This window comes from Cupressus sempervirens, chromosome 8 (assembly GCF_028749045.1).
Source record: "Cupressus sempervirens isolate cs-2001-9-10 chromosome 8, ASM2874904v1, whole genome shotgun sequence".
In the NCBI taxonomy this organism is placed as follows: domain Eukaryota; kingdom Viridiplantae; phylum Streptophyta; class Pinopsida; order Cupressales; family Cupressaceae; genus Cupressus; species Cupressus sempervirens.
Window position 1 is genome coordinate 373,533,578 of NC_143125.1, and position 237,758 is coordinate 373,771,335.

Genomic DNA, 237,758 nt, shown 5'->3' on the forward strand with positions numbered 1-237,758 from the left:
ATTCTATTTTGTACACTTCTCTTGATGCTATGTCTTGGAAACAATATTTTGATACTCTCTGGAAAGGGCCTGTTGAACCTAAAATTAGATGTTTTAAGTGGTTGATTTTGCTTGACAGACTCCCTATTAGAAAAGATGGTAGTACTATTGATATTTGCAACCTCTGCAGGCTTCTTGAAACTGATAGACATATCCTCTTTGATTGCATATTTGCTAAAGAAATCTGGAACATGTTTGGTATTTGTTATTCTTTAAATGTGAGTATTCTGGAAATTGTCACTGGTCATATTGATGGGCTTAAAAAGGATGCTAATCTATTTTGGAATATGTTGTCTTCTAACATCCTTTGGCATATTTGGAAATGCAGGAATGAGGAAAGGTATCAAAGTAACCCTAGAGCTCTTACTGAGTTTTTTCAAAAACTGACATTCTTCAAAATCTTTCTATAGGTCCACACTATAATGATGATGGAGAAAGACAAGTTGAAGAGGTTCTTGAAGGATGGACACAACACTTTCTTTGTTTACAAGCTAAAGCATGGTCACGCATGGAGGAGGACCTTCGATGACCTTCAAATGTTTGAATAAACTTGCAAAAGGCTAGAAAAAGAAATCAGGAAGAACATTAACTCCACGAAAGATGAGCTCTTCATGCTTACACAAATCCAGGAACGAAAGAACATAGTTTCAATGGAGGGTCCTCTTGGTTGGACTGCTTGGGTTGATACCCATTATGATGTCTTACATTAAGCTTCTTCCTTAGCTTCTTCTTTCCTGTTTACTATGTATACTTGATATTTTGAGTTTGTGGTGAGGCCGGACCCCTTCTTTTGATACTCTCAGCGGTTTCTGATGTTTCTTTTTTGACCTGCCGATATATAATATAAAAAGAGTAATCATTTTCGAGACACCTATTTTCATTTAATTTCAAGATTATGAGAACGATTACTCTTAATGTAATATATATAAATATATATAATCTAGTTCATAATACACCAACAAATTACCAATCTTACTTAAAACCCAAATCTAGACATATATCCTAAAATTATTATCGCGAGGGACTTGACTAAGCTTCTCTTGATCTTGGCCCATAGAAATTCTACTTAGATCTTTAATTTATTTTCACCTAGAAACTCAGATTGTATACATTGTACGCAATTTAAAGCAGCTTTTGCGAGATTGGTTTCTCTTTCCTATATTTGGGCAGAGTTGAGGATGACGGAGGAGAGATCGCCAGCGGCGGCACCCGCCCTTTCATCTGCATCTCTCCGATGGCGTCTCCTCCGTCAATCTCTTCTTCCTCGATTAAAACCAGGTTTTTAGCAACATATTACAGTCCATTTTTTTTCTTTTGAATTTTTAACGAATCCAAATGTTTGCGTTCCATTAATAAAGATCCAAACTGCTCTTGTACCACTGGAATATCATCTGAATGTCAAATTAGTTTGAAAATGATTATTGACATTGCTGTAAATGAAGAACAAGAAGATTTTTAAAATGCTTCATTATGAATTATAAATAATGTTACTCGTCTTTAGGATAGGATTTCACCTTGTAGTCTTCTCTAACGAATAATGGATTCATAGGTTTCTTCTGAGAAGGAACAAGTCCAGGATTTTGAGACACGCTTAAGACGCGCTGATAATCGTATATCTTCAGTCTTAGGTCAACTAACCTTGGCTGGGGTAAACCATTAGTTATTTACTATCAGTGTTACGACTCTAATTAGCTCAACCCATAATAGATGTTTCCTCAGAATGTTTTAACACAGCAGTATAGGATCAATGACAGCCAATGCAGTATATCTTAATAGGATTGAAATTGTTAAAATGCAAAGTACTATTTGTGAAGATGTAAAGACCACATTTCTATTAAACATGTCACATCAGCAAAATCCATAAAATGCAGAAAGGTTGCATATAAGACAAAGTCAATATGCAATTCTGACTAGTCAACAAGAATTTATTGATTCTAGAATTTGGAAAATAAGAATAAATATTTAATACAAAATATCATAGCATAACATTATCAAATGATGCCAACCTACTCATCGAGCATATCTAAATACAACATGATACATGAGACATTAGATGTCGTCGGACATCCGTCCATCAGTAAGTCCTTGTCCCATGAGCTCTCAAACATCTTTCCATCTTCTACTCGAGATAGGAGTGTGGCCTATGTGGTGCTTTTCCACCCAACCGTAAATTGGTTAGCTCCCTGGGGCTCTTCCTGACATGAAGAGCTCCTTGACCCTGCCCAAAAAGCCTAGCAACCTGGAACAAGTAGATCAGATGAATCTGGTGAGCTGTGAAACTAACTACAATAGTACATATACCTAACATGTAGAACTTAATCATGAATGTGGCGGGGAGATGAGACAAGTAACCAAACATATACAATAAACATATGCAGAAGTAACTCTGACCGAAGCATTTTGAAATCAGATGTAATTGACAGATAGAAAGAAATTAAAACATTTCCATTTCTACCTTTCCTTGGAAATCCACATTCAACACCCCTCCCATATCATTGCAAGATCACACCCACAAGTAAGGGAAAATATCTTTTCCAAAACTTTATTCTAAAAGCATACTCATGACACATCGACAATCTGAACTGTACAACAAAAGCTCTTTACCCAACATCAAGAATAAGTATGGAAAAACAATACATAATAAACAATAAGAAAACATATTTAGTAACCTGGTATATATAGCCAGTCTCTGATTATTTTCTAATGCTACTGTCAGTTTTAGCTATGCTAAATGAATCAACATAAATCCTATTCGAGGATCAACATAAATCAGACAACAACATCATTCAAACTTTGACATAAGCTCTCCTAAATTTCCCTACTCTGATGCCATCTCTTAAAAAACAAACACATTAACCAAAATATTATCATAATTTAACTAAAAGAAAAGGAAAGTCAGATTCTCTAAAGATTGTTTAATCTATGTTGGATGTGGAACAAACAGGATACACACTAGATGGATGACAACAGGGTTACAAAACCATCCCTTGGCAATAATGTGAGGACCTTGTAGGCTGATATTGGTGTTTAGAGGACCTCCTTGTGGAGTTATAAGGCTCCCCAGTGGCCAATAGTATTTTTGGCTCCGTTTTGAGGGACTTACTATTTATGGTAAGTCATCAAATGGTTTTGATGAGCTCAGATGAGTTAGAGGAGTTGAATGATGCTCTCGATTTTTTTTTTTGGCTTCTAGTTTTCACTCTAAGAATCTTGGAGGGATCATCTATTTTTAGTAAGTCACACGTCAAGTTCATTCATTGACTTTCTTCATCAGGACTGGTCATGTGCTGCCAGATTTTGATTCTGATGCTTCTCTATTCATTTTTGCAAGGCAAGTGAGTTATGATTATTATTTAATTAAATATGCTAAGGTTTCTTTTGTTGGTATTGTATATTGGCCACCTTACTGTCATAGCTTGTTGGAACCGGGTTGAAAAGTTTTAAATCTTGGGCAAAAGAAACAATGATCTTGTGTGTTAGAATATCATGATATTGTTGAAAATGTCATTTTTGGAGGCAAAGAGAGTTAATAATTTGTATTATTCGAATATGTGCCTGAGCATAAAACAAAGGGGATTTAAGTGAAAAGTATATATGTGAAGACTCTAGGCATTGAGTGTGAAGAAGAAGCCTTTGCATTAAAATGTTGTAAATATAGTGTTTTGCAAGGATGGAATCATTTCTTTGTCATTTGCATTTTATGATTTTTGAGAGCTCTTGAGGGTTTCAGCGTTAGCTGTTTGAGAGGATTGCTTCTTCCATCTGTTTTGCACTTTGAGCTATTGAAAGATATAGTGAATTGTGCTTTGAATTCAGAAGATTATTTCTGCAATATCAGTTAATCAATTTGGTGCTGAGTTATACCAAATTGTGCATATTATTTCCTGTTGTTCGACCCTGGTTTGAACACCATTGTCTTGCCTTCATTTCTGCCCAAATTTACTGTTACTTTGAAGGTGAGGGTTAGCTGGAAATTGGCATTTAAAATCTGCATTTATATATCTACCTTCGGCGGCCAGATTGGCGAAGTTATTGTGGGTTTTTAAGGAGCAGCATTTACATTTATAGAGCCGGGTTTGGGTTTTGCAAAGACCAGTGTTGCATCTGCTAGCAATGTCTATATTATTGGCTGCCTGTTCTTGAGTTGGCATGGGGATGGTGCAGAATGGTGAATGGAATTCAGGATTTGGCCCGAACTATTAAAAAAACCAAAAAAGCAAAAAATTTCAAAAACATAAACATTCTCCAGCATTGCTACAGTGTGAGTCAGCAGGGTTCTTTACAGTGGTATTAGAGCTTGCATGATAAGTGTTTGACAAAATGTCAAACCACTAGAATTGAAGTTAGAACCGATTGAGGTTCTTTACATATCACCCTTGTATATTTATTGTCCATTGCTATATACTGGTAATATCTGCATCTGTCAGCACAACACTTAGACATTTCTTTGATTGCTCTGCACCTTCTGATAGAGTCTTCAATCAAATTGTATCAACCATTCCAAGTAAGAATCATGCTAGGATGTGGAGGGCCAATGGTGTAATGTAATTGCACCCAGCAACTATAATTGCTGCAATACCCATGGATCTTCAATGTGATGACTTCCAGGTGAATAACACCAAACTCCAGAATTAACATTCAGATGTGGGCTTCAGGAAAGGGTCAACCAAATAGTTCAGGCCCAAATACCACTCATGGAAAAAATATTTCAATATACTTTGCCAATAATATTTGTCTATAATATATCTTGGCGGAAATACAATATTTCTTTGTGACTATAGTCTGACAATTATTAGTCATTTGATTATGCTATGCATTTATCAAACATTAGCTCTTTATTAGCCCTGATGAAATATTTATTGGGAATTTCATTCACGACAAACATATAAAGTAGTGGAAATTATATGAACTGTCCCAATGAAAATTGGGGACGCTATGCATTTATCAAACATTAGCTCTTTATTAGCCCTGATGAAATATTTATTGAGAATTTCATTCATGACAAACAAATGAAGTAGTGGAAATTATATGAACTGTCCCAACTAAAATTGGGGATCCACGAGCCATTTCCACTAATGCCCAAACCATAAAATAAATCACCACTACATATTTTATTACCGTACCCAAGTAATGTTTTTATGTTGTCGGAATAATATCTTTGATTTATGAAATCAAATAAATACCTTCGTTCCTCAATATTGAGTTGTAGTGTATTTTCTTCTCAAAAACAACCACAATTTCTGAGTAGCATATCATTCCTTCTCAGACAATTACAAATTACCTCAGAACTGCAAATACTTTATAATTTCTGAAACAGATTATAAATTTGTCACCAATGTGAACTCCATCGTGAATCCACCCCCAAGAACTAGGCTTTCGTCCATCTGTTCAATCAACTTCTGACGGTTTTCTTCTCCAGAAATCCTTCTAATGCATATGCACCAGATAAAATTATCAAATTAACATAACATCTGAACATCCCAAGATGATTTGCAAACCCACTTTTATAAACAACCTGGTGAACCTTTTAGAATTTCTCGCATGGAGTTGCTTCTCAAACAAGTAGGGGAATTTTATTAAATAAAGTGACTTTATAATATACTTTTATTTTAGTCAGTTTTAATTAAATTAATTAATTGAAGTCAACCTTTTATTCTTTAACATATATGGACAATTTTACACCAAAAATAATTGGACAACCTTTTTTCTAGTATATGGAGTAAGAATGAGAGTTGAGGAAAGTTGATTGGAAAGTGTAGGTTGGTGGCAAGTTTACTGTTTAAAACTATCATGGAACCACTTTGGTGAAATTTGCTGATAGTGAATGCAAACAAAGTTTTATCAATGCCAAAATAGCAGATTAACTCACCTGATTAGTATTCATGCTGTGCAAGGTGGATAATGATAGAAAACAGAGTAGGATTTGATGGTTGTACCTTTCAAGGATCTAATACAATGAGAATATTCAAATGAAAATGAATCGAGTGGTATACTGTCTAGATTATTTTAACGAGGGATGCGTTTCATTTACACTCATATTTCAATTGGTTTCAAATATTTCATCATTGTTTAAAAAATGACCGTTTTGTCAAATTGTTGGCATGAAATTGAAAATTAAAAAATAATCACCCAAAAAGAAGTTGGAGAGATGAACATGTGTTTTAGCTGAATCTGTCATCTGATATACTACCATTGTTATTTCCAATCCAAATTGTTGATTTATTAGTTCTCCACTAGTTGGTCTTTCACATTAAAATCAGATTTTCATTTTTTCTGAATTGCCCAAGCCCCCCCCCTACCACAAACATACACTTTGTGTGTGTGTTATACATAGCACAAACCACTAGAAATAAAATCAGATCCCCACCCCACGGTATAATTATTTTATTTTTTGGAATGTTTAAATCAACAAAGTATTGTGTAATGTCCCCATTTTTAGCAGGGTCTTGCAGTTGGCTAGGTTAGTTCACCATTGAGACCCTTGTGAGCCGACAGTGGGATTTGAGGGTCTCAGTTGTGTGGTTATAGGCTTTTCAGTAGCTTGTGGCATGTTTTGGCTTTGTTTGAGGGACTTAGTATTTATAGTAAGTCAATCTGTTGGTTTCAATGAGCTTAATTGAGTTAGAGGAGTTGGGTGATGCTCTCAGTTTTTATTTCGAGCTTTCGGTTTGAGCTCCAAGAATTTTGGAGGGAGCGTCTATTTATAGTAAGTCACCCCGTCAGGTTCATTCATCATCTTTCATCATCAGGGCCACTTTTGTGTTGTCAAATTTTAATTCTAATGCTTCTTTAGCTTTTTTCGCAAGACAGGTGAATTATTATTATTATTCATCTAAATATGTTGAGGTTGCTATTTTTGTTGGTGTTGTTTGTTGATCACCTCAGTATCATAGCTCGTTGGAACCGGGACGAATTAAGTCGTGGGAACAAGAAACAGTGGCCTTGCGTGTCAAAATATTAAGTTATGGTGGAAAAGGTCATTTTTGGAGTCAAAAGAAATTAATAAATTATATTAATGACACTATTATATTTTAATGTTGTGAACATAAAACTGCTTAAGTGGAGTTCTTTTGGTAAACTGGTGCCATTTGGAGATTATAAATATGAGGACATTTGATGAGGAAAGCATCCAATTGTTTGATAACCTTATTTTGCTTTGTCGTCTTTGTGACGTTTTGGAATTTTGATTTTTTTGTGCCCTTGCTGAAGTATAAGGGTTTGGGATCTACAACTGAAGTATCGTAGATCCAATTCTAAGAATTATTCCAAGATTTCTTAGCAAATTGTGCAGAGGTAACGATTTGTCATTACTGTATTAACTATTGCTGAGCAGAATTTAATTTTTTCTTGTTGCTGGAGGTTGGTCTCGAATTTGTGGAGGGATTCGCTGGAATTGTTATATCAAATTGTTTTCTGGTTAATTTGGAGTTGGCGGAGTGCCGTTTATATTTGTTGTTGGGCATTATTTTCTATATGCATTTTGGGAGCAACATATCTGTAGTTGCATTTATTCGTTGGAGAATTCTTTCGCTGTTGTTAGTCTTCATTTTAGAGGGTTTTCAAGGCACGTCTACATGTGAGTTCATGGATTGTAACTTCTAATTTTTTTGGGTATTGTTGATTTAGATAATAGGGGATATTTTATTAACTGGGTTGTTGATATTTTCTGAAAATATTCAGTATCTAAATTGATATTTAAATCTGAAATTTCAGCTGTATATTCCCAATGTAATTTCCAAATATTTGAGGTCAAATTATTATTGCAATATCTTTTGTCTTGCTACTACATTGTTGTATCAAAAATTGCAAAACATCAAAAACAAAGAAATAAATTCTTCATCACAAATTGTTTGAGAGCTAGCAGGGTTCATTACAGTGGTATCAGAGCTTGCTTGCAAAGTGTTTGACGAAATGTCAAACAATTGAGTTATAAAAGAATTTGGTGTTTTTTGAAGTTTTAACTGGTTGGGGTTATTACATATTGAATCTACACAAACCCCAAAACATCTCTGTAAACCCAAAAAATCAAAAAGTGCAACTTACAACCAAGAACCCACTAATCTAAAACTCAGTTGTGAACTTTTAGCTCAATTGTGGTTCTTGCATGCAGCCACACAGCCAACTAGGATGGTTTTCATCCCTGAAGCTTGATCTACTTAGGTAAATAGAAACAAGAGGTAACTCGAGCAACAATTAAAATTCCACATAAACCCTTATTCTGTAGACCTAACCTCCTTTCTTAACCTTTACAAGTAGCTATTTTTGGGAAGATAACATTTGTGGCTTTTGTTACATTTTGGTTCTTTGCTTTTTTTGAAAATGCACTGTGTTTTTTACCTTTGAAAAATTAGTTTTTCTTAATAAGATAATATGAAGTGTTTTTATGATCACTTTTCAACACCTTGAGCTTAGCAACGCTCTATTGACACAAACTCCTTTAAAAAAATTAAATATATGTTGTCAACTAAAATATTGATCAAAGGCACCTTTTTTCACAACTTAAATTATTTATTCAGATTATTTTTCCTTTATCGGCACTGAAAATACACCATGGGAAAAACTTAGGAAAATAGGTTAAGGATTACCAAAAGCTCATGCTCGAGAAATTCTTAAACAGTGACCAACTTTTTGAATATTTAATGGTGCCCAATATACGAGCATTCCAAAAAGACAGTATTAATCAAAGTTGAAGATTAATTGACCAGTAATACACTTGCTAGATAATTATTCAAAATTTGTGCTGTAATTTCTAATGACTCCCACAGGTCATTTATAGGTTTTTCATGGATCATCGTCCTTGCAAACTGATTGGAAATCATATAGTCAAGGGCATTTTCATACCCAAAATTGCATGAGATTTGGCCAAATTTCAAATGACCACAGCTTTGTTATATGTTTCCCTGTAAGCATTAAATGTTATCTACAAAGATAGTAATGATGCTTAATACGAAGTACATTTGGTCCCCGTCAAAATTACTGCTCAGTGCACAGTATAGGTTATTCTGGTAGAAGATCTCTCTGAGTATTAGTCAATGTTGAAAATTAACTGATGTGCAATGCATGTATTAGCTAAAAAGCCCTATATTGTACTGTGATTACCATGGCCCTTGCTGTATTCATCTTAGGTTACTTGTCCATGAAACTCAAGTTCTAAGTTGTAGTAGCACTCTGACTTACAAGCGGTTTTCTTAAATTTACAGCCTTCGTATCTCAAGAGCAAACAAAACAAATTTCAAGGAAGCCAGCAGGTGGATTTGGTTTAATTGCAAACTGCATGGTTAAACTTAACCAGGAAGACTATATGGGAACTACTGTGGACCCACTATCATCAACTGGGACAAAAGATGTACTGATTGAATACACCTTACCATCACAAAGAGCTGTTAGTATTATGTTGCTGTGAGTGTCTATGAACCTTTTAAATTACATGAGGCATAATCATGTCTAATTACATATGGAATCCTTATATATCACTTTCTATAGATTTGTTCATGGCATCATGCATTGCACGTATGACTAAGTTTTGAGTAATCATGTCTCAAAGTCCATAAATATCTTGTTTAATCATGGTTGATAATTTGCATGTGGAGTCCATGAAGTCTTTTAGTGTCATTTGGTCATTCACATAAATTTGTTTGCATAAATTTCTTCATTGGATATTCTTAAACTATTGATATTCCTGGCACTGTCAAAAGGTGTTGCTCATGGCAGTTGATTTCTAGCTGCCAAAGATAAAACATCTAGATATCAATGATAAGCCATCTTCTTATAATATTTCTTTTCCAGTTCAGCTGTAATCTTTTCGTGCAATAATTAAGTGAGCAAATCTTTTAGCCAAACTGCAATACCTAGCTTTGAATGCTAAATCTCTTCCCTAGTTCTGGTATTTTTTTCTCGTCAGTGATAACATTTAATTGTACTAAATAACTGAGCAAAGCTTTTGCCAATCCTAAAAAATACTAAATTATGCTTCCATTCTAGTTTCTGAATTGTTGGATTAGTTGAAAGATACCCTTCAGAGCCTTCAAGGATCAACTGAATGTTCTTTCTCAGCAAGAAGAAATTTTTGAACTTAGATGCTAGAAAACACTCTTAATATAATGGTCCTGTTGTTCACCATAACTTTTTTTGAGTTTGGACTGTGGAGTGTTTGTAAGACCGATTGATACTTTGGTGAATTGGAAGCTTATATTCATGGGTACTTTAATAAAAGGGTAGATGACCATTCTGAAGGGAAATGAGAGCACCCCAGAAAGTTATCCAAGATCAGTATGCACATCCTATATTCAATAAATTCTTGAATAGCTTCTAATAAGAAAATATAAGTGCATACTACTATGCCATAAAAACGGAAACAAACATAGTTGGTTTCTCACAATTGAAACCTTAAAGGAAAGTGATTGCAGTTTATTGCTCTAAATAAATTTCAGCAACATTACGACATACACATTATTATTCTACAATCATAAAAGTAAGAATAAGACAGAATATAGAACATAGATATATGTGGGGAAAACCTTTTCAGGTAAAAACCCCACCCTCCAAACCATCAAGCTAATGTATTATTCAGCAACAAGTTACAATACATTTTCAGCCTTTACATGGAGATTTACATCTTGCTCTATTGTAGAGAAAATCCGGTAGCATAACCCTGTGCAAATAACTTGTCATCTCTCCCATAGTTCTCTACAACAATGCCTTGTACTTATAGAGTTTTCGTACAAGAGAAAATTGTTTCTAAAGCGTCTACATTCAATGCATCTACAAATTATTTTAGAAACTTCATGCACAACCCTTGCATAAAAACAAAGCACAAGAGAATAAATCACTAAAAAACATAAGCTTTATGTTTTTCTACAAGTCTTTTCTTATGGAAGAATCAAACTTCATTTAGCAACTTTCCAAGAAAGCACAAATAAAACGATAAATCGTGGTAAGGCTGAGTCACCTTATCCCAACACATTCTTGAACATAAATGAAGCTTATTATTATGGTATCCAGTGCTGTATCCCTTCAATTTTCTTTTGTTTGTACTAAAGTCCTTGTAATTCGATTTAACAAGTTTTCTTGTTGGTTTGACATAAAAGTTATTGAATGTTGATGTTCCTTTGTCAATTTCACATGTTTCAGTGAAAAACATTGCCCTAAGAAGGTAATGGTTGTTTTGTTATGTCAATGGACAAGTCTGGAGTTGAGATATCAAGATTTGGAGTGGAAGAATTGTCATATGAGCAAAAAATTGCTTAGGTACCAAGTGGCAAGATGACTCCTAGAGCGCACTTTGTGAGGTGTGGAAACTTGATTAAGTATAAAGCAAAGTAGCAAAATGAATCTTGGGATGCACTTTATTGGGTACAAAATTGATTCAGTAGCAAAATTTGGTAATATCCCCAAAAATGTGAGCTTTAAGCGAGTTTACCAAGGTTGAGTGCCCTTAGGAGCATGCTTTGGATGTTTCTACCAAAATGAAAGCAAAAAATAATTTCTCACTACCAGTGGTTCAACCCCAAAAGCATGTAGTTTTCTACTTGGACTCAAAAATTAAATAGGGAAAGGTTTTTGAGTTCTTTTGCTCGGCTAACCATTCTTAGAAGAACACTTTTCAAAAAAACGAGTTAGTATAAAATTTGTTTATAACTTGAAAGAGTGATTTAAGTGGTTTTGCTAGGATTATTATTCTAAAAGTGTGTTGCTTGGGACTATTTTCTGAAAAAGGGCTCTTTTAAGTAAAAAATTTGTTTAGTGGGTTAAAAGTGCTGGCCTTGGGACTACTTGCAAAACAATTGCTCCTTTGAGTGGAAAAAGTGAAATAGCAAGAAAAAAGTATGCTTTTAAGTTTTGGTTACTTAGTGAAAAATGGCTCAACAAGTAAATAAGCATGCTTTTGTTCATAGATGAAATAGTCGTTGAGTAGTGAAAAACTTGTGAGTTTATTAGGCTCACAAATATTTATGCCATTAACTCACTACAAAAACTAGCTGAGTTTTTGCAAGTTTTTGCCAAAAACTTGGCAATAGAAGAATATAATGCTTGTATAAAAAATAAACTCATTGTAATTTCATTTTGACTGATTCATTTTGTTCCTCCAGTGAAAAAGCATCCTCTTAACCTTCAACAAGGTCATTGCAATGATTTTGTGCCAAGGGGTAAACTTTCCTAGTTCATTCAATTGTAAGTGCAATTAGAGCTTGTCTAAGGCCATCTACAAGAAGAAGAGGCGTAAGTTAGCTCAGAATAGTCTCAATCATCTTGTCTTTGTGCAATATAATATTCAATTGCACACACAAAAGGTAGAGGAAATATCAAGTGGTCCAACTAATTTGGATGATATAGGTCCCTATAGTGCTTGGATAATGCATGAGTAGTCTCCTTGTTTGTGAAGGATGACATCTATGATTTGGAGAGGCAGGCTATGGAGGGTGGATTTGGATTCACATTTGATGACATTAGTGAGGATGCGGAGGTTGAGTATGACAAGGAGTCATTGTCAATGCTAACAACATCTGCTTCTAGGATGGAGGTCGACCCACAACTTGTCATAGCGAGGAGGTGCAACGGCATCGGATTCTTAGAACTAGACCCTCTAGTTCTACCTCTCCCCTAGTTTATTCTAGAGCTGGGAAGAGAAAGATGTAAAATGCCTTGGTGTTGTATTTGCTTTTAGTTTTACAAAAACAATTTGCTACTTTAATTTTTCTTTAAACTATTAGGCTACCAACCATCAACATTGAACATCAGAATGCTATTTTGTACCCAATTTGTATCAAAATCAATTGAATATATCCAGACTTGTTTCTTTTATGTACTCATTTATTGACTCGTTGGATGCATCTCCAAATTGAATTTCACAAAAAATGCATTTCTAATTGATGTTAAGCAAATTTATAATCTGAGTTCTTGCCGAGTTCTCATTGAGATTCTTTTTTCCAGCCCTGGTGAGTCTTTCAACTATGCTTTTGGTCACTTAAATGAAAATTTGAAGGCCTAGAAGAAGTCAACTTCAAAATAAAACAAAATGTGTTCCTTTAAGTTAAAAATATGGCAATATGGCTTGGCAGGTCAAAAATGCGCTTTTGGTCAAAGTGGATAAGTTATTGATTTGGGTATGCAATATGACAAATTTATTTCTTAGGTTTGGGTTTGTGTAACATACTAATCTATATATATATATATAAAATACTTATAATTGCCATAGTTTGGTCCAATTTGAGTTGGATTTAGGATTTGGCTCAGTGTGGCAAAGATTCTTAGTGGAAGTTTTATTTTCTTAAGAATTATAGTGAATGATTCCTTGGGCTGGTGGACAAAGAATAGAAGGTGGAGAAGAAAACTCAACAAACAAGATCTAACCTTACCTTGGCAAAGTCCCCTACCCATTTCTCAAATGTATGTGGGAAATGTGAATAAGATTGCGTCATTACCTTTCTAGCCAAGAGATGGCATGGGATATTTTCACATGAGAATGACATGAATAATAGGGCCTCAATTCAAGATGTTCAATATCGAAAGTTAGGGCTTGTTTCTTTAGTTTATGGAGTGAGACATCTCTCTTTCTTGTTTCTGTTCAACTGAAATTTTTCATTATGTACGTAACATGCCAAGAGATGGAGAGGAATTGATGGATAAACCTGCGCAAAATGTTCATAATAATTTTTTTGATATGAGAAACCTAGTTTTTTTTCGAAATTTGGGTTAAATTTGTCTGTACAGAAATCTGTAAAATATTAATTTATTATAAGATGTTTCCATGAGTAAATATTATTATTTTTCACATAATATTATAATATAGTATTTATGGTAATATAGTAAATATATTGAAATTTAACTCAAAGAATGGCGTTGATGGGGCTTTACGAAGTGTTTGCTTATTTTTTAAGCGTTGAAGGGGTTGTATCTGCTACTGCTTGAGGAAAGAGGGGTTGGTGTGTGCAGGGATTGGGTGAACGGCGATGTCCCTGTGTCTGGGCAACAATGATTGGAGGAGATTATTTATTATGCTCAATTACCTTTAGTTTGATCGATAACATTTGGAGGAATTTTTATCTGCATAACATGTTTGGTTGGTGGCATTTGAGGAGACTATGCAATGAACTTAATATTTTAAAATAACAAGTGCTCTCAAATTCTCTCACATTTATGCAATGAACTTTATATTTCAAAAGAACCTGGAATTGCAAGACTGACGTTGGAATTCAAGTTGCAGCAGAGGTATATGAGAATCTACGCTAACCTTTATAGCAGATCACTTGATGTAGAAACACAACAGTATGTAAATGCTGCTAGAAATAACTAAAATGCAGCCTCAACAAAGAGCCACACCTCCGAATACTAATGATTACAGATGTAGGAAATGTGAATGCCACTTCATTAGTTTTGATCACAGCTATTATAGATCCTTCCCAATGGCATCAATGTTATTGTCCTTGCAGAGAATGTAGATGCCAAACTTAATTTTATTCCTTACTCCATGTCGCAACAGTATAAGATAATTGAATCACAGCAAATTACCTCCAAATTCAAATGGAAAATGCAGACCAGCAGATGCACAATTCATTGGCAATTGAACCAATTCAAAGTGCAACTCATAAATGAGAAATCTCTAATTTTTTCAAACCCCACGTTGAAACCCTTCAACATTTCAATTTCCTGAAAACATAAGCATATAATGAATGATCAATCCTTCCCATTGTGCTTTTATAACATTTGAAAATCACCATTACACGAAATGCCATGTAGCTTCTTACGTACTTCTTTCACTTAAAATCTCTGCTTTATACTTAGGCACGTATTTGAATAGCATAATTTAATAACTCCCTAAAAATGACCTTTTCAACAATATTATGATACTTGGACACACAAGGTCATTGTTTCCTATGCCCAAGATTTAAAACTTTTCAACTTGGTTCCAACAAGCTATGACACTAAGGTGGCCAATATACAATACCAGAAAATACAAACATCAACGTATTTAATTAAATTAAAATTGAAAACTTAAGTGATGAAACTCCATTACATGTTATTTTTGAAGAAAAAGTAAATGTAAATGCATCTAGAGAGCTTGAACTTGGCTTAGACATGTAAAAGCATGCAAATGCATTGCACATTTAAAACATGCATTGACATCTTGAGAGTGCGATTTTGGCCTAAGGGAAAATACATGACATGCAATCACCTCTCAAGATCCCAATTTTGCACTACATGCTTGTTTGTTGACTTTTTATCAAAAAACTTGCATTTGCATCTCTAGAGTGCAATTTTGGCTTGGTGCACATGCAAATGCCTTTGGAGACCCTAATTTTGCTTGCAATATGACTTACATGCATCCATATTGCATATTGAAAACATGTATTTGCATGTGGAGACCCCAATTTTGGCCTTCAACTCCAAAAACGCCCAAATGCATGTGTTTTCCTCACATAATTAAATGCACTCAGAGAGTGTGATTTACCTCTTGCACCAAAAAATTTGACATGCGATTGCATCTCAAGACCCTAATTTTGCCCTTCAAGTGAAAGCGATTGGGTTTATTGCATTTTTAAAACATGCACATGCATCTTGACAACCCGTTTTACTCTAAAGGAAAAAATGTGGCATGTAAAAGGCTTCCAAGCCACCAATTTTTCTTTCAAAAAGCCAAACGCTGCATGCATTTTCCCTTTGAGAACCCGATTTTGGCTTAAATGCACTTGAATTGCCCATTTAAAACATGTGTTTGGGCATTACAAACCCGATTTTGGACATTCTGAGGCAAAGCACACATACAATAGGTCTTCTAACCTCGATTTTGCATAAAATGTTGGAAGGAAAGGAAATTTTTGAAGCTTTTGCAGCCAATACATGCACATGTAATGCAAGTTGGAGAACCCGATTTTGCCTTGAAGAAACTTTTTCAAATATGAAAATCACTTGGAGAAATGCAAGCTGCACTTTAGAAGACATTTGCAATATCTTGCACGTGCATTTGCATCTACAAACCATGATTTGAAGTGAAGGTTTGAATCTTTCGAAGGCATTTGGTCATTATATGCAAACACACTTGCTAAACCCGATTTTGGAGGAACAAGTTCATTCCAACTTTTTCTTCTTCCAAATTTTGCTCTTTGCTCTCCAAATAAGTGTGAGAATCTGGTTTTGCTTGCATTTCTTTCTTGTTTTGCTAATATGTTGTGTTCTTTGGCTCTTTATCATCCAATTGTTCAAATGCAGCCCTAGTTTTTTGCATTAAGTCATTAAATAAGCTAAAAATCTTTCTCTTTGTTGCAAATGCAAAGTTTTTCCATCTCAAAAACGAAATTGCATACAAAGAGAAGCTTTGGAGTTGTCAAAGTTGAGTCAAAAGTAAGAGGTGTGTCTTTCCTTTATCATGTAGTTTTTGTATATATTTGTTGCTTGTTTTGGTTTGTTTTTGGAGAAAAGTAGAATATTTTCACTCAAGAATGCAAGTGCATTTCCATGTCAATCCATTCTCCAAACACATTCCAACTCCATCTTCCTACGTATGAAATTGCATCTTCCAAACCCAATTGCATATTTACCTCAAGTAAAAATGATGAATTTTTACCACATGTAATTACCTCTCATAAATAAAGTCACATTTTTAAATACCAAAATGATCATTTTACACACATCTATTTGCTTTCAACTTGCATTCTTGGTCTCCCAAAGCAAAAGCCCTATTTTTCTCACACGTAATCCACCATCTAAACCTCAATTTGGGTCATTTTTGCCTAGAGTACAAGCTGTTCCATTCATTTCCAGCCTTCCAAAACGTTCAATAAGTATCTAATTCATACTTCAAACGCCCATCCCCCATGGATCCATCATTGTAACTCAAATCCCAAAGTTTTCATTGATCCAATCTCATTGGAAGAAGTTTTGATCTTCATGCTGCGATGCACTCTTCAAGATATGTCAGAATTTCCTCAAAGAGTAGAGACATCCTGCCAAGAAGATATGCTTCTAATCAAAAGAAGCGACATTCATTTGGTCTCCACTTTCCTAATGGCTTCCCTAGAGCTTGAGTTCGCATCGAAGTGCACCAAAGCACTTTGATTTAAAAAAAAAGAGAGAAGAAGAGAGAGGAAGAGAGGGAATGTTGTTTCGGGTTTACATGCGAGCAACATCGAAAAGGCTCTCAAAGTGTTAGAAGTTCCAGAATGTGTAAATTTGACAAAGGAGAATTCACAACTTGATCACATTGAGTTTTCAAATGATAACTGACAATTCATCAAAGAGAATACAGTGATGTGGAATAGAGGGACTCCCGATCCTATGATCATCCACGATTGCATCATCAAGTACAAAGCCTTTAGATTTGCTGAGAATCCACAAGTTGATTGAACAGTTTCAACTTTTTCTTCAAGAGCTTTTTCAGCTTTGTAGATTACAGAAGATAGATTACATGTAATGCAATTACATGTAACTCAATTACATGAAGCTTCAGTACATGTTATTCAATAAATCTTCTTCCCTAGTTTAACTAAGTCAAGATGGTTGAGCTGTTGTCACCTTTTTTTCACTCCTTTTTCCTATATTAGGAATGCCTCATTGTAAAAATCATCTTTTATTTTATACATGTCATGTCCTCTTTCTAAAGTGGACATCAGAGACGATAGAGTTGGCCTATCATTAGAGTCTCGTAGGCTGGCAGTGGTGTTTAGGGACTCAGTTAGGGTACATAGTGTTCGAATCTGGAGTTTCAGATAGTAGGAGAGTAGTTGAGAGCAGTTCCTTAATTGTAAGAGGAGTTTCCTACATTTTAGGAGGTGGAGATGGGTTACATTCTTGAGTCTCTACGAGATCATTCTATGGTTTCAGTTTTGGGAGATTCGGAGACATTCCTATTTTTTAGGAGTATCCCTATTTTTGTGGGATGAGACTCTCAGTTATTTCAGATTATCCGGCATCAGTCACAGGAGGTGACGAGATTAGTTTCACCTTGCATAGGTGTTTTGGGCTATCAATTCACTATTTGGGAAATACTTTAATATATTTAAATATTCTCCTAAGTTAGCATTTTAATAATTTAAATAAGGCTAAGTTATACCCATTTTGGAGTAATAAGGGGTTTTTTGGCCTCATCTGGATGAGTATTTCTTGGTGTAATAGCTCGTTGGAAAGGTCTTGAACTTTTCTAAATATTTCTCTTTTGACTCCGAGCATTTCGGTGAACGGATTTCTTTCTATTGGGAAAAAGGTCAATTTTTGGATACTTGACCACTTTAAAAATGACAAATATATTATTTTATAACCCAACGCCACATGGAGACATTTTTAGGGTTCGAGCTAAGTATGGTGGGTTATAAGGAGGTAAAGAGAAAGTTCTAATTCATTATTGACATATTACATCTTGGATTTGTGATTTGGGCTCTGATTGAGCTTTCAGCACTTGGGACGCCAACCCCACTTGCTTTGCCTGTTTGGGACGTAGCCCTCAAAACAGTGGTTTGGATTTGTTGCAGTTAGAGGCCTCTTGGAGATTGTGCATTGTTTCTTCTTGGGAACGCAGTATTGAATTAGAGTTTCTGTTGGATTTGGGCATTCTATCCACGTGTGGGCACTTTGTAGCTATACCGCAACACCTGACAACCATATTCTTTCCCACGTGCAGCATTGGAGAGCTGAGATCTGGCCGTATCTTCTTTCTGGGTTCATATTTCTTCTTCACGCCTTCAGGTTGGGTTTATACTTGGTTGTAATCATTTGGATATTACTGTAAATCTTCATCCGGTTACAAACTAGGTTTTATATTTAAAAATCTGCTTGAAGCGAAATTACTTTGGCTGTATTTGAAATATATTTTCAGAATTGGTTCAGATTATTGTACTTATGTTATTACTCATTGTAAAATCATAAAAAACATAAAACACTCAAACCCTTCTGCAACTTCTGTCTAGCTCTGCAAGAAAATATTATTAAACAGGGAAAACAAATTTAAAAATAATAAAATTACAGCAGATCGGCAGAAGAGATCCATCAGAGATCTTTTAGTGGTATCAGAGCCTAGAAACTGCCAGCTTGTTGGAAAAAAAATCAGTTCAGTTACAGGCCAATACCATGGCTAGAAATAAAAATGGGTGCTCTAAGGTTTCATCTTTCTTAACAAGCACAAGTAAGATGCCTCTTGCGAAGGCATTCAATGTTGCAGTTATGAGCAGCTATCATCAGTATTGTTCTCTTCCTAAGGAGATATGCTACCTCCTTTCCTTCACAGAATTTATGGGTGTACTTGAAGCAGATGATAACTGGGTATCTACAAGCTCCTTTTAGCAGCAAAAAGAGAAAGAAATATTAAATGATAATAAAGAAGCCATTGGTCACAAATTGGAAGAGATTACAATCAGGGGATAAACCATTAGAGATGTTGGAAATGTGACACCAAGGTGTGGAGCCTATTCTGAAATTTGCAACAGCAGTGACACAACTTCGTTACCTCAAGATGTGGCATCCTTTGGTCAAGAAGAGAACAATGATTTGTATTCTATATTTGAGGGTACACATGGTGCAAGCATGGGACGTGATAATGGGAATGGTACAAGTCATCATAAGCCTGATTTTGTGTACTTTGGGGTAGATGATATAAAACATTGTCAAAGGTTGAATAAATATTGGTTAGATAGAGCTATGCAAGCAAAGATACTTGCTGCCCAAGCAAGACAACGTCTCCAAAGAGTCAAAGAATGCCATAATCAGATAGATGATGCAAGGAAACAAAGGGAATCATCCATTAGATCTTTATGAGGCTAGCGTTGATTTGGATGGAACAAGAAGTAATACAGAGGGTTAGGATTATTTTGGTGAGTTTGCACAAGAGAGTAATCCGGACATAGGTATTTCAAAGGCATTGGGTGATGAGACTTCATGTCATGATGAGTCTGATTTCTTAGACCATACCCTAGAAATCAAAGTAGTGTGTACTCATAGTGACACTAAATCCCAAGATTGTGATTCGGTTATATGTGCAGACACATGGGGAGCTGATGAGAGTGAGCATAGTGTGGTGACAACAGTTTCATCATTGACAGAGGAGGTGGTCTCAGAGGTACAAAGTTGCAGTACTATAAATGAGGATACATGCATTAGTGAATGCATACTAGATACTCCTTACAGCGATGTACATGACTCCGACACAGTATCCTACCATAGCACAGATTCAAAGGTAGTACGCATGCCTGAGAACTATCATTTTTAGACTCCTCATCGCTTGATTCGACAACTCAGGGTTGATGACAGGAGGGTAGACAGTGGTTGAGCACTTTGATGTCACTTGACAGATATTATCTACACTCAGTTGGAGTGCTCTTATGACTGATGAGCAGGATAGTGGAGGATTTTCCATTTCAGATTTCCATACTCTTCATAAGGCTATGGGGATATTGAAGCAGGACTTATACTATCCGTGTTGCGATAGTGTGCTCCCATCTTCAGAGGATAGAGTTATTGACTGTAGGCACTTGACTCAGCAGTTTGGGAGGATTGGTTGGTGGGATCAGCAAATGATCTAGCATTATGTCAAGCAGCTTCTGACATGGGCTATCACATCTATATCACAGAGACTTCATCCGGGATCATGGTTACAGGATGATGTGGGTATTAGCAGACATGATGCTTTGGACGATTATTACTTTTGTGGTGGTATCACAGTGGTTGCGGAGAGAGATGGCATGATAGAGGTTTCCATTTATCCCTATTTATACCTGATGGATGGGTGCTGGTTCAGATGCTGTTGGAATCCGGGTGTTGTTTTGTTTGACGCCTTGTCTCACAGGGATTCCAGTATGTTACCACCTTGGTTGTGGGAACACTCTCATCCAGTGTGGGATCTTGGTATTATCCTATGCAGTGCATTTGATTGGACAATCCTTGATGTGTTGTTTCATTTCACACACCCAAGAGAGTATATTAGAGTGGTGCAACAGGGGTTTGTTCATTGCTTGTGGACAAGCAATCTCTGGAAAGGAAGCATTGTCATGTCCCCTTTCTAGAGTGGACATCAGAGATAATAGAGTTGGCCTATCATTAGAGTCTCGTAGGTTGGTAGTGGTGTTTAGGGACTCGGTCAGGGTACACAGCGTTCGGATCTAGAGTTTCAGACAGTAGGAGAGCAGTTGAGAGTAGTTCCTTAATTGTAGGAGGAGTTTCATACATTTTAGGAGGTGGAGATGGGTTACATTCTTGAGTCTCTACGAGATCATTCTATGGTTTCAGTTTTGGGAGATTCAGAGACATTCCTATTTTTTAGGAGTATCCCTATTTTTGTGGGATGAGATTGTCAGTTATTTCAGATTATCTGGCATCAGTCATAGGAGGTGACGAGATCAGTTTCACCTTGTAGAGGTGTTTTGGGCTATCAATTCACTATTTGGAAAAATTTTAATATATTTAAATATTCTCCTAAGTTAGCATTTTAATAATTTAAATAAGGCTAAGTTATAGCCATTTTGGAGTAATAAGGGGTTTTTTGGCCTCATTGGATGAGTATCCCTTGGTGTAATAGCTCGTTGGAAAGGTCTTGAACTTTTCTAAATATTTCTCTTTTGACTCCGAGCATTTCGGTGAACGGATTTCTTTCTATTGGGAAAAAGGTCAATTTTTGGATACTTGACCACTTTAAAAATGAGAAATATATTATTTTATAACCCAACGCCACATGGAGACATTTTTAGGGTTCAAGCTAAGTATGGTGGGTTATAAGGAGGTAAAGAGAAAGTTCTAATTCATTATTGACATATTACATCTTGGATTTGTGATTTGGGCTCTGATTGAGCTTTCAGCACTTGGGACGCCAACCCCACTTGCTTTACCTATTTGGGATGTAGCCCCCAAAACAGTGGTTTGGATTTGTTGCAGTCAGAGGTGTCTTGGAGATTGTGTATTGTTTCTTCTTGGGAACGCAGTATTGAATCAGAGTTTCAGTTGGATTTGGGCATTCTATCCACGTATTGGCACTTTGCAGCTGTACAACAACACCTGGTAGCCATATTCTTTCCCACGTGCAGCATTGGAGAGCTGAAATCTGGCCGTATCTTCTTTCTGGGTTCATATTTCTTCTTCACGCCTTCAGGTTGGGTTTATCCTTGGTTGTAATCATCTGGATATTATTGTAAATCTTCATCCGGTTACAAACTAGGTTTTATATTTAAAAATCCGCTTGAACCGAAATTACCTTGGTTGTATTTGAAATATATTTTCAGAACTGGTTCAGGTTATTGTACTTTTGTTTTTACTCATTGCAAAATCATCAAAAACATAAAACACTCAAACCCTTCTGCAACTTCTGTCTAGCTCTGCAAGAAAATATTATTAAATAGGGAAAACAAATTTAAAAATAATAAAATTACAGCAAATCTACAGAAGAGATCCATCAGGGATCTTTCAATACAAGAAAGTGGATACAAAGAAGCAATTGGAGCCGAAACTTTGATTATGTAGTACCGTTGTGGAAGAAAAGTGAATACAAAGAAACAATTGGAGCCGAAGCTTTGATTGGGAGCAATTGTGATAGAGCAAATTAGAAGCTTTGACTGTGATTTGTGTCTACTATTTTTGATTTATGTTACTATTGTATGTTTATTAGAGCAAGTGATTAAAAGAAACGATTGGAGTCGAAGCTTTGACTGGGAGCAATTATGGTAATATAAAACTAGAAGCTTTGACTATAGGTTATATTACTATCTGATATTCATGAACTTTGTTAAATTTAAGTTACTTTTATGTCTTTGAGCTGAAATAACTTATAGAATTATAGCGTAAAAATATCTACTTCTAGAAGTCTTTGCGCCCCAATGGTAGTGATTTACTCTTTATAGTGTAGAAAAACTGGACTTAGATCCAAAGCCGGTACACTTTCAATCAGCTTTTGAGTTGGTGTTTGGTATCAATATCATTGTTTCCAATTCCTAGATAGAAGTGTAGTTTAGAGGTTCTTCATTGCCCATTACCCGCTTTGTAAGTAAGTGGATTCTTTGCTGAAACAAGAGGAAATAATATTAGTAATACTCTTCAAAATACCTCTAACTTTTGCTTACCTTGAGTTAATCCGATGAGCTATGAGAAGGGGGAGCCTTCCCTTCAAGGTAGGAAAGACTTTGTCTCATACGTTGTGATTGGTCAATTAATTTTGTGACTAAATTTGATCAAATTGTCAGTTGCAAAATATCCACCCAACAGGCTATTGAACAACATTGATAAAAAGGAAAGACTATATCAGATGACTTCATTAGGAAATAATTAGACTTTCATGTTAATCATGGAATAGAAATTATCTTATAGAAAATGATTAAGAGAAGAGATGGCTATGTTATGACAATATGATATAGATGGAAGTCTAATGCATAATGAAGCCTTGATCATACTATTGATGTTACACAGTAACTAACAAAAATCTCTTATGTATCAATCATGTAATGGCATCACCTTGAATATCTACCATAGAAAGGAAAGATAACAGAGGTAGCAATACACATAAATTATAATATGGGTACCACATAGAAGTATACGTATCATAATCAATAATTCATCCATTAATATTGCTGTGTAGTGAGATTAAAAATTGATGATTGTGAAAGAGTAATATATGTTATGAAGAGGCATATTGTTGGATGACTAGAAGTCGACAATCCATGGAGTCCATGTATATGATCATACCGATTAAAGCATCAACTAAACCAATCAACACTATGTACTGACTGAAGAGAGATTAAATAAGATAAGCATATCTAATATCCATTCTTCATTATCACTGTAATAATAAAACAAATAGAATATCAAGCACCATTATCAATGCCATATTATGTGAGGGAGTTTGAGTAAACAAATATTGATTAAGAGAGCTAGTAATTCCATTGGTCTATTATTCATATAGTGATTGTATTAAGAAAGCTTTTTTGATTACAAATAATTATAAGAAGTGTAATTAGACAATAACCATCAATCCTGAAGAGATATGATCAACAAAGGATATGACTATTTGCAAATCAATGGATGCAAATGCCCAAAGATTTATATTGTCTTTTTTAATTACTTGTATCCATATTGGGATCTGCTGAATGGAACATTTACCTTGGCATCAAACAAGTTGCATGGTTTGAACTTTGAAGGATAAATCAGAAATAGAACCACACACATTAAATATCTCTCAATTCATATCTGATAAAGCAGTGATTTGATAAGTCCAATTCCTAGATAGAAGTGTAGTTTAGAGGTTCTTCGTTGCCCATTATCCGCTCTGCAAGTGAGTGGATTCTCTGCTGAAACAAGAGGAAAGAATGTTAGCAATACCCTTCAAAATACCTCTAACTTCTGCTTACCTTGAGTTGATCCAAGGAGCAGTGGGAAGCGAGAGCCTTCCCTTCAAGGTAGGAAAGACTTTGTCTCATACGCTGTGGCTGGTCATCCTATTTTGTGACCGAATTTGATCAAATTGTTGGTTGCAAAATATCCACCCAACAGGCTGTTGAACAACATTGATAAAAAAGAAAGACTATATCAGATGACTTTATTAGGAAACAATTAGACTTTCATGTTAATCATGGAATATAAATTATCTTACAGAAAATGATTAAGAAAAGAGATGGCTATGTTATTACAAGATGATATAGATGTAAGTCTGATGCATAATGAAGCCTTGATCATACTATTGATGTTACATAGTAACTCATGAAAATCTCTTATGTATCAATCATGTAATGGCATCACCCCTGAATATCTACTATACAAAGGAAAGATAATGGAGGTAGCAATACTCATAAATCATAATATGGGTACCACACAAAAGTATACTTATCATAATCAATAATTCATCCGTTAATATTGCTGTTTAATGAGATAAAAAAATTGATTCCCTCATGATTGTGAAAGAGTAATATATGTTATGAAGAGGCATATTGTTGGATGACTAGAAGTCGATAATCCATGGAGTCCACGTATATGATCATACCAATTAAAGCATTAACTAAATCAATCAACACTAAGTATTGATTGAAGGGAGAATAAGCAAGATAAACATATCTTATATCCATTCTTCATTATCACTGTAATAAGAAAAGAAAAAGAATATCAAGCACCATTATCAATGCCATATTAGGAGGGAGTTCGAGTAAACAAATATTGATTAAGAGAACTTTGGTTACAAACAATTATATAGAGGTGTAATTAGACAGTAACCATCAAAGATATGATCAACAAAGGATATGACTATTTGCAAATCAATGGATGCAAATACCCAAAGATATTTAAGGAGTATCAACCCTCATTTCCAATCATCAAATATTGTCTTTGTTTATTACTTGTATCCATATTGGGATCTTCTGAATGGAACATTTATCTTGGCATCAAACAAGTTGCATGGTGTGAACTTTGAAGGATAAAGCATAAATAGAACCACACATTAAATATTTCATAATTCATATATGATAAAGCAGTGATTTGATAAGTCCAATTCCTAGATAGAAGTGTAGTTTAGAGGTTCATTGCCCATTACCCGCTCTGCAATTAAGTGGATTCTTTGCTGAAACAAAAGGAAAAAAATTGAGTAATACCCTTCAAAATACCTCCAACTTCTGCTTACCTTGAGTTGATCCAAGAAACAGTGAGAAGCGAGAGCGTTCCCTTCAAGGTAGGAAAGACTTTGTCTCATACATTGTGGCTGATCATCCTATTTTGTGACCAAATTTGTGTTGGATACAATTGTTCAATTGTGTGTTGTCTTTGATGTTACACAAATGTCATATTAGTTATCAGACATAGTCTACCGAGCTCAGTTGGTTAGCAAAGCGAATTACAGAGTCTATCGAGCATTCCTGAAAAATACTCTGTGGAAACAGTTTCTACCGAGCTCACTCGGGCGTTGAAGGTTTCTGTGGCAGAAGTTAGTTTCTATCGAGCTCACAAGGTCAGCAAATGAAAGTCAGTGTTTACCGAGTTCACTTGGTCTCCAGAGGATTTTGCAGAGTTCGTAGTGTTTACTGAGCTTTAGTTGGTTAACACTAGAAATCATTTTTGGAGCAGTGTTTACTGAGCAGGGTCGGCCAATGAAGGATCTCATTGTTTTGGGAAATAAAGTTTAATTGTTTCATGTAATGAATGTAGCCGACCAATGTAATGATTATTGGTAATTGTAACTTGTAAATAGGCCGAATGGATAATTTGTAAGGTATAAATAAACGGTCCAGTTGTGAATTCAATAGTATGGATGAATGAGCGAGCATGCAAGTATGTTGATTGTGAAGAGGAAAGTGTGAGCGAAGTTTGAAGAAGGATCAGATATCCTTGAGGAGTAGCAAAGATTTATTCGATCAATGAGGATCTAGTGAAGTAGAATAAAGATCTGTATCAGCAATTCAGTTGCATCTCATTCAGGTCAACTCATTGATACTTTCTCACAATTGTAGTAGTGATTTCTAAATCTCTTAACAGAGTTGGTCTCACAGCCATTTTGTAAATCCTCTAACAAAGTGGACAGTTCTATTGAATTGTTGTAAAGTCCTCTAGCAAGGCCACTCTTAGTAGGGTGATTAAATCCTTTAACAAGGTCACACCTAATAGTGTGTTTTGTAACCTTTAACAGGGTTGGCTCCTAATAGGGCTCACTTCAGAAGAGTGAAAATTGGTAGCTAGTTACTTGGTGGTCTTTTCCATATTGGGTTTTCACGTTAAATCTGGTGTCTCTTGTATTCATGTTATTTGTTTATGCATGCATGTTAAATCTCTGTGAATGCTTAAAGATCAGTAATTAATTCATCTACTGAGTTACAACATTTTTTTGTGTGACTACCGAGTGACAACAGTAACTAGTTTTATAAGACATCTAAGGGATTTGTGGTAACTGATTCACCCCCCCCTCTCAGTTACTCCATCTATATTTCCAACAATTGGTATCAGAGCATTTGGTGCTTGCAGGAAGGATTTCAAGGATCTAAGCTAAAGATCAAGATGTCTTACAAGAGGGAAATTCCAAGGCTTAACAGGGATAACTTTTCAGCATGGCAAGGTCTCATGAGACTCCATCTGGCTTCCATTGGAGATACAGGATTGAAATATCTTGATGAAGAATATGTGACTCCTTCTGGTACACTATCTGTTAATGACATAGCTGAGAAGAAGACTCATAACACCATGATGATAGACATTGCATCAGCCTTAAGCTATGAAGAATTTGATGATATCAAGGATTGCAAAATTGCCTTCGCTATGTGGAACAAGCTGAAAGATATCTATGGAGGTGATGATAATGTGAGAAGAGCCAAAGTAGAAAGTCTAAGAGAACAATTTGATCAGATGAGGATGAGAGAGGACGAGAACATTGCTAAGTATGTTGAAAGAGTCAAAGCAAGCGTCAGTGCAATCAAAGCTTCTGGTTGAGATATCAAAAAAGAAATAGTTGCAAGTAAAGTTCTTAGAACATTACTTCCGATTTATGCAATTAGAGTTTCTGCAATTGAAGAAAGAAGATGTGAAGCAAATAACAAGATAAATTTAGAGGCCATAGTAGGAAGATTGGCTGCATTTGAGCTAGATAACTATGACAACTATGTTCTAGCTTCCACGAACATTTAATCAGCATTTGAAGCCAAGCTTTCACTCAAAGAAAAGAGCAAGAAGATAAAGGATTCTCAGTCAGAAAGTGAAGAAAAGTCAGAACAGAGTTCTGATAGTGATCTTGAGGTGGTTGAAGCTCTACTAGCAAAAAAATATTCTAGAGGCAAAGGAAAATACAAAGGTAAGGTTCCTTTGATCTGTTTTTCATGTGAGAAAATTGGTCATATTGCTGCTAGGTGCCCAAACAAGCAAAACAAGGATGAGAAGAAAGGTCACAAGTGCAATGGCAAGAAAGACATCAAATCATTCAAGGACAAAGGTAAGAAAACATGTTTCATGGCTAAGGATTTTAAGGATTCTGACAATAGTGAAGATGAAATTGTTTACATTGCTGTGAAAGATGAATCTGATAATGATGAGGGAGATAAGATGGCACTTATCTCTCATGTGAGCAAAAATGATACACGGATCATAGACCGTGGTTGCTCTCATCATGACTGGTGACAAAACTAAGTTTGAACAATTTGAAGACTATGATGGTGGTAGTGTGAGATTTGGTAATAATGAACCTTGTTGCATAAAAGGAAGAGAAAGAATCTTACTAACCAAAGAGCTTGTATGTGATAATGCCTATTGGGTTGAAGGTCTAAAACATAATCTGTTGAGTGTGGCACAACGAATCAATATTGGATTCAAAGTGGAATTCATGCATGGAAAAACAAGACTGTTGGATGACAAAGGAAAGCTGATTGGATCAGGCATACAAACAAAAGGTAACTTGTTCTATCTTGAACTTGGTGAATGTTCATGTTTTATTGCTCAAGTTGAAGAAAGTTGGTTATGGCACAGAAGGTTATGTCATGTAAACTTTGATAACCTGGTGAAAATAAGCAAATTCAAGAAAGTAAGAGGCATTCCTAGTATAAAGAAACTTCAGTTTGGTCTATGCAAGAATTGTTGGATTGGTAAGATGGGAAAGACTAGTTTTAAAAGTAAAAACTATCAGTTTGAATAAATTTTGGAAATTGTGCATAATGATTTATGTGGACCTATTGGAATTGAGAGCTATACTGGAGAAAAGTTCTTCATTCTTTTTGTTGATGACTACTCTAGAATGATGATTGTCATGTGTCTGAGAGAGAAATCAGAAGCATTTGAAAAGTTCAAATGGTATTTGACCAGAGTAGAGAAGGAAATAGGGAAAAGACTGAAATGCTTAAGGTCAGACAGAGGTGGTGAATTCATCTCCCATGAATTCAATAACTTTTGCATTGAAAGAGGAATCAAAAGACAAGTATCAGCTCTTGAAACTCCCGAGCATAATGGAATTGCTAAAAGAAGGAACAGATCTATAATGAACTGTGCAAGGACTCTAATGATTGAAAAGAACATTGCTATCAAATACTGGAAGGAAGCTATCAGCACTGCAGTTCATACCTTGAATCGATTACAGTTGAAGGACTCATGCAAAACCCTTTATGAGTTATGGTATGGCTATAAACCCAATGTAAGTTACCTAAAAGTATTTGGAAGCAAATGTTATATCTTGAAAGAATCTAGAAAAGGTAAATTTGATGTGAAGGGTGATGAAGGCATATTTTTGGAATATTCTTGCAAGAGTAAGACATATAGATGTTTGAATTTATCTACTCACAAAGTCATAGAAAGTGCACATGTGAAAGTTGATAAGTTTGTAGAAAGGACTGAAGAAGAAAGCAAAAGGAACCAGAAGATTAGAAGAGATTTGTTTTTATTGAACCTAATACAGTGCCAGATACATCTGTCAATCAAGAAACTTCTACTCCCGAGTCTTTGGTCACCAAGTTGCAAGAAGATCAAATCGAGTTGAAGGAACCCGAGTCACATTCAAATGCTACCGAGCCAATGCGTACTGAGTCTGAAGTACCCGAGCAATAGTCAGAACAGCCATAACTTGAAATTGAAACTCAAAATGAAGACAATGGAACTCAGTCAAAAGGCAAGGAACCTGTATTAGCAAAATATGTCAGGAGACATCATGCACCATATCAGATTATTGGAGACAAATCTGAAGGTACTATGACAAGAAGTAAGCTAATAGGTACTTCTTTACTTGCTGATTTTGAACCTAGAAATATCAAAGATGCATTGGAAAATGAAAGTTGGATTGAAGCTATGAATGAAGAGATAGAGCAAATAGAGAAGAACAAAACTTGGACTCTTGTACCTAGGCCTAAAGATAAAAATGTGATTGGAACTAAGTGGGTATTCAGAAATAAGTTGAATGAAGATGGTAAGGTATCAAGAAACAAGGTTAGATTGGTATGTAAAGGCTACTCTCAAGAAGAAGGAATTGACTATAGAGAGACTTTTTCTCCTGTTGCAAGATTGGAAGGTGTCAGGACCTTACTTGCATATGCTGCATACAAAGGATTTAAGGTATATTAGATGGATGTCAAATCTGCATTTCTCAATATTATTCTTGATAAAGAAGTCTACATTGAATAGCCTAAAGGTTTTGTTTATCCAGACAAGAAGGACATGGTTTGCAAATTACACAAAACATTGTATAGTCTGAAACAAGCCCCTAGAGCATGGTATGAAAGATTGCATAACTATCTTATTCAGATTGGTTTTCAGAGAACTAATGATAAAAGTAGCTTGTATATCAAGGAAGGACCAAATAACAAGATTGTTTTGGTAGAAATATTTGTGGATGATACTTTGTTTACATGAAATGATGATCTATGCAAAGAATTTTCAGAGCAAATGAACAAGGAGTTTGAGATGTCAATGTTTGGAGAGATCAAATTCTTTGTTGGTCTTCAAATACAACAGAGCAAGAATGATATCTACATCACTCAATCTAAATACATCAAGGAGATACTCAAAAAGTTTGGTATGGAATATTGTAAACCAATTGGGACCCCCATGTGTATTGGACTAAAGCTTACCAAGGATGATGAATCAAAAGAGGTAGATCAGACCTTATATAGATCAATGATTGGAAAGTTGTAGTATGTAGTTCGTACAAGGCCTGATATTGCTCTTGCAGTTGGTATTGTAGCAAGATTTTTAGCAAAACCAAGAGAAAATCACATGATGGCAATCAAGAGGATCTTGAGATACTTGAAAGGCACTGAAGATTATGGATTGTGGTACAAATTTGGAGGTAATTTGGGCTTGAAAGTGTTTACTGATGCTGATTGGGCAGGAAACATTGATGATAGAAAAAGTACAAGTGGAGGAGCATTCTTTCTTGGAAAGAGGTTGGTTTTTTGGACAAGTAAAAAGCAAAATTGTACATCCCAATCTACAACAGAAGTAAAGTATGCTGCTGCAGTAGTAAACTGTTCTAATATTGTTTGGTTTAAACAGTTGTTAGAAGGCATGAAGGTGGAAATCAAAGCACCACTTGTTATGTTTTGTGATAATACAAGTGCTATCAACATATCTAAAATTCCAGTGATGCATTCAAAAACCAAGCACATTGCAATAAAGTATCATTTTGTCAGAGAATTGGTGTAGGATAAGGAGATCAGATTGGAATATGTCCATACAAAGGAACAAATTGCTGACATATTCACCAAGCCATTACCGAAGGATGCATTCTTATATCTAAGAGATAAGCTAGGGGTCATTCCCCTATCTGAAGCTCACTAAAATGAAGTTTTAATGATGCATCAACAGGAACCAAGTTCGAGATCTTTCAGTTGATGCAGCATAGTCATGGAAACATTGCATATGAATTAGTACTTAAGGTACATTGCTACTTATTTGGTTTGTGTTGTCTTTGGCATGTGTTGTCAAAGAGGGAGAGTATACTGTCATATCTTTCTGAAATTTGAATTTGATTGTGGAAAGTTTGCTGTTTAGAAAAGATGCTATGTAATTCCTTCATAGAGGGAGATTACAGCATCAGAGAAGTTTGTGGCATAAATTCTAAGAGGGAGAAATATTTGGTTAGGAAAAGACTTGTTTTCAAATTTCATCTACTATGACATGTGTTGCCATTAATGCCAAAGAGGGAGATTGTTGGATACAATTGTTTAATTGTGTGTTGTCTTTGATGTTACACAAATGTCATATCAGTTATCAGACAGAGTCTATCAAGCTCAGTTGGTCAGCAAAGCGAATTACAGAGTCTATCGAGCGTTCTTGAAAAATACTCTGTGGAAACAATTTCTATCGAGCTCACTCGGGCGTTGAAGGTTTCTGTGGCAGAAGTTAGTTTCTACCAAGCTCACAAGGTCAGCAAAGGAAAGTTAGTGTTTACCGAGTTCACTCGGTCTCCAAAGGATTTTGCAGAGTTCGCAGTGTTTACCGAGCGTCAGTTGGTTAACACTGGAAATCATTTTTGGAGTAGTATTTACTAAGCAAGGTCGGCCAATGAAGGATTTCATTGTCTTGGGAAATACAGTTTAATTGTTTCATTTAATGAATGTAGCCGACTGATGTAATGATTATTAGTAATTGTAACTTGTAAATGAGTCGACTGGATAATTTGTAAGGTATAAATAAAAGGTCAAATTGTGAATTCAATAGTATGGATGAATGAGCGAGCATGCAAGTGTGTTGATTGTGAAGAGGAAAGTGTGAGCAAAGTTTGAAGAAGGATCAGATATCCTTGAGGAGCAACAAAGATTTATTCGATCAGTGAGGATCTAGTGAAGCAGAATAGAGATCTGTATCAGCAATTCAGTTGCATCTCATTCAGGTCAACTCATTGTTACTTTCTCACAATTGTAGCAGTGATTTCTAAATCTCTTAACAGAGTTGGTCTCACAGCCATTTTGTAAATCCTCTAACAAGATGGACAGTTCTGTTGAATTGTTGTAAAGTCCTCTAGCAAGGCCACTCCTAGCAAGGTGATTAAATCCTTTAACAAGGTCACACCTAACAATGTGTTTTGTAACTTTTAATAGGGTTGGCTCCTAATAGGGCTCACTTCAGAAGAGTGAAGTTTGGTAGCTAGTTACTTGGTGGTTTTTTCCATATTGGATTTTCACGTTAAATTTGGTGTTTCTTGTGTTCATGTTATTTGTTTATGCATGCATGTTAAATATCTGTGAATGCTTAAAGATTAGTAATTAATTCATCTACCAAGTTACAACATTTTTTTGTGTGACTACCGAGTGACAGCAGTAACTGGTTTTATAAGACATCTAAGGGATTTGTGGATTTGTTTTCGTGGTAATTGATTCACACCCCCCCTCTCAGTTACTCCATCTATATTTCCAACAATTTGATCAAATTGTCTGTTGCAAAATATCTACCCAATAGGGTGTTGAACAACATCGATAAAAAAGAAAGACTATCAGATTACTTTATTAGGAAATGATTAGACTTTGATGTTAATCATGGAATAGAAATTATCTTACATAAAATGATTAAGAGAAGAGATGGCTATGTTATGAGAAAATGATATAGATGGAAGTCTGATGCATAGTGAAGCCTTGATCATGCTTTTGATGTTACACAGTAACTCATGAAAATATCTTATGTATCAATCATGTAAGGCATCACCCTTGAATATCTACCATACAAAAGAAAGATAATGGAGATAGTAATACTCATAAATCATAATATGGGTACCACACAAAAGTATACTTGTATCCATATTGGGATCTGCTGAATGGAACATTTACCTTGGCATCAAACAAGTTGCATGGTTTGAACTTTTGAAGGATAAATCAGAAATAGAACCACACATTAAATATTTCTCAAGTCATATATGATAAACAAGTGATCTGATAAGTCCAATTCCTAGATAGAAGTGTAGTTTAGAGGTTCTTCATTGCCCATTACCTGCTTTGCAATTAAGTGGATTCTTTTCTGAAACAAGAGGAAAGAATTTTAGTAATACCCTTCAAAATACCTCTAACTTCTTACCTTGTGTTGATCCAAAGAGCAGTGAGAAGGGAGAGCCTTCCCTTCATGGTAGGAAACACTTTGTCTCATTCTCTGTGGCTGGTTATCCTATTTTGTGACTGAATTTGATCAAATTGTCGGTTGCAAAATATCCACCCAACAGGCTGTTGAACAACATTGATAAAAAAGAAAGACTATTTCAGATGACTTTATTAGGAAACAATTAGACTTTCATGTTAATCATGGAATAGAAATTATCTTACAAAAAATGATTAAGAGAAGAGATGGCTATGTTAAGACAAGATGATATAGATGGAAGTTTGATGGATAATGAAGCCTTGCTCATTCTATTGATGTTACATAGTAACTCATGAAAATCTCTTATGTATCAATTATGTAATGGCATCACCCCTAAATATCTACCATACAAAGGACAAATAATAGAGGTAGCAATACTAATAAATTATAATATGGGTACCACACAAAAGTATACTTATCATAGTCAATAATTCATCCATTAATATTGCTGTGTAATGAGATAAAAAATTGATTGCCTCATGATTGTGAAAGAGTATTATATGTTATGAAGAGGCATGTTGCTGGATGAGGAGAAATCGACAATTCATGGAGTCCACGTATATGATCATACCAATTAAAGCATCAACTAAACCAATCAACACTAAATATTGATTGAAGGGAGATTAAGCAAGATAAACATATCTAATATCCATTCTTCAAGATCACTATCATAAGAAAACAAAATGAATATCAAGCACCATTATCAATGCTGTATAATTGGAGGGAGTTTGAGTAAACAAATATTGATTAAGGGAACCAATAATTCCATTGGTTAGTTATTCATATAGTGATTGTATTAAGAAAGCTACTATGATTACAGACAATTATATAGAGATGTAATTAGATAATAACCATCAATCCTGAAGAGATATGATCAACAAAGGATATGACTATTTGCAAATCAATGGATGCAAATACCCAAAGATATTTAAGCAAGATCAGCCCTCATTTCCAATCATCAAATATTGTCTTTGTTTATTACTTGTATCCATATTGGGATCTACTGAATGGAGCATTTACCTTGGCATCAAACAAGTTGCATGGTTTGAACTTTGAAGGATAAATCAGAAATAGAACCACACACACATTAAAATTTTCTCAAGTCTGTTGTCGGCAGAAATTGTGTATCAGCCGACGGGTCCCTTCGGGAAGGAAATTGTGTATCAGTCGACGGGTCCCTTTGGAAAGGAAATTGTGTATCAGCCGACGGGTCCCTTCAGAAAGGTTTTTGTTATGTAGCAACATGTTGTATGTGGTCGACGGACTCCTTCAGGAAAGTTTTTCAGAAAGTATTTATAACCCCTTCAGAAAGCATTGTAATCATCAGATCTGATCATGGAAGCATAATGTAATGTTCTGGCATATGCGAATAATAATAAGAAGAGGTCTGCTGTTCGTGTTCGTGTTCATTGTCTGTGTGCAATTCTTAATTAACCTATGCGGTAAACATTTGGTGCCGTTGCCTGATGGACTTGGTACGTAGGCAGGCGGATATGAATTAAATGCCGAATCAGTTGAACAAAGATAAGAGTAAGCTGAAGGAAAAAGATGAAATACGCGTTGCACAGGAAAATTTAATTCTGGCTCAGCAGATAGAGCGTCGAAGGAGATTCCAGAAGATTGCCGATGGAAACAAGAGTGCGGAAGGATTGTTGAAGGAGACTCGACAATGGCTTGATTTGGTGGAAGAAGCAAGGGAGGAGTTTTTGAACCTGCATACGCCACGGGAAGAGAATCCTGACGGAAGGAGATCGACTCGCATGGCTCGGAGTGCCGAGGGAGCACGAGCGTGGAGTGACCTCTTCGTCCGAGATATACTCCCGGAACGAACAGTTTCGGTTGAAGAACCCTCTTCTTCACCAAATAGCGCAAAAGTTGAAAATAGCGCGAAAGCCGAAAACAACGCGGGCGTTGAAAACAGCATGGACGTCGAAAACAGCGCGGGTGTAAAAAACAGTGCGGGTGTGCGGAATAGCGCGGGTGTGCAGAACAGTGCGGGAGCTCAAAACAGCGCGGGAGCTCAAAACAGCGCGGGTGCTCAAAACAGCGCAGGAGTGCAAAACAGCGTAGGTACACAACAAAACCCTCAACATACAGTGATAATGGTAGGTCCGAAGGAAAAGTTGCCTAAATTTGATGGTGATGAAGCAGCTGATCCCATTTGACATTGTAAAACATGTGAAACCATCTGGAGGGCAAATGGCATAACAGATACAAATGAATGGATCTGAAAATTTCCCGCTACCCTACGGGGTGTTGCGATTGATTGGTTTACTGATACTAATCCACAAAAGTTAAACAGTTGGGATAACATTAAGGAGTTTATTGCAGAATTTCAACTTTTGCGCGACGATAATGAAATTGTAGCGGAGATATTCAATACCAAACAAAAGAAGAATGAAACAGTACAGGTTTTCGCCAGGAGGTTGAAGGACTTAATCAGTAAAATGGAGAATAAGCCGACAGATGGGCTCCAGAAAAGATGGTTCATTGAAGGCCTTCACCCGAAGCTGTGGAAAAAGATGAAGATCGTGCTACCATCGACATATATTGAAGCATACAATCGGGCATTGAACCTCGAAAGTGAACAAAAGACAAAGAAGAAGAAGACCAGCTCATCTAATTCAGATGACGATGAGCCTTCAAGAGAAGATAGTAGCGATGATGAAGGCAGCATCAAGAAGGTCCGTGCCCTCCAGAAGGACATGATTCGGATGATGGAGTTCAAGAACATGAACAAGGAGACTAAGGGCAATGACCTATGGTGCACAGAGTGCAAGAAAGAAGGCCATACGAAGGGATCCTGCTCGAAAGATCAATTTTGTGAGATTTGCCAGATTCTAGGACATTCGGTAGAGGAATGTCCTTTCAACCTGAAATCAAGAACACCACAGCAAGTGTTCATCACGCAGGAGGCATCCCCGTCAGGAGGGAACGGGAACACTAGTACGGAAGGTGCCACATTGGGCGGATACAGAAACAACCGGCACGGTCAAAACAACAACAATAGCAGCAACAACAATACAGGCGGAAGGAGTCGAATTCAGTATGATGCGAAGGGTCACTTTGCCCAAGAGTGCACAATGGTGAACACACCGAAGTTGCTATGCCGATGGTGTGGACCTGGCGATCATGACGATGCTAAGTGCCCGAAGTCTGGAGTAAACTTGATTACTGTCGGGACAGACGAGGAAGAAGTTCTGGCAATCACCCGGAAGCAGGCGAAGCTATACCCTGATTTGACGGAGGCAAAGAAGAGACTGGAGGAAGCACGGGCAGAGATCCAAAAAGCAACGCAGATAGAAACGGCACACCTGAAGGACACGCTGAGTACCTCCATACGGAACTGCGCAAAACAAAATATTGTACGAAAAATATTGCAAGCCGAGATACCCGTTAGGATAAGTGATTTGTTGCTCACTATGCCTCAGCTCCGATCGGCTCTCACAAACATCGTTCTCGCTGTTCAACTACCAGGAGAATATGGAAGGAAGCAGGAAAGTGGAGCAAGTACAGTGGACAAAAAGGAGAAGGAAAGTGGCGCAAGTGCAGAAGATCCGATGCTGTTAGCTCTTTCATCCGGACGCTATCCGACGGTTGTTGAAATGGGCATTCTCGGGACTGTGCTAACGGACACGATCGTGGACGGAGGATCTGGTGTCAATGTGCTACCAGAGGATACTTGAAAAAAGTTGGGACAACCGACATTATGGCCACCTACCTTCCAGCTGTTAACAGCCGATCAACATGGAATCAAGCCATTGGGAGTACTCACAACGCAACCAGTGACGATTGGAACACAACTGTTCTTGTTGGACTTTGTTGTGATCCCACTGAAGCGGAGAGGATATGATGCCATTCTGGGCCGGGGGTGGCTAATACAAGCCAAGGCAAAGCACGATTGGAAGAAAAATACTTTCACTTGAAAGCAAAGACCGAAGGTATGTCATCGATCTACACACTCAGATGGTTGGAGAAGAAGCTCTATTGTCGGATTTTGAAGGAGAAGATGATGAGAGGAGGCAGAGTATGGAACCTGATCAGGAGGGAGTCCTATGATTGGAAGGAGATGACGATTTGGATTCAGTAAATGGTCTTTACCATTGGCAAATAAAGGATTACGAACTCTTTCCAAGTTGTAATATGCTAAGGATTGACGAAGGTAAGAAAGAAGAAGGAAATGAATGTCCGAAGGAACACAGAGAAGCCGAAGGAGGAAATGAATGTCCGAAGGAACACAGAGAAGCCGAAGGGGGAAATGAATGTCCGAAGGAACACAGAGAAGCCGACGGAAGAAATGAATGTCTGAAGGAACATGGAGAAACCGAAGGAAGAAATGAATGTTCGAAGCAACACAGAGAAGCCGAAGAAGAAAACGCGGATATGATTGAAGCTGAAGGACAGAACATACAGTACGAACCCAAAAGAAGGAAAGATTCTACTGTATGACTGCGTCGGAAGAAAGTATTACGTTGAACCACAAATATAGCAAAAAGGTACCGGCAGCAAGGAAGACACATGATACGGTCTGCACAGGCAACAAAGAGGAAGGGTTCAATAAAAGTTGTAGCAGTACAGAGTGAATGTGTTATTGACGGACAGAAGGGGTAGTTGACGGAGTCCATGGTAGCGAGCTTCGGGAACAAACTAGGCGATATGGAGATGACACAAAACAGGCATAGCAGGTTTCAACTCGGACAGTGGGTGTTGAAGTATGACGACCGGAATGAGATCAAACCAGGCAAGTTCAAAGTTAAGTGGGTCGGGCCGTATCAGATCCGAGAAGTAGGGGACAATGGAGCAATAAAATTATGGACTTTGGATGGATAGGAAGTGCCTCGGGCGGTGAATGGCTCGAAGTTGAAGGTATACCACGGCCAGAAGACTTTTGCGTCAGAGAATGGCCTTCGGGCGACCCCTTCGTCGTTGCAGACCGACGATGCCGACGGTCGAAGGGAAAACTAACTCTGCTGTTTTAAAAAAAAAGAAAAAAAAAAGTACCGTATGGATTTTGTTTGCTCACCGTACGGTTTTCACTTGGTTTTTGAGTTGTACGGTTTTTTAGATTTTGAGATGGTGTACGATTTTTGGAGGAAGAGTACGGTTTTGAGGATTGAAAAGTCTAAAGATGTATGGCTTTCTCCTGTACAGATTTCTAGCAGGTGTACGGTTTTGCAGATTGTAAAGTATGAGATGTACAGCTTTCTCCTGTACAGATTTCCAGCAAGTGTACAGTTTTCTTTTTGGTGTACAGGTTTCAATATTTGAAGACAGTGTACTTTTTTCAGGAGCTGCACATTGTAACATCAATTTGAGACCATCGTACAGTTTTTTAAAATAGTCTGGGAATGTACGGATTTACAACTTGCTCACCGTACGGTTTTGGAAGTAGTGTACGGTTTTTAGAGCTATTTTAACCATGCACCGTACAGACTTTATTGAAATCACCGTACGGTATCCCAGTATGGATTTTCAACAAAAGTTACGGTACGGATTTCTAGTATAGTGACCGTACGGAATTTGGGGGGGGGTTGATCAGTACGGATTTCTACATGTGCTGTACGGATTTTTGAGGAAAGCCATTGACACTACTGATTTTGGCTGTACGGCGTACGGAATTTGAAAGTAAAGACAGCGTACGAAAATTATAATTTGGAATGCGAGGCAATTGTACGGATTTTTCAAGCATATCATGTGTACGGATTTGGATTGCAAGATTATAGATTTTGAAGAGTGGGGTTTTGGCGTACAGCTTCTACTTGCTATTTGGTAGCACAAAAGGGTGACAGGAGGTTTTCTATAAAAAAAAAAAAAAAAAAAAAAAACTTCGATAAATCAAGAATGCTCAGAATGAGTATCAGATGATGCCACAGAGTAGAGGAAGAACCAATGATTGCCAAAAAGAGTGTAGAATCGGCAAAAAATGACAAAAATGGTGTGTTCTGTGTAGTTTTGTATGGGTTTCAGAGTGCCCCAGGACCCCGTGGGGGTGCTGCCCCTCGACCCCGCCGGGGGCGTTGCCCCCTGGACCCCCAGTCATTGCGGATATCAGTCATGGGAGTCTGACCAATTGAGAAGACTTAGAGCTGCTGCAGGCATGGAGTGTCTGTGTACCAGAGGCACTGAGAGTAGGTGTTGGCCGTGAGGCTGTCTTGGTGGATGCGTAGAGAGCTCGGGAGGAGCTGATCATCCAGTTGGAGGCAGTGCAGCGACACTTGGTTCAATGTACTTGGAATTGGAAGGCAGAAAGCGGCACAGGTGGCGATCAGGGTCAGATGTTAGATTGGCTAAGGTGACAGTGTTGAAGACCAGTTAGTCAGTCAATGTATTTTGGTTGTTGATTTGTCTCAGAGATTTTGTAATAGTCGTCAGGAGACGACTTTTCTTTTTGGGGGGGGGATGATGGAGTGTTTGTGTACCAGAGGCACTGAGAGTAGGTGTTGGCCGTGAGGTTGTCTTGGTGGATGCGTAGAGAGCTCGGGAGGAGCTGATCATCCAGTTGGAGGCAGTGCAGCGACACTTGGTTCAATGTACTTGGAATTGGAAGGCAGAAAGCGGCACAGGTGGCGATCAAGGTCAGATGTTAGATTGGCTAAGGTGACAGTGTTGAAGACCAGTTAGTCAGTCAATGTATTTTGGTTGTTGATTTGTCTCAGAGATTTTGTAATAGTCGTCAGGAGACGACTTTTCTTTTTGGGGGGGGATGATGTCGTCGGTAGAAATTGTGTATTAGCCAACGGGTCCCTTCGGGAAGGAAATTGTGTATCAGCCGACAGGTCCCTTCGGAAAGGAAATTGTGTATCAGCCGACGGGTCCCTTTGGAAAGGTTTTTGTTATGTAGCGACATGTTGTATGTGGCCGACGGACTCCTTCGGGAAAGTTCTTCGGAAAGTATTTATAACCCCTTCGGAAAGCATTGTAATCATCAGATCCGATCATGGAAGCATAATGTAATGTTCTCGCATATGCGAATAATAATAAGAAGAGTTCTGTTGTTCGTGTTTGTGTTCATTGTCTGTGTGCAATTCTTAATTAACCTATGTGGTAAACAAAGTCATATTTGATAAAGTAGTGATCTAACATCCAATCCACATATTATTATTTGCAGATTATATATCTTCAAGGTGGAGCTAGTAGGTGGCAGGCTTATATTATCATATACTTCAAAATCAATGCATGCATTCTATTATGTAATGGTAAATTGATGTTGTTGTAGTTGTATTAAACAAAGGAGATGAGAGCTCCTTAAATAGATTTACAAAGACGATGTTTCTAAAAGAAACAATTGTGAACTAAAGACGAAAATAAAAACTACCTAATAAACTAAGGACTAAGATGACCATTAAAGAAACATTTTAATATTCTAATACCCTCCCTTAATGGTCATTGCCTAACTAATGTCTTTTGGTCACATATTCTTCAAAATATTTTGCTGCTGCTGAGAACCTTCCTGGATTTACAAAATGTTAATGACCAAGAAGTGAAAATTCCTCCATAAAAGAACAGAGAAGGGTGCCTTCTTTAGAATGCTTTGCAACAAGAGATGAGAGCCTGCCATTGACTTTGCCATTGAGATGCGTCTGCCACTGACCCTCCTAGAATCAGCAGAGCATCTAACCAAATGTTGGATAACGAAGTTTCTCTTCCCTGGAGACAGAGACAAATACTAAGAACAACTAGCACGATGTTTAGGAAAAATTGGCAAACTCCCCAAACTTTGCAAATTACCACCATGCCCCAAAACAAACTGCAAAATTCCATAATTTTTTACGAGAAAAATAAAAAAAGCCCAACACAATTTTTGAGGTGAAAAATTGATCACATGATTTTTGAGGTGAAAAATCAGTCAAAACTAGACAATACAAAGCTTTGTTATTTAAGAAAAATGGTAAAACCCAACAGATAATTTTTGAGGAAAAAGTTATAACCCCACCAAGGAGAATCCCACACAGCTTTGTGAATTACAAAATCAAAAATTTTTAAGGGAAAAATCATAGAAACCCATCACAATTTTTTTTAAGGGAAAAAATTATGAAAACCCACCAGAAATTTTTAAGGGCGACAAAACACGAGACTTCGCATGGTAAACCAGCACATGCAAGCAACATGCGAGTACATGCAACAAACATGTAAGTACATGGAGCCCTAAAAAATTAGAGACTTTTTCTACAATGAACAAATCGCAAGATCAAAACCCTTGACCAGGCTTGCGATTTCCAGGAAAAATCCTCGAAGACGAAGCACAAAAGTTTCATAAAATACCTCCAACGATTTTTATTTCTAAAAATTGAAAAACAAATTTCGGGAAAAATTTTCAGATCAAAAGAGGCTTGATCTTTTCTTAAAAAAATTGCCAAATTTTATGAAATTCCATTTTCCTTCTCTGATACCATGTTATGGTAAGTTGATGTTGTTGTAGTTGTATTAAACAGAGGAGATGAAAGCTCCTTATATAGATTTACAAATTTGATGTTTGTAAAAGAAACAATCGTGAACTAAAGGCGAAAATAAAAACTACCTTATAAACTAAAGACTAACTAAGATGACCATTAAAGAAACATTATAATATTCTAATATATTAAGCATTTGTTATCAGTGTAATCAATATTTCATAATATTTTAGAGTTTTGTAAGAAGTCTCTTGCAATTGGTTTTTGAATTTAATTGTTCCATATTCCTAAATATCAACATTAAGGGGATATTATTATTCCATTCTATTTCATAGGCCTCTATATCAATCATTTGTGTCTCCCCAATTGGTTGTAAAACTAGGGTTTCATTGAATAAATATTCAGCAAGCTTGCACATTAATTGATTTTTTGAGGTCTAGAATTGGTTACAATGCTATGCACACACTATCACCAACTTTAGACACTGAATTGAAAGAGAATAAGAGGCTGTCTGAGATAATCTGCGGTCCTTAAACCTTTCAGCAATTTTTTTTGTCCTCTTTTCGCCAACCTTCAGATTGTAGATGTTGATGTGCCCTAGCAAGGTGTTGATGAAGGAGCTGAAATTCATTCACTAAGGTAGTCTTTGGTTTAATGAGGTGCTCTTGGTACTCCATGTTTCAATTTGCAACCTCTTGGTGCCCTAACAGTTCACAATCTTCAAAACCTTTCTCAAACAATTTCACCTAACCCTTGTGCTGTTCCTTTTGATGAAACCGACCAGAAAACATGGGAATTACTGCATGAACCAGCAGAAAATGTGGCTTGAAATCTGCTGAAAATGTCCTTCAGATGGCTGTAATAGAGTTTGGAAAGTAATGACCGAATCCTAGGATTTCACTTCCAATTCTGCACATGGAAAACAAGCCCTGGGTGGCCACGAAAAAATGTCTGAAACAGCAAATGCTAGGTTTGAAATCTATTAAAAGCCCCTCATCAAAAGCTTCGAAAATATGAATATTGAGATTTGTAAACCTTAGAATCTATCCATGAGGACCTGCAGTTGGAAAAACAGCCACAAACCTAGGATGTGCCTGAAAAAATCCTGCAAAAGAATTTCAAAGATGGAAATCAGGAATGGTGCCTTCCAAAAGGAAATAGCTTAAAGTTTGAAACCACAGTGGCACCTTTAGAATTCTTCTGAAAATCTGTGAAAACCACAAACTCTTGTGCCATTATTCCATCTTTGAACAGTGTTTGGCAATGGGATGCCAGACAATGATTTAATCCCTTGTATATATAGGGTGCTCTGATTTTAAAGTTTTTAATTTGTCTTTCTTGTTTTAGCATGTCGAACCGTAGAAACCATAGAAGAAATATAAATGAAAATCAGTTACTTGGGGTTCAAATGGTAAAACATAGAAAAAAATTGGGAACCAAAAAATGTATGTAATATTCAAAAGAAAATTACAAAATGAATATCTGATTTTGTTATTTCATATCAAACATCATAGGAGAGATGAAACTAAACAAGGTATATAAACAATTGAAGAAAGAAATTTCAAAAAACACATGGTTTAAAAACCTTAGACTTTTATAAAAGAGGGAGTAGATTGAGAAAAAAAGAGCTTGCCTAAAATAGGCCATTCCATCATCATGGCCTACTATTTTAGGAGCAGGATAGTATGGGAGATGAAACCAAATAAGATACACAAATTGTTCAAGAAAGAAATTTATAATTAATTAAGAAAAATGGAAGTCTTAAAGCAGAAGTTCTATAATAAATCTATTCAAAGTAAAAATTAAACCATAATCTCTAACCCTTAGTATTATTATTTTTTCTTAGTATGCTCATTCTTTGTATTTTTTTCCCAAGTTAAAAAATGAACTAAAAGATGTATATACTACATATTGAAAAAAGAATCAGATTGCTTTTGGGAAACGCATGAAGAACTGTGGAAATGGACAACAGAAGCTGCAGGCTGTGATTAATTGTGAGTTTTTGGAGAACAGTGCTCCTTTGTTTAACACATCAACTAATATACGACTTAATTGTTTGTTCCTACCAGATTCTAAATAATGCACATAAAAGAAATTAGTGGACTCCGAGGGCTTCCTGTGTCCCCCCAGTTAGAAACTCCAATGAAAGAGTAAAAAAGGGACAAAATTGTGAAAATGACCTTCATAATGAAGGTTTCTGATGTCTTGTTTGTGCTGCTCTTCAACCCTGCTGAGTGCTCTGCCCTACCCTGACAAGAGGTGCTGCCCCTTGACCCCTGCCCTGAATTCCCACAAGGGGCACTGCCCTTGAGCCCAAACCTCCACCCCCATTGTTATTGTTAATGGCCAATGCAATCATTACCATGGTTTTTTCTATTGAACTTCACTTAGTATGCCAAATTGTCATTTGCAAATCTTTTACTTATTCTTGGTTTTCTCCCTAAGTTCAAAAACTTTACTCATCATTGTTAATGTTCAAATTTTAATGTTGTTAGTTTAAACTTTACACAGTATGCCAAAGTTTTATTTGCAATTCTTATTCCTTACATTTCTTATAGCTATATTTCAAGTACTATATGTATCTGCAACACCCCTGGCTGCCTCCTCATTTGCATACCCCAACCTCCCCAAACCTAGGCCCTTGCTCCCCTCATTGCTAAAACCCATCGCTTCATCAGGATGCTGCAGAAGTATTGTTTTATTTCCTCTTGAACTTACATTTTCATTGCATCAGTTCTAGAGATTCTAGCAGGCACTATGGTGACTGGAACGCTAGCTGAATGCTTTATTGATCCACATCTACATCAGTTTAGATTCACATATATGTTGTTCTTTACAATGTAAGTGTAAATATATACTAAAGTCTACCTATGCATTCCCTTGCTTCATTTTAAACACAATTTCTTGCCCTGCTCGCCATTTTTGAGTACTAGTGTCTATCTTTCTTTCCTTCCAAGGTATGCTTTTCTGTATGCTTGTTTAGTTACCTTTCATATTTTTTTATGCTAGTGTATCCAAAAATAGCTTATATCCCTGGGGTTCCAGACCATCTTTGCTTTTGTCTAATGGTACATAGGATGTACCAAAGGTTATTATGAAAATGTAAAATGCATGGCACTGGTGTACATTTTAAAGATGTAAGAATTCATTGGATATTGTTTTCGCAAAATGCTGTTTGTTTGAATGAATTCTATCTTCGTTTTAAACCTTTTTTGCCTATGATTATGCAGACAGAGACGGGAGAATTATGTTGATCTCAGAGATTTTGAGATTTCTAATGAACGGGAAATTGACAACACAGGGATTGTCTGTGAGTTCCAAAGCTAATGCTATATATATATTTAGTATTTTTGTGCTCAAAGGATTTATTTTGTTTATGAAACAATATTTTTATTCTTAACTAGACTTCTCACTATGTGAAGTATGATATGAACAGACTCAGAGATAATGTTGCATGGGTGTTTTTCTTGTAAATGATTTTTTAAGGTTAAGCAGTGTTTGCAAATCCTGCCTGTTTTTGTGTTGGTGGATTGGACACTGGGGCATCTACAAATTGTGTGTCAATGCCAGACCTCTGTTCTTCAGGGTATCTTAAAGTAGAAGAGAGTCTTGACAATTTTCTTCCTAACTTCACTTTGATCATTATTTTCATGGTTTAAAGATGTTTGGACTAGTTAAAATGTTTTCAGAAAGCAAAAACATAAAAATCATGTTTGAAATGAAACCCCTATGCTTTAATATAGCTTTTCATCTGAATGCATTTGATGTGCATGTGAATAGTAGAAACTTTAGTGTGGGTCTGAAAAAGTGAACCTTATTTTGAAGGAAAATAAAGCTGAAGTTTTTTGTAAGGGATGGTGTCAGATTGCAATCCAACAATTGCAATAACCCCTTACAGTGGCAAGAATGATAACAAGTCTCATATGTATGGTAGCAACATTGGATAAACTGAAATAGACTCCGAATCTTACTTTGTGAAACTGTAAGTGATATGTATTAACACTTGGCGAGGGAATAAAAATGAAATTTGTTGACGTGGAAACTAGCGGGAACAAAATAAATAAGCAGCATTAATGATAAGAAGTCCTGGAAGTTTGTATTCTACTAGTTTATGATGCATATTAAATATATATAATTACGAGTAGTAATGCAAGCAGAAACTATTTTTGATCTTCCCAAAGTTTTTATAATGAAGATCTTTATGTCGATTATTTGTATGTAACATCGACAATCTCTCTGTTAATGCATGACAGGAAGTGAGATTGAAAACTCACATTGACATTGTCTGGTTTTATTATCTGCACAACTACCCCTTATTGAAAGATATTTTACCATAAAGAGACGTTTCCTCTTAATTACTTGTGATACACAAAGCATATGTTCCCAATGGGTAGAAGCTGAATGGTATATCATAGATAATGTTGTCCCTGTTAACATTGATGACAATCTGCAAGGCTTGGCTCAAGTGTTTTAGGCACATGAGATAAGATAAGGTAAGATACGATAATGATATTAATGTCCAACAAATGACCAAAAAGAGGAGAAGAAATTCCAATGAAAAACAATCTAATTTAAATGCCTGTACATTGATACAAACTTAAGAAAGGACCCCAATGTGGAATAAATAGTCAAATGGTACGAAATATTGTTCTTCTGAAAATGATTCGAGAAGCTATGATAACATTCAACATTAGACTCATAGGTGTAACAAAAAGAGTTTGAGATCTAGAAAGAAAAGAGAAAGGTGCACATGGATTGCAATGAAGATGGATCAGCTTTGAGAAGTGAAGCAATCTAATATTGTGATTCAAATAAGCTCCTTGAAAAAAGGTCAAGGTAGTAAGGATGCATAGGATTAAACAAATGTAGAACTGTAATATTCCCATTTTAGTCACTGTCTGAGGACGAGTTGTTAGCCCATCATTGCGACACTAGTGGGCTAATGTTATGGATAGGGGGTCTCAATTGGCTGAGCCAGTGGCCAGTTCCTACTCCATTGGTTAGGGATGTTCAGGTTTCCGCTTTGTTTGAGTCAGATCGGCACACTTACTATTTATAGTGTCTATTTTGGGTAAGTTAGAGTTTCTATCTATAGCAGGACACCTTGTAATGAACCCTAATAGGGTCTGTCTTAATTCTCTAAAAATTCCCTTTTTAAGGGTTTGAATTGTACTTAGGGCTAGTAATTTGTAATGTTTTAAGATAAGAGAATGCCATTTCTCAATAAATATCATGTGCCATCATATTTAGAAACAATACATACTTAAGCTTTAATTCCTTGACCCTCTCCTAATCACTAACTCTAAGGTAGATGGTAGAATTATTGCTGCTCGAGTACATAAACAATCAACTTGAGGCTCCCTCATGGTTCCCACCCATATTGGGCCTCCTTTTCCCCAAACTGACTGAATTACTCCTTCCCCCATGCAAACTCCCTATCTTCTTGGTTGTATTAAAGAGTGATTAAAGAATTGGCTTATCATATATTATTATCTTCAGATTACAAATATATGTTAGATGCAATGGTTCCAAATAAGCATCCAAGTTCATAATACATTTATCAGTTTACATGTTTAAGTCTCAATTCCTTCTCTCCAAAACTCGACCCGAGGGAGAGTGTGGATTTACTTGTCGTAGGGTGCTTGACACTAGTACATCCTCTGAATTTACTTTGCCTTTCACTACACAACACCATTTATCAACTCCCAAGACTATAGTGAGAGAATCAGAGGATAGATTTTAAACATTCTAATTTCTTTGCTTTACAAAATATGTACTCCATAATTACTTAGCACATTTCTCTTTATTAGAATTTATTATAAATTAATTTATATTATTATAAGTACTTATTAATTATTATCAATTATATATGAACCATATATATATATATATCCATATCCCTTATTAAATAGATTTACCAATATATTTAAGTAATTTTTGTTTAACTATATAATATAAGCTTATTTAATATTAATGGATTTCACAATTCATCATGTCATACATGACCAAGCCCATTTCATATACATAGTCCATTTTATATACGTACTATTATAAAATCATCTATTTTGATAAAATAAACAAACATTGGGCATAATAAAGTACCAAGTCTGTGATTGCTTTAGCTTCCTACCAACTGGTGGGTGGATATTTTGCAACCGATAGTTTTGGGTAAAACTCCAGGTGCAAAATAGGATGACCAGCCATAGCATGTGAGACAGTCTCTCCTACCTTAAATGGAAGGCTCCCCCTTCTCACTGTTCTTTGGATTGACTCAAGGTAAGTGAGAAGTCGAGAGGTTTTATAAAATGGGTGATACCAATATCCTTTCTTCTTATCTTTCAAGAAAGAATCCAATTACTCATGGAGCAAGTAATAGGCAGGGTGAATTTCTAACTACACTTCTATCAAGAGCTGGAAACAGTGATACTGATAAATCTTCACTAACTCAAAGGCTAGCTGAAAATGTACTGGTTTGGCTCTAAGTCCGGTCGTACTTCTATATGGAAAAGCTTTACAATTAGGGCACAAAGACTCCTAAAAGTAAAAGTAACTTAACTATTTTGCGAATTAAGAAGAAAACATAAGCTACAAAAAAGCTTCTAGCTATACACTTCCACAATTGCCCCTGGTCAAAGCTTTGGATCCAGTTGCTTCTTCACTCTTTTCTATTCAATTCACGAGATACAATTACCAAGAACACGAGATAACATGAATCAAAAATAACTTAGATGAATTATAGACAAAGCTTATAATTCATGCAAGCAATAATCTCACTTAATCAAAGTTAAGTCTCAAATGCTCCTTTGTATTCACTTTCTCTCAAAATAGTGCTTACACAAACAAAGTTCTGCTAGCACAATTTCTCTAGAGCTCTCTTGCATAAAGATAATGATAATTTTACAATGAGGGGGCACTCCTTTATATAGGCATAGGAGTTGAGAAAAAGGTGGAGGAAAAAGTGAGAGCAACTCAACCAACTTTGACCTTGTCTAACTACAGGAGAAAATAAAGGGTTACATGCAACTCGCATTACATTTTCGTACACATGTAACTCGCATTACATGTAATTACACTTTTTCATGTAATCCATCCTTTACAACTACTAACATGAAATAAAAACAAAACAACAATTTTATAGATTGTTTCTCAGTGCCTTGAATTTGACAATGATGTCACGCATTGTGGGAAGATTAGCAATTTCCGTGGTCTTCGATATGGCTTCTACTCTCATTGCATTTGCATATGCTAATTGCACAACTTTGGAATTTATTGTTGTAGTATCTAACAAGTATTTTTTCAAGGATTTATACAAGAAAAACTTGTTCATTGTATGTGAACCAAAGCCTTCAGAATCTACATCAGCATTGATCCTGATTGTATATTCTGAGATTACTCTCTCTGCTGCAATAAGATTACCAGATTCATTAGTAACACGACATCCCATCTGTTTCAAATCACGAGTAACACTTGTTTCAATTGCTTGACAATCTCCAAAGGCCACCTGCAACTTTGTAATCAGCTTCTTTAATGTTTCCTCTTTGTAACCAATGAGTCCTTGAAATCTGAAGAAAATTTCACATGACGGAAGAATGTCACATGAGACCATGGCATCCAGATCAAATTTTACCATTTCGTCCCAATCATCAAGGATTTCCTTCAAGTTATCCACTACTTGAGTCAAAGAAGAAATTAAGCTTCACTCCATTTCATTCATCTCTTTAATGTGCCTAAGAACTACAAATGTCTTCGTAATGGCTCAAACTCCTTCATAAATGATTTTCTATATCCAAGACTTGGCGGCTTCAATCAGCTTTCTCTCTTTAGATGTTTGAGACATAACAACAACACTCTGAGAAGATTGTTGTCGAATGCCTTTGTTTAGACAAGAGACCTCTTGTTTCAGTTGTTTTTTCTTTTCCCAAAGCTCATGATTTCTCTTTGATACATTAGCCAATGCATCTTGAGCATCTTCAAACAACTCAAACGTGATTGCTTTCCTATTTCAACCTTAGTAAACTTGTAATCAGAACGAGTAAGTTCCTCAATAGGTTTATCTACCAAGGGCTTAACAATTTCAACAAATTTGGTTTTATCTGAATCAACCAAAATTCTAGAAACAATCTTGTCCTTCAAAGATTTGGATTTGGTCTTCTTAATAGGGAGATTTTCTGGAGGAACAGCCACTTTTTTCCTCTTCGTTATTAGTTTTCTCAACCATGCAGGCAGGCTGAAACCTTCATCCGTAGAAGCAAACATAGTAGAGACAATTGGTATTGATCCTGATTGTATTTCCATTGTAACAGAACAAGATTCAGTCTGCACAACTAAAGGCATAAGAACACGCGGAGAAGACTCTGTCATGAAAAGCTCAAAGCCTATCAAAGATGTATCAAGTTGGGAAACTTGACTATTGGTAAGAGTCGAAAAATCTTCAAACACATTTGCTAAATGCTCATATTGTTCATTTGTAGGAATGTGAGGAGCAGTAGAGGAAATAGGAAGAGCCATGGTATTAACTTCCGAGACTGGAATGCAAAGAGTCAAAATGGTGGAGAATGAATCCACATTGTCATCCACTTCATGCAGAAAAGGCTTGTCATGTATAGAAGATGTACAAGCTTGTGTAAGCGTTGGAGGAGATATGATCACAATTTCCCCTTCTTCATCTGAATCTTCTTTATCAGATTTTGTTTCCAATTCCTCTTCTAATTTTTCCACTGATTCTTGAATTGGTTAAGAGATTTGTGATAATTTAGCTCCTTTTCCACCTTTCAATTTAAATTTGAGGGAACTCTTAGCATCAGAGGATGAAGCACCATCTTTCCCTGTGATTTCTAGTTGTGACTTTCTGCCAAGAGGACCAAAACTTCCACAATCCAAGCTCATTTTTAGGATTTACTCTTTTAAGGCCTTTACTTTTCAACCATTTGTTGGTGTTTGCTAAAATAGATTGAAATCTTTCCATGATAGATGTACCTTCCTCTTGTTGCCACTGAATAGGAAAATGACACTTCTTATCAAAGCCGGCTTAATGAAATTCTAGATCAAGGATGTCGCCATCATCTTCAACTTGGAAATCTGAAGGGATCTCCAACATGTTAAGAGCAACTACTGCAGGGTTAATCTGTAGTAGTCCATCTTCATTATGTCAAGCTTTGTTCTCATATTTATCTAGATGTCCTCGATGCGATGAACATGAGCGTAAGCTCTTTTCATTTGAGAGTTCATCTCTCGGTAGTCAAAGTCAAATTTGATCTTGAACTTCTTCAAGGTGATCAACTGCAACTCTACTTCCATGTTCTTTGCTTTAGGCATAGAAATGATCGAATAGTTGCCAATAGCCAAAGGTTTAGCTGAGGTAATGTCGAAACTAGGCCTATGCATAGCATGCTGATCACTTTGCACATCCATGAGTTGTCTAGCTAACTCCATCAAGATGATTCGACTGTAGCATACCTAGGTAAGCTATATGGCTCCCCTTTGAAATATCCAACTCTCATGTATGTGAAAGTAGGAAACTAAATAAAAATACAGCCGTATTGGTTCACCTTCTCCCATGCTGCATCAAATACTCTTTTGACAAATAAATGTTTATTGAACAAGCACTAAGAATGCCCAAAGAAGGCATCTTGGACTCTTCCGTAATGGAATTTACTATTTGCCAAAGTGATTTGGTCATAGTAATCCCAAACAGGAACTTGAAGACGATCTCCTTTGGTAGAAAGACCAAAGAAAGATCCCATAGCAGCAGCAATGTAAACAAGGTAAGAATTCATGTAGAAGGGTACCGAAGTTCTCACGTTGCCTATTTGCTGGCAAAGTGCAGTGCTAATGAGCTCTCCTCAAAAGATGTGTTCTTCATTCTCCATAATTTGAAACTTGAACTTATACATTAATGGCTCGAAATCAGTAGAATCTTTAAGGCCACAAATTCTGCTGTGAGAAGGATGATGAGATCCTTATATTCTTGTTTGAAGTTAGACCGATGAACAGTCTTTGGCCATTTGGAGAAAATACTTCTTTTTATTGTCTAACCAATAAAGATTGGCATACATTTGATAATCACCCTTTTGCCCATTCCAACATGCCAAAGATGATTCTTTGGTCAAATGTACACATTCTGCTTTATGTGGAACTTTGAAGATTTGTTCAATAACTTCAGGATCAAGGCTAATGAGAACCTTGCCGTCAACATCTTTGATAGTCTTTCTTTTTGGAGTAAATTGCTGCGCACACCCGAAAATGAAGTCAAGTTCTATGGCCGCCACAGGAAACGTAGACACTAGGTGAATGTTGCTTCTCTTGATACGCTTCATTTCTTGACCAATTGGATTTCCAACTCTCTGTAGAAAATCAGTCACGTCCACATGACCAATCTTTGTGTCCGTCATGTTATCTAGAATAGATATGACTGATGAAGGAGCTGCATGAGCCAATTCTTTATCATACTGATATTTCATTTTGCCTTTGGATTTTGACGGTGAGGACATTTCTTGTGCTTGTATTGCAACACAAAAATCCCAAAACACAAATACATCATCAGATGGAATCACCATACAAGTTGATTTGTGATCAACAGAGATTTGGAAACAAATTGGAGACTTGGTAGATCCAACGCAATAATCTCAAAGAAATCATATGCATATGCAATGGATGAAAAATGAAATGAACAGAATGCAGAATGAAGTGTTATGGAGGTAGAAAATATGGAAGATGGAATGAAACAAAATGAAATGAGATTGTGTGATGGTGGAATGCATGGGAATGCGTGCAAATGAAGATTGCTGATTTCAAAAGTGACTTAGTGTTTTCAAGACATTATTGCATGAAAAATGAGTACATGTAAGTGCAACATGTAACGAGAGATGGAAAGTGAGATGAGATGCGAATGTGGGTGGAGGATGCACTTCACATGTAAGTGCAAATGGAGGATGAGATGGAAAGCATGGAAAAATGCCAAAACATGTATTTGCTCATGGAGGCACAAATATATATAGAGGGATGGAAACAGAAAATGGAAGAGAGATAATGAGTTTTATAGTCACTTTTGGTGAAAAGGGAAAGTCAAAGTACATGGGAGATGAAAATGACATCTTTTTGACTTTTCAAAAATTGATTTTTAATCAAAATTGGACCTTTTGGATGTAATTACACGTAAGGCATTTCGTGTAATCGTGTCATGCAAATGGATGCGAAAAGTGAGATGAGTGAAAATGAAAGTGGAAAATGAGATTACATGCATGTGTGGATGGCGAATGAGATGGAAAACATGTAATCGCATTTGTTGAGTGAGAGATGAGGTGTTGTGACATGGAAATGGAAAGTGGAACATGATGATGCTTTTGTATGAAGTGAAGCAAAAACAAGTTCTTGGGAAAGAACTTGCAATTTCTCCAAGTGGAGAAAACTGGCAAGCAAGCACAAAGCACAAAAAAGAAAGAAAAAAAAAGTACCTTTGGAAAGTGATTCAAACGTGCCAAGATGCAATGCATTTCAATACACAAATTCAAAATTGGGACTTGGGGAAGAACCAAAAACATGAATAAGAACAAAAACTTCATTTTTAAAGAAAAAATGCACTTTCCATGGCAAAGATTTCAACAAGTGCAATCATCAAGCAATTATGTGCATAAAATCAGCAAGATAAGCATGAATTAAAAGCCAGAAAGAAAGAGTCCACTTACATGTGCCAAAAATGAAGGGAAAAGATGCTCCAATGTTTGAGAAATTCTTCAAAAATGTTTGAATCTTTCAAACTTTCACAAATTCGAATGGGAGAAGGCTGCAATTAAGGAGAAGTTGGTAAAAGATACCAAAACGTGCCCTGAAAACACTCCAAGATCCAACGTTTGGAAGAACATATGCTTGGGACGTTTTTAGCAAAAAATGTGTTTCTCCATGATGCAAGATCAAAACGTTTTGGTGTTTAAACACCAAAATATGCATCAATATGTAATGCAATCACCAAAAGAAGCGAAATCGATTTTCTTTGGAGTCAAAATATGAAGCAAAAATGAATTTATTTGCCAATTTCTCCAAAAACGTGCCCTAGATGAGAGCTTCCAAAATTTTTTTTAGCTCGTTGAATCCATTTTAAATGCAAGAAAACTCGTTGCCAATAAAAAACGCCTCCAATGGAAGAAATCTCATGCAAATCCATTGAGAAAATCTCCACTGATGATCAAAATTGAGTTCTTGGAGTGCGAAAACATGTTCTTCTCCAAAATCAAATTTTTTGAGTGTCATTGCATATATTAAAACATGTTTTTGGTCAAAATCGGACCTTTTTGAGTCACTTGCATGTTTTAAAATATGTATCTTATCAAAATCGCACCTTTTGGGTGCTATTGCATGTTTTAAAATATGTCTACAAGCAAAATCAGATGTTTTGGAGGAGGATGCATGTTTTAAAATGCATCTCACTTTTTAGATGTAAAAGCATAAAAACTTCAGTTTTGATGTAGTAGCATCAAAAAGGTCCACTTATGATAGACTTTTGATGTAATGACATCAAAAAGGTCCACCAAAAGGAACTTTATATGCAGTGACATGTAAAATGTCCACTTTTGATGAATTTTACATGTAATTGCATATAAAATGTCCACTTTTGATGACTTTAAGTCATTTAATTCACTTAAAATTATAAAAATGTTACAAAATGGGCCATAAACAATACTTATCTATCATATTTAAAAATATAACATATAAACATCATTTAAAAAGTAACATTTAAATAAGCATTTGATTTAACAACCAAAAATTAAATTGGAACTATATAGTTATATAGTTACTTTAATTGAAAAAAAAAAAAAGTAACTCAACCTAAAATTATAACATAAAGTGCACTATAGTCATTTTAAGTTAAAAATCTAAAGTTAAAGTAACTTAAAAACATAGCAAAAAGTGAATATAAGTTATATTTATCAAAAAGTGAAAGTCAAATTAAAAATATTACATCTTATTTTTATTTCGTGCTGTTGCACTAAAAAGGTCCACTTTTGAGGCACTAAAGTCTAAAACGGACATATCTCTTGACTGACAACTCCGATTGAGCTCTAAGTTAGACCAAATCAAAGGGAAAAGCGAAAGGCATGACATGAGCAAATTAAAGGACTAAAAACCAACAAATGCAAACTCTAAAGTAAAGAACAGATGATTAAGGCTTCAAAAATCAAGCAAAGGCTCGATAGAAAGCAAAACGAAAAAGACTTGACGAAGGCCTGCAATAAAAAGATTTGATATATGAATTGGAATGGATCAATCGATCAACATTGAGCAATTGAATATCAAATTCAAGCTTAGAGAAATGTGAAAGTAGCTTGAAAAAGTTCCATGCTGTTACCAACATTTTGAGGTGACAAAATGCAAGACAACACCAAGGAAACCCCAACAATATCACAACACAAAGATACTACAATTAATGTTTCAAAGATCAGCTAGCTTGTACAACACATACACGACATGGTCCAAAATGATTACTCTTGAATGCAATAAAAATTGGATATTAAAAAAACCCTCTGCTCCATGAATGTAAAATTATCATAATTGAGAACAGAAATTACATGGCTGGATGCGATCAAAAAAATCAAATGCAAATAGACAATCAATCAACTGGAAGCAAATTTGATACAAGATTTGATATGCTCCAAAAATTGCATACTTCACATATTCGCTTGGAAGAATCAATTCAAAGAGTGAGTATCGTTAATGCCATGTTTAATAAGCTTTGAAGATTGCACACTAATTCCACGAAAATGCAATTATGGAAGAGTTCATGACGGACCCAGAATTGGTGGAGATGCCAAAAAGTCTTTGTGCTCAACACTTTGACACATAAACTCTCGCAAAAAAGAAAAAAACAGTTGAATCTAATGCACCAAACACATGAGAAACTTCATGGTGACGATAAAATGAGACATTCGTTACATAGGCGAACATGCTCACCAATATATTTATAAAATATGGAACAAAATAAAACTGATGAAAGAAGAAACTAGATAGTACACAATCAATATCAATAACCTAATTAGATGCAAAGCCAAAAATGAAAAGGTACCAAAGAAAGATTATGTTGGGTGAGTCATGATGCCACAATATCATCTACGATAGAACAAAGAGCCTAATCGCATACAACCAGAAGAGAAAACAAATATCATAAATAATAGATTAAGCACATAGAGAAGAAAACAAGTAATGAGATCTCAAATGCTACTATGAAACTGAGCACTCCTTATGCTGTCATCAAACATGGCTCTGATACCATGTTAACGATTTGCCCAAAACATAATGATACACAACATTGTAAAAAGAAAATAAAATGCACAGAAGATACAAAAGATTATTTTGGGAAAACCCTTCCACTTAAAGGTACAAACCCGTTCACACCATCGAAATATCTCTTTTATTGATATAAAAATGGTCGAGTAGAATGCTTTTCACTTGATACAATATATCATTTGCACTAAGCAATCACCTATATAAACTACAAAGAGAGACTCTCTATATTACATCGAAGTCTCTTCAATTTCCAAATACGAGACTCTTCATGTTTCGAAACTCATGAATCTTCGCATGACACATGTCTCTCCAAATAATATTATCTCAAATATGATCATAAATATATTCTCTAGCTGTTGACACAATACTATCTCTATTTCAACATATGGAACAATTAGAGATAAAGATCTCTATCGCAATGACAATCTTAATAGTTCTCACATCATTGAAAGAGGACCTAAAAGTCTTAGATGATGACTTAAGTGTTTGGAACAAAATGTCAATTGCGGATTTGGATGCGTTGTGTGTTTATGCTATCGTTTCCTCCTGGGAAATGTTTCATGAGTGTTAGGAGTTGATGATCAACAAGGTTTAGGTGATCGAAGGGTTTGTTACAATGGTGCAGACAACCTTTGGTACCTATAGAGAGAAGGAATGCGTGATCAACGAAGGTTTCGGGGAACTGGCATAAAGGATAGTAACTGAGAGTAATGAGCCAATTCTAGAAGATGATGTAATTTGTGTAGAGCTTGAGGTGGATGACTTCAATCTTAGTTCAATAAACAAACTTACAAGCTTCAAGACTTAACTGGATCTTCTTCAGGCTAGACTTGAAGGGCACACCAAAGCCATTTCTAGGTGTGTAAGTACAATCCTCAAGTCTGCTATCATAGCGTGACATAGAGGTGCACTAGACCCCGGAGCAGTTTGCTGGTTATCAAAATCACTGGTTAGAAACCTACGAGCCTTGCCTGCTCGATGCTGCGTATCTAACTGATTTTGGCCAACGTGACAGGATTAAATCCTCTGTGCTTTAGGTTCCGCTGGACCAAGGCCTGTTTACCCAAATCTAAAACTCGGATGCAAAATGTATTATAGCGGATTAAAAACAAATTCCTCAACTGGCAAGTGTCAAGGAAAACTTCAAGATTGCGATTAATAACTTCAAACTTTGATTACTTATTAGTGTTGTATGCTGAAATAGAAAAGTTAAAACGAATTATTGTATGAAATCAAATCTTCAAAAAAATAAAATAGAGAAATGCCAACATTGGATTCAAAGTTTATGAGCAGGTTTATGATCAGTGCTGAATTCTAATTGGGTGATAGAGTCAAACATACATTCCTTACATACAACTTTATAGTATTGATGATAAAATATTTGTTAATAACTTAATCAATTTGATGCCTCAAATTGTCACACTTTAGCATATTCAGACTAGTCTATTATGATTTAACCATTGTGCGGACACAATAGCTACAAACAATGGGATTGAAATTATATCCTACACTGTTTGTATTGATCAAATCTGAATAGCAGCAAACAATTTAATGTACTTATCAAATTAATAAATTAGAAACAAATGGATAACAAAACTACAAAGGACAAGTTATATATATTTCAACTCTAAAATAAATAGAATTTCTTACTGATTTTATTGTGGGACAGATCGTATTGAAGACCCTCAGCTTTATGACACTCTATTCAATACGTATAAATCCTCACAATGTTTGAGATTAATGCTCAAAAACCAGAATCTTCTTTGCTTTGCTCAAATCTCTAACTCCTCCTTTAGAGAAAATTTTAAAATGCCTGAGACTTGATAGCTGCTTTTTTTTTAGAAGAAGCAATAAAAAGTATCTCTCTTCAGTTTCATTTTACATATATTTATAAACATGGAAAGGGTGCCGGTTTTATTTAGAATGTCGTACCCCTTCATAAATCAACTAATCCAATGTTAAAAATTTATTATTTTTTAATTTTATCAAAACATAATCAGATTCTCGTGCGTTATGTTCTCCCTTAACGTTAATATATGACCTTTGCACCAATCAACTTTGGGCATGAATTCATTAATCCATGAGATGCGTGTTTGAATTTCTATGGCGTTTGCACATAATTAAATATAATCTCTTTCAGTTACGTGGGCATTTTTCTGTGCGATTCGCATCCTCTGAATATCAGACCGCAAGCCATGGTGGGTCTTCAAGAGTGTGTCTTCCAATAGATGACGCATCTTCCTGCAAATAAACACAACACGATATTAGAAGCCCATTAGCGATGATAAATAATATGTTTCCCAAGCTTGGAAGGCGTTGCAAGACTTTTTCCACTCCAGAAAACTAGTCGATGCAGATTTCGTCCTCTGTTATGCCTCCAAATTATGTTCGCAAAAAGGCCACTCCTGACTTCAAAAATTCACAACGGAGGGTGCAATACTCTGCAACGAATCGCCTTCACACAGGTTGTGTCCTTCATCTCACAGATTCAAACCCACAATTTACTCCAAAAGCCTCGAATTTGTTGTAAAGGATGTCTGCAATCTCCATGTGCATGAAAAGCATGGTTATTTGTTGTATGTACAGTGATTCAGTCGAATGGATATTACAATTTTCTACACAAACAAAAGCACTATGCAATGAGCTTTACATCACTGTCTGCACGTTGTCGTCTAACTCTTTATCTGAGTCATCAAGATCTAATTTGAAGGAATTTGCCAGGTCCATTAATTTTGCGAGACCTGTAAAATCTTCCAAATACGAAGGCTGATTTAAGGCCTCTGGTATGAAGTCTACTCCTCTTTTATGATATTCTGATACAACCCTTTCAGAGCAAGCTGTGCATCTGTTAAACGCACGTCCCTTAATTATCAGTTGTGAAAATTTTGCAATATCACCACGGATTTGATGAGGCAAAATACCAAGAGGCTGTTCAACACTAGAAATATCTGAAGCTGTCTGATCTGCTGGAGCATTAATCCCAAGAGAATGATGAATAATGCCCATTGTAAGTTCTATCGCAAGAGAGGCAGCAATAGGAGCAAGACCGGGACGTGTTACAGTACACTGCTCATCCGAAGTAAGGTTCCTAGTTGAATCTACAGGAACAACAATATCGCTGCAAGAGAGGAATTGGTACTAGGTATGGCTATGCCTGCACTATGTCGCATCACATGAAAGGTATCAAACCCTAGAGCAGCTGTGATTGCCACCTTATTAGCATCCGCACATAGTAGTGTTGGAAGCCGACGACTCTCTCTTGTATCAGTGAACAAGAAAACAAAATCATGGCTATTGATCAAATTCTTCAGATGCAAACAATCTTTAACAATATCTTCTCTTTCATCTTTTGCTACTGGATGTCCAGGCATCGGAATGGCCATGGAAATACCCTCTGCCTTCACGCCAGAAAAAAGCTTTTCAAGTTCTTTGCTGCTGTTAAAGCTTTCATATGGCCTCCATTCAGGCAATCATCTAAAGTATATGAAGATTGCCGCATAGGATTTGACATGGCCACGCAACCATAATCAAATAGTGTCATATGTCTGATGCCCCAAGCCATGAGATTACGGGCAACCTAATATCCAAGTGTACTTGCTCCTAGAAGAAGACATTTTGTACTCGTTAAAAGTGGCAAGTTTAAGGATGGTATAAGACGCCATCACATAAGCTTTAAATTTAAATCTGCAAATGTAATTAGCAAAAATCTGCTGTCCTCTGCTCGTCCAGAATGTATATCATCCCAAATCTTCTCTGCTTCCAAATTCAATAGAGTCTGCTTGTCAAGAGCCCTGAAGCTTTCCAGTGTATTTGTATTGTATAATACACCTGGAACAGGACAGAGGCTTCTGTTTCCCAAAAATTTGACAGAAGCTGATGTTTTCTCACCATTAGCAGGCAATAATGAGTCAGAAAGCAGCTTTAAATAATTTGAGACTTGCCCATGGGAAGAATGAGCATAAAATCCTTTCTAGAATTGTGGGTTCCATCACAGTGCAAGAGTCTATCTGCAGATTCAGGGCTTTCATTAGTGGTCTTTGAAGAAGATCCATAAGAGCTGCAGACACAACCATTTTTTCATGCTTTCTAGGTAGTTGTTATTTTGTTGCTAGATTACATGTAATTGGAGAGAAAGTTGTAATTGTAGGTGAACTTTAACCTATAAAGTCATTAAATATGATCAAATTGCAAGTCAAGTACATTCGGAGTTGTAATTTGAACAAGTCAAAGTTAGTTAAAAAATTAGTCAAGGTTGTTAGGGTTTCCCTTCCCTTCTCTTCCAACTCCTTACTTATATAAAGGAGTGAGCTTCATTGTAAAAATCCATCTTTTGTTTATGCAAGCAGACTATGCTGAAATTGTTTGTGGAGTGAAAACTTTGTGTTTCATTGTACAAAGTTTCATAGTGAATAATAAAGAATAAGTTTTCCCAAATTTTGTGCTGTGAGACTCGTGAGCAATTTATGTATACTTATGTAGCATAGGTTATTCAATTTCTGATTCACTAAGTTGCTTACTTTCATAATCTATTGAGCATTTGATTTGTGTCCTTTGGAGACTTTGGGCTACAAAAGAGGTAGGTTAATATAGTTTAGAGTGGCTTCAAATACTAGAGAGACTTTGTGCTTTAGTTTCAAGTACTCTTCATAGAATTTAGAGAGTGTTTGGTGAAAGACTTTGAGCTTTGCCGAATACTCAATTTGTTAATTTATCTCTTGGGATAAGTGTAGAAGACTTTGGTTTTTTGCGAGTGTTCCACACTAGAAAGTAGATTGGTATTTTATGCATTTTTTTTTTGTCAACCTAGAAGCTATCTATATTATTGTAGCAACAAGTCTTTTTTGTTTAAGTTTTAGTGTTGTTCGGAAGATATTTGTGAAATCATTCCTAAAAACAGAGGAGTAGAATATGAGAACCATGATCTATTATAATTATCAGCTGTCTTTATTAGAGCCACTTACAACAAGAAGGGAGCCCTCCCTATTGCTGAGAGGAGAGAGAAATCTCGCTTAATGTTGTCTAAAGTTAAAATTTTGTGGTCATAGCGAGTTACAATTTTTTTAGCAAACAAGCTGATTAGTCCAATCCCTTGGTGAGCTTTCTGCTCTCCTTTCACCCATTTCTCCAAGAATTGGGCTATCAACTTCTTCTATTTCTTTATGTTCCTTTTGTTTCGGGCTGCGTTTGGTGTAGTATCTGTATGGACCAATCTGTCAAGGGTTTATATAATTAATTTAAAACACATGCAACTGCTTTTTATTGAAAATTGACATCTAATCCATATGCAATTGTAAATTCTGACAAGCAAACTCACAGGCTGGCAGGATTTGTCGCTCTGATACCACTGAAATATCCTTTCCTCTGGTTCTTAAATAAAAGTTGATGGGTTTGTTGAGTTTTGTTTGGGCATTATTTCATGACATATTCTTTCCATGCAATGATAATAATTTGAAATGATTGAAATTGATAGAGTTTCTTAAATAAATTCAGACCTTTAATGCTATTGTGAAATTGAGGAGTCTGGCATTTTTGGCAAAATGTATGACAATGCAATTACATCAGAAGTATACAGAATATTTCAACTCATTACATGCCCATTTCCCTTCGATTCTCAGGCATGCCGTTAGAATGCAGGGTGCAAGTCAAATAAGTTCTGTCCTATCTAAGCTGCACATTCATGTCTGATTCTCATGCACATGCAACACTATTCAAGGCCACGGTTCTTGGAGTTTGCAGAGGTTGATCTTATTGCCAAACCATGGTGGAGTTCAAAATGGGTCCACCCTATAGGAGGATGGCTTCTTTGTGGGTTCCTCGTACCAAATTGCCTTGTTCTAACTGCTGCGACCTGTTCAAACCTGAAATAGATTCATCAGATAACTAACTTGGGGTGGCGTCCAAGCCTATTAGACCACTGGGAATTTTGTTCTGGAGAATTTCCTGAGTGCTACACTTTCTCAGAGAAAAAATCAGAACTGGAAAGAATATGTTGCGAGTCCTCCTTCCACTCGTGATTCCTCTTTAATATTACCTTTCCCTTTGACTTTAACTTTCTCGAATAAAGCATATGAATTGTATTTTTTAACTTGCAACTCATAAAATATGCCGTCCATCATTTTATTTATCTTGTCTTATAATATTTCACTCTCCCATGCCTAGTTGCTCATTCATTTATTGATGTAACTTTGGCTTAAGAGTCCCCCACCAATAAAGTTAAAGGGGAGCACCCTATTAGTTAAATATGAACAATTAATGAAACTGCAACTTATACTCGATTCATACTTAATTAATCAAATTAGTTCCTGTCTTAATTGCTAAAGTTTATCAGATTTATCTGATGATTCAGACAGTTAGTATATTTCCTTTATTTGTTCTTATATAAATATGACATCTCTGCTATTATCATATAGTTTGAGCAGAGTATTTAATATCATCTATTGCTAATACTATTGCAGAAGACGTCGTGCTTTTATGATAAGGATAGCAAATATTACTAAAGCTGTGTTAGAGGTTGCTGTGCCTTTTCTCACTGAAGAAGACTGTGCAAGTTGTGTGTTTGTCGATTTTACAAGTCCACAAGTTAAGGGCCCACTACTTTGCCGCTGTGCTGGATTTGACAGGTTTGACTAGTATATTCTCAACCAATGATGAAGCAGGTTATCCATAAAAGACAGAAGACTTTTAAAAGGTAAATGTTCGGTGTCTTTAAAACACGGTCGCTGCTCACCCTAAATCCATGGTTGGGGAGTCACATCCCGATGGGAGCGACTCCACCATGGAGTCCCGACCCATCGGGCACATGACCTTGTTAGACACATTACTTACCTTTAAACTGTACCTTAAGACAGTCAATGTGTACTGTTGGTCAAAGACTTTGGACATCGGTATTTTAATATGATATCATTATTGCAGAATAAACCCCTTTTGAAATGTCAATTTTATTAGTTTTACATATATATATATATATTACATCTCAATTTATTATATAATAATAACAACGTTATATATTGGAGAATCATAGTGATATAGAACACAAATATATCTATATTTTATCCGATTGAACTAACACATTAACACTCCCTCTTAGTTGAGAAGGATAACAATTTGATAAATATTACTCTATTGATAATATTAAAAAAGGTACACTTTTAAGGATATCTTTGATTAGGAGATATCTACCATTTTGATATCACATTTGATATCATGAGTATTGGCCTCTAGAATATCAACATATATTCACCAAATACTCTGAGTAATGGCTTGCAGAATATCAACACATGATATTCACCAAATGGCAAATACCTTCAAACAACTCATAGATTGCCAAGTGAATGACATCTAACACTTTGATTGAGAAGATATAATTTATCATGATTTGTTTCAAAATTTACATAAAATGTTTATCATGATTTAAGTTATTGTCAGATCATCACCTTCCAATAACTTCTGCAAATACAAGTGATGATCATTTGAAAGTCGTCACTTTCTCATGATGTACATAGGTTTCATATAGTTGTGACATTCATAAAGAATAATATATTGTACAATAATCAATTATTTCGAGACATTTTCTCAGGGTTTACAATCATATCAAATTCTTTTTGTGTTCCACTTTTGCTCTGCAATAAAAAATAGAGAACTCCCTCTTAATCCAATATTTGAAATGTATTATGGATGTTTTGAAGTTCTTTAGAATGGACATCTCTTTGAATCTGTATCATATTTGCTTACTTTGACAAAGGATGCTTGATGTTTCAGTCTGTAAGGATATTGTACTGCTAAGTGACCATAGTTGTCGTATCTAAAGCATTGCATTTTAGAGTAGTCCATATGTTTCTTTTTCTCTTTAAATTCAGGTTTCTTCCTTCTATCAACTTGAGTTGTGAGAATTTGAATGTCACCTCCAGTAGAAGTATCACCAATTCCTCGAGATATTAACATGCACTCCTCTTGAATGCAGTCAGCCCTAAGTCGATCAAGTTTAGGAAGCTTGGATCGAGAAAATACTCCTTGTCTAAAAGTTTCCCATGATGGTGGTAGTCCTTTTAGTGCTATGCTTTCATAGACGTAACCAATTGTAGAGAGTTGGTTCCTTAGTTCTGTTATCCTCATGAAATATGAAGCGATGGATTCTCCTTTATTCATCTTGATGTTGGAGAATTTGTAATGAGCCCTACCGACTCTTAACCAATCTAGGTTGAATAATTGATTTAATTTTTTGTTTTTGGGATTTTGCAATTTTGATATAACAATATATCAACAATATAGAAGGTATTGGTGGTACATCCCAATTTTTGACCTAATTTGAAATATAGCGGTTGAGGTTCACATGAAGTCAGTTGGTAGTTTAATTTGTTATAATCTGGCAAAATGGTAAGATAGTCGTTACAATTTCAAGTGAATATAACATGTTAGTTGATCGTTAATCACAAATTCATGAAATTAAGAAGATGGTTAACCATTGTGATTATTTATAATTAAATAATTTATTATGATAATATAATTTAATTGTGGAGAATTTCCTTGTAGGAAGCATGTTGAAGGGGTGGAAGCATTATTAGAAAAGAATTAGGCAGGAGCATCATCATCACTGAGTAAATGGGTTGAGAACCTAGCGACTTGAAACATGATACATCTGTGGGACCTGCATGAGCTATTTAAATAAATAAATTGAGAAAATAATTGGGTTAAAATATAAAACATATCTCAAAGGATTTTAATTTATCTTTCATCATATTATTTTAATAAATATTTATAGATGTTTATATAATATAAAAATGATTTGGCACCATTATAATTTAATAAGGTGAAGTTTACAGTACATATAAGATTATAATAATATTCGAATTATAATAACATTTGAATTATTATAATATTCGAACTATAATCTTCCAACTCTATTCTTTCCAATTTAATATTCTTTGCTTTTAAACGATAACACTTAGCAAGATAAGTCAATTTAATATTCGGCAATTCGAATGGTCTTATAATCTTTCCAACTTCTCTTCCAACCTTTCTATTTTCTTTTCCCTCTCTTTTTCCAATCGATTTAATACTTAGAATTTGAATGGGCATATGAACTTTTAAAACCGGTGGAAGTCAAGAAGGCAGGACTCTTTCATTTAAACTAAAGCTGAGTTTGGAAGTCAGACATCTTTATATTAATTCGATTGCCTTGCTGTGGGGGAGACATTCAAAATATAACCTCTGCAATAAACCCAAGTTCTTCTATTGTTTGTTTCCAGAATTTTTCCTTGTCTCCATAACACTTGATCAATACATTTTACCATTGTTTGCTTCTGCGGAATTACCCTTGTTTGCTTCTGCGGAATTACCCTTGTAGTCAATTTATAAGCTTATTTTAATTCCATTGCCTTGCCGTGCAAGTACCCAACCAAGAAGCAGAGATAAATGCATTGAAAGAGATGGGATCATATTCCATAACACCTGACTTCCTGTCGACAATGATTTACATTCTTACCCATAAATACTTCTACCTTCTTCATACGGATTTCATAGTTCTATTGTGACAAATTCTCACAATATTATTTGTATAGCTTTGATCAAGCAACTTGCCGTACAGGTATCCTTGTTGAGGATAGAAGTCCATATTCATTGTAGAGATGTCTTCAAGCAACTGGAGGAAAACTGATTCAAATCCATTTACAAGTTCTCTTACATCTCCAAATTCCTATCAAGTCATGAGTTATTAATTTAGATTCTGTTTTACCAATGTTTATTTCATTTTCCATAGCAGTTGGCTAGGTTCTGAAATTTCCTTTTGATCCATGATCACTATATAATTCCATGTTATTATTAATGAATTCCTTCTTAACTCTCATAGTTCTAGAATCATCATAAAAAGGAGTCGAATATTATCTCTTAAGGAAGAGATTCTAAGTGCAATTAAACCTGGATGTATGTTATTGAACTCGAGAGCATAATTTATTTTATCACAGTTCATTATAAGATATTCAAATTGATGAACCTTTTAGAAACAATGCCAAGGGCAGCTTGCTCATTGAAACACCTAGAATTCACCGGCAGTGTAGCCATGATTGGTGAAGAGATGTACATTGATCCTGCAAATAAAATCATGAAATTAGATTAGGAATAAATAATCAATAGCTCATGCATGTCTCGGTAATGGAATCTGTTGTCAAGTCGAGTGGTGTAGATACCAGGATTGTCCGGTAGATGACAGATGTTCCAAGTCCTATTCCAGGTAGGGAGGGACTTTTTTGTTAGAGATTGCGTGGGGAATTAAGTTAAGGTCCGAGATTGGGTGGTTAAGCCCCTGACAATGTTTCACCTCTCCAAGTTGTCGGATGAACAACAGACAAAGATAAGCTGTACATTAAATTGTTTATCGGAAACATGTAATATCACTTTTATGATGTATATGCAAGAAGTTAAGTAATCAGAAGGAGAGGAATGATACAGTGGTATTTGAAGCCCTAATTGATTCAGTGGTAATTGGAAACCTAAATGATATAGTGGTATCATAAGCCTTAATTGAATCAGTGGTATCAGAAGCCCTAACTGAATCAGTGGTATCAGAAGCCCCAATTGATACAAAGGTAACTAAAGCCCTAAATGATCAACTGATAATCGATGCCGAAATTGCTACAATGGTATGTGATGCCCTAAATTTTATGTAGTGGTATTTAATAGTAATCGTCATTTGTTTTTGATATAGCAGTATTGAATGATAGTTGTTATAGTGGTATTTGTGAACTAATCTGAGTGATTGCAGAAACATCCCTACAATGATTTATTGATTCAATTTCCATGGTATGTGGTTTTTAATTTTTTATAGAAAATTCATATGATGATGTTTTAAGTTCTTAGCTAAGAAATTTTGTTTAACTGTTTTTAATGCTAAATCTCTTTCACATGAACATGATTGTTTTAACTGTCTTCCTATGAAATTGAAGTAATAACTAAATTTCTCAAGTATGTTAGTTGTTAAATTAGACCCGGGAAAACGAGACGTTACAATTGGAATAATAATTTCAACTCAAATAGTTGGATATTACATATGGGATATACAATTGAAAATTCTAGATTTTAATATCAACTTAGGTACTAAGTATTTTTACAAAATACCAAAAACCCAGTTGATAAAATATCCCCTATTATCTAAATCGACAATACTAAAAAAAATTAGAAGTTACAATCCATGAACTTACAAGTAAGACATGCCTTGAAACCCTCTGAAATGAAGACTAGCAGCAGCAAAAGAATTCTTAAACAAACAAATGTGAGTGCAGATATGAAAAACGTTGCTACTAAAGTACAGATAGAAACTAACACCCAACAATAGCTATAAATGGGCACTCAACAAACTCCAAATTGACTAGCACACGACCGCTTCTCAGCAACAATAATAACAGTACGAGAAAACACCAAAATCCAAATTCCCAACACCACCGCATCTCCCAACCACAATGTATACAACAATGGAGATAAAGAACAAATCTCAGAAAACTAATTCTTAATACTTCAACTGTGAATTACCATGATGTCGTGTCCCCAATTTCTGCCCTTCCTTAGTGACAACATTTCTAGCAGGGTTGGTCTATTATCTGGTTCCCATAGGCCAGCAGAGCGTAGAGGGAACCAACCTAGGGGCTTTGAGAGTCATGCATGAGCTTCCCAAGTAGTTTGGAGCAGTAGACAACAGTTTCCTACAATTTAGGAGGGATTCCTAATTTTTAGGGATTGACTAGGAGTGGTCTAGGAGGCATTTGGAGACCTCTGCGAAAGTTTTGGAGACTTAGAGTGCATCTCCTATTTTTTAGGAGGAACTCCCAGTTTAGTGACAGTTCTCTTAGAGGTGCACACAGCAGGGGAGTCATTGGGACTCAATTTTGGTTGATTGGGGATGTCTCCTACTTTTTAGGAGCATCCCTAGATTTTAGGAATGGATTGTTAGTTGACCAATCTTGTCCGGCATCAGTCACAGATAGGTGACAAGGTCAGAGTCATGTTTGATTGGTCATTTTGGGCCTTATGGGACCATTTGGAAAATATTTTAATATTTCCTAAGTTGGTGATTAAATAAATTAAAATAAGGTTAATAATATAACCATTTTGGAGTAATAAAGGGATTTTGGCTTCAGTTGATCAGATACAGCTATGTGTTATAGCTCGTTGGAAAGGTCTCGAATTATTATACATGATTTTTACTATTTGCAGTCTTTTTGGTGCCTTCAGCTATGGAATTTTAATAAAGTAATGTTTTTCTTATAGCATGGATGACTTTAATTGGGAAAATGTTATTTTATTATATTTTATTTAAAGGGCAAAGTGTAATTTCCCTTTAGGGTTCAATTTACAATTGGAAGGGGATATAAGGAGATGGAGACCTAATTTCTTATTATGTTTTGCATATTGAAAAACTTGTTTTTGTGAATTGGCTCTGAGAGAGCAATTTTTCATCTGGGACGCAAACCCCAGGTTCTAGATTGGCTGGGACGTAGCCCTCAGCAGTTATTGGCATTGGATTCTTTAGACAGTGTGCGTTGCTATCAGTGATAGAGTACACCATTCTTTATTGTGGATTCAAGTTGCAGATTTATGGTTTCAGCGTTACAGATTGATTCTTTCAGCTGGGACGTGATTCCTTGCAGTCTTACGGCTGCCATTTGCAGTAGTTTGGCATCATTGTTGGATGTAAGCTCCTTGGAACTGCATTGGATTTATTATTTGGCTTTATAAATCAGAAATCTGCCTAGTACGATTTATAGCAATTCTGATTTGGCTCTATGTTCTTATTTATTTTCAGTCTCCTCTCATGTTTATTGTTCATTATTCATTACTATTGTGAAAACTATCAAAAAACACAAAACAAAAACAAAACCTTCTGCAACTTCTGTCTATTCTCAAACACCATCAAAGAAATCACAGGAAAATATAGTTTATTAATTTAAAAACTACAGCAGATCAGCAAGGGCATCTATCAGGGATCTTTCAGCGGTATCAGAGCCTACATCCTGCCAGCCTGTAGGTTTTGTGAGAAATTGTCACAACAGATTTTGACATCTGGGTATTGGATAAAAAGTTTTGATAATTCATTTCAGCATCTGGGTACTGGCTTAAAAGTTTTGATAATTCATTTTGGCATCTAGGTATTGGATAAAAGGTTTTGATAATTCATTTCAGCATCTGGGTAATGGCTAAAAAATTTTGATAATTCATTTAGGCATCTGGGTACTGGATCAAAAGTTTTGATAATTTATATTAGCAGTACAGGGTCAATTTTTGCTCTGGCATGTTAGTTTCAGTTGGTCAGTGTGGTAGTTCATTATGGCAAAATTGTTAAGAGATATAACCCTGTGGAAAGAATGGGAACAATCACAACAAAAATTCAAGCTTCAATTGCAGCAGTTCAATGATTCTATGTCAAGGAAATTTGGACATGCTAGTGGATCATCATCTTCTTATAGAAAGGATCCATTGCCACGAGACAGGAAAACGGAAGTAATTAGCATACTTGAGGAGTATAATACTCTTCCTCAATATGTTAGGGAGAACTTTCATTTCAAAGATTACATTGACATGCATCCAAAAATTTGTCATAAGGTTAAGCTTGCAAAAAAGGAATACCATGCCATAGTTGATGATATGTTTTCATATGAGAAAGAAGATTTGTGTCAACCTATCCATGTTCATGATAAAAACACCATAATGGATCAGTCACTTGTAGGGTATGCAAAAGAAAGGCATGAAGATGTGTTATCATTTGAGTTGCAGCCTATGAAAAACAAAAGTCAGTCATCATGTGGGATTCCTAAAGAAGAAATAACTCTAGATCAGGAGGAGACACATAGCACACCATTGATTCATCAAGTTGATCACAAAATGGAAGAGATTACAATCATGGATCAGTCCATTAGGGATGCTGAAAGCATGTCTCCAAGGTCTGATCCCTATTCTAATTTTTGCAATAGTAGCTCTAGTCATGTGGTATCATCCATTTCACATGAAGGTAATGAGGTTGTTGAGTCTTCCTCAGGTTAAGTGTGTTGCACATGAGATTTATATTGTGGATTCAAACCACAAAGGTTTTGATTGTGTTTACCCCACCTTGGAAGATGTGAAAAAGGCTCAAGAGACGTGCAATGGATGGTCACATAGAGCTAAGAAGGCCAAGATGCTTGCTACCCAAGCAAGACAACACTTACAAGAGGTCAAGGAAAGATGCAATCAGCTTGATAATGCAAGAAGACAAAGAGAGTCATACATTAGATCCTTATTTCTTCCAAGGGAAGAAAGTGAGGATGTTGAGCATACAAGGGAAGAGCTTCTTGAGGTAAGTCCACAAGAAGAGCATGTTGAGATGTGTGAAGAGGAAAAGAGTTATGATTTAGAAAACTCAGTTTGGTCTAGTTTGCATCATGAAGTTTATGATGTTCCTCTTTTAAAGAGCCCATTCAAGGCTCCAAACAATGATGATATTAGTTTCACACTTGATGGACCAGCCACAAGTGTTATTTTCATTTGTGTGGAATGAAACATTATTGATTTTGATTTGGTTAGTCATGCATCATCTACAATAGAAGGACAACTGTTAAGATCATATGAAGCATCTTGTCTTAAAGAGATGATTAGGGAGACTAAGAGGCTGCTTACTAAGAAGATATTGCATTTTGATAATGTTTGGTTTGTTTGGCATACTACACCTTGGAGTTTGTTAGTAATGGAAAACATATCAATTATGGAGATAGAGGTATGGATCAGATTTTGGGCAGCTAAGGCAGTTAATGGGACATGTTATATTCGTTTGAACACACCCCATGGACTAACACCTTTAGAGGAGTCACCTACCTTGGAAGGAGAGGCAAGAGAAGACCGCAAAAACATTGTGGAAAGGTATGAACATACTTCTGATTTTCTGACTTTGAACAACAATTTGCTTTCATCTTATGAGTCAAACTTTGAACTTTGGGTTGGTTACATTCAAGTTGGGGTGTTCAAGTGTGAAGTTGATCCTTCCCTACCAAGAGTTGATGACATATTAAGTTGCATACCTAGTGGACCAGCCACAAAGAGCTTGTCTTTGTTGAGAATTAGAAACATCTCTCAATCATCAATGGGTTTATCACCTCTTCCATATGATAGGGCAGCGATGTACCTTTTGATTGAAGATTCAGACTTTTTAAATATTACATTGGGCTTTCAAGATCAGAATATAAGGGACTTCGTTGGTTACATGGTTAAACAAAACATTTACTTAACAACCTTTAATGAAGGCACACTAATTTGTGGAAATATAGGTAAAGTTGTAGCAGCTGTTTGGAAGAGTTGGAAAAGTATTCAACAAACTTTCCTTGCCGATGATTGGCTCATTTGTGAATTCCTAACAACATTGGTTGTTGGTAGTAATTGTGGCTTCATTTGGAGTGAAGTTCTTAGTTGGTTGGATGAGGTACAGTTTCACAACAACAACATAATGAGTATCAACATGCCAGAGGGATGTGTCAGTGCAAAGATTTGGGATCTTGGTATCAACATGTGTTGGGCATTTCTTTAGTGGATTCATATTGAGTTGCTTCACTTTTGGTATACAGATGTTTACATCAGAGTAGCGCAGTGGTTGGGTGGAGCCACATTTCTCAGATCGATATGGGATTCAGGAATTGATAATCCTACAATGTTGGGTACAAATGACACATGCTTTGGTTTTTCTCATGATGGCATACATACTTCATCTTCGAGTTTGTCATCTACATCCATAGATATGGCAATGGTATCCTTGTTGATTGGTGATTCCATAGTCTTCGATTCCTTATGGACTAGTGGCTGTCCAAGCTGGAATCATTTACTACTTGACTTGGCATTGACTACATCCATGATTCAGTATGAGGGCATTGAGGAGTGTTTCTTTGGGACATTTGTTGTTTGGAATTGGTATGATGACGTCTATGATATCATTCGAGTTGCTGGTCAGAATTATAGCAGCATTGTTAGGTGGTCATGTGGGTTGGAATACTGGTTTATGGGAGTTCACTTTCACACCTTGCTGGTCTACTTCATTGTATGTATGTTTCATGGAGTGCGGTTGAGATACTTCTTCATCTCATTCAGTACATTTGGTATTTTGGTTTGGGATCCGGGCCCTGGTTTCATTGATACATTGATGCTTCAGGTTCCTAATGAATTGCTTTACAACTTGTGGTTCACTAATATTTATATCAGAGTGACGAAGCGTCAGCATGGTGGTTCCCTTTTGAGGCGGATTTGGAATCCTGGAATTACTTGGATTTGCAGTTCAATAGTTGAGGATGTGGAAGCCCATGTAGGCTTACTAGAGTTTTTGCCTTTAGTGTTCCAGTTTGGTTCTTTCGGAGAGCAATTCACTGAGGAGTTGACAGAGTTGGTATAGTATTTGATTGCTCTTCCTTCAGGGGGTTTTCATGAGGCTACTTGTTTGGGTGCAGTGCAGGACAATGTTTCTAGAAGATGGAACTACAAACCTTCCAGGATGGCTTGGGACCCTGGGATCATTCTTGGTTATGGTATGGACTTGTCTAATGTTTGTGGAGTTGGATTGACATTGCTTGAGGACAAGCAATCTTTGGGAAGGGAGGATTGTCATGTCCCCAATTTCTGCCCTTCCTTAGTGACAACATTTCTAGTAGGGTTGGTCTATTATCTGGTTCCCATAGGCCAACAGAGCGTAGAGGGAACTAACTCAGGGACTTTGAGAGTCATGCATGAGCTTCCCAAGTAGTTTGGAGTAGTATACAACAGTTTCCTACAATTTAGGAGGGATTCCTAATTTGTAGGGATTGACTAGGAGTGGTCTAGGAGGCATTTGGAGACCTCAGCGAACGTTTTGGAGACTTAGAGTGCATCTCCTATTTTTTAGGAGGCATTCCTATTTTTTAGGAGGAACTCCTAGTTCAGTGACAGTTCTCTCAGAGGTGCACACAGCAGGGGAGTCATTGGGACTCAATTTTGGTTGATTGGGGCTATCTCCTACTTTTTAGGAGCATCCCTAGATTTTAGGGATGGACTACCAGTTGACACATCTTGTCGGGCATCAGTCACAGATAGGTGACAAGGTCAGATTCATGTTTGATTGGTCATTTTGGGCCTTTTGAGACCATTTGGGAAATATTTTAATATATTTAAATATTTCCTAAGTTAGTGATTAAATAAATTAAAATAAAGTTAATAATATAACCATTTTGGAGTAATAAGAGGATTTTGGCTTCAGTTGATCAGGTACACCTATGTGTTATAGCTCGTTGGAAAGGTCTCGAATTATTATACATGATTTTTACTATCTGTATACTTTTTGGTGCCTTTAGCTATAAAATTTTAATAAAGTAATGTTTTCCCTATAGCATGGATGACTTTAATTGGGAAAATGTTATTTTATTATATTTTATTTAAAGGGCAAAGTGTAATTTTCCTTTAGGGTTCAATTTACAATTGGAAGGGGATATAAGGAGATGGAGACCTAATTTCTTATTATCTTTTGCATATTGAAAAACTTGTTTTTGTGAATTGGCTCTGAGAGAGCAATTCTTCATTTGGGACGCAAACCCCAAGTTCTGGATTGGTTGGGACGTAGCCCTCAACAGTTATTTGCATTGGATTCTTCAGAAAGTGTGCGTTGCTATCAGGGATATAGTACACCATTCTTTATTGTGGATTCAGGTTGCAAATTTATGGCTTCAGCGTTACAGATTGATTCTTTCAGCTGGGACGTGATTCATTGCAGTCTTATGGCTGCCATTTGCAGCAGTTTGGCATCATTGTTGGATGTAAGCTCCTTGGAATTGCATTGGATTTATTATTTGGCTTTATAAATCAAAAATCTGCTTGGTACGATTTATAACAATTCTGATTTGGCTCTATGTTCTTATTTATTTTCAGTCTCCTCTCATGTTTATTGTTCATTATTCATTACTATTGTGAAAACTATCAAAAAACACAAAACAAAAACAAAACCTTCTGCAACTTCTGTCTATTCTCAAAGACCATCAAAGAAATCACAGGAAAATATAGTTTATTAATTTAAAAACTACAACAGATCAGCAAGGGCATCTATCAGGGATCTTTCACATGAACTTCTCAGGAACAAACCCTTATACTTCAAGAAGGGCACATAATTCATCAAACTCATAAACTCTTCACAGGAAACAAAAGCGAAGAATTTTAAATCCCAGAGGAAGTTTGGTCAAACCTTCCAACTTGATAACCCTTTACGATCTCAAAGATCTAAGTTGAAAGGTACTAAATTCTCGAAACAGACCAGTATCTCCAATGCGGCCTACAAAAAGTTTTCGAAGACGGATGAAAAAGAGATGCAATTGGAGAAGAATGGAGACTTCTTTGATGTGCAACCGATTAAAGGTATTTGGCGTGATGTGCTTGGCTGTATTCATGAGTACTTTATCCTTGATGGTAGGAATAAAAGGGTGCACAAATTCCACTTTGTCTTTCTTAACCATTTTGGGTATAAGGACAGAATTTCCTTCACTTTCTATTTGCATTTCTCTTTGTTTCAAAGCTTGCATGCCCATAGAAAGAAAGAGTCACGACCCATTTTACATGAAGGTCTGATATTGCTCATAGAGGGTTTTTGTAAAAATAAATCCATTGCTTTGTGTCCCTCCACTGGCAAACATAAGGATTCTCAGTCCATAAAATGTAAAATTGATGAGAATGTTAAAGGGAAAGATAAGACAAAACTGAAAACCTCTAGCTCTCAAAGACAAATTGTTGAAGAGGATATTGAGGTGGAGAGTACTAAAGGCTTAGAAAAGGAAGTCCCAGAGGAAGAGGAAGGGACGGATGTTGTGGAGTTTAGCTCTAACCTGGAAGGCTATTTGGAAACGAAAGGCAAAAATGAGAAAGGGAGAGAGGAAGAAACAACTGAGGATAACTCAGAACAGAGCAAGTCTGATAATGAGGGTACTTAGACTGTGTTCGGGGGAGGTGATAAAGATAAAGATAATTTAATTGATGGTCTTGCCATTATGAGTGAGGAGGAAAACATGGGGAAGGCTTCCATTCCTGCAAAGGAGACTGAGGGACAAGATAAGGAGGTCCATAGTCAACATGACCCTGTGGAGACTGGAGAGGAGGAGCTGTTGGATGGGGAGGAACAAATTGATAAAGTTGGGTCCCTGCCACATACCACTGCTGAGGACGCGGATGATTCCCCGGAGAGGGAAACCAAGCTTTCCTTCCTGCATTCTGCTAAACTTAAAGCTGATTCTTTCCTCCAAGTCGATTCTTGGATTTATAATGAAATAATGGGGTTGAAGAAGAAAGTGGAAACCTTGCAACATAACCAGGAGGCTGACCGAGCTATTGTCAAACACTTGGGGGAGCAAATGGGAGACATCCCAAAAAAACTTAAGGATTATGAGCAGAATCTTAGAATGCTTATCAAGGAAAGTGGAACAAAAATGGAGCAGGTAACTTCAAGCATCTGTGCTGTAGCGGCGAGCTTAGGCAAAAGAGAAAATGAAGGAACCATATCTTTGGAGGGCCCTAGCAAGAGGACAAGACAGAGTTCGAGGAAGAAAGCTTTGATTGTTGCTGCTTCTTCGGCTGCTAACTCCATCCAGGATACGACTAAGATTAGTAAGGAGGCAGTTAAGATGATCACGAAACTGCAATAGTTTCTTTGGGTCTGCTTTTCTGGTTGGGTTCCTGTTCTGGTCCTTTTTGCTGGTTGTTACATCTGGTTCCTGTGTTTGGTCCGGTTTTCTAGTTTTTAGTTTTAAACTGTATTGGAGGTTCCAGGTCCTTGTAAAACCTGGGTACTTTATTTGGACTATGTATGTGGTTTCAGGTCCCTATAAAACCTGATTTTGGTGCTGCTTCTCGTAGGTTTAAGGACTCTTTTCCTGATGGCTGTTTTGCTTTTTCCTTTTTGAGGCTGTAAAAGGGTTTTGGGGTCCCTTCAAAACTTGTTTTTACCGTAATCTAAAACAAAAGCGAAGAATTAATTGGATGATTCTTCTCATAAAATGGGCTCATTTTATAATCTTTCAATGGCACAAGTTTCCCAAATGAACTCTACTTAAGAAGCTTCCTCAACACAATATTAAAATATCATAAAGTGTCATTATAATAAAATTTATTAATTGCTTTTGGCTCACAAAAATGACCTTTTCCACTATATCGTAATATTCTAACACACAAAGCCACTGTTTCTTGTGCCTATGATTTAAAACTTTTCAACCCGGTTCCAACGAGCTATGATACTGAGATGATCAACATACAATACCAAAACAAATAGCAACCTCAACATATTTAGATGAATAATAATAGTAATTCACCCAAAGTAAAAACCAAGTGCATCCCTCAACTCCTCTAACTCAATTGAGCTCATCGAAACCAACAATTGACTTACTGTAAATAGTAAGTCCCTCAAAACTAAGCCAAAACTCAACATAGGCTACTAGAAAGCCTAATAACCCCACAACTGATACCCTCAAATCCCACTGTCAGCTCACGAGGGTTGCGATGATGAACTGACCAAGTCAACTGTAGGAACTTATGAAAAATGGGGACATTATAGAGTTTGTCTTTTAGTGTGAGAATTCTAGTGGTATTGTTTATCTTAAACATCTCTTCAAGTGCTTTGTACATTTCATGTGCTATATCTAGTTTTGTAATGACAAGAAGTAGATGATCCTCAACACCATCCAATAGTAATTTCATAGCCTTAGTATTGTCGTTTTCCAATCTACTCAATTCTTCACCCCCCTTAGGTGGTTGGTCTGATTTTTCAATAAACTGTTTTAGGTCATGCTCCTTCAAGATTAGCATTATTCACAATTTCATGCTGCAAAATTTGAGTCACCTTCGAGTCTGTCCTCTAGTCTCATACCATTCACCATTTTGGTAGATATAGGGTTTAAGAACATTTGAGTCATTGGATAGATAAAATTGTATAGGATCATCTCTTAGACTTGCTCTGATACCATGTTAAAAGTTTATCAGATTTATGTAATACTTCATATAGTAAGTATATCTCCTTTATTTGTTCTTATATAAATATGATATCTCTGCTATTATCATATAGTTTGAGTAGAGTATTTAATATCATATATTGCTAATACTATTGCAGAAGATGTTGCGCTTTTATCACCGACGAGGATAACAAAAATTAATAAAGTTGTGTTAGAGGTCAGTGTGCTTTTTCTCACCAAAGAAGACTGTGCAAGTTGTGTGTTTGCCAATTTTACAAGTTCACAATTTAAGGGCACACTACTTTGCCGCTGCGTTGGATGTAACAGGTTTGACTAGTATATTCTCGACCAATGACGAAGCAAGTTATTCGTAAAAGACATAACACTTTAATAAGGTATATGTTTGGTGTCTTTGAAACACGGTCGTTGCCTACCTTAAATACATGGTCAGGGAGTCACATCCCAATGGGAGTCACTCCATTGTGGAGTCACGTCCCATCGAGCACGTGACCCCGATAAGACACATTACTTACCTTTAAACTGTACCTTAAGACAATTGATGTGTATTGTTGATTAAAGACTTTGGATAGTCGGTATTTTAATATGATATCATTATTGTAAAATAAACCCCTTTTGAAATTTCAATTTTATTAGCTTATATATATATATACACATACATATGTTACATCTCAATATATTATATAATACGAACAACATTATATATTGGAAAATCATAGTGATATATAACACAAATATAGCTTTATTTTATGCGACTGAACTAACACATTAACATTAATAATTATCTCTAGCCTTCGAGAATTAAATTAAAGGCTAGCAAATTATTATCATTTTAAGTGCTAGGAAAAATGGGACATGTCACACCAGCTATGAGTTGAATCTAATCATCTTATTCTCATCGAGATTGGATTTGTTGTCTTTGCTCTCTTTAGGGGGTGGCAACGAAGGGACAAAATTTAAATTTGTCATTTGCAAAGAAATTTGGAAAAGATTTTACTGCTTCTTTAGGGTCTTAATAATGTAATGTCTCCTTTTTAGCTTGACCATGCTAGTGGATGGATTTAGCATATTACTGGGTCCTTGTAGGCTAATAGTGGTGATTAGAGGACCTTGTTGAGGGTTATGACCCTGTTTGGTGGGACTTACTCTTTGTAGTAAGTCAGTGGATGGTTCCGATGAGCTGAGATGAGTTAGAGGAGTTGAATGATGCTCTTCGTTTTTATGTTTGGCTTCTGGTTTGGGGTCTCAAAATCTTGGAGGGAGCATTTATTATTAGTAAGTCACCTCGTCAAGTTCATTCATCGTCTTTCTTCACCAAGATCACTCGTGCTATCAAGTTTCGATTTTGATGCTTCTTCAGCCATTTTTCGCAAGATGGCTGAATTATGATGATTATTTAATTAAATATGCCAATGTTGCTATTTTTGCTGGTACTGTATATTGGTAAATTGGTCAACTTAATTTCATAGTTCCTTGGAACCGGGTTGAAAAGTTTTAAGTCTTGGGCATAGGAAACAATGACCTTATGTGTCAAAATATCATGATATTGATGAAAAAGACGTTTTTGGAACCAAAGGGGTTAAGAAATTATATTATTCCAATATGTGTCTAAGTATAAAGCAAAAGATATTCAAGTAAAAAGTGTCTTCATGAAGCTAATTGTTGGGGTGATAAGGAAGATTTGTTCTATTTTTATAAAAGCAATGACTTGTTGCAAATGAAATCATTCTTGGATATCTTTTGTTTGAAGCAAAATCATTGCAATTAGCTGAGACAGCATTGAAGTTTATTCATGTAGATCGAGTCCTTTAAGAATATTAGCATGTGAATTGGGGAAGGCTGTGATTCCTATCAAACAATATTAATCATTTCTGGATCAACGTTATTCTTCAAGTGGTTCATATTCTATTGTGCTGTTAGCGTCACATTTGTTGGTATATGATAAACGACTGAGAATGAGTAGAGTTAATTGGTGCCACAAATCAAGCGCTTGCATTTTGAAAATAAATTATGCAACATTAGTTTGGCATTGTAAATTTCTACTTCATATAGAAAATAATAAGGGTGTGAGCATTGTAATTGCTTTGTGATTATCATAAATTTTTATGCATTACTTTCAATTCGAACTTTCAAAAAACAAATTCTTCAACATAGATTGAGAGTGAGCCCGCAGGACTCATTACAATTGTATCAGAGTGGTTTCCTGCCATCTTGTGGGGTTGTAAATTTGAGTTCCCATTGTTGATATGTGAGTGATCAACACTCTCGCAGGTTATTTTAATCATGGACAAATACAAAAAATCTAGTAAATATGGAAACTAGTTGAGCAGTGTCATGTTTTAGCAAACAAACAAGTGCCCTGGTAAATGAAATGGAGAAATTGAGGAAAACACATGAAAGGCTAGATGCAAGACTTTCAAATTTGGCGACAATTGACAAGGCAACTAGGTTTATGGTTTCCTTTTTCAACAAGTCCTCTTCACAGAGAATGCAAGAAGAGAAATTAGAGATTTTTATAGAGAAGACATCTAGGAGTCTTCACAATGAGTTTTCAGCAACTAGTGGTCATGGTGGAGATGATCTTTTGTTAGTTTGGCAACCTGCAGTTCTTATGTTGGAGTTTCTACATAGGGACATGTGGATGTGTCTGTTTCATTAGAGGACAACAGCATTGAGTTCCAGTAGTTTAAGGACTCCAGATTTAGCGCTTAAAAAAATGCTGAGAACATGCTAACTATCTTTGATGACAATCTTACATCAATTGGTTGTATTGGGGATATGGGTAATACAAGGTCTGATTTTCAAGACTGTTCAATCCCTTATGTGAGTATGTTGATGATGTTGTAGATAGTGCGAGTACAGAAGATGCAGTTGATATGAAAGCTAGTCTAGACTCTCTTGATAATAGTGTTGTTTTTGAAGACTTTGAGGAGGATATGAGCACTGAAACTTCTGATCTTTATGACAGCAGTCATAGTGTTGGGTCAGTGTAGGGACAACAATCTTTTCATGTGTAAAAGATGAGGGCATGGAGTCACTTGGTGATAACACTCATGATTTGAGTGTTGAGGAGTTACACGATGTAGATTCACGCCATAGTGATGTTGATCTACATGTTGATAGCGAGTCATATATGTAGCAACATGAGTAGCAAAAGAGTCTCAATTAGATGATGTAGATAGTAGTTTTATTGGCAGCTTTGATAATTTGGATGAGGACATTTCATGCTGCAGCGAGTATGGATTATCATGTTAGACATTTTGTGATGACTAGGAGTTGTCATGGGATGATGGTAGGCCCCAAGATCTTGTTTTACAAGGACTTACAGTTGAGGAGGAAGCAAAGATTTGCGAGGAGTTGGACATAGTTGTAATGACCCTGTTTGGTTATAGCTCCAACAACACCACTTATTCAGATGTTTGTCATTTCATCAAACACTTAGCAGACAACCCAATTATCACTGAATATATAATATTTAAAATTCCAAAACATAGTATCGGAGAAAACAACAATTGTTCATAGACTCAGTTAACTTTGGCCTTATACACTTTGGTAAAATAAATATCAAACACGGATATATAAATCTGCTATGTGAATTCGCACATTTAAATTTGAAAGATTAAATGGCTCACAACAAATTTTGAGTTTATTCATTAACATATTATGCTTCAAACAATATGTTGCCACAATTCATCAATGCTGAAAATAGTGAATTACACCAAATAGATATGGAAACTGTTCTTAGCAGCCTTTAATGATTAAAACCTCCTCTCCTAAGCAGGATGTCCCTTCCCCATTGATAGTGATAATCAAAATGCTCATGCTGCCCAACTTTATGCACATTAATTCCAGATCTCAAACGCTGCCTTCTAGACTAAAATTGTAGGTCATAAATGAGGGACCGTAGGTTGTGTTGGTTCCCAAAAGCACAGATTAGAAATCCAAGAGCCTGCTACTTCTTCTATAGGATTCCGCAATCAATTCTGGCCAACGAACGAGAATCACCTGGATTCCTTTGCACTTCAGGCTCCGCTACACCTAGGCGGCTGGACCTTTTTCTCGAACCTGATCACTTGGTTCAGAGCTTTTCTAAAATGAATTTAAGCTTTGGAGTTCTCCAGTTGGCAAGGTCCTTGAACTCGAGTAAAATGAAACTGAATGTTGAGTGTTCGAATTCAATTAATTGTAAAATATTTGTAAATAATGGATTTGATGCTTGTCGGAAGAAAGTTTTAGATTTTCTAACTTAAATAATAAAAAGACCAATGCCTTTGCTCGTTCGAGCAATAGAGTCAACGTCAATGAAGATTTTCACGTACAACTTTATAATGTTCTATGCACTTATATTATCAAAAATTAAATAATCAAGATGTGATAGATCAAATATATATATATAATCTTAAACCAGTGTAGATTGAATTTTAACTGCTTTGGTAGGGAGACAAACTAGACACAGATACGAAAACAATTTGATATTTCACAATATCTCTGATGATCAAGTTTAAGATACTAAATGACCTATGTCCATTTATCTAATATTTAAATTGTATATAGAGATAAAAAATGATTATAAAGTGCGAATCATTTGCAATTAAATTCTCCATACCTTCAAAAATAAACGGACTTTTTATTTTATTATTAAAATAAAATAAATGAATTTGTTGTCCTACATTTTGTCACCACAAATTGTTGATAACAACGTGAAACTTTTTCAAGCTAGTTTCACGTCTCTCAAGTTGAATTTGATATTCAATTGCTTAATGTTGATCGATCAATCAATTCCAATTCGCATATCAAATAATTTTACTAAAGGCTTTTGTCAAGTCTTTTTCGTTTTGCTTTCTATCGAGCCTTTTCTTGATTTTTGAGGCCTTCATCTTCCTTTTCTTTGCTTTTGGGTTTGCGTTTGTTTGTTTTTAGTCCTTTGGTCTAGCTCAAGTCATGGCTTTTGGTTTCCCCTTCAATTTGATCTAACCTAGAGCATAATTGGAGTTGTCAGTCAAGAGATATGGCTATTTTAGTGCTTGAAAAGTGGACCTTTTTGATGCAACAACACGAATTAAAAATATCACGTTATATTTTTAATTTGACATTTACTTTTTGAAAAATATAACTTAAAGTCACTTTATGTTATGTTTTTAAGCTACTTTATCATTTAAATTGTCACTTAAAGTAACTATAGTGCACTTTATGTTATAATTTTAAGTTGAGTTACTTTTTGATTTTTCACTTAAAGTGACTATATTAACCATATAGTTCAGTTTAATTTTTGACATTTAAATCAAATGCTCTTTTAAATATTATTTTTAAAATGATATTTATATGTTATATTTTTAATATGATATGTAAATTTGGTTTATGTCCCATTTAAGTAACATTTTAAAGAAATTAAATTGACATATTATTAAATTATTTTAAGCTATCAAAAGTGGACATTTTATATACCATTACATGTAAAATCCATCAAAAGTGGACATTTTATATGCCATTGTATATAAAGTTCAACTTAAATGCATAAAGACATCAAAAGTGGACCTTTTTGGTGCCAAAAATGTGAGTTTTATGACTTAAAATGTGTCATTGTATCAAAAACATGAGCTTTTAATTAAAAAATGCAATCAACCCAAAAAGGTGTGATTTTCATCAAATGCATATTTTAAAATATGTCATGCCTCCCAAAAGGTGCGATTTTCATCATAAGGAGTTTTTAAAACATGCAATCTATCCCAAAAGGTGCGATTTGCATCTTACGCATGTTTTAAAACATGCATTGCCTCCTAAAAGGTCTGATTTGCACTAAAGCTCATGTATTTGCTCTCAAGAAACCTGATTTTGGAAGAACACAGGTAAAGAGCTTCCAAGAACCCGATTTTGAAGATTGTGAGAGATTTACTTAATGGTTTTTCATGAGATCTTCTCTATTAGGGTCGTTTTTGCCTATCAACGGATTTTCCAACATTGAAAATGGATTCATGTTGCTAAAAAACATTTTTCCAAGCTCCATCCAATGGCACGTTTTTGGTAAAAACTTCAAATGCATCATTTTTAGATCACGTTTTTTATCCAAGAGGAATTGATTTGGCATTATATGTGTTTTACATTGCATCTTAGTAAATGTTTTTGGTTTTGAAAGCCAAAATATTTTATCTCATACTTTGAGAAAAACATTTTTCACAAAAAACATCCCATAGCATGTGCCTGTTAAAAACGTTGGATTTTGGAGCAATGATAGGGCACATTTTTGGCATCTCTCACAAAATGCCTTATTTGCTGCCTTCTCCATTTCAATTTGCAAAGTTTGAAAGATTCAAAGTGTTTTTTGAAAAAGTTTTCAACATTGGAGCATATCCCTCCATTTTTGGCACTTAATCTTCATGTAAGTGGACAATTTCTTCCTTGCTATTTAATTTGTGCTTATCTTGTTGATTTTATGCACATTATTGCTTGATGATTTCCACTTGTTGAAATTGATATCATGAAAAGTGCATTTTTTCTTTAAAAATGAAGAAATTGTCCATTTTTATGTTTTTGGTTTTTTCCCAAACTCCAAATTCGAAATTGTGTGTTGAAGTGCTTTGCATATTGACATGTTTGAGTCATTTTCCAAAGCTACGTTTTTCTTTTGAGATTTTGTGTTTTGTGTACTTGCTTTCCAGTTTTCTCTACTTTGGATAAGTTACAAGTTCTTTCCCAAGAACTTATTTTTGTTTCACTTCATGTGAAAACATCACCATATTTCACTTCCATTTTCTATGTCCTAACACTTCACATCTTATCCGACAAATGCGATTACATGTTTTTCATCTCATTCACCATCTGCACATGCATGTAATCCCATTTTCCACCTCCATTTTCACTCATCTCACTTTCCGCTTTAACTCGCACAACAGGATTACACAAAAAGCCTTACGTGTAATTGCATCTCAAAACTCTGTTTTTGACTATTATTCACTTTTTGAAAAGTCAAAAGATATTATTTTTATCTTCCATGTACTTTGACTTCACCTTTTCCCCAAAGATGACTATAAAGTTCATTGTCTCTCTTCCATTTTCCATTGCCAATTCTCCATATGCATTTGCGCCTTCATGAGTAAATACATGTTTCCATGTGTCGCACCTCATCTTCCATTTGCACTTACATGAAAAAGCCCATCCTCCATCCACCTTCATATTACATCTCATCCTTCATCCCTTGTTACATGTTACTCTTGCATATCATTTTTCATGCAATAATGTCTTGAAGATCCTAAGTCACATTTGAAAATCAACAATCTTCATTCGCACGCATTTCCATATGTTCCACCTTTACACATTTTCATTTCATTTCATTTCATTTCATTTCATTCCATCCTCCATTTACCACCTTCATAACACGTATTTCGTTTCCATTCACATTTCATCTTCATTCACTGCATTTGCATATGATTTCTTTTTGAGATCATTTCATCGGATCTACGAACTCTCCAACCCATTTTCGAATTTTTGTTGCTGATCGCAAATCAACTCGTATGGCGGTTCCCTTTGATGATGTGTTTATATTTTGAAATTTTTGTGTTGCAGCACAAATGCAAGAGATGCCCTCACCGTCAAAATCCAAATCCAAAGGCAAGATGAAATATCAATTCGATAAAGAGTTGGCTCATGCAACTCTATCATCAGTCATATCCGGTCATGTGGATGTGGCTGATTTTCTATAGAGAGTTGAAACTGCAGTTTGCCATGAGATGAAACGCATCAAAAGAAGTCACATTCATTTGGTGTCTACATTTCCTATGGCTGCCATGAAACTTGATTTTGTTCTTGGGTGTGCAAGACGCTTCAGTCCAAAATCAAAGTCTATCAAGGACACTGACGATAAGATTGTCATTAGCCTTGATCCAGAGGCCATTGAGCAGATCTTCAAGGTACCACATAAAATAGAATGTGTTGATCTAACCAAAGAATCATCTTTATCAAGTTGGAATGAGAAGAAAGGTGGTTGTTAGAAATATGTTAACCAATACTGGTTAGACGATAAAATGAATAACTTCTCAAGATGGCCAAAGACCATTCATCAGTCTAACTTTAGACAAGAGTACAAAGACCTCATCATTCTATTCAATAGAGTTTGTGATCTCAAAGATTCTAGTGATTTTGAGCCATGGATGTATAAGTTCATCTTCCAAATCATGGAAAACAGAGAACACATCTTTTGTGGAGAGTTGATTAGCACTGCACTTTGCCAACAATTGCTCAACATAGGAACTTCTATGCCCTTTTACATGAATTCTTACCTCATCTACATTGCTGCTGCCATAGGATCTTTCTCTGGTCTCTCAACTAAAGAAGATTGTCTTTAGATTCCAATTTGGGATTACTATGACCAGATCACTTTGGCTAATAGTAAATTCCATTACAGAAGAGTCCAAGATGCTTTCTTTGGGCATTTCCGGTGCTTATCCAATAGACAGTTATTCATCAAGAGAGTATCTAATGCAGCATGGGAAAAGGTGAATCAATACAGTTGTATTTTCATTCAATTTCTAACTTTTACATATTTGAGAGTTGGGTATTTTAAAGGCGAATCCTATACCTTACCTAGGTATGCTACAAATAGAATCATCTTGATGGAGCTAGCCAGACAGCTCATCGAAGTGCAGAGTGATCAACATATTATGCATAGGCCTTGTTTCAGTATTACTTTAGCCAAACCCTTGGCGATTGGTAACTATTCAATCAACTTTGTGCACAAAGCTAAGAATATGGAAGTAGAGTTGCAGTTGATTACTTTGAACAAGTTCAAAGCTTGATTCAACTTTGATTATTGAGAAATGAATTCTCAAATGAAAAGGGCATTCACACATGTTCATCGCATTGAGGATGTCTGGATTGATATGAGAACGGAGCTGGATATCATGAAGATGGACTATTGTAGATTAACCTTGCAGCAGATAATCGATCTTAACATGCTGGAGATTCCTTTAGATTTTCAAGTTGAAGATGATGGCAACATCCTTAATCCAAAGTTTCATCAAGCCAGTTTTGATAAGAGGTGCCCTTTTCCTATCTAATGGCAACAAAAAGAAGGTACATCTATCTTGGATAGATTTCAAACCATTTTAGTAAATACCAACAATGACTGAAAAATAAAGGCCTTAAAAGAGTAAATCCTAAGATGAGTTTGGATTGTGGAAGCTTTGGCCCTCCTGGAAGGAATTCACAATTGGAAATTATAGGGAAAGATGGTGCCTCCTCTTCTGATGTTAAGGATTCTCTCAAATTCAAATTAAATGGTGGAAAATGATCTAAGTCATCTCAGATCTTTGAACTAGTTCAAGAATCAGAGGAAAAATCAGAGGAGGAACTGGAGATAGAATCAGATGAAGAAGGGGAAGTCATGATCATATCTCCCCCAAGGCCTGCACAAACTTGTGCACCATCTATACATGAAACACCTTTTCTAGATGAAGTAGATGATAATGTGGATTCATTCTCTACTGTTTTCACACCTTCTATTCCAGTCTTGGAAGTCAATACAATGGCTCTTCCTATTTCTTTTGTTGCTCCTCTCATCCTCACAAATGAACAATATGAGCATTTGACAAATGTGTTTGAGGATTTTCCAACTCTACAAGTGGTCAAGTTTCCCAACTTGATACATCTTTGACGGGTTTTGAGCTTTTCATGACGAAGTCTTCTCATCATGCTCCTATGCCTGCAGCGGTGTAGATTGAATCTTGCTTAGTGATGACGAAGATTCAATTTGGATCAATTCTGATGGTCTCCACTGTACCTGCTTCTGCAGATGAAAGTTTCAGCTTGCTTGCATGGTTGAGCAGAATAACAACAAAGAGAAGAGAAGTGGTTGTACCTTCGGATAATCTCCCTGTCAAGAAAACCAAATCCAAATATTTGAAAGATAAAATTGTTTCAAGGATTTTGGTCGATTCGAATAAAACCAAATTTGTTGAAGTTGCTGAACCCTTGGTGGACAAACCTGTTGAGGAACTTACTTGTTCTGATTACAAATTTATTAAGGTTGAAATCGGGAAACAATCACATCTGAGTTGTTTACGAGATGCTCAAGATGCATTAGCTAATGTATCAAAAAACAATCATGAGCTATCGGAGAAGAAAATTCAACTCAAACAGGAGGTTTCTCGCTTGAACGAAGTCATTTGGTAACAATCTTCTCAGAGTGCAATTGTTATGTCTTAGACATCCAAGGAGAGAAAGCTGATTGAAGCGACAAGTCTTGGATAGGGGAAATCATCTTTGAAGGAGTTCGAGCCATCATGAAGACATTTGCAGTTCTTAGGCGTGTCAAAGAGATGAATGAAATAGAGCGAAACTTGATCTCTTCTTTGACTCGAGAAGCGGATGATTTGAAGGAAATCTTCAATGATTGAGATGAGATGGCAAAATTTGATCTAGATGCCTTAGTCTCATGTGACATTCTTCCGTCATGTGAAATATTCTTTAGATTTCAAGGACTTATTGGCTACAAAGAAGAAACATCGAGGAAGTTGATTACAAAGTTGCAGGTATCCCTTGTAGATTATCAAGTAGTTGAAACAACTGTTACTTGTGATTTGGAACAAATGGGATGCTAGGTTCTGATGAACATGGTAATCTCATTGCAATTGAAAGGGTAAGTTCAGAATATACAATCAGGATCAGTGCTGATGTGGATTCTAAAGATTTTGGTTCACACACAATAAACAAGTTTGTCTTGTATAAATCCTCAACAAAGCACTTGTTAGATTCTCTCGCAACAAAATCTAAGGTTGTACAATCAGCATATGCAGATGCAGTGAGGATCAATGCCATATCAAAGATAATGGAAATTGCTGATCTTCCCGCAGTGCATGATGTCATTATCAAATTCAAGGCATTGAAAAACAATCTTTAAGATTGTTGTTTTTGTTTTTATTTTTGTTTAGAGGTCTAAGAGGATGCATTACATGAAAAAATGTAATTACATGTAATGGGAGTTACATTTGTATGAAAAGATCTAATGAGAGTTGCATGTGCAGTTGCATGTAACCTTATAATTTCTCTTTTAGTTAGACTAGGTCAAAGTTGGTTGAGATGCTCTCACTTTTTCCTCCATCTTTTTCTCAACTCCTGTGCGTATATAAAGGAGTGCCCCCTCATTGTAAAATCATCTTTTATCTTTTATTGTATGCAAGAGAGCTCTGGAGAAATTGTGTCAGCAGAACTTTGTTTGTGTAGCACTATTTTGAGATAAAAGTGAATACAAAAGAGCTTTGTCTATAATTCGTCTAAGATCTTTGATTCATGTTATCTTGCGTTCTTAGTAATTGAATATAAAAGAGTTAAGAAGCAATTGGAGTCAGAGCTTTGACTAGGAGCAATTGTAGAAATATATAGCTAAAAGCTTTGTCTGTAGCTCATACTTCTTTCTTAATTCGCAAAATAGTTAATTTATTTTTTACTCTTAGGAGTCTTTGTGCACTAATTGTAAAGCGTTTCCATATAGAAGTAAGACCAGACTTAGGGCCAAACTGGTATGCTTTCAGCTAGCCTTTGAGTTAGTGTTAGTTTATCAGTATCACTGTTTCCAACTATTAGATAAAAGTGTAGTTAAAGATTTCATCTTGTCCATTACTCGCTCCACGGGTAAGTGGATTCTTTCTTGAAAGCTAAGAGGAAAAAATATTGGTAACACCCGTTACAAAATCTCTCAACTTCTTGCTTACCTTGAGTTGATCCAAAGAATGGTGAGAGGGGGGAGTCTTCCCTTTAATGTAGGAGAGACTTTGTCTTACACGCTATGGATGGTCATCTTATTTTGCGACTAAATTTTACCCAAAACCGTTGGTTGCAAAATATCCACCCAACAAAATTCATATTACAAAGTCATATTATTAGTCCCTTATTCCTCCAAACAAATAATAGAATACTTTCTCTTGAGAATGATTTGTTTTTTCGAATATATCTTGTTTACAAATAGCATACCCCTAATTTATAGTTTAGATATAATGATAATGTGACCTTTCAAATGAAACATCATTTCTATTTGTTAATAATTTACATATTTTAATAAAATCTTAATTTTAGTATAATGTTAATAAATGACATGAATCACACTTTTTGAGTATAAAAACTTATCGGCTTTGTTAGCCGAGTACTATAGCAATTAAATAATAATTATTTTATCCATTTTGGCAATGACGTTATTAGGTATCGAACGGAAATTGGAAAATAGTTATCCCGGCTAAATACTGGACATCACGTATATGAACAGAATCGGTTCCAATTTGCCCTTGTGTCCGCACTAAACTAGTGGATTTCTCAGATTTTTTTGTGACTACTGTCTTTAATAGGCTCGATATTTTGAGTTTATCATTACTGATGTATTTTCTTAAGTGGTGACAGTCATCTGTATGGTAGCAATAACTTCGGTGAGTCTGTCAGTTACAGCCCTACCTCCACACCTCTCGCTTGGTGCCCAGATCTTTATATGCAAGAACTTTTGAGGGCCAAGAGGAGGTTGGAGCTCCTAGAGGCTAAGGAGCAAGAAAGTTACCGCAATATACAGGTGCTAATTGCAGCAAATAAAACTCTTGCAGACGATAACAACACTTTAAAAGCTCAAATCTCAACGCTGCAAGAAACACTTTTAGCCGGGAAGCTTGAATGGCAGAATATGAAGGATGAATGGAAAAACCTGAATGTGACATTGGAAACAAACAAGGTCACAGCAAATACCGAGTCATCTCATAATAAGGAGAAAACGATTCTTCACACTAGTTTGCTAGGAAAGGCAGATGGTGAAGAGAAGAGAAGGAGTTTTGCAGAAGTCACCAAAACTTGGGACAAAAACAGCAAACACCCTGATATGGCAAGAGAAGAGGCAAAGATTCGTGTGAACACGCAAGACAAAGAGGTCAAGGAAAGGCAGCTTAGGGCATCCAATATAATTATCAAGGGGATAAAAGACTATGGGGAAGGCGAACATACCCTTGACCTAACGAGGGATTTCCTACAAGATGTGCTGTTGTGGCAAGGACAAATCTGCCAAGCTTGGAGGGTTGGCAAACCACACGCTGAGAGAAATAGGCCAATCAAGGTAGTCATGCTCAGCATTAGCGACAAACAAAATCTACTTAACAAAAAACAGCTCTTGTGGGGTTCTCGCTTCGTTTTAGAGGAGGATTTAACTATGAGACAGCAAGTAGAAAGAAGGATGGAAATGGAAAAAATCAGAACAGCTAGAAATGAAGGCAAAAGAGCTTGGATGTTCAAGGGAAAAGCAGTTATTGCTCATTTTGGCCACCGCTACAATGAAGGGCAGCAAGAAGGCAACAAAGGTGCAACAACAAACACCTTAACAGGCAGCGATACAACAAGATCCATAATCACACCTAGCGATAATAACTCAACTTTGAGTCTTTCGCATCAAAATAAATAGCAATCAAGCTTAACCCAGGCGTCCTTAAGTTTAGTTTGTTGGAATTGCAGAGGTTATCCGTGGAGACGTGGGCTTGGGTTAGGGCCTATTGCGGAAGGCAAAGACATTATTTGTCTCATAGAGACACATGAGCATGAGGGATGTAAGACCCCATTGTTTGAAGGCTACTGGAAGATGGCAGTGTGGAATGAGGCAGCGGGAAATGGTAAAGGTTATGGAGGTATAATGGTTCTAGTAAAAGAAAAAGAAGGTCGTGTCATTCAGTTGGAAAAGACTGATTCTAATAAACAATTTATATGGCTCAAAATCGTGGAAAATAACACTCTTCTCAGGATTGCAGCTTGTTACTTTGCTCCACAAGTATCTAAAATTTATAAAAAGTGTGGTTTAGATCACAATGACCCTTATGCTACGTTAAAGAAAGATGTTGCTGTTTTTTCACAACGTGGGGATGTCCTTCTCGTTGGAGATTTCAATGCTAGGACAGCAAATTGGCAAGCAAGTATTTTCAGCTCCGAAGTAAATGATAACCCTATTTGGCTCACAGAAGAGAGAAATCATCCATGGGATAGAATATCCGAAGATGCTAAAGGCTGCAATCATTTTGGGGAAGAATTGATCACTTTGTGTGGCAAATTTGATCTAATAATCTGTAATGGTTTGGCTAGATGGGCTAAGTCGGGCAATTTCACTTGCAACACATACAACGGGGCAAGTGTGGTAGATTATGTAATTTGTTCGCAGCATTTGTATAACAATATTGAAGAAGTTGAAATTGGAGAGCACATTTGGGATCTCAAATCAGATCATAGACCACTGTACGTAAATTTGTATTGGGCAAAGGATAGACGGATTGGGGCAAAAATCCAAGGCCCTCAACACCCACCTTCTCAGGGCAGAATTTTGTTAACTTCAGAAAATAGTAACACTTTCAGGGCTACTCTTGAGGAACTTTGTATGGGACACCCTATGTATAAGCATGGTGTTAATAGTCATGATTTATCAAATCTGATTCACAAGGCTCTTTCAAAATGCAAGAGAGCAAAAAATAGAAAATCTGAAACTAATTGTTTTCCAGCCAATGCATGGTTTGATAAGGAATGCAAGAGGGCTAGGAGAAATCTAAGGGAGTCAAATAAAACTAACCTTGACATTAAGACCTACAAACAGATCCTAAAGAAGAAAAAAATCGATTTTATGTCCACAAGGAGAGAGGAGCTAATTTTCTTGGGCAGAAATAACCCCAAACGTTTTTGGAAAGAACTCCAACCAAGGAGGAAGCAAACTGAAAATAATATTACTGCCACCCAATGGTTTGATTATGCTAAGAAACTTTATGAACAAGAGGGTGGAGTTGGACAGCCACCTTTGGTCAATGATACCACAAATATTTTTACTGTGCAAGAGATAGAGACAGGGATTAAGAAGTTGGGTGGAGGCAAAGCAAAAGACCTTGTTGTGCTTCAAGCTGAATATTTGAAGTGGGGTATGAAAACTCTTGCACCGCACATCACTGAAATCTTCAACAAAATCTGCCAGGAAGGGTTTCCGAAAGATTGGACAATCAGCCTTGCAATACCATTTTTTAAGAGTGGTGATGTTAACAATCCCTCCAACTATAGGACTATAATGATCAATCCCCTCTTTGCTAAACTTTTTGGCAGTATGATAGAAACTAGGATCAGCAAATGGGCAGAAGAAAATCATAAACGTGCCAAAGGGCAAGCTGGTTTTAGGCCAAAGCACTCGACAGTGGATCACTGTGTCACTCTGAGACACATTATTGAAAAAGAGTGGGAGAAAAAGGAAGAGGTTTTTTGTTGCTTTGTTGACTTCAAAAAGGCTTTTGATACCATTCCGAGAGACAAGCTTTGGTTGAGGATGGAAGAATTGGGGATTCCTAGGCATCTCAGAGCTGCTGCTCATAGGATGTACGAAGAGGTGAAAGTCAAAATCAGAACTTCAGATGGCATTTTAGAATGTTTTAGGAGCGATATCGGGGTCAAACAGGGCTGCCCTTTATCCCCTACTTTATTTGGTTTATATATTGACAAACTGGAAGAGTGGTTAAATACACAAGAGTGTGAAGGCATTCAGCTAGGGGAATTTGTTATAAAGCTACTCCTATATGCGGACGACCTCATTTTAATTGCCAAATCTGCTTGTGGTTTGCAAGACCATCTATCTTCTCTTGAGCGGTTTTGTAGAATGGTGGGGATGCAGGTCAATATCAGCAAAACCAAGGTTATGATTTTCTCTAATAATAAAAAACAGCATCAACATGAATTTTATTACAATGGAAGTGTTCTCGAAGAAGTTGCGGAATATAAATACTTTGGCATCGATTTCAACAAAAAACTAAGCTGGTCTAGCTGTAGGTATAAAAGGACATTAGGTGGATGGAAGGCTTTCTACGCTCTTCAGAATAGGTGCCGTGAAGCGAAGTTGTGGGATTGGAAAACTATTCAAACCTTGTTCGGTCTTCTTGTGCTGCCAGTTGTTCTTTATGGGTGTGAATTATGGGCCAGCAGCACTACTATAGCACAATGGAAACAAATCGAAGGAATCCAAAAGCACTTGATTACAAGCAAGTTTAAAATTAAAAGCACTGTTCCATATGACATCATGCTAAGTGAAATGGGGGCTGCGCCTATCGAGACACTTGCTATGGTTCGCCTTTCAAGCTATCTAAAAAGAATCGAAAAAATGGAAGAGGATAGATGACCAAAAGTTGTCTTTAGGGACACACTATGTAAGCGAAAAAGGACATGGATGCAACAAAACATCAAGTGGATGAGTAAATGGAATATTCATTTCAATATGTGCCCCACAAATAATAAAAAAATAAAGGTCTTTGTTATGGAGAAATTCTACAAGAGAAATTGGGGAAGCGAGATTGGGAGGAAGAAACTATATTATATAAATGAGTTCAACCCCACTTGTGATCAACTCGAAAAAGTGTACATAGGAGCCAACATTTCTTGGAGAGCTAAAATTCTTATTGCTCAGCTGAGAACCAACTCTCACCAAGTTCGTTGTGAGACCGGGCGTTGGAAGAGGCCAAAGGAGGCTTGGGAAGAGAGAATTTTCAGATTTTGCAATTCTGGGAAAGTGGAAACTGAACAACACTTTATTCTAGAATGTGAGGCCTACAAGGATAGCAGGGATAAGTTTGCGGATACTATATGTGACAGTTCTTGGCATAATCTGTTCAACGAAGAGTACATTGAGCAATTGGGGGGGCTCATCATTAGTCTACACAAGAGGCGAACAGCGCTACTTAAGTCTGCTTGAGTTGTTTTGCTGTCCCATAGGCTATTTTTAGCCTCGTGGACGTTAAAATTTTATCTATCTATTTATCTATCTTCATCTAATATCGATAATCGGCTTCTCATGCTTTCATCACAATGTAGTGCCCGTCATTACTTTGACTGAGGAAATTATGACTTAGCTATTTGGCGTGGTCATTGCTTGAATACAAACTCCTCTTATATTATAGTCACTATATTGAAGGATGTCGACAACTGATTGTTGCCAAAAATAATACAAACTGGCCTGAAATACAAATCGAATTGTGGCGTGCTTCATCGTGTCTATGCTTGGACAGTAGTTCCTACTTCTGAATTAAAAGCTTAATACGACCGATATTGCTCAGAATCGTCTCTACCTTTGCACATTCATCTCATCGAGAAATTTATTATTCGTTCTGGCACGGTGCTTTATATTTCTCGAGATCGATATCATTTACTACGATAGACCATGGTCCTGCGATACATATTTTACTTAACAGAGTTACTCCTATTGATGGACTCAATTCCATTCATTTTCTCTTCCCGCATATGCTCACGTAGTCTGCATAAAAGTATACAATCTGGAGATCCTCCATAGCTTTTCAGGATCTGCTTCTAATTCATCAAAAACATGACTATATTTCTCTGCAAACTGAGCTGACCTAACCTCAGCATCTGAACATATTGATCAAGTTCTGCACATTTCTATAAGGAACAGTGTATGGCTTGTGAAGACTCTAGTGTTCTTCATCACTTTTTAATTCATTTGCAAGTACATATTTTTAATTTCACAAGCTAGTGCTATGACTTTAAGAGCAAAAGTCCCGTACTTATTGAGAATAAGAAGTTCAAAATCCGAGGATGATTCTCCTGCAATATCAAGTCTCCTTCCTTGTAACTCTACTGTGCATAATCTCAATTATATTATTAGTCAGACGAGTGCAAATCATGTTGGGCTTAAAACTTTGCACTGGGGGTAGTGTCTAGACATGAATCTTTGTCTGGATAAGAGAACAACCAGTAAAGAAAGCATTTATCTTTTAGATGAGAATTCATTTAGAATTTTAGAAGTAAATGAAATGCTAAAGACATCCGTGGGAAAGATTAGGAACTCTGAAAGTGGAAATTCTTTGTCAGGTGGATAAGATAGAATCAAGTTCACAAGAATGTATGAATCAAAGATTCAGCTTCTCGTTCTGATATAAACCAAGAAATGAAGCAGTCCATTGTCCAAAAGTTTGTGGAAATCAATGGGCAGACAACTTATGCCTTTCAGGAAAATACATGTGCAGAGATGCTGTTAGTGGGTACTACTTTGCGGCTTTGAAGGGTTCATCCACATCTGCAATGATTGATGAATATTCATTTCTGCCAAGCGTTCCGTCTAAGGATCTGTCCTCAACTACAGAAACTGACCCATCAACTAGTATTATAACAATATTGTCATAGCAACGATTATAATCTCTTTATAAATTGCTCAATAAGCTTCATATATCTTCTCAAGAATGCTTCAGTATAATCATCACCCATGGGAACCTTGTCTTAGTAGTTGCCATCAATGTTATCCTTATCTCACTTTTGAGATCCATGAAATATTGCTTTCTTTCAGCATTTATGACTATATTTCAAGCATGAATCGCCAACATTTTTTTTGAATGGAGACCCTAAATTTTATGAAAACTTGGGCTCCATCAGGTTGCAAACAAGCAAAATGCTGCTTCAGATGTGCACAACAACTCCCACTTAATATAGACGCCTCTTAATTACAGTTGCAGGTATGAACAAACCAATCACAGCTTCAACAAACCCCTTAAATATCCTTAATAACTTCAACATGAAATAGCTTCTCAGGCACAGCATATATAGTAGAGAAGCATAAACAAATTGCCATACCTCAGTGGCAATTTGCAGACAATTGCAAGAGCGAATTTCCAGAACTCAAACCCTTTTACCTCAGCAAGGGCATTAAAATCAGAACCTTAGAAATATCACCAAGACAACCAAAGCATATAAGATAATCAGACGCTTTTCCATCAAAATGAGCTCATATCTATAACCCCCACTGGCACAAAGTTTTCCAAATGCAACTTCACTTAAGAAGCTTCCCCAACAAAATATCATTTTATAACATGCCATATAATATAATTTATTAATTTCTTTTGGCTCCCTAAAATGACCTTTTCAAGCATATCATAACATTATCACACACAAGGCCACTGTTTCTTGTGACCTATATTAAATTTTTTCCAACTTGGTTCCAACGAGCTATGACACTAAGGTAGCCAAAGTACAATAGCAGCAAAAATGGCAACCTCAGGATATTTAGATGAATAATAATAATTATTTACCTGTCTTGCGAAAATGATTAAAGAAGCATCAAAATGGAAATTTGACGACACCAAAGTGATCTTGATGAAGAAAGACAAAGAACAAACCAAATGTCGCAACTTACTATATGTAGACGCTCCCTACCAAGAGCCCAAATCAGAATCTTGGAGCATCACTCAACTCCTCTAACTCAACTGAGCTCATCAAAACCAATTGTTGACTTACTAGAAATAGGAAGTTGCTCAAAATTGAGCCAAAACTCATCATAGGCTGTTGGAAAGCCTATAACCTCACAAGTGAGACCCTCAAATCCCACTCTTAGCTCACTAGGGTCGCGATGATGAACCGACCAATCTGATTGTAGGATCTTGCTAAAAATGGGGATATTACAAGTCCTCCCTCCCTAAGATTGTTTGTCCCCAAGCAATCCTAGAGAAAAATGTACACCAAAGTCCACCTGGATCCCAAGGGTGAAATTGTGTAATATCATTGTCGCATACAATTCGCTCCTCAAGCATCGAGACCCAAATAATGGATATCGATAACCAAATCATCTGAAAACTAACTGTAGGCACTGATGGAGGTAACAACCCATCAGAACTCATCCCAATTGAAACACTATCTCTGTCAACACCTGAGTTTCCATCCAACTGACACTCACACCCAATGATTTTGAGACGATGGTAACAATTATTGTTGGCTGAAACACTACCACCAACTCCAACCTTTCCTAAACCGTCCCAAGCGTGTTGATACTTCAAGTGATCTAACTTGTAGATGCTATCCTGTTTGCAAGAGACGGTGCTAACCCATCCCATAATGGATGGTATGAAATTGGAGCCAATCCATACCGATGTGAAACCAAATCCTCCATCTGTGGGTCAAGTGTGAAATGAAGAGCACTTCTCACTGTGGAATACTTGTAAAAAGCCCTAATCTCTATCAGCGACTCATCAGCACCAAATTGGGGATCAAGAGATGGCTCCAATCTCTAACTCCAAACTACTGGTTGAGTAGGATCCTTGGCAATTATATATGGGTATTTGTACTTATACAATTATATATGTATTGATGCATAAGTGGGATTGCTGTATAATTAGCAAATAACTTACTATTTTAGATAGAACCTATGTTGATACAAGTGGTTTTGTCAATACTATGATAATTGCAACCTGAGCAAGTGTATGTTGGTAATCATCCCTGTAGAGAATGACAATCACTGGTAGTTGGCTAAGAGTGCCCTGCTCTTTGGAAACTCTTATGGTTCTAAATACATATCATACTTTTGAAATACTGTCTCAGTTGATAATGTTAAACTTGCTTCAGTCTAGCCTTAATATAACAAAATCACTACATTTGAAGTCTATTTACCGAAGGAGCTGCTCCTTTTAGTTAATTCTACAAGAGTACCATGATGGTGATACTTATATTGGATAACCTCCTATGTTATCAGTAACCCAAAAAGGACAGTATAGACAGCTAGATATTAAAGACTCCCATTTTTATGTCAAGATTTCCAATGAAGTACTGTTCTAAAGCTGAGTAGTTGTTCTTCTCATAATATTTAAAAAAAAATTATAGGCTAGTGTTTACACTCTGGTGTATCATGACCAAAGATAAGAATGTGTAACTAAAGGGACTGATTGGATTGTTGATTTAATTATTCTTCTTAAACTTATAATTCTTTAAAGAAAAGATGAAGCAGTTCCAATAAATTGACTCTTGTTGGTAATAATTGAACCTATAAATAAGGAATAAACAATATTAAGAAACCTTGCTAACAATTTAGGAGGAAACTGGAATACTAACAATTAAAGTAAGGAAATCAGATGTATGCACATAGGTAAAGCTCGCATATATTTTATCTACATCATGAAAAATGAACACTATGTTGTCATAGTAGATGTTTAGGAAAGGCCACCTGATAAATAAGGCAAGGTGTGGATCTATTGGTAATGATAAACCTTGCAAAGAACCTTGGCTCAGTCTTGGGCAGACTGTGTAATTTCTTGCAAGCCACTCGGACCCAAATTGGCCTGAAGGGTGAAAGACTCTAATCAGAGAATTGTCTATTTCTGTCCCCTATAATTATTAATAACCCATCTTGGTAAGATGAAGGTACAGATTCCAGGTCACTTAATTGTTATTGTTAGCCTACCCCGTATGGGTAGAGATATGACTTGAGAAGGCCGCTTATTTGTTCATCGGGTACCCATCCCGGACGGATGGAGGTACAAAATTTCGGTCACTTGTTAGCCTACCCCGTCAGGGTAGAGGTATGACCAAAGATGGCCACTTAAAATGCTTAAGTACCTATCTCGATGAGATAAAGCATTAGTCTGATAGACTGACTAGTTGGCCCATGACAGAAGAGCCTGGATTGGCTAATTAATACTAAGTCCTATGCGGACAACATGAAGATGAAAATCTCCTGAGCAATCTGGTAAAAAAAAATGGCTTGTAAATTGTGCTAATGAGATGGATAACTTTGTAAATGTTTTATATTTTATTTTAAGGATAGGATGGTCCTTACATTAATCTTGTTCTACATATCTTGCTGTTGTTGTAGACTTTGTTAAATCAATTCTATTGCGATGCAAGTTTTTTGGTCTCTGTTTTGATCAATGGAAAGCATTTGTTTTTGGTTCATGTTATTGTTTAGCTATTTAAATACAAAAACGTCATGGAAAATAAAGAACCTTAAAATCTTGTGCTCGAGCTTTGAGATAAACAAAAAATATTGGTCAGGTTTACTTTCAATTTATTTGCTTTCATACAAAACCCCAAAGACAAATTTAGGCCAAGTTTTCTTTCAATTATTTACTTTCATTAAATTCCGTAAATGATAGATTGTAGTGTGTACAAGTAGCAAGCTTATTTGTTGCTTTATATTTTAGGAGTAGAATAAATCACATGGAGCCTCCCATTCAAATTTGAAGAGAGGATTCTAGTATGCCTGTTTGGTTGCAGGGATAGGAATTGAGAATATGAATGCATATTGGGAATAGGAATAGCTATTCCAATAACAACTAGTTTTTGGAATGGACATAAGCTCATTTTAGGGTCAAAATGAGAATATGTATTCCTACTCTCTATTCCAAATGACACACCAAACAAAAAATAGAAAACTTATTCTTAATTTCCTATTCCTATTCCAGCAACCAAACGGGCCCTACACTATTTTGGTTTGAGTTGTCCCGAAAATGACATATTTCAATGCTCAGATAGTACTCATTTCTTAGATATAGAATAATACGTTGTCGAAAGAATTTATGAAATCTAACGAAAATGACAAATTTAAATGCTCAGATAGTACTCATTTCTTAGATATAGAATAATACATTGTTGAAAGAATTTATAAAATCTAACTGCCTTAAAGTTATCCATGTATTCTTCTTAAATGGCAAAGCTGTACAGTTCTACTTTTTATCTTTTGTACCATATCTTGTTATGTGCATGTGCAGGTCTTTGGCCATCGGAGGAAGTGATGACATATTTTTGCATTTTGAATGGTGACATGTTCAGGTATCAAATATGGATGCTTAGTATTTAAATTTTCACTGAGTTTTTCCTATTTAAATTAAGCTCACTTATCTTTATTCTGTTATGCCATTTTGAGTCTTGAATGCACAAAAGTTTCAATGAATTAAGGATAAATAACATGTTTATTAAAGAATTCTTTAAAATTATTCTACAGGAATAAAAGAGTTCTGGAGCTTGGTTCGGGATATGGTTTAGCTGGGCTGTCCGTTGCAGCATGTACTGATGCAACTGAAGTAGTAATAACTGATGGAAATCCTCAAGTCGTTGATTGTATCCTTGGGAACTATAATTTTATTCTCTCTTTCAACAGCCTTATAACTGTGACATAAGTAAGTGGTTGATAAATGCATATAATTTTGCTAGACGGATAGGCTGGCATGGAAGGCATCCCACTGCTGTATTCGCAAATATAAGTCTTTAATAGCTCGCTTGTGGAAGAACTCTGAAGATAGTATCACTTGTAACAGTGAATTGTTTGTTTCCTTTTTTCAAACTGACCTGAAGATATGTTTGAGACCTTTCCAAACAGCTAAGAGTTATCATATCAAATTTCTAAACAATACTGAGTGAGGTATGACCTCTACAACATGCCATCTACAACATGACCTTTAGATTTTTATTCTTTTCTTTTGGAAATAGTGTCTTTCCTGGAAATAACTATTTTCTTGAAAATTAGCTATTTGAGGGAGAAATACAGTTAAAAGACTTGGAGGAATGCAGATTGGACGGAATGAGTGCACTAAAGAAATTATGATTGCTATACAAAAAACATGTTAAAAAATATGCTATTGCATATGTGAGGATGGATCAAACCTGACAAAGAAGTAAACAAAGCAATAAGGCCAAAAAAGCATTGAACAACCAAACATCAAGAAAAAACAAAAATAAAAGCAATGGATCAAAGATTAAGGGATATTGACAAAGATACAATGAAGCAAGGCGAAAGATTGATCTCTACCCACATTGCAGAAGGTGGCAGTTTTGGAAATCATCAAGAAAGAATTGAAAGATTTCAAAGAATACTTGACAAGCAAGGATGGAGAACTCCTTCAATTCTGGAATCTCCATGAATTACTTATTGAACAAGTAACCACACTCAAAGAAAAGAATATTTCCATGTCAGTAATTTAGGAAAATGCATATGAATCTTCAGGATGTGGCAGCAAAAGGTTATGGGATTGTGAGGCTAAGGATGCACAATTGAATGTAGTGTGATGAGGTCAAGAGGTTCAAAAAACAAATGACAATCTGTCAAGCTATAAAAATTACATGATGCTTCGTTCCAGAAGTTGGGCTAAAAAGGGAAAGGTATTGGAAAAGGAGAGAAAGATAATATAATTATCTTAGTAACTAAGAGAGATGATGTATAGGCATAGTTGCCCATATGGATATGGCGTTGATAATCAGGTTCAAAATTTTCTGGCTGAATGAATAAGGATACAGCTAAAATATATAAATGCAGTCACCAGAAACATTGTGTGCAGGGATGGAGACAGTGTACTTTCCTATAATGGAATTTCCTAGTAACTATTACAATTCCTATTTGTTATGATATGTTAGCTTTGGTCAGAACTAAATCTAGAAAATGTTTGCATCTGTGTGTGAATGGATGTATATCAGATGAACTGATATACATACATTCACACACCTACATATTCTCCATTATTATTTCAGACGTCAACCTTAAATTGACCCTTATGCATCCATATGAAACTAAGATGAATTCTGATTATATTTCTCTTGAAATTATGTTGGCAATCGATCTTATATTGAATTGATCTAGTATTCATTATATACTAATATTGACTAACTAATATTAATGCTAACTAATTATACCATCCACCTAGGATCAGTTATATTAGTTAGTCAATATTTGCAATCGTGTCTCTTCATAATGAATAGTTACTACTGGCCATTGGATCTTTTATATATATAGCGGAGCAAAAGAAGAAATCAGCGAAATTGATAAATGATATACTTCTCTGCAGATCATACACATAGCACTGTGATTAAACATTTCATCCTTGGTTCGAAGTTTCCAGAATTCTATATTCAGTTAAATTTGCATAAGCACCTGCAACAAGAATATTTCTGATTAATATCTACATACATCAGATATAAATTAAGATATCTACAGTCTGATAATAAGTTTGTTTTTCTTTTACATGGTATCAGAGCCAAGCTCGGTAAACCTATGTTAAACTTGAGAAATCAGATTACCTAACTTGATACAGTACTATCACACTTCCATCACTCAGAATCATTCAGAATGACAAATCCAATCAGATTTGAGGATTGCCTTGAGGGTGCCAACAACTTCATAGTGTGGAAAATAGGAATCATGATGATAATAGATAAGAACAAAGTTGATTCATATGTAAAAGATAAGAAGACAGAACGTGAGGCTGAGCCAGAAAATCCCAATGGATTGAAAATAACAAGAAAGCTATGAAATTGATAGTGGATTTTGTGAGAGACCACATAGTACCTATACTGGCAAGACAGACAACTGCATAGCTCATGTTGAAATCTCTAGAGAACACCTTTGAGATAAATAATACAGGCATAACCCGTGCACTCAAGACACAGTTGAATTGCATAAGTACGAATAAAGGAGAATATGTGAATGCCTTCTTCATGAGAATAATAGAATTAAGGGATCAACTATCAAACATTGGGTATGAAATAGAAAGCAAATAATTATCCCTAATAGCTTTAAGCAGACTACCTAACTCATGGGAATCATTCAAACGAGGCATAAGTGTTAAGGATATAGCTTCATTCGAATTAAAGCAAACAGAATATTATAGATATTTGATCTCTCTCTCTCTCTCTCTCTCTCTCTCTCTCTATATATATATATATATATATATATATATATATATATATATATATAAATATAAGTTACCAAATTCACTCAGAAACCACAAAATGTGACATTCGATTTGCTCAAATTCGAAGTCGGTTCGAATTCGATGCTATCCAAATTCCTTGTAAATTCGTGTTTTTGGACCCTGGGCGAATGCGTAGGAATTTCGATTGAATGTCTTTGATGTCAATGGAACCCGGGATGAATGCGTAGTGAATGTGGACGAATTTATGAGCCACATCATCTTTTTGACTAGTCACCTTTGACATTATGAAAGATAAAACCTAAGATGATGTATAAGACAACTTGCATTTGGTAGTGACGGCAACAGTTTATGGTTTTGCTTTTCACGAATTGATTTTCATGCATTTGGTAGCAACGGCGACAGTTTATGGTTCATGTAATGCTACTCCTTGCTACTCTACAACTCCTTTGTCCCCGTATAAGGAACTGCTACTCCTTTGTCCACATTTTATCAGACTGAGCCGTATTTTCTTGGGTCATTCCCTATATTTCTTTGTTATTTGGCAAGCTTCCTATAGAGGCTTCTTTTTGTCATGAGCCTCTACAGTCGGCCTCTACACTGCTACAGGCTATGTTCCCCCAAGTTTCCGGTACAGGGACGGCGGGACGGGTTTCTGGGACGGCAAATTTTTTTGGCGATTTTGGGGACGGGGAGGGGGGGACGGGGACGGCTATATATATAGGAAAATTTTAAAATATAGTATATACATTGAAATTTGTAAATATACATGTCATTCATATGAAACTAAGCACAAAGCATGTCATTTAAACATTATAGAACCATAACATACAACATTTGAATGCCATCTATGAAATAATATCCGATTTTAGTATTTTAGTATTTAGTATTTTAGTATCCAATTCTCAAAATGCATATCAATACAATATTAGAGAACATTGAACAATGAACATTAAGTTATTAACCATTGTCAATATCATAAGACTCATAATGATAAGCATGATAAATCATAAATTTGAAAATCAAAATCAAAATATGCCCAAAGCTATAGGCTGCCATAAAGTAATAAGTATCATGTAATCAATGTGTCATAATCATGTTCATGTTCAACATAAAAAGCAAAACATAGAAAATGAAGTAGACTGCTGCTCCTATTCTGCCTCTACTAATCCATGGCATCAAAATCAGAATCCTCCTCACTGTCATCCTCCACAGGAAGCGTAGTCTCATCTAATGGAACCCCAACCAGTCCTGGTGCTATGTCATCCTCATCTATCTAGGCCACATCCTCAGGCTCAACATCCCATCGCAAAGCTGGTGTCTGCCTATACTCTGGAGTTTGGCGATCGGCAAGTCGAAGAGCATGATGCACTGTCACTAGCTTCTCCGCTCTTTTAGAGGTAAGTCTATTCCTCTTGATAGAGTGGATATATGAATATGTGGACCAGTTCCTCTCTGCAGCTGAAGAACTAGCAACCTGTGAAAGGAGGCAACCGGCAAGTATCTTTAACTTAGGTGTATCTCTCCCATGCCAAGTCCACCATCCAATAGGATCCCTCTGTGCCAAAACAACTCTATCCAACCTTGCTTGTGGCTTACCCAAGTTTGGGCCACGAAGGTTGGTGAAGTCAAGGAACTATGCACGAAGAGTAGAGGCATCTTGAGCTGAATACATCTTATCAATTGCTTTTGTGAATCCATCCAAAACCTCAGGATCATCACATGGGAGGACCCTTCCACCCAATTGTGCATACCATTTGGGATTTAGAGCAAATGCTGCCATATGAAGCAGGGTATTCATTATGTTCCACCTCCGCGTCACAATAGGCCTAATATGCTCCTCATAAAAGCCCAATGTAGGATCCTTTGCCGCAACAATTCTCTTCATCTTACCCAACATGCTGTCAATAGTCTCATAGATCTCTCCTAAACTAGGAGCATCAGTATCAACATATCTAATGACATCAACAATGGTTGCTATGACAGAGCAAATGTATCTGCAAGATCAAAATACCAAAAAAAAAAAAAATCAGAATTAGAATTTTAAGAATTTTAAGATTATTAGTAGGAAAATCAGCAAGCAAAAGACTAATAGTAAATTTAAAAACCAACAACTTACTTCATTGTGGACCACCAACTCTCATCAAGCATCCTTTGCCTCACCGCTTTTCCTTCAGTGGACTTAGAATGAGACCATCGTCCCCACTCTGAATTCACCACCATCAATTGAAGGGCCTCATACACCTCAATCATCCTCTCCATCAAGATGAAATATGTGCAATACCTATAGCAACAATTAAAAATTTAAACTTAAACATTAATGATTAAAATTTAAAACAAAAAGCATCACATGTAAGTAAACTTATAAATAATTTTTTTAAATAACTTAAAGTTAAAACAAACTAAAAGTAAACTATAATTATAATTGACATACCTTGTCTCGGCTGGTTTGAGGAACTCTTTCTTAGAGAAGGACCTGAATAGAGCAAGTGAAGTGTGGTGGTTGCAAATAAACATTTGCACTTCTCTAGCTTCTAGCACCGCTTGCTTCACCCATTCAATCTTCCCTATGTCCTTCAATGCATTGTTCAAGGAATGAACACAACAAGGGGTCCAAAATATGTGCCTATAAGCACCCTGTATCATCAAACCTGCTGATTTGCACACAGGTGCAGAATCTGTGATAACCTCTACAACATTAGAGGGCCCAATCTCCTCTATGGCATCTCGCAAAATGGTGAACTGAAAATCTGCATCCTTCTTCTTTCTTGAGCAATCTATGGGTCTCAAAAAATACGAGCCAGCAGGGGATGTGACAATGATATTGATGAGTGGTCGATGTCTAACATCGGTCCACCCATCCATCACAATAGAGCAGCCTGTCCTAACCCAAGTGCGTCTCATATCCTCAAATAATAAAGCAACCTTTGAGTACTCTTCATCTAGGATAGTGGTTCGTAGCTTATGCTCATCGGGGGGCACAAATGAGAAATTCATGCTCATAATATCTTTCACCATTTGTTTATAATAAGTGGAACGGGCTGCATTGTATGGGATACCATTAGCAACAAAGAATCTACCAATAGATGCCTCACACTTCTCCTTTGCCTGTGCATTAAACATACTTTCCACCGAGCCCTTCTCACTACTACTTATCTTTCTCTTCCCTCTAGACCCACTAGGGCTGCCACTAGTACCAATGGCAGATGAAATATGCCTAGATGATTGTGAGGGAATGGATGGTGATGTCACTGTCAAATTTTGCCCCTCCATTTCAGCCTCTAAGTGCAATCTTTGACATTCTAATTTTTGTTCATCGGTTAGGTTAGGACAAGCTTTGACTCCTTGGCATGTAACACCTAAAAAATGTGACTTCACTCTTGTATAGCTGCCCCTAAAATCATCAAGACAAACATGACAATCCCACACCCTAGTCCCTCCCGAATTCTTTTTATCTTTTGGCCTAGGTGTGACATATTGGAGAAGAGGTTTTTTCTTATTGAAAGGACCCTTTGCAAAATTCTTCATAATGTCGGAAGGGCATTTAAACAAATCAGCTTTAGGATTGGGTTTTTGCCTAGTGTCACTACTAACAACATCAACCTCTACATTTTCTTCTTCACTACTACTACTTGTACTACCACTGCTGCTCATTGTGTTTAAATATGCAATTGAATAGATATATGAGCTGAAACAATGAAAAAATAAAAAATAATCAGACTTTGCAAGCTACAAATTTATTAAAAAAATGATAGATGAAAGCACAAAGAGTTTTATACTTACTTGGTGGACAAAATAGAAGATCAAACCCTTGGTCAAGCTCTTGGAAGCAAAACTATTACCTCCTCTACTTGCAAAATGAAAACTTCAGCCGGCTGCAACATAAAATGAAAACCAAAGAATGGTTAAAACAATTTAAATGTGTTGAGTTATATACATTTTAGGGTTTTTGGAGGAGTGGGGCCCACTAGCCGACCAAAAAAGACACAACAAATTAGTGCCACTAGCGTTGACATTGTAATTCAAATTTAGTACAACAATGTCAACATTACTAATCATTGAATCAGTAATCTGCCAAGAAAGATGTTTGAAGAAAATAATGTGGAACCTGATGAAGTATTTAGAGAAAGTAAGAAAACAAGAAATCAAACATGATATGTTGCACTTATGACCAAGCTTACTACATATATATCAACAATGTTTGTGTCAAAAAATTTAAAAAAAAAACATATAACAACAACAAAAATTAAAATTGCTTTCTTTAAAACAACAATGTCAACATTACTAATCATTGAATCAGTAATCTGCCAAGAAAGATGTTTGAAGAAAATAATGTGGAACCTGATGAAGTATTTAGAGAAAGTAAGAAAACAAGAAATCAAACATGATATGTTGCACTTATGACCAAGCTTACTAAAACTAAACCATCAAATGTTGAAGAGGCCTTGACATGTCAATCTTGGAAAGACGCAATGATTGAGGAATACCAATCCATCCTAAAGAATAATGTCTAGGATGTTGTACCTAGACCTAAAGATAAATCAGTTGTATCTTCAAAATGTTTGTTCAAAATCAAATATGTATCAGATGGTAGCATTGAAAAACACAAAGCTAGATTTGTTGCCAGGAGGTTTTCTCAAAAGGCCAGAATTGATTATGAAGAGACTTTTGCTCCAGTCGCCCGATATACTTTTGTAAGAGCCATTATTACCATTGCAACATCCAAAGGGTGGAAGATACATCAAATGGATGTCAAGACTACTTTTTTGAAGTGTCATTGAAGAAGAATGTATAGAACAACCCGAAGGATTTTCCACTCATGACAAAAATCTCTATGTATGCGAATTGAAGAAAGCTCTCTACGGTCTTAAGCAAGTTCCCAGGGCTTGGTATGAAAGAATAGATAGCTATCTCTCCAAACTAGGATATTTCGAAAACGAAGCTGATCCTAACATATATTTCAAAATATCTAATGGTGATATGTTAATTCTTGTTTTTTATGTTGATGATTTATAAATAATAGGTGAAGATCATCTTATAGCAAAATGCAAACAAGAACTTGTGGCTGAATTTGATATGAAGGATCTAGCAATTTTGCACTAGTTTTTGGGTCTAGAAGTATGGCAAAAGGAGAATTACATTTTCCTAAATCAAGGGAAATACACTTCTAATATCTTGACTAGATTTGGTATGATGGATTGTAAGCCTCTATCTACTTCAATGGAAACAAATCTTCATAAGCTTCAAATTAAAGTAGCTGATTCAGAACCTATAGACCCTACCTACTATAGACAAATTATTGGGTCTCTTATGTATTTGGTAAACATTCGCCTTGATACCTGTTATGCTACTAATGTGTTAAGTCATTTCATGTGTGAACCTAAGAAGATTCACCTAATGGCTGCCAAGCATATTCTAAGATATTTATGTGGTACTATTGGACTTGGCCTGAAGTATGAGAATGTTGAGATACAATTTCAAGGGTATTTAGATTCCCACTGGGCAGGCAGTTCCCTTGACTGTAAAAGTACTACTAGATGTTGTTATAATCTTGGATCAGCTATGATATCCTGGTTTAGTAGAAAACAGTCAGCAATTGCTTTAATTTCCACTGAAGTTGAATACATGGCTGCCTCCATGGGAGCTCGTGAAGCATTATGGCTAAGGAAGTTGCTAGTTGGACTATTTGGGAAGCCCCTGAAATCCCACTGTAATTCATTGTGATAATCAAAGCTGCATTAAACTCTTTGTAAATGCAATCTTCCATAATCGATCCAAGCATATAGAGGTACCTTACCATTACATAAGATATATGGTAGATAGAGATGTCATTAAATTAGTCTACATCAGTAATGAAGAGCAGAATGCCGACATATTCACCAAGCCTCTTGGGAAGTCGAAGTTTACTTTAGAAGTAAACTTGGTACGACTAAATTGTAATTGAAATTTCTGAGATGTAATTTCTATATTATGAAATTAATATATTCATGACTATTTAATATTGCAATATTGCATTTATGTGTTGTGTAATGAAAGGTGATGATCTTTCATGAAATTATGTGTAAGGTCAGTATTGTAAGGTGATGACCTCAATAATAGTATGACCTATTATTAAGATTGACTACTTTAAGTTGCTGTCCCGAAATGTGTCGGATATCTTGATATTGAATTTGTTGTGTTTAGTTGTTATTACTAAATATTGTTTCGACGTGTGTCGGAGATTGTGATAACAAATGTATCATGATTGACTCCATCAAGTTGTTGTCTTGGATTGTGCCATATATCATGATTTTTAGATAGTTAATTCACAAATTCTTGATCTATATCCATGATAGACTGCATTACATTTTTGTCCCAAAATGTGTCGGAGGTCATGATAACTTATGTATCAAGATGGACTATACATTTCTAGAATTGTGATACCTGTGATGTTGGAGACTTCATTGTCATCCTAAGATCAAGGTTGCTATTTGATAGATTTCATTTAGTTGTTGTCTTGGACTGCCAGAGATTAGATAACTCACATCTCACTGAGATGTAATGTATATTATTTGTAAGCATTAGAAAGTTGTCGTATATGCTCATACCAAAATAATACTTCTAAAATGTTCAATGCCCTCTTGCTAAGAGGGAGTGCTAAGGATGTAGCTTCATTCGGATTGAAGCAAACAATATATTATAGATATTTGATATATATATATATCTGCTTGTATGGAAAGTGTTTATATATATTATATATATTGAATGAACAAATTTAATAATAATATATTATGGTCTGCTTTATCAGAATGATTTCTATCATTATAACACTTACCTGATAACCATCTAAGTCAAATCAAGACATGAACCAAAGCATGTTCGATGACTAGTATTGGTGTATACATTTGAGTATTTGTTATTGACGACCTCAACAAGTATCGTGGGTAACAAGTGTGATTAGTTTCCCCACGTAGGGTCATGACCCTACGTGGCATAAGCTACGCAGGAGTCATGCCCTTACGTGGGTGTAACTCTTAATAATATATTTAAGAGACTATCGATGCTGGCTGTGAATGAAATCAATAACAAAGGCAATAACATTCCACAACAAGCATTCGATACTATAGGCATTGCTAAATCAGTCAAAATTATATTACATATTGGTGATAAAAGAATTGCAGAGGACTGTTCTCATTATATTATATAAGATCAGTTCTTATTAAACTCTGCGATCAAATCTGAGATCTTCAATCAGTAACATCAAAAGGGAGATTACTTTAGACTGTAATAAAATCTGGAAGTTATTATCATATAATCTAAGACTGCAATAATTCTGAAAATAATTATCAGATATACTTCGGAATTAAAAGACTATTATCTTTCTCTATCTCTGATCCACATTCCTTAACAATAAGTGCAAGGTCAAAACTCCCAAAGTTAGAATGCCTAAGGCCTGACTGTCTAGAAGAAGAAGCTAGGCAGTTACCAAAAGAAATCAAACAAAAATCTATAAATGAAGACCTTGATGTTCTGAATACTAACCATTAGAAGAAAGGGAAGAATAACTTCAAAAGGAAGAAAAAAATTCATGGAAAGGGCAAGCAAAGGAGAGATGTTTCACAAGTCCAATGTTTTAGATTTGATGAATATGGACATTATGTTGCCAAATGCCCTGCTAGACTTAAGAAACAAACATCCTATGCTAAAGTCAGAAAAACAAATACAAAAGAGGATCGTGAGAAGTTCCTATTCTATTCAGCACTATCAAATCATGTATCAAATAAATTCATTACTAGGGTGATTGATATTGGGTCATCTAGACATATCACCGGATTCTGATAAGACCTAGTTACTATGGTTGAAGAAATTGAGGAAGAGGTAACCATCGGAGATGACTCTGCATATCCTATAAAAGGAGTGGGAACTTGTAACATCAAATCAGATTCGGGCATCACTATTCAACTACAAGATGTATTATTTGTATCAGGAATTAAAAGAAACTTAGTATCTATATCTATCCTAGAAGATAATAGATATAGAGTCACTTTGATGAATTGAAAAGTCTTGGCATGGCCAAAGAATGCTACTTTTAAGAAGGCTAAAACAATAGGTGTAAGACATGGATACCTATACAATCTCTGCATTGAGTCTAAACAAGCACTCATTCATGAAACCTATGACGCCAATGAAATTTGGTACAAAAGATTACGGTATATACACTTTCGAGCCTTCACATCTATGGAAAAATTAGTAACAAGACTTCCCAAACAAAACAGAATCCATAATGGAAAATGTAAGGGGTTTGCTTTAGGGAAGAGCACTAAGGGATCCTTCCAAAATAGTTTAAGCAAAACTCAAAATGTATTGGAATTAGTCCACTCAGACTAATGTGGACCTATGTCAACCCCATCTATCAGAGGGTTTCTATATTATGTAATTTTCGTGGATGATTTCTCCTAAAAGACTTCGATCTACTTCCTGACATGTAAAGAGTCGGAAGAGATTCTTAAGAAATTCAAAGAATTCAAGGCCCTAACAGAGAACTCATCTGGAAAGAAAGTTAAAACCCTAAGAACTAACAATGGGAAAGAATTCACTTTAGAAATCTTAAAGAATTTTGTATTAATGCCAAGATTAATAAGGAGTTCACTATGCCCTATAATTCCCAACAAAATGGGGTGGCTGAGAGGAAAAATAGAACCATTGTGGAAGCTACAAAGCCAATGATGTATGACCAAAATCTTGATAACTTCATTTTGGGTAGAAGCTTCAAGAACATTTGTCTACATACACAATAGATGTCCTCATTCACATCTTGATAATAAAACACTAGAAGAAGCCTTCACCAAGATAGAACCTGATATAAGCCATCTTAGGATGTTTGGGTCTCCTGTATACATACATGTACCTATAGAGAAAAGGACAATTAGAACCTTCTGGGAGAAAAGGGATTTTTATAGGTTACAGTGAAACTTCTAAAGGCTACAGGATATACCTATCTGATCAAGGCCAAGTAGAGCTGAGCAGAGATGTCACCTTCGAGGAAGACGTTGACTTCAAAAGGTTGAAATGCTCAAATGAGTTAGAAATTCAGGACTCACCTGAGAACATGGAGGAAGAACCCACTTCTAAGCTTCAGAGCTAGCAACCAGAAGGAACCTCTAATGAAAACCAAACTGATCCTGAAATTCAGAGGGAGAAAAATCAAAATATTGACAAAAGGAACAACTTCTTTGGTCTAGAAAGGTTGTTGAGGAAACATAAAACTTTGCTGCACCGAAAGGCACTTTTAGAGAGTAAGAGGCCTAACATATTATCAAACTATGTGGCTGTAATGAATGAGATTATAAACTCAGAACCTGCTAGCGTAATTGAAACTCTTAAACACCAAGTATGGAAAGAGGCCATGGTAGAAGATAATCAATCCATTCTAAAAAATGATGTCTTGGATACAGTACCTAGACCTAAAGGGAAATCCATTGTCTCCTCTAAATGGCTCTTCAAAATGAAACATGCTGAAGATGATAATATAGAGAAAAACAAGGCACGTTTTGTTGCAAGAGATTTCTCACAAAAGGAGGGAATTGATTACGAGGAGACATTTGCACCTATTGCTAGATATGCTTCCGTTAGAGCAGTTATAGCCATTTTTGTAGCCAAAGGCTGGAAGATACACTAGATGGATGTAAAAATTGTATTATTGAATGGGACTATCGAAGAGGAAGTCTACTTAGTTCAACCTGATGGTTTTGTGATTCATAGTGTAGCATCCCATGTATGTAAACTAAAGAAAGCCCTATATGGACTCAAACAAGCTCCCAAAGTTGATACGAGAGAAATGACAATTATCTTATGGGGCTAGGCTTCTCAAAGAATGATGCAAATCCAAACCTTTACTTTAAAATTATTAAAAGTGACATGTTAATATTAATTCTATATGTTGATGACCTGTTGATTAAAGGAGAACATCACCTCATTGTTCAATGCAAGAGAGATTTGGCTTCAAAATTTGATATGAAGGACTTGGGTATTGTACGCTACTTCCTTGGATTGGAAGTTTGGTAGAAACTTGATGGTATTCTTCTGAATCAAGGAAAATACATTGTTGATATTTTGAAAAGATTTGGAATGCAAATTTGTAGGCCTATGTGAACACCGATGGAAATAAACTTGCATAAGTTAAAAGAGCAGTAGCAGGATCTAGATTCGCAGATCCTACACTTTACAGGCAAATTATTGGATCTTTGATGTACTTGGTTAACACACGACTTGACATTTGCTATGTAGTGATTGCCTTGAGTTAGTTTACGTGTGAAAAAATAAGTTTTTACTCTCCAAGGAGTTATTCAGACCAGCAATAGTTCTTGTCCACTTTTGTCAATATAAAAGCATGAAAGAAATAAATTTAGGAGCCGAAATCATACAGTTCAGAAAAAGGTTGTGTTCAAGGATCTCAACAAATAGAACCTGTCTCTATTCAGGTAAATGTAGGAGATAGAAGGTCACATTAGGTACATTGTACAACACTTTGACCATATACAAACCAAATGTAGAATGAAAAAATGTGCATTAGGAGTGTTCTATTTGTTCCCAAGATGTATCATATTCTTAATTTTATGAACGAGTGCTAAGTTTCATCAAGAGGAACAACTTGTGATTTGAATACTAGGTATCTTAGTGAAAGACATAGTTATTATTTTCTGAAAAACAATTTGATTTGTTCTTCATACATGATATCCAAATGTATCTTATTCATAAGTCCTCTCTTTTTATTATAACAATTTACTACATGATGATATCATTCTCCTCTTTCACCAAATCTGCATTATATTCTTCTTCTCAAATCTTCATTTTTTCTCATTTGCAATCTGCCCTTGTAGCTGCATTGTGACAGCTCAATGTCTGATCCAAAACTTCCTTCAAATTAGGTAGAAGATTTGTTCCAAAATCTGATCCAACTTTTGCTTCAAATCAGGCATAAAGTCTGTTCCAAATTTGATACAACTCCTGCACAAAATCTGTTCTATGTTTTTAAAATAAACTTGTACATATTTCTCTTATAAATGGGCATATGTTCTTCAATATGAATCAGAAATATTTCCCATACTTTCAGCTCTTTTGGTTTGTGTTTAATCAAAGGATATTTAATTTCTTGCTTGCTTTTCTAACTCCAGATTAATCTTGTCTTGTATATCCTCCATGTGCCTCTTCATGAAAGGAAGCATCTCTCTTCTACTTGAGCTATAGTGTTTCTGGCACCACTTTCAAGACACCATGCCCAAGATGACCCCCATGGACACCATTATCAAACCTAATGTCCTCTATGGCTCTATTGTCTAGGGGACCTCCCTTTTGGAGGCAAATTGAGCCTTGATAGAGAGGGTTTAGGTTCTTCTCCTTTGGTGCATCATTAGGTGCAGGTAGTCAGTTCTACATCATATCATTCTTGTAGAGTTTGAGGCCCATCCCTTCAAGCTTGATGTCATACTCGATCTTGTTTGGTTCATCCATCGCCTTTGGGGTTTTGTCGATTCTAGCACAAGGTGTAGCAGGTGTCCCTTCCTCTCCCTCTGCTCCTTAGATTCTATTGTTGCCTCAACCTCTTCTGGGAGGGCTCGTGACTGGTTTGTGGAGGTTGCCGCTATCCTTGGTTCTATTGGTATTGAGATTGACCGCCTCCCTCCCTTCCAGTACTCTCTTAGGGCCCCACCTCATCTCCTCCCCACTAGGAAGGAGCTGAATAGGTGTGTCAAAAATCGACATCTAAATAGTTCATATAGACCATTTGGGTGAACCCCCATTGGGGGCTTCGCCCTAAGATGACATTCTATGTGGTGCACTTTCTTGAAATCTGGGATGGGATCATTGTTTGACCCTTGCACCTATCCCATCATTGGTTACATTCCATCAAGATCCCTATTGGTTCCTTCAGAGTGAGCTCTCATCAACTTTGTATTGAGACAAATCATCATTTACAGAGACAACAAAAGGTTTGCTAGCTTTGTAGCATCAGGGTGCTAGAGACTGAGAAGCATTTCACTTTCCATTGTCCTATTTACTACGAGATTGGGGGGAGGTTCTACTCCCTCTTTAGAGAGTCTTAGGATCTTTCCACCTTTAGATACATTGACTAGAGATGCCTTGCGCTTTACATTCAGAAGTCTACTAGACTTTAGCACCACATGCTCTGACTTCAAGCACTTACACAGCCACACTCACACCCTTGTTGGCGTAGTATATCCATTTTCATTGGGCTCCCCTGGATATACCAAGTGCCAACTTGGCACCCTCAGACTTTTCCAGATTAGTTAGACCCCTCAGGGATCCCTCTTAGGAGCGATATGCTTCATCCAAGACTCCCCGATGGTGGTTGTCTCCCATGACCTCTCAAAGATATTCTAGGGCTGTCAAGTGCTAGACGTCTTACCCTTTTATCAGCAATTTCTTGTTTTGGGCTTTCACCTCTTACGTGTGGGGTGGTCTCTCTATTGAGTCACACTTCATTCCTGTGGTTCTCTTCTTTGTTTCGATTTTCTTGGTTATTTTGTTTCTTTTCTTTTGGGCACCATTTGGTGCCCTTTCTTTGAGCTAGTCTCTTTTTGTACTCTTGGCAGTCCTTTTGACCCTTTTTGTGGTCTCTCGTTGGACATTTATAAAGTTATCTTTTCTTATCCTATCTAGAGATAACTCTTTAGTAGGAGAGCACTTTTAGTTAATAATTTACCTTTCATAAATTACAACCTAGTAAATATATAATTGTAATACCCCCTCCTTGAAATAAATTATGAATAATAAGTAATAATAATAAAATAAAAATAAATAAACAAACTTTCAAAATAAAATCACCGACTAATATTGATATAATTTCATAGATGGAAAATGTATTGGATATTACTAATACAATCATTATATGTTATTAATTAATATTAGGTTTTATAATATTGACCAATATATATATATATATATAAGTAACTAATCCTGTCAACTAAAAGATTTGACTACTTATTGACTATGATAACTACATTCTTAGCAATGACAATATTCAAATTGATTAAAAATATATTAAGTAGCATAAATTACCAAGATAATCAATAATAATAGTTATGAAAAGGTACTATTAGAAGGTGACAATATAAGTCATATCCTTCAACCGCCAAAATAGGTATGAATAATTACTCAAAAATAATTCAAAAGAATCATGGAGGGATAAGGAAAAATAACAGCAATGAGATAGGGATAATATGGAGCTTGACAAGAGATATAATTAATGAAAAAGATACAAAAATCAGAGATTAAGGAAGGACCAAAAATAATGGGGGATTCCCTTGTCTTACGTGGAGGAGAGAATTACATCAAAATACAGAAGGAAAGACAATGAGAATGGCCATTGCTCCATTTTAGGCAGCATTAATACCAATGAATATTATGTGTAGAAACATGTGCAACAATTCCTTAAATGGGTAATAAAACACATCAGCAAATGAAAAAACTTGGAGAATAGGAAATAAGTCATCTCATTAGAGAAGTGGGCAAAGACATATATATGGGAATGTAAGACATGTAATATAATTTCCTTTGACTTTGAGACATTAAGATCCTTAACTATCTCTTCCCAGTAATAGTATAAACTGTTAAGACAAATAAAAATGAGCAGCAAGATATAGAAGAATTAAAGCATAGGGAAATATAAATATATGAAATTAAATAATAAATATATAAGAGTCTTTCCATTACAATTATACAAACAATTACACATGTTATAGTTAAGTGGATATTCAAAATATTATTATAAGTATTATAGAATCAATACTTAATATGATCCTAAAATAATTATTAAGAGTATTGCACAATATCATTATAGATGATAAATAATTATTAAAATAGAGTTGATCATATATATTCTTATAATTGAATAGTTGTATTATAAGAATAGGACATAATCTATTGATTATTGTGATATGATTATTTCCAATATTATCATTTTTCGATTTATGATCAGAAGGATAAGTTGTTACCAAGGAGGGGCTTGTATAAATCCAATCTAGTGGATTTGATCCCAATAGAGGGTAGGGGTCAGTGTCCTATTCGTAAAATAGGGTTGGACCTGTAAACTTTGAGGGAGTCCATGGATGGTATCTAGGCAACTTGGATAACATTTGTATCTTTTTGAACACAAGTCTAAACAATTAAACATTGTTTGATAACTGAAATGACTATTATGAATATTACAATTCATTTAAATATATAAAGCATAATGGACCCAAATGGGGACATTACAGTGGTATTAGAGTATGATCTTGCCATCCTATAGGGTTAATCAGTTATAGCCATTTTAAACTATTGAACATAAGTGATAAAGAAGCCTGCAAAAATAAATAGGAAAATGATGAATCTAAGTTCATGAGTACAAGTGATTTATTGTCAAGATGGGAGAGGCAGAGTAAATCCACTCGAGATAGGTAAATCCCAAGATGGGTAAGGACATGGGTTCTAATGCCTTGAAGAAAGATTCCAAGATGGGCAAGGACATGGTTTCAAATACCCTAAAGAAAGAGTCCAAGATGGGAAAGAACATGATTCCAAATCCTTGAGGAATGAGTCCAAGATGGGTATGAACATGCAGTCCTAATGCCTTGAGGGAGCCTACTCATAGATAGGTATCTAGCGCCCTTTGACATTGAGATTTTCATCCTCTTAAGGAGGTAATGTATGAAACCAAAAGGACTTGAGCTAAATATGCTAACTTATTCAATCTATTTCATTAAATGAATCATCAAACTACATTAAAGGATGTTGAAACTTGGAAGATTTTTTTCAAACCCCATCTATTTATAAAGAGACTATTAATCAAGCTACAATTTTTCAATTTTCAAATTCAATTGATTACCAGTTATGCTCAATCAATAACCTAATATTGTAAATCAAGCTGACGTACACCAATCTGATTAGCATTTGAACGGTCAAAGTGAAGTGACTCACAACATTCAATATAAGTGTACTTAAGTCAAACTCTTGATTATATCATTAAATTCAAACTTGGACTTGAATAAAAGCAATGGATGTATTATGATCCTGATAATAAAATGAAAATTGGAATTGCTTCAGGACAAGCAATTTCGGGAGGGTAGGGCTGTAATATCTCGTCCTTGAGATAAATTATGAATAATAAGTAATAATAAAATAAAAGTAAATAAACAAACTTTCAAAATAAAATCACTGACTAATATTGATATAATTTCATAGACGGAAAACATATTGGATATTACTAATACAATCATTATATATTATTAATTAATATTAAATTTTATACTATTGACAAATATATATATATATATATATAAGTAACTAATCGTGTCAACTAAAAGATTTGATTACTTATTAAGTATGAAAACTACATCCTTAGCAATTACAGTGTTCAAATCAATTAAAAATATCCTTAGTAGCATAAATTACCAAGATAATCAATAATAATAGTTATGAAAAGGTACTATTAGAAGTTTGCAATATAAGTCATATCCCTCAACCACCAAAATAGTTATAAATAACTACTCAAACAATTCAAAGGAATCATGGAGGGATAAGGAAAATTAACAGCAACGAGATAGGGATAATATGGAGCTTGACAAGAGATATAATTAATGAAAAAGATGCAAAAATTAGAGATTAAGGACCAAAAATAATGGGGGATTCCCTTGTCATATGTGGAGGCATACGTGGAGGAAAGAATTACATCAAAATATAGAAGGAAAGACAATGAGAATGGCCATTGCTCCATTTTAGTCAGCATTAATATGAATGAATATTATGTGCAGAAACATGTGCAGCAATTCCTTAAATGGATAATTAAACACATCAGCAAATGAAAAAACTTGGAGAATAGGAAATAAGCCATCTCACGTGAGAAGTGGGCAAAGACATATTTATGGGAATAGGTATGTAAGACATGTAATATTATTTCCTTTTGACTTTGAGACATTAAGATCCTTAACTATCTCTTCCCACTAATAGTATAATTAATTGTTAAGACAAATAAAAATGAGCAGTAAGATATAGAAGAATTAAAGCATGTGGAAATATAAATATATGAAATTAAATAATGAAGAGGGAGGTAAAAGATATAATAGTCTTTCCATTATAATTATAGAAACAATTGCACATGTTATAGTTAAGTGGACATTAAAAATATTATCAAAAGTATTATAGAATCAATACTTAATATGATCCTAAAATAATTATTAAGAGTATTGCACAATATCATTATAGATGATAAATAATTATTAAAATAGAGTTAATCTAATATATTCTTATAATTGAATAGTTGTATTATAAGAATAGGGTCATGTCCCCTCTTTCACGCTAGTTCTTTTAGTGCTTGGTTAATCTATCTCCACATCCAGATAGATTAATGACATTACCAGTAAGGATGCCTGCTAGTCACAAGGGAATATTTGTCTTAAGTTCGTCATTAATGTATTAAAGTACTTTAATAAAGTTACTTAATGGTTTAAAAGTCACTCACTTATAAAGTGACTTAAGTGACTAGAAGACGAAATTGGTGTTTTATCCCACATCTCTTATTCCAACACTTTTCCCTCACTTCGAGGTTATAAATATTAGACTCCATCTTGGGAAAAAACACAATGAATATATGACATTTCTATGAAATCCTAATGGTTGCTTAAATGTGATTGGATTTGTCCCTGAGGACGAAAACCCTAAGGAAAAAAAGTGAGTCTAGACGTAAAACTAGTACTCAAAATATTTTTCAGAGTTAAGGATTGGAATGATTCATATCAAGAGGTTATAGCACTAGGATTAAAAAGGGTGATTGAAAAAGTCTAAACATCACTTATAGGCCGATATCTATACAACAGAGATTTGGATGGCAGAGGACTCCAGTTATCTCACAGTATTAGATGGTTCACTCTAGATGTAAGTACTCTCTCCTCTTCATCCTAAGTTGCTGGTTCGTGGTTCGGTTTCGGGTTCGGGTTCGAGAACCTGTTCGCTGGTTCGACGAAATTTTGGAAAGGGGTTTGGGTTCGTTTGGGTTCGTTAGTACAAAAACATGTAAAAATTATATATATATATATATATATACATTTTTATGAAGCATGAGTTAAAATTAGAATGTAGCATAGTACCATAAACACATTTAAAACTTTAAAACAGCATAAACAATAACATATCAATGTATCATGGTGAGCATACCATCATATAGTAACATAATTCAATCAACTTCAACATCAAAGATGAAAGATTCAAAACATTTAAAATATCAAGTTCAAGTGTCATTGTTTCACGTTCAATGTTTAACAGTAACTAATAGAATGAAAATCTATTAAAATTCTGAATTTCTAGTTCTAAGTTCTTCATTCTTCATCTTCATCTTCTTCATATTCATCTTCTTCTTCTTCATCTTCTTCTTCATCTCCTCCTTCTTCGCCTACGCTATTACTTGCACCAAGGCCAATGGGATCAGCAGCAGAATCAACAATGGTATTGGCATCAAAGTTATCAAAATCATCAATTGTAAGCGCAGCAGTGGAAGCATCCAAGTCCACAATCTCTGCATCTACATCCCACTTCTTTGTCTCCCCTTCTTTGTATTCTTGACTCTTGTGTGAAAGAAGGCGCAAGTTGTTATGCACAAATACCAGGTTCTCGGCTTTTTTTGATTGCAACCTATTGCGCTTCACCGAGTGGATGAAAGAATAGGTGCTCCAATTTCTTTCTGATGCAGAAGAACTAGCAACCTATAAAGACAACATAGGGTAGGCAATTAAAAAGGAATTAATTCAATCTTATTAAAAAATTCTTTTGAAGATAAAGTGAGCTAATTTAAAAAAAAATAAAACTTACTTGTGATATAACTTTGATTGCAAGGGGCTGCAATGTTCGGAATTTTTGGCCATGGAGGTACCACCAACCATGAGCATGCTTCTTGAACCGATGACGAAGAGCATCATTACTTAGACCTGTAGCATTAACAAATGCTATGAACTCATCCATGATTACATCTCTTATATCATCATCAGGAAATATTCTTCTAAATGCTGCCTGGTACCCGTCAGACACTTCCATATCTCTGTATGGTGGCAACCTTCCTGGTAGATCACAATATTGTGAGCTATAGTATTTGGGGGTCAACGCATAGGCAAGCAAATGTAATGGAGTGGTCATTTTGTTCCATCTTTCATCAATAATTTTTTGCACTTGTTTGAAAAAGGTCTCTTGCGGATCTTGCTCCTGCTCATTTATAACTTGCCTGATCTTCTCAATCATTGAGTCTATGCCATCATAGATCTCTCCAAGGCAAGGCCTATCCATGTCAGTGTACCTAAGCATGCTCATAATGGGCTCGGTGATCTTAAGGAGATATTCCACACGTTCCCACCATGAGTCAGCCAATAGCCTATCCTTTATTTTGTTTGCCCTTTCAGTGTTCTTTTGCTTCCATACACCCCAATTGTTGCTGATTACCATACCTTGAAGTGCATCTTTCACTTGCACAAGTCGTCTTAAGACGATTATATGTGATGCAAAACGGGTCTCAGCAACCTGTGACATAAATTAGAGCAAAAAACAACTATTAGATACATATTTTAGAAAACTAAGAAAAGTATACACATTGGCAATTGCACAAGTAAAATATGAAAAATCAGAAATTGTCAAATATTAAAAATTAAATTACTAATTTGAGTTCAAGTTCATTTACCTTCAATAGCTCCAATTTTGAGTAGTTCCTGAAAAGAGATTGAGTCATGTGGTGGTTTGTGACAAACATTTGTATGTCCTCAGCCTCTTCATACACTGTTTTGATCCACTCAATTTGGTTCCCAATCTTTTGTAGCATAAGATTGAGTGAATGGACTGCACAAGGTGTCCAAAAGATATGTGGATATCGTGATTCAACCAAAAAACTTGCTGCTCTACAATTCTTTGCGTTGTCCGTTATGACTTGGACAACGTTTCTTGCACCCACTTGTTCAATGGCCTCAATTAAGATATCAACAATAAATGGCCCATCTTTTACTTTGCCCTCACAATCCATCGCTTTCAGAAACATTGCCCCTTTAGGGGACACCGCAAGGACATTGATCAAGGGACGGTTCCTAGAATCCTTCCAGCCATCTGAAACAATTGTCACCCCTATCTCAACCCATGAGTCCCTTATGGGCTTCAATTGATTTTCAACCCGTTGGACCTCATCATCCAACAAGGTGGTGCGCACTTTCTCATAACCGGGGCCACAATACCCTTTTGGAGCTTCATTGGCACCCCTCAACATGTCCTTCCAAAACGGAGAGCGGACAACATTAAAAGACAACCCATTTGCATAGAGGCATCTTCCCACCTTAATGTCAGCAATATCCCGAGCCTTGTTTTGAAAAGAAGTTTCTATTGGCCCCTTTCTTTTGTGTACAATGGGGACAGATTCAGTGTCAGTGTCCATTGTAGTATTGAAGAAGGGATGGTCTTGTACAATAACATCTGAGGGGGGCTGCATTCCCTTAGCTTTTGTACTTTTATTGCTACTACTACCGAGTTCTATTGCCCTGTGTCCTTCTCTCTCTTCTGCTGCCTCATGCTCTTCAATATATTTTAACACGGTGTGATTTGGTATAGGGACACCATTTTTGCCAGGGCATTTCTTTGCTCCTCTTCCAGTATAACCACATAGATGGCCTACCACACGATAATAAGAACTATTTCTTTCTACATCACATCCTCGACATCTCCAACGGAATGCACCACCTCCTGGAATGGGTTTTATAATGTCTACATACTTCCATAGAGGAGAATCAGAGTTGGTTTCCATTTTTTGTTCGGTGTTGCCTATTGATGAAGAGGTAGATGACATTACTTTCGAACCTTTCCCTATGGCAATAAATTACTAATTAGATATATGTTCATAATCTATATGCAAGAAAATGACGAATTTTGAAATAATGGAAAAGATTCAAGAACTTAGAACATATGAAGATTGAAAGAGAAATGAAAAAAAAATGGAAAAACTAGAACAAAACAATAGTAAATGGAATAAGATCTTACCTCTTGGTCCTTTTCTAGCCATTGCAAGTTTGCACATGTGTATAAATGATGCACAAACACTTCAAGAACACCAACAAGTCAATCTTCAAACTCCTCCTTGCACAACCAGATGCTTGCTCAAAAACTTATGTGCTCTCCTTCAAGGCAAAAAACCTATTTAGAAACAACAAATGACTATGAGAGAGCAAAAAACCAATTTATAACACCTTTTTAGGGTACGTGGACCCCAAAAATTATTAAAAAATGCAAATAAATAACTTTAATTTCGCGTCCGTGGGCGGGTTCTTGGCTGGGTTCGAACCTGGTTCGATTTTCCCAGACTGGTCCGCCCGGGTTCGAACCATGGTTCGAACCAGTTCGAACCAGGATTCGAAAATCGAACCCTGGGCGAACCGTGGTCGAACCGGACCCGAATCTCAAACCGGTTCGAACCAGTTCGAGGTTCGGAGGGGGGGGAGGGGTACCCGTGTAACTTTGTCTTCATCCATTGCATCACGTCATTTAGTGCCAGGTGATATATTGAAGTGTAGTGACCCGATGAGAATGGTATGCCCTTGGCTCTTTTCATGGTAACTCTTCACGTGACCACCTTAGTCGAGAGTAGCAGGTCGGGATTACAGTAAGGTTAATTCACAGCGTGGAGTTTCCTATAGGGGTAAGGTCGTGAATTGGAAGTGGATTTAGGAAGCTGGGCGACATTAATATCAGGTCGCAGGGCCACATAACAAAAATAACAATAGGCAACGGACACTGGTGTGAGGACGGGAATAAGTACAGACAGTGTTGGTGTAGTCGGGTGGTAAGTGACATTTAATTTCAGACAGCTGAATGGGGCATTGGGAGGATGTTGGAGCAATCTCGGATTTCCACATCAATTTGCACTAGCTAACATACGTGTATGTTAATTACACCATTTATTGCCAAGTTACTGTATGTTCTTATATATCTGAACTTAAAAAATCTTGTCATTTGCAAAAGTATAAATCGGTTGTTGGTTAATCATCTTGGTTATAATTCATGATTGCACACTGTGTCTCAAAGTACTCTTTGGAACTTAATGAAGGTTTAAATTCGTAAGTTTATAATAGTGTTCGTATCATTTATGAGGGCATATCAGCTTAACAGTAGTTAGTTTGGTTGAGAAATAATTTACATGACAACTGTTCGACAAAATCATCATTAGACCAAGTCCCATATTTTTGATCAAACACAACAGAGTTCATGACACCAAGATTCAAGACACCTTCAACGCTCTAACCCCCAATAACTATCCTGGATATCTAAGGTCAAATTGAATCTAGAACAAGGATTGTCTAAAGGTTTTAAGTTTTCAACTCATTTCATTCAAAATCCCTTTGGTTTCAATCCCATATTCCTGACAGACTTAGCTATGATTGTCATTTTACTTATATGATGGATTTATCATTTATGTTCCTTGTTTATGTATGTGATGAGAAAAAAGCTTCTATTTGATGATTCTACAGTGTCATTAAGTTTTATAAAATAAAGGGTGCATGAAACAAGTTTTAAATTGTTAAAAATCTCCAAATTTCAAGGGCTTTTTCATCTTGTTGAGTCATAGCTGAGTTACGAGTTGAGTCGGTCTTGTCGAGTCTAAGTTTGGGAACTATGATATATACAGACAAACATACATACAAATGTGTGTGCACGCAAAATGTGAAAATATAGATAATGTTAGTGAATTATTGGCAAAATACCTCAAAGAACTGCTATTAAATAAACTTAGTAAATTTAAAATAATAGAAGTATTTAAGATAATTAGTTAAGAACGTTGCTTACACATTATTGATGGTTCTATTTTCAAATTATCTAAAATATATATGAACAATTTTAATAAAAAAACAAAATGTAAAATGAGATGCAGAATTTACAAATCCAAATGTGATGTAGATTAGAAAACATAAAATTCAATGTTAACTCTTAAAAAATAAAAAAATGATATTTAATTAAACTAACCCAAGTAAAATAAATTTATAGATAAACAAAAGGATTGATTGACTCAGTTGTGGAAATTTAGTTAGAAAATGATTCTTGGTTTAGGGGACTTAATAACTTGGATTCTTGGCTCATGAAACCCAAGCTAAATGGATATTAGTTTAACAATATCACTATCATTATTATATTAAATAAATTTGGATAAATTAGCAAACATTGTAATTTGGTGTTAAGTTTGATTAAATCAACTTTTGCAAGAAAAAGAGGAAGAAGATGAGATAAGATAAATTTAGTAATGTCCAATAAGAAACCATGAGGGTCTAAGGGATTGAAAGCGTAAAACAAGGGAACAACCAACAATAGAAGCACTAAACGATGTCCACAAAAAGAACAAACAACAAGCAAAAGAAGTAGAAACAAAGAAGGAAAGACTATATATTGACAAATGAGAAGTAGTTTAGAACCGAAGGATAAGGCCCAAGACGAGGCCGAGTCTCAGAGCGCCTAGCGGAGCCACACGAGGAAGGGTGATGTTGGCTTGAGGATCCCTTGCGAGGCCTCACATATCTAGTGTCTCTAGAGGAAAGGTCAAGCAACCGCTTTGTCCCCCTAGGTGAGGGACACAAACGTGAAGAAAGAGGTGATGAGCTGGTTAGGGATTTGTCTTGCTAGAAGACCTCCTGGAGGTAAAGAGCAAGGCACCATTGATGAGTGTATTTGAAAAAGCACTCTTTGAACAAGCAGTAGACCTCCCATTGATCTCATAGTATATTGGGCAATGAGAAAAAAATGGGTCTCCGATTCTGCCTCTCCAAGGGCGAAAATGTGACAAAACCTGTCCTTTGTCCACCGAGTGATGAGTCTGCGTATGTAGCCAATGGGATCCCACTACAAAAGATCCCAAACAAATACAGAGTGCATGAGTCTAGCAGTGTGTAAGGTATCAAGGGTATACAATGATCCCATCCTGTAAATCTATGTAGTGCTTGATATAGAAGGCCATCCTTGGGTGGAGTCCTCCTAGAGGGTTATTCCATGTCGCGACAATATATTGCTTGTAGATATTGAGCCTAATGTGCTCATTCAATTCTTCCTAGAAGGGAAGGAGGTGAGCAGGGGCATCTAGAGAGAACCAAAAGTGGGGAGGCAATCTATCGAAATCCTAAATGAGACAAGAAGAGCAGAGGCCTAGGTGAACCAACAACAAGGTTTGCTAGAAGGATCAATGCCCGCCACCGCCTTAGAAGAGCGGTAAGCTAGGTAAGAATATCTGTGACAACCCTCAGTAGAGTCTACAAAATTTTGAAGCTGATGGAAGATCCCAACCAAGTCGAAGGTAGTCCTAAACCTGAATAGGTGAGCCTCAAACTTGGTGAAGATGACATTGTATGAGTTGGATCGATGACATTTGATAATGCGCTGAAGGAAGCGGATCTACTATCTCAATTGAAGCCCATTCGGAATCTAGGAGAGAGGGCCCCTACCAAAGCAATAAACAATTAATGAAATGTAAATTCCACTGTTACCAAATTCCTCCAAAGTAAATTGCTTCTCAAGCCATAGTAAAAGAAAGTAGCAAAACTCAGTCCAAATCCATTGTACTTCAGCAATGGATTAAATTCACCAACTTAAAAACCCTTAGAAGAGACAAATAAAAAGCAATAAACAATTGGATTATCAATTCTCATAATGGGCATCATATTTATAATCTCCATTGTGCAACTTAGCTTCAACTACACACCTTTCACTTAAAAGCCTTTTTGCTTTATATTTAGGCACATAATATAATTTATTAATTTCCTTTTGGCTCCCAAAAATGACCTTTTCAACCATATCATGATATTTTGTGCCCTGAGGTCATTGTTTCATGTGCCCAAAATTTAAAACTTTTCAACCCAGTTCAAACGAGCTATGCCACTAAGGTGGCCAGCATACAATACTAGCAAAAATAGTAGCCTCAAAATAATTAGTTGAATAACAATAATTCACCCATCTTAGGAAAATGACTGGAGAAGCATTAGAATCGAAAGTTGACAACAAAGAAGTGATCCTGATGAAGAAAAACGATTAATGAGCCTGATGGGTGACTTTCTAAAAATAGATGCTCTCTCCAAGATTCTTGGAGCCCAAACCAGAAGCCAAAAATAAAAATTGAGAGCATCAATCAACTCCTTTAACTCAATTGAGCTCATTGGAACCAACTATTGACTTACTATAAATAGGAAGTCCCTGAAAACAGAGCCAAAACTCATCGTAGGCCATTGGCGAGCCTAATAACTCCGCAACTGAGACCCTCAAATCCCATTGTTAGCTCACGAAGGTTGTGATGATTGCTGTCCTACATATTGTTACCACAGAATGTAGGTAACAATACAAAACTTTTTCAACTTATGTTCACATTTCTCTGAGATAATTCGTTATTTAATTGACCAACTTTGATCAACCAATGAATCCCAATTTGCATAATGAATCATTTTACTGAAGGCTTTCGTCAAGTCCTTTTTGTTTTTCATTTTATTAAGCCTATGCTTGATTATTCAAGCTTTGAATGTCCTTATTTGCGTTTTTGTATTTGTGTTTAGTCTTTTTGTTTCATCCAATCTCTTGCATTCGGTTTTTCCTTTGATTTGATATATCTTAGGGCTTAATCGGACTTGGCAGTCAAAAGATATGACCATTTGATTGCCCAAAAAGTGGACTCCCCAGGTGCAATTGCATATTTAAAATATGAATGTTATATTTCATAGTTTAGATTCATTTTTTTGAAAACATAACATAAAATGATTTTATGCTATGTTTTTAAGTTACTTTATCACTTAAATTTATCGCTTAAGTGACTATAGTGCACTTTATGTTATATTTTCATGTTGAGTTGCTTTTTAATTTTTCACTTAAGTGACTTTATCACTATATAGTTCTAATTTATTTTTGAGTTTCTTTATGTTTTATTTTAAAACATCTAAGTTAAAGATTACTTTTTGTACAAAATTTGCACATGACATATAAACTATATACTGTAATTATTATTTATGACCCCTTTAAGTGATATTAACTCAAAAATCAATTAGACGTGCTTAATTGGCTAGTTAAGTTGTGCAAACTCAATAACATGTCTTTTTGTAGTTTACATGCAAATGCATTAGTAGAGTTCGATTTTGGCTTGAAAATGCATATTTTAAATATGTAAAGGACTTCTAAGAGTCCATTTACATGAAAACTCCCTCTACATGCAAACAACTTTACATGTAATAGCACATGGAGAGTCCGATTTGCACAAGGAAAGCAATTTGTGGACTTCGGTAAATAAAAAAGTGAGTTTTTAACACATGCAGTCTTCTTCCTAAAGTCCGATTTGCATGTAAATGACTTTTCCAAGCCAACATGTGATACGCAATGCCTCCTCTAGAGTGCGGTTTGCACTTAGAAGGAAAAATAACATATGCAATAGCACCTAGAGAGTGCAAATTTGCATTGGGAGGAACATGTTTGACTTTAACTTGTAAATGCAAGGGAAAATAACTTATGTTATTGCATCTTGAGAGTGCAATTATGCATTTCCAGCCAAAACATTGGCTTTCCAAGGCAAAATAACACTTGCAGATACCTTTGAAGAACACACTTTTTGGCTTTTCCTTCCAAAAATGCCTCAACCACATGCATTCCAAGGGCAGTTTTGCCAGAAACACCCAGAAATTCATATTTGGAAGCCATGTTTGAGCATTTGGAAGAAATGTTTTTGCAAGGAAATGCATTTTAATGCATAAGAAAGGCACGTTTTTGTCAAAAATGCCCAAGAATCTACACTTCTAGCCCATATGTCTGCAAATGGAGAAGGTGGTTTCACATTTTGATCCATATTTTGGCATTTGAGATTCACGTTTTTTTGCTAAGGGCAAAAAAAACGACCCATATTGGTGTATTTAGAAGGCATGTTTTTACCCAAAACATCCTTTTACATGCATTACATCAAAAACACTTTGGCATTACATGGTTTCGTAACTTGCATTTCACCATTGCATGCAAAAATGCCCAAGTATTTGAGCATGAAAATTGCATTTGCAGCTTTGAAATAGTCAAAAGCTATTGAGTGGTTGAATGCAAGAAAACTTGGAGAGTTTGGTTTTGGAGAAAGACTCTTTCATTTCAACTTATCTTTCCTCCACATTTGGCTCATTGAGCCCCAAGTAGAAGAAATCAACTTTGCTCATGTTTCTTGCTTACTTCGCTATTATGTTGCATTATTTGACTCATCTTTGTCCATTTGTTCAAAGGAATGCCATATCTTTTGCATTTTTTCTTTAAATAAGATGAAATCTTCTCATTTCAAATGCTTGAAAACTCTCCAAACTCCAAATGAAATTGCATGTAAAAGAACATCTTGAAGTTTGTCATGTTCGAGTCAATAGCGAGAGGTATGTTTTTGTTTTGTTCTTAGTTAGTTAGTTAGTTAGTTTGCTTGTTTTGTTTTCTTTTTTGGAAGAAAGTTGAAGAATCCTATCCAAGAATGCAAGTGCATCCACATCCTTTCACCTTTCATATTTTCATGTCAATGCATATTCCATCCATTTTCCCACACATGCAATTACATCCTTCGAACCCAATTATATGTTTATTTTAAGTAATTACATGTAATTACCTCTAGAGTACTTGATTTTGGTAAAATGTCACTTTTTAAAATACCAAAGCCATTATTTGTGCACATTCCTATGCGCTTAGTTTGCTTTCTTTGTCATACAAATGACCTTACCCACATGCAACCTATCCTCCTAACTCCCATTTTGGCCCTTTTTATCCAAATACATATGCTTTCCGGATCATTTCCAGCCATCACATGTGTTTCATGAGTATCTAATCAATACTCCAAACACCTTGTTCCTCATAGATCTACCTCTTCCAATAAAAGACTAACATCTTCATGGAGCCAATCTCTTCAGATGATGTATTTACTCTTTGGAATTTCCATGATGTAGCGCAAGACATGTCTATACCATCAAAATGTAAAAGAAAGATGAAATACCTGTATGATAAGGAGTTGGCTCACGTAACTGCATCACTCGTCTCATCTCCTTTAGATCAAGTATCAAATACAGAGACTGGGCATGTAGACATGACTGATTTCTTGCAAAGGATCAAAGCCCTGCCAATACAGAGATGAAACATATCAAAAGCAACAATATTCATCTAGTATCTACTTTTCTCATGGCTTCCCTGGATGTGCTTGATGTTTCAGCCCTAAGAGGCTAAGACAAAAACAATCAAGAATGTAGATAGTAAGGTCATCATTAGCCTAGATCCGGACGTCATTGAGAAAATTTTCGAAGTTTCTCAAAATTCAGAATGTGTAAATTTGACTAAAGAGATGTCTTTACAACTATGACATCAAACCAAATTGGATTATCAAAGTCAGATAAATACATATTGGTTGGATAATAAGAGAACTAATTTTTCTAGGTGGCACAGAACAATACATAGATCTGAATTCAAACCAGAAGTTAAGGATTTGATAACTCTTCTTATCAGAGTTTGTGGCCTCAAGGAATCTTGTGATTTTGAACCATAGATGTATAAGTTCATTTTTCAGATCTTTGATAACAAGAAACCCATCTACTGGGGAGAACTCATAAGTGTAGCACTATGTGAGCAGTTGCTTAATGTGGGAACATCAACACTTTTCTACATGAACTCATACTTGGTATACATTGTTGCAACCATGGGAACGTTCTTAGGACTTTCCACCAAGGGGTATTAGACTCTAGTTCCTATCTAGGACTATTATGATTAGATCATATTGTCACAAAGCAAATATCATTGCGGGACAGTCCAAGATGCATTTTTTGGACATTTGATGTGTTAATTTGACAAAGAGCTGGTAATCAGAAGAGTATCAGATAAAGCCTGGGAGAGGTTAAATCAATTCAGATGCATCTTTTTGCAATTTCCAACATTCACCTATGTGAGTTGGTTATGTTCAAAGGAACCGTATACCTTACCAAGATATCCTATTGATAGTATTATTCTGACGGAGTTGGCCAAACAACTCATGGAGTTGCAATCGTACCAACATAGTCGGCGCATGCCAGGATTCGATATTACCACTGCTAAACCCCTTGCAATTGGTCAGTATATGCTCAATTCGGTATACAAAGAAAAGGCAATGAAACAAGACCTTCAACTTATCAGCTTGAAGAAATTCAAAGCTAGGTTCGACTTCGATTACCGAGGAATGCATTCAAGAATCAAAAGAACATTCACCCATGCTCATCGCATGATGTATGGATTGATTTGCACACAGAGGTGGACATCATGAAGATGGACTACTACAAGCTCACATTGTAGTAAATCATTGACCTCAACATGGGTTGAGATTCCACTAGGTTTCCAAGTTGAAGATGATGGCTTCATCCTAGATCTTAAATATCACAAAGTTGACTTTGATAAGCATTGCCCATTTCCGATTTAGTGGTAATAGAAGGAAGGCAATTCCATTTTTGATAGATTTCAATCTATCTTATTAAATACCAAAGTAACAAGAATTAGAATCGGATCAGAATCGACAAAGTCTGAATTGAATTGTGAATCGGTCATGAATCAGAATCGAATTGGCAAATTTTAAAAACCCTTGGAATTTAGAGATTTTAACAATTTAAAACTTATTTCATGCACCCTTTATTGAATATAACTTAAACACACTATAACATCATCAAATAGAATCTAACGTACATAAACAAGGAACATAAATGTTAAATCCATCACATATGTAAATTTTAAATTTTAGCTTAAGTAAATAGAAATCATAGGATCATAATGAGTCACGACATAGATATATAGAATTATAAATGTTGTCAAATCATAAATGTGTGTAAGATGAAGATCCATAAAACCAATGACATCAAATCATAAATGTATGTAAGATGAAGATCCATGAAACATGTCTATTTGTAAAGAAACTGAAAAGACAAGTCTATCTGGTCTAGCTCTAGCTCAACTCTATCTCTCACATTTCCTTTCTTTTTGTCATACTCAACAAATAGAAGGCCTTTTAGAGTTACTATGGTAAATACCAATAAGTGGCTGAAAATCCAAGGCCTCAAGAGAGTACTTCCAAACCTCGGGTTAGATTGCAATCATTTTGAACCTATTGGAAGAACATATCAGGTGAAGATTACAAGAAAGGAGGGGTCATCTTCTTCAATGCCAGCTAAAACTCTCAATTTCAAGGTCAAAGGCGGGAAAGGATCAAAACCACCTTTAAAATCTTCTCAAGCACCCACACAGGCTCAAGAATTAGAGGAAGAACTCGACGAAGGGGATGAAGGGGACGAAGGAGAGATAATAATCATATCTCCCCCATGGCCGCCAAACAACCAAAATCCATTTACTCGGGAAAGATTTTTCTTGGATGGCATAGACAACGATGTGGACTCATTCTCTACCGTTTTTACACCTACCTTTTCTATCTCAGAAGTCAACATGTCAGCATTCCTCATCTCCGTCTCAGAAGTGAACATCTCGACACTCCCCATGTCTTCGGCAACTCCTCCTATCCTCATAGCAGAGTAGTGTGAGAACTTGGGAAATGTGTTTGAAGATTTTCCAACTCTCATAGACGGTCAAATTTCCCAACTTGACACGTCGATTGCAGGTTTCAAGATGTTCATGACATAGTGATCTCAAAGGACACTCATGGTTCCAATCATGCAAACTGAAGCATGCATAGTGTTAGCCTGCTTTTAGCACCCGAGATTTTAACTTTCAAAGGAAGTCTTTTGGGTAAAGTTTCTTGATCGTTTCAGTGCCTTGATGGTTTTTATGGCTAACATTGTCCTTGTAAAAGTTTGTTTTGTCAAAGGTGCAGTGTCCTGATACCAACTTGAACTCGAACTTGAACCAAAGGTTTCAAGTTCAAGTTCGAGTTAAAGCTTTAGTTTGCAGAATTGAAGTTTAACTTCAAGTTCGAAGTTCAGTCTAAACTCTAAAGTACAAATTCAGATGTAAAGGTGAAAAATATAAGTTCGAGGGATGATGTTGTGATTAACAAATTAGGTTGATGATATGGTTGGTGCTTTGAACTCAACACAACAGGTTCCCAAATTGCAAATTCAGACAATTTCAAGATGCAAATACAAAATCTTTGGTTTATAAGTTCAAAATTAGAGGTTCAATTTCATAATTCAATACCAAAGGGCAGATTCACCAAATTAAGAGACACAATCTGATGGCACAATCTGGTACAACTAGTGGCAAACAAAGACAAGTTTTTGAAGTCCATGATTCTTGGTGCCAATCTAGCTTGAGACCTTTAAAATTTCATTTAGAATGAAAGACTCTCATGTTCAAACTCTATGAATTAGTTATCAATGAGTCTCACAAAATAAGTCATAATGAAACACCCTATGCTCTTTCATATACCCGACTATTTGGGATCAAAACCAATTATTGTACACATGGAAGAACACATGAGATGTGTAGCATGTTCGGCAAAAGGCGGGGCATTGTTGTCTCCAATGGCCACATCGGAGTTCATGATGATGATTATCGAGTTGCAAGCGAAAAAGAGAAAGAGGATCCACCTTTCAAAGATGGTAATGTGAAGATTTCAGTTGCCAACTATTTGACAGAATAAGAACCTTGTCATAAATACGCTCGAGACATTGATAGTGCCAGGCGTCACTTTCAAATGCTTACATAGACCCGATGAGAAACAATGGAAATTATTTTCAGTTTTGGATTGCCAAAGACAGCCGCTAAGTGTTTGACATAATTCGGGTATGCATATGCCGATATGAATCTTCAAACCAAGCCATCACCTATACCCAAGGCTCGAGTGGACTGTTCGACACGGTGTACTTATATTGAGACCGAACAGGCTGAGGCATGGGCTAGGCAAGGAAAATCACTGTGAGAATGATATGGAACACAAGTGCTTGGTCTCTATGTAAAAGCGTCCAAACCATAAGCCGAGCTCATAATACTGCTAAAACACAATGTCAAGAATAGGCTCAAGGATGCCAAAGGAATAATCGGATATCACTCTATGACAAAGCCCAACCATGTCGTTAGATGTCACCGTCGAACTAGGCTGATCCAATACATACGAAGAGATCAAATCAGTATATATAAAAAAAAGGCTCCATCCGTATAGAGGCTTGCGTAGGAGAAGAAACACGAATTCAATATGTGTATGCATGGATAGTGATAAAAGCCTTCCAAAAGGCAAATGGAGAAGAGTGGTTTTGAAACCGACAATTCCACCAAAGGCCGAACTCACCAAGTATGTTATGGAGGCGCCATCATTGAATGGTCAGGATTGTAGACTAATTGTTCAGCTAAACATTGACAACAAAGGGCATGATTCGGGTGTAATCATGGTTTTGAAGGTATTGTGTCTTGGTGTGTAAATACAAGCACCAACACATAGAGCACTCAGTGAAAAATGAATGGTCTTGTTGACCGACCAAATCCCATGCAAATAGTTTGATCGGCTGATAGAACACGAATACCATTATGAAGGTAGGTTCTATAATAAGACACACAGAACATGGAATCCACATCGAGCCCTAGAGAGGAAGAATGAATGAGATTTACTTCACAGTTTTAAGTCACTTTGATTACAATTGCAAATTACAGAGCATCAAAATCCTTATTGGATGTAAATGAGGTCAATTTTCTAAAGCAGCCCGATGACATTCATCATGCATGGGCAACTATAAGAATGTCTTACTCTTAGTTAAAAACCGTATACCTTACATATGACCTTAATTTTTGACATAACATTAAACGGTTGGGGAATTTCTAATTGCCCTTTAGAGTTAGTTAGCAAAAGATGAGACAATTTATGTACAAGAATCAGTTATTCCAATTGAAGGAGAAGTTGATAGGAAAAGATAAATACCTAACTCAAAGCGAAAGTTTGGGTTCTTTTCGGGAACAGTATGTTTTGAAGCTGTGGTTGCAAGGAAGGAGTATATTTTGATATCAGGGGAAGGAGTTTGTATTTTTATGCAGATCGACTATAATAACAGGGATGGGATTGATACTACTGTCATTTTATTTTAGTTTCTGAAATAAAAGATATGCATGTGCCTAATCCTATGGTTTGTGCACTAGCATATCTGATTTAAGAAGATCTTGTGGTCTTCTATTTCTAGTTTTAGATGCAATCCTATATTACCACATCAAATGCCATGTATGTACTCTTGTGGTCATGTACTTGTGTTTTCTTTGCATAAAGATATTTATGACTTCTTGTCTCTCTCTTTTGTGATATTTTGGCCAGGCAGTCTTGTGACTGTTTCTCTGTCTTTCTTCTTCTATATAGTTTATAAATCTGGAAATCGCATTCATTTCATGTCTATGAATGAATGTCGTAAAACTTTAAGTCCCTTCAAGTTAAAGGTACATCCTATCATTTAAATTCGTTGCAAATTTGTAAATGAGGGAGCTGTACCTCTTAATTTAGAGGACAGTTATCAATCAATGATAATTGATCCAATTGTTAGTGTGTTTTGTTCTTCCTAATCAGGCATGTTGAGTCGTTGTTTATGTTTCTATTTTAAAGACAAATCTATTCACTAACACATAGTCACCAGATAAATACAATCAAGATCAATTTCTGTTGTCACCATTGACACTATTCCAGCAAATGAATGTTTCACCTTGCCCTCATGGTTGGGAAAAATCACTATGACGAGAAGGAAGGTTGTAGTACCTCTAGACAATTTCCCTATAAAAAAGACTAAGTCTAAATCTTCGAAAGCCAAGGTCGTTTCAAGAATTGTTGTTGATTCTGAAAAGGCCAAGTGTGTTGAGGTTGTGTAGCCTTTGGTAGACAAACCAACTGAGGATCTCAACCACTCAGATTACAAGTTCACCAAAATTGAACTTAGTAAATAGTCACGACTGGGGTGTTTACAGAATGGCCAAGATGCACTTGCCAATTTGTCAAAGAGAAATCATGAGCTTTGGGAGAGGAAGAATCAGCCGAAGCAGGAGGTTGTTTGTCTTAATGAGGTCATCTGTCAACAGTCTTCATAACAGGCAGTCATCACACCTTAGATAGCTTAGGAGAATCCGAGAGTCGAAGCAACAAAGGCTTGGTTCAAAGAAGTGAATTTTGAAGGAGTTCAATCCATCAAGGATGCAGTCAAAGTTCTTGAACGTATTAGAGGTGTTGAAGAGATACTTAATGACATGATTCCCTTTTTAAATCAAGAAATCAATTACTTGAAAGAAATTTTGGGTGTTTGGAATCAAATGGCAAACTTTGACGTAGATACCTTGATTGCATGTGACATTATCCCATCTTCTGATATGCTTTACAAATATGAAGGATTCATGGGTCATAAGGAGGAGGTACTTGGAAAACTTTTGACAAAGTTATAGGGAGCCTTAAAAGGCTGTGAGTATGTGGAAACAAAGATCATATGCGATCTAGAGAAAATGTGATGCAATGTCTTTACTGAACACAACAACCTATTCACAGAAGAAGGAATGACCTCAGAATATACCGATAGAGTCAATGCTGATCTTGATTCTGAGGAATTTGAATCACACACGATGAACAAGATCGCTACGTACAAATCTATAGAAAAACACTTGTGGGATTGTCTTGCACAAAACTACAAAGTTGTAAAATCAACACATGCAAATGCAGTCATAATTGAAGTTATCTCAAAGACAATGGAGTTCCCAGATCTTCCTAGGGTAATCTTTAGGATTAATTCAACTATTTCTATCTTCTTGCAGTTTTTTGATTTTCATGTTTGTAGTTGGAGAAGATGAATTGCATGGAATGCAATTCAATTACATGTCCTCATGATATGTAATTCAATAATTCTTCTCATCTAGTTTTACCAGGTCAAAGTGGTTGAGTTGCTCCCACTTTTTCCTCCTTTTTCTCAATTCTCCTATATAAGAAGTGCCCCCCTCATTGTAAAAATCATCTTTTATTATATGCAAGAAAACTTTGAAGAATTGTGCAAGCATAACTTTGATTGTGTAGTGGTATTTTGATGAAAAATGAGTACAAAGAAGCAATTAGAGGTGAAACTTTGATTGAGTGCAATTGTGATATTGCAAATTGGAAGCTTTGACTGTATTTGCATATGTTATCTTTGATTCATGTTATTGTTGTGTGCTTAATCAATTGAGTATAAATAGTTAAGAAGCAATTGGAGCCGAAACTTTGACTAAGAGCGATTGTGGTGATACATAGACTAGAAGCTTTGCTTGTAGCTTGTATTACCTTCTCAATTCACAAAAATAGTTAGAATTCCCTACTTCTGGAAGTCTTTGTGCCCCAATGATAGAGGTTATTCTTATAGAATATATTAAAACAAGACTTAGAGCCAAACCGATATGCTTTCAATCAACCTTTGAGTTGGTGTTGGTTTATTAGTATCACCATTTCCAGCTATTAGATAGAAGTATAGTTAGAGATTTTATCGTGCCCATTACTAGCTCTGCGGGTAAGTGGATTCTTTTTTGAAAGTTAAGCAGAAAGAATATTAGTGACTGTTACTAAAATTCTACACGTGCTGTAATTTTGCTTCAAGTAACATTTTAGAAGGAAATATTCATTTTCTATTCATTTACATTTCATAATTTTGCAATCATATAGAAATTATGAGCAAAAGGAAATACAATGTTCATTGTATAAATCATCTATTGATATGTACAATTTTCAGTTTTACAAAGTGTTGAATAAATGAAAAATGCTGGAAATGAGAAATCTCACACAAGCTGTGAGTCTAACTATTGCCTTTTATACATATTGAGAATAAGAAAAACATAGCACAAGAAGGTAGAGTTAGAGGTAACCAGTCATTGCCTTTTTAGCGTTTGACTGGTTATGTGATCTTCGATGTTGCTCTTGGTCCAGCTCTCGATCTGACAGTTCCTAGTCTTCGTCCTGTTGCATGGGAAAAAGTGGGGTTAGATCTTGAAATATCTAAGCAATGACTGATTACCTACAACTATGTACCCGCACATGCAATATTTTTCCTATTCCGAATACATATAAAAAATAGTAAAGTGTATTCTAAATGCTCAAACGAATAAAATCAGAAAAATATAATGTCAAAGGGACATATTATTTTTGATATGAAACCTTTCATTATATCTTGCAAGCATGTTAAGTTCAGAAGGGGTAGCTGCAAATCACATAAAGTGATTTATGGGTGTCACAAGCCTGTGCTCAAACGTCATAAATAACTGCTGATTGAAATGGGATCCATGAAATATAGATGAGATAAGTTTTGTAACAAAAAATGCTTCCTCTTTCTTTTAAAAGACGTAAAGGTAAATGACAATAACGAGAAATCTTTGAAGTCTGAAACAGATTTGCCTTTTTTGATGATATGAAGTACACTTGTGCTTATTAAAAGATGAGATTGCTGAAGAAGGAAACAAAGATTAAGGCTGAAAAACAAGTATTGATGACACTTCAACCACAAGGTGATTTAATTTCCCATACTGCTGTTCAAGATATCTCTCCTTCACAAGCTACACATTCTAATTTGTTAAGTTCTCAAGTTCCCATATTTAGTATTTGTTCACAACAAGGAGCAAATTATTGCTGAAAAAGGAGCAGAGAAATGGAAATTACTATTAAGCTCAAGAAGAATACAAGCATCAGTCAATCTACTCAATAAGGATGAAGCTTTTAGAAGGAGCGTATGCTAATTTGGAGTAGTTTGAGGAGGATATTTTCCTGATTCGTAGCAATGCAATGAGTTATAATGCATCATCTACCATCTACTATGGACATGCACGTGCTATACAAGAACTGGCACAAAAGTATTTTCAGATGTTATGGCTTGACCTTAAAAAAATTCATTTAGAGCATAAATCTCCACCAAATTCAAAATCTAATCATTCTGGTCAAAAAAATTCAAATAGAACCCCATCAGGAAGATTGCATCTTGAATCTGGAGGATCAGACCTTGCTTTAGGTGAAACTCTGGCTACAAATGCAAACTTGCCCGATACTTATCTGCAGGATTCTATTAAATTAAAGAAGGGAGATGCATCTGAAAGGTCTGGAACTGGGTTTGAATATTCAAATGGTACTGGCTATCTGTGGCATAACAATGTTGATGGTAATAGTTTAGCGGTTGACAACAAAGCTGACCATTCGGAAATTTTTTCAGCATCCATACTGAAGACAAGAGTTGTGAAAGATGGCCGAAGGGCTTTCTTTTGGGAAGAAGAATGCCCTGACACTTACCGGCCATGGAATGATATAGCTAATGGAGATGAATCGGTATTTGCAATTCCTGGGGGCATGTCAATGTGCCTAATACCTATTGGGTTTCAATCAGAATCTGCATATGCAAAGAGCCTTGCTCGTTTCTCAACAGATTTGGGACCTGTGGCCCGGAAAATTGTAGCCCAAAAAATTAAAAAGGTCTGGTCTTTTGGTGTTGGATCTCACCTAGAAAGCAACAGAGATCTCCATACTACTTCTATAGATCTATTTTCAGTAGAGAAGAACAAAGCTCAACCCAAATCAGTTCCTTCAGCAATACAAACTAATGAGCGTCCAAGCAGGTTCAATGGGACCCTTTCTACTCAACTTGGTAGGAATGAAAGGTTTCTTATAAAGGGGACTTGTGAAAGCCAATCAAATCAATTAACTTCAACAATGCCTTGTACCCACTCTAAATCGCCAACAAATTCTGATGCACTTCGGACCTCAGCAAATTGTTCCTTCTTACCAATCAATCAATCTGCTAGATTGAATTCTGTCCGGGAGCCAACCATGGACTTGCCCTTTGAAACAACAAAGGACATGGAAAGAAGATCTGGCAACCCAATCACGACAGACACTAAATTTACTTTTGAAGTATCTCAATCAAGATTGCTTGAAATGGTCTCAAGAAATAATAAGCTTATACAATGGCGGCCAGCATAGAAACCCAAAAACAACAAAACATTTTAGGCAAGCAAAGTAAAAAAATGCTTCAAAGTACCTTTGACAGTGGCAGCTTAATACTCTATCATTTCTCTTCCTTGAAGACTAGTGTAATGCATGGCAGCACGCAAGAAAAGTTCTAGCAAGTCCCTCTCATGGCGGTGCGCAAAAAACCATCCAGAAACCTTCATTTTCCCTCATAGTCATTCTAGATTCTTTGCATGCAAATGTAAAATGAAAACCTTCTTTTAGGGTATTTACCATATATCGTGCCCTCAATCACATTTCATATTCTTTTGAAATCCGCGGGCTGATATATGGGATTTTAATCCCTTTTAAAAGTATTTGTTTTTATTGTGAAGAAAGGGGGGGGGGGGTTCCTTAGTTTTTTGCCTTAGGGTTTATGTATGGTGTGTAAGTTATATTATTGTAAAGAAAGAATATTTAAATGATATAAGTCATTTAATATTTTTTTCTATTTTAATGCAAAAAGAAGGTGATTGGTTTGACTCAATGTATTATGGTCTTTAAAGGAAGAATCAGTTTGCAAACATTAGGAGCCTTTTTAGGAAGGAATCTGGGGGTCGAATTTGACTTCATCATGGCAGTTGAGGGGTCTTTATTGACTGTTGGAGACTTTTTGGGCAGTTTTATGTGAGTCATGGGGTTCATAATGAGGTAGTGGAACTTTTTTAGGGATAGGACTTAATTTTATGAGTCATTAAGCCTTCATTTCTAGGCTATCTTTTTGCATTCAACCCAAGTGTTGGGCATTGTATTTTGAGAGCTTTTGAACTCATTTTAGGGGGTTCTGATTATGTAGAGAAATTTTTTGTGACTTCTTTCGAGTCCTTAGCTTTATTTGCAGAAGTTTGTAATTCAGTTTGGAAGTTTAATACAGGTGATAGCAATTGAAGTTATGTTATTTTGTGTCAATTTTTGAACCTTCTTTCTTTCTGTAATTCTGTGTGTAGTGTTAAAATGATTCGATAAAATAATTTGTGAACTATTATTGTTCCTTGTTATTTTGTTTCATTCAAACACCTAGTTGTAGAGGAGTAAGTCTATTTGCAGGTTGTAATCTGTGTTCTTAAAGGTGAAATTGATAAGAGAGAGGCATTTGTATTCCTCCTTTTGCAAATTCATTTTTCAAACCTTATTACAAATTGCTTATGCAAATCTTTACAGAAAAGAAGTGTTTTGTTTGTACTTAGAGTAGCTGAATAATTCTTCTCTGTCATTTGTACCCAAACTTTCATATCACTTTTGGTGTATCACCCATCTCTTAGTTTAAACTTTAAGTTTTTAGGTTTATTTTCAATAATTTCTTCCCTTTTTTCCACAAGTTTAGATTAGTTTTATGGAAATTTCATTGAATATTCAATAGGAGCTGGCCTAGAAACCAGAGGTTTCACTTCACTGCATGTCTCACCAAGAAGTGATTTCCATGTTATGCCAGAATTACTGAACTTTTTTCAGTTCAATATTGAGTGCAAATTCTGGTACTTAACAGTAACACCCTTTCAAAATCTCTCAACGTCTTTCTTACCTTGAGTTGATCCAAGGAATGGTGAGAAGGGGTAGCCTTCCCTTAAAGGTAGGAGAGACTCTGTCTCATATGCTGTGGCTGGTCTACCTATTTTGCTATTGGATTTTAACAAATTGTCGGTTGCAAAATATCCACCCAACAATGATGAACTGATAAAACCAAGTACTTGAACCTGCTAAAAATGGGGAAATTACAGAATGAGAGTCAAATCCAATTGTAGATACAGTAACTACTACAAGACTAGATAACATAAAAGAACTTGAAATACAATGTGAAGCATCTACACAATGTCTTCAATTGACAATGGGGTTCCATCCACCATCTAAGCTTGAGGGTTTTCATCCTCTCGCTTGTTGAAAGTTGTAGCTTTCCAAAAGCTCTCCAAGAAAAAGGGAATCCAAAATCATAACCAAGAATCTCTTCCTCTTTGAAGCACAACTATTGACTCTTCATATTCCCTCGCTTGTCTCTTCATTTTACTTCCCTTTTCCCTTTTAGTTGTCCTTTTTCTTCACTTAAGAGAGTAATATAACCTTATGAAGATAAAGTGACTAATTAATTTTCCCCCTTATAATTCAAAACTCACTTTAGTAAAACACCAGGCAATGGGCAATCAAATGGACTCATATAACCGCTTGTGATAGCTCGTTGGAAAAATCTGGAAACCCTACTAAAACAACTCCAATTGGCTTGGAACTAGAAATCCCTAGGTCAAATCCCATACTAACCCCTATACTATCCTGGTTAGCCCACATGATCATGGCAAACAGGGCTAATGACACATTCAGAAATAATGGCTAGAAAAAGGGGACATTACATATAAGATATGCAAAACTAAGAATTTACATTTTTAAGCATTTCTTATTGTTTGTAAGGATGGGCTGAACTAAATGAAGAGAAAATGGTGGTTGAGAATACCTTACCCTCGAACAACTTTCAAAACCTGTTAGGTGAAAAATAGACTACAATCAGACAACCTAGAAACTTGATAAAAGAAGAAATTAGTGGATAGTTAATAAAATAATACAAATTGTCTTAATTGAAAGAATAGCACATTATACATTATGGTGGGAAAGTTTCAAATGGGTGCTAGTTTTGGCTCTAATATAGTAGCAAAATTATTTTCCTCACTTAAAATAAAAAGTCATATCTCGCTACCATTGGATTTGTCACTTTGATTTTTCTTCTCCCGCTACCATGTCTTCTCCCGCGACCTGCTACCATGTCTTTTCCTGCTGCGACTTGTCTTTGGCTCAATCTCCACTCTCCCGCAATGATGGTTTCCAATACCATTGCTAGGATTCTTGCTTCATCGTCATCTCTGCTGCCCGTGTTTTTTCCTTGCGAGGTTGTCTTCTGCATGCGTGTTTGTTTGTGTTCATGCTTGGTTGCAGGTGTGGTTGTTTGTGTGCATGTTTGGCTTTTGTTCCGAGCTGTTTGTGCTTTGCTTCAGGTGTCGTCTTCTGCCCTTGCTACGGGTTTTCTTCTCTGCGATAGTTGGTTCTTTGTTTCCTTGCCGGTGATTCCTGTGTTTGTGCGACTGTGCCCTTGTTCTTTCGACTGTGGTCCCGCGATTGTGACCCCACATTCTTCCACCTGAGGTCTCGCAACTGTGCCTTTGTTCTTCCGACTGTGGTCCTGCGTGTGGCAAATTTGTAATTGGGTGGTCGTGTTTGTTGCCATCTTCTGGTGTGCCCTCTGCTTCCGTGCGTGGCTTCGTGTTTCTTTTGCCTCTTCATTTGTGATCGGGTCTAGTTCGATACATTTTTGCTGGTATTTTTGCTACTTGTTCTAGCAGGGGTTACTGTTGTTTTAGCAGGCAGTGTTTTCTCTCTACAATTTTGACTGCAATTTTGCTCCCTATCTGGTTATGGCGGACTACATTGAATCAGGCTCAGTACAGGGCCAGGAGCTCAACACGTACCAGAGGTTGTGCGACAGAATTTCCAAGCTTGAATCCGACAATGTTCAGTTGAGAGAACAGGTTTCCTCCCTTGCTATCACCATTTCTGAACTTAAGTGTGCCACCACCTCCATTACAGACTGTTTTCAATGTTTATCGGATACCTTCGCTATTGAGACAGCGGGTTTACAAACCAATATTAGTTCTATCATCGCACAATTGGAGGGTCTTGATGCCATCAAAGAACAACAATCCGTCATAGCAGCTAAACACTCCTTTCTTATTTCTGATACTGAACAAAAAGTCAAGTCATGGGCCTCTCTTTGTAGTAACACAGATTCTCAACCTCTGGCCAGTATTGATAAAATGGTACAAGGCAAGATTGAGGATGAGAGAGTGAGACGGGTTCGTGAGCTCAACCTGAGGGTTCGTGGACTTCCCTCTACTCAGGATCCTCTCACAGTAGGACACTCTTTCCTTTGTGATCAGCTTGGTCTTACCAATATTACGTTGGATAGGTGCTGGTTTGGGCATGGGGATGTCCTCTTTATCAGATTCTTTTCACTTGCATACAAGCTTCAAGCTCTTCATGCTAAGAGGAAGTTGTTTTCTCTTCGTTTGAAGATCTTCTTGGACGAAGATCTCACGAGGACTCAGGTTGCAGAGCTTAGACATGCTCGCGGTATTGTTGCTAAAGCGAGACAGGATGGTAAATGGGCAGTTATCAGAAATCTGAGAGCAATTATTAGAGATTCCCCCCCAAGTGGTTGGGAAGAGACGTAGGCCCCCAAGGCCAAATGACGGTCCCACCAGAGTCGAACAAGAGGGAAGCCCCCACTTGCTCCCTTCTTGTTAACTGCTGGAATGGTAATGGATCTCTATGGTCCTTACCTGGTCTTCTTCTTGATGCTATGGGTACTGTCGATATTCTTGTCATATCAGAGACTCACGAAAGTCCTGTGCGTCCTTTGCCAGGTGTCACCAGTTTTCAGTGGTTATCCATTTGTAGGGAGGAGGTTTGTGTTTCGGGCGGTGTATGGGGTTCAGGGGGTGTGGCCTGTTTGATTAAGGAAGATTTATTTAGTAGCACTTCTATTGTATACTCAAATATGTTTGCCAGATTTATGTGGGTCCGCATTGACTGTAAGTGTTACCGTTAGAGGGATCTCTATTTGGCTGCTTGCTACTTTCCACCGGCTGCTTCTCACTATGCTATTCATGGTACTGATGATGGTGATCCTTTTATTGATCTTTGCGAGACTATCTCACAGTTTACTGCTTTATGGGACATTATTATTCTCGGAGATTTCAATGGGAGAACCAAAGTACTGTAGCCTTCGCTTTATGATCATCGTTCTGATTCCATGGGCTCCACCGAGATTGATCCTACTTCTTTAGGGCTTTATAGGCTTTCTGAGGATGCCCTTGGGCTGTTATCCGTGTATGGTAGACATTTGTTGCGGCTTTGTGAGTCTTATGGCTTTGTGATCTTGAACGGCCTCTCCTGCTTCCCTGGTTCTGAGATCTTTACTTGTTGGCCTCATTGTGGTGGTGCTAGTGTCGTGGATTATGTTCTTGCCTATCCCTCCTTCATCCCTTGCATTTGCAGTTTCACCATCTTGCGCCTTCCTCTTGCGGATCATTCTCTCCTCAACATTCATTGTAGCCTCTCCCCTCTTACTATGCCCTTGCTTATGTCACCTCATCATTCTTCTATCACTGCTCGCTTTCCCATTCGCTTCCATTTTATTGATGGTGACTGTGAGCTCTTCTCCGCTCATCTTTCCAAACTCCTCAGCCCTTCAAGATTCTTTGACTCGTGCGAGGCCACCTCCATGTTTGACTTGCTCGCATCGACTATCCTTAAGTCTACCACCCTTTCCATCCCTCACCGCCCTCCCTTACTCCACAACAAATGTCATAATACTTGCCCCATGAACTAGTGGTTCGATTCGGACTGCAAACCCTTTCATCGTGCTATGCGCTTTGCTTTTGAGGCTCACTCCACTGACTTTGCCAGTATTCGCTCCTCTTATCTCTGCTTTCTTCGAAGTAAGAAGCATAACTTTACTGTCTCAAAGTTTAAGTCGCTTTGCTCCACGCTGATTCACAATCCCCAGCTCTTTTGGCGCACTCTTTTCCCCCATCACCCCCCTTCGCTTTCCACCCTTGACTTTCACTCCCTTACCTTGCACACCATGGCTCTTTATGACATTCCTAGGCAGCCTTCCATTCACCTCTCCTCGCCTCCTTTCGTCCGCCTTTTCACCCCTTCCCACATTTATGAGGCTATCAGATCCATGAAGTGTAGTATAGCTGGTGATGAGGAAGGTTTTCAGGTTGAGCTTTTCAAGTTCGGTGCCTCAGTTTTGGGTCCCTATCTCTCTATTCTTTTTAATAGAGTGATTCACACTAGGTTTCCAGTTTCCTGGTCTAGGCACTTGATTTATCCCATTCACAAGACCAGGCCTGTCTTTGATCCGTGGAACTATAGAACCATCATGATTGGGCACACTTTTGCCAAACTGTATGCAACAACTCTTAATACTATGTTATCTGCAGAGCTCGATAGGATTGGTTGTAGGGCTAGAGGGCAGGCTGGCTTTCGGGCGGACTATCAGACTATGGATCACATTTTCACGCCACGGGCTATTATTGAGGAGGCCAGACACAGATCAGCAAAGGTATATTGTTGCTTTGTTGATTTTCGCAAAGCTTTTGATTATGTTCCTAGGGTGGCTTTGTTTGAGAGACTTAGGGAGATTGGTATTTCTGAGATGCTACGTGTTGCTATTATGAGATTATATGAGACTGTGGTCGGCAGATTTCGGACTCCTGAGGGCTTCTCAGATCCAATTCATAGTACTATTGGGGTTAGCAAGGTTGTCCTCTCTCTCCTACCTTATTTGGGTTATATATTGATGAGCTGGAGGACTTCCTATTGAAGTCTTCACTCCTAGGAGATTGTTGTTATCTTCATTAGGTTCTGATCTCTATCCTTCTTTTTACGGATGATATTGTTCTCCTTGCTTCCTCTCCTGACAGGTTACAGAGACTTCTTGATAGCTTGGCTTTATCTTGTGATAAGAGACGGTGGTTAACTTGGGTAAGACTCAGGTCATGGTCTTTAATTGTTTAAAGACCTCTCATCTTCACTTCACATTTCGGGGCCAGGAGATTGTGATTACTTCATCCTATTTGTATCTAGGGATTACATTTTCAAGTCCACAGTTTAGTATGAGACCTGCTATTCAGCCCAGAGTTAATAAGGGTATGGGTTCTCTTGCTTTGCTTGAGAAACAGTGCTTTAGACATCACTTTTAGGATACCTCGTCTAAGCTATCTCTCTTAGATGCTCTTGTTCGACTGACTGTTCTTTATGGTTTTGTGGTTTGGGGCCCTTCTTTTCTTAGCTCTAATTGGGCCTCGATTGGGCAGGTTCAGACTTTGTTCTTGCAGCGCATTAGCAGATGTCATAGGTCTACTCCTCACAGTATCATTCTTGCTAAGTTCGGTGCTCATCCTTTCAGATTTGCAGCCATTTTTGACTTGGTTTGGTTTCTTCATCGCCTTTGTGTGTTTGCGGATGTGGCTGGGGACCGTGATCGCTACTCCTATTTAGCTTATTGCTCATCGGTTTCCATTGCAGTTGCTGAATCTGGTGCTCGTGCGCGGTGTTGGTATGCACAGGTTTCTTCTTTGCTAAGTTCGATTGGGATTGATATTGATCGTCTCCCCCCTTTTCAGTTTTCTTTGGATGCCCCTGCTCATCTTCTCCCTTCTCGGCAGGAATTAAATGAGCATGTTCGTCTTGATATTTATAGACGTTACATTACTGCTACTTGGGTTAACCCTCCTGGTGGGTTACGTCAACGGATATCTTTTTATGCGACACACTTTTTGGAGATTTCAGATGGGATTATTGCCTGGCCTAGCTATCTCTCACGACGTCGGTGTCATGCCCTGTGGATCTCTTTAGGTTCTTTTAGAGTTGGTTCTCACCGTCTTCGGGCTCGGTCTGATCATCATATTGATAGGGACGAGCAGACCTGTATGTTTTGTACTTTAGGGGAGGTGGAGAATGAGGCTCACTTTCTTTTTTGATGTCCTATTTATTATGAGATCAGAGGGATGTTCTTTTGTTTGTTCAGGGAGTGCTTCTCTCTCTTTGATTTTTTCAGCTACTATGATCAGAGATGCCTTGCATTGTATCTTTGTGAGGCCACTATGCTCCGTGATAGCATGACCCAGGCTCTGCTTCCACACCGACACTCATCTACTCAGCTCATTACTGCCTTTTTTACACCATTATCCCCCTTGCGTGGTGTGAAAAGGTCCTCTAGCTCTATTCGGCCTAGTGAACTTTCCAGATGCGTCAGATCCCATTCTGCTTATTTGCACCAGCGGTACTCCTTTGGGACGGGATAGAGACAGTGCAGTGCCTCTATGCATCGGCACGTGTATCATTCTGTGACAGATTTCTTTTCGCCCATGAAAGCCTCCTAGTGCTTTCCCAATTTCTGCTTTTTGTTGCTATTTCTTTGTTTGTTGTTACTTTTCGTTGGACACCTTTGTGTGCTCCTGCTGGTTTTAGCCCCATTGTTGTAATCTTTCAGTCCCATAGACCTCTTCTTGGTCTTTTATTGGACATTAATATCATTATCTTATCTTATCTATCATGCCTTTGTTTGAAATACACCTTTTTGAAATTTCTGACTCTTTTATGCAAGGAAATTATTTTTTGTCTTTTTGACTACTTTGACTTTTCACCTTTGTTGCAATAAATCAATAAATAATTTTTTTTTTCTTTTTGAATAAAATATACTATATTCATAAGATATTGTCATAAGAATTATTGAAATAGTATTTAATAAATTTTAGATGATCCAATTTAAATAACTTTAGGGAACCTGGTATCGTTGCCATGTCTCCTTGTCATAAGTTGTGATTCCATGTGCCTATATTGACTGAACTGGCTTGCATTCTCCCCGTGAATGTAAAGTGTAGCACTGTCTTTGTAATTTTAATTTGCCATTCAGCCCCCATTTAATAATCAAAATAAAAGTGTCATTATTCCAAAGTTATAACATAAAGTACCTTTTGACACTTTAATAAATTATTGTTATATTATTCACCTATAGATACTCCATTTATCTTAGAAGGAATAAAAATACGCGTCAGTCATCTGACTTAGCTGAATTTGTAAATGGGACATTACATTGTTCTGCAGAAACCCATGAGACCTTATCATTTATAAAGAACATGTGATATATTTGTACAATTTTTTCCATGTTGAACATGGTAGGTTGTTCTTCTTTAATAAACGTTTCTTCTTTATCATTGAACTTGAGCAATGCTTGTGTGATAGATGGAAAATTCAACACTTATTTATGATTTGTTGATGAAGGAGAAGAGATGGGTTCTTGACAGCAAGACAACATATATAGATCTTCCCATGGAATTCTTTTCATGAATTTTCCTTTTTCCAGCTCCATCCTCTTCCATTTTCATTTTTCAATTATTTATGAGGTCTTCAGTCTACTTGTTCTTTATGAACCTTTTCTCCTCTGCTACTGTTTGACACTTTCCTTCCAATATTCAGGCATAATGTCCAACAGTTGCTCCATGTGCAATTTTTCCGACTTTTATAACAGAGTATGCACAGTTTGCAGATCCTTACTCCAATATCACCATTTGTCAGAATGCTCACCCACTGTTCTAACCAATTTTTTTGTTTGCGGCTTCAGATGTATTGATGTATTGTTTTCTGAGTTTCAAATGGAATGAATATTGTAGTATTGTTGCATATGAACTCACTTTCAGAATGAAGAAGTTTATGCACCGATAAAGGATAAATACATAACTCTTATAATCTTGATACTGCTTGTAGAGATAAATATGGACACCAAACTGAAATATGCAGACATATATACAGTTTTTTTTTCTCAACGACTATTATGAATCCTGTGATTACAATGAGGGCCAATTATATACAAGTTCATTAATAATTTTTGACCTGGAAATCGCTAGCAACCTGGAGATTATAACAGTAGTAATAACACTCAGTTCACACCTTCATCAACTTCCTTACTATCCATGATTGTGCAGGAACTATATCTGCAATAATATTTCTCAGATTTGCCACTTTTAGTACTGTCCCAAAGCCTTGAATACTTTGAAAGAAAAATGGGTTTCTAATAGAGCCTCATAATTTGCAGTAACACACCTACCAAGCTTCCATGACTGTCTTAAGTGTTGCTAAAATAAGTGAATACCATACACTAAGGGAAGGGTAACATGCCTGAGGCCCTACAGCAGTCTACTGAGTCAACCAGCAGAGTATCATGCCCAGTAAATGATCTAAGGTGCAGATTTTCAGAAACCCACACAGAAATAGCAGGGCTTCTTCATCATCCACGACTCTTTGCTCACTTGGCATGGTTTCAGAAGAGGTGCTAAATTATAAGACAATAAAAGACCACAACCAGCTAGGAACAATGACATTCTACGAATATAATGACCAGTCAAGAGGTCACTCTTTTTTCTTCACATTGTCTGCAAATTCCCATGATTTGGTTACAAGTCCATGCAACAAGGAGGAGCTCTTTCTTTGCACAACAAAATAGTTTAAGAAAATATTAAAATATTATTCCAAACTCACAGCTTTCCAGGACTACGTCCAACAACAAGAATATCAATAATATCCAAAACAATCATAGAAATAATCTTTGAAATTGTTGAAATTTGTCTCTACAAAGAGTTTGTTGGAATTTGAAGTCATCATGGGGTGCATGGTAGTATGTTTTTCCCGTTCGGATGACTAGTCATCATGGATTTCATAACTTGTAATGTTCCTGTTTTGAGCAGGCATCGGAGTTAATTGATTTGTCCTATCCTCAGAGGATAGTTGCTGGTGTTTTTCATCTCCAGACCCTTTGTATGTTCTGAGACACTGATATTTAGAGGTCTTTGGTTTGGTTTTGAGAGACTTTTTACTATTTATAGTAAGTCAAGGGACATTAGAGAGGGATCCTTATTTTTAGTACGGCATTCAGATTGGCATTGGGAGCAGTGGGCTAGCCAGTGATGAAGTCAGAATCATTAGATAATGGTTATTTATGGAGTTGCGACATTTAATTATTATTGAAGTGTTACTTTAATCATAATTAATTATTTTAAGGGAATATGATATCAACGTCATGTGACTTTATTATAAAAGGTCCAATGGCTTGAGCATTTAACATCTAGAATAAATTTTGGCTTTTGGAACTGACTTTAATAGTTTAGGCTATGATCGTGTAATTATTAATAGAGTTTTACTCTACTAATAATTCATAAAAGAGCTTATTATAAATTTATTAGCGTAAAGAGGGGGCCAATGTCATTAGTAAAGGACATTATTTATATTATGTGTTGACGCCCAAGACCAAGATATAATTAATTATTATTAAGTCAACCTTGTAGTTAATACCAATTGAAATGATATAATTAACATGGCTTGAAGGAGGAGTTTCATGGTTTGATTTGATGAAGTTTATTTATAAGTCAAAAGAAGGTGAAGTTGAACCATATTGTGGATGGATGTTAAAGCTTGTTCTTTGTGAGAAGACTCTGGTATCTGCCAAGGCTTTCTGCAATTGCTTGGAGGATTGTGAATCTCTTGTGTTTTTGGCACTTTCAGTTGGTGAAAGATCCAATGATATTTTCATAGTTACACCGCCTTGGGAGACGGCGGAACAAGGGGACAAGTTTGTGGGGCTGGGTGACAAAGGGGCCTTAATTTGGGGACGGTGGGGGAATGGTGGTGAGGGACAAGGGGGGTTGTATATGCTATACATATGGTACTTAAAATGCTAGTTATGAAAAGATGTACTGCAATATAAGACATGAAGATGTAAAAGAGTAAATACTTGAACATGCATTGAATTAGAACATCGAATATTGAGCATAAATAGAAGAATCAGCATATAGTAAACATCGGAATATCCCCCCATCCTTGGCGGAGGTGGCAGAATCAGGTGGCACTATTGAGGACAGGGGAATGAAGTCCCCAAGTCCCTAGTGCATCCTCATCTCTATGACGTGGGGCAAAAAGGTGGGGGATGCTTCCCCATGTTACTATGGATATTCTGCAATAGGGAGATAGTTTCAGATAGAAGCCATTAATGAGATCAGATTCAGAAGTTTTGGTACATTTTCAGATCAGATTGAAGATCAATTGCAGATTGCAATAGCTACAAGTGTAAGAGTGGTGGATGGCAGTTGCTATTATATATTCTCCAAGCTTCCAAAGGCTACCATGCAGAAATATCCAGGCCATATTGGGGTTTCAAGCATTGGCATGGGGTTTTTTGTTCCATTGCACAACATCTTTGCCATTGTTTCATATCAAATTGGACGTTTGGCTGACAGAGGTATTCACAATTAGAATATTGGAGAGTTTTGACAGAACATATAGGCTGCATTTGATTACCAGGCTCTCTTTAATTCTGTAGTAACTTTTCAATATATGAGAATCGACATTTGTATGCATAATGAATACTTTGATTAAATAAAGTTTTGCATGGAAATTGCTTCGTTTAATGCGTATGACTCCTGCTTAACATTTTCGGACTTTATATATGTTGCCAGTAAGTTCCTTATAGCAGCATAATGAAGTAATGTTCTTAATTTAGCATGTCAAGTATTTGATGGAATTACTTTGCAAAGTGTTCATGTTTAATAACAAGTTTTGGCACAAGAAAGATCAGAAAATTCAGTTCAAACTTTGCACACTAACTGTTCGACAAAATGCATATGGACACAAAGTTGAAAATATAAAAGTACAAATGCAAAGGATATTACAATGGTGAAGTTAGAACCTGTTGAAGTTTTACATAACTAGCAAGTTTTGTCAGGAAACTTCTTAGAAATAGTAATTTCTTCATGTTTTAAATATGTAAATGTACAAGTCATACTTATTATTTTTAGCAAGTTTGTTTTCAATTAGGACCTTACAACTCAGTTGCGTGCTACTCAAAGTCATGTTTTCATGCATATTTTGGAGATTGTTGTAAATGTGAAAATTCTTGAGAAATAATATATGAAAGATATGTGCCAGTGGTTTTTTTCCTAGTATATTTTTACCAAGTTTTTCTAGGTAAACCTGTGTGTTTATGTGTTGTTCTTTGTAGTTGGTTTACACTTGTAATTTTTGTACTAGATTCTTCACAAATTTCATAACTTGATCAATAAATCCAAATACCCAATGCCAATCTCTTTATAACCAAACATAAACCCTATCTTGATCTGACTTTGTAGATGCACCACAAACGAGGATTTTCGTCCTCTGGAATTGCTCTAGTGAAGCAAGAGTGTTTGTATCCTTAGCTCCAACAAAGTTATAAGCCATTGGAAATTCCTTCCTTTGGTAAGTGTTTGGCCATTGGCACAAATGTCAAAATCTCCATAAGAAAACAAGCTTCTGAACCTTCCATCTATAAAAATGAGACCTCAACCTTCTTTTGTAATCTTCCTAGGAACTTTCTAAAAGCTGCACTATGAAATCACTAATTAAACCTTGTATATCTGAAAAGTGATTTAATTTATTATCTTAACATTACGGGCACTAGGAATCAATTTAATGGCATCTAGCATTTAGAACTTTTCATTCTCATCCCTATAAGCTATTATATTGAGGTGCCTATTGAATTATTTTAATTAAATGAAAACTTTAGTAAATTTAATAAAATCTGACTCAAAGTTTCACCCAAGTTGTGGAAACTGTCGAAATGCATGGGAATTGAAATAAAATTGCACGAGTGATACCAATGATGAATTATGATAATCGGCCCCAGTCGGGTGACTAGCTATAAATAGATGCTCTCTCCAATAGTCTTGGAGAGCACACCATAAGCCAAAGATAACCTCAAAAAGTTCCCTTTGAGTCCTCTAGGCTATTTGAACTAGTTGGTAATGTCAAATAGCTGCTCTAATATAGCTGACACACACCTAGAAGAACAAAGCCAATTGCAAAGAAAGAGAACCCAAAAAAGGTGACATTATAGCTACATACTGATGAATCAATCTTTCACTTTTTTCATATTCTTTAGTATATTGTTTAACGTACAGGCAAAAGGATACTTATTGCATGTAGTACAATACTTTATTCATATAAGCAATATGCACTCCACTGCCTACAATATTATTAAGATGATTACAATGACGATCCAAAGTCCCTTTTGGATGTTGTACATATACTTTCTCGAAGGGATGACTTAACTGTCATGTGCCCTTTTGGATACAATTCTACCCATCGGCTACAATATAGAATTTATCGAAATCATCCCCCCCACAAAGTAAAGTCGTCTCCGGACAACAATTACAAAATATACAAGACAAATTAACAAAATGGAATACATTAAGTGTGACTAACTATAACAGGACAGATCTTTTTCTGTCACATCACATTCACATTCCTCCCGTGCCTGCACCAAACTAGTCTCCAAAACATGTTGCATCTTAGCCTCCGCTAACACAATACTGTCACCTTAGCCAATTTGACCTTGATAGCCATTTAAGCCGCGTTCTCTACTTCCAACTCCTGGGTATGCTGAGCCAAGTGTCGCTCTACTACCTCCAACAAGATGGTCTGCTCCTCCTGAGCTCTCTATGCATCCACCAAGACAGCCTCGCGTCCAACACATGCTTTGAGTGCCTCAAAGTGTAGCACCCCTCTCGAAAGGCTTGCTCCAGTGCTCTCTCCACCTCTGGCAGACAGACACTCATGCCTGCAACAACTCCAAGTCTCATCAACTGGTCACACTTCCCACGACTGATAACTAAATTGATTGGGGGTCTAGGGGGCAACGCCCCCAATGAAGTCGTCCTAGGGAAGAGCCCTAGGTGCGCTCCCTATTGCAATACTGGGTGGGGTCGAGGGGCTCACTGCCAAGAGTAAATTAGCACCCTCAAACCCACACAGAAGTCTATGGAACACACCATTTTTGTGATTTTCTTCTAAACCCATATTCTTTCTGTTAACTGCTTATGTTTTCTTCATTACCTATTTATGTCTTTCCCTTCGGCACCATATGTTATTCATTGTTAACTGTTTTGATTTGTCATTGTTTTTTTTTGGAACCTCCTATCACCCTTTTTTGGTGTTTGTATGGTGGTCTATTCAATCTACTTTCCTTGCTTGCATTTGATTTCTCCTAAACCGTACAGTGGTGTTTTATAACTTTCCCACCCTTGCCTTTCTTACTGTATGATGCTCTCTATTCTCTGTTTGTAATGCTTGATCCGTACTCCCAGGCTGTACGGTGATCTCTCTTCTTTTATGCTTTCATGTTACCATACGGTGCTTTTCTTTGTCCGTATGACTGACAGTGCTTGTAGGGTCTCTTCTGCATACAACTTTTTCCTTTAGACACTACCGTACGATGTCCTTCTAGAATGTAAGTTCCTCGTTTAGCAAAAAAAGGCCGTACAATATCGCTTATAATGTCCTCTTTGCTTGCTTCTCTTGGCATATGGCCATACGGCTTTCTCCTTGTCCTTGGCCGTACGAGATGTCTCTTCATATGTGTTTCCTCTACCTCCCTTGTACGGTTCGTACAGTGATCCTCCGTACTCCCTTCCATGCCTTTCCCAAGCCGTACGGTCTCCTTAATCCGGCCATATGGTAGCTTTCCCTCCTATACTTCCCAAGTACAAGACTCCTACTTCTGATTTATGCTTCCAGTGTTTTGTTAGCCGTACGATATGTTTCCAGTGTGCTTGTGTCCGTACAATAGTATGGTATTCCTAGCCATACGATATTGCTTCTCCTGTCTGTACGGTCGTACGATGTTCACATTCGTGGTGTCCTTTCCCAGATAGTTCGTATAGTACTTTCTTCTTCTCCTTTGTGACTATCTTGTATACCTCGTATGGTGTTCTTGTATGGTTGCTCCTATAGACCGTATGGTGGCTACAATCTCTTGTCCTTCTTGACTGTACAATACCTTATAGAGCCTTCAGTTTACTTATATTTTATCATTGCTTTGATACCTTTTATAATTTCCTCTTTTGACTTCTTATTCTGTACATATTTATTTATTACGCCTATATACTTATTTACATATATACATTACTACTTTTTATTCCTTCTTATATTGTCTCTGAATTGTTAGTCCGTACAGGCACGTTATTTCTTTCATGATAGATTTTTAGATTTTTAGCTTCGACCCATTCACTGCATTAGGTACTTGCTTCCTGTCTAGTGTCCATAATTTTATTGCTCCATTATCGCCAACTTCGCAGATCTTGTATGGTTCGACCCATTTAACTTTAAATTTGCCTAGTTTGATTTCATTATATGCCCATTATACTTTAAAACTAACTGCCCCGGTTGAAATTTATTCAATTTCAAGTGCTTGTCATGCCATACTTTTCAGCTATTCTGTGTAACTTTTGTGGCCCATTGTGCCTGCAATCGTTGGTCATCAAGTTTATTTAAGTTATACAATCTCTCCCTCAGACTTTCCATTTCTCCCAGTTTGTTCTCGATTGCAATCCTTAAACTTGGTACCATGAATTTCACCGACTGCCACTCCTTGTCATCAATAACTGTATTCTTGATTTTAGAACCTTCACTCCATACTACTGAAGTTATTAAGCCCTTCCTCTTTGTTTCCTGTGTGAACCGTATGATGTGTTTTCCTTGCTGCCGGCACCTTTCTACTATATCCGTGGTGCGCTGTAACCTTTTCTTTCCACGTGGTCCATTCACCATGTATCGTACAATGGACTCTTTCCTTTTGTTGGGTTCGTATAGCATGTTCTTCTTCTTTTACTAGCCATACGGTATTCTCTTTCCTTCAGCTTCAGCCGTAATCGCCTTTCCTTCTTTCGCTTCTCTATATTCCTTCAGACATTCATTTTCCTCTCCTTTATTACCTTCGTCGACCCTCGACATATTATAGCTCGAAAAGAGCTCATAGTCCTTCATCTGCCAATGGAGTAGGCCATTCACTGAGTCCAAGTCATCGTTAGACCCTCTTTTCAGTCTCAATACTCCCTCTTCATCAGGTTCCATTCTCTTCTTACCCTCGTCATCCCCTCCACCTTCACCTTCAAAAACCGACAACACTGCCTCCTCACCTATCATTTGTGTGTGCAAGTCGATTACAAATCTTCAGCCTTTGCATTCCATGGATAGGGTATTTCGTTTTCAATCATGTTTCACCTTCGCCTGTACCAGCCAGTCCCATCCGAGGATGGCGTCAGTCCCAATAGGAATGGTTGCGTTTCAATAGTTACTGGCTGTAGCATCAGGATTCCCAATGGCTTGATTCCGTGCTTATTCGACATGAGTAATTGAAATGTAGGTGGCCACAACATCAGTTGTCCCAAATTTTTCCATATATGCTTTGATAACATGTTTATGCTTGACCCTCTGTCCACAATTGTGTCCGTAAGTATGGTTCCCAGGATACCCATCTCTACCACTGCCTGATGTCTTCCTGCCAGTAGCATTGGGTCTGTTGCAGTCGTTCCACTACCATCCTTTCTTGTTTCCTCCGTTGCTTTCAGAAGTGGTGTCATATTTAGAATCACCGTTCATAACTGAGGCATTGTAAGGTCATTTAATTTCAGAGGAACTTCTATTTGCATTACCTGCCTTATCATGTTTTATTCAGCCAGGTTCCTCTTCGAGGTGTTAGCAGTGTCTTTTGGTTGCAACTTTCCTATTTCCATTTGTTTTTCCAACTTTGTTCGTGCTTGCTACAACCTCTTCTTTTCTTCCTCTGCATCAGGTTACTTTGCTTTCTTTGTTTGCTCATGCATAATGGCTAGTGTTTCCTCATCACATGTTTCGATGCTTAACAAGTTCACCTCCTACTTCGGGCATTTTGAATCTTCGTGGTCTCCTGGACCACACCATCTGCATAACATTTGCGGCGTCTCCTTCGTGGTACAATCTCTGGCGAAGTGCCCCTAGAGGTTGCACGCACAACATTGTATCATCGGTCGTCCACTCGAGTCGTACTATATCGGGCTCCGACCTCCATTGTTGTTATTGTTATTGTTATTATTGCCACCTTATCTGTGCTGATTATTGTTCCGATACCTTCTTGACGTTGCGTCATTGTTCGTGTTCGTTCTGGTGGACACTTTCTACATCAATAACACTTGCTAGTGTCCCTTTGATTTCATATTGAATGGGCATTCCTTTGTAGAACGTCCTGCAATCTGGTAGATATCACAAAATTGTTTTTTGGGTAGGAGCCCTTTGTGTGGCCCTCCTTACAATCCGTATACCACAATTCTCCTTTCATCGAGGTAGGATTCTTTTTGAGATTTTTAAATTCCTTCATCATCCGTAGCATATCCTTTTGCAACGCTCAAACTCTTGCATGATTCTTCTTCGCTGTTGCTACTTTCGGAAGATGAATTGTTAGAGTTTGACGATTTCTACTTCTTGCTTGTTTTCTGCTCACTCTCCAAATCCATTGCCCGATTATACGCATTTGCGTACAATGCTAGAGGTACAATCTTCATTTTCTTCTTTAGTGTTGGCCGTAGTCCTTCGACAAACCATCGTTTCTTTAATCCGTCATCCGGTGGGCTCTCCATCTTCCCCACCAATTCTTTTAGCCTTCTAGCATATACACGAATCGTTTCATTCTTCCCTTGCTTTGTACTGTATATTTCTGCTACAATTTCATTATTGTTCCTTAGCAGTTGGAATGCTGCTATGAACTCTTTCCTAACGTCTGCCCATGTAGTTAATTTTTGAGGATCAACATCCGCAAACCAATCAGTTGCTACACCCCGCAGGGTCATTGGAAACTGTCGGACCCAATCATCCTCGTCTGTTACACCATTTGCCATCCATATTGTTTCACATGTCTTGTAGTGTTTGATCGGATTTGTTGTCTTGTCACCATTGAACTTCGAAATTTTTTCCTTTTGTCCTGCCATTACTACTTTCTTTTGAAGTGGTGGTGCTTGCTGCGCACCCACGTTGTTCTAAGTACCCACGTTGTTCTGCACAACTGTGTTACTTTGGACAACTGTCTTACTTCCAACAACTGTGTTACCTGGTGAGAAAATATCTTCCTTAAGTGATGTTGTTCGATTCCTTGCTTGTATCCGTTCGTCAGGTATATCGGGAACAAAGAGTTCACTCTATGCTCGTGCTCCTTTGGCACTTCGAGCTGTGCGAGTTACTTCCCTTCCGTTTGGATTCTCTACCCTCGGCATATACAAGATAAGGAACTCCTCCCTTGTTTCTTCCACCAAATTCAATCGTTGTTGAGTCTCTTCTAGCAATTCCTCGGCACTCCTTGGTCTACTAGGTGAATGCACTCCTCCGTATGTGCTCCTTCACCCCCTCGGTGTCCGTTGGTGTTGGGTGGCTATTTTGCAATTGATAGTTTTGGGTAAAAATCTAGTCGCCAAATAGGATAACCAGCCATAGTGTGTGAGACAGTCTCTCCTACCTTAAAGGGAAGGCTCTCCCTTCTCACTGTTCCTTGGATCAACTCAAGGTAAGCAAGAAGTCGAGAGATTTTATAAAATGGGTGTTACCAATATCCTTTGTTCTTATCTTTCAAGAAAGAATCCACTTACTCGTGGAGTGAGTAATGTGCAGGGCGAATCTCTAACTACACTTCTATCAAGAGCTGAAAACAGTGATATCGATAATCCTTTACTAACTCAAAGGCTAGCTAAAAATGTACTGGTTTGGCTCTAAGTCCAGTTGTACTTCTATATGGAAAAGCTTTTCAGTTCGGGCACAAAGACTCCTAAAAGTAAAAATGACTTAACTATTTTGCGAATTAAGAGAAAAGTATAAGCTACAGACAAAGCTTTTAGCTACACACTTTCACAATTGCTCCTGGTCAAAGCTCTGGCTTCAATTGCTTCTTAACTCATTTCTATTCAATTCACGAGATACAATTACCAATAATCACAAGATAACATGAATCAAAGACAACTTGGATGAATTACAGATAAAGCTTGCAATACACACAAATAACAATCTCACTTAATCAATGTTAAGTCTCAAATGCTCTTTTGTATTCACTTTCTCTCAAAATAGTGCTTACACAAACAAAGTTATATTGGCACAATTTCTACAGAGCTCTCTTGCATAAAGATAATGATAATTTTACAATAAGGGGTCACTCCTTTATATAGGCACAGGAGTTGAGAAAAAGGTGGGGGAAAAAGTGGGAGCAACTCAACCAACTTTGACCTAGTCTAACGATAGAAGAAAATATAGGGTTACATGCAACTGCACATGCAACTCGCATTACATCTTTTACATACATATAACTTGCATTATATGTAATTATGCTTTTTCATGTAATGCATTTTTTTTACAACTACTAACATGAAATAAAAACAAAACAACAATCTTAGAGATTGTTTTGTAGTGCCTTGAATTTGACAATGATGTCACGCACTGTGGGAAGATTAACAATTTTTAATGTTATTTGATATGGCTTCAACTCTCATTGCATTTGCATATACTGATTGCACGATTTTGGAATTTGCTGCTGTAGTATCTAACAAGCGTTTCATCAAGGATTTATACAAAACAAACTTGTTCATCGTATGTGAACCAAAATCTTCAGAATCTACATCAGCATTGATCCTGTTGGTATATTATGAATTTACTATCTCTGCTGTGCTAAGATTACCAGATTTCATCAATAACATGACATCTCATTTGTTCCAAATCACAAGTAACACTTGTTTTAACTACTTGACAATTTCCAAAAGCCACTTGTAACTTTGTGATCAGCTTCCTTAATGTCTCCTCCTTGTAACCAATGAGCCCTTGAAATCTGAAGAACATTTCACATGATGGAAGAATGCCACATGAAACCAAGGCATCCAAATCGAATCTCACCATTTCATCCCAATCATCAAAAATTTCCTTCAAGTTATCAGCTTCTTGAGTCAAAGAAGAAATTAAGTTTTGCTCCATTTCATTCATCTCTTTGACATGCCTAAGAACTGCAAATGCCTCTGTGATGGCTCGAACTCCTTCAGAAATGATTTCCTGTATCCAAGACTTAGCAGCTTCAATCAACCTTCTTTCTTTAGACGTTTGAGACATAACAACAACACTTTGAAAAGATTGTTTCTGGATAACCTCATTCAAACGAGAGATCTCCTGTTTCAGCTGATTCTTCTTTTCCCAAAGCTCATGATTGCTTTTTGATACATTGGTCAATGCATCTTGAGCATCTTGCAAACAACCCAAACATGATTGCTTTCCAACTTCAACCTTAGTAAACTTGTAGTCAAAATGAGTAAGTTCCTCAACAGGTCTATCTACCAAGGGCTCAACAACCTCAAAAGATTTGGTTTTATCAGAATCAACCAAAAGTTTGGAAACAATCTTATCTTTCAAAGATTTGGATTTAGTCTTCTTAATAGGAAGATTGTCAAGAGGAACAACCACTTTCCTTCTCTTTGTTGTTATTTTACTCAACCATGCAGGTAGGCTGAAACTTTCATTTGCAGAAGTAGACATAGTGGAGACCATTGCCATTGATCTAGATTGTATATGTGTAGTGACTCAGCAAGATTCAATTTGTACTGCTGAAGGCATAGGAACATGTTGAGAAGAATTCGTCATGATGAGTTCAAATCCTGTCAAAGATTTATCAAGTTGGGAAACTTGACCACTGGTAAGAGTTAGAAAATCTTCAAACACATTTGCTAAGTGATCATATTGTTCATGTGCAGGGATGCGAGGAGCAACAGAAGAAAGAGGAAGAGCCATGATATTAACCTTTGAGACTGGAATGGAAGGAGTGAAAACAGTGGAAAATGAATCTACATCATCATCAACCTCATGCAAAAAAGGTTCTTCATGTATAGAAGACGTACAGGCTTGTGCAGGCTTTGGAGGAGATATGATCGTGACTTCCCCTTCTTCATCTGAATCTCCTTTATCAGATTCTGTTTCCAATTCTTCTTCTGATTCTACTACCGATTCATGAATTGGCTCAGGAACTTGAGATGATTTTTTCCTTTCTGCTCTTCAATTTGAATTTGAGGGAACCCGTGGCATCTAAAGATGAGGCACCATTTTTCCCTGTAATCTCCAATTGTGATTTCTTGCCAGGAGGACCAAAACTTCCACAATCCAAGCCCATCTTAGGATTTACTCTTTTAATGTCTTTACTTTTCAACAATTTTTTAGTGTTTACTAGGATGGATTGAAATCTGTCCATGATAGATGTACCTTCCTTTTGTTGCCATTGGATAGGAAAAGGGCATTTCTTATCAAAGTTGGCTTGATGAAACTCCGGATCAAGAATGCCTCCATCATCTTCAACTTGGAAATCTGAAGGGATTTTCAGCATGTTAAGATCAATTACCTACTGTAAGGTTAATCTGCAGTAATCCATCTTCATGATGTCAAGTTCTGTCCTCATGTCTATCCAGATGTCTTCGATGCGATGAACATGAGTATAAGTTCTTTTCATACGAGAATTCATTTCTCGGTAGTCAAAATCAAATCTGGCCATGAATTTCTTCAAGGTGATCAACTGCAACTCTGCTTCTATATTCTTTGCTTTAGGCACAAAAATGATTGAATAATTGCCAATAGCCAAAGGCTTAGCTGAAGTAATGCCAAAACCAAGCCTATGTGAAGCATGTTGATCACTTTGCACGTCCATGAGCTGTCTAGCTAACTCCATCAAGATGATTCGATCTGTAGCATACCTAGGTAAGGTATATGGCTCTCCCTTGAAATATCCAACTCTCAAGTATGTGAAAATGGGAAACTGAAGAACAAGAGCCGTATTGGTTCATCTTCTCCCATGCTGCATTGGATACTCTTTTGATAATGAACTTCTTATCAAACAAGTACCAAAAATGTCCAAAGAAGGCATTTTGGACTGTTCTATAATGGAACTTACTATTTACCAAAGTGATTTGGTCATAGTAATCCCATATAGGAACTTGAAGATGATTTCCTTTGGTAGAAAGACCAGAGAAAGATCCCATTGCAACAACTATATAAACTAAATAAGAATTCATCTAAAAAGGTACTGATGTTCCCACATGGTATATTTGTTGGCAAAGTGCAATACTGATAAGTTCTCCCCAAAAGATGTGTTCTTTATTCTCCATAATGTAAAACATGAATTTATACATCCATGGCTCAAAATCAGTAGAATCTTTAAGGCCAGAAATCCGATTGAAAATGATAATGAGATCCTTATACTCTTGTTTAAAATTTGAGCGATGAACAACCTTTGGCCATCTGGAGAAATTACTTGTTTTATTGTCTAACCAGTAAAGGTTGACATACTTCTGATAATTATTCTTTTGTTCATTCCAACTGGCCAATGATGATCCTTTAGTCAAATCACCACATTCTGATTTATACGAAACGTTGAAGATTTGTTCTATAATCTTGGGATCTAGGCTAATGATAACCTTGCCGTCAGTATTTTTGATAGTTTTCATCTTGGAGTAAATTGCTGTGCACATCTATAAATGAAGTCAAGTTCTATAGCCGTCATAGGAAATGTGGATACCAAATGAATGTTGCTTCTCCTAATGCACTTCATTTCATGACTAGTCGGAGCTTCAACTCTTTGTAGAAAATCACCCACATCAACATGACCAATCTTTGTGTCCAACATGTTATCCAAAATAGATATGACTGAAGGAGCTGCATGAGCCAATTCTTTATCATATTGATATTTCATTTTACCTTTGGACTTGGATGACGAGGACATGTCTTGTGCTTGTGCTGCAACACAAAAATCCCAAAACATAAATACATCATTAGAAGGGATTTCCATACAAGTGAATTCTGGTTCAACAATGAAGATTCATAAATGGATTGGAGACTTCACAAATCCGTCAAAGTAACTTCAAAGAGAAAGCATATGCATATGCCATGGAATGGAAAGCGGAATGAAATGAAATGGAATTGAGAAAATGGAAGATGAAATGGAATGAGAATGTGTGAAGGTGAAACACATGAGAATGCGTGTAAATGAAAATTGCTGATTTCAAAAGTGACTTAACGTTTTCAAGGCATTATTACATGAAAAATGAATACATGTAACGGGAAGTGGAGGGTGAAATGAGATGCAAATGCGGGTAAAGGATACACTTCACATGTATGTGCGAATGAAGGTCAAGATGGAAATCATGGAAATGATGCAAAAACATGTGTTTGCTTACGAAAGCGCAAAAGCATATGAAATGATGGAAATGGAAAATGGAAGTGAGATAATGAGTTTTATACTCACTTTTGGTGAAAAAGAGAAGTCAAAGTACATGGGAAGTGAAAATGACATCTTTTTGACTTTTCAAAATGTAACTTAATAAAAATTGGACCTTTTGGATGCAATTACACATAATACATTTCGTGTAATCGTATCGTGCGAATGGAAGCGAAAAGTGAGATGGGTGAAAATGGAAGTGAAAAATAAGATTACATGCATGTGCGGATGGTGAATGGAATGAAAAACATGTAATCGCATTTCGTTGAGTTAGAGATGAAGTGTTGTGACATGGAAATGAAATATGGATTTGACGATGCTTTCGCATGTAATGAAGCCAAAACAAGTTCTTGGGAAAGAACTTGTAATTTCTAAAAGTGGAGAAAATCGGCAAGCAAGCACAAAACACACAAAACAAAAGAAACAACGTACCTTCGGAAAATAACTCAAACATGCCAAGATGCAATGCACTTCAAAACTCAAATTCGAAACTGGGACTTGGGAAAGAACCAAAAACATGAAAATGAATAAAAACTTCATATTTAAAGGAAAAATGCACTTTCCATGGCAAAGATTTTCACAATTGCAACCATCAAGTAATTTCATGGATAAAATCAGCAAGATAAGCATGAATTAAATAGCAAGGAGGAAGAAGTCCACTTACATGAAGATTAAGTGCGAAATATGAAGGTAAAAGATGCTCTAATGTTTGAAAAATTCTTAAAAAATGGTAAGAGTTTTTCCAACTTTGCTTCAAATGGGAGAGGGCAGCAAACAAAGATTTCATGTTAGAAGATGCCAAAATGTGCCCTAAAAACACTCCAAGATCCAAGGTTTTTGAAGATTCATGTTTGCAAGACGTTTGTGGTAAAAAACTTTTTTCTTCATGTTGCAAAATCAAAACGTTTTGATCATTAAACCTCAAAGTGTGAACTTCATTGCCATGTAATCCTCAAAAAATGCTGAAAAGATTTGGTTGGGAGGAAAAACATGCATTGAAAATGGATTTTTTTGCAAATTTCTTCAAAAACATGATCCATTATGAAAGTTTCAAAAATGTTTTTGTGGTAAATGAATCCATTTTAGAAGCAAGGAAACTCATTGCCATTCAAAACGTTTCAAATGGAACAAATCCCATGCAAATCCATTGAGAAAAACTCAAGTTATGAGCAAAAATGAAGGTATTTGGAGTTTTTTTTCAAAAATGTGCCCTAGGATTGATCTTCAAAAACAATTTTCAGCATGTTAAATCCATTCTTGATGCAAAGAAAATCATTGCCAAGGAAAACCGTCTTCAATGGAGAAGATTTCATGCAATTCCACTAAGAAAATCTCAAGTTATGAGCAAAATCGAGTTCTTGGAGGCCAAATGCATGCTTTCCTTTCAAAATCAGACTTCTTGGGATGCATAGCATACTTTAAAACATGAGCAAAATCGAGTTCTTGGAGGCCAAATACATGCTTTCCTTCAAAATCGGACCTTTTTAGATGCATGGCATATTTTAAAATATGCATCAAGTGAAAAATAGGACCTTTTTAGATGAAATGCATATTTTAAAATATGCTCCCAAGTGAAAATCGGACCTTTTGGAGAGGAATGCATATATTAAAATGCAACTCACCCTTTAGATGCATAAGCATAAAAACTCTACTTTTCATGTCATAGCATCAAAAAGGTCCACTTATGGTGAACTTTTGATGCAATGACATAAAAAATGTCCACTAAAGTAAACTTTATATGCAATGGCTTGAAAAATGTCCACTTTTGATGAATTCTACATGCTTATGCATATAAAATGTCCATTTATGAAGACTTTAAGTTTTTTAATTCACTTAAAATGATAAAAATGTTACAAAATGGGTCAGAAACAATATTTATTAATCATATTATAGAATTTAATACATAAACATCATTTTAAAGTAACATTTAAATAAGCATTTGATTTTTAAAATAAAAAATTAAAATGAAACTATATAGTTATATAGTTACTTAAGGTGAAAAATTAAAAAGTAACTCAACTTAAAATTATAACATAAAGTGCACTATAGTCACTTTAAGTTATAAATTTAAAATAAAAGTAACTCAAAAACATAACAAAAAGTGAATATAATGTTATATTTTTCAAAAAGTGAATGTCAATTTGAAAATATAACATCATATTTTTAATTCGTGATGTTGCACCTAAAATGTCCACTTTTGAGGCATTAAAATGGACATAACTCTTGATTGACAACTCCGATTGACCTCTAGGTTAGACCGAATCGAAAGGAAAAACAAAAAGCATGACATGAGCAAAACCAAAGGACCAAAAACAAACAAACACAAACTTAAAAGCGAAGAAAGTACGATGAAGGCTTCAAAAATCAAGCAAAGGCTCGACAAAAAGCAAAACGAAAAAGATTTGATGAAGGCCTTCAGTAAAACAATTTGATATTTGAATTGAAATGGATCAATCGATCAGTATTAAACAATTAAATATCAAATTCAAGCTTAGAGAAATGCGAAACTAGCTTCGAAAAGTTTCGTGCTGTTACCAATATTTTGTGGTGACAAAATGCAAGACAACAGTCGGTAATCTATTGAAGCTTCTGTCTGCACTCTGCCTATTGTGCTAAAATTAAAACTTCGTATGTTGTGCGTATTTCATCCTTATCTTTTGTCTTATTCCTATCCTTGTTAAGCAGATTCGACATTAATCTTCATAACACTTCCTTCGTTTCAGGTTCAATTGGCAACGGTGCCAAATGTTTACCGTATAGGTAAAATGATACTTATCGAATATAGTATAGTAAGATATAACACAAAAAAAATACTTATATTTATATACGCAATATGCACTTCACTGCTTACAAGATTATTAAGATGATTACAATGATGATCCAAAGTCCCTTCCGGATGGTGTACATATACTTTTCCGAAGGGGTGACTCAATTGTCACACACCCTTTTGGATGCAATTCTACCCATTGGCTACAATATAGAATTCACCGACAACATATATATCCCTTATTTTTCGCATGAAATAAAAAGCAGAACAATATTCTTGTCACTTATCCTTTCCTTGATCCTAAAATTGCCTCCTATGTGCCACTTGATATCTCTAGTTGTGTGTTCTTTTCCTTTGCTATGCCAGCCATTATCTTCTTGTCCCATGGTTTGTTTTCCCTTGCCAATTAACAATGGATGACATTCTTTTGGTATCATTTTTTTCCATTAAGCTGACTTCTGCTTCTCTCCCAGGTGTCTATCTTACTCAGTGCTGTTGCTGAAGAGGTCTGCTGCCTTGGCAATGACTTTGTCAATCCTTCTTAGCATGTTATCTTGCTTTGATAATTAGTTCTCCTCTCCTCTATTCTTCTGTTTGCTGCAAATTTATGATAAAAATAATGAGAAGATCATACATGAACATATATTTAATTTCAAGTGAAACAAGTGGGCCCTCTTTGTGCTCCAACAGCAGGTCAGTCCCAACTTGGGGAAAAAATGTTTTTTCAATTGAAATTCCTATAGGAGTGTAATAATACACAACACACACAAGAATAAATTAAAATAATCATAAATTTTCCAAAATTTACAAAACTAAATATGAAACTGAGAACACGTTTGAAAGCTGATGATTGATAACATTGTCAACAGTCTAGGAATAGTCAGATCACAGGTTTTAGTGATAGTTGATGAATGAAGAAAGGGCTTATATGAATATCAAAGTTTCTTCTAGCATTAAAAAGTCTCAGATAGCTTAAAGTCTCAACTATAGTTTACAAGTGACAAATATTAAGATGACAAAACAGGATTGCCAAATAATGATATCCATATGGTTTTTTTCATTTAAACAAGAAGCTAAAGTATTAGAGTCATCATCATCCATTAGATGTCTTAGAAACTCCTCATCGCTAGAATTGTGAGAATAGTTTGTATCCTTGTCCTACAACTTGTGCCCAACAAATCCAATATACAGATTGGGGTTACCGTCAACACATTACATCTCTAAGGTCTGCATCCCACTGTATTGGATCAAGCTATGCTTGAACCTACTTTTCTCTGCAGCAAGGGAACTATAAATAAAACTTGTGAGAGAAAACAAATGGAGAGTGTTTGCAACAACCAAAATGTGCATGTAGTCACCACCAACCATCTTGTCTCATGCCAAGGTGTGCCCCTTAATCCTTGTTGGAATTCCTGTAGTTTTCTTGTTCAGTAAGCTCTGGTCACTTGACTTTAATCAAGGAAGCATCTTATGAACTGCATATTCTCAAAGGCCTAAAGGAGGCCATTCCTCATCTTATGGTCATTAATGGGAATAACTGTACTGTGTCTATCCACATATCTCTATGGATTGAAGCTATATGCAACCATATGTAGAGGAGTGTTCAATTTATCCTAGTTTTACTGAATGAATATGCTTGTTGGAGGACACTAGGGTGGCTTCTCTCTCACAAATGGCAACCTTGATTGGGCTAAGCATGCCATCAATTCACTTGCAGATCTCGCCAAAACGATCGGTAGAATTTCTAAGTTTGATTACACTGAGAATAGGGGGTGCAAAAGATGTACTTGAGAAAAACCTTGGGTATGCATCCCCAAGGCACATTATGTATGTCATAATAGATAAATGTATACATATATGTATGTGTATGGTATATATGCATAAGTATATTATGTATTTATGCATTATTTATTTATATACATACATATGTGCGCATATATAATAGTAAATATGAACATATATATGCAAATATACACACCTTCCTATTATATATACAAATGTACATATCACCTAATAAATGGTTGGCTTCTAGTGATTAAAAAATTGATTATTAAAATCATTCTTTAAGGTGATAATACAAATAATTGTTATTTAATCACGTGAAGAATTTATTTAAAGTGATTGCCATACCTTTGGGTGGAAGATGATGGCAGATAATGTGAGCTTATTGATGGTAGGTCATGGATATATAGGAGCAATGATTGCATTTGATGGTAAGGTTGGGAGGGCTGCTCTTGATGCTCCTCTTCTCAATAGTTTGTTGTTGCTTCATGCCTGAAGACATAGAAAAAAATATTATGGTGCGGAAAAACCTGGCTCACCAAAATTTGAAACTGGACTAGGCAACTTGCCAAAAGTCAGTGAACATAAAAACCAACAATGTAGATTTATAAAGTAATATCTTAAGAACCACGCAGGATATAGAACTTTTAATTGATAATGGATAACTAGTAACTTATTAAGTAGTTTTTCATTCATTCATAATTTCATAGATCAAGAAAAACTCAATACACAATCACACATCATTTGTCATTGATAATCATATGTTGTTAAGATCATTCTTAGTAGTTATGCTTATGACTAATTTGTCAAGTTAAACTGTTCACTAGTCATATGCTCATAAATCTCAAATTTCATGATCATTATGACCATAAAAGCATCAAGATTCAATACACATTGTAGTGGTTGGTGGCGACTATATCTCATGCTGCTCCATCTGCTGCCACCTTTCCTCTGAAAAAGGATAGCCAGATACTATCAAAGAACATTGGACTCTAATGACTTTATTTTGTAGGAAATAACAAACCCCTGGATGAGAATTTGGATGCTTTGAATGTTGATTGGCATGGATGGAAAATAGTTAATGAATAATAGAGCAGCTAGGAGATGGCTGTAGCCTTGCCTCTTTTTTTGTTGGATGATTTTTTTGGGAATTGAGCCACTAAGATTTGCTCTTCCCCTTGTTCAACTTGCTTAACATTATTTTACCATCTGAATAATCGATTCTTTTTAGGAGCATCTCTGCTTTTTCGCTTTGTGAAAGATAAATATTTTATTATGGGATTTTGGTGAACTTTCAGTTACTAGAATCCAGTGCTTTGATGCTTTTTTTGCAGCTCTTAGTTGCCTAACCCAAGTTACTTTCAGAAAAAAAATCCATGCACACAAGTTTGCAAATTACTATTAGTGATGTTTCAACATATCTAGAGAAGAATTACATGATTACGAGTTACTAATTGTTATAGAGAACATAATTGCTTTTCTAGTCTTCATGAATTTCAGTCCAAGTATGCTTACCTCAACTTCTAGATATTCATAATAACATTGCTGCCAATGCTGGATCCTTTGGTGCCACCAAAGTAACTTCTATGTTATTGCATTGGAGCCAAAATGAGGTTGGTCACTTGGGACAAACCTTCGATTTCATTCTTGCAGCTGATTGGTATGCTTTTCCTCTTTTTACAAGTACCAAAATTTTTGTAGGTGGCTTCCTTTGTTGAGTATTTTTCCCTTTATGTTTAATATATAAGGATTCAATACTAAAAATGCTAGAATTTGAAAACTTTGTGTTTAGCTTTCTGAGTCGGAGAAGGTTACAATTTTTTTCTCAAATGTTTCACATGCTTGTGCTTATTTTTTCTGTAGATAAGAATATTATTAAAAAAATTGACACTTCATATCATCCAGCAAGGATGTGCATCATACTTAGACAAGAATCTTGGCCATTAATAAGATAAAATTCTATTGGAGGATTTCATACTGACCTCAATATGAATAATAGTTGTTCTAAAATAACTTTTTGCAAATTGTATTGAGGTTGATTCTACCAAGACTTGTTTCCGACATCCTTTCTATCTTGATGAAAAATAATATAACTTCTTTGTAATGTCCCCTTATCCTGGATGTCCAGGAAAGGTGTGTACATTGATGATATTAAACAACCTCTTTTGAAGAGGATACAGTCTCACCCTAGCTCCCATATCCCTGAAATTTAAATTCAAATCTTATATCTGCTATATTCAATGAGAAAAAATTGATTTTTAGTGAGGATCTCAAGTATCTGCAACATAGCCCACATAAGCATGACAAACCCATGCTTCACTTAAATTAAATGGTTGAAATCTCAAGATAGGGACCCCACCCATGGTTAATTCTATTATGACTAGTTGGAAGACTTGTTGTGACTGCTCAAGGAATTCAAATGCACTCGTTTTCTGCATCTGAAACACTTGGGCATTGGGTGCAGAAAAGTAACTTGCCAACTACAGGAGTAGATATCTTGATGATGTACCGGGTCACCTCATGTGTATCCAAGCTCTGTGAGGAAGCCTCTTCAAGAATCCATGGTTCCCCACATTCAACCCAATTGATGATGATAATATCATGGGTAAGACTGCCCCTGCTGACTTGGTGAATACTGGGAACAACTATCCCTAAGAAAAGCAGGTAGCAGTATTGGGGAATACATTTGATCCCCAAATTCACCAAACAAGAAGCTTTTTTTTCAAATTATGCTAGAACCTGTGTAAATGTTGACATAGAAAAGTCTTTCTGAGGTATAATATATTGCCATAAATGGGATGATTTGGACAGTAGCAGTTCATAAATTATTGGAAGCCTTTGACAGACCTTTGATGAACATAGGTACTTAGCTAGAGCATATCGTACAAAAAATACCATGATCAACTATTCACAAAGCACCAGGAACAAAAGAGCCTCCATGATGCAAACATTAATGATGAAAGATGAACATCTAGTGACAAAAAGAAAAGAAGCTCAACCCATGTCACCTCATATTGCAATTAATCAAGCCATTCCGCTACCACCCATTCCACAGTAGACTGGAAAGAAATCAGCTTATCATTGAGATTGGTCCAAAATCAAGTAGGTGAAGAAGTAAGATAGGGGAGCATCTTCAACTCTTCCCCCATTGCTGACACCTTTGAATCTATGTCAAGATTCAAAGGAAAACCCATGTTACCAACATAACGAGTTTTTAGGAAAGCATAAATATATCTTTTGGAGTCAAATTTTTATATCAGAGCAGATGTAAATCTAAGACTTGAATGCCATTTACAGTGACAGTAACCAAATTGCAGACATTTCAAACATCACCTGACCTAGATATTGCATATCCTTCCCTAGTATATTAGATGATTAGGCATGGAAAATAAATGCCAGTTCCTAAATAAAGATTTTAGAGCAAAAGAAATTGACCTACTACAGTAAACCACTACATCAAGCTCCTTGGACATGATCAAGCACCCAGGAATTTTGATCAGCAAGAGAATTAGATTTTTCCAATCAGCCTGAACAATTATCTACTGGGACTCAACTAGGTTTGCTTTTGACTCACACAACTACTTCTATTAGGGATTGTGCCATATGTTTGAACTTAAGAAGTTTTCTGCATCTCAATGTATAGATTCTCCTTATGCAAAGAACAACTTACTTGAAGTATCCCAAGCTTAGAAAAGGGAAACTAGACAAGACATTCAACGGGTATTCAAATTAAAGCTCAAACAATTACATTTTCTATGAAAAATTGAAAATGCTCAAGAAATCTTGCACCTTGGCCCTCTTTAACAATTATTCCGCATTGAGAGTTATGGATGGATGATACCAGTATGTCCATGTGCTGGTGCCAGGATACACAATATGCAGATGGTTGTATGCTCAATGTTGGGTTTGCTGGTGTTAGTATGTCTTATCTGCTGGTGTCAGACTATATGCTACTGCTGCTGATAAGGTATGGTGCCACTGGAAGATGTAGCTTTGTTCAAGAGTGCTGCTGACAGATTTGTGCGTCTCACTGCTCCCACAAGTATGATGTTGCTGATAGGTGCCACAGGTATGACACTTCAGATGTTTATGCTACTACTGATACTATGGCAGTGTGATATCAATGTTGTTGCCAATGTTTGCATCGCTGGCATTGTGATCGCTATATTATGATCCTGCTATTGTAGGTATCATATATTGCCAAGATGTATATGTCATGGATATTATTGTGATGATAGCATTACTATTGCAAATGTTTATATTGCTATTCCTGCCGTGGCCAATAGATATCTCTGTACCACTGTTGCTGGAAGAAAGGACACTTGATTTCCAAATATACTTGGTGCTGTGGTTAGTGCTTGATTTGCTGATGCTATTGCTATCTCTGAATGCCTGATCACGGAAATTCAGAATGCTTGATGTCAGTAATGCTACCATCTCTAAATGCCTGGTCACTGCATCTATATGTTGCTATCTGAAAGGAATATATGCTGTCAATACTGTAGACCTTGATTATACCAATTTGGTTTCGAAAGGATACTTCACTAAATTGGCTGAGCAGACCAGGGAGGGTCTTGCACCTCCAATACTGCAAGCTTTATTAATCCAATTCCAATCTGGAATCGCAGAAAATGAAAGAGTAATTGAGTTTATTGATAATAATTTGATGCTCTGAAAACATCTCTCAATTAGAAAGTCAGCCCACATTGATTGGCGCTCAAGTTTGAAATATGCAAATAGGTCCATGCCAAGGGGAGTACCACCAGCACACCACAAATACTGCCCCCTAATGTACACCTAATAGTTCACGGGGAAGTGAATGAGCTATAAGGAAAAATTACAGTTAGTTCCTGCTTAAAGAAGTGGGGTGTGACATGAAAGCCCATCCTGGCTGGGTATTTCAACAGATCATAGAATCCATAAGAGAAAAGACAGGTCGAGAATTCAATCAACAAATTTTAGACTAGCTCTCTTGGATGTAAACATATAAATCACGGATGGATCTGGTGTTTTCCAAAGGCCTGTTGACATAGAGAAAGACACATAAATGGAAATAATTTATCGCAGGAACTTGGAGAGTATTGTAATCTCTAGCAAATTCTAAACCAATAAAAATCAATAGCAAATGCTTAATCACTAAAAATAAAATTTCTGCAATATTAGAATAATAAGATAATAAAGTATATGCTTGCACTTTAGTGGTAGCCAAGTCTTTTATAAGGTGGTTGTAATTGTCATCTATTTTAGATTACGTTTGATTACCATATGGTCAATAATACAATGGGATGCTCTCAACTCGAGAAAGCACACCATGTTTTCCCAATCTAATTTCTTGGTTTCTAGCAACATTGGTATTAGAGGTGGATCATGTTGAGGGAGCCAGTTAGTTGGGTATAACAGTGATTGTAATGAGTTTAAAGAATGGGGTGAGGGGATGCTGAAATTTTGAGCATTGTTTGCGAGTTAAGGATAAAAAGGTCTCAAATCCTTAAAATATTGTGAGTGAAAAATGTGCTGAAGTTTGTGGGCTTTGAGTCAAAAGCATCCATTCATATGCATTCTCCTCTAAAACTTAGTAAAATTGTGGGACACATAAAAAAGTTGCAAAAATTAGTGATATTGTGAACATTCTCTAAATACCATATTTTGTAGTGCTGCAAGAAATCATGACGATAAGTTGGAGACTTTTGCACCCTCTCAGACATACTTTTTACATCTTTTAGAGTCACCAAAATTTTGCAGACCATTTTCTAATCATAGCTAGGGCATTTTCTGACATGTTTTTCAAACTAGGGCAAAATGGTGCCCCCAACAAATTGTGCATATTTATAGTATTTAGAATTTAAAATATTTATAATCTGCATTAATTAATTTGCAAAGTCCACAATTTTGTTTTGATGGTTTTTTTCAATTTTTTTAGATGGTTGAATTTTTATTTTCAGGTAGTTTTTAATTTTCCATAATCCAAGTTGAAAATTTTGAGTCAAATCAAAGGGGCTTCTATAATTTGGATATTGTCTGGATATTTTTTTTGTGGCTAGTAGAAAAATGACATTTAACAAAGGGCAATAGAAACTCAATGAGAACAAAGTATAATATCTAGAACCAGAAGGTACTAGCTTTTGTTGAGTAATGTCATAGAATCTTTTAGGCATAGAATCAGATCTAATAATCACCTTGGTGATTTGATAGATGTCATAAGGAAGCCTTATTGATTCTCAAGTTGTCAGGATTAGATGATTTTAATATCTCAAGTCCAAAGCAATACCTCTGAACATATCTTGTGGGATAGTTTGAGTCTTGTATTTGAAGAATCTATTCTTTTCTATGAAATTACATGAGGAGGATGTCTCTATCAAACTATCTTTTAAAAGATAATCTTGAGCAAACCAGTAGACAATGAGGATACAGTTGTGTTGACCATTATCAGCTTGCTACCCTCCTTTGAGACATTTGTGGAGTCTCTAAACCTATTGACACAAAGCTAGATTTTGAGCTTTGACAAGGTTAGTTCATACTTGTTGCAGAAGGAATGCCACTAAGAGCAGATGAGTGAAATTTCTCTTGGGAGTTCAAAAACTGTACTTGCTGCACAATTTTAGGGTATAAACATCAATTCTCCTGCTCCCACTTCACAACCATGGAGAAAGGTTTAGTGCTTCTATTGTTAATAATCTGGTTATGTACATATTAGGTGGATATTTTGCAACCGACAGTTTTGGATAAAAATCTAGTCGCAAAATAGGATGACCAGCCACAGTGTGTGAGACAGAATCTCTCCTACCTTAAAGGGAAGGCTCCCCCTTCTCACCATTCCTTAGATCAACTCAAGGTAAGCAAGAAGTCGAGAGATTTTGTAAAAAGCGTGTTACCAATATCCTTTCTTCTTAACTTTCATGAAAGAATCCACTTACTCGTGGCGCGAGTAATGGGTAGAGTGAATCTCTAACTATACTTCTATCAAGAGCTGGAAACAGTGATACAAATAAACTTTCACTAACTCAAAGGCTAGCTAAAAATGTACTGGTTTGGCTCTAAGTCCAGTTGTATTTCTATATGAAAAGCTTTACAATTAGGGCACAAAGACTCCTAAAAGTAAGAATACTTAACTATTTTGCGAATTAAGAAAGAAGTATAAGCTACAGACAAAGCTTCTAGCTATATATTTCCACAACCGCTCCCAGTCAAAGCTTCAGCTCCGATTGCTTCTTAAATCACTATGCTCTTTTACTGAACACACAATAATAACATGAATCAAGGCAATAGGCACAAATTATAGTCAAAGCTTCTAATTTGCTCTATCACAATTGCTTCTAGTGAAAGCTTCGAATCCAATTGCTTCTTTTATTCACTTTTCTCCCAAATTCGTATTACACACAATCAAAGTTATGCTTGCACAAATGTGGCATAGCTTTCTTGCATACAACAAAAGATGATTTATATAATGATGGGGCACTCCTTTATATAGGCATAGGAGTAGAGAAAAAGGTGGAGGAAAAAGGTGGAGTAACTCAATCAACTTTGACTTAGTCTAATTAAAAGAGAAAATATAGGGTTACATGCAACTACACGTGCAACTCGCATTACATCTTTTAACTTACATGTAACTTGCATTACATGTAATTACATTTTTTCATGCCATGCATCCTCTCCAGCTACAAACATGAAAGAAGAAGAAGACGAAAGAGAAGGAAACAATCCTAAAGGGCTTTGTACTTGACGATGCAATCTTGGATGATCACAGGATCAAAAGTTCTTGTACTTTGTACCGCTGCATTCACTTTGATAACCATGGTGTTGTGTCTTTTGATAACCTCTGACTTTGATGAATTGTCCGTTGTCATTTGAAAACTTGATGTGATCAAGCTTTTTTTGTTCAAGTTGTCATTAATTCTCTTTTGTAGATTGGCACATTTTGGATTCTCTGACACTTTGAAAACCTTCTTGATGATCTTCGGATGTAAACTCGAAACAACTTTCCATTAGCACCTTTACCTCTTTTTTTTCCTTTTGACATAAAGTGCTTGCGCATGGGAATGCGTACAAATGAGACTGCTGATTTCCAAAATGTGACTTGGGCTTTCAAGAACGCGGAGTATATCATGGCAAGAGAGATGGGTGGGGACTGGAGTTTGTTCCATCAATGGCTACACGAACGGGTGGCTCGAGGCCCCGGAGTACTCATTTCCGATCAAGATGCTCCTGATCCAGTACCGCCCTGTGATGGAGTACTCATTTCCGATCAAGATGCTCCTCGGGCGTATATTCCCTTGCCTCGTGATGGAGGAGCACTCATTTCGTGTATTCATGATGGATCGGAGGCACCTCCCAACCCCAGCCCCAACTACTATTGGGTCAGGGTGAGCTCTTTAGAATAGTAGATGTCATTGCACAGAAAATGGATTACATGTAAATGCAACATGTAATGAAGAATGAAAAGTGAGATGACATGCGAATGTGGATGGTGGATGAGATTTTATATGTAAGTGCAAATGGAAGAGATGCAAAGCATGTAATGACATGGGAAGTGGAAAATCATGTATTTGCTTATGAAGGTGCGAATGCATATGGAGAGATGGAAATGGAAAATGGGTTTACATGCATGTGCGGATGGTGAATGAGATGGAAAAAATGTAATCGCATTTGTCAGATGAGATGCGAAGTGTTGTGACATGGAAAGATGGAAATGAAATGTAGAGCGAAGTGAAACGTGCTTAAGTTCTTGGGAAAGAACTTGCAATTTCTTCCAAAATGGAGAAAAAACCGAAATGCAAACAAGCAAAACACAAAACAAGCACAAAACAAATAGATGCCTTTGGTAAAAGACTCAAACATGTCAAGATGCAATGCACTTCAAAACTTAAATTCGAATTTGGAGTTTGGGGAAATTCCAGAAGTGTGAAAATGAGAGTTTTCAATATTTTTAAAGGCAATGCACTTTTCATGGCATATATATGGACAAATGGCAATCATCAAGCAATAATATGCATGGAAATAGCAAGATAAGCACGAATTGATAAGCAAGCTTGAAAATGTCCACTTACTTGGAGGTTAAAGAGCCAAAATAGCAAGTTTTATAGACTTAAGACCAATTCTCCCTTAAACCCGGATTTTCAAACAACTTTTTGACTTTTTCTGTACATGCATGTAATGGACATTCAATGGTCGAATTTGACTTGAGAAGGCCAAGAATGTAGTCTCCAAAGATAAGAGAACGCATTTAAAACTCAAAAACAATCCCTCTTGATCAAAGGTATGGGTTGGAAATGCATTTTTTTGAGTTTTTTGAACAAAAACATGACTTTTTAATGCAAAAATCTGGGCCGTTTTTGCAAAAATGTGGCCAAAAAATGCATGTTTTTGAGTCATTTTTGACTCGGGGATGCAAAAACAACTTCCCCAAATGCATATACATGGATCAAAATGCAAAAAAGTGGATAAAGACCCCAAATTTTTGGGCATTTTTAACAAAAACGTGATTCATAAAAGGCATGAAATGAATTCATTCTAATTGCAAAAATGTGAGCCAAGATGTATTGCAAATGATTGAAGATGCCAAAACTCTTCTTTTCCTTGCAAAAACGTGATTTAAATCACTCAAAATGAATTTATTTGAAGATTTATCTAAAAATGTGCCCTTGGAAGGAGTTTGAAAAATGATTTTTTAGCAAGATAAATCCATTTTCAATATTGGAAAATCCATGGCCAAGCAAAAACGACCCTATTGGAGAAAATCTCATGCAAAACCATCAAGTAAATCTCTCACAATCTCCAAAATCAAGTTCTTGGAGGGCAAAGACATGTTCTTCAAAATCAAACTTTTTGGAGGTTATTGCACATATTAAAACATGTTTTTGGTTAAAATTGGACCTTTTTGGGTCAATAACATATTTTAAAGTTTGCAAACAAGACAAATAGGACCTTTTTGGGTCAATGACGTGTTAAAATGTGCAAGCAATCAAAATCGAACCTTTTAGATGCAGTTACACATTTTAAGTTACATCTCACATTTTGGATGCAAAGATATAAAAACTTAACTTTTGATGCAATGACATCAAAAAGGTCCACCTTTGATAACCTTTTGATGTAATGACATCAAAAAGGTCCACGAAGTTGAACTTTATATGCACTGACATGTAAAATGTCCACTTTTGATGGATTTTACATGTAATTGCATATGAAATGTCCACTTTTGATGACTTAAATATGCAGAGACATGAAAAAGGTCCACTTTTGATAATTTAATACTTCTAAGTTGAAAATTATATGCAATGGCATGTAAAAAGTCCACTTTTGATGGATTTTACATGTAATGACACATAAAATATCCACTTTTAATGACTTTAAGTGATTTAATTAGCACATGTCAATTTAAATTCATTAAAATATTACTTAAGTGGAACATAAATTATATTTACATATCACATTAACAATATAACATGTAAATATCATTTAAAAAGTAATATTTACTAGAGCATTTGATTTAAATGCTAAAAATTAAATTGAACTATATAGTTAATATAGTCACTTAAGTGAAAAATTAAAAAAGTAACTCAACTTTAAAATATAACATAAAGTGATTTTAAGTTATATTTTTCAAAAAATGAATGTCAAATTAGAAATATAACATGATATTTTTTATTCGTACTGTTGCATCAAAAAGGTCCACTTTTTGGGCACTAAAATGGCCATAACTCTTGATTTACAACTCCAATTGACCTTAAGTTAGACTGAATCGAAGGGAAAAATGAAAAGCATGACATGAGCAAAACCAAAGGACTAAAAACAAACAAACACAAACTTAAAAACAAAAAATGGACAATAAAGCCTTCAAAAATCAAGCAAAGGCTTGACAAAAAGCAAAAGGAAAAAAAACTTGATGAAGGCCTATAGTAAAATGATTTGTATAATGAATTGAAATTGATCGATCGATTGACATTAAGCAATTGAATATGAATTCAAGCTTAGAGAAATGTGAAACTAGCTTGAAAAAGTTTCATGTTGTTACCAACATTTTGTGGTGACAAAATGTAGGACAACAGTATAGAATGATTATAAGGAACGATGATATGATCTATCTCACAAGCATCAAAACGAAGGTAATGTGGCAGTTACCATCAAGGAAAACCACAAGGATGAGTATGCATTGCTGAAATTGGAACACAATGTTAAAAGAAAATTTGTGTTCTCTAATTTAGGTGCCTTCCGATACCCCATGTCAAGTTTATTTATGTTTTGATCGCTAATAAAAGTATTATATTGATATCCAAAAAGATTATATAGATTGTAGTGCCCTTTAATGGCTATGCCACAGGACAACCACCTAAGCACCGAACGAGCACCAACAAGCCCCCCAACATAAGAAGGAATTACAAGATCAAAATGATCACTAGACCCAAAAAGTGATCACACTAAACAAACTCAAAAAACCCTTGAAAACAAAAATACTTGGAACAACAAGACCAATTATCACTTGAACCAGCTGGCAGCTTCCTTGCAGGTGAAGGTGAGGAAATTACCACCCATAGCTTCCTCAGGCCCTCCACCACGAGCAAGACCATCCCTTCTAGTTGCAACACTAACCTCCACAATACGTTCCGACAATAAAGAGATGCTACCCCCATCACCACATCATTGACAGATGAAGAAGAAGCACCACTCTCCAAACCACCACCAAAGCTCCGCATAGCCAGCACATCACTGCTCGTACCCACATCACCACCCCTACCCAAAACAACCCTGCCACCTCAATTTCCATCTAGCTTGCCTTGCTTCAATGAAAACTGTCTACAAATCAGTGGACGCCCTTCCTCATTCATTGAAGCAGAGGATTTGACTATTGTTGATTTCCTCTTCCTCACCACCCTTTCTCTAGCAAGAGCTTGCAGCTATGCCAGGGAACACAAAAAACCGCCCAATTGAAACCAACCCAGATTAGCAATCGACAGGTGGACCTTAGTGGGTGCACTGGAGGACCAAGCCAATAGAGGTTGCAGCTCATCCGGACCTCCACCAATCAACCTCCATGGACGCTTATCCATATGTATACCAACCTCCAACACAACCCTATTCGCAACAGATTCCAAGCCTACACCCCACTTTGGCTCAATACAAGCTCACACCATGCTCAACACCTCTGGTTTGGAGTCGGCAACCATCGAGGAAAGCACCAGAAACGAAGAGGAGATCTTTGAGGTTCAACCTCGATCTCCAATCAAACATCAAATATTCTTCCCCAAACAACAATATCAAGATTTCCCAGAACAGGTTGTCACCATGTTTGAAGACATTCCCTAACCGTTTTATTGAGATTGATCCTTCAAATGATGGAATCTAGCTCATCATCTTCAAGGAGAAATTTGCTTCCATCTTCGATTCCTTCCTTCTACTCGACTCCGAACTCACCGTGTAACTGAACTGAAAGCGGAGTAGTAAAGTTTAAAACCCATCACCTAAGCTTCGATAAGGAGCGTATTCCAATGATCACTTCATTATGGCAAGAGATTGTCCAAATGACTCACACATGCCAAAGGCACAGATTCGAGTCATTATCTATCACTCCCGATGCCATTTGATTATGGGGTGAAAATCTATGGTTGTATATAACAGTGAATGCTAATCCATTTTCCTAGAGATATCTTAATATGTGTTTTTTGGAAATCTTTCTAGACTTGCTATAAAATTCCATTTTCAATGACCCCTTTGATCTCTTAGCCCGTTTGGCTACAGGAATAGTAATACAGGAATAAGAATACATATTTTGGATTTGTTCATCTTTGAATACAAAATGAGAATACATATTCCTATTCTGTGATTGGTTCACCAGGGATGGCGAATATGTTTATTCCATGTTTGGTTGTGTAAAAATGGAATAGGAATAGGAACCTGCACCAGCCGCTTGTAAAACGTATGCTAAACAACTAGCTTGAAAAATCACGGAAGCTTGATTTTAAAAGAGTAAATACAGGGATTGAGAATTACAAACTTAATCTCTTCATACACATAGATGGAAACAAATGACTTTCCTAGTTTGTATCAACAAATAAAATTTACATGAGCAATATGTATAATTTACTTACATTTTAATTATAGATGCACTCTGAAATCAACAGCAGCAATAACATACATTAATCTGGAATATCCAGCAGCAGCACATTAACCTTCAATAGTCTTAGAATGCAGTCCACGCCCAAAGAAAATTTATTGGTACTTCCTACAACTTCTACCAATCCATGCAAATTGGAAAAGCAACAAACCCTCACAACATTCACTTCAAATATATTGTTAGGGCTTAAAAACAATAATCTCCAGTATCAAACAAGAAGAAAAAACCTCAGGACCTGTAATGGTGAGTTTGACCCCAGAGTAAAGCTTCAACAATAGTGCAAGTAATAACCCATGTGATGTTCTGCAAGTATCAGGTAAATGAGCGGAAGCTTGAGCACCAATATTGAGGAAAATGAGTGGCACGATTTTCACGAACCCGATTTTTTTTGTTTTTTTAACAAAGTAAAAGTGGAATAGGAATAAGTATTCCAATTCCACCTATTTAGGTGGCATTGAGATACTCATTTTTTGGGGGCATAAATGGAATGCCTATTCCTATTGTATGCCTATTTACAATTCCTAGCTGCTGCACCCAAACGAAGATTTCAGAGATTTCAAGAATAGAGAGATGCCTATTCCATCTATATTCCCGTTGTCAAATGGGACCTTAGTTGTAATTCTTCATTTGTGGACAAAAATGGATGGTTTTTTATAGGTTGAATGGAGAAGGGAGTGGAGAGAACTTCATCCCTTGAGATATTTTCTTTTAACATAAATGATGATTTGATTGATGGATTGCTGCATGATTTGATTTTTCTCACTCTTCAATATAAATCAAGAGCAATGCTCCTCAAATGCCATTACCATCTTTTTCTTGTTCATTGGTTGCCTTGTGTAGGGATCTTACACAAATGGCTTCTCATTTGACTATATGAGCTCAAATATCTAACTTTACATTCACCACAAATAAAAAGCTAACCCACACCACTTGGACGTTGTATGATATCATCATTTTCCAAATTGGGAAGTTTGGATTTGTTTTCAAGTAACGTTGGATCATGGAGCCAAAACCGGTTGCCATTGTAGACCTAAGACAAAAAAATTCAATTAACAACAAAGCCAAAGAATTGAAGCAAATGAAATTTGGAAACAAAAAAATATGAATATAACTTTATGCATAGTTATAAATTAAGCATGTATTATGGATACAAGAATGAAAACAAACTGAAAACTTCAAAAAACCTGCCTCATTTGAAGAAACTTTCCTCTATGATCTCCTTGACAACAAAAAAATATTTTTCTTATGTGTAGGAAATGCAACGAGCAGGTTGGAGTGTTCAACATGTTAAAGTTCTAGCTTCAGTCAGATTAATTCGATTTGAGATACATTGTTGTTATTGGTAAATCATCATTTCCTATATATGCGTATTCATGTAATAATATATATATATATATATATATATATATATATATATATATATATATATATATATATATATATATATAGACATATATATATATATATATATTTATATAATACAAATTATTATTATTAAACATATAAATTAAATGATGATTAAACCTTAGAGACATGTCTCCTCTCATATTTATATGAGATCCAGATCTGCATTTGGAACATGCCAATAACAAATGGCAGTGATAGTACAATTGCAGAAAATGATTCATGTTACTCAACATGGTATCAGAGCCAAGTTGAAAGAGCAGAAAGCTTCTATCATCCAAATTTTGTTGAAGGAAAAGTTTTCATAATGGATGAAAGATGCGTGCCAAAATTGTGTGCCTTACATTTGTGACTATGTGGATACATGCCATATTTGTGCCTCTTCTGCATATTTGTAGCTGATTGTCTGCCCTTGCAGCCTAGTCTTCACCTATGTGACTCATCAATATTACTCCAGTCAAACATTGGAACTTAGTGCCATCTTTAATGACTAGATTTTGAGCATGGACGACCTACAAGTGTTTAGTGTGCGTGTTAAGCTTCTATGTCTGGTTTATCTTCTGTCTCATTCCATTGAGTTTTCTTCAGAACCAATAGTATTTATATAAAATTCTGAAACCATGACGAAGTCTACAACCATATTTTGATTGATAAATAATATTGTACTCAAATAATAAACTTTAGATAATCAGTTGTTTGTGATTCTTCTAAACCCGACATTAAGTGTCGTTAAAATTAAAGACGGTTCATCTGTTATTTGGAGTGCGAGAGTCCCATAGTCTTCGAGGAAAGCTATGAGGATGGTGATTTTCCCTAAAGAGGTGATAGATAATAGATGGAGAAATGATATGAGTGGGGGGTATTTGACGTAGAAGACTATCAGAGAAGAAAATATTGAACTCCATCTTTATGAAGAAATGGACATAGAAGAAAATTACAAATGTTGGAACTAAAACTAACGAAAGTCTATATAGAAGGGATCATAAATATTGATAGGAGAAGGCAAAAGATACAGTTTGGAGTTGGAAGTGATCAGAGACCAATCACAGTCAAGCGTTTGATATACCAGATCATAGCTCTGTGTTGCGTATCAGGATTTGCAAGTTGAACAAGAACAAGGATTTATTTCTCAGCATTCGTTTCACTTTCTCTTCCCTTATTTTCATTTATTGATGGAGATACATTTGTGTAGATCAAGCATTGGATAGAGAAGGAGAGATGCGAAACACAAAATCAAAGCCAACCAATATCATCCACGTCAGTCACATAGACGATACTTGCATCAACTAAAGAGTAATTGGTGTCCATCTTAAGAAATTCTCTATTAGAGATAATGGTATAAATTGGAATGGTTAACAAGTTGACAGTTGGTAAAATACCTAGCATTTATATTAAGGGGCCCGATCATCGGTCAAGCAAAGAAAAATCATAGATTCCATTTGAACAAACACTCTAGTGAATATATATATATAGGGAAATTTCTATGTATAATTAAGAGGCAAATAAAATGTGATGAATTCCTCCTTCCATGGTAAGCAGTGATAACAATAATGAAGGTGTAGGTTACGTGATTTGTTCCCACATATCCCTGTATTGATGTATGAACAAGTCAAGACAATAAAGGCAATAGGCAACAACAACATTTCTTATCAATAGCCAGATTATACAGCTATAGCATGTTACCTAGATTTAATGATAAATCCCTTAGACATATATTGGCAATAAGAAGTGATATAGTGAAAGAGCATAGACTGGCAACAATTTCTCTTAATTGGAAATTGTCAAGACACAATCCAGTTACAAATAAAACCCACTTAGCATATATTAAATACAAACATAGAGATTAATCATTTCATAATTGGTGTAAGGAAGCAAATAAACATTGGTCTATTACGGAGTCAAAGAAATATAATTATCCTCAACAATATACATGATAAATATCCAATCGGTACATTGACTATCTGAGAAAAATGATAAGTTCAAACTATACACAAATAGCGATTGCGATCTTATAAGAAGTCAATGATCTTTAAGTTTGACAATAGATAATTTGCCCCTTTTTAGTGAGCCCTCAAGTTAGGCTCCGTGAGTTGTTCCTCTTAAAATAAAATATGAGTGTGTGAGATAAAAATACTAAATAGACATATTCTAGTAACAAGATGGTTAGAGAATTATAATCATGATGGAACTGATCGAAAGAAAGACTCTATCTTGACTTTAAGACAAATCAAGAGCTCAACCTAAGATGGATTTATGAAGTTTTTGATTAAGGAAAATGGGTTTTGAAGGGTGCCTGAAACCCTTTTACAAATCTATTTTTTTTTCAATGAAGCCCAAACCATACAATACTACAGTCCATAGGTGAACCTGGTCACCAACCAGAGCAAGGTGACTAGGGTGGCAACACAAATAACACGGTACTCAGCCACAAAAACAGATTTTGAACGGGCACCTAAAACCCCATGGTTAAAAAAGAGATAGACAATAAGTCCCTAACCATGTTAAACTACAAAGGATAACAGGCCAAAAAAGCTAGGAGAGCCAAAATGAGATAGGGACTCAAGATTTCCCTTTCGGTCCCATCTTCTGAGAACATAATACCATATCAAAATTTGGAGTGGAGGGCTTGACCTTTTTTCCTTTTATAGTTGTCCATCCATCCTCCACCATACCAGCAACCTTCTGCCATGCAAAGTCAACAACACTAGAACTAGCCCCCAAAACCCTCGCAGCCCAGGAAGAAATTTGGACTACAGTAGAATGAGGGACAACAACAACATCCTGAGACGAAGCCACAAGAGGGGCTACAGTCAAATCATCAGTGGCAAAATCCAAAGGAGGGAGAACATAAGAGGTCACCACCATTGGGGCAACATTCGTACCATCAACAACACTCGAATCTGCCACCAAAGTGTCCTGAGACGAGCCACAATCCCCAACAAAGGGGGCTTTCTGAACCCTGTAGTAATCTTCCGAAACCCCCTTCCACCAAGAAGGAGACTTCTTCAGTCTAGATTTTTCAGAGTAGCGGGCAACAAGGTGGCCGGTCTTGTGGCATTTCTTGCATCGGATGGGATACCCTCATAATCAAGAAGCTGAATCCAAGAGCCAAGAGGGGAAACCAACTTAATCTTTTCAAGGAGTCCCTTGGAGACATCAATCTCCACAAGAATGCAAGCATACGTCGTCCGAAACATATTGGAAGATGCCTATCAACTAGCAAGAAGTCCTTGAGGGCCTCCCCCACTGCCTCCAAGACTGAATCCAACCATAGGTGAAGGGGGAGATTCAACAACCTAACCCACAATGGGATTTTATTAAAAGATTCTGTCAATGGATCAAAATCCTTATACCAAGGTTTAGCCATCAAGGGGAACTTCTCCCCCCATGAGAAACCATGGTGCAGGATGACATTTCTATCTTCAGTAGTGACGAATTTTACAATGAAAAAACCCCTTGCCACAAGGTAAATCTGGGCTATTTCCGAAATAAGGGGCTCCCAAACTTGGGTGATCCAGGCGTGCAGATCCAATTTATGAAGTTATTGATACATGAATTTAGAGAGATTTCTTATAGGAGAAATGATATCAGGAGAACCTTTAATAAGCATAAGGAACATATCTTAGAGACTATAATATAAGAATTCAGAATAACTATAACTTATTGTGTTACTCAGATCATAAATGAGATCTCAAATAGATAAACACATGAGGAATAGAAACATCAACCCTTATATATTGCATCTCTATACTAAATATAATCCTATTTTATTCATATTATAGAGTCAAGTAAGAGGAAAAAGAGGGAGATTGAGAGGGAGACCAACACACACAAGGATCATCCTGAGAAGATTGAATATGATTATAACTCATCTACAAGTGGAAGTCAACTAGACTATTTTATGGTTCAAATTAATAATAATGAAGTATGTAAGAATTCTACATTGTGTGTGTGGGGGGGGGTGAATGATTACCTTAACCAATGTTTCATCCCCCATTAGAGGCATTTTCTTGTTTGATGTATATGGACCTTCATTGGAGCAACTTGTGTCAAGAATGTTAATGTGCAGATAAGTATTTATTATCCTTGAGTATTATATTTACTTGCTTATTATATGTAATTCTAGACATACTATAAGAGAAAAAGAATGACACATTATGATAGTAGCTTAAAAGTTGTGATTAGGCTGGATAAAGTGAGGCTCTTGAAGCAAATATCTTTGATGATTGAGATTATGAGTATCCTTCTACATTAAGAGGGAGTATGACATTTTTTCAAAGGAAACACAAGTGCTTAGAAGATTAATACTCAGAGGGAGTCTTGAAATACATGTGTGTGACTGCATAATTTTAATGGGCCTACCCTTGAGTGCATCATGAGGAAGTATTGACTTATCACTAGAACATTGGAAGATTGATATCAGATTCAAAGTGAGTCTGACAAGAATTTGTAAAATTTCTGCAAATTCTATGACTGAATATAGACTAGATTCGATCTTCTTCTTCTCCTTGTGATTTGCTGAAATAACTTCAGAGTATTGCTTTCAATTGAATTAGAAATGTAATTCAAAATTCTGTCTTTTAATTTTGCAATTCGTATGTGGGCAATAATGACTAAGGAGCAGACTTGTCTTTTTTTCTTGTATGCTCTTAGACTTCATCCTTACCCTCTATAAGTATAGGAATCAAGAGACATGTCCTTAGAAAGGACTTGTCTCTTCCAAAGTTTATTTGCCTAACCTCTAGAAGTCGGCGACTTTCCAAGAATAATTAAGTTTAACCACAAACATAAACAATGATGTTTAGATTAGTCTTAAAACAAAACATAAGGATAGACGCTGATCTTATAAAGAGAACAATGCAATGACTTAGTCCTATACTTATCATGCCATATCAGATCGAATTGATCTGTTATCAGATCAGTATGCTATCAAGTTACAGAATTAACACTCCCTCTTAACTTGATAATTATACTGAGAGGTATCATATCTAGCAACATCAATAATGATGAACAAGCAAGAATTGATACTCTATATCTATCTGAATCTCCTTAGCATGTGATATCATAGAACACCTGATACAATGTCATATTACTAAACCTGTAGTATGACAAATCACAGCTACTAGTGATAATAGTATTGCAAAGAATACAATGTACAGGATAAATCTAAAGAGTAATTTAATTTCTTCATTTATCCAAGTTGTGACTCATAGATACTGGTATTCCTATATCACAACATGATCGTGAGTTTAAGATCTACCATAATACAAGGATAAACTTGGAGAATAATAAAATTCTTCCTTTATCCAAATTGTGACTTATTGACATAGCAATGTCAACATCACAATATGATCTTGAACTCATCTAGATCTTACAGTGGAACTCTACTATTTAGCACATTATCTAAGAGATTGTCATCTCTCATAATGTTTTTTATACTAGTGTTCATTATCTTAAAGATCGTCACCTCTTACATAATGAATACAAATGGTGGAGCCCATAATAGTCAATATCCTGACAAATAAAATTATGTTATTAATTATTTAAAGAATACAAATGGATTACAATTCAACCATACCAAGTCTTCTCATGAAGTGGTCTATCTTCACTCTAGATAGAGGTTTGGTGAGTATGTCTGCTGTCTGATCTGCTCTCACCTCTTAAATAATGAATACAAATGGTGGAGCCCATAATAGTCAATATCCTGACAAATAAAATTATGTTATTAATTATTTAAAGAATACAAATGGATTACAATTCAACCATACCAAGTCTTCTCATGAAGTGGTCTATCTTCACTCTAGATAGAGGTTTGGTGAGTATGTCTGCTGTCTGATCTGCAGTGCAAATGCATTCTAATTTTACAGAATTCCTGTCTACCATATCTCTTACATAATGGTAAGGAATTTCAATATGCTTGGACCTGTCATGAAAAACTGAATTCACCGAAAGCTTGATGGAACTCTAATTATCACAATGAATAATCGTAAGATTCATGGCTTGCCCAAATAATCCCACAAGTAACTTCCTTAGCCAAATAGCTTCTCGAGAGGCCATTGCTGTTGCAATGTATTTAGCTTCTATGGAGCTTTGAGCTACTGAAGACTGCTTTTTGCATATCCAAGACATTATTGCTGATCCTAAACTAAAATAGCATCCTGAAGTACTTTTCCTGTCTTCAACACTTCCACCCCAATCTGAGTCAGTGAATCCATGTAAATCTAAGCTAACCTTCTCATATTTGAGTCCAAAATTAAGAGTGCCATGTAAGTATCTCATAATGTGTTTAACTACAACTAGGTGAATCTCCTTTGGCTCACACTTAAACTGGCTTAAGGCATTAATAGCATAGCAAATATCAGGTCTTGTGTTTACTAAGTATATAGGGGACCCAATCATTTGTCTGTAGAGAGTAGAATCTATGGAAGGTGATTCTGTTACTGCTTCTTTATGTAGATTAGTCTCCATTGGAGAAGACATAGTCTTGCAATTCCACATTCCAAATCTCTTCAAAATATCTGATGTATACTTTCCTTGTTTAAGTATGATACTGTCAGAATTTTGCTGTACTTCCAATCTTAGGAAGTAATGAAGGAGTCCCAAGTCTTTCATCTCGAATTCTCTAGTTAGATTTTTCTTGCATTGATCTGTAAGATGATCATCACCTGTTATTAGTAAATCATCAACATATAGTATTAGAATTACCATATCATCTTTATCTCTTTTATAATATAAATTTGGATCAGCTTCATTCTTGGAGAATCCTAAGCTAGATTCTTTCATACCAAGCTCTTGGAGCCTGTTTAACCCATAGAGAGTTTTCTTGAGCCTGCAAACAAAAACATTAGGATCATGAGTTTCAAATCCTTCAAGTTGCTCCAGATATATTCTGTAAGATTTCCATTTAAGAATACTATTTTTACATCCATCTGATGTACTTTCCATCCCTTGGATGCAGGATTGTTAGGACTGCTCTTATGGAGGTATATTTGGCAACAGGAGCAAAGGTTTCTTCATAATCAATCCCTTCTTTCTGAGAAAATCCTCTGGCTACACATCTAGCTTTATACTTCTCAATGCTACCATCAACAGCATGCTTTATTTTAAATATCCACTTGGAAGAAACAACAGATTTTCCTTTAGGTCTTGGAACAATTTCCCAAACATCATTCTTCATAATAGATTGGTATTCTTCTATCATAGCTTCATTCCAGGCTATATGTTTAATAGCATTTGAAGGATTGGTTGGTTCTGTTTTGGACAAATCATTCATGTTTGCTATATAACTAGAGAATCTTTTAGGTCTTTTGTTTTTTCTGACTATTTCGGAAGGTACAACAAAGTCTTGAGCTTTCTCGACTGTTTTAATGGCCCAAAGTGGTCTTTTCTTTAAATTTTGAGTTTCTTCATGATTTAGATTTTGAATTTCATCTTCAATATCTTCTATGTTCTCCCTTTGAGATTCAAACTCACTGTTTCTTTCGGAACTAGGTAAAGGAGAAGGTTCTTCAAAACTTAGGGCTCTTTTGAATGCTAGATCTTTTTCAAAAATTACATCTCTACTAAGTTTAATACTTTTTTGTCGAGGTATGAAAATCCTATATGCCTTAGATGTTTCATTGTATCCTACAAAAATACCTTTCCTCCCAAAGGGTTCTAACTTGGTTCTCTTTTCTTTGGGAACATGGATATATACGGGACACCCAAAAATCCTAAGATGACTTATATTGGGTTTAACCTTAGTAAAGACTTCTTCTGGACTTTTATCTCTAAAGTAAAAGTGAGGGCTTCTGTTTTGAATATAAACAGCAGTAGAAGAGTCTTCTGCCCAAAGATAATACTCTAGATTTTGATCAAATATCATAGCTCAAGCAGCTTCTATAATTGTTCTATTCTTTCTTTTTGTTACCCTATTTTGTTCTAGATTATAAGAAACGGTGTACTCCCTCTTAATTCCTGTTTCTTTACAAAACCTTTTAAACAAATTTGAGGTATATTCCCCTCCATTATCAGTTCTAAGGGTTTTAATTTTATGTCTTGATAAGTTTTCAGTTAATGTTTTGAGTTTTTTAAATCTCTTTAGGATTTCTTCTGATTCTTTGCACTTTAAGAAGTAAATCCATGTTTTCATAGAGAAGTCATCTATGAACAAAATATAGTACCGGAATCCTCCAAGAGAAGGAATAGACTTAAGTCCACATAAATTTGAATGAATTAATTCTAAAACATTATTTGTGTTTCTAGTGCTATCATAAAATGAACTTCTGGTGTTCTTACCCAGTGCAGCCTGAACCTCGAGGACAAGGAGAAAGAAAGTGAGCTAGATAGGAAAGAAATGAAGCTCCCTGGGGGTGCCACCCGCCTGAACCCCCGGTGGCAGTGCCCTTTGCATATGCTTGTGTGGTCTTTATTTAGTTTAGGTAGACCAGTAACCATCTTCTCCATAGTTGATAAGGTTTTGAAGTTTAGATGTCCTAATCTTCTGTGTCATATTTCATTTATGTCTGTAGCTTCATGAAGTAAGGCTTGAATCGGTCGAGTTGATTTTGAATTCAATTCATACAAATATCCTTTTCTTTGACCAATCGACTTCACTTTCTTGATTGAGGAGTTCTTTGCCTAGGTTATTACTTTACTATCCACAAATGCAATGTTATGCCCATCCTCTTCAAGTGCTGTAATTGAGAGTAGATTTCTTTTTATTCCTGGTACATAGAGTACACCTTTGAGAAGAGAATTTCTTGATTTTAGTTTCAAGGTGTAGTTTCCAATTTTTTTGATAGAATGTGCTGAATTATCACCAGTGGTAACTTCGCCATTAACCTTTTCTGATATAGAGTCTAATGCTTCTTTATATCCCGTTATATGTCTAGAAGATCCACTATCAATTACCCATGCTTTACTTGAGATTTCATTTAGCACGTGACAAATACAATACACGAATCTCGAGATCATAGTTAACTTCTTCCCTAGTAACATTTGTACAGTTTTCTTGTTGTTTAGAATTCTCAGGACAATTAGATTTGTAGTGTCCAAATTTTTCACATCTAAAACATTTTATCTTGGATAAATCTTTTTTGGGTTTCCCATTCTTTTGATTTCCCTTTTTCTTCTTGAAATGCTTCTTCTTGCAATAGGAGTTTGTACTAAGAACATGAAGTTTTTCATCTTCTGTTTTTAGTTTTCCACCTTTCTTTAATTTTCTGGATTCTTCTTGAAGACAATCCCCTTTAAGTCTGTTGAAGTCAAGAAGTTTATCTCTGATACTTATTCCTTGTGCAAATGTTTCCCATGAATCTGACAATCCATCTATAGCCATCAGTGTTAATTTTGTGTCATTAATGATGGTTCCTATACTTGACAGTTCATCTCTAATGCCAACAACCCTTAGGAAGTAAGAATTCATTGATTCTCCTTTCTTTATCTGTATGTGATTTAATTGCCTTTTCAGTGCGAGAACTCTAGTTGCATTGTTGACCTCATATGCATTTAGTAATGTATTCATCATATCAAATGTTGTTTGATGTTTTGTAAGCATGGGTACAATATCATTTTTTACTCCGTCTAATATGATTTGAATGGCTTGCTTATTTCCTTTGGTCCAAATGGACTTATGAGGTTCAACTGGAGGTTGTTTGGATGCTTTATCAACAAATTGTTTTACTTCATTTTCTTCTTCTTCTTCTATTTTTTTTAAAGAGGGGTAAACACTTTTGACCTAGAGCTATGAACCAGTGAGGCCACAAACCGGGAACCTCATCCCTATTAGATTTGAACCTTGATGGCAAGGATAACAACGCAATAACTTAATCATCACAACATGCCACTATTGGCAGTTTTACTTCATTTTCTTCAAGAATCATCATGATTCTGAATTTTCAAGCATCAAAGTGTTCTTTCCCATCAAACCTATCCTTGGGTCTGATTGTGTATGCCATTGAAGATAGCAGATAGTTGCTAGATATATGTAAAGTTTGATTACTGAATTTTGCAGAGCCTAGGTTCGACTACCAGAGCTCTGACACCATGTAAAGTTTCTACAAATTCTATGACTGAATATAGACTAGATTCGATATTCTTCTTCTCCTTGTGATTTGTTGAGAATAACTTCAAAGTATTGCTTTCAATTGAATTAGAAATGTAATTCAAATTTCTTTCTTTTAATTCTGCAATTTGTATGTGGGCAGTAATGACCAGGAGTAGACTTTTCTTTTTTTCTTGTGTGCTCTTGGACTTCATCCTTACCCTCTATAAGTATAGGAATCAAGGGACATGTCCTTAGAAAGGACAAGTCTCTTCCCAAGTTTATTCGCCTAACCTCTAGAAGTCGACGACTTTCCAAGAATAATTAAGTTTAATCACAAACATAAACAATGATGTTTAGATTAGTCTTAAATTAAAACATAAGGATACATGCTGATCTTATAAAGGGAACAATACAATGACTTAGTCCTATACTTATGCCATATCAGATTGGATCGATCTGTTATCAGATCAGTATGCTATCAAGTTACATAATTAATAGAATCCTTGGGGGAAGAGAGTCTCTAAGGGAGTAACTACTAAACCTAACTTCCTAGGATCATTGTTCAGAGGGTGAATTTTGAGGTGCAATCTTTTGTGAGTGATATCTCCTCTTTGTGGAGAAGTTCTAAGTGAATCTCCTTGTAATGCATTCTTCTTTGTGAGAGAAAATTAAGGTGAAAGCCTTTGTACCACCCTTTGATTGGGTTCATGATGGTTACTGTTTCACATTTGATATGTAATGAAAGGTGATGATCTTTCATTGACATATATAAACAGAAGGTAACCATTGTAAGGTGACGATCTTATAAATGGTACCTGTTATCATGACAGACTTCATTAAGTTGTCCTAGAGTGCTAGAAGTCATGATAACGAACGTATCAACTAGAAGATAACCATTGTAAGGTGACGACCTTTTGAATAGCTGATCTATCTCCTAACACCAAAATGTGCTGGAGCAAGTGTTATCATGGTTTTTCGGGCCGGATTTTGCCGGACACCATGAAAATCAAATTGTTATGGTTCTTCAGGCCAGATCTTGCCTGACACCATAACTTAAATCTATCATAGACCACACTTAAGGTGTTGTTCAAATCTTGTATTATAATTGCTTTAATTCTCTCTTTGCTAAAAAGGGAGTGTTGAGAAATTTAGTCTCATAGTGAATTGAATATCATATTGAGATGATATTTCTTCATATTCTTGAGAGCATAATGTGTTCTATAAATCCTCCCTGGCTAAGAGGGAGTGTTAAAGTTGTAGCTTCAATCGGATTAATTCGATTTGAGATACATTGTTGTTATTGGTAAATCATCATTTCCTATATACACGTATTCATGTAATAATAATATATATAAATTATTATTATTAAACATATGAATCAAATGATGATTAAACCTTAGAGACATGTTTCTTCACGAGACATGTCTCCTCCCCTCATATTTATATGAGATCCAGATTTGCATTTGGAACACATCAATAACAAATGACAGCCTTAGTACAATTGCAGAAAACGATCCATGTTACTCAACACAACAATCAATTTTTAATTTAATTTATGTAATGAGAAGCATAAAAATGAAGTTTGACAATAGGGGAAAAAGTATTTTTTCATTCACAATATGAAAAATGAGTTTGGTTTTGCCTTTTGGATGTTTTAGGGTTTGGGGGGGAAATCATACTTTTTAGAGTAGAAAAAAGTATAGATGAAGTAAAAAATGTAAAGTTCGCATGTTTGGTGCAGGTATACACCAAATTTGCCTCATGTTTTCTTGGGACTATTCCACACCTTGAACTTTGGTTGGGTTGGATCAAGACCTAGGCTATATAGGGGCTAGACTAGTAATGTAGTTGACTAGATATGGATTACAAAATCACATCATCATGTGAAGCTTAATACAATAGCTAGCTACTAACTCATAATTATTATCAATTTATGATGATTTTCAAAGAAAATCATCATAAATTGTATATCTAGACAAGCAAAAAGTTGCATGTTTATGCAATTTCCTCATCCCTATTCTAATGAAAAATGCACCATGGAGGGTATGGTCCTTGCATTTAGTTGTGGATCATTGCTTGGCCTTGTAGGCCTTGCTTGTAGCTCCACTCTCCTACTAGATGACAATGACTACTTTGTGATATCAATATGATGCACATCCAATGTCAAGTCATATATTTAGCAAATTTAATTAATTAAATGTTGGTATCTAAAGTCATTTTTGTATCTTCTAACATCAATAAAGCAATTGATAACTAGTTAAACATGTGAATTGTATGTGCTAGGTGTGGTTGGTAACCTGAACACCGAGGAGTTATAGGGGGGCTACAACATAAAATTTTAGAAAAGAAGGGAAAAAAGATCAACTAAGCTAAGAATCACCTAAATATATTCCCAATTCATTATAGAGTGCTTGCTTGTTAAGTATGGTGTGGAAGGGAGAATGGAGGTTTTATAAATTAGAAATGTCATTTTTTTGCCCAACATTGTGTCCAACTTGCATTGAAATCATGTCATAATCCATCACTGAGTTTTGGCGAGTATTGTGGAAAAACATTCACAATATTATTTGCAAAAAACTTGGGAATAAAACTGAATCAGTTTATGGATACTTATGTGTCAGCTAAATCAACTAACCTAAGAACTGCCTAATTATATTCCCAATTTGTTGTAGAATGCTTGCTTGTTATGTGTGGTGTGGATGGGAGAATGGAGGTTTTATAAATTAGAAATGTCATTTTTTTGACCCAACATTGTGTCCAAATGGCACTGAAATCATGTCATAATCTATCATTAAGTTTTGACGAGTATTATAGAAGAAGATTCACAAAGTTATTTGCAAAAACTCGGGAATAAAACTCAATCAGTTTACAGATACTTATGGGCCAGATAAATCACAAGTACTCAAGTTTGTGAACTATGGTTGTATCATTTGAGGAATGGTACAACTTTCAGGTATGGTTTATAGAATAGTTCTTACAAGATATTGCTTATTTCTCGTAATTACTTTGGTGATGTTTCTGTAGTTGCAATTTAGTTTATCAATTTGATAATATTTTGATTGTAATTTATTCTATGGTTGACTGCTGCAAAAGACAGAAAACAGTTGATAATTTTGGTATATTACGTTTGGATGCTTATGTTGCAATGGCATTAAAAATTCTTCTCCAACATTATTATTTATATGATAATCTTGCAATTCTCTGCCAAATTTACTGTTTGTAATTTTTTTTGAAGGTTTGCCACACAAACTAGTTTCATTACTTTCCAACTTTAATTTGTATTTGATGCTTAAATATTGACTAGTTGTGCGGTTTGTTACAATAACATATTTTCTGTTATAATTTCACCCTTTCACTGTGTGCTCTCACCTTGCCCATATCAAGATATCGGTGAGGACAAGTTGTTAAGGCTCATGTGTTGTCTATTGCCGACATTGCTAAAATAGAAAACTCTTGCTTCAACACTATAATTTATGTAAAGAATGTCCATCAAGGTCTTATGAGGGCACTGAGCCTATGGTAACTCAAGGAGATAGTGGGATGAGAAATACATTTGGTTTTCTCCATAATTGGGTTTCTCTACATCAAATGCTATTTTTCTTCATTATTTATGTTTACTTATTGCAATAAATTTCTTTCTTTCTGATTAATTCTACTTGACAACATAATTTTAAAATGTAAACTTAATTTTCTATCATTTGCATAAGGGTGACAACATAATCAAAGAAAACTATAAATGTGTAATATCATATTGGTGAATTTGGGAATGGGATCAGCATGTTGCAAACATTGTGTCTCAACAATTTGCTAAACCGAGAGACAATTCATCATAAAATTCTGGGACACTATTCTATGAAGTGTTTTTATTTATTTGTTTGATTAGTGGAGCTTGCTTTTGTTCTTTGTTAGGTTCAATCGTCATTGCTTATTTTAATAGGTTTGACTAGTGGATACAGATCGCACTGCAGAAGTTATTGAGTTCATTCTTGTTTATTGCATGTTCAGGATTTTCAAGTGGAGCTAATTTGAGTTTATTCAGTATTTTTTGGCCTTACTGTTCACTACAGCATTTAGTTTTACTTTATTCCAATGGTTATAGATGGAATTATTGGTTATTACAGTTCTACTTTGACCTTGCAATTCCTCCAAAATCTGTCTCTTCATTTTTATACATTGAATTGGACTCTAGATTTTGCAATGTATTTTATACTTTTCAATTGCAGCTTGTAGATTGTTTGGCATGCTACAAGGTTGTTTTGAATTTTAAAAGAGTGAGAGGGGAACACTTTGGAAGTCTTGTACACAACTCGTTTTTGTGTTAGTCCTTTTTGCACTTTTGTTGGGCATGTATGGTATAGGGTTTGTCAAGTTCTTCATTGATTTTCTAGTTTTGAGACAGGTTTATTGTCATTTGAATATGCATAAAATTAATACTTATTTGCCATGTTTTTTTTTCTTTTTTTCCTTGCAGCACATTTTTTAAGGAATTCCATGTAGGACTTGCACATACTTTAAAGAGCCTATTAAAATCGTCAAAGGATTCAAGAGCTATTTTCTTTAGCCCAAGGCGAAGCAAATCTCTGGATTTATTTCTACAGGTTGTTAGAAAAATACACTTACATGTCAAGGTCATTGAAAATTATAACAACCATGTATGGGAATTACATGAGAAATTTATGGAAGTGAACTCTAGTTGGCCCAACTATGATAAGGAGCATTCCTATCCTTTGTTAATAATGATAACATTGGAATCAGAATTCTTATACTTGAGCTATCAAGCTGAATGCTAAAGAATGAATCGACACATACCATGCTGTTTTATCTATTAGAATTCTTCCATATTTGTAAGGCTACTAGGAAAGCCCAAAATGCACTTGCTTGATAAATTTTATATATATAAATTTTTAATTCAGGCAGTCTTTAAATTTATGTTCTACCTTTGAAAGACTAAATCTACTGCCTGCATTTGTAGATGCAATGTGGAGTGTGACTTTGAAAACATGGTAAAATACTTTTCCCGTTCAATATTGTTTGCATTCTTTATAAAAGCAGGAGGAATGCTTATTATATAGGAAGAAGGAAGTTGGGGAGGGGGTCATTGTTAGTAGTGTCTAAGACGCATATCCTAAGTTTCCTTGCATCTTGAGATTTTACTAGTGACAATCATAACTTTAGCTAAGACTCAGTACTTAAAATGAATGGTACAAACATGAGTTTTTAGGAGGGCATGGAACAAATTCCCTACTTTATTTTGAAGTGAGGGATATCTTATACATTTGTGAGAGGGTTCTTCTCTAAATCTCAATGTCATGTATTTAGAGAATTTTTAATGTCTATTTTTTTTTTTTCCAAAGTTCCTATTGACAGTTTCTGGTTTCTACTTGTATTATAATGTGTTTGTGTGGGTATATATCCTAGATTAGGTACCAAGGTGTTGCATAAAAGAGAGTGCTAAAACTCAAATTCCAGTAATACACAATTTACTAGTTCCATGTCAATTATGTAGATTAATTTTCTATCCATTCTTATGAATTAAACAAGAGACACAATGCGTCAAAGTTCCTAAGTTCCTGCCAATAGAAAATAGAAAATTATTTAAATAGGAAGAACAAAATTGGAATGTGATATAGATAAATTTGAATAATATATTATATTATTTTATCATCAATAATAAGAGTAGTATATTAAAAAATAAGAACAATTAAAAAATATCTTAAAAACAACAAATTTGAAATGATAAATATTACATTAAAACTTCTTTGTAAACAAATACTATTAAAATTCTTAAATGTATAAGTATATATGCTTATAATCTTTGGGAGGTCTAATTTATGAAGTCTTTTTTTCTAAGTTTATACAAAGTTAATTAAAAGAACATTTTAAAATGAAGAGATTTTTTCAAAAAAATCTCAATAGCTAAAATTTATTACCAATATTATCATGTTAGGTTTATAAGAGAGTGTGTGACTAAAATTTATTACCAATAGAATTGTGTTATGTTAATAAGAAAGAGTGTGATTTACAATAAGTTATTATTGATATATTTAAATAATATATATTAAATTAATAATTGTTATCAATAAAATGTATTACACTCCATTATATATATATATATATATATAACATAAAATTATTAATATAAAAAATTAAATATTAAGCTAATGTTTTTATATTTGAAATTAAGTAACAAAGAGAATGATTGTAAAATGATATTCTATAAATATCTTATAATAAAAAATAAATATTTACTTAAAGAATTAATATATTGTAAAAGAATAACAATAGAAACAAACATAAGAATGCATTATTAAATAATAATAATAAGTAATATTAGATAATTATTATATTATTTATTTATTTTTAAATTACAAATATAAACATGTTATATTTGTGAAAAATACTTTTAAAATTAATTAATTAACAATTCTTTTGTGCCATCAATTGAAAGTTACATTTACCAGCCAAATTCATTACCAATTTTATATTCAAACTCCATGCAAAATTTTCTTATGTGACACAACAATATAAAGAAAAAATATTGTTCAACATACATAAAATGTATTACACTCCATTATATATATATATATATAACATAATTATTAATATAAAAAATTAAATATTAAATTAATGATTTTATATTTGAAATTAAGTAACAAAGAAAATGATTGTAAAATGATATTCTATAAATATCTTATAATTTAAAATAAATATTTACTTAAAGAATTAATATATTGTAAAAGAATAACAATAGAAACAAACATAAGAATGCATTATTAAATAATAATAATAAGTAATATTAGATAATTATTATATTATTTATTTATTTATAAATTACAAATATAAATATGTTATATTTGTAAAAAAAACTTTTAAAATTACTTAATTAACAATTCTTTTGTGCCATCAATTGAAAGTTACATTTACCAACCAAATTCATTACCAATTTTATATTTGAACTCCATGCAAAATTTTCCTATGCCACACAACAATATAAGGAAAAAAATATTGTTCAACATACATAAAATGTATTATACTCCATTATATATATATATAACATAAAATTATTAATATAAAAAATTAAATATTAAGCTAATGTTTTTATATTTGAAATTAAGTAACAAAGAGAATAATTGTAAAATGATATTCTATAAATATCTTATAATTAAAAATAAATATTTACTTAAAGAATAATATATTGTAAAAGAATAACAATAGAAACAAACATAAGAATGCATTATTAAATAATAATAATAACTAATATTAGATAATTATTATATTATTTATTTATTTTTAAATTACAAACATAAATATGTTATATTTGTAAAAAATGCTTTTAAAATTAATTAATTAACAATTCTTTTGTGCCATCAATGGAAAGTTACATTTACCAACCAAATTCATTACCAATTTTATATTCGAACTCCATGCAAAATTATCCCATGCAATACAACAATATAAGGAAAAAATATTGTTCAACATACACAAGCATACTCACTAAAGCACAAAAAGCAACCGGGTTGGGTTAAATGCATTTAATAATTCATCCTCATGTGTACAGGTAATTAAGCACTTGGATTTTCATACACAGGAAAAAGCTTAATTTAGGAGTCAAATACATAGTCAACCATTGTCAGAAGTAAAACAATGATAAAAGTAAAACAACGATAATGTGAATGGATGAATTGCCAAAAAACAAAAAACAATGATGTTAGGTACTTGACTCTTAAGTATTAATGCAAATAGGTGTATTAATGATGTTGGCAAGCTTACTAACACGTCTTACATAGGTGGTACTAAATTTAAGATAAGTATTAATGTATTGACATCATGCTTATTTTTGTATTTTTTTGGTAAGGAAAATTAATTTTCATCCCTACTAAAAATAGTATGGTCCAATAAGATTAAAGATAAAAGTGATTTATATAATCAAATACAATTAAAAATAATTATAGACTATAGAATTTGTGTTTAAGTTTTTAAATCTGACAATGTGACTGGTTGAATTAATTGGGAAATGAAATTGAATGGATACAATAGTATGCTGCCTTTGGTAGGAACTAATAAATGACCTTCGATCATCACCATTGCATTGGCGATCTTCATAATTACACAATGTTGCATGGCCTCAACTATCGTATCTTTGTTCTCAATATCCCAATGTTCTTTAGATCAATTATTAGATTTTAGATGCACAATTTCCAACCTCCGAATGATTATCAAACACTTCCTAGTGGAACTCAAGAGATATCTTAAAGCTCTTTAGCCATCAACCACATCTTATTCATAAGAAAACAATATATAAATACAACCTAGTTGGATTTTTTAATTTTACTAACATGCATCAATGTTAGAGCCTATATGTTTGCTACTAGCCATAGGAAGGTATTCACCTTGGGCAATTTGTGGCTCACCCAGATATCACTAGCTATAATATATGGAAACATCTTGGGATTCATCAAGGATGCATAATCAAATCGAACAGACCTTACTAGATGAGCAACAATCCCAAATTAGTTGATCTTTTTGTGGGATGCAAGAATGTCACAAGACCTTAGCAACTCCAAAATTTATCAAATCGAGTACTTAAATCCACTTTTCTCTATCATACTAGCATTAGTCATATTGCTACCTTCATGAAATGTACTTTTTTTTGCAAGTTTAGCTTCCCTAACGAGGGCCTTCTACTCAATTCTAGTTAAGATCCAAAATATGATTATCTTTTTCTTACCAAGCAATCCCTAAAATCCTAAAATGGAGGGAATAAAATAAATGCTTGACACATGTAGACAATTCTTAGTGAACCATATCAATCCCGCCATTGTTCCATTGGACCAATGCCCAAAAATTGGATGCTAGAACCACTCCCTAGGAATGGAAATTGAATTTCTCTACAAAGAGGTGGAACAAATTCTCAAACTTACCTAAGTGAAAATTGAATAAAAATTTCACTTTCAAAATAAAATACCTTTTTCTAAAAGGCATTTTCCAAAATTAAATATATCAAAGAAATTCATATCACATAAACTTCTAAAAGCCCAAAGGAAATAATCAACTAAATAAAATTTCTATAATAGGACTACACCAAAAGATGGCGAATCATTATTCAACAATTAAATATAATATCAATCAACAAATATAACGATATAATATGACAAATTGCCTAAATGCACAAGTTGATATAGGGTAACACATTGTGCAATGTAACAAAGTGGAGATAGAGAAATGGGCGCTCTTTCGGAATTTGAATTAGCTGGTTCGCATGTAGGCAGGAAACTGGTCGGGAAGAATCTAGCTAGCGGTACAGACCCTAGGGGAATGACAGAGGATGCTGAGAAGTTTATGGGGTCAGAATCTTCGGTTGATGTGGACAATGGAAAGTCTTTGGGCGATTCTAAACCTTTCTATGGGGTCCATGTCCCACCTTTGGATTCCCCGTTTGCTTTTCATGTGTCAGGACATGATCTCGAGAAGGAGAAAGAAAATGTTGTTTCTTTCAAGGAAAAGTCCTTTGGAGGGCAGAAGCAAGGGGTCTCAGAACGAAAAACTTGGTCATCCCTGTTTGGAAAGAAACCAACTCGAAAGTCTCTCTACCCGCCGGTGACTGCCAAGACCTGTTGGGAGAAAGGTGAGTTTCAAGTTTTTATTCCAGACCCCTTAGTTGATTTTTCTGTGTCTTCTATGGATTTCACTTTAGTGGGCAAATTTTTAGGCGCTAGACCAGATCTTGAATCTCTTAGAAAGATGGTGAAAAGGAAATTAGTTATTAGAGGAGAGGTAGATATTGCCCCCATGTTGAATGGCTTCTTTTCGTTTATCTTCAACTGTAAAGAAGACTTGGATAGAGTTCTTTGTGGAGGGCTGTGGTCTTTTGGTAAAAGTTCTCTCACCATTAAAAAATGGGAACCCAACATGGATCTTTCAGACTCTTTCTTCTTAACCACTCCCATTTGGGCCAAACTTCCTGGACTCCCTTTAGAATTTTAGCATGAAGACATCTTTAAAGGTATTGCTAGTTCTTTTGGAGAACTTGTGGCTATGGATAATGCTACGGCTTCTAGATCCAAACTTCAATGTGCCAGACTTTTTGTTAAGGTGGCAGACCTGAATCACCTCCCAGCAAAGGTGGATCTAATTTCCAAGTTGGCTAAAAGAACTCAAGAAATCCTTTTTGAAGATCTGCCTAATTCCTGCTATGCTTGTAAGAAGCAGGGGCATTTGGTTAAAAACTGTCCTTCTAAAAGTAAAAACTAGGCTAGCAGTGGTTTGGAAGGGAAAAAGAACAAGGTGAAGCATAAGAAAGTATGGAAACCCAAAGAAGGCCAACACCAAGAACAAAAAAGTAATGAAAAATTTCAAGTTCCACAGGCCGAGGCAAAGAAAGAGCTCGCTTTTGAGGAAGCCAACTCTAAGAAAGAAGGTCCTGGTTTACAGTCTGAAACCAGTTTACCTGAACAAGAATTGGAAAATCAGGCAGATTTATCAAAAAAAATTGCTATTTATCAGAGGATAGAAGAACAATGGAGATATATTGATGACAAAATTGTGCTTGAGGATGGTGAAATCTTGGCTGATATTGGAAATTTACTTGAGGAAGGAGATCCTCTTTTTTCTCAATCCAGGGAAATTCAAGTGCAAACCTAGGTAGAAAATGATCTTTCTATGGTGGAGCCTCCTCCCTTGGATGATGTGAAAGAAAATAGCTCAATTCATAAACCAAACCAAAGGAAAAGGGCTAAAAAAAAGAACAATACTAAGGGGGTAGAGACTAGAAGCAGCAAAATAGATCAGCATATCAAGGCAAAACCTCCTGTTTCTAATCCGAAAAAAATTGGGAAAAGAATAGAACAACACACTAAGGTGAAACTGGATGTTGGTTCCCTGGACAAACCTGGAAGAAGATCTACTAAGAAAACTAGAGAGTTAGAAAGTATGCAAAATATTTTTGATGGTAGGCAAGCAACTATTCTGGATTTTACTCCTAAAAATTGGATATGAAGATCATAACTTGGAATATTAGGGGGTTGAATAGTACTCATAAACTGGACATTGTTAGGAATTTTGTTAGAGAACAAAAGCTTGATTTTCTCCTGCTTCAAGAGACTAAGATTAATAAAGAGAAAGTGGAACAGATTAAAGCTTTTAAAAACTATTCAATAAATGCTAGCAGTTTAGAAGGGGCATCAAGGGGAACTTTGATGTTATGGAAGAAGAACTGTTTCTCTGGAACAATTTTGATTGCTAGTAAACACCTTATGATTGCCAAAATTACTAGTTTAGACTAGAAGGAATATTGGTATATTGTGAATATTTATGCTCCAAACACAAAGCATCTAAGGAAAAAGGTCTAGGATTTTGTTTCTAATTTTAAAAGCAAAGACTATTCTGGACGATGGATCATTATGGGAGATTTTAATGTCCCTCTTTATGACCATGAGAAAATGGGAGGCAACACTACTCAGTTGGAAGGAAGATTGGATTTAATGGAGTTCATAAATAATGAGGGCTTAATGGATTTGGACCTCTATGGAATCCAGTTCATGTGGAGCAACAAGAGAGTTGGTAATGAATGTATTCAGGCAAGGGTTGACCATGCTCTTATTTCTCCTGATTGGACTAAAGACTTCATTTGTAAGTTGGAGGCTTGTTAGAAAAAGCATCACCTAGATCCAATGAGTGCTAAGTGTTCCATTTATTCTCATGAGAGATGGATTCATGTTGAATCACTACTCATGAAACATGGGTCATCGAGTTTGACTCAAAAATCACATAGTTAAATCTTGATATTCATATCACAAATTGGATCATATCATTTCCCTCTTATATTCACTACTGAGAAGATTAACCTCAAGAAGAATTTTCCTTTTAGATTTGAGAAGATGTGCAAGTAGCACCCATAGTTTAAAACTAAATTGAAAGAATGGTGGAATGTTGATTTTGAAGGCACTACCCTCTTTAGAGTTGCTTCCAAGCTTAAAAATGTTAAAAGGGAAGTCAAAAAATGGAACAAGAACTGCTTTGGGAACATTTTTGAGAACAAATATGTTGTTAAGGAGGAAATTCTAAATATACAGGAAAAACTCCAGAAGGAAGGTTATACTTCTGATCTCCTCCTTGAAGAAAATGAAAAGCTTGCCCAATACCATGACATCATCACTAAAGAAGAAATCTATTTGAGAGAAAGATCATGATTGATATGGTTGAGGGAAGGGGATAAAAATAAAAAGTTTTTCCATCACTCCACTCTGAAGCATAGGGCCAAAACTTGCATATCATATCTTAAAAAGGGAGATGTGAAAATTGTTGAAGACAAGGCTATCATGGATGAGATGGTGACTTTTTTCTCCTCCCTTATGACGGTTGATTCCAACATCAATGTGAATAGTCATGCTGAATTCCTCAAAGTGATTCCTCCACTGATTACAAAGGAACAGAATAAAATGTTATGTTCAATTCCTAAGGATGATGAAATTCTCGAAGCTGTTAGCTCTCTGGGAGGAGATAAAGCCCTTGGTCTTGATGGATTCCCCATGTTTTTCTTCCAAAAGCTTTGGAAAGTTGTTGGTAAAGATGTTTGTGATGCTGTTAAGGAATTCTATGGGGCAAAACAGATGCTTAAGGAAATCAATTCCACCTTTCTGTGCCTTATTCCTAAGAAAGTTGGGGCTGACTCTCCGGATCAGTTTAGACCGATCAGCCTATGTAATTCCTTCTATAAAATTATTTCCAAAGTTGTCACCTCCAGAATTGTTCAGGTGATCTCGTTGATTATTGCGAAACAATAGAATGGTTTCATCCTTGGTAGACAAATCCTTAACTCTATCATCTTTGCTTGTGAGAATATTCATTCCTTGTCTTGTTCTAACAATTAGGGCTTCATTATGAAAGTGGACATTGCTAAGGCCTATGATAGAGTGGATTGGTCTTTCCTCTGTAATATTTTGTTTGCTTTTGGCTTTGACCATAAGGTTGTGGGTCTAATCCGTCAATTGGTTTCTACTGTCTCTATTGCGATCTTGGTTAATGGTAGCTCCTCTCCTTTCTTTTTTCCTTCTCGAGGGCTGAGACAAGGTGATCCTTTATCCCCCATCCTTTTTGTTATTATGGTTGATTGCTTGGGGAGATTTATTGGGGACTTGGTCCAAAGAGGTTTGATTAAGGGCTTACAATCATCTTCCCATCCTTTAATTTTCTTCTCATGGACAATTTGTTGATGATACCATCTTCATGGGTAAGGCTGAAGTGAAGGAAGCCAGGATTTTAAAGCAAGCTATTAACTTATATTCTGCTGCATCCAGACAATGGGTTAACTGGAGTAAAAGTGATGTGTTCTTCATTAACACCCCTATCCACATACAATTTAAAATTGCTAAAATCCTGGGATGTTCTATAAGATCTCTCCCATCCTCTTACTTGGGGCTCCCCCTAGGCTTGAAGGTCCCTGATGCTTTCTGGGAAGATCTTATTAACAAATTCAGAAAAAAGTTGGTAGGATGGAAAGGAATTCTTTTAAGCTAGGCTGGTAAGTTAACTCTTCTCAAAGCCTGTCTTCAAAGCATTCCTACTTATGCTCTAAGTCTTTTCAGAATTCCTTTTAAATTTGTTGAGTCAATTGATAAAATTTAAAGAATTTCCTATGGACTGGCTTTGAGGAAAAAAGGAGAATGCCTTTAATTGCTTGGGATCAAGTATGTAAACCCTGCAGTGAAGGGGGACTGGGAATTTAGAAAATTAGAAGTTTGAATAAAGCCCTTTTAGCCAAACAGGGGTGAAGAGTTTACCATGAAAACAAAGAGTGGAGTACCATTTGGAAACATAAGTATCTCTTCAATGCTAATTCCCTTCTTGATTACCTCGACTCTCCTGATGTTATTCACTCTTCCTCCATATGGGGAGCTATTCAGGGGACCAAGAAAACTTTAGAAAAAGGTTGTTCCTGGAAAGTTGGTAATGGGATAAAAGTGAAATTTTTGGGAGGATACCTGGCTTATGGACCATCCCTTGATCGAAGATTTTCATGACCAGGCCTTAATTGATCGATGCAAGCAGAGATTTGGCCTTCTTGTTAGTCATTACTGGCAAAATGACTCATGGGTGATTTTAACTGATGTTGATCTAGGCTTCAGTAATATCCAGTTATCCCTAAATGTTGTCTCTCATGCTGATGCTAGTGGGCAATTTAAAGTCTCTTCTTTCTTTGCTTCTAAGGATAAAAGTAATCAACCTCTCTGGTCACAAGTTTGGATTAAGGGTCTCATACCCAAAATTAACATTTACTTTTGGACTCTTCTCCAAAACAAAATTTTGACCCTTGATAACTTGCAAAAAAGAGGTATAAATTTGGTAAATAGGTGTTCTTTATGTAGAAAGGGACTTGAAGATAGAGATCATATGTTTTTGAGGTGCTCTTATACCTAGGAAGTTTGGACTGAGATTTTGAATTTTTGGGGTATGACATGGGTCCATCAAAACAATGTGGATCTTTCTTTCAAGAGTTGGAGATGCCCCTCAAAGGATCTTGATGCTCAATTTCTTTGGAAACTAACCCTCCCCCACCTTTGGTGGGGCATATGGAAAGAAAGAAATAATAGGATATTTAGAAACAAAGATCTTCCAGGATGGGTACTTGGTTAGAATATCATCAGAGCCTTCAAGGAGAATTTTAAGTCCCAAAGGGAGCCTGCTCAAACCTTCCAACTTGATTACCCTTTAAGATCTCAAGGATCTAAGTTGAAAATTGATAATCCTAGATCGATCATAAAATGGCTTGTTCCTCCTGATGGATGGATCAAAGGGAACTTTGATGGAGCTGCTAAGGGTAACCCGAGAAGAGCAGGATGTGGAGGCATTCTTAGAGGTCATATGGGAAATGTTATTGATGCTATTGCTATCTCTATTGGTCACTCGAATAGCCATATTGCTGAAGCTACTGCTACCCTTTATACCACTATTTAGCTGTTGAATTGGGGTATTCCAAATTATGGTTGGAAGGTGATTCTCTAAATATTATCAATATCCTTAATAATAAAAATTCTATCTCATGGTCTATAGAGTCTATGGTTATGAAAATCAAAACTTTATTTCAAAATTTTGAAAAAGTGGTCATTTCCCATACTTATAGAGAAGCCAATGGGGTTGCTAATTGGATAGCAAATCATGCAGTTCAAATGGGGCAAAAGATGAGGTGGCTTGATGAATTAAACAAGCATGTGGATCTTAAAGTGATTATTAATTATGATGTTATTCATTCCAACGTGGGAAAGATTTGCTTGGATTAGAAATTTAATGATTTGCGAGAGTGGCTTTACGATTGTTAGATTACCATCCCTGAGGAGGTACATTCATGTGAAGGTTATGTGTTCTTTGCACGTATCATCAAAGAGGCGACCTCGACATCGTGTCACAAAAAACTAGTCTCATTTCAACCTCTCTGCTATCGGTATCTGGGTGTCTCTGGTTTTTTGTTCACTCTGTAATATGGGGGGTGAATTGAGGAAGCAGGAGCCAGAAAAATGTGATGATTGGAAGGCTAGGCAGGACGTTTGGAAGATTCTCCAGAAAGGGAAGGTGGTCAGCTACCTAGAGTGGTTGCATGGATTCAAACCCCATGTCACCACCTCCTTCTTCAAAAATTGGGTGGATGACAAAGTTACTTTACATGGAGTCTCTGTAAAGCTTACTGAGGAATTCATTGCCAAGGTCATTGGTCTTCCCATGAAAGGTATCAAATTCTTGAAGCAGACCAGTATTTCCAATGTGGCCTACAAAAAATTCCTGAAGACGGATGAAGAGGAGACGCAATTGGAGAAAAATGGAGACTTCTTTGATGTGCAACAGATTAAAGGTATTTGGCATGATGTGCTTGGTTGTATTCGTGAGTTTTTTATCCTTGATGGAAGGAATATAAGGGTGCACAAATTTCACTTTGTCTTTCTTAACCATTTCAAGTACAAGGACATAATTTCCTTCCCTTTCTATTTGCAATTTTCTTTGCTCCAAAGTTTGAATGCCCATAGAAAGAAATAGTCTCGACCCATCTTACATGAAGGTCTGATTTTGCTCATTGAGGGTTTTTGTAAAAATAAATCCATTTCTTTGTCTCCTTCCACTGGCAAGCATAAGAATCCTAAACCCTTAAAAGGTAAAATTGATGAGAATGTTAAAGAGAAAGTTAAGGCTAAATAGAAACCCTCCAGCTCTCGAAGACAAATTGTGGAAGAGGATATGGAGGTGGAGAGTACTGAAGGCTCAGATAAGGATGTCCCTAAGGAAGAGGAAGGGACGGATGCTGGGGAGTTTAGCTCTAACTTGGATGGTTATCCGAATACGAAAGACAAAAATGAGGAAGGGAGAGAGGAAGATACTATTGAGGATAACTTAGAACAGAGCAAGTCTGATAATGAGGGTACTCATATTGAGTTTGGAAGAGGTGATAAAGAGAAATAAAATTTAATCGATGATCCAACGATTTTAAGTGAGGAGGAAAACATGGGGATAGCTTCCACTATTGTAAAGGAGATCGAGGGAGAAGATAAGGAGGTCCCGAGTCAACATGTCCTTGCAGAGTCTGGTGAGGAGGAGCTGTTGGATGGGGAGGTACAAATTGATAAAGTTGGCCCCTTGCCACACACCACTACTGATGATGTGAGTGACTGCCCAGAGAGGGAAATCAAACTTTCCTTCCTACACTCTGCCAAACAAAAAGCTGACTCTTTCCTTCAAGTCAACTTCTGGATTTATAATGAAATAATGGGGCTAAAGAAGAAAGTGGAAACCTTGCAACATAACTAGGAGGCTAACTAGGCTATTATTCAACACATGGATGTGCAAATGGGAGATATCCCAAAAAAACTTAAGGATTATGAGTAGAATCTTAGAATGCTTATCAAGGAAAGTGGAACAAAAATGGAGCAGGTAACTTCAAGCATCTGTGCTGCTGCGACGACTTTGGAAAAAAGAGCAAATGAAGGAACCATATCTTCGGAGGGCCCTAGCAAGAGGACAAGACAGAGTTCGAGGAAGAAAGCCTTGATTGTTGCTGCTTCTTCGGTTGCTAACTCCATCAAGGACACAACTAAGATTGGTAAGGAGGCAGTTAAGATGATTACGGAATTGCAATAGTTTCCTGGGTCTTCTTTTCTGGTTGGGTTCCTATTCATGTCTTGTTTGCTGGTTGTTACTTCTGGTTCTTGTATTTGGTCCTATTTTCTGGCTTTTTTTTTTTTAAACTGTACTGATGGTTCTAGGTCCTTATAAAACCTGGGTACTTTATTTGGACTTTTTTAGTGGTTTTAGGTCCCTGTAAAACCTATTTTTGGTACTGCTTCTAGTAGGTTTAAGGACTCTTTCCTAATGGATGGCTTGTTTTTTCCCTTTTTTGAGGATGTAAAAGGGTTTCGGGGTCCCTTCAAAACCTGTTTTTACCGTAATCTAAAACACATAATGCAATGTGATCTAAGATCTTTCCTACATGATGACCAGAAGCTAATAATACAAATTAGATACACCATTCCATCTAGGAATGATATTGGTTCAGTATGCAAAATGGTCAATGCGACTATCTCCTATAACCATCATTGGGGATGCTCAACTGTGTGACTTAGGTGAAGATGATGTCTAGTACCTATTTAATAAAACATGCACACATCAAGTGCAACCACTCACAATATATATGTCCTAAAATTTTTATACAATAATCAAAGTACATCTAATAGAATGAGATGCTGTAGTGGCATAATTGTTCACATGTATTAGAATGTTAAGATATTTGTCATTCCATATTTAGTCCTCAATATGAATCATCCTCAAATGTCTCATTTAACTTAAAATATTAATATAATCATTTATGACAATATAAGTATATAGTTATGAAATCCTAAATACCCATCCATCTACATGACAAAGCATAATACCACTAAAAAATCGTAACAATATGACAACCTAATCATTGTTCTCAAATACAAAATATGATAGTAATCATTATAAAGATCATACCACATCACAAGAGGATCATCAGTTAGACATGATCAAAATGACAAACATAAATGCGAGCTAACATCTACACCTGAAATGATACTAGTAAAGTAAAAAATTGTATTTGTTAAGTGGTAAAGTGGAAGTGCTCAATAGGATAGGGCCTCCACTTCACAATAACATTCAATGCAAGAGAAAAAGAAGCTTCCCAACATAACTCTCGATATAATCAAGTTAGATTAGAAAAACCTACAAGGATAAAGGGGTGCCAATGCTAAACCCAAATTACACAAAGGAAGTATGCAAGCAAGTCTTCTTTCATGTAATGCAAATTTGATTAATGATATGTAAATATAAATGTGAAATTAAGCTAATTGATTAAGTCAAAGGAGTAAAATAAATCTAGGTGCTAAATATGTGCAATTAACCCAATTATGAAATAGAGATAGGTTTAGACTAAAAAGTGAAATGAATGCTAGAGTACTCACCTTGAAATATGTAAAGAATTTGATGCAAAGAATACAATGACTAAAAAACATAACACAAACTTTAATCTGATTTCATTTGGTATGCCAAGACCTAGGTTAAAAACCCTTTCATAATCCAAAACCATTCTAGAACATTATCATGCATGCATGCTATTAAATAAAAAATGCATAAATTTTAACTGATCAAAGGGTCAACACATGAAGATGCTGCCATTCAAATCAGCAAAAACATTTCAATCTGGATTTCTTGTAAAGTAACTAAACCCACAGTACAAAAAAAAACATGCAACTAATGTGGATCCTCCAATAGATGTCAGAGACCATTGGAGTGCTTCTAGAAAACCTCCATGCAAAGGCCACTCTCACAGAAATAAAGAGTTTTGACCTATAGTAAAATGAAATGAGACTAATTTACGAATTTTGGAAATACAAAAGATTGAAATTTCATTGAATGACTTTTAGAAGAAGATAAAGGATATGCATGCAAATTGAAAGGAACTCCAGAAAAAATGCAAGAAAACTCAAAATTTGATTTTATTCACTTTCTTCCAAACATCTCTCTGACAATATGCACTCCTTTCTCCTTTTGAAAAATCCTTCTGTTGCAACTCCCAAGAAGCCATCATAGCTTTCTTGTGGGAGTTACATTTGGAATGCCAACGCATGATGCTATAGGAATATGCATCATTTTCCTCATTTTGATTTTTCCTCATAAAATATTTTCAAAAACTAGAAACCTTTTAACTCACACAAAACAAATTAAAACAGACTAAGACTAAGTCCTAAGTGGATAATGTTGGGTAGGCTTATAAGAATGCCACCTAAACATATCACCACGTGGAAAATGACTTCTATTTTAAAACATAAACTCCAAACACACACACACACACACACACACACACACACACACACACACACACACACACACACACACACACACACACACACACACACACACACACACACACACAAACATTTAAAACTTTAGATTTTGAACTCAAATCTACTTGATATTTTCTTTGCTCATCCCCTGCACCATACTCTTGAATTTCAAAGGTTTCAAAGTAGCTTGACTTTTGGTTTGTACTTGTCCTCCATCAGATTACTCGGCCTTCCTTGAATTTGTATCTTTTGAATCTTCTCTTTTTCCTTTATCTTTACCTTTGGTTTGTCTCCCATTGGTAAAATAAAAATAATTTGCCACTCACTATGCATCGACTTCATTATGTTACCTTGTTATAAACATATTCAACCTCCTCTTCTTTATCTGTAATATCATCTGATATCTGTTCTTTGGAAACTCCTTCATGCTGAGCCGCTATACTACAACCATGTCTTTTCCATTCTCCCATGATGGCTGCAAACTCTCCCCATAAATCAGATTCTTCTCCATGACCTACTGCTACATATTCCTTATCTCCATCCTCATGCCATTCCTCTTGGCATTTCATTTCACAATGCAATTTTAAGGCTTCATCATTTTCTTTCGGACTCTCTTTCATAGGAGTAACTTCTAGCATTGTACCAATCTCTATTTTCAAAGGACACATTACTGTTCCAACCACAACTTTATCACACTCAAATCCCATAAGACTTTCCTCTTTACTATTCTCATCAACATTTACTTGTTGAACTTCTTCTTTCTGCATTTTCTTTTCTTGCTTCATTTTATGTTCTTGCCCTTCCAAAGGACAATTTACATCTATCATTATTGACACTAGTAAATTTGGACCTATTTTTTGACGTGCGTCCTTCAAAATTGTGACTCAAAATTGTTGAAAATGACTATCGCTAAACTAGAGTCACAATTTTGATGCACAAGATGGGTGTTGATTTATCAATGACAATATTTGTCAAAAATTATTGCCATCATTGTTACATGGCAGTGTCAAACAACTAGTTTGGAACATCAGGATATCGACGATCGTGAGACATGATTCAATAGAGACATGATTCGATGGGTATTGCACACCATCGATGACATGATTCATCAAACTATTAACAACCATTAGAGATGATTCAATGGGTTTGTCATACTTTCGATGATGTGTGCATTGAAATAGCAACAACTTGTAGAGATGTTTTGAAGGGTTGCTTAGATCATCGATGAAAGTAAGCATCAAAATATCAATGCTAGTCAAAGTTTTGAAAAAAAATCTTACTCATTGACACTAATTGAATTGATTGTCATTGATAGACCATCGGGGCTGGAGGCTTTTCCTATAGAAGTTTCGACTCTCGATCTTTAACTGTTTCTTATATGTGTATGGGCACTCCAACTAATACTAAAAAGTTATGGTAGCTCTCAAGTTATTAAGCAGTCATATATGCTAAGAATTTATTTGTAAATGGTGAAATTTTTTGACTTCAATATTGTTTGAAGACTTTCATATATTGGAATTAGGTTTTATAAATTGGTACAACAATAACAAGTTTTACATGTAGTTTATAACATTATAGACAACATTATTGTAGAAATTGAAAAGAAAAAAAATAGTAGCAACCAAAAAAGAAAATTGATTTTAATAAATAATACATAGAAGGCACAAAAAATAAAACTCTATTTTGAACAGAGGAGGCTCTTTTATTAACAACTGATACAATACTTAACAAAATACATCCTTTTATTGAGTATACCTACTTCAATCATAGACAAAAAGTTCAACACATCTCAAAGGCTTTGAATGAATAACCTATGTTGAAGGAACTTGAAGATCATAGATGAAACTGCAACTAAAACAACCTATGGTGAGAGTGAACAAAAGAACACTATTTGAACAATAGTTTAACCAATTTTATTGAATATAATCTTACCCTTTGATTTGCATCAGTGGTCTTTAGTTTGGAAGATGCGTACATCTTCACTTCCATCACTTGTAGCCCCCAATATACCTTTTTAGCATATATTCTATAGAATATGGACTCTTTTATGCACACTAACTCGATGTCAAATCAATGGGAGTTCTCAAAATTTTCCTATTAGTCTTTCTAACAAATATTTGTTGTGTCTTAAGTTACCCATCTTAAACTATTTATAGTGATACTTATTTCATGCTTGAAACATTGTCCTGATCATATCTTTCAATGAGAAACTAGAGTCATAGTTTTGCGCTCAAGGGCCAATTTTATGACTGCATTTTCCAAGTCCAATAGTGGCAAGTTTTGAACACATTTTCAATGTATCATGTCAATCATCAATATATGTGAATAATGCACATGCTGGCAATAAACAAGATTGAATTAGAGAACTATGACAACATAAGCCCATTTATGTCAAAGCATATCAAGGAGATCTTTGAATATGAGAGCGCTTTTAAAAAATGACAGTGGCAAGTTACTTCATAGGGTCATTCCATGACAAATAATGAAATTTTTTAATGACATACAACACCATTGTGGCAAATAGAAAGTAAACATCATTATATATCATTGCCACTAGTTATGATAGTAACTACAATAAAGTAATGATGCACACTTTTTGCATACTAACAAAGGCATGTTGTTGTCTTCACAAGCTGTAGAATTCTTGACCTTTTTCTTTAAATATAGACATAAATTTTGCTATGACATACATTAAGGAGCTTGGAGAGAACAAGGATCTTGATGTTTCTTTTTTATTTTTGGCAAAATAAGGATGATAATAAATTAAAACTTGGAAGAAACTCTTGGTATCAATTAAATAAACTCTATGGTCTCTAATGCCTAATGCTCTCATACCCCTCCAATCTCAGAGTCATCTTTCATCCTACGATCTACATTCATTCACCTTCATTTGACTTGTATAGATTCATAGCTAGTACTTGTAGAGAGTCTCATAAGATATTGACAGTAACAAAGATAGTATAAGAAACTTGAAGCTAATAAACTTAGAAGATTAATATACTTTAATATTAACATTCAAATAATTTCTCCTCCTTGGTAGACAAATGTCATAAACAATCTCTTGTGAGAGTAGCTCCATGTTTGCATACAACTTATAGAGAAAGCAAGATGTTGTCCATTTCTACCAGAGAAGCAATTGGTGATCAACAATAAATCATGATCACATAAACTTTAGAGAAAGAAACATGTTGTAATTCGTAGTACTTATGTTAAGGCCACTTAAAGGCATTCACTTGGAACCTGCTATGTTCACCCAGTAAAAGTAAGTATCATGTTGGAGACTTCAAAGTTTGAGCATCCCCATCTACAATAATGACAATAATGCATGTGAGAGATAATAATGACATGATACAAAAATAAGTTGTAAATAAAATGCTTTTAACGGGTTTAGTTTGAGCTTCACTTGGTTTAGAGAATCCTTTCATATTCTCTACTTAGCAAGGCCAACCACATGAAGGTGGAAGCTCATTTGGCCTCCCCCCGCCTATAATCACTCTGAATTCCCCATTAACAACTAAGAAAATATTTCATTCATTCATTTTAGAAGTATATCATTGAATCATTATAATCACATACCATACATTAACACAACATATAATTAATTAATACATTTAAACATTCATCAATAATTTGTTAACACATCAATCATTATATTCCATAACATTCATTAACACGACATATATTTCATTAGTACCTATAAACATTCATCAATAATTCATGAACACGTCAATCATTATAATCACATAACAGTATTCAATAACATGACATAAAATTCATCAACATTCATAAAAATCCATCAACATTCATCATCAATAAGTAACATTCAAAAAAATCCATTAATAAGCAACATTCATCATCAAACAAGGTTTTTAACATTCATTTTTTCTTTTTTTTGAAGATAAAGCCTAATAAGCACATCGTGACTATCTTCAACATCCTGTGGCTCTTATGGTTTTGATCTTATGACATGAGACTTCCTCTTCTTTTGTTGAGGATAAGGCTGATGCGCCCTTGCAATAAGAAACAAATGGGTTTAATTCTAAATATTTTTTTTTGTTATAAGTATGTAATTAATCTAAAGAACATAACATGGTTTTTTCTTTACCTAATAGTGCCACATCATCTACTGTCACATTTTTTTTAGCCCCAACCTCAACATGCTCAACACTAACATCATGTTTTGCATACTCAAAAATTATCACATAAAGGTTACACCATTAATCACCTAAAAATGGTCATCTAGACTATTAGCCCCCTTTTCAACATTTTGGCTAAATTAATTTAATCACTTACCTAAGCCAAATTGCTAATAATCAATTTATTTGATTATAACCTATAGTTTGACTATGCTATCCTAAGTTCATTATTTGATTAAAAGAACATGTCCCCTTTTAATTAAATAAAACACCCCATTCTTCTAACCCACTTAAAGTGCACACATAAAGTCCTTTTTCTATTTTACAATTAAAAGAAAAGTCTTGTGAGACTTTTGTCTTATATGACAAGTCAACTTATATTCTATTGGTTGACTTGTGTGTGCACATGGATCACACCTATTTTCAAATTCCCTGATTGATCATCCACCATCTTCATCTTGATCTCTACCGTCCATACGAATTTAAAAGGGAGAGAGCTTTCCCCTTCAAAGGATCCATCCATCTTTTGAATATTGTTATGTTGCAGATTTTCTAACAGGTTTCTTGGGAGCTTTGTGGAGAACTTCTCACTCCTTGTCTACATTCTCTCATTCCATCATATAAGCATAAGATCATATGGCATTCTTAGCATAGTTGCATGTTAGTTTAGCTTTCATTCTTGTAATAATCTCACATAGTTTAAATAACGGTATTGTAACACTCTCATTCATATTCTAGCATAGCTGCATCTTGCATTTCCATTCTAGTTTAGTCTTCCATCTTGCATTGCATACTTGAGGGATTCCTTGAAGATATTTGCACTCTTTCTCTTGTCTCAAAGAACCTCCCGTTGCATGGTTTACTAGCAAGAAGCACATTTCTAAGGCTTGGCTGAGAGCCTTCATGCTTGAATACTAGCTTCTTGCACTCCGTGGATAGGGAGCTCTAAGCCGACATCCGAACATTCCAACTCATAGAATCGTTTGGATAGAATGGTTTAGAGTGTGACACAAATCAAGTGTACATTTTTGGTGCTCACCGTGGGGCTGGACTATACGTTTCGCCCTACATTTTCCTATTTTCACTTGCATTTTCAGTACTACTTTGCATTTTTCTTTTTTTACAATCGCAGTGTTGGGCGACATTTTTCTAGTATTACACGATAGTTCACAGTACTATCGTGCGACACTTTTTTGGAAATAGTGTCACACTTGAAGCTTGCATTCTGTCACTCTCTGTGCAAAAATTTCTTGCACGACTGAAGAAAAAGTATCGCCTGAACATAAACTGTCACCCTGGTATACTGTGAAGTATTGCACAACATTTGTTTAGCAAAAAGTATCACCTGACAATTTTTTGCTCGTTCCTTGAGGGATTTGATCAAATTTCTTCTTAGCTGGCTGACTATTATTTTTAAGCAGATTTCTAAGCTATTTTACAAAGGTCTAATTTGCAGTTTTTGTGATTATTTCATGCTAACTTGTGGGCTAACAAGTTGTGATTGCAGGTTGCCCTCTTTGTGAAGAAAAACTGAAACCTTGCATATAAAAGAACGCATGTCAAAGCTTCAAATGCGTAAGGGCTACTAACATAGTTTGCAGGGCTACCCAAAGCATAAAAACCCAAACTTGCTTGATTTTTTATTTTTTTTGTTTACATGTGCAGCATTGAATAATTGTTCATTTTTATAGGCACATAAAACTTGTGATTGGAGTCTTTTGGTAATAGGAGAGTATGCTCTTCACCCTCGTGGTGAATTAGAAATCTTGACTTGCCATTTGGTTTCAAAAGTAAGGGGTAACTAAATCTTCCTAGCGTGTTTGGGAGAAAATGATTGGAATAGGAGAGTATGCTCTTCACCCTTGTGGTGAACAAGAAATTTTGACTTCCAAAAGTTGATCCTCTTTGTGTAGTTAGAATCCTTTAGAGGGCCTGCTCTCGAACAACCTGAGAGGAATGACCCAAGTGGGGACAAGCCAATTACCTCGCTCTTCCAACCCACTATAAACTCAAGGCTACCAAGAACACAAAACTTTTGTAGATGTAGTGTTTGTCTTCGCCTAGTGTGATCGCTTATGGGATTTTGACCATAGGGAGATCAATAGGCAAGAATGCTTAAGGTACTCTTGTGGTCGCGAGATTGGTTACTCATCGCAAGGTGAGGTGTCCCATGATTGAGAGCAAGAGGAACACTATGAACAGAAGCCTGATCTAAAAACCCCAAGTTAGTAACTACCCTTTTTAGCCGCTCAACTTCTTGGTGCAAGGATCAATCCTAGTGGACTACCCGGATCACCCCAAGATCTACACTCACCATATGTGTTCCCTTGGTTGTGCTTATGGCACTTCCATGAAAAAGCCAATATCTCTTGTGGGAAACCACTTGGTGTGAGGCAAAGGAGCATCAAGCGTGGGCCAAGTTGTTGAGTAATGAACCGTGACTCTAAGGTAGATTGCTTGGCTATTGTTTTCGATGTTTTGACCAGTGTTAACATTCTTGCAACATAAACATTTCGATAAAAAGTTGTTAGGAAGGCCGTTCTGATATCCCAGATGCGTATTGACAAGGTTGTTTTTACCCTTGATCAATTGTTTTGAGACATGTTAAAACACTTACTATTTGCAAACCTTGCTGTTTACTCATACGAACTGAAATGAAACACTGTTTGATTGAAACAACTGTCTGATTGACAAATTGAAACGAACTTCAAACCAAAAATTGACTTTTTTTCCACAAAACTGGCACTCTGTCATACGCTTCCACGATAAATATCGCGTGACATATTTTTACCCAAAAGTCTGTCGCATGTCAGTAGTAAATTCTGTCACACTATGTATAAAAGTCTGTCGCACTCAGTTCAAATATCTGTCGCTTAGACAAAAAGTTTCACACCCTTGTTGAAATTCTGTCGCACGACACTATTTACTGAACTTATGTCACCCTCCTTTTGAGAAAGTATCACCTAGAGTCATTTTTGGGTCAAAAATAGAGTTTGCAGTTGGATTTATTTGGTCTAAGGAGCGTCACATTGGTCACCCTTGATCCTAGCTACGTATCAGTGTGTGAAGAATTCATCCTAGGTTGAAAAGATGGGTTTAGTCCGTCGAATGTAAGTCTTGAAACATCTTGATGAATCACTTGTCAAAATTCAGCTATTATGTTATTCTAACTATCCGCTATTGAGCTTCTCGCTCATCCGCTCAGCTCGAGTCACTCATGCTGTAAGATCTTGAGCACTATTTGACAAGCCATCTATCACATTTTGACAAGTGACTAGTCCTGATCGTAAAAGCTTCAAATTCATCCTGCTTTTCTTGTCCTACTAAACAAAGACAACTCTTTACATGCCGATCACAACTAGATATCAAGTTGCTAATGGTAGCCACACATATTTTTTTTTCAAGCAATTGGAAACACCACCCAAATGTCCTCGCAAGCAACCTTGTGATAAGAATCTCGAATTTTCTCAAACACAAACAGCCAACGTTCGGCACAACCCACTTTATAGTTTTGAAAATCCATTTGGTACACCCTTTGAGACACCCAAGGATACGAGTGGTATAGTAACTATGGTGCACCCTGATGAAATTAAACATCACTTAGAAGAACAAGCACGTGAAACCCAAAAGACTTTGGAGGCTATATACGCTGTGGAGAGAGAAAATCAACAAGTTGAAACTAACAATCAGGCGTGCTATGAAGGATATAAAGGAACTTGTCCTCGAAATCCTTTTGAGAACAATGATGGTAATCACACACCTCCAAGGACTCGTAGAGCTGCCGCTGGTGCATGTCCTTCACCTAAACCATCTCATCATGATAGTGATGAAGAAGTAATTAGTGAAGACGTGATCAAATTTCAACAAGATGGCTTCACCCAAAAACTAACGCTCAAAGCTTTAGAGGAAAATGGAGACCAATACTTCTGATACATGGCAGCTAGGGGATGGAAAATCCCTCAAGGTTTTAATGTTGAGCATATTATTCCAAAATGAGAGCCCATTGAGGCTGAATTCTTAAGGGAAGAAATACAGGAACTAAGGAAACAATTTGCACAACTACAAACTTCAAAAGAGCCACCTAAAACATCATTTGTTGAATCAATTTGCGCTCTTCCATTTGATAGGAGTCTATACATGCTACCATTTCCTAAGGATATAGAGGTTCCTAAGTATGACAAATATGATGGAAATGGTGATCCTCACAACCATGTGAGACATTTCTATGCTATTAGCATGGACTTTATGCATGAAGACACCTTTCTTATGCATCTGTTCCCCAGAAGTTTGAGAGGACAAGCCATGGAATGGTTTACCAAATTGAGTCCCCCTCTCAAGAAATTTGATGAACTCACACAACACTTTATCCAACAATATTCATACAACATTCAACATCCTGTGACTGTGCTAGACTTATGCAACATCAAAAAAAAACTAGGAGAATCTTTTGCAATATACCTTCAACAATGGAGATCTTTATACTCTCGATATCCTTGACAAGTGCCTGAGGTTGAAAAAATTGACATTTTTGTCAATACACTTGTACCCGAATTATACTTTGATCTAAGAAAACAATTATTCACATCCTTCAATGCCATGGTGGAAAGTGCATATCACATTGAGGATGTTTCTATCAAAAGAGGTGACATTGCCATAAACAAGGATAGAGTTAACAATGGAAACGGTAAAGACAAAGGCAAACCTTGGAACAAAAAAAAGTATGTGGTCAATGACAGAGTAGTGGACACTCCTAAGACTAAGGAGCTCGCATTTAACCTTTCCAATGCCATCTATGTAACAAAACAACAAGAAGGTTCAAAGCCACAACCCTTTGACAAAGGCTCTAAATTTGCGAGGAAGCGACGTGTTTACACTCCTATGGTTGAACCTTATGAAGTGGTTTTAAAAACCTTAATTCAAAATAAATTCGTTACCTTACCAGATAAATCATGTCCTTATGATCCACCCGTTAGACCTCCATGGTGGAGAGAAGATCATACTTGCAGCTATCACCGAAGTAAAGGACATAACACAGAAAATTGCTTCAAACTCAAAGATGTAATTCAAGACCTCATCGAAGCTGGAAAAGTTGTTACAGATGGCCTTGTTAAAAATGCTGATCATAAGGCTTTCCAAAAACCATTACCTGAATATGAAAAGGGTGAGACCTCAAGGGTAGCTACCAAAAAGAATCATGACGCCAAAATCAGTTATGCTTACGCTAACACTAGTAATGTTATAGGCATGCTTGAGCCCGTTGAATACATATGTATGGCAAGCTCCAGCAATGACAATTGGCCAAATTATGATGCTGAAGATGAATGACCAAGAGTGGTCTTAAGGATACGATCCACTCCTCAAGATCATATTGATACTAGACCCAAGGTGGTACTTCAAGTGGTTGAGTCTTCATCTTCTCAGGATGAACCACTTAACATTGTCACTAGGGGGCAATCTAAGGTTGTCCTAAAAGTTGCTAATAATCCTAAAAATGCTTCATCATCTAAGCAACCAATTACTTCCAAGATCTCCAACTATAATCTTGTTAGCCAACTGCAACGCACAGAAGCACAAATCTCCATTTTCAAATTGCTAGAGTTATCTCCTTTGCACAGGGATATCCTTGAGTAAGCTTTATGTTTGGCCAACGTTCCCACGGATATTGATGCGGAACAATTCCAAGCTATGGTGAACCACATCTCCTCGCCTCACTATATCACCTTTTCTAAAGAAGATGACCGAGCTCTCAGTCATCCCCATAACCTTGCTCTTCATGTCGAAGTTCAAATCTTTCATACTTGCGTCTGCCCAGTCTTGATAGACAATGGTGCAGGGTTAAATATCATTTCATTCAATGTACTCCAATAGTTGGGCATGTCTGAATTTGCCATCGATCCTAAGTGCAAGATCACTATAAAGGCCTATGATGAGGTCGAAAGGCCTTCTGAAGGTCTAATTGTACTTCCAATCAGAGTTGGTCTAAATGAGAAGAATGTCATTTTCCAAGTCTTAGACATACCACTTGCATACAACTTGTTGTTGGGACAGCCATGGATTCATGATATGCATGCAGTACCCTCTACATACCATCAGTGCATTAAGTTCCCTTTTAATGGTACTGAAGTAGTTGTCCCCAGCGACAACTCCATGTCTATCAACACATTATTTGTTGCTGAAACGCTAGTCCCACACAATTGCTCTTCTCATGAGCTAGCACCATCTTTCACAGAATGTGAACAAAAATTGAAAAGTGATGAGCCTTGGTATGGGTGAATACACTTTGGACTCTATTGCTGCCTTACCAATTTCCCCTCGGTCCTATGGGAAACCAACTATTGCAAAGAAGTCTCCTGCTTCTGCTATGCCATTTTTTGGCACTTTTGTGCAATCTTCCATACCACTAGAAGCACAAAAGGAAGAACAAGCCATTAGGGACTGGATCTACAGAGAAGAGGAAGATGAAGAGGTTATAGTGACTACTCCTATTTCTCCCAAAAATATGGAAAAGGCTATAAATTTTTGACAAAAATGGGCTACTAGGGCCATGGGTCCTTAAATGGTTGTAAGAATGCTCTAGTTAAACCTTTAAGTCACACTCAAGGTCGTGATACTCGAGACACTGTTGGTCTAGGCTTTGGGCTAAACAATGATATACCAACCTGTGATCGAAGATTGCTCATGTCTAGTGAATCGAAGGATGATGACCCTCCAGTAATCGCTACCACTTCATAAAATGAAGACTTTGTTCCTCTCACTTCCCTCCTTTGGGGAGAAGAAATAGTGACTGCTAATAATGAAGAAGCTTCTACCTCCCAACAACAGGAACAAGAAGGGTCTACTTTTGAGGATGTAAATAGAGGATGAATTAGGCAGAATATTACTCATCTCATAGCTAGGGATCAAAGTACAGATTCTCATGAGTATGAGTGGGAAAGCCTCTCTGATGCATCTTGTGAACTAGGGGTGGATGTCATTCATGCCTATACAACCCAACCCGATGTAGTCGAATGATCTAGTATGGGGTCAGATGAGTTTGACTCACAACATGTCTTAATGGATCACGCTAGTTCTTCCAGGACTATTCTTGAGCTAGAATCCTTTGCAACATTTTCTATAGGCTCAACTTCACAGGTCACCAGAGATGACTCCTTCCATGTCAATCACATTGAAACTTCCCCCTTACTCTCGCTAATTCACCTAGATCTCATAGATTGTGTAATCACCTAAAAATGGTCATCTAGACTATTAGCCCCCTTTTCAACATTTTGGCTAAATTAATTTAATCACTTACCTAAGCCAAATTGCTAATAATCAATTTATTTGATTATAACCTATAGTTTGACTATGCTATCCTAAGTTCATTATTTGATTAAAAGAACATGTCCACTTTTAATTAAATAAAAGACCCCATTCTTCTAACCCACTTAAAGTGCACACATAAAGTCCTTTTTCTATTTTGCAATTAAAAGAAAAGGCTTTGTGACTTTTGTCTTATATGACAAGTCAACTTATATTCTATTGGTTGATTTGTGTGTGCACATGGATCACTCCTATTTTCGAATTCCACCGTTGATCATCCACCATCTTCATCTTGATCTCCACCGTCCATACATCTTTAAAAGGGAGAGAGCTTTTCCCATCCAGAATCGATCTTTTGAACATTGTTATGCTGCAGGTTTTCTAACAGGTTTCTTTGGAGCTTTGTGGAGAACTTCTATTTCTTGTCTACATTCTCTCATACCATAGCATCTTAGCTTAGATTTCATTTTTACATGTAGCTTAATCTCACATAATTTTTACATGTAGCTTAATCTCACATAGCTTAATATTTGGATTGTAACACTCTCATCCATGCTTAGAATAGTTGCATTTTTCATATTCATTCTAGCTTAATCTTCATTTGCATTGCATTCTTGAGGAACTCCTTGGGACATTTGCATTCTTGCATCTTGTCTTTGGAACCTCCCATTGCATGGTTTACTAGCAAGAAGAGTATCTCTAAGGCTCATTTGAGAGCCCTTGAACTTAAAATACACTCTCTTGCACTCCGTGGATAGGGAGCTTTAAGCCAGCATCCAAGCATTCCGAACTCATGGAATCGTTTGGATAGAATGGTTTAGAGTGGGACACTTTCGAGTGTACATTTTTGGCGCCCACCGTGGGGCTTGAATCAAGTTCTAGCTCCATTTGCTTTCATTTTTTATCTCTAGTTTTTTGCAGCGGCATATTGGATCTAATCAAATTCTTTTGTAGAATTATCACTTTGGTTTTAAGGCCAACCCATAAGTAAATTGGTTTGAAGGCCAAAAACTTAGTTGGTTTAAAGATTTGATCATATCTTTTAAACCGCTTAGAGTTTGGTTTTGAAATTTTGTTTGCAGGTTTGGTATATTCTCAAAATGTCTCAGTATAATTTTCAGAGCATTTTGACGTGATTTTCGGAAGTTATGATTTTTTCTTTATTTTTCATAAAAAGCCGTTTTTGATCGCAAATCAGAATATTTTTTAGAAAAACTTATATTTTCAGAAAGGTTTTTAAATTCTAATCGGGGTTCTTTCTTTGTGTTTTGAATTTTGAGATTGTATTAAGGATAAAAAATTCGATTTGATAAATTTGGCCTGTTTTGACAAAATCAATCTCTAAGGAGCAAATGAAGAGATTTTTTAAAATTTTTTGCATTTTTGGAAAGCTGTCTGATTTTTAATAGGGGTCTCTTTTTTTCATTTTCATTTTTGGATACGAAATCATACCAAAAAAGTTCAATCTTGTTGACTAGGTCAAAACCAAAGAGTAAAAATGAAAGCATTTGTGATTAACTTGCACTTTCTTTGCATGTACTTGGTTGGAGGATAAATTAGATTTTTGAAGCAACTCACCACTTTTTATTGCAGATTTTTATGTTATTTCACACTAACTTTTGTTGCTAACAAGTTGTGATTTCAGGTTGCCATCCTTGTGAAAAAAATTGAAACATTGCATAAAAAGAACGCATGTCAAAGCTTCAAATGCACAAGGGCTACTAACGATTGTTTGCAGGGCTACCCAAAGCATAAAAACTCAAATTTCTTGCTTTTTTGTTTTCATGTGTGGCATTGAATAATTGTTCATTTTTCATAGGCACATAAAACTTGTGATTGGAGTCTTTTGGTAATAGGAGAGTATGCTCTTCACCCTTGTGGTGAATCAGAAATCTTGACTTGCCATTTGGTTTCAAAAGCAAGGGGTAACTGAATCTTTTTGGCGTGTTTGAGAGAAAATGATTGGAATAGGAGAGTATGCTCTTCACCCTTGTGGTGAACCAGAAATCTTGACTTCCAAAATTTGATCCACTTTGTGTAGTTAGAATCCTTTAGAGGGCCTGCTCTTGGACAACCTGAGAGGAACGACCCAAGTGGGAACAAGCTGATTACCTGGCTCTTCCAACCCACTATAAACTCAAGGCTATCAAGGACACAAAACCTTGGTAGACGTAGTGTTTATCTTTGTCTAGCGTGATCGCTTATGGGATTTCGACCATAGGGAGATCACTAGGCAAGAATGCTTAAGGTACTCTTGTGATCGCGAGATCGGTTACTCATCGCAAGGTGAGGTGTCCCATAATTGGGAGCAAGAGGAACACTATGAACGGAAGCCCGATCTAAAAACTCTAAGTTAGTAACTACCTTTTTTTTTAGCCGCTCAACTTCTTGGTGCAAGGATCGATCCTAGTGGACTACCCGGATCACCCCAAGATTTACACTCACCATATGTGTTCCCTTGGTTGTGCTTATGGCACTTCCATGACAAAGCCAATATCTCTTGTGGGCAACCACTTGGTGTGAGGCAAAGGAGCATCAAGCGTGGGCTAAGTTGTTGAGTAATGAACCATGTCCTTTAGGTAGATATTGCTTGATGTGTTCTCGAATGTGGTATACTTGTGAAAAATTTTTGAACATACACATGATGATAGTTCCAGGGATTTCTTTTAAGACCTCACATATGCTTGTATCATGCAAGGTTGCTTTGTCCCTTGCTTGATTGTTTGAAGACTACTTCATGTGTCACTATCTTGCTTGGAAAGAAATTATTTTTGAACATCAAACTTGTTATGCTATCAACTATTGTCAAACTTTTTCAACCAAGTCAAAAAATCAAATGCAAAAATTTTCTTGTGTTGCTTGCTAAGAGGAGTCTCATCATTTGACTTTTTTTTCATATGTCTCTAGTTCTTGAACATGCTTAAAGTGACTCTTTGGTCTTGGTGCTCTTGGTCTTTCTATCTTCATGGTCTATGTCCACTTGATAGTTATCTTTTTGCTGAAATGGTTGCCTTAATTTCTTGACTACACTCTTGGGTTGGAGAGTTGTTCACTTGTCACCCTGCTTGCTCTATCTATTTGGCTATTTGGGCATCTTGCCTAGCTATTGACTTGAGTCATTCATGTCGTAAGTTTCTTGGACATATTGTTTGACAAGTCGCTTTAATCTCTCTCTACTATCTTGGCAAGTGAACACTCTACCTCTCTAGTTTGGACATCAAGTTATCTTGTGTCACCCTATTAGCTTCCTCTAGTCTCCTTCATGCTTGATTATCTATCTACCACTATGGAATTCAAAGCTTGTGCTACCAAACCTCAACCGAATCTAGATGATCATGATATCCTCCATGTCACTAAAGAGTTTCAAGATCTATATGCGCAATACAAAGAACTAGAAGAGACAAATGATCTTTCTTACCTTCATCTCTCTAAGCGCATGACAGAAATGAAGTCTAAACTTGAGAAAAGGTTAGAGGAGAAGATTGCATCATTACATGAATCTTCCTTAAGGTCTTTACATGCATGTGAGTCACCTTCTTTGAGGTCATCCTCTTCTTCTAGGTCTACATGCTCTACTTCAAGACATCAAATGTCTTCATCTTCTAGATCTAAAGACCTTTGTAGAGAACAAGCACTTGAGCCTATGCCAAAATTTCATGATGGACCTATCTTTGATGAAGATAATGATGAAGACATGAATGCATTCTATTCACTTGAGAAACAACAAGAAGATCCTAGACATACTTCTAATAGAACTTTTGCTCCCTTGGAAGATTCTTATGATGACACTTTGCAAAAACTTCTTGGCAATAAGATCATCATGTTACCTAAGTCTAGCTCATATGGAAATCCATTCTTGGATACCTATTGTGCCTATCATCAATCTAATGACCATGCTACTTTTGATTGTATAGAGCTGAAACATAAAATCCAAGATCTCATTGATGATGAGATTGTTGATCTTGGAACCTCTAGTGACTCATGTGGTGAAGATACTTCTCTTGAGCAAGATTACATTGATGAACCTATGTCTAGTAGTGGCTCCATTACATCTTCCACTTCTTCCAACACTCATGCATCTCCCAACACTTCAAAGCTTTCCAACATGCCTCCATCAAATAAAGAACCTAATGCTTTCCACATTGACTATGTGTATCCTCAAGGGCTACCTCTAAAAGAAACTCAAGCTAACCTTCACTTGGCTGCAAAAATTTTCCATGCTACTAATCCTAAACATCCTCAACCTTCATGCACTACTATGCCTAATCCAAGCACTACTCCATTCACTCTTCATTCTCCCTTGTCCTTAGAAGTGGCTCCATGTCAAGAGGACTCTCAAAAAGAAAAGGCTATAAATGTCAAGAAAGATCAAGATCAAGCACCCTTTCATCTCTTTCAAGATTTTTCCCCTCCATATCCTATATCTTGTCCACCTCCTAAGTATGATGAAGACACCACTTCCACTATCTCCCTTGAGCTTACTGAAAATTATGAGAAAAGTTCTCTTCATATGCTATCCAAAGCTACTTGTCAAGATCAAAGTGTCCCCTCATGTTCTACTTCTCCATATCCACTTCAAAATTGTGCTCAAGCTTCAAATGCTTCTATTAAAAATGTTGTTCCTATGAAAGGTACTCACGAGTCTATTGATGGTTTTGATCATGTTGCTCACTCTAAAGATGTTGATATCCCTTTCCACTATCCCTCTCCATCTTCTAAATCTATCCTTGGTCCTTATCCATCAAAGCTAAAGCCTTCAAACCTTCCATCTATATTGGGACCTTATGTTCCTTCATCTCCTACACTTTCCACTCCTAGCTCTCCCATCATACCTCAAGATCAACAAAGACACTCATCCTTGATGACTTTTCACCCATCTATTCATCTAAACCAGTCATATCATCCTTATTCATCCACAAATACCAAATCCCTTGGAAGTGAGAATAAACATAAGAATCCATTGAAAAAGAAAGATCACTATGTCCCATCTAATCGACATGTGAATGCTAAGAAGGAGAATGCACAAAAGAGACCGCAAAGGTCCACTATTAAAAAAGCTAAATCAAATAAAATATGGGTTCCTAAAGCCATTATTGAAGAAATGTGTTTTGAAGTATCCAAAGTAAAATCTAAAGCTATATGGATTCCCAAGTCTATTTTAAAAGACTTGAATATTGAAAATACTTCAAAGTTGACATTCAAGCTTCCAAAGGCTTCCATTCCATCTTCTTCCAAAAATCTTTCTAAAAATATTCCAAAGCCTTCCACTCCACTTTTTTCCAAATCTCTTCTACCACCTCATACATCTAAATCTCAAGCTACTCCATCTATGATTCCTCCATTGTTCCAATACCCTTCAAGGTGTGCGTTAATGTTGATCTTGTCCAATATTTCAACTACCCTCATGAAATCCTCTAAAGCTTACACTAACTTTCTATACATGAACTCTTATCCTCCATATATTCTTCCTACTATCATTTCCCTTTCATCACCCTATCAACATCTTTGAGCATACCTTTCTATGGTCTTGTCTTATCATGACTTATCTTTCCTATAGGAGCACTATCTAAATTCAAACAGCTTGAGCTCTTTCTAAAAAAATTCAAAAAAAAAGAAAAAAGAAAAAGAAAATGTGCCTTGGTAAAAACCACTTTTTGTGGCACCTTGGTAGCAAAAGTAAAGAGAAATAAATCCATCTCATGGTGAAAACTACTTCTTGTGGCACCTTGGATAAGTACCATGATGAAAACCTGGCAAACAGGCATCATGTGTAATTCTTCCATCATCCATCTATCCCTTCTCCTCTCTTTGATCTTGACAATGTTGAGCTATCTTTGCATATTGGCTATCTTATCCACCAGATTTTCTATTTTGCTCTCCCATTCACTCATAGCCTCTATCTTGAGCTTTATTCTTATTGCTCTATCCCATCGCTATCCTATCTAGTTGACCCCTTGGTCTTGATCATAATAAATGAAACATGGTTCTCATAGGTCTCTTGACATGTCTACTCTTTTGGACTACATGCTTCATGCTATCTCACTTGTTGGCTTCACTGCTTATCCTACATGCTATCTTGCTCATTTCTTCCATTGCTTATCCAAAACATGCTTCATATGACTATCTCACCTCTTTCCTTAGCTTGGGTACTCTTGAGGAGTCAGTCCTTGAGGATCACTTTCACTTGCTTCATACTCTTTTTTCATCCATCTTTTCTTATCCACTGGCTCGTTGCTCCATCATATCCTATACCTTGCTAGACATTGGGAAAAAATGATGTGATCTTGCTTGAGAACTAGTGATATCTAAAACTTTCTAAAAAATCCAAAAAATCATATATGATGCTGAAAAAATCCTAAAAATCAGAAAATGTCCTGAAAAAATGATCATCTTAGTGAAAACCTAGCAATAGGTGCTTTGATGTATCACCAAAATATTCAAAAATTCAAAAATACAAAAAAATTGAAAAAAAAGTTCTGAAAAAAATCTGTCAAGTGGTGAAAACCTGGAAACAAGCACTACTTGAAACCCTTGCACCTATGTCTATCAATCTCAATCATCCACTTCGCTACACATTTCCTAGCTTGGAATTGTTTCTTGTCCTCATCTTGGGGGCACAACTGCTTCACCTATTGAGGTATTCTTGTGCATTTGGGTTTCTTTGACAACTCACAAAATAGTGTTTCTCAACACTTCCCCCACTTTGACATCAAGTGTTTTTTAACACTTTACAGATAGTTTACCTACGGTCTCCGATGTCGCGATATCTCACTATCAGAATCAAGTCTGGAAGAAATGGCCAAGTGACTTACACACACGCACTTTAACACTTAAACGACTGAGCTATGCTGATCTTTATCTACTTTGTGTGCTGTCTATGATGATTTCTTTGCCAGGTGTTCCCTCCCTAATAGTCTTTCAAGGATGTCATTGACTAGAAGACTGGGGGCATGGGACATATTTTCTTGATTTCTGCTTGTGGATATACTTTTGTTTGTCTATAGTGTTGTAAGCATTTATGCTTGACCTATTCAACACTTTGACTTATAAATGTATCATCCTTGACTGTTTTGCAAGACCGCACTCAGGGTTTATCCTGGCGCTTATGCCTTGATACAGGTGTAATCTTGCTAAATTAAACTTAGGGAATCTAATCGTGTAGTTATCTTGACTTACATGTCTCTGATGCTTAGATTGGATTTCCACATACCTATCTAATATCGATCATATTCATATCCTCATAGTTATACTAGTGATGGTTGTATGATCTCATGATGTCCCTAATAAATGCTCAATGATGAAATTAAGAGTCTAAATGTTATGCACTTCTTGCTGGTAAACCACTTTGCATGTTAGCTTGCATTTTAGGTTCATTTTCTAGCTTAGTCTTGCATTCTTGCATATGGGGAGAGCTCTTTCTTCATCTTTTTGTGGACATATCAGCTAACTCCTTTCATATATTTCTTTACTTTCTTCTTGTTCATGTCTTTTCACCTTCTTAATCTTTCACTTCATCTCTTTTCTATCTTATCATCTCATTATATAAAGTTTTGACCTCTTAAATAATTTTGACGTCCTAGATTCATTTTCGGGATCGAAATCCAAATTCGAGTTCATCTTGATGGTCAAAATTGTCTTTTAAAATTCTACTTTCTTCTAAGCAGTTAGCTGACCTTTTGAGGTCTAATCTCTGAATCATCACTGGGGCATCTTCATTTCTTCATGTCTTCATCATTTCCATACTTCATATCTACTTCAATTCACTGTTTCACATCTAAATCATCTTTCTACTAGATTTGACCTGATTTTATGCTATATCCTTCAAGGTCAACTCTAGTCAAACTAGGGCATTTTATCAGTTTCTTATAGTCATTCTTGGGTTCTAATCATCTATCTGTCATCTTGGACATTGCTATATTCTATTTTTATCATTTCTAGCCAATTTTTGCATCCCCTTACCTCATTTCAATTTTGATCCCGAGGGGGCAGAAATACTCTATCACTGCTTAGGAGCATTTGTTTGATCTTCTCACTTGTTCTTAATCTATCTACTTTGCTAAGTGTTAGCATTCTTCTTGAATTCTAACATCATCTTCCTAGTGTTCAGTACTACCGCTATCAGGCTGTACATTTAGGACTTGCTATCTTTTTTTACATTTTGTTCTTCAAAATCAGATATCTATATCTATCACCGCCTACTTGGCTTTCTATTTTCTTTGACATAATGTGTTCCCAGATCGATCACGCATTAGTCAAAGAGGGGCAAATGTAATCACCTAAAAATGGTCATCTAGACTATTAGCCCCCTTTTCAACATTTTGGCTAAATTAATTTAATCACTTACCTAAGCCAAATTGCTAATAATCAATTTATTTGATTATAACCTATAGTTTGACTATGCTATCCTAAGTTCATTATTTGATTAAAAGAACATGTCCCCTTTTAATTAAATAAAAGACCCCATTCTTCTAACCCACTTAAAGTGCACACATAAAGTCCTTTTTCTATTTTGCAATTAAAAGAAAAGGCTTTGTGACTTTTGTCTTATATGACAAGTCAACTTATATTCTATTGGTTGATTTGTGTGTGCACATGGATCACTCCTATTTTCGAATTCCACCGTTGATCATCCACCATCTTCATCTTGATCTCCACCGTCCATACATCTTTAAAAGGGAGAGAGCTTTCCCCATCCAGAATCGATCTTTTGAACATTGTTATGCTGCAGGTTTTCTAACAGGTTTCTTTGGAGCTTTGTGGAGAACTTCTATTTCTTGTCTACATTCTCTCATACCATAGCATCTTAGCTTAGATTTCATTTTTACATGTAGCTTAATCTCACATAGCTTAATATTTGGATTGTAACACTCTCATCCATGCTTAGAATAGTTGCATTTTTCATATTCATTCTAGCTTAATCTTCATTTGCATTGCATTCTTGAGGAACTCCTTGGGACATTTGCATTCTTGCATCTTGTCTTTGGAACCTCCCATTGCATGGTTTACTAGCAAGAAGAGTATCTCTAAGGCTCATTTGAGAGCCCCTGAACTTAAAATACACTCTCTTGCACTCCGTGGATAGGGAGCTTTAAGCCAGCATCCAAGCATTTCGAACTCATGGAATCGTTTGGATAGAATGGTTTAGAGTGGGACACTTTCGAGTGTACATTTTCAAAATGACTATGAGATCGCTTGTCATCTGAACACAATTGAACCTATCATTTCTTCCACCAAGGAATCCACAGTTAACATGACGGAATTAGATATCAAGTACCTCAATCAAAAAATTAAAAGGAAAAATAAGTGACCAGATGGCAAAAACCACATTGTGGCGGTGTCTGATCCTCAAAAAAGTAAAAATAAAGGCGTATCTAATGGTGAAAACCTCTCTGAGGCACCTGTGGATGAGGTACTTGGTAGTCTACCAAGCTATTTCCAAGATAGATATTTGGTTTTCATTGAACCTACATAGCCTATCAACTTGGGTATAGAAGAATGTCCTCAGGTTATCCATGTAGCTCAATCTTTTTCAGACGAAGAAAAGACACATTTTACTCAATTCTTTCAAGACAAGAAGGTCAACTTTGCATAGACATACTCTGATATGCTAGGGCTTGATACAGATCTCATCATGCATCACTTATCAATCTCACCAGATGTCAAGCCTGTCAAACAAAAGTTGAGAAAAATGCATCCACATGTGGCCCTACTGGTCAAGACAAACTTAGAAAATCTATTGAATGCAAACTTCATTAGGGCCATTGATTATGCAGAGTGGATTTCCAACATTGTACCTATCTCCAAGCATGACAAATCCATATGAGTTTGTACTGATTTTAGAGATCTCAATAAAGCGTGCCCCAAGGATGACTTTCCACTAGCAAACATCAATATGATAGTGGGCATGACTGCGGGTTATGAGATGTACTTGCTCATGGATGGATTTTTTGGGTATAACCAAATAAAGATAGCTCTAGCAGACCAAGAAAAGATAGCTTTTAAATGTGCATGGGGTACCTTTTGCTAGAATGTCATGCCTTTTGGACTTAAAAATGCTGGCACTACATATCAAAGAGCAATAACAACCATCTTTCATGATATGATGCATAAAAACATGGAAGACTATGTTGATGACACATTGGCAAAATCAAGGAAACGAGACACACATCTCAACGACCTTAGTTTGATATTGGACCATATGGAACAATTCCAACTTAGGCTAAACCAAAAAAATGTGCCTTTGGTGTCACTTTTGGAAAATTGCTAGGTTATATCATTTTAGCAAAAGGCATTGAGGTTGACCCTGAAAAGGTCCAAGCTATCATGGATATGCCTCCACCAAAGACTATCAGTCATCTTAGAGGTTTGCAAGGACATCTATAATCCATAAGAGGATTTGTCTCTCAATTAGTTGACAAGGCTCAACCTTTCAATAAAAATCTGCATAAAGGATCTACCCATATTTGGAATAGTGATTGTCAACAAATTTTAGATCAAATCAAAGGCTACTTGGCAAAACCTCCAATTTTGATGCCACCCATTCTAGGAAAACCTTCAATCTTGTACATTTCAGCTACGAATTCTTCTCTAGGAGCACTCTTAGCCCAAAGTGATGAGATGGGTAAAGAAAGATCCATATACTATATTAGTTGAACTTTGGTGGCTTATGAACTAAACTGTACAATTATAGAGAAGACATGCCTTGCTGTGGTTTTCGCCTCCCAAAAACTCTGGCATTATATGTTGACCCATACAGTTCACTTGATTGCTAAGATAGACCCTTTGAAATATTTGTTAAGTAAAGCTGCACTTACTGGTCACCTTGCTAAATGAATGATGATTCTTTCTGAATTTGACATTCAGTATGTGGAATGTAAGGCAATCAAAGGATAGGCCATAGCTGACCAGTTGGCTGACTTCCCACTTGAAGATGTAGCAGCTATGCAAATTGAGTTTCCAAATGCCTCAATCATGTACATTTCTGACAGAACATGGAAGATGTTTTTTGATGGATCCCATACACAGAATGGAGCTGGAGCAGGGATTTTTTTTGTTTCCCCTCATGGTTATACAATTCCAAAGTCCTACAAACTATTGTTCCCATGTACAAACAATATTGCAGAGTATGAAGCATTAAAAAATGGGATCAAAATGGCCCTTGAATGGCGAATGACTAAGCTACACATCTATGGGGATTCTCAACTAGTTGTGAACCAAGTGAATAATGAATATCAAACAAAGGATGACAAGTTGATCCCTTATAAAAAGTTAATAGACGCTCAAAGGAATTATTTTACCTTTGTAACATTCCAACAGATTCCTAGAGTAGAAAACAAGGCTATTGATGCTATGGCCACCTTAGCATCTATCCTCCAATTGCAAGAACATGAATCGCGATTTGAGTTCCTGGTGGAAGAATTGTGTCATCTAGCCTATGATTCCTCAGATAACCAGGTGATCTACACTGTTGTGGGTCACGATTCCTCTTGCTATGTGGCTATTTTCTTCTACCTACGTGATCAGGTTATTCTCGAAACCCTCACACGCAACCAAAAATGCCAACTCCTTTGTAATGCCTCACACTACACTCCGGTCTCTAGTGACTTGTATAGGAAGGGTCTACACGAAACGTTGCTTAGGTGTTTAGAGCTAGAAGAGTCTGAGAAGGCACTTGCCGAAGTCCACGATGGCATTTGTGGGGCACATTCTAATGGCCGTGCACTTGCCCAAAAAATGCTTAGGACGGGTTATTACTGGCCCACCATGCAAGTTGATGTTGTGCGCTATGCAAAGTCCTGTCAGAAATGTCAGCTCCATGGTAACTTGACACATGCTCCCGGGTGAGAGTTAATCCCTTCTGTGACATATTGGCCATTTCAACAATGGGCCTTTGACTTGGTAGGAAAGATTCATCCAAGCTCATCCAACGGTCATAAATTCATCATCACAGCAACGGAGTATTTCACTAAATGGGTTGAAGCTGTACCATTATCTGCTGCTACAGGCAAACATGTTGCCCTGTTTATACTGAATCACATCATTTGCCGATATGGCATCCCATCCTCTATTTTTATAGATAATGGAGGGTATTTCAAGAATAAGGACTTAAAAAAACTGTGCAAAAAGATTCGAATTAAGCAACACTGGTCCTCTATTTACTATCCCCAAGGGAATGGCCAAGCTGAGGCCTCTAATAAAACACTACTGAAAATCCTACACCGCATAGTTCACAAGTCTAGGAAAGATTGACACTTGCAAATAAATTTGGCACTTTGGGCCTATAGGACCACCATTTGTACTCCTACAGGGGCTACACCCTTTTCTCTAGTCTATGGCTTTGAGGTTGTTCTCCTGGTAGAAGTTGAGATACCTTCCTTGTGCATCTCCTTACATGGGTTAATAACTAATGAAGATCATAGAGCTATGCAAGTACAAGAACTGGAAACTCTGGATGAACGTCGCAAGGCTGCTTTTGATCACATGAGAGCTTATCAAAAGTGCATGTCTACACAATATAACAAGAAGGTTCACCCCCGTGAGTTCCAAGCTGGTGAACTCGTGGTTAAAGAGAATTCAAAAAATCAGCAACATCGAGAATAGAAAGGGAAATTTGAACCTAACTGGTTGGGTCCTTACATTATCACAGTAGCATTCGAGTCTGGTGCTTATCAGTTGTCTACTTTAGAGGGTGAAGAACTTGCAGAGCCTATCAACATCCTACACTTGAAGAAGTTCTATACTTAGAGGCTTGCTGCTCAGCTATCTTGTATATATCTATGATCTTGAAAAAATCCTAAAAATCAAAAAATGCCCTGAAAAAAATGAGCATCTTAGTGAAAACCTAGCAATAGGCACTTTGATGTATCACCAAAAAAATAAAAATATAAAAATACAAAAAAAATTGAAAAAAAAGGTCCTAAAATAATCTGTCAAGTGGTGAAAACCTGGAAACAGGCGCTACTTGAAACCCTCGCACCTATGTCTATCAATCTCAATCATCCACTTAGCTACACATTTCCTAGCTTGGAATTTCTTCTTGTCCTTGTCTCAGGGGCATAGCTACTTAACCTATTGAGGTATTCTTGTGCATTAGGGTTTCTTAGACAATTCACAAAATTGTGTTTCTCAACACTTCTCCCACTTTGACATCAAGTGTTTTTCAACACTTTTCAGATAGTTTACCTATAGTCTCTGATATCGTGATATTTCTCACTATCAGAATCAAGTCTTGAAGAAATGGCCGAGTGACTTACACACAGGCACTTTAACACTTAAACGACTGAGTTTTTCTAACCTTTATCTACTTTGTGTGTTGTCTATGAAAATTTCTTTTCCATATGTTCCCTTCCTAATAGTCTTTCGAGGATGTCATTGACTAGAAGACTGGGGGCATGGGACATATTTTCTTGATTTCTGCTTATGGGTATACTTTGTTTGTCTATAGTGTTGTAAGCATTTATGCTTGTCGTATTCAACATTTTGACTTGCAAATGTATCATCCTTGACTGTTTTGCAAGACCACACTTAGGGTTTATCCTGGCGCTTATGCCTTGATACAGGTGTAATCTTGCTAAATTAAACTTAGGAAATCTAATCGCGTAGTTATCTTGACTTACATGTCTATGATGCTTAGATTGGATTTCCACATACCTATCTAATATCGATCATATTCATATCCTCATAGTTATACTAGTGATGGTTGTATGATCTCATGATGTCCCTAATCAACACTCAATGATGAAATTTAGAGTCTAAATGTTATGAGTTTCTTGTTGGTAAACCACTTTGTATAGTAGCTTGCATTTTAGGTTCATGTCTTTTTTTTCTAGTTGCACATTCCTACACGTGGGAAGAGCTCTCTCTCTTCAACTTTTTCGTATACATATCAGCTAGCTACTTTTACCTTTCGCTTTTGGATGTCTTTTCACCTTCTTAATATTTTGCTACATTTCTTTGCTATCCTATCATCACAAGGGGCTAATCTAAAATCATCACATACGATCTATCCAAGTGTCACATATTTTCACAAAAAAAAATTGAAGTCTTTACCATCCATATGAGAGATCCAAATCAATACACATGAGCATATACACATACATGACTTGAAAACAAAAAACTGAAATACCACATGAAAGTTGAAACATACATTTTGAGACAAGTACACAAGAATATCGCTAAACCCAGTATCTCATATATATATCAAATGTGTCATGGTACATATACAAATGTGAGATCCAAAATCTGGATATATGTCTCAAAAATACATGAGGTACAATCAAAGCACAACTATCACTCAATGTCATGTCTGATTGCCACCCTCTGTGGCTAGTGCTGACCCTGGTGGAGGAGTTTGTCTCCTATCTAGTGCCTGCACTGCACCCTCTGATCTACCCGCTCACTCTAAATTATTAGGAAGACCCTGTCTTGGTGGTACCACACTCCTATACGTGGCATAATAATATGCAGCTCGTGCACCATGATGCGCTACCTCTCACCTCGCAGTATCCTGCTCTCGGTGCAGCTCATCTGCTCGTGCCTACTCATCCATCAGCTATTGATCCCCTACTGCAATGGTCACCCAAGTTGCCTGCATCTCTGCCTCCAAGGCACGGATCCTCGCACCCTGCTCCTCTCCTCCTGCTGGCTACTCTGCAGGTGCCTCTACCCTCACCGCTTGTCGTCTCCTTAGGGGTACCTCCTCCTCCCCACCACCATCACCATCAAACTCTGATGAT

General features: G+C 36.1%; 3 protein-coding genes and 1 pseudogene across 10 annotated transcripts; 2 read left to right on the forward strand and 2 right to left on the reverse strand.

Moving 5' to 3' along the window:
• The first annotated feature begins 1,048 nt into the window (after positions 1 to 1,048).
• On the forward strand, positions 1,049 to 197,173 carry LOC149542864 (S-adenosyl-L-methionine-dependent methyltransferases superfamily protein). 8 transcript variants are annotated; one of them, XM_089797777.1, is made up of 7 exons: positions 1,049 to 1,317; positions 9,240 to 9,438; positions 45,125 to 45,204; positions 99,637 to 99,697; positions 99,870 to 99,985; positions 169,240 to 169,372; positions 196,720 to 197,173. In XM_089797777.1, exons 1-7 carry the CDS (start codon positions 1,218 to 1,220, stop codon positions 197,036 to 197,038), a joined length of 1,008 nt encoding a protein of 335 aa, XP_089653903.1. In that variant the 5' UTR covers positions 1,049 to 1,217; the 3' UTR covers positions 197,039 to 197,173. The 8 variants fall into 8 exon arrangements, 6 of the variants coding, with proteins under 6 accessions (XP_089653903.1, XP_089653904.1, XP_089653905.1 ...); XM_089797779.1 differs by lacking the exon at positions 196,720 to 197,173 and adding an exon at positions 196,254 to 196,554 and having other exon boundaries at positions 1,078 to 1,317; XR_016355540.1 differs by having other exon boundaries at positions 1,080 to 1,317; positions 99,870 to 99,984; positions 169,243 to 169,372.
• LOC149542865 (ubiquitin-like modifier-activating enzyme atg7 pseudogene) lies at positions 58,818 to 63,053 on the reverse strand (annotated as a pseudogene).
• On the reverse strand, positions 101,734 to 106,556 carry LOC149542866 (uncharacterized). Its single transcript, XM_089796520.1, has 4 exons — positions 106,351 to 106,556; positions 105,002 to 106,255; positions 104,731 to 104,851; positions 101,734 to 101,817 (listed from the first exon to the last, which is right to left on the reverse strand). Exons 2-4 carry the CDS (start codon positions 106,219 to 106,221, stop codon positions 101,734 to 101,736), a joined length of 1,425 nt encoding a protein of 474 aa, XP_089652646.1. The 5' UTR covers positions 106,222 to 106,255; positions 106,351 to 106,556.
• Positions 138,287 to 141,582, forward strand: LOC149542867 (uncharacterized). The gene has a single exon (XM_089796521.1). It carries the CDS (start codon positions 138,287 to 138,289, stop codon positions 139,469 to 139,471), a length of 1,185 nt encoding a protein of 394 aa, XP_089652647.1. The 3' UTR covers positions 139,472 to 141,582.
• Positions 197,174 to 237,758: the final 40,585 nt, after the last annotated feature.

Coding starts and splice junctions, on each gene's coding strand:
- LOC149542867 (XM_089796521.1), top strand. CDS start 138,287: ATGAGTTATAATGCATCATCTACCATCTACTATGGACATGCACGTGCT.
- LOC149542866 (XM_089796520.1), bottom strand. CDS start 106,221: ATGAGCAGCAGTGGTAGTACAAGTAGTAGTAGTGAAGAAGAAAATGTA. Junction 104,852..105,001: donor CTCAAACCAGCCGAGACAAG/GTATGTCAATTA, acceptor TTGTTGCTATAG/GTATTGCACATATTTCATCT. Junction 101,818..104,730: donor AGTCCACTGAAGGAAAAGCG/GTGAGGCAAAGG, acceptor TGATGTATGTAG/ATATTAATCAGAAATATTCT.
- LOC149542864 (XM_089797777.1), top strand. CDS start 1,218: ATGACGGAGGAGAGATCGCCAGCGGCGGCACCCGCCCTTTCATCTGCA. Junction 1,318..9,239: donor TCTTCCTCGATTAAAACCAG/GTTTTTAGCAAC, acceptor TTAAATTTACAG/CCTTCGTATCTCAAGAGCAA. Junction 45,205..99,636: donor TGACAACACAGGGATTGTCT/GTGAGTTCCAAA, acceptor GTGCATGTGCAG/GTCTTTGGCCATCGGAGGAA.